Source organism: Vigna umbellata, chromosome 5 (genome assembly GCF_029865625.1).
Source record: "Vigna umbellata cultivar VRB3 chromosome 5, Vumbellata_1.0, whole genome shotgun sequence".
NCBI classification, from domain to species: Eukaryota; Viridiplantae; Streptophyta; class Magnoliopsida; order Fabales; family Fabaceae; genus Vigna; species Vigna umbellata.
The window spans coordinates 54,581,109-54,862,939 of NC_142169.1; the positions used below are offsets into that span (position 1 = coordinate 54,581,109).

Here is a 281,831-nt window from a genome sequence, read left to right on the forward strand (position 1 = left end):
ATAAATTAGACGATGAGCGTTGAAAGAGGAGTTTGAGCTGAATAAAGTTGCAACTTTTGTTTGTGCTACAGATTCTGCTAAGGTATTGAAATTCACTAAGGTGATTTCTAGGATGATGGTTGTATTAGGTATTATAATCTCTTCATTTCCATTTTTTTATATCAATAATGACTGCTTCTTCATTGCTTCTTTATATTATGGTGAAAGTGTCATATTATTGTTGATGTTAACTAGGATGTGACGGATGAAACTGAAGAAGATGAAAAGTACCAGGAAAGTGGCTCGATGATTGGCTCTAAAGGGGTTCCCAAGCTCTACTCACTTTCTAGTTCTGCTAGTGAGCTCCAAGAGGAAGAACTGAAAGAAGTAAAACAAATCTCTTATCCTTCAACGGAGGCAGATACGAATGTTGATATCCATTTAAGAATAAACGGATGCTGACATCCGTTTCATGAATTATGTTGGTGAAAGTTAAAATTTTTAATTACAAAAAATTAAATATTTAGAAGTGCAATAGAGGAATGGAGAGATTGAGGGAGTATTGTGTGGTGGTGGAGGGAGTAACGCTCTACCAATATACTTCTAATTTATATTTAATCATTCATTTAATATATAAATAAAATTTACTTTTAAACTTAAATTTTAAAAAATGTATACATGCTATTTATACTCTTTTAATGTTTACGAACTTTAACGTAACATTCTATAAAGAATATAAAATCAAGACTTAAATGCTTACTTGGACTTTTTGTTAAGTGGTTTACCCGGTTTTAAAAGTACATACATTAGGTCTCTAAGTTTTCAAAATTGTATGACTGAAATCTTATCCGTCAAGTTGATAGGAACGACGTTAAATGTTAATTGACGTGGCAAAATACATATCCAACGTGGCAAAACCAATTTTTTAGCAAAGACAGATATAAAAATGTCCTTTGATTACAAAATCAAATACATACGTCCTTGCCACGTCAGGTCTAATTATAATTTGATTAGGTTAGGTTTTCTTTTTATTAAATGTTACTTTCTTAAATCCTATTTAAAACTCTAATTAGTTTCTCCCTAATTAATTTCCCTAAATTGAAATTCAGATTGAAGAATCCTAATTAAACTTCACATTTGGCAACTCTCTCTCAAAGCCCACTTCTCTTTCCCAACTTTTGGTCTTTCTCTTTTGGCAGACCAGCTTTGGGCTGCCTTTGTGGAGCTCACGCAATAGGGAAGCTTTCTTCCCTTTCTCTTTTCTCGTTTTACTGCGTGGTAAGGAATTCTTTTCTCTTCTCCTTCGCGGTTTTGATTGGGGGTTTTGCAGGTAAGGCGCGAACACTTTTCACGCGGTGCGGTGATTGTTGCAGCGGCGACGCCTTCGCGAGGTTTCAACCTCAAAAATCTTTGTCGTGCGAGAAACCTTGTTGATGGCGTCGTCGTGGAGGGAAATAGCGGACCTAGGGTTTCACGGTCTGGCGGTCTTTGTTCATCAGCGTCCCCGCGACCACTAGGGTGGTGCATCGCGTTGGGTAATGATTTATGTTTCTGCTTTGCAAGTGGATGGCAGCGTTTTGGTGGTTCGCAGGTTAAGGGTTTTGGCTTCTAATCTTCTCTGTGGGTTTGCGAATTGGGGGTGGTCCTAAATTCGTGTTTGAGATCTCGTGGAGGTCGTTGATCGTCCCTGCTGGCAGTGCGTCGATGACGATGTCGAAGTCCGTGACCGACATCGCCACTGAAATCTGGTCTGCTATTTTATCTATATTTTCTTTTCATTGGGGATATTCATCAGGATTTAGAAAATATTATAGCATAATTATGTAGACTTGAAATTTTATATATTGATGTTAATAAATATTATATTTTTTATTTTAACGGCAAAAGGAAGGTGATGTGATCTTATTTTTTATTTTAATTTATTAAATGAGATTTAAATACCATAATAATGCAAAAGAGGAATAAAAATTCTACAATTATGAAATCATTAATATAGAAGAGAGACAGAAAGTTGGGCCCTAACACATTCATCTCGAAGGAGCTGAGGTGGGATATGTATGTTGCCACGTTGGATAACATTTAACGTCGTTCCTACCAACTTAATGGATAAGACTTCATTCATACAATTTTGAAAACTTTGGGACCCAATGTATGCACTTTTAAAACCGGGTACTAAACTGAAAAAAAATTACTTAACATAGAGACCAAGTAAGCATTTAAGCCTAAAAGCAACGTATTTCAAAAAGAAAAATAAAAATTAAATATGTTTTTATAAACTTTGACCGAAAATTATAAAGACCGAGAAAATAATGTTTTAGAAATGATAATGGTTTAAAAATAGTGAGACTCGATTATTTTAATATGAAATGGTTTCATTATAAATAATTTCGATATAAATGAGTTTTATTATTTTAAAACATATCATCTTTTTAGAAACCACTTTTCTAGAGTTCTCTTACTTTTCTTGAGTTTTTCTTCTCTCTTCATATAATTGAAGAACTGAGACGGTAAGAGTGATCTTGGCGGCGAGCTCTTCAATTCAGACCGACTAGTTTTTCTGGCTGAGTAAGTTAAGTTTTGATCCATTTTCTCTGGTTCTTTTTTTTCTTTCGTTTCATATGGGCCCACTTATTTTGCATGTAATGTTTGAATCTTCCATAAGACTCTCTGTTGATTAGTGGTCCTAACGGTATACCCTGATCGCGTTTCTGTTGTTAGTAGGTATTGATAGGGCTTTTTGAGTTGTGAGAACGGAATAGGGTTCTCTAGAATGACGTGGTCTTCAAAAAGGTAAGGGAAGCTAATTTGTTTGTCTTTAATTTGTATTATGATGTATGAACTGATAATTGTTAGTATTTGAGGTTAATGTATGTTGATTGTTATGCATGAAATGATTGTTTTAATGTTAAATGTGTTTAGTTGAATGATGCTTGTTGACATTGATGATTTTGTTTAAACTTGAATATTATCATGAAATGAGGTTGTTGTGAAGTTTAGTAGTATCAAATTGGTTGAAATGTTAAGGGGAAATGAGTTAGTAGAGTTATAAGTCATTTTTTGTCGAAAAGGGAGGTTTTGATTAGTGAGTTTTAAAAGGAAGGGTCTAAGGGGAGAAACTCTAGTATAGGAGATGTTGTAGAGTTATTTGAAACTTGTTGGTACCTTGAATTAATGGAAATCTGATATGAAAATAGGTATGAATCAATGAAGTGATTTAAGAAAGTTTTAGGCTTAATTTTAGAGGTTTTAGCTAGTGAGATTTTAAAGTAGTAGGTATGAGGTGAAGTATAGGGTTTGGGGTTTGTAGTTGGATAATTTCTAATCGGTTTAAACCCTTAGGTTGTCAATGTATGGATTAGAAAGAGTAGAATTGAGATTAGGTAATCTAGAGTAGTCAAGTTTGTTTGGAGTAACTACTTTGAATTAGAAACGTGGTTTTAGACCATTCACAGTGCCTAGAAGGTCATAAGAGTCAATTAGATATGTGTAGAGGGCAACCAAGCTCAAATTATAGGTATTTTAGGTTCTGGTGTGGTGCTCAAAGATAGTCATTAGGGCCTGAGCGCCATATTTGTGAGAAGGTTGGTGCTCAACAATGTGCCGCTCAACGCCACCTTGTTTTCATGGTTAAGCTATTTTTGTACTTCTAGTCATTCTATGTGTTCTCCAATGTTATTTTGGCATATATAAGTTATGAAAATGGTTTAGTTGTTTTACAATGTTTGTGTGTTCATGACCTATACAAAGTTTGTACTATACCCCAGTGACCGATCGACGAAGGAGAGATCCGTAGCCAAAATAGTCAATTGATGGACTATCCGGCAAGCGCAAACCAGGAAAGATAGATATCATTAATGACTGATTAATACGTTTAATGGCAGTATTAAGGACGAATATACGATATTTATGAGTGATTGGTAGGTTATATTGGCCAAAAATATACTACACTAATGGTTAATCAATGGAATTAGTTGGCACAAGTCCTATAAATATACATTTGGTATCCAGGTACAACTATCTTTTACTATCCTAATAAAATAGTGGCCTCTTTATGAAACATATCTGACTTAAGCGTCAGAGTGTCTTTTGCAGGTCAACAACCCATCAGAGAGGATTGGATGATCGAAAGAGAGCAGAGCAAGGAAGGACGACCGACCCTCGGACAATTTCAATCGAAACAGAGTTGTTATAAATGTGAATGGTTTGTGATTAAAATTGATGAGGATATGATTCATTTAAGTATGTGAAAGGGGATTCCATGGGGAGAGTCCTTATGTGATGTTTGTGTAATATATTGTTGAGGGAGCTTTGAAATGGGGGATTATTTTCTGACTCCAATTGCTATCCAATCTCATGTAGAAGGGGTAGTTATGTGGTGAGGAGTAGAAGAAGGTCCTTAGCCTCAGGTTGGTTTAAGCATAGGCGTTTGACAGACTAACCTTGTGTGACAGTTTGAGTGGTATGTTGCTTAACCACACATGTGCATGTTCTGCCAATAGTTCGATACCAATATATGTAACTGGATGGTCATGTCTCAGTCTAGAAATATGTGTGTCAAGTTGTGTTTGGTTTTAATTGATTTGATATTAAAACTGTATATTTATTATTTGTATTAAAGTATGTATGATTCTTTTAAAAATTAGCTTGCTCTTTTTCTTGTGTTTTGTTTGATCTTTCTCTTTGGCAATAATCACCTGATTGGCATGAGCAGAGGAAAAAGTCTCAGTTGAGCACATGCTGGAAGTAGAGGATGTAGAGGTATAAATAGTTAGCCTAGTATAGTTTTAAATTTTCGATATTTTGTTGAACCTTCAGTTAAATGTTTAGATGATATTCAAATTTGAAACTCTTGTATATAAAATTTGAATTATAGTTATATTTTAGATAATTATAATCATTTATTTACATGTTCTTGGTTAGTTAATTGTTCTTGATTATGACATGTGTGATAATTTCTTTTTATAGTATTAAAACTATAATTTGGAATGTTACTGAAATTGAAATTTATTTTCTATCGAAATTTTATTACATTTTAATTCTTAAATGATAAAAATAAATGAATATAATCTTTTTAATTCAATTACATTAAAAAAGTTTTATCATGTCAAATACATTTTATATTAATATTTAAATTGTTTATATAGTTTTTGATAAGTTCTCACTTCAATATTAATAGATAAGCATTCAATATTAATTGAAAATATAAAAGAAATTAATGTAATTAAATTAAAATAATTATATTTTTTTAAAATTTAAGAATCAATATATATATATATATATATATATATATATATATATATTAAAATTTTAAATAATAAAAAAATTTAATTTAGCGTCGAAAATAAAAATTAAAAACATGTTTAATCATTTCGAAAATTGCAAAACAATATATAACATATAGATCTAAAATTGTCTCTCCAGCAAAAGGTATTTCCATCATAATTAAATATAACATAAATGTAACATATTTTATCTTATTCATTTCAAAATATTACAAATGTACATACTGATTTAAGTTCAAACGAATATAAAATATAAATATTATAAAATAAACGTTTATTAAAAAACTTATATTAAATATATCATTTAAATATTAATATATATTATTCAATTTTATAAAGCCAGGAGTAGTTTTATACGATTTTAACATTATGAAATAAATGAATTACATGTAAATCATTAAGTTTATATTTGTATAATTAAATTCATTTACAAATTATTTTGTAGTAAATAAGGACTAATAGATTATATTACAGATATAAGAATTAAAAAGTAAAATTCCTTTAATTATACAAATAAACGAATGATTTACTTTTAAATAGAAAATAATTTTAGAAATCATTTTTCGTTTGGTGAAGTGTTTGACGGTGGAATCAAGGAAATTCAATTGAGAACTGAATTTGGTTTATCGAAAGAAAGAAACAAAAAAGTGTTATCTCAATGGAATTACGAAAGAACTTTTTGTGTGTAAATTCACAACAAAAAGATCCTAACATATCTGTGTGCACTCTATTCTATTATACTATTTACAAATACAAAAGTATACTAATACCGTGACCAAATAAACCTTCTTTCGAATTTTGCTAGAAACTTCAACATTTAAAATTCTTCTAGGAATAAAAATAAATTAAACCATATAATTTTTTAATTATTATATTTTTTTTATGTAATTTGTTAGTGTTTTTTTTTTTTTCAAATACAATGACAAAGTCATTTCAAACCAAACCAAATAATATCTCAAAATATAAAGAGTTTAACAAATAAAAAAACTAGGTCTTTTTTATCCTTTTCAATTAAAAATCTCCGTACAAGACAACCTAATTCAATAAATATTCATTATAAATAAGTGTTTCTCTATTAAGTAGTGAAACTAAGAATTGTTTACTTTATTAGTTTTAAATATCATAATTTAGAAAAAAAAACACATTCATGATATAATGTAAAAGTTAATTTATTTTCCGATATACATAAAAATATATAATTATATTAAATATATGAGATAATATAAAAAAAGTAAATAATTAGTCAAATATATCCCTTAATGACTAATCACAACAAAGTAGAAGAAAATAAAAAAAGCATAGCAATTCCCTTCTCAAACACAAATAGTAAACACAAGGTTAAATTATATTTTGATCCAATTGTTTTTATTTGTTTGAATTGAGTCTTATTTTAAAATAATTATGCAATCATGTCGGTTTTATTAAATTTGGTTAAATGACATTTGGAGATAATAAGGTGAATTTCTAGAATGGATGTGTCATCGTCTTTGAAATGCAATTCAACATACCTGTCTTTATGTCTATTATTACACCTTTTTTGGTTGAAACCCTAAATCAGTGGTGTTGGGTCTCAATTCTAGTTCTTTTTCTTTCATATTTTGCTTTGAGTAAGTGAAGTATGTCTTTGGGTACTCTAGTTCATCTTGCACATGGTTGAGGGATGCAAAACCCTAGTGTCTCATCTTGTAGTGGTGGTGGGTGTAGGAGTTTGTGTAACACCCATTTGTTGTTATGGAGAAAAATAATCTTGATAAGAACTGCAAAGAATCCAAGAAAACAATTTTAGTGTTGTCCTAAGTATAAGGTAAGATACATGGAAGTTATTCTATGGTTTGTCTGATTTTGTTTTTAAAAAAGAGAAGTCATTGTTGGTATATTGAAGGTGGCATTATTGGTGTTTTTTGAACATACTGGAAGTGAAAAATTTGTTGGATGCAATTACTTCAAATGGTGCAATGAAGATGTGATTGAAGAGAGGGATGGTGCAACTGTGAAGATTGAAGAAATGGGTGGTTCCACTATGAAGATTGAAGAAATGGGTGGTTCCACTATGAAGATTGAAGAAATGAGTGGGAATTTCGTCATAAGTGAAGAAAAGGGATGGTGATGAGAAGAAGATATGTAATTTGGAGAAATCTAGCAAGGTATTTGAAAAATGGATTAAAGTGTTGATAGGAATGGTTTGTGTTGTTTGTATAATTAACATAATCCTACTTTCGATATTGATGACAAATTCATGATTTATTGTAAAAGTTCTATTGCAGGATTGTTTTATGTAATGTTTTTAATGAATGAAAAAGTTTGAGTATTTTATAATTCTTCGTTCCCAAAAATAGTCCACTTTTGACTAATCAAATGAAAAATTTTAATTACTTTGAGTGAAATAATGAAACCAATAATCATACTTAAATGTTGTTATATATACATATAACAAATAATGTCCAACACTCCAACACTTATATATAAAGCATGTTATATCAAAGAACACTTGTTTCATATTAATAAAAACACAAATAAAATAGTCTTGTTCACAACAAAGTTAGTCCAACAATTAATAATGACATCATAAAATAGTTGTCCACCTCTTTATAATAATATTATCATGCCTTAATCCAAAAATAAAAAAATAAAACAAGTACTATAAAGTCTTTAAGGTTCAAACAACTAATAGAAAATAACATGATATAACAATAGTTGCAACTCATGGTTTCCATATTCATGCCCTCCTAGCATTGAGTTTCTACTTCTTCTTTGGCCCTCAAAAAACAAAAATCCACATCACTATGTGTTTGAGTGGCTACGTGAGCCAATAATTGCCATGTAATTCACTGATTGGTGTTGTGGATATTTTGTCGTTAACGATTTAAACGTTGTCAGCAAAAAGGACCAAATTGAACAAAAATTACGAAATTAGGGACTACATTGAACATTCGAAAAAAATGAGTCCCACATCGAACAAAATTGCGAATATAGGGACCAAAAATGATATTAAGCCAATGATTTATTTATAAATAGTTTTATTATAAACGAGTTTCATTTTTTTAAAACGTGCTATATTTCTAGAAACCACTTTTCTAGAATTCTCTACCTTCTTTCTAAGTGCTCTAACTTTTGAGTCATCTCTTTAACGATCAGGAGATGCCTAATCGACCACGACGACAAGGTCTACATTCCTATCCGATCATTTTCTACAATAGAGCAAGTGAGTTTCAACTCACTTTTACTCTTCATTCTTTAATCAAGTTAATGCATGGAAGTTACCAGTGCATGTGTGTCTTGTGTTGTTCTTTGAGCTTCTTGGTAAATTTAAGGTCCTAAATACTTTTTCCTTTTCCCATTTGTGATTTGTAAGTGAATCTAGAAATTCCTTGTGCGAGAAGTAATCAGGGTGTTCGTTGAGCTTTGTATCATCAGTGTAAGCTAAGAAAAGCTAGTTTTTCTTGATTTGTTTGATAGGCGAGTTCTAATTAATGTTTGTATGGTGAATTATTGATTGAATTGTGAAATTGTATTGGATTGAGAAATTTAGTACGTTGAGTTGATTGTATATAATATGTGTTGATGTGAAAACTGATTTAATTGTGAGTTGCAATGTGATTATGATGTAAAGTTTGTGTGTGGTGAATTTAAAGATGTTAAATTGGGTGAAGTAGGAGATGTAAATTGTATAAAGATTTGTTTACATTTCAACAGAAAAAAGGTAGTTTTTAGGCTAGAAAGGGGTTTTTGATAGGTGAAAAGCTAAGGGAAGGGTTATTTTGGTTAAATTGTGTTTTGACAGAGGTCTAAGGGTTGATTAAGATTTGTTTGAGTTTTATGACAACAATAGTCTGATGTAGAACTAGTTGGTTATCTTTAGAAGGTGTCTTGTATGGTATTTAGTTCATTTTAGGGGTTTTTACTAGTAGTATTTTGATTTAGAAGGTCTAAACAGAATGTGGGGTTTTTTGGGGCTGTTATTAAGTCTATTAAGACTTGTGTAAGCTGTTAGTTGTAGAGAATTGATATTGAAAGGTATAAAATGGAGGTTAATTGGTGTTAAGTTGTTAAGTGAGGTTGAGATAACTAATTTGAGTTAGGAAGTTGTTTTTCAATGTTTCTCTGGATATAAAAGGTCATAAGAATCAGTAGAATGCGGGGGAGGGGGAGGGGATGGTCGAAGTTGAGATTTGAAGTGTATCTATGAGAGGTTAGTAACTACTCTGAAAATTTTCACTACTCATGAAAAAATTCACAATTTGCTTGTGCACTTCTCTGTTTTCAATTTCACACTTCCTAAAGTAAATTCACAAGTTGTGAAAAAAGTCAAAACACAATTGTTGAACTTCTTGGTTTTCAATTTTTTTCTCTCAAGACAAATCCACAGGTTGTGGAAACGTTCATAGCTAGGTTGTGGAACTCTCTGGTTTCAACTTTGTATCTTAGACATCAATTGTTTTATGTGTTCTATGATGACTTGTTGAATTGTTTCTGGTTATTTGAAGTATGTTCAATGTTTTCATATGTTGGTATTCATTGTAAAAGTAAAGTGATACATATATGGTTTCATATGGTTTCAAAGTTATGAAAGTTAGTTCCAAGGCGGAATTTCGTGGTATGGTTTCAAGTATCGTTAGTATGAATGTAGGGAGCTCAGTCTTAGGGCTTATCCTGACACTCTAATGGTCATTCATTCTCAAGTAGGGAGGTTTGACACATATGGTGAGAGTAGCAGGAGGTCTTAGTCTTGGGTGTTTCTAGTATGATCCAAGGCGTGGAACAGACTAACCTTGTGAGTGTGGTAGGGTGAAATCCGTTGGCAATGATTTTGCAAAGGAGTAGAAGCCACCTTAAGTACATAACCCACCATAGCTCGGCATTCATGCCAAGTCTTGACAATCCAGTCAAAGTATTGTCATGTATAAAGTGTTTGGTTGTTTTGTTGTGATATGTGTATCTTGTGTAAAATATTTAAATGCTCTTGTACATCCTTAATTGTTTGTATTCTAGCTTACCCTTTCTTTTGCTCTTGTTTGTCTGTTGTTTTCTCTTTTGAGATAATCACTTTAATGGTGTGAACTTAGAAAAAAGTTTTTGAAAAAAGTTTGTTTTACTTGATTGTTCTTTTAACATCTATGTAATGTGTCATTTTGATAGTTTTATACTATTAAAATGGAATATTACAATTATGAGTATTTAATTTATATTAGATTATTAATTTGATTATATAATTTTTCATAAATATAATTAAAATATAACATAATCCATTATTTGATTATTATTTTGTGAAATACATATTTGATTTTCTTAAATGTTTGGATTAAACTTTATATAGATAAAAAAGCCCTATAGAATATGTTGAAAATCTAGCTAATAACAGTAAGAAATAAAACTAAATTATAACCTATAGATGAGATATGCATCACTTTACTAAATTAATTTTATAAAATTGAGTTAGAATTTTAATATTTTAATATAATAATAAAATTGATTTGTAAAATTCACTTTTTAATACGGTGATAAAATCATTCAAGTTTATTCTAATTGATATTTGAACATTTTAGGCCTTCTCAATTTTCAATTCAAGTCTATTTTAATTTCTACACTCATTATCTTCAAAATAAACACACAATATCTTTGGTGTAAAATGATATATTAAAAATATCATATCCATGAGATAAAATCATATATATATATATATATATATATATATATATATATATATATATATATTATGGTCATTTTATATTGAATAACATACTTTTAAAATATATATAAATTTTAATTTATGAAGCTAATATTTTTCTCTCATATTGAAATAAAATTTCAGTATTTTTAATATTTTAATAGTTCATGCAAAAAATCAAAATTTAAGAACTTGTAGAGACTTCAAAATATAAATAACTCTAAATTCAAATATTCGTTTAAGTGAGATAAGAAGATAAACATCAAAATTATTAATCACATAAATATAATTTTAAATCACTATTTCTTTTTAAAACTTTATGTAAAACGATAAATTATAATCTCTTAATATTTTAATGACAATTTGTGTTCGTTATCATGATGATGTTAGTCGGCAGGGGTAAAGTGTATCCAATCGAATCTTTTCAACGAATAATGTAGCGGAACTTTCTAAAATGACATGATGTGAAGTTTTACAAAAGATACGTTATATTCATGTCTAATATTATAAGATTATATATATATATATATATATATATATATATATATATATATATATATATATATATATATATATATATATATATATATATATATATATATATATATATACTTTAATAATATTTTTTTTATAACATTTTAATATCATCTACGTGGATTAGTCTAAAATTACTTCACTATCAATAATAATAATAATAATAATAATAATAATAATAATAATAATAATAATAATAATAATAATAAACATTAACATAAACCAATAATAAAATAATCCATAAATCATGTTAAAATATTGTCAAAAAAATATTATCAAGTATTATTATTCATATTATATATATATATTATATATATATATATATATATATATATAATATATATATATATATATATATTACTTATTTTCTTAATTTTTAGGTTTAACAATGAAGTTTCATATTTTTAAATATTTTGTTACATGAGTTCTGGTTTCACAAATTTCATATCAATATTTTAAAACTAAACACATTTTACATTTCTATTTAAGGTTTATCAAACATTTAACATTGCAGAGACTTTTATAAATGTGTAGATTGACAAATAATACATGTAAAATTTTAAAAAAAGTTTAAAAAAAGTGTAAATTTTGTTTATTTTAACTTATTTTCATACTTTACTCAAAAAAACTTCATCATATATTTTATATTTTATCATTAAATTTTTAATTTAATAAATATTACCAGTGATGTTTTAAAATGAAATATTTATTTTAGTTTTTTAAATCGGTCAAATAGTTTTTATCATAATGATTGTAACAGCTTAATTTTGTTAAGTATTCACATTGTAATTATATATTATGTTTTAATATCTTAATAAAATTAGTAATTATAATTAAAATTAGTTTCATTACAGTTCTTAAACTAGAAATCACTATATTCTAAAAATCTGATCAACATAATTCATAGAACTCAACAATGTAAACTAAGAGCTTAATATATCTTTTTTAAAAATATGATCATCGTGTTAGGCTATATTTAATATTATATTATTCAATGCGTTATCTTATCTCTACTCTTTACACATCATAAGGGTTATTAGTTTAAGCATGTCTTTAATTAATTCATCAATCAAACTGATTCTACAAGAATAAAAAAATCACATCAAATACATTTCATTTTTCAAACACTAACAATAACTTCATTATAATCATTAAGGTCACATTCATTCTCACTTTATTACAAATCATCTTTAACCTCTTTATACAATGTGATATTATTATAATATTTCTTTCACAATTAATTTTTCTATTTCAACAGTTTCACACCACTACTTTCACAGTCCAAATCAAATTACTCAAATTTTAATAACCATCTCAATTCATAAAATACCATATCAAACTCGTTTTTCTCAAAAACATTATCAATTTTACGCAAACAATTTTTTTTGAATTAACTATAAAATATTAAAGTTTTCAAAAATTATTGTAGCTACACAACAAAAGTCTCATCGATAACTAGTGCATGATTTTTGTTGAATATAGTAAATGTGTTGTTTACATTCAATGGATAAAGGAATCATTATTGAAGAGTCATCATGACTACAAATAAACAAACAAAAGTTATCTTTTTCACGGGAGAAAAAAAAATATATAGACGGGTCAAAGGCAATGGTGATATAAAGAAAGTCAAAAAAGACAACAACGGAAGAAGCCATAGATGAACATGAAAGAGAAACGTTAAGAATCCAATATTTTTCAATCAAGCACCTGAAAAGGCAAAAAAAGAGCAACATTAATGTTCTGAATAACTGCATGAGGAGAGACGAGACGTGTCACCATGCACGATGAAAAAGGAAGCAGATCCACAACTTTAAAAGGTGTTGGGAGCGCATAAGAGTTCCGATGAAGGCATTTGATGGCACAATGGTCATTTGGCCGAGGCAATAAAAATTGTGTGATCATTGATCAAAACTATAACTCTGGTAGTGGCAATTGTAGACAACAACACTATTGGCAACAACGCTAGACGATGTTGTAAGCGACGAGTATAGTAGCATAGACAACAAAAAAATTTTCCTCAAAAAACCTTTCCCTAGATACCATGTTGAATATAGTGAAAATTATGTATGAGAATAATCTCCCTCGTGTTTAATATACACATATAATAGAAGAAATATAAACTAAGTTCAAAATACAAATAAGAAATAATAACAAACTAACTAAAGATAAAATAAAGATAATATATTTAATAATTTTAAAATAAATAAAATTTCATTTATAAAATTAAAAAATTACATGCAATCTAGAAAATTTACATAAAAATTACATGTATAAGAAAAACATATTTACTTTACAAAAATAACATAAATTTGAACGTACTCAAAGATGAAATTTATTAAGGTATTTGGTATAACTTTTCATAATGATCACTAGTCTTAGATTTTGAAGAAGATAAGAAATGAAGTTAAATTTTATGAAAGAGAAAGGAAAGGAAAAGAGAGAACTTAAATAAAATAAAAATTCCTTTTCTATTATAAAAAACTTATTTCTGATTCTCACAATGATGTGTATTTTAACAAATAATATGCGTTATAATTAAATAAACATATATAATTTTTTAAATGGTCGTTAATGATGATGTCTATATATTTACTTCTAGTCGGAACATTTGAGAAAAGAAACGACCAATTTTATGGTAAATATGATTTTACTTTTTATATATGTAAATTTCGGTATTAGTTTAGAACTATTTATATTTTTTAAAAACTCTGTTTCTATACCTTGCAAAACACTGCCCTAATACAGCTTTTTCATCATAAAATACTGTCTAAACCATTTAGAGATAAATGTGATAAAAAACATTTTTTTTACAAAAAAAGTTAGAAACTGATCAGGTATTTTAGAAAATAAAATAAAAATAAATTTTAAAGATTAAAAAATTTAAATATATTTTTTGTTTTTAAATAATTTTAAAAATCATATTTTACTTTTAATATATAAATTAATTTTAAAAGCTGAAATACAAATTTTGAAAATAATAAAATATATTAATTCTTAAAAAATATCTCAATTCTAGTTTTAAAATAATATAACTTTTCTTTAAAAGTAACCGGGCCCACATCCGAATCAGTGCCTACGTAGATTGTGAAAAAATGTGATAAGCTTTGGGTCACACACACGGTCAGCAGTAACGTACAGTGACGTTTCAACTTACTATACAAGTCAATTTCAAATACAGAAATATGCTGGAAACTTTCAACATTCATCTATTCAAACCATAAAATTCAAATATTAAAAATATTTCGCTTTCAATTTTGTCTTTTATATAAATTTAAGATTTAAAAAAAATTCAAAAAATTACTTTCTACTCAAAAAATTTAAAATATGGAGTTTATTATACTACTTATTTCAATCTGGACCAACTTTATATTGAAATCGTTCTAAACAATATTGTTTAATATATGTTTTAATATAATTTACTAAAATACTGAAATCGAAGTTAGATTTTGCCAACAAAGATAATCACGTTTTTAAACTTAAAATTTAAGAAAAATCCAATTTTAGCCTTTTGAATTATAAAAATTATTTTAGTATTTAGGTTTATAAGTACACAGTATCTTAAAAATATTTTAGCAACTAAAAACAAATAAAACTGATTTAATCCCTTAAATTCTATGTTCAAAAACTAAAATAAAGTATTTTTTTTTTCAAATTTGAAAAACCAAATCCAAGTTCACTCCAAATGTTAAGGTTTAAAAACATTTTTTAAAATACTAGATTTAGTTGTAATTTCTAGACATAATATTTGTTTTGATGCTGTTCAAATTTGTTTTACTTTTAAGAAAAATTTAAAATTGTCTCATGCAGTCATTTTTGTTATTTTGATATCTAGAAAAACTTTATCGATGTAGTTGTCTTTTTTGCCAAAACTGAATGATTTGTCTAATTAGTGTTTGCGTGACATGATGAGGTCAATTGGCTTGATAACGTATGTGAAAAAGGTTAGGGTTCGTGCAAAGAGACACCACATGGCCACCATGTTGCCATTAGCGCCACCACACTTGAGCAATCAAACCTCCCTAGTCACCACGCCATTAACCTCCATGCGCGAACATCACACCATTTTCGTTCCGAATTGTACAACCACCATCGATCTTCACTATTTACCAATCAGAAACACATCAAACTTTAAATCGCGTCTTGCCTCCATCGCAACCATGCTCCTTCAATTGCGACAATGCCTGCAGAAACATCCCAAACCAGAATCGCGATTCACCCCTTCGAAACCTAATCGCGAGTTCCTTCTCCCTCGATTCAAAACCTGCATTAGAAATCAGAAAAACTCAGAAACCAAATCGCCTAATTCGAACCTCCACAGCCAACATTCGAAAATCCTAACCTAAATAGCGTCGCAATGGTGAGTTCATCTCCTCCATCACCTTCGCGCACCGCAAGCAATTCTTCTCCATCTTCGTCTTCTCCATGAACTCGAAGAACCCAGATTGTGTTCTCGTAAACCACCACCATCTCTATCAATCTACATACCTGCAAATAGAGATGGAACCACAATATAAGAATCCCCTCTAATCACGCCCCCACGAGCTCCTTTGTGCAATGGAAGAACCAGCAGCCATCGCAAATGAGAGAACATTTCTCGCGAACCCTAATTTGGGTGGGAAGAGGAGTACCACGTGACAGTCCCTCATTAGTTGAGATACCACGCAATCACTAACTGGACTATTCATTCAGTTTTGGCTAGGAGGACAACTACACCGTTACACAAATTGAAACATTTTTAAACTTTTTTTTAAAGGATAGAACAACTTTGAACAAACATCACGATTTTAGGAATCAAAATAGTATTAAACCTAATTTTTATTATGTGTCGTGTTCACAAATTTGTAAATATTTTTCATAATTTACATTTTTTTCATCAACCAAAATGTTTTAAATATAAATATGAACACTATAAAACTTTTTAATATCTTTTCAATAGTTATCACTTCATTTCACATATATAATATGAAAGAAATAGGTGAAAAATTATCGCCATGAGAAAGGTAATTACATAAGTTGATTAATTATGACATTAACCACACTATAGAATTTGATCAGTGATGATTTATTTTCAAAACCCCTTAATTTGTCCTGTTTTCTTGATTTTTCATGAGTTTTCATTTATATATATATATATATATATATATATATATATATATTATTTTTAATATTTTATAACTTAAAGTATATTAATTATTTTAATAATTGTAACATTTAAATTGTAAAATAACTAAATAAAAATTTTAACTATATATTAAACTAAAGCATAATATATTTCTTTTTTATTTTTAATTTATCTTTTTTACGCATTTTGAACTAAAATATAATTAATATCATATTACAGTAATATGTTTAAAAGCGTGATGAATTACTCGTATATTTACCCACTTTTTCTTTTGTGGAAACGTAATTATAGACAGCTTTTTATGATTGGTTACAAGGAAAGATGTTAAAAACATATTTAAAAAAATATTTTGCATTTAATTTATTAAGTGAATAAAAATTAAGAATTAATGTCTAATAATAGTAAATTAACATTTAACTTGAGATTTTTTATATCTATGTTTTTGGTAGTATTAATGTAATCATGATATATATAAAAAATAATTAGTAGTTTGAAATCTATTCAAAATTTGTTAAAAAAATAATTAAAATGATTTTAAGTAACTATTCACGTTTAATTACAGATTAAAAAATTCACGCAATATGAAAAATTAATTTTGAATTAAAACAACTTTAATAATTTTTATATCAAATAAAGTTTCATATTGGTTTATACCCATTTATTATTAAAATAGACTATTTAAACATGGGTTATTCAAGTTTAATTAAAATCAATTTTACGAACGCAAATTCAAACTTAATATAAAATCAACCCAGATAAAACAGAGAAAGGATGAATAGATAAGTTTCAGTTCATCCTCAGAGCAAAAGAAAAACTTTACAGCAATATGTTTGTCCATATCCGAATCTTTTAAAAAAGGTAAAAAGTTGTACGATTACAAAAATATGGTAAACGAAAAAATGAGTATTTAATTATTTATTTTATTTCTAAAAGTTATGAATTTCATGGACAATTGGCATCAGAAAGAGAATAAAATAAAATTAAAATGGTAGGTGAAGGTGGTAATTTTGTAGAAAAAATGGGGTCCATTTGCCAACAACTATTGTATATAAACCAAACCAAAACAAAGGGATTGCACGAAACCATTTATACTTCAGTCATCTCTGTCTGTTTGCAGTAAACAACTCACCCTTCAACTATTGCTGTGCATCTCTTTCCCTCTTTGTCAAATTCTTCCACTCAGCAGGTATGTTAGGAATCAGCATTTGTCTATTTGGTATAACAATTATTGTGTGCATTGGTTGGATTGTTTGGGGTTCAACTTTGATGAATTATGCAACTACAATATTTGCCATTTTTTTTTCTCTTTTTCTTGGATCTGGATTTGGCTGTGGAAAACCCATTAGAGAATTTTGGGCTGTGATGACTGGGGTTTGTCTGTTTTACTCAGTGATGAAGTGGGTAAGCATAAGTTTTTTTTTTTTTTTGTTTTATTTGGTTGTTACTTGCATAGGTAGGTTCTTTATCCTATTTGCCCTCTGTGATGTTTTGTTATTTGGAAACTTGAATTATTGCTGGATACTTTGTTGAAAGGATTTTCCTGAGTGGGTGAGCACAATTTTGTGTTTGATGTATATGCTGGAAAAGTAATATGATGTGTTACATTTTTCTGGTCCATAATAGACTAGGGCAAAGTGATAGTGGGATGCACAACTTTCTGATATACTTGAAGAATTGGAGGTGCTTAGTCTATTTATAGGGTTCGGGTAGATTTATGAAAATGGTGCTGGGAGGTCTGAGAAACCTTTTGGATTCCCTTGGTGTATGTATATATGCTTTGAAAGCCTTAGATAATCTGCAATTACTAAAAATGGTACCAAAATTACCAAGGTCCAAAGATAGTGTACCAGAGAATCTCAATCTGTAATGATAGTGGAAGACAAAAGGAATGCCATGTTTCTTTACTCTACTTTAGTCAATGCAAAGTCATGATTTGCAAAAAAGGAAAAATGAATTTTTAGTCTTCAATTAAAAAATAGTGACTAAAAGTACCAAAGGCTAAAATGGTTGACTTGATCCAATTGTTCACAATTAACAGTTTATGTACAACTTAATATGAATGCTTCTTCAGATAGTGGCAAACTAATGAACTCCAATCTTTAATACATTAGTGTGTAAGTATACGTACACTGTAAAGTTGGTTAAAAGATGGTGGTTAATCTGTTCACTATATCTCCTCATACTAGATTCAGATTAGTCTTGGTGACTTTTATTGTTTCTATTTTCATTTCTCTATGTGTAATTTTTAACTATTATTTTTTTCCAGGTCTCTCTGCCTGCCAATGGATGCTAAGTCTGCTGTAGAATTAATGGAGTCTTCTAACGAGGTTCATTTTTCTGGATTTCACATGGATGGTTTTGAGCAAAGAAAGGACAGCATAGAACAACCAACAACCTCGGAATCTGACATGTATAAACAACCTTTTGTCATAGGTGTGTTTTCCTGTGGTGGATTGCTGAATAAGTTCACGAGGCCTTGAAGTTGTGTACAGAGTACATGAACAAAATCACTTATGTTAAAGCACAATTTTGTACTAGTTGAATTATAGAGTTTCTTGACTTGAAACCTGTGCCTTTGTGTGAAATTGGCCTACTCAGGGCAGAAACATGTCTGCTTTGAATGTAAATCACAAATTCATCTTGTTGGAGCTATTAAAAATTAACATGAAGTTTAGTTACATAGCATCTGATATATGGCTTAGTTATGGGATGATACATTTCAACTAATATCAATGTCACACGGTCCTTTTATGCTTTTCAAATTCTGCCAATTAAATTGGACTAGAGCTTTTTCATAGCTCTAGGTGCTAAGTTTGGATACCATGTCTTCAATTCTTACAACTTCTCCTTTATCTTAATGATTCTAACTTGCTTATGTTTTATGATGCAGGTGTTGCTGGGGGTGCAGCATCTGGCAAGACAGCAGTTTGTGATATGATCATTCAACAGCTTCATGATCAACGAGTTGTACTTGTTAATCAGGTATTGAATTATTTCTGTTTATACTTCTCAATTATCAAATTGAAAAAATATATTAAAGTGATCATTGAAAACAAACAATTGATTGGTTTCTACATCAGGCCCTATATGCATCCTGTTCTATCCATGATCTGAATCTCTTGGGATTCTGTTTTCCTTTGATATTCAAAGAATTTTAAGGAATGTTTTTATTACCATTATTGTAAATTTGACCCCATTCACAACAAAATATATCATTTTTGTTTATTCTTATTCCTTTAGTATTCGTCTAAGCTTCTTTCTGACAATTTGCTGATATCAAGAGCACACATGTCTCTCTGGGTAATATAGTCAAAATATACTCTTATGTTATTTCTTTGCCTATCATGTCATTGATTATCTCTATTTATTCATTCTATTAGTTATTCCTTTCTTTCAACTTCTTTTTGGGTGGCATGTTGCCAAGTTTAGTCCATACATTTCTTCTTGTGCTTATTTTGATACATTGAGCTTAATAAATAAACTATTTATGACAGGATTCCTTTTACCATAGCTTGTCTGAGGAGGAACTTACACGAGTACAGGATTTCAACTTTGACCACCCTGGTAGTTCACTTTTTTGTCATTACTGACATTCGTTCATTTTAAAGTATAATGGAATGTTCTGCGGCCTTGTCTCTTTTATTAACTTGCATTTTTTTTACTTTTTAGAATGAGGATCCAAAACATTTGTTCATTCTCATGTTTTTATTATTCTAGTAAACTAATTATGAACTCGTTAACTAAAGCTACATGCTAGTGAATTAAAACATTAGTTAATGATAATGCACTGACTTTTGAGATGTTTCTGTAAAAGTCAACAAACTTACCATAGTGATTGGATGACATTGTAAATATATTATAGAGTGAACACCTTTTTCTTTCTCTTAAAATGTTTCTGAAAATTGATGGGGTAGAGAGACAAGTGAAAATATTGACATTTTAATTTTATTAAAGGAACTGTGTTAATATTCTTGTACTTATGTTTTGATATTGAATCAGATGCTTTTGATACTGAGCAATTGCTGTGCGTTATGGACAAGTTGAAGCATGGTGAAGCAGTAGATATTCCGAAGTATGATTTTAAGACTTACAAGAGTGATGTGTTAAGAAGGGTATATCTCTGGAACTTCTGTTTATATTAGAAGTTTTAACCATTTAGTTAAAATGCTAAACAACTCGAGATAGACTTAATACTTGTGAAGTTGCAAATATCATTCAAAAGAAAAGTTTTCTTCTTTTAGTACAAATTGAAGTATAAAATATATCTATGTGATAATTGAAATGCATATTTTAGCTTATAAAAAGTTGTTGTCATTCTATTTTCATTGTGTTGCTTTAACGTGTTTTCAGGTGAACCCTTCAGATGTCATAATTTTAGAAGGCATCCTTGCTTTCCATGATCCACGTGTTCGGGAGTTGATGAATATGAAGATATTTGTTGACACAGGTCCTTTATTATTGTTTTTCCATATTTAACTCAGAATTTATTTATTTTAAGTTGTGCTGCATTTGTTAATTTAAATGAGATATGTTGTAAGATTAACTTTTTTTCATCTCTTGGAATTAGTTTCTTCCCTTCCCCCTATAATTCACATTATGATATAGGAAAATTGTATTCTTCATATTATATCATTTAAGAAACTTTGAGGGTTCGGGGCACTATGAGCCTATTTGTTACACTTTGACCAATCTTCATATTGTTACTTTTTTCATTTATTTGTTGGTCCTTTGTTACTTCATTAAATTATTATTGTGTGAGTCTCCTAGGTACTTCTAAGCCTGTATATAAAATAAACTTGATGTTTAATATTGTTGACCATCGAATTCCAACTTGTACTTGTTTTACTTATGTGTCTTTGTTGAAATACTGAGTTAAGCTGTTACTTCACATTTTAAAATGTTCAGTGCAGATGCTGATGTTCGATTGGCAAGAAGGATTAGGCGTGATACTAATGAAAAGAGTCGGGATATTGGAGCAGTTCTTGATCAGGTAGCAACTTTCTACCACACCATTTGCGTAACATCTTTTGACTATTTCTTGATTCTTTTTCACCTTGCTATATTTACTTCAATGCATGGATTTAGAAATATTACTTTTAGTTTCATGCTGCTGGTTGGTTACTGTGCAAATTCCGTAATATTGAAACATATGATTGTATGGAATTAAGTCATTAAAGATTCTTTTTGTTTATAAATATTTGTTAAGCTATGCTATTATTCATTAGATTTTCATGGTTAATATTAACCATTAATGGTTTGCAGCTGACTTTTATGCAATATTTATTGCAGTATTCAAAATTTGTGAAGCCAGCTTTTGATGACTTTATTCTTCCAACAAAGAAGTATGCTGATATAATTATACCCCGTGGAGGAGATAATCATGTGGCCATTGATTTGATTGTACAGCATATTCGCACAAAGCTAGGTCAACATGACCTGTGTAAAATATATCCAAATTTATATGTCATTCAATCAACTTTTCAGGTACCCCTTGATCATGGACATTTTCGGTGATCCCGCGTAGTAAACACCAATATTTGATTTTTACTTTTAAGTTACACCATCTCGGTCAATGCTACTATGCAGATACGGGGTATGCATACGCTGATACGTGATTCTCAAACAACAAAGCATGATTTTATATTTTACTCTGATCGGTTGATTCGATTGGTAAGTAAATAAGTTTGTTTTTTTTTTTGTTTATGAATTTAATGGCAATATGACATCATAATAATTGAACTTGACCAGGTTGTTGAACATGGTTTGGGGCATCTGCCATTTACAGAAAAACAAGTAGTCACTCCCACTGGTAATCTTATCTTTTTAAATACTTTCCTCGTAAGATTGTTGTGATGTGCACGTTTCTGTGATATTTTTTTCTTTCTGATCTTTGTGGCAACAGTATTTAGATGAACATTTTTACTTCCGTATCTGGTTTTTTATTGCTGTTGTACATGCTCCGTTCTCTCCTTTGAATGCAAATTGTTGTGGATAACATGTACATTCGATGTCGAGGTTATCATGTGTTGGTGTATTGTCCCAAATGAGGAATACATAAGCTACGAGTGCTTTGCTATATTTTAAAAATGGCTATGGCTATAATTTTAGTTTATCTATTTTTTGGTGTTAGATTTCTGTTATCCTATGCCTTAAATAGTAGTCTTGGCAGAGGTTCTAACATTATTGAAGTTGATTAAAAAATGTCAGCATTCGTGTATGCCCTCTAATGATTTATTTTTTCATGCCTCCATTTGATATGAAATAATGGTATGATGGCATAATGCTCTACTTCATGAATGAATCAATGTGGAAAGGAGACAACAAATAATTCATTCATTTTGGGTTCTTCAATGTGGAGGAACTTTTATTGATGGTGTGAACAAACCAAATGTCTGTCATATTTTTGCGTATGTTTCCTTGTAGTTGTCATATTTGTTATTTGATTTGTCTAAAACATTTAGTTTGTTCTCATTAGAACCTTCGCATGGTATGGTAACTGTTGATTCTTGTCCTCATATGCAGGTTCAGTATACACTGGTGTTGATTTTTGTAAAAGGCTGTGCGGTGTCTCTGTAATCAGAAGGTATTAGTCTTGTCCAGAGCAGAAGTATCAAATCCATTATGAGGAATTATAACAATTCCAAGAAATTGAAATACCTAAATAGTTTGAATTACTCAATTGAATTCCTTTCATTTCTTAAATAGTTTGTTTGGATGTATTAATTGAAATATTTCTTGTTTGGATAAAACAATTTAATTTCTATTTTAAGACAAACTCAACTCTATCTTTTTGCTCAATTGAGTTAGCTCAACCTTTGATTCAAGATGATTTGTATTGACTTTTAGTCTAGGTTGATTCGGCTCAACATTCGAGCTAGATCAACTCGACTCTCACTTTCAAGCCACACTGACTCACTCTTGACTTTCGAGCCAGATTGACTCGGTTCGACTTTCGAGTTAGATTGACTCGGCTCGACTTTCGAGCCAGAACAACTCGACTTTAGTTAGTTTGGGTCAACTTAGCTCAACGTTTGTGATAGTCGATTTGGCTCGACTTTTGGCTCGAACTTTGTCTTAAACTGACTTGTTTTAAATTTGAATTTTTTTAATTATTGTATCCAAACAAGAATTTTAAATTCTTCAAATAAATGAATTATCCTTCTAAATTACTTCATCCAAACACAACACTAATGTCATTCCTTAAGAAATGGGGTTGATGTGAACTTGTACCTCCGCAGTTTATAATTTATTAGATTCATGTTCTGTTATCATATAATTAACGTACTCTCGTTTCAGTGGGGAGAGCATGGAGAATGCTTTGAGGGCATGCTGCAAAGGTATCAAGATTGGTAAAATTCTAATTCACAGGGAAGGCGACAACGGTCAGCAGGTTTGTCCACTGCATGTATGCTTTAGCACAAATCTCAGTTTTATTTCTTGGCACTGATATCTTATCTTTGATCAACGAGCAGCTAATATATGAAAAGTTGCCAAATGATATCTCAGACAGGCATGTGTTACTGTTGGACCCTATACTTGGCACAGGTTTGTCATTGTCTTTGTTTTGAAGTTGCAAGTGTGTGCTGCCTATTGCCACCATATTGAAGCAAGAACAGATTTAAGAGAAATTGATATTTGGTTTTGCTTCTTTTCATTGAATTAGCTTCTTAAACATTTTTCATCCTATAGGTAATTCTGCTGTTCAAGCAATTTCTTTACTCATAAGAAAAGGTGTTCCTGAATCCAACATTATATTTCTTAATCTCATATCTGTAAGTGTTGCCAATGTCTTGTTTCCTTTATCTCTTTTTCCTCTATTATTGTGTTATTATAATTTTAATTTTATCTCTGCATCTTTTCAGGCTCCTAAAGGTGTGCATGTTGTATGCAAAAGTTTTCCAAGAATAAAGATAGTAACATCTGAGATTGAAATCGGTTTGAATGAAGATTTCCGTGTCATACCTGGCATGGGGGAGTTTGGAGATAGGTACTTTGGAACAGATGATGATGATGAACAAACGGTGGTTTCTTCACAGTAGTTATAGTTTGGCAAAATCCATGATAATTTTTTATTACTGCCTTTGGTCTTCTAGAAAGGTGACTGAGATTTGCTTTGTGATTATTCTGCTGGGGTCTGAATTTTAGTTCTAAATCAATTTTGACACAGTTGGACCTTAGATCACCCTTATATTATACTCCTGCTGCTTATTCAAGTTTATGGAAAATTTTATTATATTACCTTTTTACTGCACTCTAGAAATTTTCTTTCAACTTGTGTTGAAGTTTGAATACTCAACCTTACTCTGTATATGTCGAAATTAATCTTATGTTTATTTGATAGATTGTATCTGGTTTAGCCAAGTTTCTACTGCACATGCAATAAGATAATAGAAATGTATATATATGTCATATGTTAAGAATTATATACATAAGATAGTAAGTTCTAGGTTATCTAGATCGTAAGATAAGTTATCAAATATTTAAATTTAAGCAAATCTCCAAACAGGAAATTCTGAATTGCTTTTTTAAGATTTAAATATAAGAAAAAGTAACTCATTCATATGTTTTTCGCAATAATGTAATACAACATTTGCTTATGGCTATGAAAGTTTTGCAACAATCTTTTTTTCTTAATTTGTTTTGATAAATGTACAAAAGAAATTATGATTTTATTATATATTTTTTAATTTTATTAATTTTGTTTGAATTTTATTAATAATTAAAATAATTTGGTTTTTAGATATTGTCATGTGTATTTATTAAAATAAAATAATCTTAGCATGCGTAATAATTACCTCAAAAGGATTGTTTTACCTTGTTTTATGATTTTGTAAAATTAAAAATCTTTTATGTTGATTGTAAGGTTAATTTTTTTTATAATGAAAATAACAATTCCTGAAAAATTAAATACATGTACATTGATATTAATTATTTAAAATTAATACAATTAAAATTATTAAATTAAAAGTGTAATTTTTTATTACATTATGAAAGAAATATATTAATATTTGCCGTAGTAGGTTTTCCTTTCCCTTTTTGCTATCCTTGTTGCTGGATGGGTATTTGATGGGATCTCCTGACTTTCTGAACAATGTGGTGTAGGAATGAGAAAATATCCTTAACCGATATCCAACCCCAAGAACATGTAAATATACATTTGGGTTGGATTTGATATCCGGGTAAAATTGAATAAAATTAATAACTTTTATATTAAAATTTTATGGATATCTCATCCAACCTAAATTTATATTTTTAATATTTATAAATTCTTAAATGTCAGAATCATTAAAAAGGCACTAAAAAACTCTCTGAACGAACATCAGGTGTCAAGCGGAAGGGATTCGGAAATTAAATAGTGGAATGCAGGTGTCAGCATATGAGCGGACGTTCGTTTAACGTCGGAAGCAAAACTGAGTTTTGGAAAGTTTACGCCACACTCTCTGCATGCAACTTCTTCTCCAAACTCTGATATTCTCAAATCCTCCTATTTCTCTCTAAAAGCTCTCCCTTCTCTCTACCAATTCTCGCCCTTTCTCTTCCCTGGTCTCCGTTCAGGCACTGTGGAAGCATTTATGGCATCAAGAGCTTCAGTTTGAACCGATCGGTTTAGGGTTCTGAATTGGTAAGTTCTTTTTCTCGTTAGCAGTTCGTTATCTGGTACATGCAAACCAAGTTCTGGTTGCACGAGTTCATAGTCTCTTTCTGAACCATTTTTGGTCTGTTGTTTGGTTAATTGAAGAATTGTTGAACGTGAGGGTAGAAGGAATTGTAGTCAGGCGAACCTTAATTCTGCTTCTAGGAACGTTCGTTCAGAGGTAAGAGAAGCTTATTAATTTAATTTGTATGATTATGTGTGTTGCATGAACGTTCGTTGACTTGATTGAATAAATATATGATGGTTGATATGGTTGGATTGTATGAAGTATGAAAATTGATTATGATATGAATGTATGAAGTTATGAAAATATATGTTGAGAAATGAGTTTGAAAATAAATGAGTTCTGGATATGAAATTTCCCTATGATAGTGTACGTTCGTCACTGAACGGTCATTGACCGTTCGGTAATGCTAATAAACTTGGTTAAAATTGGATTCTTTCATTTGGGAAGAATCCTAGTTGAGGACGAGCATCTTCATGTTGTAATACTATGCTTGAGCGTTCGGCCAAGCATAGTTCTATTTACTAAGCATTCTAATATATGTTTAGTAGTGCTCGGTCTTACACCAAGCGCTCGTATTGAGTAGTGCTCGGTCTCACACCAAGCGCTCGTACAGAGTAGTGCTCGGTCTTACACCAAGCACTCGTATTTGTTTCTTTTATAATCTATCTTGATGAAAATAGCGTTCGTCCAACTTCAATAGAGTTTTCTCTCTACCGTGCTCGGTCATTGACTGGTATTCGGTTTTCTTGATACTAAACTCAAATAAGCTAAGTTTATAAGCGTTCGGTTTCTCCATGTGAATTCTTCTAAGTATTATTCGTTGAATGTCTCAAAGTGTTTGTATCCATCGGTTCCAGCCTAGAGTCTTAATACTTGGCATGGTCTTTTCGGTGTTCGGTTAGAGCTCTCAAGAGTCAGTTCATTTAATTGGCTCACTTTGTAATTAACGTTCGTTCTATTCGTTAAAGTTTTAACATTTGGTATTTGGTACCCTTAGTGATCCTTGTACAAATGGTTTAATGGAGATGATTATTAATGAAAGATGAAGAGAACATGATATGAATGAAATGTGTTGGATTATGGACGAGCATTCCAGGGAGGAACGACTCATGGTTGAATATTGGAATTTGTAAAGTATGAATGTCGTCATGCTAAGCTGGCGGTTCATCCTGATGTTCCGTGAGTACTCGTCCTCACGTAGAGGAAGGTAGGTCATGTGTGGGAACGACAGGAGGTCCTAGTCCTTATGTTTAATTTAGACAGATAAGACTAACCTTGGGTGGCAGTTGTTGAGGGCATCCCAGTTACTACATCACCCGGGTGCACAAACGTCGTAGCTACACAGATTTCATACAGTCCGGACAGTCAGTCTAGTATTAGGCTTTGTATGAACGTATGATGAAATATATCTTGTGTGTTTGATTGTGTGAAAATGTATGTTTATACATGAATTAAATTACATAAGCTTACCCTGTGTTTCCTGTCTTGTCATGTTTTGTACGTTCGTCTTGTCATTGCAATGATCATCCGTGTGGATGTGAGCAGAAGGAGACGAGCTGTTGGAAGATGCGCTGGAAGAAGAGAACCTGATCGAGGTAGAAGTGAAGACCGAACAGTAGGACGTTCGGTCAGTAGTTTAGTTATAGTAAGGTGGTCGTTCGATCACCTTCCCTTTGGTTAAGTATGACCGTTCGGTATAGGCTTTTTGTAAACCGTTCGGTCAGAAGTATACCTTTTTACAGCTTTACTTTCTCGTTTTGCTTTGTAAGGCCGTTCGGCCATAAGCATACGTACTCTTTAGTGTAAGACTGATCTGAATTATTATTAAATGTTAATATTCTATTATATAGTTTTAGAGTGTATTTTTGGGATGTTACACTAAATATATTTAAAATTTAAAATTTTATTCTTAATATGATATTATTATGTTGAAATAATAATAAGTAATATAAAATCTATTATAATAATTATTATTAAAATTATACATATTAATTTTTTAGTTAGAGATTTACCTTATTTATGTTATTTATTCATAATAAAGATAGTTATTTCATTAAAAATGTAATTTAATATAAATTTGTAATTAAAAAAAAAACTCAACCGACTTGTAACTTGAAAAGTTTGAATTCCACTAATCTAATGATTAAATTATGAAATATGAATTGTAAAGTATTAAATTTGAATTATACTGAATTTGTCAAAGTTGGACAAATTGGATCAATAATCACATTGTTTAAGAATCGAAACATAAACAGTTTAACTAATATTTTCTTCACTGAGGTGTTTTTTTAAAAATAAAGGTGTGAGAAAGTAATCACTCATTATTTAAGCTATTGTTTCTTTTGAAAATTACTGTTCTCATGATTTTAATAATATCTTAAATAGAAGATTGAAATCCATTTAAGATAATGTTATTATTTTGGAACATCTATTAGTACAAATATAGCGTATAACGATCAATATTTTGGGATTTTAACAGCGAATTCGCAGAAGACGTCATATCAGGAGGCGTTAAACTGATGTCGAATTTTAAATTCGATGTTAACGTCGAATCTTATCATACGATCAATTTTGTTAATATATGACGTTAATCAATTTTTTTTTTGTTTTTTCTAATTAATTGTGATCCTTTTTTAAATCCGAAAAGCAGAAAAACAACCAACTTTAGTTTTTGGTATTTTATAAAGCAAGAATTATGAACGTGTGTAACGTAGTATGAACAACAAACAAGTTCAACCAAACAGCAAAAAACAAGTTTTAAAAAAAATAACAAACAAGTTCAACAAATAAGTTCTTCAAAATAAAAAACGAAAACTAACATTCAAAAGATGAATTCGTCGGAATAAAATGTCATCACCAATGACATAAAAAGTAGAATGCGCCTATGAAGAACAAGAGCACGAAAATAATCGGTCAAAACAAACGAAAATCATACATAAAGTAATTAATTAACATGCATTTGTATCAAATGAAAGAAAGATTACCTGTGATGGTCGTCAAACTTCGTTCGAGAAAAGTTTGAAAGAGAAGAGGGTCTCGCGCGTTAAGATAAAGTGAATGAATTTTCAATCTCCCGCTCAAATTTTTATTGAATTCACTAACATTTTAACGCTGGGGCATTCGACGTTTTATATCCTTTTACGTCGAATTACAATTTTAAACGACGTTTAATAATTGCATTTATTTACAAAAATATCACTGGTCATTTTTAAAGTTAGCTCTTCAGTAGTTAGACGTTAAACGCGTGACGTATTCTATAATCAAAATATCATATTTCTAAAATGTTTATTTGAAGAAAATTTGAAACCTAAACACACACACACACACACACACACATATATATATATATATATATATATATATATATATATATAAGGTGTTTTTTCTAATCATTTATTTTTTAATCAAAACATCATCCTTATACAACAAGTGCCCAACCAACTGAACACTATACTAATTGACAACAAATTTAAATTTATGATTTAAGTGAACGTGGACTTATCAATGATCAAAGTGGTATTCCCTTTTCAGTGAGTTGGTTCAACACAATTATTATACATTAAAACTTATATCATTTTGCTCAATTGCTTTGCTTTTCAGTTCTCTCATCACAATAGTCCAAAGAACAAACAAACTCATTTCAATGCTTAAACCACACAATTCAATTCAAGCATAAACACAAATCAGATTAAATCAACACACTAACAATATCAAATTTGTTAACTCAGGCACGACAAAGGACAAAGTGAAAAGCTCAATGACCCTTACAACACTCTCAAACACATAAGAAGTTCAAACTACCTTTATGAATAACTCAAACATAATCAAGGCACACCATTAGGATACTTGATCAAAAGAGACTAGAAAAGAGAACACAAGCACTACATGCGAGCCGAAAACAGTCACATGTAGAGGAACAAACAAACCAAGAAATGGAAACCAACTTACCTCATTGAAGAAATTGGTCGATTGATCTTGATGAACTCACTGCCAGAACAATTCTTATTGCCTCTGATTTTCAACAAGATGAACGAGATTGTAGTAAATCTTAGAGAGAATGGAGAAAGAGCATTTTAAGAAAAAGGTTTTATAAAGAATGTGTGTTTTTAAATAATGTCTATACATTTTTAATTATATTTTAAAGTTTTAATATTAAAATAATTTAGTCTTATCATTTTAAACGCTATTAAGTCTAAAACATGATTTTCTAGGCTCTTATAAAAAATATATTTAAACTAACATTAATCTCAATTATTAAGTGATATAAAGTGTACTAAACTATTAATATTTATAAAAGCTAATGGTCATAGTTTCGTTTGGTGACCACCAGATCTGGCGCACCTCTCTGCGCGACATGTAACCCCACGATGTTGGGGCTCTGTTCTCCTCCATGCGTTGCCATGCACAACATCTTTGTGCACCGTGAACATGCGTGTGCTGCTCACGTGTCGTCGCCTGCTTACTAGAACACCACCATGCCACCTCTATAGCGGCCGCCAGCCTCTCCTCTCCCCGTTCTGGCACTTCGAACTATGTTCCATTAACGTTCAAACAGAACCCTTTCGATATTCACCAAGGGTTTGCAGTTTCTCCTTCAGATTGTTTATCCCTTGATCCAAAATGGCTTCTGGCAGTGCCATCTCTTTTTCCGGAAGTCTCTCCATCACGTATGAAAAGTTAAATGGAAAAAAATTACTTATCTTAGTTGGCTATCATTGAGATATGGTTTGTTAGGTCAAAGTCATTATGATCACCTTGAGCAAGATGACAACCATGTACTGACATGACTGATAAAATTGACCAGTGGAAACAAACAGATTTATAGTTGTGTGCTGTATTACGGCAATCAGTGAAACCCAAACTTCTTGTATCTCTGAGAGCTTTCAAAACTTGTCACTCCTTTTGAAAGAAAGTTCAAAATATTTATGTCAATGATATTCAATATCTCTATGACATGACAAACAATCTTACCTCTCTTAAAATGACAAACCATGATATGATGTCCTTCAAGACGGAAGTCCATCGAAATCCAATCTATTGTCGAAGAATTCAAGATATTTTTGGAAGTTATCATGAAGAAATTAGACAAATATTACATGATATTGATCATTCGTATCTTGCATCCCGATTTTAATCATACATAATCTCATATGTAATTTTTTTACTATATTCAATAATATAAAAAAGATAGGTATAAAACTAATTATTTTAATTTATACCCAACAAATACATTTCTTCCACGCAAAAATACGTTGAGCAACTTCCATGATGTCCACGTTTAAATTCTAACGAGGCACTAAAAAGATAAGATTTTTTTCATTATTCTCCTTTTTTACCCTTCAGAATCAATATTATGAATTGCTTCTTACTTATTATATTTTGATTATTTTAATAACAATGAAAACCTTTCATAAGCAGGATTAGTGATATAATTCACTTTCTTTGGATAACAGTGGGAAATCATATTTCATGGGTTGGTTAACATGACTTCCAAATCATGTTTATATAATTTCAGGGTGTTACAAAAGAATTGTAATTTTAATTTTAATGTTAATAGAATGATAAATAAATATAAATTAGTTCGAAGAGTTAGAGATATCTCATAGGATGAACTGTAAAACAATCACTCCTTAAAGCCAAATTCCATTTCAGTTTTTGAAGAAAAAAAAGTAAAAAAAATAATATGAACACTACAAGTCAGAACTTACTATATATTTTGCATATTTTTCAAATCATGAAAGAATAACTTTATTGTGCAATTGTCAGGAAAGAATAGAAAGAGAAATTACTCTTACTTTGCATTTTGCCACACTCTTGCACTTCCATTTTCAAAACATGGAGGAATCAAAGAAGCAACAATGGCAGACTATTCAAGAAGATGAAGAAGATAATGTAAAATGGGTAACCCACTATTCCAGTCATCACCAAATATTGTTGGTGGGAGAGGGTGATTTCTCTTTCTCTCTTTCCCTCGCCAAATCTTTTGGCTCTGCTGCCAACATCGTCGCTTCCTCTCTCAACCCCTACGGTCTCTCTCTCTTACCCTTCAGTATTTTGTTCCTGCAATTTAGCTTGCGCAGCACGTTTTCTAGATAATGTTTCAATCTTGCTGAGAAATGCATGAGGAAATAGTTTATGTTTTTCTCTTAAAAATATTATTTGTGTCTTGGGATTTGGTCATGTGTGTTCTTCTCTCTGTTTGTCATATTTGTTATTCATAAAGTAACCCTAGTGTGTTTTTATTTTTGTTTTATAATATTATTACTGTTTCTATTTGGTTGTTTTGAAGATGATGGAAGGTAGTATCTTGTTGGTACGTTTTAAACTTGTTAGCAATTTGTGTAGCATTTTTTTGGCTTTCCATGATATTACATGATCCAAAAACCTAGACTCCAAGGCTAAAATTGTAGATTCAGACGACATTGTTGCAGATGGGACATGTTGATATATTTTATCAGTGAGAAGTCAATGCGGTGGTTTTTTAAAGTTTCTAGTACAATGAAGACATTTTTCATTTTGTCCCTTTTTGGAAGTGAAGCCATTTTCATTTTTGGTTTAGATTGGTTAAATACTTTGATATTGTAAGTTATTTTGACTTTTAGGAATGATCTGTTTGGAGTTTTGTCCTTTTTCAAAGCTTTCTACCATGTTCTCATTCTCCACAATTTGGGGAAGTGTTGCTTATGTTGTTTAATGTTTCATTCATTCTCTCTATCTGTCTATTTTACTGCTCTAGTTTCGGTTGTACTTGCTAGAACAATGTGGAAAGCTGATTAATAAAAATAAGGGTACATTTTAGAGTCACATAGCTCACGAGTTCAAAATCCAAATGATCTCTCACATGTAGATAATGTTACCAAGATGTACAAGAAAGCAAAGTCAAATTTAGAAGAATTGCACAAGCTGGGAGCATTCTTATTACATGGAGTTGATGCAACCAAAATGAAGCTTCATCCAGATTTAAAAATGCGAAGGTTTGATCGAGTCATATTCAACTTTCCTCACGCTGGCTTTCATGGGAGGGAAGATAGCTCGTCGCTGATTAAGTGAGTTTTCTAGTATTTTTGTGTTTATTCTTGGCTCTTCTTTGCTGCTATGACGCTAGATAAGAAGAAAAATATATAGTGTAAAAGTTTAGCATGCTTCTGTCTTCTTTGTGGAAGGTTGGAAATGAGAGCTTGAATTTCATGTTTTTGCAGAATTGCTTGTTTGTATATTCTTTTATTTAGATTTCTTTGTTTGTGAAACATGGTTTTTAAGTTTCTAATCCTTATCAACCATCACTTGTTTGCATGAGGTTTTCTTTGTGTTCTTGAATTTACAGGATGCATAAAGCCCTTGTGCATGGATTCTTCAACAATGCAAGTTGCATGCTTCGAGCCAATGGTGAAATACATATCAGTCATAAAACTACAGAACCTTTTAGCTACTGGGACATTGAGAATCTTGCTGCACAATGCTTTTTGACGTTGATTGAGCGTGCTGACTTCAAGATAGAAGATTATCCTGGTTACAATAATAAGAGAGGTGATGCCTATAGATGTGATGAACCCTTTCCACTTGGTAAGTGCTGCACGTACAAGTTTGTCTACATCCCTGAGGGTAAGAGAAAGCGTTCGAGGATGAAACGAATGATGGTTCCTAGACACAACAGAAATCTCCAAATTGAAGAGATTGAGTATGCTGTGGAGCAATTACCAACTTCAGCTCATCTCAATTATTACCCTACAGCAAGTCACTTTCTAAAACTGAAAGAAGAGACATCATTCACTGGGGTTCACTCAAGTAACATGACAGAAGTGCATGGAAGAGGTTTTCCTCCTGGTGGTTATTCTTCTCTTGGTATGAGTCGAGGCCCTCCAAGAACATTTCAACCATGGCCAGCATCTGCTAATGTCAGATACTCTGTGACAGATCATATTAGAACAATGGAAACTGTTCCCGAACCACTGTATACTCGAAGAATATTGCAACCAATGGAGGAATGGCAATCTCTTCAACCAGGGCCAACATCTCCTTATATCAGATACTCTTTGACAGATCATATTAGAACAATGGAAACTGTTCCAGAATCACTGTATACTCGAAGAACATTGCAACCAATGGAGGAATGGCAATCTCTGCCACCAAAGCCGACATCTGCTCATATCAGATACTCTCTGACAGATCACATTAGAACAATGGAAACTGTTCCAGAACCATTGTATACTCGAAGAACATTGCAACCAATGAAGGAATGGAAATCTCTGCCTCCAGGGCCAACATCTGCTCATATCAGATACTCTTTGACAGATCACATTAGAACAATGAAAACTTTTCCAGAATCACTGTATGCTCGAAGAACATGGCAACCAATGGAGCCATTGCAACCTTTCCAACCAGGGCCAACATCTGCTAATATCAGATACTTTCTGACAGATCATATTAGAAAAATGGAAACTGTTCCCGAGCCACTGTATACTCGAAGAACAGTGCAACCACTGCAGCACTTTCAACCAGGGCGAACATCAACCGATGTGAGATTCTCTCTGACAGATCATGGTAGAACAATGGAGGCTATTCGTGTATCACCTGATGCTAGAAATGAAGGGTACTGGGTTAATGGTGGCAGGTGAAATTATTTTGGAGAAGAACATGGTAGAACAATGGATACTTCTCCCTTATCACATGGTGATAGAAATGAAGGCTATTATTAGGTCTATGGTGGCTGCTCAAATGATTGGCAGCAGGATCATTGCAGAACAACAAATGAGAGTGGAAGTTGTCTTGATGGAATAAGTTGCCTGGGAGGAGTTTTCAGAGTGAGCTTCACCGATTGAATATTTTGATGTCAGAGAGAAGGGTCATTGTGCAGTCCTGTTCTTTCAGTCAACATTGGAAAGTGCAGTAGAGGAATTTCACTACCAGTTACACTGTTTTATTTTTTTTGTTTCTTCTGGCTGTTTAAAGCCTCTTTTATTCAAGTGCTTGCTGAAGCTGGTTTAATTTTGTCATATACATTTTCCATTTGTTTACCTTTTTGGAGTATTGACTTTATGCAATCAAGAAATGTTTACTTTGCTATCCAATTATATAATTGTTTTCAATGATAACTCTGTTAGATAAATATAAAATTTGTATCAATAATATTTTTTATTTGTATAGTTTTTTATAATAAAAATTTCACAAAATCATAGATTTTGAATAATAGTTTTTATTTTCTAAGAAATATATAATATAAATATAAAATTAGAGTTTTTATATGAATTGAATTCCTTCAGTTGCTTCAGTTATGAGTAGTCTTCAATTTTATTCAGTTTGTACTTCAAGTTTTGAACTTCGAAAACCATGTCACGCTTTCATTTGTTATTTGGGCGCGTGTTTTCTTTTTCCTTTGAGTTCTTAAGAGATTTAAGGCTATCTTCATAAGGGAAATGTGACAATACTGTGCTTCTTCATGATAAGGAAAATATGAATGATAATCAAATGAAAGTTTATCTTGATACTGAAAAAGTTGCTCGCACCATGTTATGCAATGAACTAACACGATTGTTGGAGTGAATTCAGTTCTTACTTTACTGAGTGAAATAGGAATCTACCAAATCATGTTCTCCAGTTGCAATCTTTGTGAAATTTGTTTACATTATCATCCAATCATTCAGTTCTATGACAGCAATTCTAAAAATCATAAATATCCTGATTTGTAATCTATTTACAATGTTCTATATCAACAACATATAAAAATTAAATTGTTTCTTATCTATCAAGTAGTTCCCAGACTTCCATTTTAGCTCACTGGTATGGTATCAGTACAAGTTATATATGAAACCAAACATAGAAAGCAATAAACAAGCATAAAAATTCTACCCTTTACTTTCATTTCTTGGTGATGCACTTCCTAGCCACCAAGACACCAGTTGGTGGAGCAGTCATCTCTATCTGGCATCTGCTATGCAACCAGTAAGACAAGTGGAATAACCCCATAGTTACTCTCACTTTAAAGGTTCCTCTCACATTGTACTTGACCATGTTACCCTGCACCTGTCCTTTAAGGTTCACACCAAGATCCTTAGGCAAAAACACCAAGCTGGATATGAAGTGCAGTGATTCCAACCTGCTCTCTCTTCTCCTCTGAGTAAAGGGCTGAATGGACTGTGTTGATATGATCCTGTCTGAGAAGAAAAGTTCAATATCCAAAGACTCAAACCTCACATCAATCTTCCTGTTGGGGTTGGTGATGTTTGCAAGGAGGGTGAAGTCACCATTGAAGTATTCTGGTGAGTCAAAGTACACTGAATTAAGGTTTGCATTGGGGATGTCAAAAGTGGGGTTCCTTGGTTTGATGCCTAGGAAGATGATCAAAGTTGCAACTCCAAAGAAGATAAGCACAAGGCTGAATATGAGACACAACACTGCAGCAAACCATATGATGGGGTTGGTCCTTTGAAATGGAGGCTGCCTTAGTGGTGGTGGTGGTGGCCTAATTGACTTTGGTGCAACATAATTTGGTGCTTCTGGTTCCTGAGAATGTTGTTTGATGGGGTGTTTTGATATGACAATTTGATGAGGAGACACTTGCTTGGTTTGTTTTCTTGTGGCTAGGGGTGGTGGAGGAGGTGGTGGTGGAAGGGCAAGCATGGTTCAGAATGAGTAGAAGCTGCTAGAAATTTTCACACTTCCCTCAGACAAACAAACAAACAGTATGTGTGTAGAGATCAAGATCATGACTGGTTTCTATATATTTATTGTTCTGAGTGGAATGATGGGTTAAGGAAAGTGAAGAAGGATAAAGAAGCTTTTAATTTAGTAGTGGGGACAATGTGGTTTTCCTTTTTCTAGGTATTGACAAAAGTAAGGAACATTAAGAACAAAAGTGGAGCTGCATAGAGATTTGGATTTTGAATGTTTGTGGTATTCGTACGTGCTAAGGTTTGAGAAAGTGCTGAACAATGTGTTGTAGGAGTGAGAAAATGTCCTTAACCGATCGAATCCAATTCAACCCGTAGAAAAATCGAATATACGATTAGGTTATTGATAATTGGATAAAATGGGATAAATAAAATGGATAATTACGATTGAATTTTAAATAACATATTATAATTTTATGAATATCTGAATTTATAATATAAAATTGTAAAAATAATTAATCTTACTATATTTGTTAGTAAAAAGAAGAAGAATATTTAAGAGTTTTGATGATGATGATTTATGAAAAAAATGTTTGGTTTAAAAAGATACATTGAAGACGAAATAATTTCATTGTTGAACTTTTTTAGTATGTGTATTGTATTTAAAATTAGTAGATAAAAGTCTATAGATAGAATTCAAATAACAACATTTAAGAAAAATTTTACTATTGTAAAAATATTTATTATAATCGATTATCTTAATAAAATTCAGAACTGACAAAAAGGATTGGTGATAATTGATTATATAATTGGTTATTCCATAGAAAAATATTTTTTTTTAAAAAAATGATCGATTATTAGTGATAGTTGTGAAATGAACTTTCTTTAATTTCTGACATAATTTTCAAAAATATGAGTTTATAAACATTTAACTTAAACTTCATTTCGAAAGAACATTTCACTTAGAGGTTTAACAATTCTGTGTTAGTAAAACTCTATGTGTTTGTGAAAAGAGTTTTGAAAAACCTAATGTGGGTAGATTCATTAAGTGTGTCTTGTGATTTAGTGTTTTTGTTGTTGTTAAAAAACTTGTTTATCATTTGTGTGTCAAAGAAGGTGTTGTTCATCCTTTGTGTATCAAAGAAGGTGTTATTCATCCTTTATGTGTCAAATGAAGTGTCTTAAAGATAGGTGTTTTCTAACCTTTATTCTACTCTTTGTTATTAGTGATTAGTTAATCCATCTTTAGAGAAATTAACAAATGGACTTAGGGTTTTTTGATCCAAACTAGTATAAAGTACTTGTGCAAATTCTCTCTTTTGCTATACTTCTTATCTTTATTGTTGTTAATTATAAAGAATCGATTTTATTTATAAAAAAGGAAAATTTTGAAAGGCACAGTTTTTATTAAAGAAACCAATTAACCCTCATTGGTTTTTGCTCAAACCCTTCAATATTTTGTTGCGTACTTCTAACAATTGATATCAAAACTTACTTTGATAATTTTTCAAATATTTTCAAAATGGTTCGATAAAATCAAACATTTGTTGAGGGTGCTTCAATTGATAGACCTTCTATGTTTATTAGGAAAAATTATGGTTTTTAAAAAGTAAGAACGCAAATATTTTTAAAGTTTGTTAATATAGGTATTTAGAATGCTATTATAAATGGTCCTTTTGTTCCTATTACTGTTAATAATGTGCAGGAACCTAAGTCTTTTTGCAATGGATTGCAAATGAAAATAGAAGGGTTCAATATGATGTTAGTGACAGAAATATAATTTCATCTACTTTAACCCTTGATGAGTTCCACATGATTTCTGTGTGTAAGAGTGCTCAAGAAATATGGAAAATTTTAAAAGAGTTACTCATAACACATGATGTTAAATGTGTTCGGAAGAACTCCTTAATTCAAGAGTACGAGATGTTCCGAATGAAACAAGACGAAACCATCTATCATGTGCTGAAGTGGTTCACACACATCGTCAATCTTCTCAAAAGAAAACTGAATATTGTTTTTAAATATGAGGTTGTCAAAAGAAAAAGTCCCAAAGAAGATGATGACTCTAAAGAAAAAGTCCCAAAGAAGATTATGACTCTGATTGTAAGAATATGGATTTAATTATGAAAAAGTTCATAAACTTTGTGAAGAACAAAAATAGAGAACATCACAAAAGAGAAGGAAAGAAGGGTAGAATGTTCTTCAAGAAAAAGAAATTGGAGGAGAATGATTCAAGCTCTTCATCAAGTTCTTCATTAAGCTCTAATGATTTAAATGTGAAGCTAACATTTGTTTGATAACTGAAATACAAAATGAAGTTGTAGCAAGGTTAATAGTTCTAGTATTTCTAGTGAGTCAAATAATTATGACTACATCTCAAGAATTATATGTTAAATCTGAAAAATTAAATTATGCACATAGAAAATTGAAAATAGAATATATAAAGCCTTGCAAAAGAATTTTGAAATATCTTTAGAAGAAGTAGAAATTTTAAATAGCAAAATTTCAGTTTTAGAGGATGGAAGAAATGTACCTGAGTGTGGATGTTATAGGGAGCGTGAATTAAAAATAGCTAATCTTCAAAACTCAATTTCAAATGGTTCAAAAGTTGAAAACAATTTTCATAAAAACAAACAAGCTCTTAAGAATAAGAATAAGGATAAGAGAAACCATAGAGTATGAATGAATAACTTATTATAGGAACCTAAATATCGTCAGATGCTTTTATTACATGAAAAAAGGGGCACACTTCAAATAAATGTAGAATAAAATATTTTGATGTTCTTAATGGAAAATATGCTTGGATTCTGGTTATAAAGTAACCCTCCTATAACCACCTTAAAGGATCCAAATAAGATTTTAAGGACCAAAATTTTTATGTTGTCTTTTGCAAGATAAATTAAGAAATAAAAATAAAAAAGGCTGTATGGAATCTTTGAAAATTTTGAGCTTAAAAGGGTTAAATATGTATTAGAACCTTAAGAATAGTTAAAATTTGATTATTTTTTTTCTGAAAGGTTACGTAAATAATTGATTATCAATATTGGAATGTTTAATATTGACTCTAGTACACATTTGTCTCACCAATAATCTATTATCCCAAGTAATGATATATTCTCTTAAGCTCTAAAACCCAAAACAATTAATCTTAAAAATCAATTTTAAATTTTTAAAGGGATTACTTTTTCTAGAAAGATTTATTTTATTAAAAAAGAGGGAATATTACATTCAAGGGGAGTAAACTTTTAATGATATAGGAGGAGCTAAATTCTAATTGAATTAATGAATTTAGGGAATCATAAATATTAGATACATTTTTATTATGATAAAAAAAAGGAGAAACATAATTTGGTTGACATCTTGTGATAAATTGAAAGTGAGATATATGATTATGTTAATATCTTGTTATTTATGTTTTTCTAGATTAATTATTCTTTTCCTTAAGTTGTTGATTGAGAACGAGATCTTTAAGAGTAGGACATATTACAAGCCTTCAACAAATTTTCGATCCCCATAAAAAAAAGGGAGACTGTTAGCAAAAAGAAGAAGATAGACATCTTATTTCAATAAAGAGTTTTGATGATGATGATTCATGGAGATGTGTTGAAGATTTAAAAAATGTCTGGCTTCATGAGATACATTGAAGACTGAGTACTTTAGTTGTTGAAGTTTTGTAATCTATGTATTTTATTTAAAATTAGTAGACCAAAAATCAGAAAGGTAGAATTCAATCAGTATAAGACTCACGAAAAGTTTTATTATTCTAAAATCATCCATGATAATCGATTATCACTATTGATAATCGATATCCTAGTCAAATTCAAAATTGGTAAAAGGACTTGCTATTAATCGATTATCATTTATAATAATAGATTATCCCAAAGAAAAATAATTTTTTGAAAAAGTTCCACGAATAATTGATTATCACTTATGATAGTCGAATATCAATTACTGTTACAAAATGGACTCTTCAGTTTCTAACCTAATTTTCAAAATATGAGGCTATAAATATTTAACTTAAACCTTATTTCAAAAGAACATTTCACTCAGAGGTTTAAGCCTTGTGTGCTAGATAAACTCTCTGTTTGTGAAAATGGACTTTAAAAAACCTAGTGTGGGTAGAGCAATAACTTTCACTAAGTGTGTCTTGTGATTGAGTGTTGTTGTTGCTAGAAAAGTTATTCATCCTTTATGATGTGAATCAAACCAATGATTGAACGTGACCATGAGTAATAACAAGGATCCACTTGAAAGACGTAGAGGACGTATGATAAGGGGCTAGAGAAAGTAAAGCAAAGGCAGTTCTTCAACAAGTGTTGTCCATATTAATTGAATACAAGCCCAAATTTCAAGGAGATAAGGCCAAGATGGTGAATTGCATTATGACTCAAATGGAGAACTAAAGCACCATTTTGCTGTTGTTTTATTTTATAAGTTGGTTTGTTTTTAAAATAGCCCAATCTTTATAAAATTGGCTAACCAAATTATGTCTTTGGGCCAGTCAATTAGCGAGCTTTAGTTTGACTTTATTTTCAAGTTGTAATAAGGGTCCAATTTGGAAACTTAGACATCAGTCCTTATAAGCTTAACTATTTTCATCAAATATAGAAGTTGGGTTTTTATGTAGATAAATTAGGGTTTTACCTTTTTATCTTAATGAGAGTCATTTTATTAAGTTATTGAGTGATTCAAGAATCTTTGGTTGCATCAAAGGACTTTCCACCCTTTATGTGTTGTCTCCTGTGGAAGAGTGATTCTTTCCTTCAATTTTTATCTTTGTCTCTGATTTTTTTTTTCTTTTTTATTCTCAATTTATAAAATCTCAATTTATGCCCATTTTTATCTCATATTCATAACTTTCATTCTACTCATCCAAATTGAGTGTTTCTTGAGTCTAATTTGTAGTTTAGAACGTGATTTTTCACACCGTTTTGGAAACACCCCAATTGGAGTTCTATAGCTTAAGATATTGATGTTTTGAAAGTTTTGTTCCCTATTTTTTACTAAATTTCGAAATTTCTTTCAAGGTGTTAACCCTAAATATCCTCAATCATCCCTTTTTAAATATGGTTCATATTATTGCTAGGAAAGTTGTTCATCCTTTGTGTGTCAAAGGAAGTGTTATTCATCTTATAAAAGGAATCGTTTTTCATCTCTTGTATCTTTAAGATAAGTGCTTTTTAACCTTTACTCATCTCTTTGTTATTGTAAGTTCTTATTATTCTTTAGTGATTAATTAATCCCTCTTTAAAGAACTTAACAACTAGACATAGGTTGTTAAATTCGATAAATTAAATGATCGAACATGAATGGTAAAATCCAACTTACCTACAACCTAAACAGCTCGATTATGACTAATTCGATAAATTAAATGGTCGAATATGAATGGTAAATTAAATTTGAATTATACTCGATTAATTTGGTTAGATTTGACACTCACTCTTAATGTATTGAACAGAGCCTACACATTCTATGTTTACCCTTTAAGGATGTCAAATTAATAATGAAATGAATTTGAATTACTAATATATAGTTAATTAAAATAATCATAACTTTCAAAAATAATATATTGTTTCTATCATACTGAATAGTCTCATATAGTTTGGGAGTCGAGACCTAAGACAGTTTAAATATTTTTTTCTTTCCTCCTTTCATCCACTAAGGCGTCTTATAAGGAAAACATCGTGACAAAGCATGTAAGACCCCCAAAATTCAGGGTATCACGAGTTGTTACAAAAACTGATCATTTCAAACTTTTCTCATAACGTGAAAACATAATTTTCAAAAACCTCAATGTTGAAACTTACAAAAACAAATCAAATTGCATAATTCCAAAAGCAAGATTCAATTTAAATTATTCAAAAGGAATTTAAATAACCAAGTAATATAAATAACTTCAAATTACATTGTCTCAAAACTTTATACCAAAAGAACTTTTAAAGAAAACCCAAATCTTTCCTCGTCATCTCACGAATTTATAATGCTTTTCGAACATCTGTAATATAATCTGCTCACATATAATATATTATACGATCATCATTAATAATTTCACTCACAAACACACAAACACAAACAAATATGAGGTAAGCTACCATTAAACCAATCGTAAAAACAAGATATATACACACTGATTATATAAATCGTAATTAACCACCCCTTACATTAAAGTATTAACAATAAGATTCCTAGTCTTCTTAAACATAAATGATTCAATCATCTTAGATTACTTCATCATCGATCCTTGATCCTCGATCTTCAATCTTCAATCCTCGATGTCTTCACTAACATCATACACATAGATCTTTGGTCTATCCACTCAGCACCTATGCTAACTACCTTACTATCACTATTATAGTAACGTCACTATCAACATAGCATAACCAAGAGCATCTTCAATACCATGATCACCATCACAAATATACCACCATTATAACTATCCCCATCATGAACATCACCGTAAGCATTGTAAGACCTTGAAAAATAGCCATATTTAAGAAGATATATATATTTAGAAAATTTTGTATTTTGCTATAGTAAAATGCTACAATAAAATACATATACAACTATAGTAAAATACATATGATGCTACAGTGAAAATACACCGTGAAACATGTGTTGCTACAGTACTACTACAGTAAAAGTGTAGTACAACTACAATAAAAATGTAATACAACTACAGTAAAATGTAGTACAACTATAGTACTCCTATAGTAACCCTAACTTCAACTATAAATAGGGGTGATGAAATGAAGCTTTTCATCAAGAGAGTGAAGGTGACTAAGAGTGTAGTAGCAAATAAGGAAATTTTAGGACTAGAATCTAAATCATAGCAAAGGTTGAAAGAGCTTCTGAAGAGGTGTTCTTCATCAAGGAAGTAGAATCAGGTAAGAGGAGCTAACCTTTCCCTGTTCTTATTTTGTAATAAGCATTGATGATCTTATATTATTGTGGTGTAAAAGGAATTATCCTTACTATTGTTTTTGTGTGAAAATGGGTGATGAAAATTGTCTGTGATCTTGTGTTGAATCTATGAATCTGTAAATTTTAATATCGTAATTAAGTGTTAATTATTTCTTTTGATTATTATGTGTTCTTTGTTGCATTGATGCCTTGGGATGATGATAATATAAAATTTGTGAAAACTAGTTGGGAAACACTTTGGCTAAGGAAAGACAAGGTACTTAAGTTGTCCATTGAGACATGTTTCTCTTACCTGAAACTCTATTCAAATGTTTTCAACTTATTTAAAAAATGAAAAATAAATTGTCATAAAAAGATAATCAACAATGTGAATTTCAAATAAACTATGATTATTATTTTGAATATATGAGATATAAAGATGTTGAGATAGATACTCGGTCCAATTGTATTGTTTAGGTGTCTTTGATTATGTTTTCCTTATTTTTTTTATTTTCTGAGTTACCTTAGTAAAACCTCACTTCTCAATTAGTCAACCGTTAGATTGAGCTTAAATTTTGATACATGATTCCTAAGATATATTAATCCACTTTAACCTCTTGGGTTTGTGTTTTGAGGCATGTAATTAGAAGAATTAATTTCGTAATTTGGAGTAAATTGATCACCACTTTAATTTTATCTCTAAGTTTGAAATGTTGATATATGAATCTTGAGATATCTTACTTCATTGTGACCGCTTGTATTTGTAAATTGAGGTATGTACTTAGAGGGATTAATTTCTTAATTTTGAGTAACCAGATCAACATTGTATTTTTGTATTAGAAAGTGGGTTTAAGCCTAACTCAACCCCACAAAACTGGCTTGTAAGGTGAGATTTGCACCCCACTTATATATTATAATTTGGCCTTATCTCTAGTCGATGTGGGACTTCCAGCACACCTCCTTCACGCCGAGGTATAGACATCTTGTGCGTGATAGTATAAATGGGTGGTTCGATAACGACTCGATAGCGGGTGGAATAGAAGAATAGAATGCCCACATAGAAGTCGCTGGAATAGACTCTAACCATAGCTCTGATATCATATTAGAAAGTGGTATTTAAGCCTAACTCAACCCCACAAAATCGGCTTGTAAGGTGAGGTTTGCACCCCACTTATATATTATAATTTGGCCTTATCTCTAGTCGATGTGGGACTTCCAACATTTTGTCCTTAAGTTATCTAAGTAAAAACTTTAATTCCCGCTTTATCAACCGTTAGATTAACCTAGAATTTGGATATATAGTTCCTAAGACTTATTGAATAACTTTGACCACTGAGATTTTAATTTAGATGTCTATATGTAGAGAAATTAATTTCATGTTTCTTAAGGATCTCAACACCATATAAATTCTACTTTGGACGTCCTATGCAAAAAATAAGATTTCCACTTTATTAGCCGTTAGATTGAATTGGAAATTTTATCATAGATTCTAGATATATTGTTAGTTAATATACTCGTTCAAGTGTCCAATATGACGTATGTACTAATAACAGACTTTTATGTAATGTAATAGTAATTTGGATTGTTGATCCATAACCTTCGATTTGTAAAATTATATTGAGGTTGTACTTGTTATAGTAAGTTAAAATTTTAAGAAGAGTGTGATATTTATATTATTCATAGGTATATGGATATGGTTGATTTATTTATTATAAATTTCATGTATTGACGTACTTGCGGGATGAAAATGGATTAGTACTATTTTATGATTAATGAATGAATATGATTGAGTTAGATGGACGAGATGATATGATTCGTTGGTTATGTGATGATGAATGAATATGAGTAATTGTAAGCTATGAAATGAGGTATAACTCTTTATTACCATAACGATAAAAACGATAAATCCGGGAGTAGTGTATTTAGTTTCCATCATAAGACTTTGAGCATATGCATAGTGACTCAGGAAGCTTACGGAAGCAGGTAGAGAACAGTCTGACCATAAGGCTTTGACATAAGCAGAGTATTCGTAAGTCTTATAGAAGTAAGCGAAGAACGGTCTGACCATAAGGCTTCAGAGAGTAAACATAGTATACTTGTAAGGCTTATGGAAACAGGCAGAAAATGGTCTGACCATAAGGCTTCAGGAGTAAGCACAATATATTTGTAAGGTTTATGGAAACAAGAAGGATGACTTTGAGAGAAGTCAAAGTGCGATATATTACGGAAAATAAAAGATATAATAAAGTGAATTAATGGCATCTGGATAATTATGTGTGTAAATTGTAATGATATATGATTGAATTATATATGATGAGTGTGTTCAATGATTGTATGTTATGGTTAGCTAACTTTTATTTATTTGTGTTATGATCATATAACTCGTGTTGTTATACGTAAGCATATGATGTTGTAGACATAGTCACACTTTTGTACCCTACCTCACCCACATGTAGCCTCCCCTACAAGCCTCCTCGAGTCTCGTCCTCCGATTAATGACTTGTTTATCTATCACACAAAGACTAGGCGAAACATCATTCCTTCCATACAAAGAAGGTTCAACACTCGAACACCATTCTTTTTTCTGCAACCACTTCCAAAGAGAGTTGTTATCCTGTGTCGGACGAATAATCTCAGGATTTACTAGGTACAACAAGCAAACACATCTCCCATGTCTCATGCTCATTGATCAATCACACACCTTTGTGGATTCATCACAAATTCATGCTTCATCATCAATCAAAAGTCAACTTGACCTTAAACACATCAGTTATTTTATTCCCTTCTCAACATCATGTTCTACAGCTTTTGAAACTTGGTCCACATCCAATCTTTATCAAAAATGAAGTTTTTAGTAAAATACAATGTGATAATCAATTATCAATAATTGATTATTTTAGAGAGATTTTTAGCTATTCAAAATACACTATGATAATAGATTATCAATCCTTATAATCAATTATTTCTAATCAATTATCGCTAATGATAATCGATTATTCCAGCAAGTTCAACACAACAAACATTCTAGAATCACAACGCATGAAATAATAATTGATTATCATTCCAGATAATCAATTATTACAAAGAATAATCACTTTTTGGATAGAAACCCAAGGTCCAAAACCCCTAAGCATCAACCTCAAATTACGTGAAAACATACTTAACACATCATACATGCATTCAAGCCTCATATATCCTTGTAATCATACCCAAATACATATATTACATCATTAGAATCATTCAAAATTAATCATTATGCAGATTACAACCCAAGATACTGCATATGATCATCATATCACTCTTTACAACATATATTTGCATGGTAAAACCCCTCTTGGCATTATACATATTATCATGGAAACCCAACAAAGCCATATATACTTTCATAGGGAAAACCCAAAACAAACATGATATAGACCTTATCACCATGAATAACATACTCTCACACATACACAAGTATCAAAACAAAAATTACATTTTAAGATAATCAAGAACATGCAACATACAACAAACAAGGTAAGATTCCTCATGCCCTTCAAGAAAATAAATAATATACCCACATTTATCATACAATAAAACAAAGGTAAGTTTTCCCATACCCCTCCTTCTTCACACAATCCCATATGTCCAAGAACCAGAAACACTAATCATGGTCTGATGCACATACAATAACAACAAAAAGGTAAGCTTTCACATACATTGTTCAATACTAGGGTTTTATCTACATCCTAAAACACATTAAATATCCCATTACATTAACATTTTCTATAGTCTCATTTTCTTCTTTCCCATTAAACGTCCCTCTCTCTTTTTTATTCATGTTAGCTTTTAGGTTTCTGAAACTCCCTTTCTCTCTTATATTCTCTCCTTTTTTTATTTTCTAGCTTATCTTTGTAATAATAATATATATTTTAATCTCTAAACCCACCAAGATTATATCTCCTATTTTCACTTAAGTAATTTTTAAAACAACAACTACTCAATCTTTATCTGTCATTTATTTACGTAAATTATAACTTCCAGATTATATTTTCTAACTTTGCATGCTTCTCCTTCCTACACCTCCTTTATTTTAATTTCTGCACCTAAATAATAAAGGGTAAAAGACCTTTTTTTCCCTTAGACAAAAATATAAATAAAATAACACTAAGGTTTTCATTAAGCTTTTCCCCTGGGAATTAAACCCATAATTATTTAATCATAGACAATATATCTACTTAAGAAACCAACACATAGCATTTGTAATAAGATACATCTATCATAATCCAACAAACATACATGTGTTGCAGTTTATTAAAATAAAATCAAAGAAATAACATAACAATTATATTCTAACAAAGAAATAGACACAAAATACCAATTACCAAACAAAAACATTAAAGTTTCAAGACTACTTTATTTCTAATTATTATATTTTATCAGGTCTTACATAACACAGTTCCCAAAACGAATAATATTTCAAATGAAGGATGATTGACTCTGACGATGTTATCTGACATGCTTGTTTTGAAACACCTATTCCATAATAAAAATATATTATATCTCTAAAAAGTTTATTGGAGAAAATTTGAAACCTTAAAAAAAATATAGGGTAAGTGTTTTTTTTAATCATTTATTTTGCAATCAAAATATCATCCTTATATAACATGTAATAATGCTTAGTTTTTTTTTAATTAAAAAACATGAGATTTGTAAAGTGTAAGATAAAATACCGTAATTTCAAGGAGGAGGAGGGGGTGTGATGTAGGAAATTTGTTCTCGTACCTCCATCGTACAATCTTTCAATTTGTGTAAATCAAAATAAAAAATGACTTCTAAGTTGTGTGATTAAAAAAATTTAAATTATGGTTTTGTATAGGTTTCGGGTTCCAGATTTTGAAAAGGGCAAAAATATTTGTTTATATAAAAGTGCAGAAAAAGAAAATTATGGAGATGCAGAAAGAGATTTCCAGTCAGTTATTGAAGGCAATTGCTATCAATTTCATTTATGAATATTATGAAAAATTCATTTACCAATGTATTATATCACTACAAAAATTACGTATTTTAGAAGGGGGTTTTTTATCGAGGGTTTTGAAAACCTTGGATAATTTTTGGCGGTTTTTCTAAAACCACGGTTATGTTTTATTTATTTTTTTAATTTTAAATTTTTTAGCAGTTATGTTTTATTTATTAAAAGTTATGATTTTTAATTCTAAAACCTTGGATCACTTTGCGCCTCCATGATTTTCTTGGCGAATGGCTTCTCTTTGCCTCAATTTCTCATCCTTCACGGCTTTTCCCTCCTTTAAATCCCTAATTCTTTGGCTTTTCTCTCTTTGAAATCCCTTCTCCATCTATCTTCCGAAAATCTAGGGACCATGGCACCGCAACCGCTGCCTCTCTATTGTCATCAAAATACACAAGGAAACCATGGTCCATAAAGTTGCGTTGAAGCTTTAAGAAGATCCATATCGGCAATTACAATCACAAGTAAGGTTTTTGTCCTTTTTTTTTCTTTTTTTATCGCAGTTTTAAGAAGTGATTAGGACTCGGGAGTGAGTTTGTATAAGGAAAATGGTAGAATCACGACTGTTCTCGAGTCAATATGTTTTGTCATAATTCTGGTTTCTGGTAATTGTAGGGGCACTCTAATATCGACGTGATTTTGTACTGAAGTTCCATGTTTCAGGAATCTTTTTAAAATGTCACTGACCTAGTTGGTGAAATTTCGCAGAACGCGATTCCTTTTTAATTTTATATTTTTGTGGCGCATGCGTTCAGGGTAGAGCTAGATATATGCATATTAGTAAGTAGCATTAGTGTATACTACTGATTCATACCTTACCATTGCCTGTGACAGAATCCTTACCATTTTTGTGGTGAACTAGACAAAGAAAGCTAGAAAGGGAACCATCCTTGCGCAGAAAATAAATGATGCGTGAAGATGCCTCTGATTTTGGGAACACTGAAGTGGAGCCTAATCTTGGAGTTTCTTTCGCTATCAAAGATGAAAAGGATGTTAGTGACCACGAGCTTGAAAACGGGAGCCTGTTTCTTTACAAAGGGATGAAGATACTCATTACTTTACTGATAATGGCACTGGTCAGTCTCCTAAAAAAGGGAACAAGAAGGATGTTGTAGGTGCATTAGGTATGGAAATGGAAATTTTGTTATCTTTTTCATCTCTTACATCTATTATACATATTTAACTTTCATAATTTCTTTTAAAAATATTTAATTGGATTACGCAATTGATTAATATACCTTAGTCACATATCTTTATGCCCTGAACCATGAGATTTATTGAGAGAAGGAAATGGCTATTGGCGGAAATCATGTTTTAGTAAATTAATTGAAATGGTGTGGTGAGGCAAGTAATTCTTACTCAAACTGGATTAATTGAAGACTGAACTAGATTACATTCAAATACTCAAAAAATCGTCACAATTTGCAACAATTAGTAGACAAAACTTAAGAACACACATTCCTCACTTCATCCAATGTTGTCGTTGAAGTAAGAATATCATTAATAAGTTCATCCAAGTTTACACAATGAATTTATTACTTTTGAAGAATAGACTAGTATGTCCATTTGCAAATGCAAGGTAAGGTAGTGAGCAAGTGATCCACATGGTAGGTGAGACCATTCATTGGACCTCAACACAGACAAATTACCCATGTTTCTAGCCTAAGGTATTTTTCATTCTTATCCTCAAGCCAAACACATCATTGTTCTCATTGTCTTCCTCAGATGTTCAAACCATGGCTTGATTTGTTGTAGAATTTTTTGTCATCTTTTAGGCTCCTAATATTAAATTGCAAGTCATCTCTTTTGTGTTTTCTTCCTTTCTCCTGAAAATGTTTTCTTTCAATAAGAACAAAAGAAAGAGCAAACATAAGCATGCAAAGAAGGTAACTCATTTTGTTTATCCATAGAAAAAAAATTACATGTATCTGCTCTGAATTTGATCAAAGTATACGTAGTTAATTACTTGTAGAATCGAAGGCTGTATTTTTCAAGAAATGTTGAGACAACAACCAATTTTTTACTCATTCCAAAATCTACTACTCTGCATTCTCCTAGCTTTTGCCTGAAGTATATAATGTTAACAAAATAATGTTAAGTTTTAACACATTCTTTGTACATGCAGGGGTAAAATGCAAATTGGAAAAGGAGATCGTGGACCTAAGTGATTATGAAGATGATGATGATAAGTACACATCACAAGTATTGCACGGAGGGAAAGCTATTTCTCAAATAATTGAAGAAAATCAACATCCACAAAGGATTGAAATTATCAAAAGAAAACGTGCTTCTAATATTGAGGCTTCTACTTCCACATCTACATCCTTTGTTGATTTATTTGAAAAAAAAATCTCCCCGTAAAGAAAAGTAAGTTCTCTGATCAATATTATATGTGAAAGTTTAGATTAGTTCTTAGTTTAAACATATCAGCGTGTTGGAATTGTATATCTAGCTATGGTAGTCACACTTTAAATCTTTCCGAATGATTATGACATTGGCTCAAAATATGACTTTGCTCAATGACATTTGAATTATATAATATTGGATCAAAGATATCTTAGCTTTTTTTATTATGAACTAGGATGGTAAATTGTTTCTATGCTACCTAGGCATTTGTTCAAATTGTTATTTCCCTACAGTGAGAGAGAATGGAAAAAGTGTCCCACTATTTGTTTTTCTTATATTTAAAAGATAATAAATATAAGAAAAATTGTCCCACTGCTATGCCTTATGTTAGTGTCTTCAATTTGTTTTTGTAGGTATGTTGACTTGAGGATCAATAGATTAACGAATTACACATTCAGCTTTGATCATATGCTTAACGATAAACTACACTCAGTGTGTTCAAGTGTAGCTCAGTAATGAAGCATGTAAATTATTAACTAACATTTATTTCTGTTGCGCTAGTTTTATTTCCCTCATAACAAGCATCATATGAAGTATAGGGTAATTTTGGAGATTTGGTTGGTACTAGTGGGTGGATAATGCCACTGTTGTAAGTTTGACTTTAATCATTTTCACTTTTACTCTCTATACATCTTTAAGATTACATTTTAATTTGTATTCTTTGTACATCTTTAAAAGTTTATAAACATGTCAGCATATGAATTTTGAAGTTGATAATCATGTGTAGTGATTTATAATAATTGATGTTTGAATCAATAAAATGTGCTTGTACTATATATAAATTTTCTACTCTCTCTTATAATTGATGTTTGAATCAAATTTTATATAACAATATTTAATTTTAGTTTTAAATCATTTAATTTTTTATTTTATTACTAAAGCAAATGATAATTAAATAATTTTAATAATATAAAAAATAATTAAACAAGTATCAGCGATTTTGGAGAACCCAATAAATACCCGTGGTTTTGAAAACACTCTGTAAGTACCGGCGGTTTTGCAAAACCCTCGCAAATCCCGGCAGTTTTGGAAAATCCCCGTAAAATCCCGGCGGTTTCTGAAAAACCCCCGCAAATCCCGGCGATTTTCCGAAAAGTCCGCTAATATCGGCGGTTTTCCCAAACCCCTGCTAATACCGGCAGTTTCTAAAAAAACAGCCGGTAATTACTTAACGATTTAACTTTTCCCAACGGTTTTCCTAACACTGGTATCGCACTTTCCGTGGGTTAAAACCACCGAAAACGAAACAAATAACCCCCGAAAAAATTGGAAATTTTTGTAGTGTATATGTTCTGGATTTTATTTTGAAAAACATGTATTGAAATGTATTTCACGCGTTTAGAAATTTTATCTTCAAAATTTGGTTACGGATAATTATTTTTTGAAAATGTTGTTTCAAAAATATTTCCTAATTGGAAAAGACTAATTGAGATTATAGATGATAAAAGAGGTTAATCTAACCTTTTTAAATTAAGGTCGATATTGACCAGTTAAAAACAAGTCGGGTTAGATTAATATATGAATTGAAAACGAGTTAAGTTTCATAACTTCATTCGGCTTTTGCTAGGTGGGTTTGTATATTTTCTTTTTCTATCATTGAAAGTCTAAAATGACTCTAATATCACGGGTTGTTGGGCTGATCTCGAGTTGATTATTAGTTAAAACGTTGTGTTGAATCGTTGTTCAGACTATTTTATATCTTGGTTAAGTTGTATAAGACTTTAATCAAATTATATTAAATCTTGATTAGACTGTGAAATTGTGTTAATATAAAGTGTTGTGACGAGAGTTTAAATTTTTTTAATAAATTGAGGTTGGTAAACTATCTCGACTTATTCACAAGATTAGCTTAGGGAATTGCCAAACTTGACGAGCAGGATTGGTTTAGATTTTCATATTGAAAATATTATCCCAACTCAACTTTTTTTTATTGAGACTATCCCATTGAGTTTGACTTTTTGACTTTTTTTGTCGTATCTAACTGAGAGTCTTGTGCCTTTATAATAACAAAATATCACTTTGAAAATTGAGAGGTGTAAAAAGAAATTGAAGAGTGCACGAAATTGCCAAGTATTCCGTTATTGAATATCCAAAGTGAGGGTCAGGCCCACATCAGAGTAAAGAGCCCAATGTTAATATTTAAAGTGTTATTCCCTCTACCACCCCATCTTCTCCCATCACCTCCTTAATTTTTTCTAAATTCCAATCTTACCCTTTTTACTTTTACCTTTACCTATTTTGCTTTTTATTTTTTAAAACCCTAATCCTCTTTCACTTTCACTCTTTCTCTCAGAGGCAAGCCCCCACTCCACTTTCACTTTCTCTCTTTCTTTTCAATTTTCACATCCCTTAACACCATTCTTCATTTTCGCCTTTTCTTCATTCTTTATTCTCGAAAGCTTACACCATTCTTCATTTTCGCCTTTTCTTCATTCTTTATTCTCGAAAGCTTAGTTACGTTATATTGTATATGGTTTGATCACTTTTGTCATATTTTTTAAAAAATAATGGAAAGAAGTTGATAGTTTGAACAACAAATTTCATGTGGTAGTCCATCAACATATGTGAATGTGAGAATTTCTCAATGTGGTGTAGATTTAATAAACTAGTTCTGATATTCAAAGTTACAGGATGTGATATATGGTGGTGACGTAGAGAAGGTGAAGGGGACTCATGACATTGTTGGTGAAGAAGATTGTAGGGATTAATTAAATTATGTGTTAACGGATGTGAAAATCGAAAAGAAAAAGAGTGAAAGTGGGGGTGAGGGGTGGGGGCTTGCCTCTCATAGAATGAATGAAAGTGAAAGGGAATTAGGATTTTAAAAAATAAAAAGTAAAATGGGTAAAGATAAAAGTAAAAAGGGTAAGATTGAAATTTAGAAACAATCGGAAAAGTGGAGAGAAGATAGAATGGTAGAGGAAGTAACATAATATTTGTATACCTAGCATGGCCTCTGAATAATAATATATAAAATGTGTCAATAGTATTTTTAAATAGTTAAAATATATATACATATATATATATATATATATATATATATATATATATATATAAATATAAAAGACTTTCTCCTGTTACGAATTTTATTTTTTTTCTTTTACATTTTAACATTTTTCTTTTAAGAAAATCCTATCACTTAGGTATATCATTATATAAAATCTTAAATTAATAATTAATTTGACAAGCGGATATTATATATCACTAAATAATGATAAACACTATTTAAAAAACTAATAAAATATAATTATATGCCACTCCCAAATTATTATATATCTAATAATATTCATTTATATATCTCATACACTCTGTTATCTAATCATACTCTATTGTATCTCTCATACACTCTATTAGATACACCATCATGTATAGTCTTAAATTAATAATTGATTTCACAGTTCAAGCTAATATTATATGTCACTAAACAATGATAACATTATTTTAAAAAAATATAAAAAAAAATAATTATACCTCCCAATCCTAAATTATTAAATATGCAACCATATTCAATTATATCTCGTATAGACTTTATTATTCTTACTTCAACATCACATAATTTCTTTGATGTGAACCTTCTTTTAGATGATACTTCCTTTTAATTCATCTTAAGATATCAGGTATCTTTTTAAGATTAAGAAAAAAAATATATTTAAACTATTATTAATCTCAATTATTAGGTGATATGAAATTATTAACTGTAAATATTAATATTTATATAAACTAAATTAACAACAAATTTTAGGAAATTGAAATAAAAACTCTTAACACTTGCAACATTAATATATTTTAACTTGTCTTTTATCTTATTCTTAACAAATAGATGGAAAAAACTAATTATTTTAATTTATACCCAACAAAAGCATTTCTTCCACAAAAATTCTAACTAGTCACCAAAAAGAAAAGTTTTTTTTTTTCATTTTTTCCCCTTCAGAATCAATATATGTACTAAATGCTTCCCACTTCAGTTATATTGATTATTTTAGTTGCATAGAAAATCTTTCATATATCAGTATTCTATTGTAATATATATTATGCAAGCAGATAAACTATATCCAAACAGTTTTGGTGACATAATTCACTTTCTTTGGATAACAGTGAGAAATCATGTTTATATAATTTTAAGGTGTTATAAAAGAATTGTAATTTTAATGTTAATCCTATGATAAATAAATATAAATTACTTCGAATAGTTAGAAATAGCTCATATGATGAACTGTAAAACAATCACTCCTTAGAGTCAAAATCCATTTCAATTTTTCAGAAAATAAAGTAAAAAGAAATAAACACTACAAATCAGAACTTACTATATATTTTGCACATTTTTGAAATCATGAAAGAATAATTTTATTGTACAATAATTGTAAAAAAATAGAAAGAGAAATTATTCTTACACAGCATTTTCGAGACTCTTGCACTTCCATTCGCTTGCACTTCCATTCGCCAGCAGCATTGTGCAACGGTTATAACTTTGAAGTTCAAATCTTCTGCAATAAAGAGGGTGCAGTGGTGGTGGTGGCAGCTATTGGTGTTCTCACTAGCTCTCACCATTTTCAACATGAAGGAATTAAAGAAGCAATGGCAGACTATTCAAGAAGATGAAGAAGATAATGCAAAATGGGTAAACCACTATTCCAGTGATCACCAAATACTGTTGGTGGGGGAGGGTGATTTCTCTTTCTCTCTTTCCCTTGCCAAATCTTTTGGCTCTGCTGCCAACATCGTGGCTTCCTCTCTCAACTCCTACGGTCTCTATCTCTCTTACCATTCAGTTTTTTGTTCGTGCTTTTAGCGTGCGGAGCACGTTTCCTAGATAAAGTTTCAATCTTGCTGAGAAATGTATGAGGAAATGGTTTAGATTTTTCTCTTTAAAATACTATGTTTGTCTTGCTTGGGGTTTGATCATATGTGGTTCTTCTTTCTGTTTGTCATATTTGTTAAGTAACCCTAGTGTGTTTTTATTCTTGTTTATGATATTATTACTGTTTTTATTGGGTTGTTTTGAAGATGATGGAAGGTAGTTTCTTGTTGATAAGTTTTAAATTTGTTAACAATTTGTGTAGCATTTTTGTGGCTTTCCTTGATATTGCATGAATAAAAAAGCTAGACTCCATGGCCAAAATTGCAGATGCAAACAAGATTGTTGCAGCTGGGACATGTTGATATGTTTTATCAGTGGAAGTCGGTGCCTTGGTTTTTTAAGGTTTCCAGTAAAATGAAGACATTTTTCATTTTTTACCTTTTTGGAAGTGAAGCCCTCTTCATTTTTGGTTAAGATTGGTTAAATACTTTGATATTGTAAGTTATTTTGACTTTTAGGAATGATCTGTTTGGAGTTTTGTCCTTTTTCAAAGCTTTCTACTATGTTCTCATTCTCCACAATTTGGGAAAGTGTTGCTTATGTTGTTTAATGATTCATTCTATCAATCTATCTGTCTATTTTGGTGCTCTAGTTTGGATTGTACTTGCTAAGCAAATATGGAAAGCTGATGAATGAAAATAAGCGTACCTTTTAGAGTCATATAGCTCACGAGTTCAAAATCCAAATGATCTCTCACATGTAGATAATGTTACCAAAATGTACAAGAAGGCAAAGTCAAATTTAGAAGAATTGCACAAGCTGGGAGCATTCTTATTACATGGAGTTGATGCAACCAAAATGAAGCTTCATCCAGATTTAAAAATGCGAAGGTTTGATCGAGTCATATTCAACTTTCCTCATGCTGGCTTTCATGGGAGGGAAGATAGCTCGTCGCTGATTAAGTAAGTTTTCTAGTACTTTTGTATTTTATTCTTGGTTCTTCTTTGCTGATATGAGACTAAGATAAGAAGAAAATACCAGAGCTTGAATTTCGTGATTTTGCAGAATTGCTGGTTTGTATATTCTATTATGTTAGATTTCTTTGTTTGTGAAACATGGTTTTGAAGTTTCACATCGTTATCAATCATCCACTTGATTGCATTCAATTTTCTGTGTTCTTGAATTTACAGGATGCATAAAGCCCTTGTGCATGGATTCTTCAACAATGCAAGTCGCATGCTTCGAGCCAATGGTGAAATACATATCAGTCATAAAACTACAAAACCTTTTAACTACTGGAACATTGAGAATCTTGCTGCACAATGCTTTTTGACGTTGGTTGAGTGTGCTGACTTCAATAGAAAAGATTACCCTGGTTACAATAATAAGAGAGGTGATGGCTATAGATGTGATGAACCCTTTCCACTTGGCAAGTGCTGCACATACAAGTTTGTCTACATCCCTGAAGGTAAGAGAAAGCGTATGAAGAGAAAACGAATGAGGGTTTCTAGACACAAAAGAAATCTCCGAATTCAAGAGATTGAGTATGCTGTGGAGCAATTACCAACTTCAGCTCATCTCAATTATTACCCTACAAAAAGTCACTTTCTAAAAATGAAAGAAGAGACATCATTCACTGGGGTTCACTCAAGTAACATGACAAAAGTGCATGGAAGAGGTGCTCCTCCTGGTGGTTATTCTTCTTCTCTTTGTATGAGTCTAGGCCCTCCAAGAACATTTCAACCATGGCCAGCATCTGCTAATGTCAGATACTCTATGCCAGATCATATTAGAAGAAGGGAAACTGTTCCCGAACCACTGTATACTCGAAGAACATTGCAACCAATGGAGCCAGAGCCAACATCTGCTTATATCAGACACTCTTTGACAGATAATATTAGAACAATGGAAACTGTTCCTGAACCACTGTATACTCGAAGAACATTGCAACCAATGGAGGAAAGGCAATCTTTGCAAACATGGCCAGCATCTGCTAATGTCACATACTATCAGTCAGATAATATTAGAAGAATGGAAACTGTTCCAGAACCACTGTATGCTCGAAAAACATGGCAACCAATGGAGCCATTGCAATCTTTGCAACCAGGGCCCAGATCTGCTAATATCACATACTCTCTTAAAGATCATATTAGAACTCTGGAAACTGTTCCAGAGCCACTGTATACTCGAAGAACAGTGCAACCAATGCAGCAGTTGCAATCTTTGCTACGAGGGCCAACATCAACCGATGTTAAATTCTCTCTGACAGATGATGATAGAACAATGGAAGCTATGGATGTATCACCTGATGCTAGAAATGAAGGGTATCGGGTTAATGGTGACAGGTCACATGGTAGAAGAATTCATACTTCTCCCTTATCACATGGTGATAGAAATGAAGGGTATTGTGAGGTCTATGGTAGATGCTCAAATGATTGCAGAAGAAGAAATGATAATGGAAGTTGTCTTGATGGAGTAAGTTGTGACTTTGAAAGATTCATTGCTGAAGTACCTGGGAGGAGTGTTCAGAGTGAGCTTCACCGAAGTGTGATTGTGCAGTCATGATCATTCCGTCAACATTGGAAAGTGCTGTAGAGCAACTTCAATACCAGTTCACACTGTTTTATTTCTTTTTTTGTTTCTTCTGCCTGTTTTTAAAGCCTCTTACATTCAAGTGCTTGCAGAAGCTGCTATAATTTTGTCATTCACATTTTCCATTTGTTCATCTTTTGGAGTATGGTTTTCACTTTATGCACTATTGAAATATACTTTATTTCCACGTCAATTTGAACTACATTGTTCATAAATCATCTTACAGTAAACATAAATAAAAATTGTGTCAATAGAAAAACATGCTCATACTAATTACATTTCATAAAACAATAAATGTCATGTACGTAATTGGTAAAATAATTTCAAACGCTGAATTTACTCAGAGCGAACTGAAAAAGTTCATGTATTATATATAAAAGTAACTACAGCATTAATTCCTCAATTAAAGTAATTTATATTTTACAGTCATTTTAAACTACGTTTTTTTCATAAATAAAATAATGAGGTTAAATATGTTTTGAATTTCATCCTTTTCTAAACTAACATTGTTTGGTCTCAAAACTTAAAAAAAACATGGATATAATAATTGTTTCTAAAGAATGAAATGAATTTGCTACATGTATGTCTAACTGTTAATAATAATGTGTTCGTGTAACGTAAACATAAATGATAACTTTATGTCACATAAACAAATTCTTAACATTGTGATAAGAATGAAATTTGGAAATCTATTTATTTTTTAAATTTGGAAATAAAAAACTATTAAAGTTTTGGACAGAATGAAATTTAATTTCACAACTAAAAACATATTTATCTAGTAATTAAATTCCGTATTTAAATACTTTAAATAAAAAAAAAGTTTAAATACATTACGTATTTAAAAATCCCAATTAAAAAAATGATTTGGAGATGTCCTACATTCCTTACCAGACCAAGTAATAAATAATTTGTTAAATCGCAAATTTTGATTGGTAATTTCTTCGTAACGTTAGTACCACATTTTATAAATTTCACGAATTTTGTCCAACTATCTATTTTCTTTATGAAGTTATTTTTTAATCTTGAAATTTTAATTTTGTAAAATATCTTTTTGAATTACCTTAAATGAGAATATTAGGTTTAAGGTTCGATAAGGGGAAACTATAATAATATATACAGAATTGAAGATTAATTAATTTAATTTTAAAACCTGAAAACTAAAATAAAAAAATAGCTTTGTAATAATTAATTGAAATCATTTTAATTTTCAACGTTACTAACCCAATGGGCTTTTGTGACTGAAGCCCAAAATATAAGGTCAATAATAAGCTTGTTTAAATTAAATTATATAAAAATAATACATAAAGTGATATATCAAACTATACCATTTGATATAACATCGAAGTCAGGATGGCCGAGTGGTCTAAGGCGCCAGACTCAAGTTCTGGTCCTCGTTTGAGGGCGTGGGTTCAAATCCCACTTCTGACATTATTTTAAATTTTTTTCAATATTTTGTTTTAAATAAATTAATATTTTAAAAATGTCTAAGAAACACTAATGTTAAATTAACAATATATATATATATATATAAAGTAATAATGACTAAAACTACTTTCTTTACAACATCAAAAGTTAAACTAAATTCTTTGGAGATAAGAAGAAAAAAAGATAACAGAGTATTACAAAGTTCCATTAAATATAAATATATATTTATTATTATGGTTAGTATACAATGAAATTATATAAGTCCAGCATAAACATTGTCTAGTGAATGAACTTAATTAACCTAGTGATCAAGCATAATTTAAAATTTTGTGCTTAAAATTTTGTAAAAGCTTTCTCATTAATTTTTTTACATTAGATGATAGGTTAACGAGGTAATTTTAACTTAAAAAAAGTATCTGATTGGTAAGGAATTTATTCAAATAAGATTTGTCAATTTGGTTGAGTTTAGACAATTTGATCTAAATTTGTGAGTTAGAGTAAAAAACAGTTCATGGAACTTAAACTTACATATAAAAAAATTATAATATCAATATACCAAGAAAAGCTCCATAGACTATGATTAATCTATGAATATTTTTTAAAATAAAATTTTATGTAAAATGAAAATAAAAAAAATATTCAAAAAAAAATCTTTATACACATAAAAATTAATTACTTAATTTAAATCCGAAAAAGAAAAGTTGAACTGATCTCGATTAAACTTAAATAGGTAATATTGAATAAGTTCATTTAGGTTGATCAACCATATATACGGTTGAATATTAGTTTTTTTCTAATTAAGTTGCAAATATACAAATTAATTAAAAGCTAATTTATAATTAATATAAAATATTTAGTAAAAAAATTATAATTTAAGACATTTTAACTACTCATAAATTCTTTAAAATATAAAATATTGAGAAGTTAAGTGAAATATGTTGAACCTAAAAATATAGAGTATTAGAGTTGATAAATATATTAAATTAATGAGACTAAATTATTTTAATGTCAAAAGTTTGATGATATAAATAAAATTTTATAAAAATGCATCTTATTATCTAAAATATTTACTATCTCTCTAGAATATTTTCTTTAGACTTCCTCTTCCTTCTTTCTAACATTTTTAGTTATTGACGATCATAAGGTATTTAGATGATTATGGCAGTGAGGTTGACTTCTTTATCCATTAGATTTCGTTATAAAGTAAGTTAGTTTTTACTCATTTTTTTCCTTTGGTTGACTATTTTAAGACATATACAATTTGGCTTTGTCGCATATTTCATTCTACTCCTTTTCTAGTTTCTTGTCGATTAGTGATCCTAAGAGCTTACCTAATCCCAAATTATATAATCTATAGATACATATAGAGTTATCTAGGCCGAGGCAGGAGTAGTTTGTTTTTCTTAGAGTTGTTTGAGTTTTCCTCCAAGTAAGGCAAACTAATATTTGCCTTAATTTCATGTTAAGAAGTATGTAATTATGTTTGATAGAGTGTGAGATTTATGATTGATTGAATCTATTATAAATTTAGATGATTGATGAGTAAATATGTGCTTATTGATGAATGTTGTGAATGATTGTAAATTGATACTTTCTTAAACTTTGAATGTTATTGTTTTGGAGTTCTAGGATATACAAATATGTTTTAGAATTTAAAGTAGTGAAAAAGGAGTGTTATTAGGTAGATTTTTGGGTCTAAATTGAGGTTTTGGTAGATGAATTTAGTGATGTTATGACTATAATTGAGGTTTGGAAATTGTTTTTAGATCATTTCAAACTTGTTTATAACCATAATTAACCATAAATCTGATGTTGATTGAGTAATTAGTTAATACGTTGAATTTAGGTTGCTTTTGGTTTATTTCAAAGATTTTAACAGGTGAAAATATGAAGGAGTAAGTTTAGGATGTAACTAAAAGTTTGTGGTCTGTTTTTGAATTAGTTATAACTTATGTAAACCCTTAGATTATTAAATTCTAATTTATAATGAATATATTTAGTTATAGGTGTTTCTTTATTGTTGAATTGATTTAATACATAAATAAGTAAAGTAATATTCAATTTCATCTGTAAATATGTTTTTGCATCAATCATAATGTTAAAAGAATAGACTTTGTTTCATAAAAAAAAATACTGAAATATGAATAGCTTTATAAGACCCACAAAAATCAATGTTGGTAAACACTGCGATAAACAAACAAACTTTTGTTATATAAATTTCATTCTCTCTAATTTTTTTTAACATTCTTTTTATTTTCTTGGAATTTTAATATTTCCTTACTATTGCGTTTTATTTTTTCTTGATATAATACATAATTTAAACAAAACTTGGTGTTTTTCTCACTCCAACTTTTGGCCAATTTAAGGGAAATGAATGACACACTACAAATTTCAAATGGCTTACCTCATTGTCTGGTGTTATTCTTTTTACTATTTTAAAAGAAAGGGTCGTTTTCAAAAACTATATTATATATTATATAGCCATAATTATTACTATATTATTTGCCATTTTTGAAGACCTAGATATTTTGCTTCTTCTCTTTTTTGTCAATAGTGATATCATATGGGACCCATTCATAGGGCAATCATGACTGTTTAATCCTAAAATAATAATAACAAGATGGTGCATAGAATACTTAATATATATATATATATATATATATATATATATATATATATATATATATATATATATATATAGAGAGAGAGAGAGAGAGAGAGAGAGAGAGAGAGAGGAAGAGAGATAATGGAACACCAATAATTAATTAGCACCGAATGTATTAATAACACAATAAACAGTTCAAATTAATAGTTTACAATAATTTATACTATACTATGTTTAGCAATTAAAATTATTTCAAATCATTTTGCATTTTTTTTTCTCAGACACTTTTATGCCTTCAATCACTACCGTCTTTCTCCACAAAATTAACTAAAGTTTTAAAAATATAAGAGATAAAATAACAATAAAATATCCAATCCACAATCACAAATATTATACAAAACTTATAAAACATCATTAAGATTTAATGAGATTTTTGTATTGAAAATATTTTAAGAAATTGAAAATTATTCAATCACATAGGAAAAATATTAAAACAAGTTTAGACAAAAAAACATCATTTCTTAAACATAATGAATAAATCATAGATCTATCTAACTTTCCCCACAACACTGATGTCATAGTATTTACAATTTGTTTTGAAAGATGGAGAGAACGAAAAATAAAGAAACTGAAGGAAAAAAAACTTAGAGCAAAATAATTACAAGTAATATGAAAACTTTTTTTATTGTTTAGATTACAAAAGACTATGCACAATAAAATTTGTGAAGGGTCTTCCAAAGATGGAGAAATATTTGTAGCAAATAAGATGAAGATGAATAGATGGAGAAATAGGTTTGACTTTGTATAAAAGTGATGAATATATAAGAGGATTTTCAAAAGGAAATTGGATTTTATATCATAACTATAGACGTGAAGCTGAATATTGATATACCAACTTTCAATACAAGAACTAACAATGCAATTCAAGGAAAAAAAATGTTGTATAAGCATGAATCAACTACTAAGAATATTTGTTTTATATTTATTCTTAATCTACTTATGGATATTATTTTAGTATTCATTTAGAAATGTATGTTTTATATTCTGATTGAGTATATATATTATAAATGGGTTGAAATACTTGAAATACTTCCTTTATATTTTAAGAAAGATTGACAAACTAATGTAATGGACTATTAATGAACAATGTTTAATGAAAGGAAATAAAGAGATATTTTTGTCAAAATGACACAATGCACATAGTTGGGTAGTGTGACTTTGTGATCTTAAGGAAAAGAAAAAGTTGAGATCCAATAATACCTTTTATAAGTGAAAAAAGAAGAAGCAACTTTTAGTCTAAGAGGAAAAAAAATGTGGATTAGGGGTCTCATATTGGGGGAAAGAAATAACTAAAAAACTTGTGGATATGGAAAAAAGAAAAAGAAAAGGAAGATGTTGAGAGATTGAAAAATGGCCAATTCACAGTAAAATGAATGGTTCACCAATTAAAGTTATATGAGTATTTAGGAGGAAAGTGAAATGAAAAAGTGTGAGTAACTTGTTGAGAAAATTATGCATTAAGTTAAAAGATAGATAATTAATGATGTTAGTTATGGGAGAGTAGAGATGTAAAATGATGTATGAGTCTATTATATAATTTAGCTAATAGATTATTATTATTTTGAGAAGATAATATTATAAGAAAATGTAGAAATATTGATAGATAAAATATATTTATAATTACTCAAATTTGTTAATAAATCAAAATGATTGATGACTTATTAATGATTAAAAATTTCTTGATAAAATGTTCATCATTCTGTTGATAATTACCAGCAATAAAAAATTTACCTATAATTTACTATGGTCAAAATTCATCGAAAAAATGTTTTTTAGTAATTATTAATAAATATGAATTGTTCATAAAAATTGAGATTTTAGTTTTCTTCCTCTTTTTTATTTATTTTTCTTTCTCATCCTTTTGTTATTTTTTTTTCTTTCTTGTTATTCTTTTTTTCCTCCATTATCATCATCGTCGTTTCGTCATCACCACCAACTCTTCTTTCACTTTTTTATTCTCTTCTTCATCCTCCTTCTCATTCTTTATTGTTCTCATTTCTACGATTATTGTTGTGGTCACCTCCTTAGTTGTCGTCACCATGTCTCTTTCCTTTTTCATCTTCTCGATATTCTTCTAAAAAAATTTGACATCCATTTTACCAACAAAATTTCTAACAAAGTTTAAAAAAAGTACAATTACCGACAATTTATTAACAAATTTTAAAAGAAAATCTATTAACAATGAATTTTAATATAATATGATCAAAGTTCAAAAGAAAAACTTAAAGTTCATTTCATCAAGAAAAATATTTATTGGTAATAAACATTATAAATAAATGAGATATTGTATAAAGAAGTGTTTAATTCAAATGTGGATTGAGGACTTAAATTAATTGAGGTTCTAAATTATTTGTTGGAAAACAAAATGTTCAAAATCATTTTTTAATATGAAGTGGGCAAAATTAAAGGTAAAATGACTAGAGAGTTTACATTTTGAAGAAAGTTTTAAATTGTTGAAGATGTTTTGGAAGAAATGTATGTTTGGAAATATCCAACAATGAAAGAAGAATTGCATGAGAAGTTTTGGACTTGGACAAGTATGAATGTATCTTGAGGATCAATGAAATAAAGAAGGTATTTTTATTTGAGTTCATATGATCATCCCATTATGAATTTTTCATTTATTTTATTGAGTGAGTTGCTTAACAAATGATATATTAATAAAATATTTTCAATTTCATTATACTAAATGAAAACAATTTAATGATTGAAATTTGTGGAAATAGCGCACCTGAGTGATAAAAATTACAATTAAACATATTATTTTTTATCTAACAAAATTAACTTAATAATTTCTACTATATTTTAATATAATATTTTTTATATAAATAAAAAAAAACAAAATACACTACTTAAAATCATTATGAAAATCTTATTACTGAAATTTGTTTCCATCTTATGTAAACTTTTAATATCTACAAAATTACGTGGAAAGTTTGTAACATGATGGTGTGTTATGGATTTTTTTAATAAAACTAAAATGAGGTCAAAATGGTAACATTTTAAAGGCAAAATAAAACAAACGCCATTTTTTTTTTGTTTTTAAAAAATTGTAGAAATTTTAAACATTGATTATGAACTGTTAAAAAAAGATTTAGAAAGTAGTAAAATTTGTAAAAGGATGAAAGTTTTGATGATTAAATAATTAATTAGAAAAAATAAAAACTTCCAAATTTGGTGGTAATAATTTATTACCATTATGAAGAAACAACAAAGTGTACTTATGCATGAAGAATACAAAGAACAAAGAGAGATTCTCTGTACTTATTCATGCACTTACTCTTAATTAGCATAATTACCCTTTCTACAAGAGATAAACCATGTCCACATTCATTCATGAAATAGCATAAGTTTATTAAAAAACTATAAAAGCCAAAAAGAACACAATAATTAAGATTAATGGCAACCAATTATAATTGATGGTGTGTGTGTCCACTTGATTACAAACATTAAAAAATGTTTAATTTCAATTACTAAGATTGCATGAAAGGTTCTCTCTTTCATTGCCTTCTATCATACGTCTCTTTTAGGTTTTTTTCTTTTTATTTTTTTATTTTTTTAACAACTTATTATCATATTGTCTTCTTTCTTAAATGAATTTTGGACTTTCCATGAAAGAGAAAACCCATTGAATCTCAAGATTCCATCTTTCTCCATCAACGTCAACACCATACTTTGCTTTGTCTCATATTTAATGGAAATTCATTTACATAATTCAATTTGTTCGATTTTTATATAAAGGGTAATCATAATGCATTGAGTTAAATAGGAGGGAAGACAAAGCTAAAAGTTGCGTGACCAAATCATCACCATTATGGAAATGTTAAATAAACAAATAATGGAATTTTGAATTTTTATGGATGTTAAGTGTGTTAACTAAGCAAATAATTTTTATTCTTTATCAGGCTGAAAACTGAAAAGTTGGTTATTCATATTTTTTTTTCTCTCTAAGAAATTATGAAGTGTTCACTTTATAGTTTTTACATGAAGGTTGTGTGTTTGGTATAATAAAAAAAATCAAATTATTTTAAAAATTAATAATATGTATAAACGATTATAATTCAAATTAACTTTTATTTGGATAAGTTTGATGAAAAGGGGTTCTAAGAATTAATTTCTTTTGAAAAAAAAAACAGATTTTGTATGAGGAAAAATGACATGCATGGATGAAGGTAAACAAAATCATAAACTACTTGTTTTAGATTCACAAAAACAAGTTATTTTTACATATTTCCTTTTACAAATTTCAGCTGCAAATAGCTTTTTTTTTATATATTAAAAAATAGTGGAAACCAGAAAAAAAAAAGAATATATATTTTTTTCCAAACATGATCAATATATAATCAAATTTATTGATTTTACTACTTTTTTTTTAATGTGATGTTCCCAATGAAAGGTAGAAAACAACCATTTACTGAAAATTTATAGGAATAAGAAACCTTCACCAACTCATTTAGTTACATTCTCTTCACACCAACATATTTGAAAATTTCTTAAACTCTTAATTATCAATGCCAAAACTGTTTTTGAATGAAGATTTAGCCAGACTTAAGTGCACCTAATTCCATATCTTTTTCTTCTCCCTGAAGTTAAAAGGTACACCAAAAATTCAACTTTGGTTGAACTACAGTTACATTAGGTTCCTGTTGCATCCACCAAGGTCAACTTGCAAGTGAGTCACAGGTCTACTTGCAGCAGCAGAAAAAAGGGTATGGGAAGAACTGAAAAAAAATGGATTTTTCAGTGGATTCATTACTGCAGAGTCTGGCCCATTTCAGAAGAAAATTCTGCAATTTGCAATTTGCAAGTGAAGGGGAACTGAGATCAACCAACCATCACACTACACTGATGCAAGACACTGTTGAAATGATGAAATGAAGCATGCCACAGCATTGGTTATATCAGCATCAGAGTCACACAAAATTAAATATCACAAGACCAAAGGTTGCACCACGGGACACGTGGAGAGAGAGAGTCAATAGGTTGATCCAGACATCAAACTATGCTTTGGGGGATAAGTACAAGTGTTATGTTACACTGTTTTGAATATCTCTTCATTCATTTTTGTATTATTGAGGATGTTATCGAAGGTTTCAAAGTTCAAAGACACTTTTACTGATAACATTAACTGCAATGAAAGAAACATACACGTTACACTTAGATTTTTAAGTTTGACAATATTATAATTAGTGAAGTTTAATAATGCAAGAGATGAAGAGTTATTTGTGAGGAAAGTATGTTGCATCCACAATCCAAGAATGTGGTTTTGAGAAATTGGTTAGATTTGGAAGGAACAGATACTTTGCTTCAAAGCATAAAAAATTAAAAAATTCTTTTCCCTTTAAAGCAGTCTCATAAATGACCCAACCAAAGGGTCATCCTGAATCAACATAAAATCCAACACGTATACCTTCTTCATCCCCAATGATATAAGCAATATGTGTTAAGACTTATAGACATTTATCAGCATAGGCCATCACCATCCCATACCAATAAAAGTACAAATCACTCTCTCTCTTTTGTTTCTTTTAATCTCCAAAAAAAAAGGGTAAAAGCAACACCAAAATCCTTGCGTGTCCGAAACCTCTCAAAGAAATTGCAACCTAATCAAAGACAGCGTGAATGTTGTTGAACACTTTCTGAAATTTTGGGGGAGTTTGAAATAAATAAAAGAAGAAAAACAGAGTGGGCGGAAACAGAGTGAGGAAACAGAGGATATTCATATGAAGAGTGAAGTGAGCTGGAGAAGAAAGAGTCAACCTGGGAAAGCCGGGAGAGTTTTTGCTGGAGGGAATTTTGGATTGCATCCATGAAATCACAACAGCACTTGCTTTTGCTGATAGGATGAGCGATTCTGCATACAGAGTCGAAACCACACCACGCCTTGCTCAATGGAGAATCGAAAACTTGGCTTCTTGCACTTACCGAAAATCCGATCCTTTCAAGATCGGAAAGTGGAACTGGTATTTCTCTATTCGTCTGTATGTTTATTTGTCCGTTTCTTAAAAAAAGAAAGTGATCGTGTTTCATTTAAAGAACAGAAGACTCACAAGTGGGGTTGTGTTGTTTGATCAGCAGATTATGCAACACCCCACGTGGTTTAATTGGTTTTGGTGTGTGATGAAGTGTTTGGTACCTCAGAAAGTTTGTTTTTTGCGCTGTAATTTGAAGACCCTTGTTTTAGATTTTGTGTTGTTGATTTGGTGTCAGATTGGAACAAAGAGTGTGGTTTTGATTTTTGTATATATGTTTTCTGGTTTGAAATGAAGGCATTTGTCTGTGGAGAAGAACAGGGTTTTGTTTGTTAAATTGTTTCCAGAAATATCGAATCTTACAAGAGACAACCCTCCAATTGCATCTTTCATCATTCGGGTTGTAAGTTCTGTTGGAGATCGCAGGGCCATCATACACCCAGGTCTTGTTTCTTTTTACCTTTTCTCTCTTTTTTGTTGGTTCATTTTACTTTTTCTTCTGAATAGAGAATAATCAATAATCTTAGATTCTGCGTTTATTAGTATGATGTTCTTGTACTTTGTCCAAAGTGCATGATAATTGCAAATAGAAGACAATATGGCTTATCTCATGCCACTTTGTTTGCTTTTTTACAATTTCTCAAAACTGTTTTTGCTGACAAGTTCTGATCAACAGTTTATTCACTGAGTACATGCATAAATCTTCTCTTTTTTTACATGTTGCAGAAATAAAAGACAAAGTTCTAAAGAACAACGAGGATTTTGTTTGGGCAATTGAGGTTCCACTAACTGGGAAATTCATTATTGACGTTGAGTTTCTAGATTTGAAGACTGCATCCCCAAACGTATGTTCTAAATACACATTTCTTTAGATATGGTTGTTTCTTTAGTGTTTATTGCAAACGATGATCATTTCAAGGCTTTGTAATCCACAGTCATAATCATGAGCACTTAACTAAATCCTTCATCTGGCATTATGGAAGATCATCAATAATAAGCATGAAGATTGGTGGTGACAATGGATTAGTACCTACAAAGTAGAAATCTTTTTACACTGATCATGCATATACCTTATCTTAACTTGGAATGTTATATCTGAATGCAGAGTGGAGAACCTTGTTCCATTTGGGCAGAAGGATTTACTCAGCAAAGATCAAATGCAAATGCCATAGAGTGTCTTGGTAGAATGCTAACAGAAGGAATCCACACTGACATCACCATCAATGTTTCTGATGGAAGTATTGGAGCTCATAGAGCTGTTCTTGCTGCAAGATCACCCGTATTCCGCAGCATGTTTTCACATAATCTTCAAGAGAAAGAGTTGTCAACCATAAACATCTCAGATATGTCACTCGATTCATGCCAGACTTTTCTCAATTATCTCTATGGAATCATCAAACATGAAGAGTTTCTGATGCATAGGCTGGCCCTTCTTCGTGCAGCTGACAAGTATGACATATCTGATCTAAGAGATGCATGCCATGAGAGTCTTCTTGAAGACATTGACACAAAAAATGTACTTGAGAGGCTCCAAAACGCTTCTCTATATCAGTTGATGAAACTGAAGATGACTTGTATTCGGTATCTTGTGAAGTTTGGCAAAATATATGAAATCCGTGATGATTTCAACACCTTTTTGCATAATGCAGATAGGGATCTGATTGCCGAAGTCTTCCATGAAGTTCTTGATGCTTGGAAAGGATTTTGAAGATATGGCAACTTCAAACAAGTATAGTAACATGGTGTTACTTAACATACTCAAGAAATAGGTTGTTGTTTCGATTTGTTGTGCAGGATTTGTTTTCATGAACCTAATTCTTTCACTCAGATGGATTACTTCTACGATTTTATGTACATTCTTATGTTGTGGTCTTCAAACGTAAACCACAAGTCATTATTGTTTACAGAAAATGTAAATCATATGAAAGGAAAAAAAAACATATGTTTATAAATGCAAATGGATCTGAATTGTGATGATACTTGATTGCTGCATTCTGTTTTATAATATACATATCATATTGTATTTTTGTGAAAGTACAAACACCATTATTAGAAGCAAAGAAATAATGTCTTACACCTTTAATGACAAAGATGAAGAGTTTTAAGTATGTAGATTCGAATACACTTAATGATTAAATACAAATTAGTAATAATAGTTTAATAAATTTGATTATAGTTTTAATATCTATGTCATTGGTCTTTTCAGTTTGAATGTGATTTTCTCTCTATATCAAAAATTGGGAAAAGAAGAAAATAAAATTCTCCTTTTATTTCCAACAACAAAAAAGTAGCACAATTTATGAAGATGAGTGCATTAAACAATTTAGTGAAAGGGAAACTCAAGCAAATTAGCAAAATGGTAAATAAGACCACTAATTTTGTGTTAGCAATTACCCAAATATATGGTGTAACATGAGATATGAATTGATTATTTTCATAAATATGATATATTTTTTAAACCAATGTTCAAAGTTGTTGCATAAATTTGGAGACCATAATCTTATAAAATTTGCAGCTATTTATATAACAATACTCTTTAAGGGGAAAACTCTATAAATTTCCATATGTTTTGTGCTTTGGATCATCATTAGAGTTTAGGGGAGTAAGAGTGTTCTTAGACTACATAGGTATACTCCTACAACGTTTTAAATTTAAGCACCACTTCAAGTGGTATCCAAAACTTTTAACTTGCTAGGACCAAATCTCTTAGTCAGTGTATTTAAATATTTAGGTAGAGAAATCTTGAGATTTCTGATAATGTGAAAGGAATAAGAAAAAAAGTTGAAATATGGTTACCAAGTCACATCAGTATGATATCTTCAGATTTTTATCAGACAGAAGTGGTTGATATGCTATGGACTGAGCTCATATTATTCAGTTTCAAAGCAGCACACCACTGCTTCCACTTGTCTTATCATAGTTGTCAGATAATAAGACCAAACATCCATACTAGCTTCTCAATGAACATGAAAAAACATGGCTGAGACGTAAAACCAAACATTTAACAAAACTCCATGTTTCACAATCGTTAGTAGTCATGTAACACAAATCCAGAGGGTTTCCTAGTGGCTTATTTTCTTAACTTGATGCATTATTTATTTATATATATTCTCCACTTCTTGTGAATTGTATATTAAAGGGAATATTGAAATGATGATACGATGACTCTCTTTGACAAGCACTTTAATATCAAAGAAAGGTCACTTCATAGCCAAGCTAAGAAAAACGACTCCATTGTCTCCCAATAATAAAACACCTATAATGGCTAAGAAGAAAGATACTCTTTTCCATTCAAAAGTGTATTTTGTTCTGCCATCAAAACGACATGGAAACTGCAAATATGGACCACCAAGTTTTGCATACATAACATGCAACACAAAGAAACACAGCTTTCTTTGAGCTCCACCCAACTTTAACTTAGCATCAAAACCAAAACCATTCAGCTAACACAGGAAACTAAACCCAAAATTTATTCAGTGTTCTTAATTGACAAGAAGGTGAAACAATACACAACACAAAAAGTTGATGAAGTACTCACCTCTTAACCAAAATTCTTGAGGGTTATCCTTATCGATCTTAGTATTCTTGTCCAAAAGTTTCAGCTTGGAAGAGAAAAGTGAAGGAACAGTGAAGTTAATAAGCAAGTGCATTATGCTTTATGGTAGACATTTTGGCAAGAATATGGAATATTACGAGGATCTTCTGTTTCTTGCTGAAAGTGTAATAAGTGCATAATTTTGTTTTCATTATGAATACGTAATTTTCGACGGTGACACAAGACTTTAGTTCTCTCTTGCTATAGGAATATCTATTTATTTGTTTGAAATTTTATAAGATAATAAGAAAATTGATAGGTAGACTATAGGTTAATATAATTTTAAGAATGAATTTAACTAATGGAAAAATGGTTTAAACTTCGTTAAATTCCAAAAGTTTATTTCAAAATTTCAAGAAAATACTCTAAGTTTATTTTAAACTTGAATAAATAAACCTGCTTAAATACTTCTTTTTAATATATTTTAATAAATAAATAATTAAAAAAATATATAATTTTAATAAATTTATTTTATTTTTATTATTCCTCAATTATTTTAATCTTTTCCTCTTCTCTTACTTCTAAATTCTACGTCTAACCCTTGCAGCATGACTCTCACCGCCCCGCCGCACCTGTACTTCAGCCCCGCCGCACTTGGACCTCACCCCATATGGTTGCCAAGAATCAGATTCCGGTTTGCTTTGCTTAGGTTTCTTCTCTGTTTTCGTTTTCATTCCTTTTATCACTTTTATTTGTATCAATTCTTCATTTTGCTGCGTTGCTTTTAGGTATTTTTTTGTTTGATATTTTTCTCTCTCAATATACCAAAGGGAAATTTTTCAAGATTTCAAGCAGTAGATTTTTAATAGGGTATTGTATTGCTCTTCTATTTTGCTTCTAGAAGATGCCAATGCTTGCTGAGAAGAAACCAATTCAGACCTCGTATCATTCAGAAACTTCTTCACCTGACAATATGCTTGTTATTTGCCCCTTTTGCTTCTTATGTTTCTAACTTGCTTTTGGAAAAGTCTTTGTCAATAATTACGTAAAAGTGTGTTAGAATCCTTTGGAGTGGAACATTGTTATAGTTAATCTTTTTGTCATGGCCTTCTCAAAAGACTCTATCCTAATTGGAGTTTTGCAGTTTTAAAATCTTCTCTCATCATATATATATCATGCCTCACAAAATGTTATACTTTTGTGCAGCTTGGATATTCCTATATACATATGTTAATGTGATGTTACTTCTCAGTGAACAATCTGTATCAATTCATAATTTATAGATAGATGATGTTAACTAATATCTTAAACTTGGTTGAAAATTTTATAATATTATAATGACTTGAGGGATGTAAATCTTCTCTAAATATAAGTAGTAGTAGATTTTGTTTATAGGTAGTAATAGAGGAAGTTTGAATCATATCCCTGTTCCGCACAATTTTGTTATTCTGCTTTTATCATACAAAAATTATTATTTCTCACGAAAAAAAAGATGTGTATGGATACACCATCGTTTGAAGACAATTTTAGAGTTATTATTTGTTACTTACTTGAGTATGAAACCTAACCAGCACAACCTCTCACACACTCACAACACGAAACAGAACAATGAACGAATGAATTTCTTTTATTGATTGTAATATCTCAATAAACAAAAGTAAACAAGGGTAATTGGGAGCATAACCTCCTTCAATTACTTGGGAGCATAACCTCCCTCACAAGAGCATAGCCGCCTGTCACAAGACTCAATAATCAAAAGCATGTCCTAAACAATAGCATCTAGCTTTATTTATATCAATAATTCTATTTATTGTAATTAACTTATACTGAATATTTTCCTAGGATATAATTCTATTTACTTTAATTAACTTATACTCAATATTTCCCTAGGATATAATTCTATTTACTATAATTAACTTATATTGAATATTTTCCTAGGATATGGCCTTATTTACTATAATTATTTCCCACTCATCCTAACTGTTGTCCCAACTAGGATAGTCACTCTTCAACCGATCGGCTCTAGCTCTTCATCGCCTTCCGTTCGGCTTGCTTCCCCCGGTATCCTACCGTTTGGCTCCAACTCTTCACCACCTTCCACTGTTCGGCTTGTTTCCCCCTGTCTCCTACCGTTCGGCTCCCCTGCCTTTTATCCTATCACCCAGTATCCTAACATTATTGGAGGAAGAAAATGCAAATGTTAGTATAAGAATTATTTCTAAACAAAATGTATTTTAATAATTAAAGTTTTACTGAGACATAATTTGATATTTATTTAAAAATGTTTAATTGCACTCTAGGAGCAGTAGAGTGGTTTAAGTTTTTTAAATTTCAATTATGAGTTACATTTGCAATTGAAGCAATTAAGTATTCTTTATCTCAATCTAAAGTATATTAATAACATACTAGTTGAAATATCCATTTTATAAAAGATAATTTTAAATACTTAAAAGGGTGTTTTTAGGAGTAAAAAAATATTTATCTCTACGAAGATATCTAAGAATTTTTTTTTATAGAAAAAGTATCATTTTTTAGAAAAAATTTATTCCATGGAGTCCCTTCTTTCTTTCAGAAAAATTCTACCACTTTAATAAATCTTTGTATTAGTTTTCTTTAACATTGTGGTGCAAACAAATGCTTCAAACTCGTTGCTATCCTAATCCCTAATTTTTCTCTCGCTCACCATGGTTAGCCTCAGACACAGGCATTTCTTGGTTTCCTTTCTACTTTTATTAGCCTATCAAGTTCTGTTTTCGTGGCAAATTCATGTTTTGATAAATTCGTTCTGAATTTGTTTCTCAATATACACCTTGTAAATCTGAATAAAATCCTTTCTCACTCGCATATTAACTGCTATACTATACATTTGCAGTTTTAGCGAACATAGGTCTGTGCTGATACTGTTGCAGGAAATCCAATGTTAATAGATATCTCTGGTAGATGAAAGAAGTGCGTTACAATAGGCAGTAGAAACATGATTTCATTGATGTTTATCATGTTTAATCACCTCAACAAATTGACTGTGTTAGAGTCCTTCACAATTATAAATCTATAAATGCAGGGGAGATGGTGGTTGGACTAGCTAGAGGAATTATCTTTGATGAAACCGGTAAGGAGTTATCAAAAACTAGCTGCTGGTGGGAGAGGCTGGGGTTGCCAAACCAAAATGAAGGTCAAGCAAATGCTTCACCAAACCATAGATCTGTTGTACTCTAATGGACCAACTTCTGTTAATGATTACACTCGTCTTGTGCTTCATTGTGCTCGAGCCAATGACTTCATTCAAGCAAAGCGACTGCAGTCTCACATGGAACTTCACCTTTTTCAACCCAAAGATTCCTTCATCCACAACCAACTCATCCATTTGTATGCCAAACTGGGCAAGCTCGCAGATGCTCAAAACGTGTTTGATAACATGACTAAGAGAGATGTTTATTCTTGGAATGCCTTGCTTTCTGCTTATGCAAAGATGGGCACGGTTGAGAATTTACATGTTGTCTTTGATCAAATGCCTTATCGCGATTCTATTTCATATAACACATTAATTGCATATTTTGCTAGTAATGGACATTCAGGCAAAGCATTAGAAGTTCTTACGAGAATGCAGGAAGAGGGGTTTCAGCCTACCCATCACTCCTATGTGAAGGCATTGCAAGCATGTTCTCAGCTTTTGGATTTGAGGCATGGGAAACAGATTCATGGAAAGATTGTTGTTACTGATTTGGAAGGAAATACTTTTGTAAGGAATGCTGTGACTGATATGTATGCCAGATGTGGTGATATAGATAGGGCACGGTGGTTGTTTGATCGAATGATTAATAAAAATGTTGTTTCATGGAATCTCATGATCTCTCGGTATGTAAAATTGGGAAAACCTGGTGAGTGCATACATTTGTTTGGTGAAATGCAGTTGTCAGCTTTGAAACCTGACGTAGTAACAGTTTCAAATGTTCTCAATGCTTACTTTCAATGTGGACGTGTAGAAGATGCAAGAAATATATTTAGCAAATTACCGAATAAAGATGAAATTTCTTGGACAACCATGATAGTTGGTTATGCTCAAAATGGAAGAGAGGAGGATGCTTTGATGTTGTTTGGGGACATGCTACGTAGAAATGTTAAACTTGACTGTTACACCATTTCTAGTGTGATTTGCTCCTGTGCTAAACTAGCTTCGTTGTACCATGGTCAAGTTGTCCACGGAAAAGTAATTTTAGTGGGCGTTGAGAATGACATGCTTGTATCAAGTGCCCTTGTTGATATGTACTCCAAATGTGGAATCACTTTGGCTGCCTGGGTCGTTTTTGAAACTATGCCTATTAGGAATGTCGTCACTTGGAATGCCATGATTCTGGGTTATGCACAAAATGGACAGGTTCCTGAGGCCTTGGCTTTGTTTGAAAGAATGCAACAAGAAAATTTCAAACCTGATAGTATTACTTTTGTGGCTGTCTTATCTGCTTGTATCAATGCTGATATGGTAAAAGAAGGACAGAAATATTTTGATTCTATTAGTGTACAAGGAATGACACCCACATTGGATCACTATGCATGTATGGTCACTCTCCTTGGTAGGTCAGGTAGAATTGATAAAGCAGTGGATCTAATTCAAGGTATGCCTCACGAACCAAGTTGCCGTATTTGGTCCACGTTACTATCTGTTTGTACCAAAGCTGACCTAAAGAGTGCAGAGTTGGCAGCTAATCATCTCTTTAAATTGGATCCACATAATGCTGGACCTTACATAATGCTTTCCAATTTGTATGCTGCTTGCGGAAGATGGAAAGATGTAGCTGTTGTAAGATCTCTCATGAAGGAAAAGAGTGCAAAGAAGCTTGCGGCCTACAGTTGGGTTGAGGTTGGGAATGAAGTCCACAGATTTGTTTCAGAAGATCACTCTCATCCAGAAGTGGGAAAAATCTATGGAGAATTGAACAGATTGATCACAATATTTCGACAAATTGGTTATAATCCTGATATAAACATTGTCCTACACAATGTGGGAGAGGAAGAAAAATTTAGATCCATTTCCTACCACAGTGAGAAACTTGCTCTTGCATTTGCTTTAATTAGAAAGCCCAATGGGATTGCACCAATACGGATCATAAAGAACATACGTGTCTGTGATGACTGCCATGTATTTATGAAGTTTGCATCAGTTACTATAGGGCGACCAATCATTATGAGAGATTCAAACAGGTTTCATCATTTCTTTGATGGGAAGTGTTCTTGCAAGGACAATTGGTAAAGTCTCAATCAGATGGTTAACTGCTTTACTTTAACTATTTCTAAAAGGAAGGGTGCTAGCGATGTAATATGCACTTTATCCATTCTAAAAGATTATGAAACAAGGGAGAAAGTTATGATACGGTTCAAGACTTCCTAGTATTAAAGCAGGTCTGTTGCACAAGAATACTAGGTGAGAAGTACAAGTTACAGCATTACCTCGATGAAAATTTCGTGGCAGCAATGCAATTTAAGATGTTTTGGACTATGAGACAAGTACGCTCTTAATTCATTAATTAATACTTGACATTGAATGAGCTGGTTTTGAGATTTGAATGGAAGTGTCGAAAAATACCCTCACAAAAGTTGCAGGGAAATTGGAGCTAAATATTGTTTGTGACTTATTCTATTCAATATTTTGGTAGATGCAATCTATACCTTCAGGTAAATTTGAATTATGATTGTACATATTTAAAAAGTTTTTTACATTTTTTACCAATATAGAAAAATGTCTAGTTGTAATGTTGTATAACAACATCTTATATTATTGACAGGAAACTCTTGCGGTTCCATCACCTTCAATTTTTCTTACAGTTGTTTGTTTCTTAGTAGGTCAGTTTTAATTGCAACTTCACCTTCAATACATGCTTGTTTTCATTTTTTATATTTAATAACTGATCATTGATCAACTAATCATATAGTAATATTATATGTATTGGTATTAGTGTTTACAGAATATTGTCATGTCATTAATGTACATACATGGATATTGGTTCTCTATATCATTGAGTGTGTGAAGTTTGTAGAAGATCCACTACTTGGGAAAGAACTCTGAATTGAATTTTGTGTGCATGCGAGGGAAACTATAAATAAATTACTATTCTGAGTGCATTTTGCAGTGTTATTTATTTCCATTGCCTCTTTACAATGGTAAAGATGAAAGGATAATATGGTGATAATTTTGTCAGGGATGAACATAACAGTCAGCACCACCTGAATGCGATTGGATCTTAAATCTTAAGTTGTCATCTCTAGTATCAATGCCTGAATTCATTGATACGCCTGCTTTCGTAATCTCCACCAAGGGTTCTATGCATTTGACTTTTGCGATAGGTCCTGTCCCTCTTAACTAAGATGTGGTCCAGGCAGCTCTTTTATGGTAAGTAGTGCTTAAATTGGTTTCAATTTTGAGTATCATTCTTAAATAATTATTGGGTCATTATTCTTGTTGTTAGATTTATTATCTTTATTTTATATTTATCTTTTATCTTTAGTTAATCTGTTCATATTTCTTCTATTATAAGTAGAGGACCCTATATGTATTTTCAACACAAGAGAGATTAAAATACACAAGAGAGATTAAAATACACAAGAGAGATTAAAATACACATCGTTGTCCCTATAAAACCCTAAATACATTATTGCAAACCCTGAGAGATTGAAGCTGCTGCATCAAACTTTCCACCCCTGCCGCCGCCGTCAGTGCAGGTCGCTTCCAGCACTGCCAGCTTCTCCGTCTTCGACTACTCTCCCTCTTTTCAAGTATGCTTTTTAGCTTTGTTTCACGTTCAGTATCGTATATTGCTCTGTTCTAGTTACTCCGTAAATAATCTCATGATTGTCATATATTAATAAATAATTTTTATGTAAATTCTAATGTAGTGATTTACTATAGCTATAACCCAGCAACTGGATTTATGTTAATGAATTTCTTTGAGGAGTTTCTAGATGCTTCAAGTTTATCTAGTTTTACATATAATTCAATGGATCATATTCCTAACATGAATGCTAACATGAATGCGATAGTCTTGCTTCAACATTTGATTATGTAATTGAAGTTATATGGTACTCTAGTCCATTCTATATGTGCAACCAATTGATTTGTTATTAAATAATGTTTACAGTGTACGATATATACGAGAAAGTCTGGTATTTAAAAATTTGTAGAGAACATTTTCTCATTCAAACTATGGGGTTAAACCAAATAATTCACAAAATATATCCTTCCAGTCATATGGTTATGTATGTCAAAATCACAATCACGTTCGATCAAAGACTTTTGTAGATTTTCTTCCTTGTCAAATCGATGGTTGTTATATTGGAGGATTTTTTTAAGAGGTGGTGAAAGTGTCTTGGGTGAAGAAGTGATACTTTTGATTTTGCTCAGCTTTATTTGTTACTATTGATTACTATCTTCCGTGTAAGACAAACAACATACACTTGTCGGCTTGCATTTGTTTTTTTTTCTGGACTACCTGGATTGTGTATAGTGGCATAAGATGTATACACAAGCATTTAAGGTGAATCTTTCTTACTCAATTGGATATCTATTTAGATTTGTATAAGTAGAATGGACTCAGAGGCAATAAATTAACCATATTATTGCATTTAAGGATGTGTCCTTGATGCTAATTCCAGACAAACAAGACCCACCCACAAAACAGAAAGTAGGTTTTTGATATAATAATGCTTGCATTTCATGACAATAATAATTTAAAATAGGGAGCTAAAAGGGATAATTTATGAAAATGGTATCATATTCTTTAGAAATTATATAAATGGGTAAGCTTTAAAAAAATTACTCGTGCATTATACTGCCGTGTTTGCATCTCATGCCTTCTTTTTTTGCCTTTTAACTGGAAAAGAATCATCAAGTCAGTCTGTTTTTGTCGTATAATAAACAAAAAGTTGTCGGATTTGCCTTTTAATGAAAAGGAAGAGGCGTGTCTAACAAAACTTAATTGAAGTAGTTTTTTTAATAACTGTGTAATTTAATAGATACTTTCCACTCTCTTTTAGAATTATATATAATATATTTTTAATTACATGTCTCCCAATTTATGTTTATTTAATTTTTTTTTACCAATAAAATGTTAGTATATGGAATATATTATAAACTATAATATACTAATAATAAATAAATATAGGGAAAATAAAGTTACTGATTTAAGAACTAATTCATATTGTTTATTACTTTGTAATACTTTATATTTTAATATATTAAAATTTATTTAAAATCTTTTAGTTTTTCAAAAAATATTTGTATTACCAAACTAATTTTTTTTAAAAAAAATTAGTCAAAATATTATAACTGTAGAAAATAATTTGATTTGAAGAATTCTAATTTAAAAGTAGCAATTACTTCTTTTAGAAAAATAACAGCCTCAAGAGCTGAAATTTCAAAAAATATATATAAGAAAATCTAATAATAAATGAGGAAAGAATAATACATATGTATCTATAAATAGAAGTTAAGTTATAAGCTTTGAAGTGCAAATTCTTTTAATTAAATCAACAACATTTTTCCAGTAAACTTTTAACATATTTGTTTTAAATAAAAGGTATAATACACTGTATTGATTGATGGAATACAGGTGAGGCCATATTTGCAAATGTGCATAATTTTTTTATAATATCTTATTTTAATAAATTAAAATTTAAGAAAATTAAATTTATAAAGAAAAAACTTATGAGTAGAAAAATGATTAACCGTTATCCTATTGTGATTTAATAACAAGTTGAAGGTGACGTGATTTATGGGTTCTTTTTACTAAATTAGTTTTTTAATTTAAAATATGAATAAAGGTAAGTTGTGTCATCTTAACACAATAATTTTATTATGAAGTGTAATGTAATATAATTTTAATGCAAAAATATTTTTAACCTCAAATCATGTTAAAATGACTATGGTTTTATTTTTATGCATTTTAAATTTATTAGTTTAAAATATTTTATGCTTATTTCAATTTAAAATACTACTTTCATCCACTTTTTGTTATATAATGAGGTGTAAAGCCTTCATTTTTTTTATAGTTCTATAAATGTTCTGACTTTTGTGTTACATATAATACATATTCTAAAGAATAAAGACATATTACATGAAAATAAATAATTAAAATTTGAAAAAATACCATTATCTAACATTAAACTTACATATGTTTTATGCTTTTATTTTCTAAACCTGTGTGTTATTATATAATTTGACCCTTTTAAAGGTTGAGAATTATTTTAGAAAACAAAGTAAAATAGTAATTAGCAATTAAAAATTATAATTAATTTAAAATTTTATTATATATGTTTAATTTTATTATGATTTTAAATTTTATTTGTTTAATTAATAATTATAAATATGTTAATTTTACTTTTAAAAGTTACTTTATCATTAGAGGGTGAAGTTCACTGTAATATAATTATTAAAATTTGTGTCCGAAATTTGTTGATAAAAACAAAATATTGAATATAATTAGTTAAAGTGTTGGGAGTGAGAACCACTTGTCCATAATTGTAAGGTAAATCATCCCTCTTAATTATTATTTATATGTATATCATACTCGAAACAAATACTTGAATACAGCTAATGTGTACCTAACATTTTTAACCATGTTTTCACTAATGTTATAGTTTTGTGTTTTTCTACAATCAGCACACTAGTAAATTTAATACATTATAAAAAAATTAATATAGTAAAATATTAAAAGAATCGTCATTTATATTAAATAAGTATATATGCTGGCCTGGTAGATGTAAAAGTTTTTTCCATTAAAATTTAAATATAACTTCTTTGACAACAATGACTTGGATACTATTTATTTTCAGCATTAATCTCCGTGTTTTCCAAGAATCACTTTATTTGTGACAAGTTGTGAAAACTTTTTAACTAAAAAATAGAATAAATGTCTTGTGTCATTTTCAAAGCAATTTGTATGTCCAAGATTACATCTCTAGATTCTGTACTTTTTTATAAAGTACATAATTTTTTTACTATAATTTAACATATTTTAAACTATCAAAATCAATATATTTTATTTACCATTATGAATATTAATATTATAGTAATCCAATGATGAGTGTTTTATCCTAACAGCTGCAAAAGCACCAACCGCTAGCAGGTTTTTTCTGAACCATGCAATCAATCTGTTCACATCATCATGACCAATAAGATAAACATAATAGTTATTGTAATCTCACTATGGTGTAGGACACATTTTAACTATCAAACTTTTCTCAGAGGGATCCTTAGTTTATTTCCATTAGATCTTAAGTTTGAAATAGTGAATTAAGCCTAAGGATTAATTGAAATTGCATTTCTTACCTAAAACTTAACATGTTCATACATTATGTACATGCATGCATAAATTATTAACAACGATATTTAAGAGAGATTTTTTTTACAATATTTTGATAGAGTATATGCATCATTTTTTCATTATAGCTTTAGAGTAATTATTCTATTAATAAATAAACAATAAATCAGTAAAAAAAATATTTTTACAAAAAAAATTTAATAATATTTTAACACATTATTCTATTATTATTTATTTATTATTATATTGATGGATTTTAAAAATAATAGAAAAATAACATGGTTGTTATATTGTAAAAAAATTGTATTAACTTATCATTATTCAAATAAATTTGTTAATAATATATATATATATATATATATATATATATATATATATATATATATATATATATCACAAAAAATATATTTTGATACATATTTTTTAATAAAATTTTGATATAAGACAGTTGTTATTTGCTTACTAATTCATGACTGAGGTATTCTAAATTTAATAAGATATATATATATACTTTGTTCAAATATTGTTAAAAAATATTTCTTAACTTATACCACATGCATGTCCCTTCCAATGATACGAAAAAGAAACTTGACAAAGATGTTTTGTACAGTAAATATAAGCCTATTTAAGGGAAGAGAAAATTGAAAAATAATCATCTGTTTTTCACTCTCATAATCTGCATCATGAACTGGCAAAAAACCTACATTATTCTCATAGGCTTGGAGTTAACTTGTGTGGAAGCAAAGCTTGGAGATTCCAACAACAATCCCTTTCAAAGATTATGTCCAACCATATTGCTTTTCTTCCTTGCTATGTTTTCCCATTTCCTTGCACTCAATGCTGACATGAACTTGCCAAGTATCATCATAACTTTCCATGTATCAGGATTAGTTGCTTCTGAGGCACTGCTTTGGATTCTCCTAGCTGAATTCTTCCACTACTATATCATCATCAACCTACTTCTCTTTCTTTTAGCCTTCTTCTGCTTCTTCAACCACATAGCTAACATCACTCAGCTTCTCTGTGAAAAACTTTCAAATGCTGTTCTTATGGAATCTGATGAATCCCAAGTGTAATATTTGCAGCAGAACCTCTCTAGGTATCATGGATATATATAGGTTATATGGTTCTGTTTTCTGCTAATATATATGTTTTCTTTTCTATTAGAACATGTTCTGGGTAGAATTATATAAGGTGCATGCAATGTTAGAATAAGAAATATTTTCAATGATATTCTACAACCAAACATATATCTAGGGTTCTGTGTATATATTATGTTCTTTCTTTCAATGTATAAATGAATTACCTATGTTGATATACATGATTTCATCGGTTTATCATTTCTCTACTTTTCATAGTTTAATAGTAATACTTATATTCTTTTTTGTTGAGTCTAATTTGTCTTTCCATGATGCTCAAAAGATTAGATGTCAGTCTAAAAACATGCCTTAATCAAAATTAAAAGATCTTATGATTGTTGTTGATCTGGGAGAAATTGAGTGATACCGAGAATGAATCTTAATTTAAAAGTTACACTAAAACTATATATACAAAATACTTTAAACTTAATTTAAATTTTAAAACATATTAAAAATTAAGAAAATAGAAATAATTGAGTTCAATAATTTTTTCCTTAAAATGAATCAAATCCCATTTGTGAATACTCAGTGTATTATGTTACAAATTTTGATGAAAAAGATAATTAAGGAAAGGAAACTCATGAAAAAAAATCATTTAGGGTTTTCAATTACTCACTTCTCAACTTTTATTATTATCTCTCTCTCAGTAGTCTTTTACTTAACATGAGTTTTTGTTTTTTTCTTTTCTATTTCATGTTTATAAGTCATTTTAAAAATTACTCTTGCATATTTATCAATTAGTTCTTGATCTCAACCTTTTAATGCTAAAATATCTAACATTAATATAAAATTTAAACTAAATCGTTGATATAGCTTATATTCACTTCTCTAAAGTTTTGTATTGATATTAATTTTATAAAATTAAATTTTTCAGATTTTGGAAAACCTTTGTCTATTAATATTTGTTTAGTCCGTTTTAAAACGAAAAGTGAGTTAGACCAAATTAACCTTTTGTCTTTTTTTAGTATGTCACTTCAATTTTTAGAATTATAATAATTAAAAATCTCTAAAAAAAATCATTATTTTTTACTTATATTCTAAGGTGTCTCTATTTTTTTAGTTTATTTAATTTATTTTTAATATTATAACTTTTTTTTTTAATTTGGTAATTTTATTCAATTGAGTTTTTTTTACTGATAAAGTTTAAATAATTAATTGAACAGATCATATATAAATTTATGTTTTCTTTCTTTTAAAAATATCCACATATCAAAGTTATTATTATATCACATATCATATCATGTATGAATGTTTTATATTTAATTTAATTTTTTATTATTTTTGTTTAATTTAATTTAAAAAATTTAAATATAATAATAATGATTTTTAAATTAAAACTAAATTTAATTTTTATATTGATATTTTTATTTTTTTAGGTCCCAGTTACGAAGAAAATTTTAGATGAGGAGTAATATTATTGAAATGTGACATGATGTTGATATAAAAAATATTTTTAAATTAAAAGTATTAAAAGAAGTTAAAAAATTACAAAATAATAGGGATATTATTTATTGTCCCACTTCAATTATTTAAAAAACTAAATTGAATAAAAAATATTAAAACTAAATTGAATAAAAAATGTTAAAACGAATAAATTTAATTAAAGTAAAAAGCAAATTAGTATTTAGGTTTTATTTTTTCGATGGAAAAAGATTACCATTTAAAATCATAAAGAAATATAACAGGTAAAAGACGAGAATAGCCTCTGACAAGTTTTAAAATACACATCGTTGTCCCTATAAAACCCTAAATACATTACTCAAACCCTGAGAGATTGAAGCTGCTGCATCAAACTTTCCACCCCTGCCGCCATCGTCAGTGCAGGTCGCTTCCAGCACTGCCAGCTTCTCCGTCTTCGACTACTCTCCCTCTTTTCAAGTATGCTTTTTAGCTTTGTTTCACGTTCAGTATCGTATATTGCTCTGTTCTAGTTACTCCGTATTGACCTAGTTGGATTTCATGTCAAATTCTTCTGATCGTGAGCATGGAAAACAAAAACTAATCTGCACAAATCCATGCTTTTGTTGGAATCTCTGAATTAGATAAATGATGTGGAGGAATAGGTTTTAGTTATTCTATGTTTCTCATAAAATTGTGAAGGATTTGAAAACGAAGTGAAATTGAACAATGTTAACGTGTGGCTCCTTAGTTAAGAGTAAGTGTCCTTTAGTATAAAGGAGAATAATCCAATCAGTTGATAAGGAGGTTTGGAGCATCTGATCAGTTATATTTTCTTGCAAACTCTGAAATTTTGTTCTGTTTCGGAATTTTCTGCTCATCATAGCTGTGTGAAGTTGCCTGCAGATGCTATTTTATACTAGGAAATATCAGCTATTGCGAACTATTTGTGATTGATAATTATGCTGCTCATAACTAGAAGTGGAGAAATAGACAATTGTTTGCCTTTTTGTATGTTTTAAATAAACTTATTTTGGGTTGCTTTTTGAACAGGTGCAGAATGGTGTCGAATCAGACTACCATGGAAATTGAGACTGGGGCATCTGAAGCCAAAGTTTTGCCACCGAAGCCAAAGTTTGAGGCGTTGAAGCCTCATGAGATGTCTGATGGACAGATTCAGTTCCGGAAGGTGAATGTTCCACCTCATCGTTATACCCCTCTCAAGAAAGCTTGGATGGATATCTATACTCCCATTTTTGAACAGATGAAAATTGATGTGCGCATGAATTTGAAGGCTCGTAGAGTTGAGCTGAAGACAAGGGCCGACACACCTGATATTAGTAACCTGCAAAAATGTGCTGATTTTGTCCATGCTTTCATGCTGGGTTTTGATGTCATAGATGCCATCGCTCTTCTGCGTCTGGATGAGCTCTACGTTGAGTCTTTTGAGATCAAGGATGTTAAAACACTTAGAGGCGACCACTTGTCTCGTGCAATTGGAAGGTTATCTGGCAAAGGTGGTAAAACAAAGTTTGCAATTGAGAACGCGTCTAAGACAAGAATCGTGATTGCTGACACCAAAATTCACATATTGGGATCTTTTGCCAACATAAAGATTGCCAGGGATTCTCTTTGTAGCCTGATTCTCGGATCACCAGCAGGAAAGGTGTATTCAAAACTAAGAGCAGTTACTGCTAGATTGGCAGAAAGGTTTTGATCCTCTCTTATTCATGCCATTATAGGATTATTTTCTTGTTCCCTTAGATTCTTTTTTATAACTATCTAGTTTGTTGAGGATGATATTGTGATGAAAATCTTCATTCAGTTCAGCTATCCAAGTCCAAATCAATCATTGTTGTGAGTGTAAAGCATACTGTTTAAGTAAAGTTTTGTCCGTGATCATGAATACATTGGTACAAATTAGCGTCATTTATGAATGTATACTGATCGATTGTTACAGAAAATCTTGTTAGCTTATGTGTGCCGAGTTCAATCTACAATAGGTGATAAGTCCTTTTAGTCTCTCTTTAAATTGACTCTGATATGAGAGAAAATCAGTAACAATCTACCATAGGTTATTATTTCTTATTCGTTTCTCATGTGAATTATATAAACTAAAACACTAATTATTGATAATCAAAATTAAAATATGTTTTCTCTTTTCAGTTATAAAATATACAAAAACTGATGTGTGGGTTGGTGTTTAAATGTCAATATGTATGAGTTATTAAAAATAAAAGGCCAAAATGACTAGAAGTTGGAGGTTATCACAGGTTAAAGATTCAAAATGTTGGATAATTTTAAATGTCTTTATTGGAAAGTGAAGTGGAAAATTAGTTGGTTAAAGATGAGAGATACCTATGATTTATTAACATTTATATTTTTAATAAGATCAATTATCATTTAAATTTCCCACTGCATAGGCAAATATTGTGGCACGTATGTATATACTTAAAAATATAAATAGTGGTGCCAGTTATTTAGTGCTGAATAGAGTCTCAGACTTGAGATTATATTGTCTATCAAAGTACTGTCATTCATTCCCAGCTCTTGGACTATTTAAGTTCGAATGTTACTTCATGCACCTCACGATTTCTTCTCACATACCCTCAAATTTTCAAAATGATCACTATGTTTCAGAAGCTTTAAGCTTTACAACAATTTTCGAATATAATTTTCGGAATAAGATTTTTTGAAAAATATTTGGGAACATTATTTCCGAAACGCATTAAAGGCATTCCAGAACAGGTTCTCTGAAATAAGATTTCCAAAATAAACTTTCCAGAATGTATATAATATTTTCTGGAATGAGTTTTTTAGAACACCCTTACATGAAATGTGTTTTGAAAAAAGATTTCTTCAATGTTTAATTCAATAAGAGCAATAATAAATAAGATTAAATAAACTTATAATCTTTAAATTTATAACCAAAACAGTAATTTGCTTTATTTTTTGTAAATTTTGATATAATTTGATCAGTGTTAAACTTTTTTATGTAAAACATTTTAAGTTTATATTAGAGTTACATTCTTTAACATGTGAAAGTAATTAACTTAAATAAATTAAAAGAATTATTTCAATTTCATTCTAAAATTTAGATATCAAAATGTATTAAAATTTAAAATATGAATAAATTTTAATTTATTGACATAATAAACGAACTAAAAATATATTTAATTTTTCTAAATAATATTAACTAAAAAAGGATATATAGAATTAATTATTTATAGATTTTTGGACCTTTGAAAAATACATTAACAGATTCTATAGATATTGTAACATCTTTTTTTAGTAGTATAAAACTACTAAAATAAAATATTACATAGATAGTAACTTACTAAAAATTACAAATTTTCAATGAAGAAGAGCTTATACTTTGGAGAACAAAACTCTATTTATGATTGTTGCTATTCTCTCAATCTCATGCTGAAAAGATTGAAAAGGCATCATCCCTAAACTCACACCATTAAGGTGATCATTGCAAAAAAAAAAACATACACAAAGACAGACAACACAGAAGCAAGGGTAAGCTAGTGTACAAAAAACGTCTCAGATAATAATTTAGTTTAACAATTAACAACATTCAAGAACAAACAATTCATACAACCACAAGACTAAGCTTCATCCATTATACTCACTTATCCGGATATAATGCTGATATAGACTACTGCAGGCATGCACTCATGGTAGTATTTATACTCTGCACAGTTATAAATAAGCGTAACTCGACCTACTCACCATGAGGTAAATCTTCTACTCCTAAAACCCAGAGGGCTTGGGTGAAGACCTCCTACCATTCTCTCCGCCACCCCATCCACTCTACATGAGTTAAATGATTGGTAGAATATTAGGATACCTGGGTACCGTAGTTTCTCTATCAATCATTCTCTTACAACTGTTAGCAAAATGATGAAGATGAAGTTTTGATGATGTCCAAATCAAGTCAAGAGAAATCAAGATTCAAGATGTTATGAAGACTTGTATTGCTATGGAAAGCTTTTGTAATAATTGTAGTTTAGTGTCTAGGACTTAGATTTTTAGTGGTTTTGATTCCATGTAATTTTATATTATATAATTAATGTCCAGAGTCAAAATCGCACTGTATTAATCGATTAAAACAAGTATTAATCGATTAAAACAGAGGCTGGCCCTGAAAACCCAAGCGCCACTAGAATAATCGATTAAAGTGTATAATAATCGATTAGCTAATCGATTAATCTTGAGAATAATCGATTAACACTGACCGTTGGGGTTTTCAGATTTGAAAAACTAGCCGTTGTACTCATTTTAATCGATTAGTACTTATGTTAATCGATTAAATGCGTTAGATGGCCCGTTTTCGAAGAATGGAAGGGCATTAGGCTGAGTCTATAAATTGGCTCACTATTTCTCTCAAAAGTAACTCTTCCCTTGTGCTCTAGTACTCAGAAATCATTGAGACTTGTGTGTTCTTGTTCGGCTTGTGAAACTCGTGTCTGTGGAGCTGGTGAAGTGCTGCTACGGTGACAGAGGAAATAGCCGGTTCATCCTTGGTGTGTCTAAGGAGGTGTTCGGAAGAGAATCATCCTTCGTGAAGTATTCGGAGGAGGTGTTCATCCTTTGTGAAGATTCAAAGGAGGTGTAAGTTCGTCTCTTGTGGTTTCAAGAGAGGTGGTAATTTCTAAACTGTTACAAATTGTTTTTCTGTGTGACTAATATTTGTAACTGTTTTGTGATAGTGAAAAAGGTTTATCTTGTTTGAGATAAGCGACTGGACGTAGGATCCTAGTGATCTGAACCAGGATAAAATCATCTGTGCAAATTTCTCTCAACCTTACTCTCTTTATTTGTCTTTATTATTTGCTTGGTAAGTTTAATTGAGTAGAAATTAAAAGGCACACGTTCGTATTAAAAACCCTCTTGGTTTATTCCACGCTAACAATTCCGCTGCAGCGATTCTAACAATTGGTATCAGAGCTTGCTTTGATAGTCATTCAAATGGCAGGATCACATCAAACCTTTGCAGAGGGTGCATCAATCATTAGACCCCCACTATTCACAGGTGAGAACTATGCATTCTGGAAGGTAAGGATGCAAATATTTATTGAATCTATTGATTGTGAAATTTGGGATGTTATTGCGTCTGGCTCTTCTGTTCCTACTAACAATACACAGGAACCAAAGCCTCGTGGTCAATGGACCATTGAAGAAAAGAAAAGATTTCAGAATGACGTTAAAGCTCGGAATATTATTGCATCAGCATTGACTGTTGATGAGTTCTACAGGGTTTCTGTCTGCAAAACTGCTCAAGAAATGTGGGACGTGCTCAGAGTGACACATGAAGGAACAGATGACGTAAAGAGGGCAAGAAAGAACTCCCTAATTCAAGAGTATGAAATGTTCCGGATGAAGCAAGGAGAAACAATTTCCGACGTTCAAAAACGCTTCACCAACATTGTCAATCATCTCATTGGACTAGGTAAGTCATTTGATACTGATGAATTAAACATTAAAATCTTGAAGTCTTTAGACAGGTCGTGGCAACCTAAGGTGACTGCAATCTCGGAGTCACAAAATCTCAACACAATGACTATGGCGGCATTATTTGGAAAGTTGAGAGAGCATGAACTTGACCTCGGAAGACTAGATGAAGAAGAAGCAAAAGCAAAAACTAAGAAAAAGAGTCTAGCCTTGAAATCTGAGGTGGAAAGGAGCAAGAGCAAAATGGAAGATGAAGATTCAGAAGATGAAGAAAATTTGAGACTCATGATAAAAAGGCTCAACAGGTTCATGAAATCAAAAGACAAAGGAAGATTAAAATTCGAAAAGAAAGAAAATCAAGGATCTTCCTCACACTATAAATGTTATGGTTGCGGAGAAATGGGGCACTTAAAAGCAGACTGCCCAAATCAAAAGAAGAATGAAGAAATAAAGGAAAAGAAAAACTTCAAGAAAAAGAAAGCCTACATCGCATGGGACGATGACAACGAAACAATTTCCGATTTGAGCGAATCTGATGAAGAAGCAAACATCTGTTTAGTGGTGAACGACGACGCTGGAAGCCAAGTAAGTACATCTAGCGATTCTGATAATTATAGTCAAATTAGTGAAGATGAATTGCATGAAACTTATGCTGCTTTAATAGTAGAATCTGAAAAATTAGATAAAGCTCATAAGAAATTGAAAAAGGATTTCAAAAATTTAAAATTAAATTTTGAAAATATTTCTGAAGAAAATAAAAATTTGAAATCAGACTTTGAAAATATTCTTGAAGAAAATAAAAATTTAAAATTAAATTTTGAAAATATTTGTGAAGAAAATAAAGATTTGAAAAATAAAGTTTTATTTTTTGAAAAGGGTAAATTTACAAGTAGTGATGAATGTGCTTCTTGTGAAAATTTTAAGAAACTACTAGAACACACAACCTTAGGAGAATGTAGTAAAAATAATGAAAATAAGGTTGTTAAAAATAAGTATGTTCCTAAAATTAAAAATAAACATAATAATAGAACCCGTAGAACATGGGTAGAAAAAGGAACAACTTATAGGAACACAAACTTTGTATCATGCTTTTATTGTATGAAAAAGGGTCATACTTCAAATAAATGTAAAATTAAGCATTATGGTGTTCCAAGTGGTAGATATGTTTGGGTTGTAAAATGATTTCTTTTTTCTAAATCTAACCCAAAGGACCCATACAAGTAGTTGGGTACCTATTGTTTAATATTTAGAATTTCTTTAAAACAAAGAAAATTTTATTCCAAGGCCGATGAAACTATTTTTTTTGGATATCTTCTAATATACAAAGCATATATAGTTTTCAATCGGAAAATTTTTTTATGTGTGCATGTTGTCTTTGATGAAATTGTAGACCTTGAGGCAAAACCTCTTGAGTCAGTTGAATTACATGCAGGCAATGATGAAAATTTGTAGAAGACAACAAATGAAGCAAAGAATGATGACAATCCTCAAAATGAAGATCTAAACAAAATGTGGAAACAACCTAGAGGATTATCATTACGAAGTTGGAGGCATATCTACAGGGGTAAACATTAGAAGAGATCTAGGAATTTTTTAGAAATATCTTAGGATTGTTTTTTTAAAAAAAAAAAAAAAAAAAAAAAAAAAAATTCCTATCTTATATAATTCAATATATGATTAAACAATGTTTTATAAGTTCTTTATCCTAAAAATATTTGCTTTATATATCCTTTTGTGCATGTTTGAATGAATCTTTAAATTTAAAATATTTTTAGCTCATATGCATACTTGATTTTATTAAGGGGGAGTATTATCTTAGGAGGAGAACATCAAACACAACTTTTTAATTATGATCAAAAAGGGGGAGAAAATGTTTAAAGCTTATTTGCCTATTTGTGCTATTTGTGCTTATTCACTAATGCACTTTTTCTTCCGTAAGTTGTGTTTTATCCAGATTATTACTAAAAGCTTTAAATCAAAGGAGTTTTTGATCATCATCAAAAAGGGGGAGAATGTTAGCAAAATGATGAAGATGAAGTTTTGATGATGTCCAAATCAAGTCAAGAGAAATCAAGATTCAAGATGTTATGAAGACTTGTATTGCTATGGAAAGCTTTTGTAATAATTGTAGTTTAGTGTCTAGGACTTAGATTTTTAGTGGTTTTGATTCCATGTAATTTTATATTATATAATTAATGTCCAGAGTCAAAATCGCACTGTATTAATCGATTAAAACAAGTATTAATCGATTAAAACAGAGGCTGGCCCTGAAAACCCAAGCGCCACTAGAATAATCGATTAAAGTGTATAATAATCGATTAGCTAATCGATTAATCTTGAGAATAATCGATTAACACTGACCGTTGGGGTTTTCAGATTTGAAAAACTAGCCGTTGTACTCATTTTAATCGATTAGTACTTATGTTAATCGATTAAATGCGTTAGATGGCCCGTTTTCGAAGAATGGAAGGGCATTAGGCTGAGTCTATAAATTGGCTCACTATTTCTCTCAAAAGTAACTCTTCCCTTGTGCTCTAGTACTCAGAAATCATTGAGACTTGTGTGTTCTTGTTCGGCTTGTGAAACTCGTGTCTGTGGAGCTGGTGAAGTGCTGCTACGGTGACAGAGGAAATAGCCGGTTCATCCTTGGTGTGTCTAAGGAGGTGTTCGGAAGAGAATCATCCTTCGTGAAGTATTCGGAGGAGGTGTTCATCCTTTGTGAAGATTCAAAGGAGGTGTAAGTTCGTCTCTTGTGGTTTCAAGAGAGGTGGTAATTTCTAAACTGTTACAAATTGTTTTTCTGTGTGACTAATATTTGTAACTGTTTTGTGATAGTGAAAAAGGTTTATCTTGTTTGAGATAAGCGACTGGACGTAGGATCCTAGTGATCTGAACCAGGATAAAATCATCTGTGCAAATTTCTCTCAACCTTACTCTCTTTATTTGTCTTTATTATTTGCTTGGTAAGTTTAATTGAGTAGAAATTAAAAGGCACACGTTCGTATTAAAAACCCTCTTGGTTTATTCCACGCTAACAATTCCGCTGCAGCGATTCTAACAACAACTTGCTAAAAAATTAAATCTCTCCTTGAGATTCTTCTCATAACACAATTTTCTCATTCTCATTAAACACCACTTTCATTCTCATATAAACCTTATAATTATATTTACATTGCATACAACACAAGAATCCATTTGAAACCATATACAATAACATTTCACTTTTACAATAGTTCACACAACACTTTGATATCTTCATCATATATTTCATCCAAGCATAAGGAACCATGCAACATTTATGAAAGAACAGAAAATAACTCAGACCAGTACCCCAGAATATCGAAAACAACAAAAAAAAGTAACCCTACTGACTATCGCTCAACACCACAAACTAGCGCTCAACCCCAGCGAGACAGAGAGCTGGCGCCCAGGCTGATGCTCAGCATCCTGTTACCCGAGAGCTGGCGCCCAGGCTAGCGCTCAGCGCCATGACAGATCCAATCCCTTTTTTTATTTGACCTTGGACACTTCTCCCCCAACTCCCTGGGACCCTATAAATGCTAAGAAACTTCAGAAAACTCACCTCTAGCTGAAATTGACCATTCCAAACCAAAACAACTTTTCTAAGCTACCCAAACTCATTTCCAATTCTTCTAACAACCATTTCACTGCAAAATCTGCATAACCCAGTTTTGATTGACTTAATAATGGACTCTAGATTCACCAATTCCACCTAGAATCACTCCCTTAAAAATTCACTACCTAAAACCCCTCTTTTTGACCAAAAACCATGCAAATACCCCCTCCCAAGACCTCTACTACAATATAGATTAGATTTTACTGTTTTAAAAGTTCCAACAAGTCCAAAATAGCTCAAAAACAGTCCCCAAACTGCTACTGCTATTAAACCATCATTCCTTCTAAAATTCACCTCTTAAAACCCCAAATTTCACTCTAAAATGGTATAAAATGCACTCAAATGTTACTTCTCAATTTCAACTTCATGCTATAACTATTTTATGACTTAAACCAAATATAATAGATCCAAAGACTTTTACTAGACTACAAAATTCTCTTTAAATCAACTAATACAAAATTTGACGTGCTAACACCCATCACTTTAAATATCCAATTTATACTCAAAATCCCCAATTCTTTCAACTATCAATAATAACATAGTTTTATCTCAACAACAGATCCATTTCATCAAACTATAAGTCATACAACAATCATACATTCATAATTATTCCAAAAACACATAAAAAAGGGCAATTACTCATATTTTTTCAAATTTCACACCACTAACAATCATATAATCACATGCACACCAAATGACAGATTACAAACATCTTACTATAATTATGAAAAGCAAATTAGCATCCCTTATCTCACAATAAATTGCCCTACTCAAGGAACGTTTTGCCGATTGCTTAAAACACAAGAAATCTTTAGACGAACTTACGAAACACCAAATTGGAAACGGACAGAGTTCTTAGAACTCTAGATTAACCAAGACTGACTAGAAGAAGCATGATTACACATGCAACAATACAAGATTATTCTAAAACAGATTTGGGAACAGAAGAAGAAAAATGAGTCGGAACTTACCTGCTCTATTCTTGAAATTGATCGGCTACATTTGTAGACCCTGACACCGTGAACGTAAATACACCTCCTGATCGTCAAACATATGACTTAGGAGAAGAAAACTTAGGCTTTGTTCTTTTGAGGTGATTTGGGGGAAATGATTTGAATGAATTTGAGGGTAATATTTTTGTTGTTGTTTTGAGTGGATTTGTGAGTAATTGAAAGTAGATTTGAAAGTAAAGTTTGTGAGAATTAGTGTAAGATTTGATTGATGGAACATATTTAAAAAATTTGTTTAATTGGTAAAAATTAAAAATTACCAAAATGCTCCTAGTTATTAAAGTAATATAAAATGATATTTTTTAATGTTATATTTAATTGTAAAATTGTTTATAATAAGAAAAAAAAATGGTAATTTAGTAAATTGAATATAAAAAATACTTTAAAGTTTATAAATATAATTTTAAAGAAAATTAATAAAATACTTTTTGATAAAAATAATTTTAAATAATAGAATAAAATAATTAATAAAATAATTAAAAGAATATTCTTTTAGAAAATTATTATTTTTTCTTTAAATATTATTTTTGTTTAAATAGTGGATTTTAAGAATATAATTTAATCGTGGTATAATTATTATTATTATTATTTATTACTAATTAAAACATATTAGTTACGTTTTTGGATTAGAGGGTTACCTTTTCACATGAAATAGAATACTTTTAATTTGAAATTGATTATAGTATGATTATATTTACTATCAAAGTTGGAATTTTGAAATTATAGGAGGGTAGAAAGGATATTTCCTGTGAAATCCCTTCAAATTTGAGCACATAAGCGATGATAAGAAAAATTATGTATCCCGCAAATCAGCTCTTTACGTTGCTTCCAAATCCTCATAAACGAACATGATTTAATCCTCTAATCCGTCTACGCAATTCCTCGTGAATAGAAATTTAGGTTTAAGCGAACACAAAATTAGAGAAAAGGCAGATAACTCTAGAAAAGTGATTTCAAAAAAGATGATATGTTTTAAAAATAATGAAACTCGTTTATAACAATTCATTTTATATTAAAACTTTTTAATATTAAAATAATTGAGTCTCTTTATTTTTAATTCACTATCGCTTCTGAAATATAATTTTCTAAGTCTTCACATATATTTTGTTAAATAATAATTGAAATATACACAACATAATATCATAATTATCTCTGTTTCATGAATAATTATAATAATATCTTACATAACATAATTCTCTCTCAATGTTTCATGAATAATTATAATAGTGGGTCTATTTATTATTTTTGGATCTATAAACCAGGTCGGGTATATATAAGACATAAACTACCCACTTATAGGTACTCTTTTTAATTTTTGTCCTAGTATATTAACTTAAGTATTTCTGCCACTTCTATCTTCAAATCTATAGAATATAATTTTAGAAATATTACTCTTGTATAAGATACATAGTTTAAGCTTCATTATATGTGGGTTAGTTTATAATGTGAAGAATAAAAATCATATTATACTCTTCTCTTACTATAAACAAAACAAAAACAGTATACAGAATGTAAGACTGAGTAAGTTAATTGTAGCTTATATTGAGACTTCCTTCATTTGTATAGCTTGCTCAGTATAAACGTTATTTGAGCCATATTCTTTATATATATATTTTTATAATATTTATTATATATTCTTCAAGATATTTTGTGCATATTACTATATTTGTTTTACTCGTACTTATATTTTCTTATAGAAGGTCCACATTTTTTTTCTAGGCTAAAATTGTATAAACATAGAAATAATTTGTTTTTTTTTTGTTAAGCACAAAGAAATAATTTGTGATTTCATGACAAACTTTATTTCTTGTTTCGTTTAATTTTTATTCAACTCTAGCTCTCAAATTGACAAATTCACTTTGCATACTTTCTTCCTAAGTAAAGCATACAGTCATTTTTTAATTTATTAGATTCTATATATAAAAAACATGAACGCTTTTTAATCATTTAGCTCAATTTAGATTATGCATTTGATCAAATATAAATGATTTCATTTAATATACATTTTATATTTGTTACCATAGAAATTTATTCAGAGGAATAATCAAATATAGATCATCTCTACCTCAAATAGTATACTTGGTATATAAAATGTACCCATTCTTTCCTACTCACATTTATTAAAGTCTTGTATCATTGGAGTACAAAGGCCTGATACCATCTTATATTCAATTTCATAAGATTACTTGAATTTAAATTTTTTTATATTTTATTTTCTCTCTTTAACAAAAAAGTTTGTAAGATTTTTTATACTAAATATTTTTAACGTTAACTAGAAAAAATTCCAACCTACTTTAACCAGAATTGTTTTGACTAGTAAGAATTTTAGCTAACAATAGAATGAATCGCTGAAAAATATTCAAATCAATGATTTAAAAACTTAACTTTAATTAATATTAATCAAAACAATTATTATCAATTTTAACTAAATAAATCTTGAAGAATTTGGTTACATTATTGAAACACATCATTAACCGATTTTTTAATTTATTTATTCAAACAAACATTTAATAACTAAACAAATTGAAATAAAAAAAATATTCTAAAATTTGTTATCTATACCCACATAAAGGTTATACGTAACACATTAACTGACAATAACAGGGTTTTCCAATTAAATAGAAACATTCTCTGAACAATTTCACAATAAATGTCATAAAGTCTACAATTTTGATTTTAGAAATTATAATTGAATTGAGTAAGTAAGAATTGTTTAAAGTAAGAAATTAATCAATTTCCAATGCAAATGTTGTCTCTAGCCGCCGAAAAGAAATCCAGCAGCCTGTTCCTCATTGCCATTGAATATCTGAAGAGCTTCTACAACTGCATTTCTTTCAAATCCCAACTCAACAAGCTTTGCAACTTTGGCTTCAAATTCAGAATCCTACAATCATATCAGAGAGACATCAAACATTTTGCAATTTAGACAAAATAGACCAACAATAATTTAGACAAAATAATCCTCAACTTGGTCCTCCAAAGATTTTTTTAACTAAATTAATCTTTCAAAAATACAGTACATACCAATAAGGATAAGTATATGAAAGGGTAAGTTTGGAGGAAAAATCATTAAAAACTGATTGAATGACTAATTAATCCAAAGGGAACCGTTTAGAGGGTTTAATTGAAATTTATTCTGACATGTGAAGGGAATGAAAGCCTCCATGTTCATATTCATACAGTCAAGCAAAGGGCAAAGTACAAAACTGAAATATTCAAACTTGAAAGCATACCTTAGCTCTGTCACTAGAAGCTCCTCCTGAAAGATAAGTAGAAATAAAATTATTATCTTATTGACATTGGCAAATTGATTACTTTGGAAATGTGAATTTTGATATGGCAAGTAAAAGGAACTTAATTTTACTACCTCGTCAAATTTCATAAAAGTAAAGAGTTTGCTAACCTTAAAAAAGATTACTTTGGGTGAAAGTTTCATCGAAAACTAACCAATTGAACCCCAGAAACCGGACAAGTACAAAAGTAAATTTTTAGCATATTTTAAGCTCTAAATGTATAAAATGATTTTTCCCATTGTAGAGTTTTACAAAATCTCCATAACTAACCAGAAGGGTGGCCTCCAGTTGATGGATTATTGCTCCCTGATGTAATCTGAGTGCACAAGAAACATCACACAAAAAACTGTCATTGTCTTCATCAAAACAAAATGACAAAGCAGTCAAGAAAGCCCACAATAATTTATGACTATCTATGAATGTTTACAGCTTTTGCTCTTATCCCTTTTGATTGCAGGAAAAAAAAAAGTATACTAATTAACATCTTGGCCTAGAAACCAGAAGATATATAAAATGTGCCAAAAATACACAGCCGAGGGAATTTTCATCCCTCATCATATTATATCATAATTACTAAAAGATTAAGAATAATGACAGCCTTAGATATCTAAAAGCGTAATAAAGCATTACAGTTTTAACTTGGCTGCTTAAAGAAAAGCATATAATCAAAAGTATACTTACATGGCCACCAGAACCAGAAGCTTCCTTAGCATACTTTTCCTCATCTAAAAACCGAGATGGTATGTCTTTCTCTGAACATGACAGCCAATATGGTCAATACATATATTTATATATAATCTATGAAGGATTGAATTTAAAAGATAACTGTGCAACCGTATGAGGATAAACAGTAGTCAATTTTAAAATTAACACATTAGGAAACTAACCTTGCAAAAATGGCACAGAAACTTCACCTCCACCAACTCGCAAAACACTTTCTTTCAAGTCAATTATACACTGCAGACAAGATCCACAGCTATAAGAATAGCCGCTTAGAGTAACAACTGAAGGAAATGATATCAGAGAGTGCTACTGAGAATGGTACCTGGTGTTTTCGGAGCATATCCAGTCCAAATAGAAACTCCATATTGGGAGAGTCCAGCACCAAGAATGAGCATGGGTAAAATATACTCCCAATCTAAAGGAAAATACATTCACAAGATAAAAGGTTGGAGTAAAACATAACATGGACAAAGAAATACTGTAAAAGCTTATGAAAATTGCATCTCATTTCTCCAATCATTTAACCTTATGAAAATCACATTAAAATGAATTAAACAAGACAGCCACATGGTGAAAGAAGGCAGAAAGAGATACCTACCATTGCTAAAATTTAAATCACAAACAACAAAAATCCTTCTCAGCAATATATCAATATAATTTGAATCAGAATATAATACTAAACAATAGTAGCTCTAAAATTCAGTTAAATTTGCTACCTAATTAGAAAATACAATACCCAAATGTAATTAATATCAAAATTAGATATCCACATAAACAAGAGAAAATATATAATCATTATCTACCAATATCAGTCAGTAAGCAATAAGATACCCATAACTTGAGCAACACAGATCTGTTAATACCTTGATTGGCGCTACATGTATGCGACCCAATATTTCTGACTGGCCAACTCCATGAGCAATCCCTCTGTATCGCTGATCTAAAAGCCTCAGCAATCTGGAAACATGACCAGTAAAAAAAATCACATCTTCAATCCGGAAACTTATGAATAAGTACATGAGAACATATCATTATTCATTTCAATAGCCTATCAAAACAAAGCAAGAGAGAAAAGCTCAAATGCTCACAACTAAAGACATTTTGGAGATGAACCTTCAAAAAGAATGCAATTTTATACGAACTTGAAATTATATCAGAAAATAGGAAGGCCAAGATGTATACAAGAATAGTTTTTTGAGACTCATAGTGCGCAAAACCATAACTACAAAACTTCTCTCTTCAACAACTAAGCATTTACTGCCACATTTAAGCAAAACTAGTCTTCCTCGAACTCAATCAGGAACTTATCTTCCACCTACAGCCATTTTTTTTTGTTGTTGTTTCATAATTCACTAGCTTAACATCAAACTGTAAAATCATACTCAGGCTCTTCTACTCTGTATGCAGAACACATATATGATTATGCATAATATTCCTTACAATTCTGCCCTCTTTCTGTTTTCCTTCCTTTTCTTAAACTATGATAGGTTCGGTATAGTGTACAAGAGAAGGAAAAGGTAAGGTAGTTAGTACCGCTGTCTTTGAACAGCTGTAACTGACAATAATAAACTGTTCTAGGAGTGTAGGAGGGACTTTTTTGGGGGAATAAAAAAAAAGGGTCTGTGGAGAGTGGGGTTCTCTAGAAAAACCTCAGTTGTATTGCGAGTACTGAAGTTCTTTCTATTCTTTGACTCTTTCCCCTACTACAATGGTACGGGATTGGCATCAAGGAAAGAAATAAAATTCTAGTTCTATTTTTCCATTCTTTTATAATATCAGTCCTATCAAACTACCTGATTTATTTATGCTGAAAAGAAAACCTGACCAAAGGGAATAAATCTGAACTCTATTTTTTACTTGGGATTTACTTACAAATAAAATAATGTACACTTATGAATATCGGTGGAAATATTCATCCCATTCAAGAATGTATAATCTCCACAAGCAAGTAAGATGAACTTTACTTCCTCAATAGCATATCTATCAAGATATGTATGAGTAAATTCATTGGCAAGCAGTTGAGTTACTAATAAATTCAATCATTATATGGTATCATAAATGTCTTGGAAGCAAATTTCAGTCAAACAAATTTCTCATACCCACAACGCTCAGCACAGCTTTTTGATATAATGGTAGACTGAGCTCCACTATCAACAAATGCCTGAAACCAAGTGAGAATCTAATTAATGCATGTTGCATTTCATATAACAATTAAAAATTGAAATTGAAATCAACAAGCAAAAAAGAAAACATATTATATTCTATGTAGTTTGAACCGAAAGTTGAAAAAAAAAAGATACTACTTGTCACAAATCACTCACCTTCAATGGGACACCATTAACCTCCATATCAACATACAACATGACCTGAAATAATCCATAAAAACTGGAGCATTATTATGAAATTACAATAAACAAAAAAAGCTTCTAGCATTGAAAATACAACTGCAAAAAAATCATACATACCACTCTAGCAAAAGCTTCGGGGTTATGTTCTAATGCAGCTGCCCAATTTTCATCAATCCCTTTCTGTAAGATTAAACAGAATAAACATGATAATATTAATCAAGAAGAGGGGTGCCCAATGCAAGATCAATGATTACAAACGATGCTTTTGCAGACAAGACAAGTAATAGATTGCACATAACATGGTAATCTAATAGAATCTGAGAATGTCTAAATATTTGCAACTGCACACAAGCATAAACAAGCACAAATTTGATCTGACAAGGTAATGCCATTCTTTAGCCAAGATATTATCGTAAACAAACTGGTTAGTTAAAGATTCACAAGACAGAAATTATATAAAAAAATATGTTTAACCTTATATAAAAAGAAAGAGTACTATAGTATTGATATAATAAAACTAAAATCAATGAACTTGAATGCAAATTGATTAACAAATCCACAATATGATTATCATTTGAATAGTGTTAAAGTTCAATTCACCATGACCATGTTGCAACAAGGGATTTATATTTAGCGCTATAGCAGAGTGGAGGAGTCCCTGTCTGCTATAGCATAGTGGTTTAGTGTAGTGGCTAAAACAGCCTGAAGCCAAAACTGCCCACCAGTTTCTTCTTGTATCTTGACAATCAATTTCTCATAGATTTAAAATCCAAAAGTAGATAGAATATCATTCCATGTAGTAATGATTGTGTGTAGTATTAAAACAACCTCTGACATTAAAGAAAAGGGTTAAATATGTTTTTAGTCCCTAAACTATTGGCCGTTTCTGGTTTTCGTCCCTCTTTCAAAGTAAGGTACAATTTTGGTCCTCATTCTTTTCGAAACGTTCGTTTTAGTCCTCGGAATTTTGGTTTTAGTCCTCATTTGTTGCTAAATGAGGACCAAATTTTTAAACAGTGTTTAGTTTTCGAGGACTAAAACAAACGTTTCGAAAAGAATGAGGACCAAATTGTACCTTACTTTGAAAGAGGGACGAAAACCAGAAACGACCAATAGTTTAGGGACTAAAAACATATTTAACCCTAAAGAAAATATAACATTCTCATGTATATAAATATTGAATATTATATAGCACTATAAGAAACAAAAACAAGAGCAGTGTATTAGATGTCATCAGCACTGTTGGGAGGAGATGGTGGAGAAGCAATTGGAGCAAGCACTGGTGTAGAAAGAAGTTCAAAGGGAAGAGTTGCAAGATATATGGTGGTAGGAGGAGGGGTGTAGGTAAAGTCGTAGAGAAACCAGGTGAAGAAAGAATAGAAAAGAAGGCAGGAAGCAAGAAGGAAAAAAAATATGGAGAAAAGGGATGCAGAGGTGGGGCAAATTGGTCTTGTTCACATTTTTTTTCTTTCTCAATACCATATGAAAGTCTCATGTCCATTAAACAATGGCACCAATAGGTCCCAGCTTCATTAGTTATTTCCTTCAAAGTTGCATTGTTAAACAAAACCAGGGAAATACTCAGTTTATTTTATTTTCACCCACTATAAGTCTACCACCTCACTTCTCTCGAAACAAGCATATGGTTAGTGTAGAATTGAATTGGTTTATTTCAGCACAAATCTGTCCACCCCACTTCTCTCAATAATAGCTTCATTTTGCAGCTTCTGAAAAAGAACAGACTATTTTTCCAAATTTAAGCTAAACCAAATGCATAAATAAATTGAAACATACAGTACATGGCAGTGCCTGGAAAATTCCAAACACAATTGGAAATTGATGTTCTATTGGTATAGTGAATGCATACGTCAAAAGTCACTCTACCATACACCTGAGTTGTTTTATCTCTAATTAAAAAAATACTAACCTGGCGGATGGCAGCTTCAATCTTCTTTTGTGCTTCAACATCAAAAGGATCAGCATAAAGAAGAGCCTGCCAAAAATAAGGAAAATAAATTTTTTGAGCAAAATATTATAACAGAGAGACAGCAAAGCACAGGGAATAAAATTGAATGAATACAAAGGATTAAAGCAGCGCATCTAGTCATGAGACAACTGAACTTAAACTCTTGACATGTAAAGAAACAATAATGATCATACAGCCTACTTACAAGTTCTTCTTCTTTCTGACGCTTTAATTCATCTCTTTGGCGATGACGCAATCTCAAAACTTCTTGCAATCTATTCAGATCATTCCCTAAAATAGCTTGTGCCAACTCTGGATCACTCTGTATTTTCCATTATAAAGAAGGTTACAATAAAGCCAATCACAAAAGAAAAGAACCAAAATATGAAATAGTTAAACAAATTTACATGTAAACAGCTAATTGACAGGAAAGTTCAAAAAAATTATTTTAAGAGTGAAAATGGCATATCATGTACATACACCAGATCTTGATAAATAAAGAATGTGATTAATATGTGATAAAACAAAACATAACTTACCTGAAAGAGCTGACCCATCAAATTAGAATCTCTTCTTATGTGCTGCTGGAAAGCACCAGGGTTGACAGCGGAACCATCGGTATTCAAACTCAAATCATTGGTAGACCCACTGAAATAATTTAAATTTATTACAATACGTATTTTAAGATATTGGTACATTATATTTCAATGAAACAACAGTTGACATAGATTATATAACAGTAAAAGTCAAGCGGGATGCATCATATGTTGATAACCCAACAATTGTATTGCATGGAATAACTTATCTCTTTTGCTGGTCCTAAAAAACATGGAATGGCTTATCTCTTCATTTTTTTTACTATCTTCACATTAATTATCCGTACCACAAGAATAGTGAGCAAATGAGAGAAATGCATCAAATTGTAGAAATAGTGTCTTATCTCAGAGACTAGTAAGTCTGCTTTCAAGTGCTATGTCCACTAGTGATCTTCCACACTTCCACTACCTCATTTGCAATATTATCACTTCATTTTCTTACTTTCGTTTATCCATAAAAACCTTCCTTTTACAAATGGCACTCAATTTAGTTTCATTTTTGCAACAACACATCAGTGAATAAAATATTAGGGCAGAGACATGACTAGACTCAAGTCAAAATGGATGGAGTATAGAGTAAGCTGACTACAACCCACATTTTGTCCTATCACAGAACAAAAATTGTCAGATTCCACAAACTATACCACTGTGAAATATCAAATTATCAAATCAACCTGAGTACACAATCATAGCCAAGTCACATAGAATTTCACAGTTCTTCAAATGCTAAATTTCTATCATGTGCAATTTAACAAATTTGAAAGGTCATGCCTAGAAGCGGCGGAGCCGGCCGCAGCACCTGACACCATCATCAGCAAATCATCATCCTTAACACCAAGGGCACTCAACTTCTCAGAATTCTTCACCTCCTTCCCATTGAACAGAAGCTGTTGTTGTTGAAGAGGCACACTAGTCTTCTCATATGCACAAGTTTAGCATCAAACAAAGGCGATAAGAAATCCAATCACAGAAACAACACACCCAAAAACAATTAAAAAAAAAGGCCACACAAAATAAAATCAAACAAGATCCAACATCACCAATGTACAAAAAAAGCATGAATCGACCACAACCTCACATGGGTTTTGTTTCTGGATTGTCAAATAATGAAAAACCCACAAGCCATAATTTCAATGAAAAACGGTGTTTCCCAAATACCCTCGTCAACATTCACAAGAAAGAAAATTGGAACAAAGTTAACTCTTCTCAAAACCAAAAAAAAAAAAATGTTTTTTTAAGGTAAGAAAGTGTTGGGTAGTGAAGAAGAACAAAAAAAAACTCACCTCAACCTCGAGCAATGCTTTGACGTTCTCCACCTACCCAAAAGGAAAAGGGAATGAGAAACAGTGATGTGAAAAGAGAAAGATGAAGATAAAAACAAAAAGAAGGATCTTTTATGAGTACAGATTCGTGGGGATCCACATCCAATGTGAGAATTTGTTCATCAACAGTCATGACAGTGATCTTCATCTTCAATTTAACTCAACCGTTTCTCTCTTTCTCTGTAGATTCTGTGAGAACGAATTTGTTGATGTTTGGTACTGAGAGAGAGAGAGAGGTTTGGATGGTGAATTAGGTACAGAAAACAAGACTGTTGGAAGACTATCCTGTGCTGCCTTTTATACTCTGTGTGTGACTTGTTGAAGAGGTTTGGTTCATTTGGATTCATTCCATGCTAACTTCTCAACTAAGAAATTATTAAATATTTTTACCAAATTATATATATATATATATATATATATATATATATATATATATATATCATTTTGTTGGAGATGAAGATCAGTGTAACAAATTTTATATATAAATGATCACATTAAGTAAAAATATTTTAAGAAACTAATTCTTGTTGATAATTAATTTTAATTCTTCAACAACATGATGTCTTATAGAAAGTGTAATTAATGGTTTATTTATTTTATCCTTTTGTTTTCATTTTCGTTTCTTAATTAGATTAAATACTCTTTAAAATAAATTGTTAATAATTAAAATAAAATATGTTTATCATAAGTAAATATAAAATTTATATACTTAAAAAAATTATTTATCATATATTTTAGTTTTAAAAAATTAAACTCTTATTTTTGTATATCACATAATAGTGGTAAAGTATGTTCACTAGATATGTTATAAGGTCAGAAATTTGAATGATGTCAGTCACTTCGATCATTTTATATTGTTTAGAAGTTGAAAAATAATTTTATATTATTTAAAAGTTGGGATAAAGAAATAAGTATATTTTTCTTAATATTTTAGAATTCTTTTAATAGTGGACAGGAATTACAACTTCTAAAGTATTGAAAAATAATTTTATATTATTTAGGAGTTGAGATAATATATATACATATATATATTATTAATGTTTTAGAATTCTTTTAATAGTTGACAGGAATTATAATCTCTAAAGTATAATACAGTGATTAATATTTAGAATATTATCTTAATATACTTAAAGTTTGAATATATTTTTTCTCATTTAACTTTCGTAATTTTTGTGAAAAAAATTTCTGATCATTATACACAGAAAATATTTATAAATTTACGGTGAACCAAACAAAATTTAAAATTTGTATAGTTATGTTTTAATTTAGTACTTCATTTTACTTTCAATAAGATCATCCCTAGGAATAGTACATGTGTACATGAGAAATGAAAAAACTATAGTTTCTTATTGCATATTTTTGCATGCATAAAAACTAATTAAACTGAATATAAAATCAGATATTTAACACCTCAACTTTTTGGTTTCTCATTAACATGAATACATCTTCAAAACTCACATGGTCGATAAACCAATTAACATTTAACATAATTAAATGGAGATTAAACATAAAGTAGAGTTTAAATCATGATTGGATCCTTCTTAATTAATTAAAGAATAAGTACAATAAAAAAATATTATAATAGATAAATAACTAAGGTAAAAAAAATAATAATAAGTTTTTTCTTAATTAGATTATCCTTCTACGAAGGAATTATTATTATTGATATTATACGACTTTGACCATTTTTACAGTTACTCTCACCACTTGAGACCGACAACTAAGATCAAAGACCAAAGAAAAAAACTATAGAAATTCATCTTCCTTGGACTGAAGACGAAAACAGAAACCGCAACTTGTTAGTTCTTTGGGATCTTTATAATCTTCTAATAGAAAGCAAGAGGACGTATTATTATAAAAAATAATATTCGTTTTATATTTTCCTTTTCATCCAATATCTCAGATGATATTTAAGTAAATTGCACAATTCTAAAAATATATGTAAAAAATCTCAATTAGATAACGAGATAAAATATTATTATTTTTTGTTTGATTCTTCTTTTATCTCCTTAATTTCATCTTGCATTCTTATACATTTCAAAATTTTAATTTACTCCTTAGTTTAAGATTTTTATTTGAAGTTTCGGAATGTATAATAAAAAAAATTTGAAATATATATTGTGAAATATAATATATAGTATTATCAGTTACAATCTTCGGATTAATCTGACGTGAATTCAGATTGGATTGAATTTGAAAAAAATAAATTTTATTTATGAACTAATTTTTAATTTGACCTAATTAAAATTCGACTTATCCCGATTCGGGTTAAATTTGTAATCAATTGAATTGACTCATTAATTCACCTAATTTAATTTAATTATTTATTATTTTATGTTTTAATATTATTAATTAATTTTTTATTATATTGTAGAGGGAATAAAGAAGAAAGATGGAAGTAATTGATAAAAGAAGGTGATAAATGGAAAAGATGGGTACACAAGAAAAAAAAGATGTCGAAAAAAGATATCGAAGAAGATGAGGATAAATAAGTCATTTCATAACTATTTGAGAATGAGAGTTTAAAATGTAAGGAAGTGTAAGAAGAGGAAAATAAAAAACAAAAGAAGAAAATATGACATTTACTTTGTTCAATGTTCTTTTTAATGTTCACACCTTCTTCTCCTAATAGTTTTGGGTTTTAATAAATTCCATTGTTCAAAAGTTGTTGAAAAAGGTTAAATAATACAATCATTTGTATAAAAAAAATCGTTATAATTTGGATGGTGTGATGAGAAGTGAAAGAGTGAAAAATAAAATAAAACAAAATTGAAAAAGAAAAATCAAAATCACCACTAAATATATTCACAGTACTTTAATGACTTATTTCAAGTTTTTAATAAGATTGATTAAGCCTTATTAGTGCATATCAATCCCTTCATCAATTATTATGTCATCATCAAGCCAATCATCATGTTATTTTTTTAATATTTTGAAAATTGGTTATAAAAATACAGCTAATAAATTACAAAGATGTTGTTTGATGAACAAATTATTGAAATTTATTTTTCCCTGCTAACTTAATAGCATCTCAACAGAAGTTGTTTATAAAACAACCAAATATAATAATCAATTAAAAAGAATCTAAACTGCAAAAGATTTGGCAGGATCAATCGAGAGAAAAAAAAAACATAACATTTATTTACAAAGAGATTAAACTTACAATTACTTTAGATAAATAAATTTTTAAAAGTATTATTTCCAAAATTTTCTACCTCATTAATTTCGAATATATCTTTTACATTCCAAAACTAACAAAGACACCATAATAATGTATTTTGATGAAGCAATTTAACAGCGTAATTTATTCATTTAGTAAATCTAAAAAAAATAAATAAATAAAATTAGTTATTTGGATGCGAAAATTAAAACGTTTCTAATTTTAATAAGTATTTCAAATAGCTAAAAAAATATAATTTGAAATTCAGTAAAAAAAAGAAAATAAAATTTTACAATTAGTACTTTTTTTGAGTCAATGACTTATGACTCATGCTAACATCCTGATTTATGAGATGTCACGAGTTATTAAAATTCAAAAAAATTTAAAACTTATTATAGCGCGAAAACGTATTTAAAAAAAAATCTTATCTAGTTACATTATTTCGACTAATAAAATAACAAATGAAATACTCCAATTATATTGTTTTAACTTATAAAACAAAATAGCTTTAATTGAATATCAAGGTTTTTTTTCTTCTTCTCTTGAGTTTATCATGTCTCTCTAGAACATCTGCAATATCATCTATTAAGGTATAACACAATATACAATCATCGTCGATAATTTCACTCACGAACACACAAACACAAACATATATGGGGTAGGCTACTGATAAAACTGTAACATCACATAATCTCACACTTGATAATTCATAATTGATATATTGTAGCATATTTAAGGTAACATCTCATAATCTCACACTTGATAATTCATATATATATATATATATATATATATATATATATATATATATATATATATATATATATATATATATATATGTGTGTGTGTGTGTGTGTGTGTGTTTTAAACTCAGATTTCAACTACAAACTCATAAATATAACTCAAATTCTTCTAATTTATTCTTTTATCTCTTTCTTCATTGGCACTGAATCAGACGACATTCCTTCATCTGCTCCCGTATAACGAATTATACGATCATCGCATATACACAAACACAAACAAGTAGGATGAGCTAACATGCAACGAATCATTTATAAAACATGCATAATTACTTTGATACACTCAACAAACATCATATAATAATTATGTTAGACACCCTCATATCATCATACAACAATCGCACCATAGATATTCATCCCATCATACCACAATTCCTAATAGGCACTCATCCCACAATACCCCATAAACACTCATCCCACAATACTCAATATACATTCATTCCACAATACCTAATAGACACTCATCCCACAATACCCAATAGACACTCATTCCATAATACCCAATAGACACTCATCCCACAATACCCAATAGACACTCATCCCACAATACTCAATAGACACTCATTCCACAATACCCAATAGACACTCATTCCACAATACCCAATAGACACTCATTCCACAATACCCAATAGACACTCATTCGGATGATATGTTGATGAGCAGTCACGGGAGGTTATGCACTTGTGATGACTTCTACTTCTTACAAATACACTTCCAAAATACTCCATACCATCCACAAGGTTAGTCCTCAACACTATGTCCAAAACCGGCACATAGACCAGGACCTCCTACCCCTCTCACACATAATTCATCCTTCTTTACTTGAGACTGGATGATTATTAGATTAACAGGATAACCTCCAACATCAGGACCCTCAACATCAACATATACACAAAATACATATCATTACAGAATCTCTCCACGAGACTCATACCATGCTCATATTCCTCAACTCATATTATACCATTACAAAATCTCCCCATAATACTCATATCATGTTCAGATGCATAAATTCAAATCCAATATAATAAAATACAATCATCACAGAAATCATACAAAATGAGTATATCACAAAATAAATTAACAATACTAAAATATCACCATAAATGGTCACCGGAGAAGAATCAAATGTTTGACGAATCAAACTCACCATAAACGCCAGTGCATATGACTAGTCACAACTTACTGGATTTGACCAAGGCTGCTCTATGATCAGGGATGTACCAACTCTGAATTTTAAGATTCCTCTATCCTACCATCACAATTATAATTCATAATTCCATATCTACCACAATCATCAAAAATTTTCATTCCAACAAGATATATTGCACAATAATTTAACAGTATATGTTCAACAAGATTTAAGTTAAAAACTTGTCGAGTAGACTTTTAGGAAAGAGAGGTGCGTCACAATGGACAACTTAAGTACCAAGTCTTTTCTTAGCCAAAGTGTTCCTCAACTAGTTTTAACAACTTTCTTATTTACAGATTCAAAACAACAACATATAATATTAACACAGAAATTCAATATAGATAGATATATAACAAGCACCTATGTTTTTCATTAACAGTATTCACACAGAATTTCAAGACATGAATAGTAATAAAATAATACTAAATCATAATATAAAAGCATAGAAAGGTTAGCTCCCCTACCTCTATTCAAGACTTAATCTTTTACTCAGAATTTGTTTCCCCGAAAACCCTCCAAAGCCTCCACTCTTCTTGCAACTAAAAATTTATTCCTAACTCTTTCTTCTCTATTTCTCAAGATTTCTCACTTGATTCTTCCTCTCTTTGTGCTGAATAACCTCCCCTCTCATGGCTATTTATAGTCCAAAAATTTTACTATTTAACAATTTTTTAATATTATTTATTATTTTAATATATTAATATTTTAATCACCACTTGACATATTTGATCTCTCAATAATGACTTCAAACGTGGAGAGTTTATCGACTATCACTATTTTAATTTTTTTTTTACAAAAAGGTAGAAAAGAGTTTGAACCCATGTTCTTGAAATCACCACAATTTTCTACCATTTAAGCTACCAAAATTTCTTATTTAGCTTTCCACATTTTATTTTTACATAAACTTATTAATTATATTTTTCATTCACAAAGAAATTTACTACTAGTAATAAAATTGTTACTATTAAGGTAAATATTTTTCATGGGTCTTACAAAAACAATCATAACAACAAAAATACATACATACATATTAATTATATCAACCATAATCAAACACACAACAAGATGCATACCTTCTAATTATACCAACCATTATCAAACACATAACAGGATACATATCTTCCGATTAAACTAAAAATTACTTTAGATAAATAAATTTTTAAAAGTATTATTTTCAAATTTTTCCACCTCTCATTAATTTCGAATATATCTTTTACGTTCCAAAACTAACAAGACACGAGGAAATTTAAGAGCTTAACTTATTTATTTAGTAAATCTAAAAAAAATAAAATAAAATGAGTTATTTGAATGCGAAAATTAAAACTTTTAAAATTTCAATAAGTATTTCAAATAATTAAAATAATATAATTTGAAATTCAAGTAAGAAAAAAAGAAAGAAATTAAAATTTAACAACTAGATAGTCTTTCTTTAGGTGTTAATGACTCATGATTCTTAGGTTAACTCCAACCCACTCTTAAGTAAGTCTCTATTTTATTAGTTAACTTGACTTGACTTTTGACTTAAGTAAACTTTGCTCGACCTTTGACATAGCTATTATTTGGTCTAATTAACTTAATTAGACATATAGACCAAAACAATTTGACTCGACCTTTAGCCTAGGAAAACTCATATCAATCATTGTTCCGGTTGACTTAAATGAACATTTGCTCGGGTTGACTCATATCAACTTTTGTCTAAGTCGACTCAGATAAACCTTCAACCAAAGACGAATTGCATCGACCTTCTGTCCTATTCAACATTGGCATAAGTTGATTGGACTCGATTCTTTAGTCAGACCAACTTGGGTCTACCTTTGACCTGACTAACTCAGCTCAACCTTCGGTCAGATTGACTTGACTTAACTTTCAACCACGCTGACTCGACTCGATCTTTAGGCCTTTTAGGCTGGTCAACATGGTTTGACCTTTGGCTTAGATTGACTCAACTCAACTTTCAGCTCAGTCTAGCTCAACTTGACTTTCGACTCGATCTAACTCAACTCGACTTTCAACCTGGTTTAGCTTAACTCGATTCTTCGACCCGATCTACTTGGCTAGCCTTCGACTTGAGGTGGTTTAAATCAATTCTTCAACTCGATGACTTGGCTCGACCTTTAGTCAATATCAACTTGGCTCGACTTGATTCTTTGATCCAATTGACTTAACTCAACCTTTAACTTAGACCATCTCATCTAAATATTCAATTTAAATTGACTTATTTCGACCTTTGACTTAAAGTTACCATTTCAACTTTTGTTATTTTTTTAGCCATGTAAGTTTTCTTATGTGAGTTTCTTAACTTGGACTCATAAAATCAAACCATGTGAGTTGGACTAAATTGACACTTCTACTTTCTATATACATATACATCTACCTATTAAAAGATAAATTGCTAAGTATTATTTTAATATTTAAATTTAACTACTGTTTTGTAAATTTTAATTTTAAAATACATACTTTTAAAATTAAAATTTTTTCATAAAAAATAATTTTAATTATTTTATTTAAATAAGAAAATAAAAAAACGTAAGATATTTTAATTATTATATTCAAAATATTAAGAAAATTATAAAAAAATAATTAAAAGTATTTCTAATTTCAAATATTTCAATTTTTTAAATTGTTGGGATCCCAATCACAAGGTGAAAATTTAACCATGGCAGAAGTTAGGTAAGTGATTCAAACTGAAATTCACTATATCAGGATTTACTTTCTTGTTAATACATTTTCCCAAGTATCCAATAACAATTTGTTTTATCATCACATCATACTAATGAATAAGATGAGATACTAAAATAATCATCAGTAATGTAGATGAATTAGACTCCTGAAGTTATCCCTTAATTTTCCATCTGATCTAGAGACACTGCTACACAGCAAAACCAGTTGCTGGAGAAGAACGTTTTAGAATGACTTTTAAACTCTTCTATACTTTTAGCTTATTTTGCATCATTGAACAAAAAACTTGCTTTGTTCCATGGATAATGCATGCAAAACTTCATGCAGAATGTAATTTTGTCATAATAAACAACAAGGATTATCATGTTTTAATCTTCTAAAATTTTCCGAGTTCATTTTTCCAAATTTTGAAATATATTATTTCTACTTTTTTAATCTTTCTAATTTTGAAATATACTAATTTGAGTTTTCCAAATTATTTTGACAACTTTTTATAAACAAGAAGGAATATTTAAATGATGTTTAACTGACTAACAATTGAGCATTTCAAACTTAGAATAACCCAAAATAGACAACAACAGAAATTAGAGAAACTTAACTTAAAATTTAGTTATTTCAGGTGGAAAAGCATAATTTTTCAGATAAGAGTCTATATATAGGTTTAAACTCTTTAGTTGTCCCTATTTATGTGGGTTTTTCCCAATTTGATCTCCTTCTTATTAGAATCTCATTGAGTCTTTATAAGTGTTCATTTGAATCAATTGAGCCCCTGCCGTTAAATTTAGTTAACAGGGTTAAGTTTTTGCACAGGTGGAACATTGATGTGTCAAATTTTTAAAACGTGGCATACTGAGAGTTGAATACGTGGAATTTAGCAACTTTTTAAATTTTAATAATATGAATTTTTGAAATGAGATTTAGGGTTCATAAAAGAGGAGGAAGAAGCTACAGGTGGCAAAGAAGATGAAAGTAAATTTGTCATTAAATGGACAGAGGATGACCAAAAGAACCTCATGGATCTGGGAAATTTAGAGCTGGAAAGGAACACGCGGTTGGAGAATCTTATTGTCAGAAGAAGAAAGGAGATTGATATTTGAGAAGAATCTAATAGACTTAGACTTTGCTGATATTCCCAATAAAAACCCAACCCAGAAAAACCCAAACAGCATCCAGAGCACCACCGTGAATCTCCTCGCGCGATCTCCTTCTTTCACCTGTAATTCCCAAAATCCAGAAAACACAAAAAAAAAACCAAACCGCCACTCTCCCTGAAATTGCGAGTCTTCTCCTCCATCACCGTCGCACAACCCATAATCGCATCAGCCTACATCGCGCTACCTTCACTTGCAGATCCAGAAAAGCCAGAAGTGTTGTAACCACCAATAACTTCTTCTCCATAGATCGTGACGCAAACCCTACAAGAAACCACTTCTCAGAATCGCGCCACTGCTTCCATGTTCTTCCTCCTCCAGAGATTTTGAAACCTACAAGGAAAGCAAAGAACCAGAAATAGATTCCTTAGTGCGACCCAGTAGCAATGTCGCGCCATCAGCAGCGGTGAGCAATCCTTCATTAGTTAGCCAAACCCACGTCGCGGTAGTGCACCATCTCCCATTGGCGGCGTAGAAGCAGGAACAATTTTCCCCAATTTGCTGAAATGCAATTAGGGTGGATTTGATCAACAACCACTTCTCATATCTACCACCACTTAATCTCCATCCCTTCGTCTGATCTACAACCACTTCTCAGATTTTTAATCTCATTCAATTTGATTGAACCCTAAATCCCATTTTAGAAATCCTAATATTATATTATTACATTTTACCAAAATTCCACGCAGGCCTAAACCATGCCACGTTTCAACTCTCACCATGACACGTTTTAAAAATTTGACACATCAATCTTCCACCTGTGTAAAAAACTTAACTCCGTTAACTAAATTTAACAGCATGGGCTCAATTGATTCAAATTAGCACTTATAAGGACTCAATTGGGGATTCTAATAAGGGGATCAAACTGGAAAAAACCCACATAAATAGGGACAACTAAAGGGTTTAAACCTTATATAGTATGAATTTACATATTTAGTACTCGAAACCAATCTAAAGAGAAGCACACATAGGAGAGGATAACCCATAAATCGCAATGCGAAACCAAAAATTTTATTATGAATGTCAATGTTTGAATAACATATACATCTAAAGATATTCTTAAAGAAACCCTAATCCAATATAAGAATTTCAGGATTATATATATTTTTAGTCAATCTAAATATACAAGCACTTTCTTTTAATCCCCAGAAGAATTTCAGGATTATATATATTTTTAGTCAATCTAAATATACAAGCACTTTCTTTTAATCCCCAAAAAGACTGTTTCCTTTTGCTTCCTTATATTTGGAAGCGATATTTAACCCAAATCCTAATGGTGTATTAGTTTATATTGGGAAGTAAAATATGACTGTCAAAAAATATTTAAATGAAGATAAAATATAAAAAGCTCAGGCATAACCCGGTTCATAGTCAACATCCATAGTAGAGAGGTTCTTCAACTCAGTTCTTCGGCAAATATCATATCAAATACAAATTGAACTGCGGCCAAAAGTCAAACAGCAAAAAGATGACATTAGTATAAGTGTTTCACTCAGCAATGGTTAGTGTAAAAACTTTTCTATACTATCATCCTATCACGTGTTTGCCACTTACAGATTAAATCCTAGTTAGCTGAGAATAAGATGAATAAAAAGTGCACAACTCCAAGTACTATATTCTTAGGAAAAACTCAGGCCTGCATCAAGGTGACATGTGTTTCTAAAACAACGCATGAAATGCATAAAAAAAAATAACAAGAGACCAACTCTAGGTAATTTGACAGTATCCGGTCTCTCTCTCCCGAATAGATATTAGCATCTCAAGCGATTACTTTCAGATTTTCAGATCAGGAGTACCTCAGATTCCTCTTAAATACACCTTAGTTATCTTGTGATCCTATCATTAGAGAACACCAAAGACAACGTATCCTAAAAGTTAAAATTGTTTTGTTGTACTATTCTCTCGCTTCTCCTTTCCTCACACACCCCCACCCCACCCCACCACAAATAAATGTGTTATAAACTCCCCAGAAACTAGATCATCTGAACAAATTAATAAAATGTCCATCTCTTTAGTTTAACATATTTAGTTCTCCTAAAAATGAGGGGTACCAGACTTGTAGAGTTTTATTCTATAGATTCTTTAAACAAAACAATGTAAAATTTCAGTAGTAAAAGCTTTTCCAAACCAAAGCCATTGTTTTCATGTAATCAACAGCTTTATTCGACTCAGCAATTATACTTGCAGGGCAAGTTATGGTTTCCCAAGTCTCAGAAATTTAACGAACTCCAATTTACTTTAGAACAGTTGAATCAAATTTGACATCTTACAATGTCTATATAAAGCAATCCAGAGTGAAACGGTATAATAGTAGATTCTATTCGTTAACAACAGCGAAATTGTGAAATCAAATATAAAAAAAAAAAAATTAACTATGCTCCAACAGTGATCTAAGGATCATATAGGAGGCCCCAAAAGCATACGGAGGTCTAATTCAAAATGAAGCATTCCAAACTATTATCATAAGCATTACATGAAATTAATGGTGCTGACATGCATATACATTTTGTATTGTTAATGCCCAAAACATCACTTCTACTACCTCACAGATAATACTCGCCTACCTTCCTCAGTTTGGATATTGGGTTGATCAACCAAGAGTTGCTGAAGTGCAACGAGATCACTGACACTGCAATGCAGTAAATGCAAAGTACAGAATAAAACATTGGACATCATAAGTACAGGCATTGGAAAATGAAAGCAAGTTTTTTCATGAATAAAGTAAATGATGAATGTAGCTATCTCAATGTATATAGAATTGGATGCAAGAGCAGAAACATATCACTAGTTTGCATCGTTGCCTTTGCTTTCCTTGATAGAAAGATTCCGATGCTAAATGCAGAATGTAGATTTCCTTGTAGTTTTATGACTATGAATAACAACAAAACTATATCATGGTTTAGGTAAATTAGAAAATAAGGAGCTAGGTACTGAAAATGTTTTCTACTTGTAATTCTGTAACTTAGTAGAGAGCTCATTAAAGGTATCAAAGTTGGCTTAAAAGAAGTTGAGGTTTAACATATTCACTTCACTGACGACTCATCTTTTCATGGAGGAGAAATAGTGATGCCTTTGTGAATTTTCTGAATATACTAAGTTAACTAAGTCATTGAGAGTGCTTTTGTTTAAAGTTTGACTGAAAAAAGACGACCTGATTTGAATGGGATAACAAAATTCTTTTACATGCTCTCGAGGCTGCTTCTAAAGGTTACAGGCTTACAGCATCATCTCATTTATTTTCCCACACAGTCACAAATATATCGTCAAAGCAACAAAATATACACAAGTGCATGTGTGGGCATGGACACACAGTCACACAGATACACAATCATGACATTTGAATGGCTAAACAGTAGCATTGGTATTTTCATACCTGGGTTTTAAAGCCATTTCGGATAGGGCAGAGATCACTGATGATTTTAATAAATACCTATTACAAAAGAAAAAAAAAACTAGTAAATATTTTTTTTACTCAATCAACATGGTGTTATCAAAAGTAGAAACGAAGGGAAAAAGCATTTCTGCACAAAGCCTTTAAATGGAAAAGGTTGCATTTCATCATCATAACATCTTGAGAGAGGATGCAGTTGATGATAGTTTTGGAAGAAAGTATATTTTAAACTTAACTTAACCTAATAAAATCAATTTATAGAAGTTTGTACCTAATTATATATTATAATTTAGTTGATGAGGAATTTCAAACTCTACCAGGTCGGTGGGTGTTTATCTAGTAACCCAACTCACTTTTTCTCAAACAAAATTCCATAAAACTGGCAACATATATCAATGTACTTAATGTCCAAGCCCATGCAACATAGGTCAACAACTATCCCCATGCAAAGAGTACAAAGTCACACTTTGAGCTCCACTCCCTTTCTTTTCAGTTAAAAATTCTTCCTACCATGTCAGTCCCTTCAACCAACTTATGCTACCAACAGGTTGGAAAACTCCTACTGAATTCTTTATATAAGCGATGTGTTTCATTTGGCAATTTAGAAGACATCATTCTAACTGAAATAGATCTAACTTAGGTAGTTGAGGCCTTTAGTTTTTTTCTATTTTTTCTTTTCCTTCGACTTTCATTTCTTCTTCATTAAGGTCATACTATGCTCAATATACATTACAAATCAATGTTTGACTTTTCTCTTGAAAGGGAGTTAAACCAAAGTAATAACGTTGAAAAAAGAAAAACAACAAACTTCATAAATGGAATGCAATTCAAATGTTGCCATGTTCATTACACTTCCTGCCAATCTTTGAATTTGCTATATTAAAATTTAAGTTTAAGTTACTGCATTTCTGGCTTGTCAAGAAGCACATAATATACATTAAGAAAAAGTTGTTCCTTACTCAGAGTTGTATATCTCATGTATTAACATCAGGCTATCAAGGCAATAAATAACACTAGGTTTCATGCCAACTTGTTGCTGCAATTGTTTCTTATTCAGTTGAGAAGAACCGCCATTCACTAGTTGTCTACTGTCTCGGTGAATTTTGTCAAGAGATAAGGCAATACAACGAAACTCTTCCCTGAAAATTCAAATTAAAATTTAGTCACAAAAACAAACAAACCATCCCCTACAGATCATCAATGTTCATAACCTTTATCATAAAAGCTGAACCAAAAACACTTAATAATTTCTTATTTTCATCACGTACACCTAAAGACTCAAAGAAGGATAAAACAAAGACAATTACCATTTCATCAACATCGTGAAAAATAACCACTATGCATTGGACTAATCTCTATGGTTGACTCATATAAAAGATATCATATGTAACTTGTATACATGACACAGCCTTCTCTAGTTAAACTTGATACAATGATATAATCAATCCATGTCAACAGCTGCTAGTAAAAGAGACTGGAGCTCATTTCAAAAGCCGTTCTCCAAGAAACGTTTGGGCAAAAGTAAAAAATATTTAAAAAGCTGCCACACAAGTGCACCTCAATGTTGAAAACGACCTAACTAAACACACAAACGTAATTTAGTGAAAACATTTTGGTCATTCTGCATGAAGCACAAAACCACATTTAATCTTTGAAAACACTCATCAAAGAGTTGTGGTTTGTGCATTGTGGCTAGAAGAAATTAGGTCCTGTTTGGTTTGGATGATTTTTTCCATATAACTTCAAGGAAAAGAAAATAAAAAAAAGGGAAATAAAATGAAATATTCCATACGCTAAAAGAATTTGTTTTAACTTATCTGCATAAGAAAATGTTGGCCTATAGGAAATTTTATTTCATTTTTCCTTTTAAACTTTCCTCTTATTAATGTATAAGGAGAAACTTATCCGAAACACTCTTAACCAACATTTTGGTACTTATGTCATTACAAAAAAATAGGGAACAATTCCAAACAGAAAACAAGATTGCATTAGCCATAAAATTAAATTAAAATACTCATCAGTTTTATATATAACTAAATATCAATAGAAACTCACAAAGTCTTTCTCATGGAAACCAAAATGTTGCTGAGCGATTCAATTTGCTTCTCCAAAAGAGCACCTCTCATGCCACTGACACAATTTAGAACACCATGATTGTTGGAATTTTGAAGCAACTACAACATTGGCAGTATCAAGGACAAATCATTAATAAATAGGGTAGAAAAAAATAAAATAAAAGTATACAGTAAAAGTATAAGGCAATTCAAATAACCTGTAACCTATCGACAATATGGGAAGCGTTCCTAAACTGTGAAATTAAGCAAGATTGAAGTTCGTCCCATCTATTTATCTCTTCCCTAACTTTGATGAATTTTGACCGAAATTTTTTCACTATCGATTCCATTATTGTCAATGCTGAACCGACCAGTCATGAGGAAGAAAAAAGTAATTGTCAGCTACAGCTAAAAATCGCGTTTTGAATCCTTTAGGTGTTCGTTTCCAAGCGTACCTCACAGACGAATGTTCAAAGGCAATGGCGGCGGAGATATGACCGTTTCTTATCGAAAATTAATCTAGCGCTGTAGTCGACGCTTGGCGCGGTGGGATTTGGTGTCGCTGTGGAGGTGATGGCGAGGTCGAAGGTGGCGGCGCGGTAGGAGTTGATTGTATGATAGGAGGTAGTGAGGCGGTGAGGAGTGGTGGTGGTTTCACGGTAGGAAGCCGGCGTGGTGGCACGGTGGGACGCTCGCGCGGTGGTGGAAGGCTGGCACAGTAGCTGTGGAAGAAGAGACAGTGCCTTTGGAGCAGACGGGAGCGGCACGTGTATTTTAATAAAATAAAATAAAGTTACTTTTAAATTAGAAACCTAAGGTAAATGCTTCATAAAACAAAGATTCACATATTTTAGTGTGACAAAAATTAGTCATGCTATACAACTTTAATGAGGTTAATTTTATTTATATTTAATAGTTGAGATAATAATATAGAAAAGTTAACGTTACTTCTTATCTCAATTACTAACAAAATTTAACTAAAACTAACAAATAAATTTTTTTATTGTAGTAAAACAAAAATAAAATGTTTTACGAGACCTACTATTTAGTTAAATATGATTATCAATAAAAAAAATCTATTGTTTACACAAATCATTAAGATTTTACTGAAATATTTAAATTATAATTATTTTGATAATGAGGTCGACAACTGTCTTGTATCCTGTTAGTTCAAACTCTAAAGTGTCTTGTAATTTAAGTCTTGGCTCGTTTACTCTTTTAGATAATGCAGTGGGTCACCTACAAAAGATATCAGGATATTTAAGTCACTAGATGACGGTAAGTAGAGTTAATTCTTGAGAGTACATTAAATGTAATCGCCTATCTTATTACCCTAAACATGTATTTATAGGTTTTGAAATTGACTTTTAAGTAACATAATCCTAATCACGCTCTAAGAATTGATAAACATACTTTACCTGTAAACATACTTAATTTGTAAGTTTGACCATTATTAGGGGAATTATCGATCGATCGGTGATTATTATTAGTGGTTGTTCGGTTTTTGGGAGCTACCTCCAAATGTTCCAAAGTCAATTGTTGACCAGGCAGTCATACATTCCTCAATGTTGTGACTCATGTTCTTCTGGTATAGACTTATTATCATCAGCTCCTTGAGGGGTTGACCTCCTCTTGAGAGCGAGGATCAGGTTTGCACTCAAAGTTTCTTCCAAGATCTTCGCCCATGGTGCGCTGAGCGGTGTGTACTAATGAAAACGTAAGCCTCGTGAAAGATCCTTAGGGTGCTTGTCTGGTTTCTCATGGTCACCACTCAGTTTCTTCCCTTACTTCTTTTCACTCTTAGTAGCCTCTTGTTACTTCTGGCGGAACTCCTGTGTATCTTCCACCCTCATGTCCTCAACCGCTCTCCCTCAATTCTTCCATGGACTTAGGTGGCTTGCAACACAAGTTATCGGCGAATGGCCTGGGCTTCAAAATCGTCACAACATGTTGTAAGGCAAAGTCAAGATGTAAATCCTTAACTAGTTGCATGGTCTAACTATATCGGCTCATAAAAGCTCGTAGGGACTCCTCCTTCTCCTGCTTCAGGTTCATCAAAGCCAATGTTGTTAGGTTCAGCACCTGGCTTGCTGCGAATTGATGATTGAATAGTGTGTGGATGTTGTTGAAGTTCTCCACTGAGTTGGGTGATAGGGAATTAAACCATGTCAAGGCTTCTCCTTGAAGGGATAGGGAGAAAGTCCTACACCATATCGCATTGTTGGCGGTGTGAAAGGTCATTCGTTGATGAACATCTTGGGGTGTTCATTTGATCAAACGATTTGTCGTACATGTTGAAAGTTGTGAGACCAACTCTTCGAGAATATGCGTCTACATGATAGCAGGAACGAATGACAATAGGTCAGCCATGTTCGTTGTCTGCACGAAGTTATGGTCCTTACTTGTTCTCGTGCTTTCCTCCTGCATGGTTTTGGTATGGTCTCCTCTTGGCTTAGTCGAAACAGGTCGACTAGTTTTCCCAAGATGGAATGTTGGGCGGTCAACTTTTGCCTAGTGGTTGCATGCTCGGCTCTCAAGGTCGTTAACTCCTCTCCATGCCTCTTTTGCATCTCCAACATCTGCTGTTGCAAAACTTGAATCGTCTCCATCGGATCCTGGTGATTCTCTTGTCCTCCTTGCACCGCGTCGCTCACATTTCTTGTGGTCACCATTAGGTTGTTACTTTTAGAATTCTCGGGCCCCATGGGGGGTTCCAAAAAGTTTCGTTAGTGGGGTCGAGGTCAATTGTCTTGTACCTTATGCTTTAGTTTAAACTCCAAATTGCCTTGCAATCCAAGTCTTCGCTCCTTTACTCATTTAGATCGTGCAGTGAGGTTATCTGCAAAAAGATACTCTGATGCTTAAGTCGGTAGATGATTGTCTAGTAAGTAAAGTTAATTCACGATAGTGTAATAAATGCAATCACTTACATCAAAGTTTCATAATGGATTTTTAATTAACATCGGCCCAGTCACGACCTAAGAGTTGATAAACATACTTAACTTGCAAACATACTTAATTTGTAAGTTTGACCATTATTATGAAAACTACCGGTTGTCGGTGATTATTATTAGTGGTTGTCTGGTTTCCAAAAGCTACATCCAAATGTGTCAACGTTGACCACCCAATCAACTATTAACCAGACGATCATATAGTACAATAATCAAAACTTAGCTATGTAAAAATATTAAATCTTTATTTAATCTCAAAATTAAAAATAAAATTTAAAAATGTATTTCATCAAACAAACCAATTATAAATAGAATTCAAATATCTCTAATACATTATTTTAAAAAAATAGTCCAACATAAAATTCTTTCCATTAAAACCCCAACATCTCTTAACCCTTGTGCATCTTCATCTCCATTTTCTTTATCATTTACCCCTATATAAAAGTACGATCATCACAATCATACAAAAACAATATTAAGGTGAACTAACATACAAACATCAAAATGTCATAATTAGAAAACACAAAAATCATAATATAACCACTCACCAAAATATTGCATAGTCATGATGTCTCACAACGTCATACAATTACACCGATTATTTCACAAAACATGTCATTACCGCAAAAACAATACAATCACCAATGATCTTAATGTCAAGAATTGATTTGTAACTCTAAGAGACAAATTAATAGTCACTCACCACTAGAGTAACCATCTTTCATGCTCTCCTCATGCCTTACAAATAAGACATTCTTCCTACTTCCCTGAAGCCTTACAAATAGGATCCATTTTCCATTATCGAGAGTTTTTCCAATGAAATATATAGGTGTCACTTCTCATTACTCTTCTTGAGAACTTTCCAATAAAATACGCAAGTGTACCTTTCCACCACTCTCTTCAAAAATATCTCCACAAAGTATACAAATATTACTTTCCAACCCTCTGTTCAAAAGTTTAGACGAAATTAACCTCTGTTACAACTACACATAATTATCCTTCATCACTATTCTTTAAGTCAGCACACAAACATACACTTATATTTTTAAACAAACATATATTAAAATGTCATTATAATCATAAAAATAACATTTGTAATCATAAAATATTTTCAAACAAATACAATAAATTAAGCTAACACATGCTTTTTAAAAAAAGGCATAATACCTCTTTAGGGGGGCAATGTTCAAGTCCGTCCTACGTTTTTTAAAAAGTTCAATGTGGTCCCAACTTGTGAAAAAAGTGTCCAAATAAATCCTTTTTTGTCACAACGTTAATTTTTTAACGGTGTAACTGACAACATGGACTGAACAGTACGACGTGTCTATTTTATGTGAAATGTTGGCTTTCTGAGGTTAAATGACGTGTAAAAAAAATATTTTGAGGGGTAGGGGTTGTTTGCTCTATATTGAAGAAGATGCAGATGTTGATGGAAGACTGGCGATGAAGGATTTACTTGCAGGTTCGAAGAGTTCGCGACGGGTGACTTTCATCATACCCATTTAGGTTCAATTTCACGCCCCATCCTACCCATCCTACACAATGCATCAAGTTCATTCTCAACCACTTTCAATACCAATAGATACCCAACATCAAGATACCAACTCGTGATCTTCATCTAATCTCAAGATTTTCTTTCATCTGCACAAAAAAAACGGATCAAAGCACAAACAAATCCCTCAAATTCAGTACATTCAATCCAATAATACATCCCCAATCTCCTAATTTCCACTTAGTTGGCAAACTCTAAACTAGCCATCCCAACCCCCATCCAAATCCTGTCTCCACCGCAACCGTGAAGCTCCCACCGTCGTCGCTCACCACCAAGCTTATCGTCGCCAACACACTGTTGTAAGTCGCGTGACCACGACCCCAAACCCTTGCGCCATGACTGTGACTGCGACCCCAAACCCAAACCCCAAACCACCACCAAGCTTACCGTCGCTGGAGACATGGTGTCTCCGGCCTGCTTCTCGTTCTTCTCGGGAGGCCAAACGGTCAACACGTTAACTCGCGGCAGGTCACCTTGCATCCTCTTAAAGGCCTCCCTTCTCTTGCTCATTCTCACGGAGGAAACCCTAAGAGGGGTTTGGGCTTGGCCCATCTTCAACGCAAGCAAACAACTCTATTCTATGTCAAAATATTTTTTTTTTAAATTTAAATTTTACACGTCACTTCCACGTAATGACATAAACTAGACACGTAATTATGTTTTGTCCACGCTGTGAGCTGTACCGTTAAAAAATTAACGCCGTGACAAAAAAGGATTTAATTGCATATTTTTTTCACAAGTTGGGACCACATTGAACTTTTTAAGAAACGTAGGACGGACTTGAACATTGCCCCCTAAAGAGGGAGCAAAAGACGTATTAAGCCTTAAAAAAATTACAATAATTTTATTATTACATAATATTAAAATATCAATTAACAAAACTCCACCAATGACAACTCACTTTTGGATTACTCAAAAATAAACACAACGTGATAAACACTTTTACTGTATCAATTATCTTAATAACTCCAAATTATCTTACACTTTAAAATAAAAATTATACTATTTAATATTATCCTCTCCCTAATATATTCCAAAAACAAGTATACCATTACATATTATAAAAGATACTACTTATCATTACATATTATTATGAACAATTTTCTATTATTAAAATCACCCACTCTATTATGTATAAATCCTCCTAAATATATTTATTATAACACACCAATTTTCGTAAAAAAACAGTTATTAAAAAATTTACTCACTCCAAAACTTAATAATCAAAAGCCGCCAATCATAAATTTTTCATTATATAATACTCAATAATACAAAACAACTAAAGCCGCCTCCAAAATTCTTCAAACCTTTTTGTATATACATAGTAGTACAAACAACGAGCCACATAATTCATGTTAAAACTGCTGCTTCTCATCCTTAAACAAATATGTATATAATATTATAACACCAAACTGTAACCACTTATAAAAAAAAACATGCAAACTGCAAATTTGCAAAACACGGGTAAAGATATTTTAGAAACTTGCACTAACATTTAGAAAGTTAAAAGACTAAACTAAACACAGAAAATAAGCTAACATATTAAAAATATAGTTTAGTTTAAGGAAAAACATATTTGATATTGATATTGTATGAGAACAATTTTTTAAAAACTTTTTAACTAATTTGAAAAGCTTTATTTTATAAAATCGTTTTAGAATTCATACTGAATTAGATTATTTTATTGATGCCTAGATGATTTTATAAAGTTCATTTTCTAGTGTTTAGTTGTTTTTTTCTCTTTTGATCATTAAAATGAGATTTTATTCTTTGTGTGACGTTTACATGTCCTTTCTTTTTTTCTTAGACATTTGATTATCCAAAATTATTTGGTTTAATGTTATTTTTTAAACTTCAAAACCATATATGTTTTACCCTCTCTAGACGATCTTGTCTCAATACTATGTTTGTTGTTAATCTTTTCGTCTTGTTGCAATACTTGGGGCACTAAATTTGTCATTCCATATATGGTGGTGATTCAAGGAGAGTTGAGATAATCCTCATTTGCAATTGTGGTGAGATGGTAGTGGTAAGAACGACAAGAACTTCAAAAAATGTTGGGAGACAATTTTTGGTTGTCGTAACTACAAGGTTATATTAATAATAACATTTTTAATTATTTTTAATGAATATATGTATTGGTAATTAACATTGTCTCTGTTATTTTTTTGCTAAATAACAGAGTAAATTTTCTAATGTCATGTCTTGTAACTATTTCAAGTGGTGCTCTAAAGAAAATGTTGACGAAAGATATGTTATCATTGTCAGGCAAAGGAAGAAGATTTATGATATGGAGAATTCAGTGAAAGTTTTGGAAAAATGGATGCAATTGTTAGTAGGAGGCGTGTGTGTTGTTGGTGTACTGAACATAGTTACATTGTATTTGTTTTTAGGTTGATGTCTTTAGGTGGACATCATGTGATTTGGTTTACATGGTAGGGCAACAAATTTAAATGAAGTGTAGCTTATGTAATGTCAAGGTTGAGACATTGTTTTATAATCTCTAGAAATGAATCAACAAATGAAATTATTATTGGTTTGAAATTGTTCAACTTAGTCTCCATTTTAGTTAAATTTTTGTCAATGAGGTCCCTATTATATTTGTCAATTTATACATAACAAAGACAACAAATATAATATATTACAAATAATTGGTTTCGGACTTGCATAATATATTAAACTACAAAAGTCGTGCTTTCCAGAATACATTGCTTTCATCAATGACATAATAATAAAATATTAACATCCATTATTATGGACTAACAAAATGTATTTAACCATAAAAACAATTATTTTGAAAACACAATGTTTGATGTAGAGCTGCAGGGAAGTACATTACAAAAGTACACCAAATGTGCTTAAAATGAAATTCCAAATACTATGAAGCAGTTGCTCTCCTATTCTAATTTGTCCATTCTGATTGGTTGACTGAATTGTTGTGGGGATTGCGGAGTTGGTTGTGCTAGTGCCTCTAATGGTTGTGGGGATGTTGAGTTGGTTGTGGTGGTACCTTTAATGGTTGTAGGAATTACTAAGTTGGTTGTGGTGGTGCCTCTGATGGTTATGTGATTGTTGAGGTGGTTGTGGGGACTGCAGACTTGGTTGTGTTGATGGTTGTGATACTTCTGTTGGTTCTTGAGGATGTAAGAGACAATGATTTTTGTTATGGCCAACTATACGACAAATGCTACATTTTTTATGTCCACCTTTAGACACATTAACCATGCCTTACAAGCTTTAGAAATTGACACATTTGTATTCCATTTCCTGATAGCTTTTATATGTATATCATTTCTCTTCAAATTTGAATTTTTTTTGTAGTGACCTATCTAAGGTCTCACTCAACCACTTCACATACATCATATTAATGTTGATTTCTCCATTGCAAATGTGTATCCACAATTTTCCTCAATTGCCAACTTTTGGATGAAGGTAAATATGCACAATAAGCTACCCATTGACACATTCATTGGACACTCATGCATTTCACTTTAACCCTACGTTTATCATTCTTAACAAACTTCAAATTCCTCCTCGCATGCACTACTCACTTCTAATAGCCTTTGTAACGCCCAAATTTAAGGTGTTTCAAATCGTATTTAAAAGTAACATGTTTTAAATGTTACCAATAAGGAGTATTGGTAAATCTTGAAGAAATTTGTTTTGATGATGCTGCAAGAAGTTTTAGTTGAAGAAGATATTAGAATTAGTTAAAAGCAATTTGTAGAAATTAAATGTAGTAGGAAATTCTTGTAAACTTTGTAAACTTGCATTTTTAACTGTAATAATCGATTATGGAATGGCAATAATCGATTATCACAGAGTCATACAGGAATAATCGATTATCACATCATATAATCGATTATCACCATTTTGAAAACCCCATAACGGACACAAATAATCGATTATCACTTATGATAATCGATTATTAGTGGCAGTTGGGAGATGTCTTTTCAGTTTTTGACCCTGCACGAAACTAGGTTTATAAATAGAGGTCTTCACAGCTCTTAGAAATGACTTTTCAATTGAGAGTATTAGAGCTTTGTGCCTAAGGGAAGCTCTCTGAGTGAAAAGGATCTATGCCATTTTGAGAATACAGTTTGTCTGAGGAAGTTCTCAAAGTGATAGAGTGCTCTTGCCTGGTCTTGTGAATAGGAGAAGCTCGCGTTTTGTGTGTCAAAGGTAGGAGCAGTTCTCTTCAAGTTGGCTGAGCAGGTTCTTCCGTTCGTTTGTCGAAGGAAGGTGTTTTCTATTCTTTGCTTATTTTGATTATCTGATTGTAATCTGCAAACTATATTTTTAGTGAAAAAGGTTAATCACTATTTATAGTGATTAACGACTGGACGTAGAATCTTTTGATTCGAACCAGGATAAAAATTCTGTGTTGATTTTCTTGATCCCTAAACTCTTAGCACATCATCAACTGTTCGATAAAAGTTCGCTAAGAAAATCAATTTTTGAAGCCAACTATTTTAACTTGTGTTGTGATCGTTACACGCTTTCCGCTATCTATATTTTATTCCACTGCGCGACTCTATAACGGTACCGATTGTTCCTACATTAAAATCATTTTAATACGAAAAACAATATTAATTTAAAACTTCGACATTTGAAACATGCGAAATTAAAATGATATCCTAACTTAAAAAAAATCCAATTACAAAATACCAAAATAAATAAAATAAAGCAAGAAATAAAATAATCCATTTACATTGTCCTAAATGTATAGCACAAAACTTAAAACAAACCATGATTGTTCCCCACTCTCGTGTCTCTATCATGCATCTGCAACATCCTCTGCTCTCCTATAACCAAAGGTCATACGACTATCGCAAGACACACACACCCACAAACACAAACAAATATGGGTAAACTACCACTCACACAACCAATAACAATATAATATACACATAGCAAGTAAGTAAACTTAATAACAAATAGTCATCTATAATGTTATCCTTACTCACATAATCATTTCTACACCATGATCATCCCCATCATCCTCATCAATTATATCATAATCATACCATCAATGTTATCCTTATCAACATTGTCTCCAAACAAATTGTCATCATAAATACCAACATCATCATGAAGGACCTTGGCCTATCTCCTGTACCCAACCATACCACCACCTGTAGCTTCCCCATATAGGCCCGTAACTATACCACCTATAGCTTTCCCATACAGGCCCATTCGAGTCGTCCTGCCCTCGCGACTAAAGAACTTGTTTCCCTACTCTGTAAGGACTTACAAGTAAAAACGTCGACACATTGCACACCGGGACCAAGAAAAACATCATTCCTCCATACAAAGAATGTTTAACACTCAAACATCACTCTCTTTTCGAACACAACGTCAAAGAGAGCCCATATCTCGTATCACACGATAGATAGTCTAAAAACCCAAGATTTACGAGGTACAGGAAAGACACATCCATCTCTTCATGTGTATACCACTAATAAGCAAGACATCAACTTCATTTTTAAGGTATTAAAATTTGTAGCCCATTTTATGCGTTTTTACCTATTGGTTTTACAACTCACAATCACATGAAGTCAACAAAACACAATCGAGATTCATCCTTAATGTCTTTTTTTTTTGGAATTTAAGAGTAATTAAAAGAAACCCTAGGTGCCATTGTTTTATTTTTAACAAAAAAAAAACTCCTTCGAGATTAATTTAAACATGATTCATTGACCATATTAACACATTACGTCTACCATTTTTCCCTTTTATTTAGATCACTTAGTACAATTTCACACCTTATACCATTAGTTCCATATATGCATGGAAAAACAAGAAACCATTATTTAGATGTTCCTAGAACATAATTTTATGGTCACAAATACTTCTAAGAAAAACCATGAATTACTCAAATAAAACACAAACATCCAACCATCTTTCAAAACATTCATAATTAAATTAACAACTACAAAGATCAATTATAAAATAAGGTTAGTTTCTCACATCTTGGTCAATTCCAATGCTTTATCTGCACAAGATCAGTCAATCCCACAATTCTAGGCTTATGATGTTTATCCAAAAATTCTTTTCTCTCTTTAAAATTTCAGTCTCTTTGTGTCACAAAACTCTATTTCTTTAAGTTTGTCCGAAATGGACCATAAGTTTGTCTTTCCTCACATTCACCATTACTTTCACTATCTTGTGGACTTACCAAAAATTATGATTGTCAATCATCATTAGACAACCCCAGTCATTTGATTTTCTTTGGGTATTGTACATTGTGAACTGATTCAATGTCTTCTTGATCATTGTCCTCTTCATTTAAATTAACTTCAACCGCGCGACATTCCCTTTTATAATGTTTTATACATCACTATCAATATCTACGTGAACATCCACAAGTCCTTCACCCACTCCACTTGCATCCTCCACATCGTCATCATGCTGACTTGAAGTAACATCTTCAATTTGGACTTCATCTTGACCTTACACTTGGACTTCAGCCTCACCTTCAACTTGGACTTCATTTTGACCCTGAACTTCCACTACATTATCACCTAGAACTTGCACTTCAACCTCAGCCTGAACCTCCATTTCATCACCACCCATAACCTCCACTCTAGCTTCAGCCTGAACCTTCACTTCATTAGCACCCATAACCTCAACTTCAACCTCAGCTTGAACCTTCCACTTCATGACTACCCATAACTTGCACTTCATCGTTGTCTTGAACCTTCACTTTGTGACGACATTTATTTCGGTCTTTTTTATCATCTGCAAAATCACCAACATAATTACCATATTCACTCTTTAAAGGTCAATGACAGAGGCCAAGAACATCCTTTAATTCATTTATTACGAGCTCTGACTCACCCACACCATGGACCACAAGCAAGTGAACTTGGTCATAATACTTGGCCACGTTTATCATATTAATTGCACCTATGTCATCATACAACTTATGCAACATATTTTCAATATAATAAAACAACTCCTTAACTTCAATATACCTCAATTCCTTAAGTGCACCTATCACTTCAAAGTAACTCCATTTATTAGGGTCAACCGACTAATAACCCATTTCCCCACCAATATATTTAAATGGTATACCCTTTACCAAGGTCCCACCGTGGTGAACCACAACTTTAAACATGTCGTCACACATCCCAAATGCAACCCTATAAATCAAAACCATACTTTAACGACCAAGACCATTCAAAAAGCTTAAAGTAAAAGGTATGAGAGAGGAATCTCAAAACCGAAAATCGACAACCACCCACTCATAAACAATTATAAAATCTTCCGTAGCAAAACGTTCCCCACTCACACGAAAAACAACATTTTACTAGTTTGTTCAAAACATCACCACACCAAAATGGAAAACAAACAAAAACCAACGCATTGCGACAAAAATCCTAATCCCCACAACACAAAACCAACCACATGCAAACCTGACCTAGGTGATGATCAATCCTTCCAATTTTAATGAAAAATGAATAAAATATAACACACCCCAATGACCTTGCACGTTATTTTCACGAACCTTGTAGACCCACACTTATGAACCCCACACATAAGTTTTTCTTTCAGAAAACTTGAATAATGAAATTAAATTCACATCTGTGTTGGACTGACCACGTATGCCAAAAACAAAAATGTTATTCAAATTGTATTTACGTAGCTGTTAACGATTTAAATGATGTCATGTAAAATATCAAATATAAAATAAATTACGAAAATTAATACCATATTAAACAATAAAAAATGAATACATGTAATTTTGCATTATAGTTTAAAAATTTCTATTGTAGAATAATATATATTAAGTTTGATCTCTGTGTTAAAGTTTACTCTTTCAACAAGAAATATAAACTAAATATTTATATGATAATCAAATATTAAAAATTATCTAAATATATTATTAGTATCTAATAATACAAATAAGATAATATTGTACTTATTTATACACAAAAATCATTCTCAAAATAATAAAAAAGGTGAGTGTTGATCTAATGTGTACAAAACTTCATTATATATGATAAGAAACATCCTTAGTTGTTTGTTAAAATATCATATAAATACTTCATTATATAATTTAAATTTATAAATAACTCTAATTAATAATTTTATTAAAATATAATAAGCTAGCTTATAAAGAAATCACTACTAATTTACAAACTTTTCATTCAATGAAAAAAAAAAAAAATTATTTGACATGGTGTGTAGTATAAGAAAAGGAAAATGAAAAATAATTACGTTTACAAATTATATATAGTATAACCACGAAAATAGGATGAATCTAATGATAAACATTGAAGAAACAATACAACATATATTATAATTATTACATTTATAAATGTTTCATAAAATTTAGTTCTAGAAGTGAATAAGAAATTGTTGAAGGGCCTTTTTTTTTCCACTTCCCTCCCTCTCCCACGCCCACACTCTTTTTTCAACTTCCAATCTTTCATCTTCCATCTTTCAGATCTCTCTCTGCAATCGTCTCAATCCCAATCTCGATCTATCTTGTTATTGTTATTCTTCTTCGAGAATTCCCCAATCTCATTTAATTTCATCAGATTGAATTGCGAATTGGCGCTCAATTCAATCTGATGATGGCTTCCCCAAACAACCACCACCCCAACCCCAACGTCCACCCTCCTCCTCCCTTCGACATGCACTCCTTCTTCAATCCTCCGCCCCCTTCGTCCAACCCTAACCCTAACCCTAACCCTAGCCCTTCATCCCAATACCCTCCGCCCTTCCCCGCCGCCGCGCCCTTCCCCTTCCCGGCCTTCGACCTCCCTCTCCACCACCACCGTTCCCTCTCCTTCCCCACGCAGCCCATCCCTCCGCCCTCCAACCCCAACGCCGGTGCTCGCCTCATGGCCCTCCTTAGCAACCCCTCCCCACCACCCCCTGACTTCGCGGCACCCTCCTCCTCCCCCTCTACCGTCCTCGCTGCCGCCACTGCCGCCGCCGCAGCCCTCACTCGGCTCCCCAGCGGCAAGGTCCCCAAGGGAAGGCATCTCTCCGGGGAGCGCGTCTCCTACGACGTGGACATCCGGCTGCCTGGCGAGGTCCAGCCGCAGCTGGAAGTTGCTCCGATCACGAAATATGGGTCGGATCCTAACCCCGTTTTGGGGAGGCAGATTGCGGTGAATAAGTCCTATATATGCTATGGGCTGAAACAGGGGAACATTAGGGTGCTTAACATCCACACTGCTGTCAGGTCTCTCCTCAGAGGCCATACGCAGGTTTGTTTCGTGTATTTGAATTGTTTTAGCGTTGCGTTGCATTGGCTTATTCTTCTACTGGGGCCTTATCCTGTGTGGATTTTGCTATGAAACAAAACACTATGTGGCAGCGCTTTTAGTTATACTAAGAGGCGAGTCAGGGGGCCACTAATGGGAGTTGATTATAGTGCAACGAGCAGGCCTCTTGCAATGTGGCCAACCTTAGTTCGAATTCCACATGGGTAGTTGCTCACATTTAGTGTCTTATCATCCTTTGGACAGGATTGCCTGTTAGAGAAGATACCTCCGGGCAATGAAATAATTTTGGATAGGTAGGAAAAATGAGAAAAGAAAATAAATTAAGAAAAGCAAAAATTTGGGGAATGATTTGGGTAAACAATAAGAGAGGTTAGAAAAGTAAAGCAAGAGTGGTAAATATAAGAAATGGATAATGGTATTACTACTTAATAAGGTACAGCAACATTATGGTTTTCTCACCAGGTTGGCTTTAGTGTGCAAATGTAGATGAGGGTGTTGATCAACCACGAGCTTTGAGAAATATTAGCTTTAGGGTTGTCTATGTTTTTAAGATTCATTTTTAACATTTGTGGTTAGTTGTGTCCATGTGTGTTAGGGGGAAATATAAAATTTAAATTATAATTCTTGTTTGAACATGCTATACTAATTTTGTTAATTTCTTGAGCCTCAAATTCATAGGACTAAAAAATAGCATATAACTACAACTGGCGTGGACACATTTTTACACTGGATTTCACCACCAGTTTCCTTGTTTCTTAGTTGAATTTACTTTGGCTGGCTGCTATAATTCTACCTTAAAGGAAGGATTTTATTTTTGTTAATTGTAGTAGAGTTATTCGATGCAGTAAGGTTATTTTATGGCTTGTTGCCTACAAAATAATGAGCTGTTTTGCAATTTCATACTATACTGCTACCCTGTGTTTTTAATGGGAAAATTATCAGAGCATGTAAATTTATCTTTTGATTAATATTTTTTTCCCTTGTCAGAGGGTCACAGACTTGGCGTTTTTTGCTGAAGATGTTCATCTCTTGGCTAGGTAGTTTTTTGTTTCCTGAAAACTTTATTTGGTGCGTTTTTTTTGTCTGTCTATGGGAATATGCTTTTTCTGCAGTGTTGGCACAGATGGCCGTGTCTACGTGTGGAAGATCTCTGAAGGTCCCGATGATGAAGATAAGCTTCAAATTACAGCCAATATTGTTATTGCTATTCAAATAGTGGGGGAGGAGAAAGTTGAACATCCTCAAATTTGCTGGCACTGTCACAAACAAGTAATTGCCCCATATTTTCCTGTTTCATTGTTCTCAATTACAAAATCTTCGGTTCACATTTCTTTCTTGTTATTTTAATTCAACCTTTAATATACAGGAGATTTTGATAGTTGGTATGGGAAAACATGTTTTTAGAATTGACACCACAAAGGTTGGAAATGGTGAAGCGGTTGTGGCAGAGGATCCTCCTCTGAGATGTCCTGTTGACAAGCTCATTGATGGGGTTCAGCTGGTAGGCACACATGATGGAGAGGTGACTGATTTATCCATGTGCCAATGGATGACCAATCGATTGGTATCTGCGTCACAGGATGGCACGGTTTGTATTTTTATTTTTTGTTATTATTAACTGCTACATTTTGGTTTCCCTGGTTTTCATTCATTTTATTGGTTGAAATGTAATAATTTTTATTGTAGCATTTTTCTAATCAGGATAAACAATGTGGTGGTATTAATGTTCGTTAAAAGTCTATGTGGTTTTGTTAGGTTTCTGGGTATGAAACCTAACTGTCTCACAGCACACACTCACACAATAGCACCCAAATGGTAAGAAAAGAATGAAAATATGTATTCACATCAACCAATGTCATGTACAACCAGTAACTGGGAGCATAATCCCCCTCCACAGGATCAAGGTTCCTGTCTATACAATTGATATCAAAAACTCTCCCTTCTACCAGACCCCCCTTGCCTTCTTATAAAGGCAACCCACTTCTAAATACCCAACAACAATTAATTCCTAAACTGAACAATTAATTCTTCAACTGTTTTCTCTCTCCTGCACACCTATTACCCATTATAACCTATCATATTATATCCTATCATTACACCCTGCTGCAAAACAACCTTGTCCTCAAGGTTGGTACAGTAGTGCTTGTTCCCATGGCTAATCATCATAGGAAGGGAACCCACTGGCTGCTGCCTCCAATTCAGGTCTGGAGGTTTGGGTGGTGGTCTATATGAAAAAATTGTTGACTCCTTTAAGAGTTGCTTTTTTTTCCAGAATTCCCATGGACCCTATGATTGTTCTATATTGCCTTCTGACCTGGTGACCACTTACATGGGCCTGGATTTTAACACTTTTCTGATGAATGATCAAGAATTCTTTTCTCTTCTTCCACCCCCAAAACCTTTTTTGTATTTTTATAGCAGCAGTACTGGCGAAGCCCTCTCCTTGCCCAAATTTGTTCATCCTAGAAGCTAAAAAGGAAAGAACTTGTTGATCTGACCATCCAATTCCTTCATCATCATCATGTTGAGCTAACTGTTTCCTCTGAATGTTAAATTGCAGCCCTGCAAAGAAATATCTCTGCCATTGGTCTTCTAGTGTTTTGTATGTTTGTGACAACCATATTTTTTCCCCACTCAAGACAGCTGCATCTTCTACTTTATTTCCAGCCATCATAGTTACCCTGTTCCCACCATATTCTGCTTTCTTTCCTCTGTCTTCACCCTTCTTCACTGTTTTATCATACACATCACAACCTACCCCACTATCTCTCCTAGAAACGGCAGCTTCTGCCACTTCCTGGGCAGCAACACAAACAATGCCTCCATCACATTTTTTGTCTTCTGCACTGATATCTCTTTCTCTTTCCTTCCCAGAAACAGCAGCTTTTGCCACTTCCTGGGCAGCAACACCAACAACTTTTGCTACTTTCCCAATAGCAGTAAAAACAACAGCTTTTGCAACTTTTCCAGCAGCAGTCACACCAATGTTTCCATCACAGTTTTCATCATTGCCTTCCTCTCCACATATATTTTCTTCTCTCCTATTCTGTCCTCTAATTCTTGCAAAACCATCAACACTCAAAACTGCAGCTTCCGTTTCTCTTTTCTTCTCAAAAACAGAACCTCTAACTCTTCCTCCGAACCCCCTTATCAATGCCTCTTTCTGCCCTTTCCAAGAATGGTTCTTGGTTTTATTTTCCCAGGCCCTGAACCAATAGATTGCACCTCCCTCCATGCTAGCATAGGCCAATCTTAATTTTCCCCCCGCTGCCACTTTTTGGATCTCAAAAACTTTCTCTGCTCTGGATATCCATCCCTCTGGATCAATCCCCTCAAAAGTAGGCAATTCTATCTGCTTCCTCCACTTCTGCTGCCCTTTGCCCTTGTCTTCCTCCAGCTCTTCCTCTGAACCATCTTTCTTTCCTTTCATGGCGGATTCATCACTTCTTGTTGAGCCCTTTATCTGAATCTTGATATTCTACATCATTTCTTTTATTTCTTGGATATTTCTTCTCCATTCTGCTAGCACTATTTTCTGTCCGCTGGCCCACCTTTCCACAATATCGATTCTTCCTTCCATCACGTTCTCCTCTCCAAAGGATCCGGCAGGTCGGACCAAATTGTTAGGTTTCTGGGTATGAAACCTATCTCACAGCACACACTCACACAATAGCACCCAAATGGTAAGAAAAGAATGAAAATATGTATTCACATCAACCAATGTCATGTACTACCAGTAACTGGGAGCATAATCCCCCTCCACCGGATCAAGGTTCCTGTCTATACAATTGATATCAAAAACTCTCCCTTCTACCAGACCCCCCTTGCCTTCTTATAAAGGCAACCCACTTCTAACTACCCAACAACAATTAATTCCTAAACTGAACAATTAATTCTTCAACTGTTTTCTCTCTCCTGCACACCTATTACCCACTGTAACCTATCATATTATATCCTATCAGGTTTGCTTTTGTCTTGCATTGGTATTTTCTAAAAGCAAGCACGCAAACATGTAGGTACATTCAAAAATAGGCATGGATAGAGAAAATGAGTAATTCTTGTATGAACAATACTTGTTGACACGGCAGTCAATAATAATACTATTAGCGGTAGATGGTGGCAAGCCAAAAATCTGCCCTAAAATTATGGTGGATGACATTGTAGACTATGGTGGAAGCTTGGCATCTATAATTAAAAAATAAAAAATAATATATACACAGGAAGTATGCTTAGAAATTTGCAAAATATAATGAATAAAAGAAAAACCGGGGACACAAATGAAAATCAATAAATTAAAAACACAATTTATCAAAACTAGAAATATACAAAACTATGTAGAGGAGTGGGGAAGAGAGCATGTCTAGGAATCTGAACTTGACTATTTAAACCATTATGATATGAAATTCGAGTATGTACAATGGTTCTATTTGATAAGAAACAACAATTAGATTCATGTGGAATGACCAACACAATTTGCTTCGTTTAGAAAATATTTTTAAAAGTTCTTTTTGTTTTCCTCGGTGTTCACTCGTCCTACCGTTTCTGTCATCCATCACATATTGTTCTGTAGTGAAACTGTGCCAAAGCTTTTTTAATATCATCTTAAAATTTTATTAGTTGTTCCTACAGGCACCTTGCCATGCAAGCATTGCTTAACAATATAGTAGATGCAGTTACAAAAAAAGTTGTTAGGACAAGAATGGAGAACAAGTATGAAACGAACAATACACAGATATAATTCTTCAATTGTTTTTGGTAATGAGCTCTAAGTAAAATTAGATTTTGACCTTGGGAATTCTCATAATAAAAGTCAGCAAAATTAAGTTGGCATTGAATACCTAAGTGAAATTCCAATTTGATTGGAGGAGTGATACCATAAGCTTTTAAAAACTGCATCTAAATCTTGTCCATATGAAACTGGGGTAAAAAGTCGCTGGATAACTTTCTTTAGATTATTTTGTTTTACATCATTTCAACTCTAACTGGTTAGAATGATCTAGAAAGTCTGAAAAAACACCAGAAAAAACCCTAAGTACCTAAACATTTGGGGAACCCACTCTCAAAAGCTAGCTATTAAGGATAGAGAACCAAACATTTAAACACTCCACCGAACATCCCATATTACTCGATATGTGACTCGGCCACTTCATAATAACCAAGTTCCTATCAGTAAATTTATGTTGTGCTGCATTGTTATTTGTTGTAGATATCTCAATTGTAAGTGCCTCTTATCATCAAATGTGACAGATAAAGATCTGGGAAGATCGCAAGACACAGCCACTTGAAGTTTTGAGACCACATGAAGGACATCCAGTTTTTTCTGCTACATTTTTTACTGCTCCTCACCAGCCTGATCATATTGTTCTTATCACAGCTGTAAGTGTATTCATCCGCTTTAGTATTTCAGGCCTTTATCTCAATTCTTGCTTTGCAGTATCAGGACAATAATAAATTTTATTTACATTTAAAAAGGTTAGAAAAATTAGCAGAGATCCGTGTCCACTGTTTGTTGTTTCAACCATATAGTCCTCCGTAGAACTAATTTATCATGTGACTAGTCTAATAATATTTGTTTTCCATGTTTACAAATTATAATTCACACCCGTGTAGGGACCACAAAATAGGGAGGTGAAGCTATGGGTATCAGCAAGTGAAGAAGGTTGGCTGCTCCCAAGTGACACTGAATCCTGGAAATGCACTCAGACGTTGGAGTTGAAGAGTTCAGCTCAACCATCTAGAGATGCTTTCTTTAATCAAGTTGCAGCATTGCCTCATGCAGGTCTACTTTTACTTGCAAATGCCCAGAGGAATGCTATATATGCTGTACATTTAGAATATGGTCCTAATCCAGAATCAACACGCATGGATTATATAGCTGAGTTTACTGTGACCATGCCCATTCTGAGTTTTACTGGGACAAGTGATATACTGCCTCATGGTGAGCATATAGTTCAGGTTTATTGTGTCCAGACACAGGCCATTCAGCAATATGCTTTGGATTTAGCCCAGTGCTTGCCTCCACCATTGGATAATGTGGGACTAGAGAAGTCAGATTCCATTGTTTCCGCTGATGCAATTACTGTTGAAGGATTCCACACTTTAGACTCTTCTGCTTCCAAAATAATGTTACAAGCAGGTAGTACTGAAAATGGACTTGTGCCTAGATACCCATTAAGCTCTGGCCATGTTGATGTGCCTATTACATCTTCAAACACTGAAGCTAAACCTGTTACATTAGCTCCTTCTAGTAGTGAACCTGATGTCATTTGTATTCCATCTCCACCTCTTCCTTTAAGCCCGAGGTTATCTAGGAAACTCTCTGATATCAGGAATCCACAGTCAAATTTGGGTGATCATGTTGGGGAACATCCTGTTAATGATTATTCTGTCGACAGACAAATGGATACCATTCACAGAAACCTCTCTGAGACATTTAATAGTGATTCAAAGAATGATGAAAAGAAAGTGAAGCAGGATCACATTTCTAGTGTACTTAATCCTTCTGTCATGTTTAAGCAACCAACCCATCTAATCACACCATCTGAGATCACAAAGGCTGGTTCCTCCTCTGAGAATAACATAATTGATGGGAAGAGCGAGGGAGAAGGAAAGATGCAGGATGTGGGTAATGCTGAAGTGGAAGTGAAGGTGGTGGGTGAGACAAGATCTAATCAAATTGATGAATTTGGTCGAGGGTCACAACAAAATCCAGTTTCTGATAGTAAAGAAAAAATATTTTGTTCTCAGGCTTCAGATCTTGGTATTGAAATGGCTCGAGAAGGCTGTGTGATAACTGCTGGGGACACATACCTTACAGAGGAATCAGGACAACTTGATTCAACAGGAGCAGTGTCACTAGCTCAACCTCCTGATTCTGGCGAGGATGGACTCCAAGATACGGCAAAAGATGCCCATGAAAAGGTTTCTGACTCATCTACATCTGTGGCTGTGCCGCCATCTCCTGTGTCTAATGCAAAAGGGAAAAGACAGAAGGGTAAAAATTCTCAAGCATCAGGTCTATCTTTCTCATCTCCAAGTGTGTGTAATTCAACTGATTCATCCAATGAACCAAATGGAATTTCTAGCCTTCCGTCTGCAGAAAATGCTTTCCCTCAAATTCTGGCAATGCAAGAATCACTCAATCAGGTGATTTCTCGGGAGTTTTTGATTGGTCAAAGATGAATCATAGTTAATCATGCATTATATTTTAATTTATTAGCATGTGCTTGAAGGGAGTTTTTGTTGAAAACAGTATTTTAAAATTAAATAAACATTTTTAAAATAGTGAGTAACTTTTCTTCTGAGAAAAAGCTGAAAACAGCTTTTTATTTCTTATCCTTCAGAGGCTAGGGTTTTTAGCTTCTCTGTTAAGTACTTGTTCATTAAAAAAACCCCAGTTTTTCATTTTCTGTTAATATCTAAAGGGATGTACATATTGTTTGTTTGTGTATGCAATTTTTTTTTTATTTCATTGAATGAGTATGAGCAAATGTATTGAAGCACTATTGCGAGAATGGTATTTTTGCATATCTGGGCATTTGATTTATAATTCATGATCCTTCTTATTTGGCAGTTATTGACAATGCAAAAAGAGATGCAAAAGCAAATGACAATGATTGTCGCTGTTCCAGTGACAAAAGAAGGTAGAAGGCTTGAGGCTGCCCTAGGGAGAAACATGGAAAAAGCTGTCAAGGCTAACAGTGATGCTTTATGGGCTAGAATTCAGGAGGAGAATGCAAAAAATGAAAAGTTGTTACGAGACCGTATCCAGCAAATTACAGGTCTGATTAGTAACTTTATGAATAAAGATCTACCGGCAATACTGGAGAAAACAGTAAAGAAGGAAATGGCCTCGGTTGGGCAAGCAGTAGTACGTGCAATGTCTCCTGCTGTGGAGAAAATAATATCTTCTGCTATTGTTGAATCCTTCCAGGTTTGCAAATTATTTTTCTATCCAATAGGCATTAGAATGAAATTAATACACTGTCTTGCTGGGATCTAATTGGCATTTCATGGCATAGAGAGGAGTGGGTGATAAGACAGTGAACCAACTTGATAAATCAGTTAGTTCAAAACTGGAAGCTACTGTAGCTAGGCAAATCCAAGCACAATTTCAGACAACTGGCAAACAGGTGCTTCAGGTACGTCTCTTACATTGGGCATTCACTCTTGAGTTGTATTATATTGCATCATTCTTGGAGTCAGTGATATTTGTATTGGTAATTTCTTCTTAGGTAGCATTTGTTCATTACTGTGTACTAATTTCTTCTGTAGGAGGCACTCAAATCCAGTTTTGAAACATCAGCGGTTCCTGCCTTTGAAATGTCGTGTAAAGCCATGTTTGAGCAAGTGGATGCTACATTTCAGAAAGGCATGGCTGAACATTCAGCTGCTGTGCAGCAACGACTTGAATCTGCTCCCACTTCTTTGGCAATGACGCTAAGGGTGAGTAACTGGGAATGCTTGTTTATTTTTGGGTCTACCATAGAAATGTGCACCTTTTAATTTGATTTATTTTAAATGAGTTGTGGGGAAAATGGGCTAAGTGTTGGTATGCATAAAAAGAAGAGCATAATGAGTTGATCTGTGTCTCAAACATTTTGTTTACATTTTTTTGCTGACATAACATGGCATCTTTGTTTGGCCGGCTAGTGTCGACACTTTAAGTGAATTTGTTTCCATTCTTATTTCAAAATGTGCATCAATTTCTCTCTAAACCTCTGATACAGTGATAGAGTGCGCTATTAGATAGCCTAGGAATATATCCCCTCCCTAAAACAGGTGGGTCTGGATCTGGCTAAGGTAAAGTGATTACCAATTGTAAGAGATCAAGCTTTTGTAGTATTTTGTTGTTGACATCTTTAGTGAGAAACGCTCGTTCTAGTTGACTTTTGTAGGCTCTTCTGAATTTTAAATGTTTTTAGGTAGGTCTTTTGTTTTAATGGAAAGGCGGGTAGTTTCTGCAATAACAACTTTGCATCGTTGTGCAGAGTGGGGTAGGGTCATTGCACCATCAGCATACGAGAGAAGCTTGTTGATTCTTATTTGCTTATATGTCATGTAGATGATGCTATAAGTATCAGCTTTTTAAAATCTTAGTTGCATAATTCGAATATGAAGTGACATACTTATCAGCTGTGAAAAAAAAATGATTCGTTATCAAAGAAGCTTTTTGACATGTCTGTTATTCTTTTGTAACTTGTCCCTCATTTGTATCTCAACAGTAGTATTCCTCTTTGTGCACTTTCCAGGATTCCATTAATTCAGCATCATCAATTTCTCAAACTTTGAGTAGAGAAGTGCTTGAGGGCCAGAGAAAGTTAGTAGCACTTGCAGCTACAAGAACAAACTCTGGCACGTTAAATCCTTTGCCGGTCCAGCTGAACAATGGTCCTTTACTTCGTGAAAAGGTGAGGTGACTTTGCTAACCATTTGTGGGTAATAGTTGTAGGCAGGATTAATAGAAAGCTTTACTTTTGTCATTACATGGTAATAATTGCAATTGCAAATTTGCATTGCGAAACAGGTTGAGGTTCCCCTGGATCCCACACAGGAGCTAGGAAGGTTGATTTCTGAACGGAAATTCGAGGAGGCTTTCATTGGAGCTTTACATAGAAGTGATGTATCCATTGTATCATGGTTATGTTCTCAGGTACGGGCGAGATATTAATTGATAATTCAACTTGAGCTGGAGCAATAATTGAATTTCTTAATACTGATGTTTTTGTAGATATTTCTTTTCATATTCAATAAACACTGACTACTAAGTATTAACTGGATGGTAATCAGGTTGATTTACATGGACTGTTGGCAATGGTTCCTCTTCCTTTAAGTCAAGGTGTACTGCTCTCACTTCTGCAGCAACTAGCCTGTGACATTAACAACGACACAACACGAAAGATCCAATGGTTAACAGATGTGGCGTCTGCCATAAACCCAGCGGACCCAGTGATTGCGATGCACACACGGCCCATCTTTGAGCAAGTCTACCAGATACTCAATCATCAACGTAGCTTGCCTTCAACGTCTCCAACTGATCTCTCAAGTATCCGTCTTTTATTGCATGTCGTCAACTCCATGCTCATGACATGTAAATGATTATCTCTCTCTCTCTCTCTCTCTCTCTCTCTCTCTCTCTCTCTCTCTCTCTCTCCGTTTTCAGAAATGTGCAAATCCTTCGCCTTGTGAACCTCTAATATGATTGGAATTTTGTACAAAGCTCAGTGAGTTTCTTTCAAATGGTCGAATTTTGGTAGTCAGTGTCCATTTTTAAAAATACTCGGCAGTTATTAATTGGTTGACTCTAATTTCACGAGCTCTTCCATTTCATATGGAAGCCACATAATCCCATAAAGGCGATAGTTATTTTACAATAGCCCTGTGAAATAGGGATTACAAATTTACCAAAATATCAATCCGTTTATGATTTATGCAATAGAATTTATACAGTTTACCATTAACAATTTATTTGAATCGATGTCTATAAGTTTTTAAGACATAAATTAGTTATGGTTATTTCAAAGTACCTATTTATCTACAATTGTTAAAAGTGAGTTTGTACAACCTTGTTTTACTAGCTCACAGATTATTTTATTTATTAAATATATATTTTGAATAGGTTATGAAGCTAATATGTAAGAAGTTATTTAAAGTTTTTAAACAGGTTTCAAAGTCATGTTTAACTGGATTTGGTTTAGTTTGCCATGAAAACCAAATTGAACAATTAAAGTTGTCAACGTCAGGTTTAACTGGATTTGGTTTAGTTTGGCATGAAAAATCAAAAGATAATGATATTTTGACAACATTTTTTTTATAATATTTTAACACCATCTACATGTTATTATGTGATTGGTCTAAAATTATTTCACAATCAATAATAATAATCATAAACATCAATAATAATCATAAACATCAATAGATCAATCAGAGAATGATATTAAAATGTTATCAAAAAATATTGTCAAAGTATCATCATTTAAAATCAAATGGTGCTTTTTTTTTCATGCACTTCAAACTTTTCTTCCTGGATCTCCAAGTCTTAGTATTAGTATCATAACCAAAATGACCTTCAGTACAATATATATAAAATTAAAAAGAAATTAGGTAAGCAATAATTATTGGTCTGTCAAAATGCATTTACTGTGAGTTTTATATTTACTCAACACATGCATCTCCAAGTCTACACTCGTTTTCTTTTTATGTCGTCTCTTTGGTGGTTCTCTTATGTGATTTTCAGCAACTCGTTTTTGAGCTTGCTTTGTTTCATCAATTAGTTTTATTCGTCTTCTTCATTTCATTTTGTTCAACTTTCAGGTATAAGTATTTTCTTTTGTTGAGTTTGATTTGAAATTTTATATTATTTTCCTTTTGAAATTTTTAGTTATTTTTATTTTATTTTGCATGAAATAGAATTCAACCTATTTAGAAAATTATCAGATTTTGAAATTCAATTTAGAAATTACATAATTTTGAAATTCAATTTAAAAAATCTTCAGATTTTAAAATTTAGTAAATTTTAAAATTCAATTTAGGAACTCAATAAATTTTGAAATTAGGTATTCATTTATTTTTAATTTTTGTGGTATTTTTTTGAAATATTTCTGTTTTGACTTTTTTTTTAAATTTGTTTAACTTGTTTTGTCAATTTTTATTATTGTCAAAGAAGTGACGTATTCAATGGTAGTGTTATTGTATTATAGGTGGTTATACTCTAAGATGAAAAATTATCTTAGTTTGATGGATTCAAAATTAAATTTGAATTTTATGTAAGATTTCTCTTCTTTTATTAATAAAATGTGAGGAATATTATATAAATAATTTTACAAATGATTAGATTTTTTTCACACGTGATGAGTTAATTGTGTGAGTTTAATGAATTGCTTTTGATCTTGATTTTGTTGTCGTCATTATTAAATCTGATAAAGTTAATGGTTAACTTATGAGAAAAACGTTTCTGTTGTTAGGATGTGAAATGAGTGAAAAATATAAGAAATACAAATTTGATGTCTATCCTAATATATTCGGCACAAGAAAATGTGAGTGTCTTTTAAATTGACAAGCAAGCCAATTTCTAATGGAGATGGATGAGTATTAAAGGTAATGTGTGAATATCATAACCATGATTTGACACAGTTTAGTTGGTCATCCTTTTATTGGAATGTTAAATTTCACTCAATAGTCATTACTTGTTGATTGACTAAGAGTAAAGTGAAACTTGCAAACATTCTTCTCACTCTCAAAGAAAATAATGATTGTAATGTGACAACAATCAAGCCACTATATAATGCAAGATATATTTATAAACCATCATTAAAAGGTTAAAGAACTGAATTACAACAACTGATAGTGATGTTAGAACATGATAAATACATCTATTGGAATATATGTGTCGACGAATTTGAGGTGGTGACTTTTTTTGGACACATAATGTAGTTAAATTGTTGAATGAATTTAATGTTGTTTTGTTGATGAATAACATATACAAAAACCAATAAATATTAGTCGCCATTGTTTGAGATAGTTTGAGTCATGTCAACAGGGTTGGCTTTCAAAATGCTTCGGTATTTTTATAAAGTGAATGACAAAATAATTTCAATAGAAAGACTAAGGATTATTTTTTACATATGAGGGTAGCCCATAGATGATTGTTAACAATAAAGACCTAACTTGAATGAATGTCATTGACATTGTATTTCCTGAATGTTATCCTCTCCTATATTGTTTCCATATTCAGAAAAATGTGCAAGCCAAGTGTAAAATGTTAGTCAATTTTGTTGAGGCATGAGATATCTTTATAGAAACGTTGAAAAATGTTATTCATTGTTAACATGAATCAATATTTACTAATTGTGTTGATCGCCTTCATCATGCTTGTATTTCACGATCTTTGTTATTTCTTGGATTATTTTATATAAGAAATACTTTTAAAAGGCTTGGATAAACCGAGTTATGTATTTAGGAAACATAATATCAAATAAATATGTTTTAATTATATTTTATTTAGCTGTTTTTGTTAGATGTTTTATGATACATTTTATGTCATTTGTATCAAATTTTAGTTATGCTAATTGGAGTTGAAGGGAGCAACATGAGAGACCTTTGTTTGTGTTGAGATGCAATTCATAACGTCATCATACTGCAATATAATGAGATAATTGTGTCCTTTGAAAAAAGTATAAATTTTATGAGTGATGTTTTTAAAGGAAGTAGATATAAAAGATTGGTTGGATATGTATCAAAATATGCTTTGAGACTCAATGTTCAAGAGTTCGATTGAGTGAAGCATATAGGATTTGATAGTGAAAGTTGTGAATGTGTTTTGAGATGAACATATAGTTTACCATGTGCTTGTGAATTAGCATGATATGATCCTTAATTGATTCCTTTGTCTGAAATTCATATCATATGGACCAGATTGACCTTTTCAAATATTTTATCAAATGGATCGCAAACAAAGCTATGCATTCAAAAGGAACTTGATCTAGTGCTTAATCGTTTCAAAGAAGTTGACATTGTAGGAAAAATGTCAATCAAATAGAAGTTACTTGAAATTGTTTGTCCTATTATGACATCAATGGTACCTCTAATGCATAAACTGAAAACAAAAGGTGCATAGAAGACTAAAATTCATCGATCTCAAAGGTCTACAAAGCATGAACCTTCATATTTCGAGCACATAGATGTCTTGCATTCCATACATGATACTTCATCAACAAAAAAAGAAATGAAATTTAAGGTCAAATCATTGCAACAAAGGAGAGTACTCATGTTACATCAATTCCACCCTATTTGTCACCCTTACATTGTCGATGTTGTTGATGGTCATTGCGGTTATAGATGCATTGATGCTTTGTTGGAGATGAGTGAAAAGTCACGACCTCTTATATGATATGATTTATTTAAAGAACTAAGTGAATTGCGTGATGAATACACAAGATTAGTGGGAGGCTATGATCGACTAAAAGAACTAAGAAAGTCTTTGCTAGTCTACTCACAAGTAGGTACGTGTTATTGTACTTTACACTTTACTTTTTATGTCTTACATTTTTCTTTCATTATTGCTATTGATAATCAATATAATGTTACCTTAGTTTGTTTGTTATATCGTCAAAATATTATGATCTTCCCATTACTTAGTACACTACCTTTTAATATAAGACAACACAGACTAACACTAGTACAAAAACAACGTATAACGTCACACGTTTAATGTCCAACCACTGAATAACCAACCTTAAAAATGAGCGGTGACATTTTTGTAAATAAATGCAATTATTAAACGTTGTTTAGAATTATAATTCGTCGTAAAAGGATATAAAAGGTCGAATGCCCTTTAAATTCGACATCAAAAGGTTAGTGAATTCAATAAAAATTTGAGCGGGAGATTGAAAATTCATTCACTTTATCTTAACGCGCGATAGCCTCTTCTCTTCTCAAACTTTTCTCGAACGAAGTTTGACGAGCATCACATGTAATCTTTCTTTCATTCGATACAAATACATGTTAATTAACTACTTTATGTATGATTTTTGTTTGTTTTAGCCGATTATTTTCGTGCTTTTGTCCTTCATAGGCGCATTCTGCTTTCTCTCTCACTGGTGATGAAACTTTATTCCGATGAACCCACCTTTTGAAGGTTAATTTTCGTTTTCGTTTTGAAGAACTTATGTGTTGAACTTGTTTGTTGTTTTTTGTAGTTGAACTTGTTTGTTGTTACTGTTTGGTTGAAACTTGTTTATTGTTGTTTGATTGAACTTGTTTGTTGTTTTGTTGTTGATATTACACTACACGTTCATAGTTCATGCTTTATAAAATACCAAAAACTAAAATTTGTTGTTTTTATGCTTTTTAGGTTTCATAGAGTTGTAAAAAGGATCACAATTAATTAAAAAAAATTGATTAACGTCGAATATTGACAAAATTCGACGTTAATTTAATGTCTCCTGATATGACGTCTTTCGCGATTTCGCCGTTAAAAGCCCAAAATATTCGACGTTGTACGCGATTTTTGTACTAATGTAATACGTATAAGACACATTCATGGATCTAGTTTTGTTTAGGTAAAATGATTATTTTTTTGTTCTGTTGAGTTTCATTTACTAATTTTAACTTTATAGGTTCACTTATAAGAAGATTGTCTTTTATTGAGGGTGGATATCATTGTCTACGCATTGTTACTGATATTTGTGTTATGCAAATATGTATAAATGAAAATACAAAGTTTTCTAATTATATAAACATAAATTTTTTTAATCATATAAATACAAGTTATTTAGTTACAAACATTAATTAAAAGTTCAAAACAACCAAATATATAATAAAAGACGTTGTTAGATGATGATGAATGTTTGCCGCATACATTTCGACCTCCTTTACTGTTGGGTCATGTTCTTCAGATGCCGCATGATCTATCTATATTGTATTATTGGTACGATCCTAGGCTATCATGCCCTCGTTGACATCACGACAATTAATCATGGTCTATAAGACTTTCATCACGCACTTAATAGATGCTGATGAATCTGCTGCGTACATTTCAACCTTTTTTACTGTTGGGTGCATATTCTTCAAATCTGCACGGGTTATTTGTAATGTCTCATTAGTATGGTCCTAGGCTATAATGTCTTCATTGGCATTATGACAATAAATCATGGGTTGTAAGATTTTCGCGCCTAATAGATTCCTGCAATGATAGTAACAATAATTTAATTAACATTCTTTAATATCATAAACACATACACATTGTACAATTACATACCAACAAACCAGATTCTGAACCCTTATGAACCACTAGAGGTATCTCTCCACACATGTAGATGGAGATGACTTCAATATGACATTCACCAACATGTACTCAACAAAGTGTAACCAACAATCATCAATGGTTGCTATGTCAGCCTTTGGAACAATGTTTGACAACCACGAGATAGACTCCTCATGCCCAAATTTCCTTAGCACGCTTTCAAGAAGATGTCAGTGTACAATCACATCCACTATGATCTAGCCAGAAAACATACCAATTTTTGGGTTTGAAAACTAATCTAATGTCATTCATATGAGGCCCATATCACCCCACCATATGTCAAGCCATCCAAATGTGCCTTGGCCTCATGTAGGCTTGAAATATGCCTCCTTGTCACCCAACGTACAACCCGAGTTCTACCTTCATCACAACTAGGCAGAAGATATCTCCTTCTCATCCCAGGGAAGTGCTTTTCTATTTGACCCTGAAAAAAATTAATTGAAGGTTTTCAAATAATTAAATAACAAAGGAAATAAAAGTGCAAGATATATGTATACTTGTATAAGAGTCAGATTTCCAAGTAATTACTTTGTCTCTGCAAAGTTGGAATTTGCAAGCTACGCATACAAGTGGGTCACTACAAAACTCTCCAGACATATTTGCCACATGAATGCAACTCCTTGAAGAGCAACAAGTATGATACATAGATAAAGGTAACGCTCTTATCCGCTGATAGTTCTCACAACAATTGTTGTATAGGTCTCTCAACCAATTCAAATTTACTTGGGGACCACAACATTGCCTCAACTAAGATGTAGCCCTCATGCAGTCTACTCCCATTAGACCGATGAGAGTTTCCAAAGTCGCTTCAAAGTCTAGGAATTCATTTGAATATAATTTTTCCATTATAGGCATATGTAGCAACGCAGACACGTCATTTAGTGTGACAGTCATCTCACCAATAGAAACATGAAAAATATTTGTCTCTCAACGTCAATATCAAGCCCTGATTGACGTAATCCTAAGAAATATCACATAAAGACATCAAATCAAGATTCAACATAAAATATTTAACAGCCAAATGATATGTTTCAAATATATTTAACTTTTTTCCATGGGAGACCAAGTTGATCTCTCCTCTATCCTAGACAAAACAATTGCATATAAAGTTTAAACAACTCATCAAACATCAAAATAAAAAAATAAAATAAAAATTCAACTACTTTACTAACATGGCCTTACCACAACGTGAATACAATATGATCAACATAGGTCATCAATAATTATGTATCATGTAGACCTCTAATTATGTTGCTCCATAATAATATCCTCCTACTGCTCATGAAGATCAAGACAAGGTAATGATGCAGCCTTTTCAAGATGACCTCTTCTACTTACAGATGTCGTAAGTCTCCTTCTGCCTTCACCTTTTTGAAGAACTCTTAGCCTGATATGTAGACACACATTGTGTTCTTTCCATTTATACAACAAAGAAATTTATAAAAAGTTAAAATCAATAACATAAGAAATAACTAATTTAAAGAAAATAAATAAAGAAAACGACAAAACACAAAAAAAAAACAAAACCATAACTAATTAAAAATAAATGAAAATAAAATTTTAAATAAAACTAAAATAATAGTTAACAAAATATTAAAAAATTATAATTATATATAACTATATATATATATATATATATATATATATATATATATATTAAATTTCGAAATCTTGATTAACAACCTAAATTCAAATAATACTTCGACCAGATTTTATAATCTAGTGAAACTCATAATTGGATTTTGAAATTTAATGAACCTATTTTCCCAAATCTTTAACCCTATACAAAATTCAAAAGTTATTAAAATTTTAGAGGTATAAATTCCATTTATACTTCTTTATTTTTATTTTTTTAAAATTTAATGGGAGTAAAATAATGTTAATTTAAAATTAAAATATCATGGTGATTAATTTAATAGATTGTATTATTTATAATTTCTTTGAATTTTTTTTAATTTAAGTCTTATTTAAATAATTAATTATAATTGCAAGGGTTTAGCAAATTGTTTTAAAGTAGAAATTATATAACTTAAATGAAGAATAAATATTTTATTATTTAAGTAAAAAAATTATAAATAGAAAATTTTAACTGTTCAAATTTTATTTCACAAAAATCACCATCTTTTTAAAAACACTTTTTTTTTTCTGCATATTTATGAAGAATCTACTCATCTTTTCGTAGTTTAGAGTTCATCCTAAAAATCTTGACAGAGAATAGAGCAAGTTTACCATATCATAATCTTCTTTAGAGTAAGTTTTTTTTTGTCTATTTACTTTAGTTGGTTTTAAAAAATTTTGCATGTGATTCTTCTAAGACAAATTTGAATCTCTACTAATAAAAAAATCATAGAATAAATTCAATAATTGATTAAAGTATTCTAAGTACAGGTTTAACTTTTTTTAGAGCAGCGGAATTAGGATCTTAAACTTGGTTAAGATAAGTCTTAACTAAGGAAAGTCAAGTTTTAATAATACATTAGGGTAGGTGATTTGGAGGCAAGAGTGAAATGCTCACATAATTTCATTTTATGCAAAATTTTTTATGTTGTTTAAACCTTGAATGTTTCGTGAGTTGTTGTATGTTTTGTGAGTTGTTGAAATTGGTTCAAGTTGTTCTTATTTTAGAATCAAATATTTCTCATGTTAGGTTTAAAACGTATAAAAAATACTTAGTTTGAACCAATTGGATCACTTGATATATCTTGTATAGTTTATAAATTATACGGAGTTGTAACAAAATTTAATTAATTGAAAACCTTATAATTTTGGTCATTGGACAAATTATTTATTAAAACTCTCAAGACTTTTTCGTTGGGCGAGCATATTGGACGAGCAAGTTTTTGGTGAAACAATTAGGCTTTTGGTTGAGCAAGCAAGTTTTTTGCTAGACAAGAAAATGTTTTAAATTTTTTGAAAAAAAATATTTTTAAATGCTTCTAAATGATAACATTGGTTTATCTTTCTTTGATTATTATATTTTTATTAATATATTAGGTTGAACATCATTAAATATGATAAATGATGAATGGATTATATTATTACCAATAGAATTGTGATGAAATGTATATGAAGTATATGATATAGCATGTGGTGTTTGTAAACATAGTTATTTTCACAGATGAGATGTTATGTTAAAATGTTTAGGTGATGTATCAAATTAAATTCTGAAAGAGAATTTAATTTGGACTTACATAGAAAAAAAATATAAAGTGGAGAAAGTCAAAAGAGCTTCTAGGACCTAGTTTCTAATGTAGAAAAGAATTGTGTTTGTTAGGTAACAGAAATTTACCATGCTATAAGTGAATAATTCTTATCAATGTAACTTTGTCCTGAACTTTATGAAAATAGCATGACAATGCAAATATATATTTAAATTTAATTTATAATATATGATAAATAACCTATACTTAATATATATATATATATATATATATATATATATATTAAAAACTGTAACTTACTCTATTATTTGTGACTATATTATTTATCAATTGTTATGTATTATAAGAGAAAAAAATGATGTTGCAAGAAGACATCTTAGTAGTGATGAGTTAAAGATGGAGAAAATGAATTATATTTTGTAGTTATTGTTTTTTATTTTAAATGTGTGTATGTTTATGTATTTTGATTCATGTGAAGAGGGAATCTTTATTTAAAAAAAGTTAAGAGAAAAATGTAAACACATATATAGGTGTGTGATGATATTTAGATGTCATGTAAAACTTAAAAGAAAATGTTATAATAAATGCATTTTCAAACTTGTGTAGATTTTGTTTTTTAATTTGATTTCATATTATATGTGTACATAAGATTGTAAACAGTATAAAAAGGTGAAAAATAAATACAAAATGCTACTAATGAAAATTACTTGTTGGACTTGGAAGTTCATAAGGTTATATTCCGTCACCTGGCTATAATATTAAGGTTGTTAAATTTATTGTATCATGTGATATCAATAATATAATATTATAAATGTTAGATTTTAAATATTTTTTTCCCTCAATTTTAACTGATGTTGATATTGACAAATGACATTTTATTTGGGCATATACACACTTAATCATACGTTTTATGTATATTCTCTTTATAGAGATCTTTGCTAGTTCTGATATCCTCAGGAATTCTAAAAAATTCCTGTTGTATCCTAGGGGGTTTGCACAATACAACGCGGATAAGTCCTTAAGGACAATGATCTACACGCCTTAAGAAATCCTTTGTTTGTGATCTTTATTTTTTTATTGTCAGTTTTTACAACAATAATATGATTGGACAAACTTGTTGATCTTGATACTAGGAATCTTAAGATGTACTTGGATCTTCAAAGCGATGAAATGGGAGATTGGAATCTTAGAGACAAGGTAAGGGAGGTTCAGAGGAAACAATTTTAGAGAAATGAAAGATTTTATGAAATGAATTTCATTTAAAGAAAATTCAATTCATAGTTTTGACATTTAAATAACAAAATATATGACTATGTGCCCAATTTTTTTTTTGGGAAAGTAACAATAAAAATAAAGAGTAGAAATAACTTGAAAAAAAAACTTGTTGGTGTTTTGTTTCTTTGCAAGGATTAAACACACTTGAACGAGTATGAAAATGAGAATGATACGAGGATGTTGGAGGGAAGAAAACAAGGTGTTTTGATTTCAGACATGTAACAAAACTTAAACATATTTGCATAATGAACATTCAACACATAAAAAATGTTGTACCAGCACAAAATCGGTTATGTTTATACAAGTGCTCAAGATGTAATTTGTACCTTTCATGGCACTCCTTCAACAAAGCTACTTCTCCACCTCTTGTTACTCCTCCAAACAGCTTTGACGTCCCTTCTTCTTCTCTTCTTTTCTTGTTGTTTCCTCTGCTTTTTTTTGTACTGGATGTATACCTTTATATGTTTTCTTTATGCGTAATTGACACGAGTATGAAAAGGAGAATGACACGAGGATGTTGGAGGGAAGAAAACAAGGAGTTTTGATTTCAGAACCATAACACACTTAAACATATTTGCATAATGAACATTCAACACATAAAAAAATGTACCAGCACAAAATCAGTTATGTTTACGCAAGTGCTCAAGATGTAATGTGTACCTTTCATAGCACTCCTTCTTCTTGTGTTACTCCTCCAAACAACTTCGACGTTCCTTCTTCTTCTCTTCTTTTTTTGTTGTTTCCTTTGCTTTTTTTTTACTGGATGTATACCTTTATATGTTTTCTTTATGCATAATTGACACGAATCTGAAAGGAGAATGACACGAGGATGTTGGAGGGAAGAAAACAAGGTGTTTTGATTTCAGAAATGTAACAACAGTTAAACATATTTGCATAATGAACATTCAACACATAAAAAAATGTTATACCAGCACAAAATGGTTATGTTTATGCAAGTGCTCAAGATGTAATGTGTATCTTTCATGGCACTCTTTCAACAAAGCTACTTCTCCACCTCTTGTTACTCCTCCAAACAGTTTCAACATTCCTTCTTCTTCTCTTTTTTTTTTTTTGTTTCCTCTGGTTTTTCTTTTTTGTATAGGATGTTTACCTTTATATGTTTATATGTTTTCTTATGCGTAATTGGAAATAGATGTATCTAAGGAAAGAAACTCAAAGTCCAAAACTGGGTGTATACCTATTCTCTTCTTATTAACACTTGTTTTTTTTTTCATTGCTTAGAATATACCACACTCCAAAATTATGTTTAGAAATTAACTTTATTTTTTCCTTTCTTCTTTCTTAATATATATATATATATATATATATATATATATATATATATATATATATATATATATATATATATATATATATATATAAATAGAAAAAAATAAGAAACAATAAAATAAAAGTAATGATAATAAAAAAGATAAATATATATTCTTTCTCTAACTAATATACATTTTTTTTATTTTTCTTTTTAAGTTAATTCTACTTTTGATGTTTACCTTGCTTCCGAGACAAAATTGAATGTTTACACTATCATTTATAAAACTCTTTTATACTCTTAATTGATTTTATAAGACTTCACATCACTCCACATTGTCACATTCAAATTGTCCATTATTTCAGTAAAAATTTAGAGTATATATATATATATATATGTGTGTGTGAATATATATATATATATATATATATATATATATATATATATATATATATTGTAAATAATAATTAATTTAAAATAAATTTGAATCAAATGTAAAATTATAGGATTAAATATAAGTTAAATTTATTATTTCTAATTATAACTTAAAATATATAATATTATTTATAAATATATTATTTTTTAATAGTATACTTATGAATATAAATTAAATGTATTAATTTTAAATTTTTATTTAAAAATTTAATATATAATATACGGTTAACTATATTTATATTTATTTATAAACATACTATATTTATATGATTTTAAATATAATATATATATATATATATATATAATTTTAATTTTAAATATTATAAATTATTTATCTAAGACTTAAATATAACTTTGGTGCTATATTTGTATACGTTTTTTTATTTAGTCATTTTCTTAATAATAAAATCTTAATTCTCGTTAATTTAGTTCAGTGTTTAAATAATTAATGTTTAATTTTTTCGTAATTTAAAAAGGCTTGTCTTCGAAAGAATTAGTTACATGTGAAGTGTCCGTTATATATTGATATCTTATATTCAATTTAATATCAATTTTTTTGCTTATTTTATTTAATTTAATTTCAATTTTATTAATTTTTTTTTCAATTTAGTCTTAATTTTATTTTTGTTATAGTTAAATTTTTATTAAAATTTACATTTTTTTTTAATTTTTTTTTAATTTTTAAAATAAATCTAATTATATGATTTAAATGTAATTATTAAATTTGTTTGATTTTTATACATAGAAAAAATAAGATTAAAGTTGATTTAAAAAATATTTAATTTAAAGAATTGCATTTAAAAAAGTGAAAACAATTTCATGTATAATTATAGAAAAAAAAAGTTATAGCTAGCTTTTTTTTCCATATGAGAATCCACCAGTGGATTTTCCAAAATCTTACCGTCTTTTCTTCCTCGATTAGTTTTTCAGAAAAGGTCTACTGATTTTTTTTTTTACAGTAAGATGACATTAACATAGTTAATTATCGCCATGACTCACATTGCAAATGCTTTTTCGTGAACATGTCAGGGATCAATATTCATATTCTCATGAGTTTTTCATGACCATTAATTAATTCACAAACGGTTAATATGAGATTTTTGAAACTTGCTTCTGGGGGATTCGAATAGAATCTGTTATTGACTTTTTCCCAAATCTTCGTTCATCTTTCTCATCTCATCCTCTTTAATGAAATTGCCGCAAAAGAAAATTTTTAAAATAGCTATACACAACCAAAGCATTTTACATTCTCACAAAAAGAAACAGAAGCAAAGTTTGCCTCATCGTCTCACTTTTCCTCTCAGTCTGTTTAATCTATACATCTAAGTCAGTAATTTCAGATTATCATCACTCGTTCTTCACATCATTTTCAGCCAGCGATTCCTTTCTTGCCTGTGATTCAATCCACATTTTTCTTTGTTAATCGCCCGAGCGAAGTTAAGCATCCGAAGCTCCACCTACCAGCATTGGTCCGTTTCCCATCTCCGTGTTGCGTAAAACGTCGACGAGTGATTCCGGCTAAGAGGAACCGGAAAATGGCGGTGTCTTCCGCCGTGCACCGCCGTCAGCGTTCGATCGTACGTCGCCCTTGCCGATGGATCCGATAGCGTCTCGTACGCGCTTCGGATCTGGATGAAGTTTCCGTCGGCAGCTTCGCCAGCTCTAACGTCCTCTGTCGCATGGCGCACCACCGCGTCGGGATGATAGAGCTTTGCGAGGCTCCGGTAAGCAGACTTGATCTCCGTCGGCGAAGCGTGGCGTTGGATGCGCAGCACCTCGTAGAGGCTCGGCGCCGGCAGCCGCACCTTGACCGCTTCCGCTGCAACTGCTCGGACAGAGTTCCGGCGGTAAGAGCCAATCGATGAGGAGAAATGGAACGAAAAATCTCCGGCGGCGAGATTCAGCGGCGTCGTCATCGGAAATCGAATGCAACGTTTAGATATGAGGTTCTTTTGCGAGGTTGAAATTGGGTTGTGGGGTTTTATATACACGTCAATGATGAAAAGATAGATAGAGTGAGGGGTAAAAGAGTAATTTCAGGCGGCACGAGGGATGGGTGCGTAACTGTGGGGTCTCGAGATTTGATAAAATCGCAAATGCTGACGTGTCCTTGAACTGTGCGTTTTACCGCGGCTTCTAGAAGGCCCATATCTGTGGGATGGGTCAACACTTCGGGTCCACTATGCTTTCTTGCATTTTTTTAGTATTTTTATCATATAATATCTTCATTTGTTCTTCTATCCTTATGTATCTACTATCTACATCAAAATTGAAGAATTACTAATGTGATAAATAATTTATGTGATTTTGTGTAATGAAAATTCTGTTTCAACATTTAACTTTCTCTTAATAAATGTTTTATAAATAATAAACATTATTGAGATAAGATATTTTAAAATATGTAAATAATACAATCTTAGTACAACTTTTGTTAGTTTTATTTAAACTTTGTACTAATATAATTTAGTGAAACTATTTTTTTTTAATAATTATCATTTGTATTTATTGGAAAAAAGATTAACATAAATATGTAATAAATCTTTAAAAGGGTGTAAATTATAAAGAGTAAAATGTTGTATTGAAAGAATATTAATTTTTTCTTTAATAATTATATGCTTATTCAAAATAAAACAATGCTTTTAATATGGTTTAAATTGAAAGATTTGGTTTAAAAGAGACATGGATGGTTGTTAGAGTTTATATTTTTCTTTTTTCGAATTGAATATTTGAGAGAAAAATGCCAAGAAAGTGAAGAGAATGGAGAAATGGAGTTGGATTGGTTGAATAATGATCTTTCAAAGTGGTTCCATTCCTCTTGAATTCTATATTTCTTAGGAGCTCACATTATTTTTCTTTTCTTAATTCACACGCACTTTGCATACCTTCCTTTTTTCTTCTCAATCATTGTCAAAATCATTCTTATGGCTTGTCAATTCTAAACTAACCTATATTATAATGTACTTCTACTTTCTTTATAGGTTGTTATGCATGAATAAATAATACAAAATGATTTCTAGTTGTTGCTTTTTGTTCTTCTTCACATCATCATAGTCTAAGTTTTAAATATATATTTTAACTTCTTTTTCAATGATCTCAATCACTTTCTTAGTGGTTATAAGAAGGTTTTCTTTAATGAACATTATCTTCATTCATTTCGTTAACTATTAGAAAATACTTGCTCCCAAAAGAGTCAATAAAATTGATTATAAAATTTATTTAAAATTGATTTTATCATCTCTGTCACAAACAAATCTTCATTAGCCGTGCCAACAAATCTGAGTTGTTCTCATTAGTTAAATCAAGTTTGTGATTTCTGTAATCCAACAGTAATTTCGTAACTATTTTTGGATAGTAAAAGAAATAATAATAGTAATAGTAATAATAAATAGATAAAGGATTTTTAGTTTGTAGATAAGATTTCACTGTCGTTTTATGAACAGATAAGTATAAGTATTTTAAGAGCGAATAAAATTGCAAAAAAAATAAACAAATATTGTAACAAAATGGAAAAAGATAAAAACAAATAACTTCCATCCATTTATAATAAGGTTATTGCTTTGAATTCTTGACGCTCTATTTATGGCCATTAGTATTTAAGATTAAGAGAGGGAAACACATGCAAGAGTGACGTGGTACTGAAATTATAATTAACTCCATAGTTTAGCATGCTCTTAAAATTAATAATTTTTATGTAAAAAAGACTTGGGTGTATTGTTGTTTCTTTTTAAGCATAACAAATCATGTATGGACTGTTTGATTACCCAATCAGCCAAGGATTGGATTATGAGAGAATGATTGACCGATCTGGAATGAAATAGTTATTATTTAATAATTAATCTTAACAATAACAACTATTAATAGATAATTTAAGAGAATAATAGTCATTGGTTGTACTTTAATAAGAATAATGAAAATCATTTATTAATAATTAATGAATCAGATCTAATGGTAGACTCGTAATAATATTTATAAATATATGTAAGATAAAGTAATCAAGTTTCATTACTAATCTTTATTACAATATTATTTCCCAAAATTACTCATTTGAGCGTCAAGTGTCAAATACCATTTTACATGGCTTAGACAAGAAGGAAAAAGTCAAAGTGTCAAACATCCCCTTAGATAAGAAGGAAAAAGAGTAAATATCATAACTGAATGATGAAGGACTATCAAGAAGCCCATCCAATTTTTAGAACAATAATTTTAAATGTTTGGAGTAAAGATATCAATACCTTACCTACAAACGATAATATAATTATACATGTGTATGATATTCAAACTATTTAGTATGGATTGGAATGGGATTAAATTTTTATTAGAATTCAAACTATTTAGTTATTATATACTATATAGATATACAAACTTAAATTGTAATAAACCTACCGTGATTATTTATTCTATAATTTGTTAATAGATTAAATTTTTAAATTTTTAGACGGACTGATTCAATACAAATCTTTCATATTTAAATTATCAATTTAATCCATACGGACTCTTACTTCCATCCGTGTATCTTCTTTTTATTATGTTTGGCAATTATTATGATTGTACTTAATTAGTACTAGGTTGCAGATCCAACCATCTAAATTAAACTAATAATTATATATAAAACTTTTGAAATGGTGAGAATTTTTGTAATAGTTTTTAAAGATTACTAACTAATTCTGGTGTTTAATAACTAATTTTGAGTCATTTTTATATATTTTTATCACATGATAAAAAAAATTACTTGATTAAAGAGAGATAAATAATTATATGTGTAATACCCAATTTTGTCCCCAGTTTGGTTTGGAAATATCAATTTAGTCCCTCTTTATAAAATTAATTGTAATGAATCCTTACTTGTAATTATGTGAGTCAAATTAGTCCCTTCCGTTAAATATAGGCAAACAGAGTTAATGGGCTGATGATGTGGCAATAGTCACTCGTTAGGTGTCTAACACGTAATTGTGTGCATGCTTACGTGGTGTTAGGACAGCTGATTTTAAAATTGGGTTTTAATTAGAAATTGGGTTTATTTAACTGTGTGCGTCCTCCGTCCTCTGTCACCCACGGCCATGCCTCAAACTTCACCCAACCGGCCACCGCAGACCACTGCTTCTTCGAATCGGCCATTGCGACACCACCCTCTACCGATCTCGGCGTTTTGCTTGGGGGCGTTGTTGCTGAGGGAGGCGAGAGCCATGGTGAGGGCGGCGGTGAGTTGTGGTAGAGAGTGTGCGACGGAGGACGGTGGAGGGTTGGAGGAAGGAGCGGCGGGGACAGAGATACACAGAGGTAGAAGATGGTGGTTCGGTGGCTTCAGAGTGGAGTGATGGCGATCGGAGTTGGGCTAGTGGCGAGAGGAGCGGGGACCTGCTACTGATGGCGCTGATCAGAGGCGATGGAGGCGACAACCCTTGACGATGATGGTGCTTGGTTGTGCATTTGAGTGGACCATTGTTAGCGTCTCAACATCTGTGGGGGTTGGGATTGGGGATTGTGGTGGCAGCCATCGGAGAAGAATGGTGAATCGGGAGCGAAAGGAAAGTGTGGTTGGGGATGATGAGCAGAGAGGGGCGGTTATGAGTGAGTAGTAACGAGGGAACCAGTGCCCCTGGGCTGTGGTTATGAGGTGTTTTAGACTAAGTGTTTCAGGTCAATCAAAGAAGAAGATGATGGAGATGGTGTTGTAGATAAACCCAATTAAATAAACCCAATTTCTAATTAAAACTCAATTTTAAAATCAGCTGCCCTAACACCACGTAAGCACACACACAATTACATGTTAGACACCTAACTAGTGACTACTGCCACATCATTAGCCCATTAACTCTGTTTGCCTATATTTAACGGAAGGGACTAATTTGACTCACATAATTACAAGTAAGGATCCATTACAATTAGTTTTATAAAGAGGGACTAAATTGAGATTTCCGAACCAAACTGGGGACAAAATTGGGTATTAAACCATAATTATACTTCTAAAAATAATTATTATAAAACGGTTCATAACTTTATTTTTATATATAATTTTTATAATTTTTAGATCTTGACTCCTAAGTGATGTAACTATTAGACATGATAGGAACATAAACCTTAATTGTTTAAGAGAAATTATTCTTCATTTCCAAAGGGGGCCTTAAGGGTCTAATCGTTCATCTTAGAACATATTATTGACCTCACTGTAAGCACTAATATTTTGATCCTATGTCTGCCGAGTGACATTGTTAGGGTTAATAACTTCTCATTTGAGGTATTGTTTACTTTGAGGCATGTGTTCCGCGTCAATGTTTCAATCCCAAGTCTACAAAGTGACATCGTTATGGTCAATCACCTCTCATTTGACATATTGTCCTACTTTAAAGTGTGGAGCTCTATCACGTTATCAGTCCCATGATGAACGTTAATGTTTCAATCCCAAGTCTATTGAGTATCATCATTAGGGCTAATCACCTATAATCCGAAGTACTATCTGTTTTTGAGAATATGTTCTATCATGATTTTGTTTTTAAAATATGTCTAAAAAGAGGAAAGGAAATATTTAAAGTGTTTTAGCATGTTATAATTTAATCTTTTAAAGTGTACATATATTTAATCTTTTATTATATTTTAAAATAAAAACATAATATTATAAAATATACTTTTTATACCTATTTAATAATTTTTACTTTTATCTTTAATTATATTTAAAATTAAAAAAAGAATGAGATATTATTGAAGATTTGATTCCTTTCACGTTATGGAAAGAACGAGCGAAAAGTTTCCTTCTAGAATCGACTGATCGTAATGTTTTTCTTCTGTTATATTTTTCAATGATTTTGTCACAGTGTGATGTTAGAAGTGCAAAGTGAGTGATGGAAACATAAAAAATTATATTATAATAGTTTATTTTGTTTCTTTAACAAAAGAGTAGATTTATAAAACAAGTTTAGAGATTTTTGTATAATGTAACTCTTATATTCTTTAATGTTATATCTTAATTCACCTTCATTATTTCGATAATATTAAAGTTATTTATTATATTTAAAATATTATTTGTCTTGAAGTACCTTATAATTTTTTATTTACTTAGTCGTTGAACCATCAAAGTCTTTATAACTTCTATTTGTATAACATCCTAGACATAAAATGTTTTAAAAAATATATATTACACTAATTAATCCAAAGGCTTTGAAACTGGAATTGGAAAATTATGCAAAACATTTTTTTATTTCATAATTATTTCTCTTAATTATTAAAAAACATTATATCAATACTCTTTTAACATTATACTAAAGGTTCATAAAATACTATAAAATATACTATGAATATCTAAAAAATGGATATTTAAGTCGAAGATGATTTAATAAAATGATACTTTAGTATTTTATTAATAACCAGCTATGTTATAAATAAGTTGATCTATTTTTGAATTTATTACGCAAAATCTTACTATTTTTTTTAAAAAAAAGTTTTAAATTTTTCTTTGTCTTGTACCTAAGAAATTTAACTTATCCTTGGTGTGTTATTTGCTCACAGACTACCCTTGACTTTACAAGTGAATAAGTTTTATTTCATATCACTTTCTAGAGTTAAATTTATGTTTATATATTGCATGTGACTCAAGTATACTTAAGCTATTTGAGTGTTCTACAATATTTAAAAATATTAGACAAGGTAAGATAAGTTATATATAATTATTACTATTTTGTTTTATTTGGATTGACGATCCTTAATAATTGTAATTTAGGTTGAATGATTGTCATATTGTGATTGTAATCTTAGATGTATAGATTACTCTTGTTTGAGTTGACTTGGTATATAAGAAATGAAAATGAGTTATTTGTGGTGTATATTAAAGTTATTTTCAGAGTTATTAATTTAGACGTTAAGACTATGAAAAGGTACTTATGACTATAATTAATGAGTCTATTTAATCATATTGGTTCCTTTTAGATGCCTACAAAAAAAAAAACACTCAATTGGGGTTTGGAGTATTGCATGTTATGTAGATTTTTAGTTTGCATTATACAATCTCGTTGGTGGGTGTCCTATTTGGGTTTGAAAGTAAGTTAACTCGTTGAGCTAGTTTGTCAGATGTGATATGAAATATATGTTTTGATATATGAATAATCTTTGAGAGACTACTATGTTTTTGGATTTATTATACTTTTAAGAAATGTAAACATGCTTTATAATTAAAGTATATGTTACAATTTGATATATTGTATGTGGTGGAATGAGAAGGTGGTAATTTATAAGGAGAAACACTACTATGTTTGGTTGATGTGTGGAGTGTATTGATATCAGAGTTTGTTGTGGGATTATCCTAACTCTACTAAATAATTGAACTCATATAAAAGAAGATAGTTAAAGAGAGAGTTAAAGCAATCCTCATAAGTAAATTTGATATTGAGGATCAAATCTACATATACATGATTTATCCTGTTATACTTGTTAGTATAAAATGTAGACATGAGATGATAAGAAACCTTTAGGAGGAATGATGAGTATAACAAGTGTTTGGACTCAAATTCTAATCAATATATTGAATCCTTCAAATATGGTGTTTAATGTATGATGAGTATGAAAGAATTATAAGTATCTTATGAGTGTAATATTATTTTGTTTATTGTTTCGGCCGGATCCGGGCGGACCCTGCAAAAACACACGAACTTACTGTTGATGGCGGACGGGCGGACGACTGATGACGAACGCTGGAGCCGGGCGGATGAACGATCACGAACGTTGGAAACGGGCGGACACTTCTCTCCAGCTGATGCAGACTGGGCGGACGGTGCCGTGACGGACGAACGCTGTTCCTCCCTCCAAGCCGGGCGGTCACCCTCCTGTTCCAGGCGCTGCTCCTTGCTCCAAGCTGGGGAGGGGCCGGGTACCTGCTAAAGGCACTCCGACGCTCAAGTCAGTAATATGACAGCGTTCTATAATGCATGCATGTGTTGCGTTCTAAGCAATCTGTCCAGAAATCATACCTGAGACCTTTATTTATACTGTTTGTAAATGGGCTTTTACCTTTTGGGGGCCTGGGAACGGCCCAATAATGCCTTAATCTTTATTTAGGACTTTAATGTGTCATTAGCGTATAACCGTGTAATCAATAAAGTGCGTCGGTTGGGAATGATGGTCGGTCAGGGATGTCACCCTAGGTGGGTGTCCAGCTCTTTGGGCGAACGTCCACTCCTTGGGCGGACGTCCAGCTCTTGGGGGAACGTCCTCCTCTTGGGCGGACGTCCACTCCTGGGCGAACGTCCTTCTTGGGCGGACGTCCTTCTTGGGCGGACGTCCTACTCTTGGGCGAACGTCCACTGCTTGGGCGAACGTCCTCCTCTTGGGCGGACGTCCAGCTCTTGGGCGAACGTCCTCCTTGGGCGGACGTCCTTCTTGGGCGGACGTCCTACTCTCGGGCGAACGTCCACTGCTTGGGCGAACGTCCTATTCTTGGGCGGACGTTCCACATTGGGCGGACGCTCCACATTGGGCGGACGCTCCACATTGGGCGGACGCTCCGCATTGGGCGGACGTCCTTCTTCTTGAGCGGACATGCCAACCTTGGGCGGTCGTCCACCTCTCAGATGGTTGGCCGCTCGTTCGGTCCTGATTCCTGGGCGGACGTCCTTGGACGGTCGTCCGGATTACTGGGCGGGCGTGTCTTATGCCGGGAGGACCTATCAGTACATAAGCCCCCGAAGCCCGAGCATAATTTTATTGTGCGAAGGGGTTGTCCGTGCCTGGATGGGCGTCATTTTGGAAAACCGCTGGATCCATGCAAACTCGGACTAATGTTTATTTGGGCGTTCGGTCTTTGGTGCTTGACACGGGTTGCCGCTCGTCATTTTGAACGGACATGCCATCTTGGGTGGACGTCCACATGGGTGGACGTCCGTCATGACTGCCCTCTTAGGGCGGATGTCCATATGGCTGGACACTCGACCAGATTGCCATTTTGGGGGGCGGCCTTGTTAACCGTTCGCTCAGTCTATGCTGGGAGGACTTATCAGTATATAAGCCCCCCAAGCCCGAGCGTAATTTGATTGTGCGAAGGGATTTTTTAGATGGTCCCCGAATCGTTGGGTCCATGTGGAGGTCGACTTAGCGTACCCTCCAGACGGAGGACAAATGGCCGGATGGTTAATTGACGTCCTCCTACTCCAGATTGGTGATAAATGTCAGATTCGGCTAAGTTACGGATGGCCGGCTGATTCCTGAATGCCAGATTTGGCTAAGTTACGGATGGCCGGCTGATCGCTGAATGCCAGATTTGGCTTAGTTACGGATGGCCGGCTGATTCCTGAATGCCAGATTTGGCTAAGTTACGGATGGCCGGCTGATTCCTGAATGTCAGATTTGGCTAAGTTACGGATGACCGGCTGATTCCTGAATGCCAGATTTGGCTAAGTTACGAATGGCCGGCTGATTCCTGAATGCCAGATTTGGCTAAGTTACGGATGGCCGGCTGATCGCTGAATGCCAGATTTGGCTAAGTTACGGATGGCCGGCTGATTCCTGAATGCCAGATTTGGCTAAGTTTCGGATGGCCGGCTGATTGCTTCACGGCCCAACCAAGCTGAGAGTTGTTCTCGTTGGAACACTCTTTTTCACCAGCTTGGGTTTAATAGGGCGGACGGTCCTTCGCTTCGTCGCCCAACCAAGCTGAGAGTTGTTCTCTTTGGAACACTCCTTTTCACCAGCTTGGAGTTTAGTAGGGCGGACGGTCCTTCGCTTCGTCGCCCAACCAAGCTGAGAGTTGTTCTCTTTGGAACACTCTTTTTCACCAGCTTGGAGTTTAGTAGGGCGGACGGTCCTTGTTCTTGGCGGAACTCTCCGTTCATCAATTTGGACCTTTTCTATGTCTGATGCGGGATGATTGAAGAGAGCTGCTTTCGCAAATATGCCCTCGTGCCATTATTGAGGGTTACCTGCATTATGAAAGGGAGATGGAAAATTTCAAGTCTAAAGAAAGTATGTGGCCATACCTTACAAGGTGGACTGGCGGGTTGAGGGATGAGAATGGTTGTTTCCAAGGAACACTTAGAAAAATAATGGTCAAATAAATGGGAGGCCGAACGTTGAGGCCGAGCGGCCTAAAGTTGAGGCCTCATGGCCGAGCGCCTGAGTAGGCGGGATGGACGGGCGCTATAGGGTGAGGGCCGGCCGTTCGCTCACTGAGGCAAAGTGGACGAGCGTTCTTTGAAGCAGAACGGACGAGCGCTCTTTGAAACTTGAAGGACGGGCGCTCGCTCAGACCTGATGGACGAGCGTTTAAGTCCCGAGCGCTCTTTCGAGGTGGAAAGAGGCGCGCTTGAGTTTAGATTGGACGAGCATTCTTTTGAGCTGGATGGACGAGCGCTCTTTGTGCCGAATGGACGTGCGCTAACGTAAGTTGGTCGGACGGTCGCTTGCTTTGGCCGAATGGACGAGCGTTCTCAGAAGCTGAAATGACGAGCGCTCTTTGAATCCTGACGGACGAGCGTTTGAGTCCATATTGGACGGGCGCTCACGGAAGCCGGACGAACGAGCGCTTTATACGGTCAGTAATTGACGCCGGATGGCCGAGAGTATGGCGAGACCGGACGGCTCAAAATTGATGCCAGATTTGGCGTAGTGTGTGAGGCCGAACGACCAAATATGTTGAGGACGAGCGGCCGATATCAAGTTGAGGCCGAACGGCCAAATTTGGCTACGCACCTGGTCCGAAAGTCTAATTGGCCTAATTTAGAATATGTACCTTGGAGGCCAAATGGCCGGACGGCGGATGTCAAATTCAGCTAAGGTTGAGGCCGGATGGCCAATACTTGAGGTTGGACGGAAGGGAATGGGGGTCGGATGCTCATTTCTCGTGGTCACCTTTGGGTAACCAAAGTCACACGGCCCCACGTAGACTGAGCGAACGGTTAACAAGGCCGCCCCCCAAAATGGCAATCTGGTCGAGTGTCCAGCCATATGGACATCCGCCCTAAGAGGGCAGTCATGACGGACGTCCACCCATGTGGACGTCCACCCAAGATGGCATGTCCGTTCAAAATGACGAGCGGCAACCCGTGTCAAGCACCAAAGACCGAACGCCCAAATAAACATTAGTCCGAGTTTGCATGGATCCAGCGGTTTTCCAAAATGACGCCCATCCAGGCACGGACAACCCCTTCGCACAATAAAATTATGCTCGGGCTTCGGGGGCTTATGTACTGATAGGTCCTCCCGGCATAAGACACGCCCGCCCAGTAATCCGGACGACCGTCCAAGGACGTCCGCCCAGGAATCAGGACCGAACGAGCGGCCAACCATCTGAGAGGTGGACGACCGCCCAAGGTTGGCATGTCCGCTCAAGAAGAAGGACGTCCGCCCAATGCGGAGCGTCCGCCCAATGTGGAGCGTCCGCCCAATGTGGAGCGTCCGCCCAATGTGGAACGTCCGCCCAAGAATAGGACGTTCGCCCAAGCAGTGGACGTTCGCCCGAGAGTAGGACGTCCGCCCAAGAAGGACGTCCGCCCAAGGAGGACGTTCGCCCAAGAGCTGGACGTCCGCCCAAGAGGAGGACGTTCGCCCAAGCAGTGGACGTTCGCCCAAGAGTAGGACGTCCGCCCAAGAAGGACGTCCGCCCAAGAAGGACGTTCGCCCAGGAGTGGACGTCCGCCCAAGAGGAGGACGTTCCCCTAAGAGCTGGACGTCCGCCCAAGGAGTGGACGTTCGCCCAAAGAGCTGGACACCCACCTAGGGTGACATCCCTGACCGACCATCATTCCCAACCGACGCACTTTATTGATTACACGGTTATACGCTAATGACACATTAAAGTCCTAAATAAAGATTAAGGCATTATTGGGCCGTTCCCAGGCCCCCAAAAGGTAAAAGCCCATTTACAAACAGTATAAATAAAGGTCTCAGGTATGATTTCTGGACAGATTGCTTAGAACGCAACACATGCATGCATTATAGAATGCTGTCATATTACTGACTTGAGCGTCGGAGTGCCTTTAGCAGGTACCCGGCCCCTCCCCAGCTTGGAGCAAGGAGCAGCGCCTGGAACAGGAGGGTGACCGCCCGGCTTGGAGGGAGGAACAGCGTTCGTCCGTCACGGCGCCATCCGCCCGGTCTGCATCAGCTGGAGAGAAGTGTCCGCCCGTTTCCAACGTTCGTGATCGTTCATCCGCCCGGCTCCAGCGTTCGTCATCAGTCGTCCGCCCGTCCGCCATCAACAGTAAGTTCGTGTGTTTTTGCAGGGTCCGCCCGGATCCGGCCGAAACATTTATAAATATATTTTGGTGTGTGTGATTGTAATAATACTATAATCTTTTATTAGATCATATTAATATGATCTTGAATGATTTAGTTCATCATTATATTTGTGTTTGTTATGGTATTATTATCTTTTTCCTATGATTATTCACATAGCCCATAATATTATTTTAAATAGATATAAAGAACATATTTTATACTAGTATAACTATACATACGGGACAATCTTTTATATTGAGAAGTTATACATAATATGTTTCTATATCTTTCTATTAGTGTTTTTGATATCGGTATGTTATAGCTGCAAAACTTTGGGTTATTACATGTGTTCCTCCAAAATATTGATATAAATTGAAAAAAAAATTGTAGTTTCACGAAAACATTACAATAATTAGTGTGATTTAGTTTTTTTCGTAAAAAATGTATTTGGGTGAGGTATGTGTCTTTGATGTTATGTTAGAGATAGAAAAAAAGATGATAAGATTGGTGGCACCAACAGCGTAAAGAATTTCATTAATTAAAATCAAGCGACTAAAAAATATTTGTTGTACCAAACGCCAGGGAATAATACTAAGTGTGGCCATGTCCCACTTTCTAGAAACCTAGAAGACAAAGAAATGTGGTCACACATGGCATTACAATGTCCAAAACAACACTAACTTCAATATTATTTTTCTAAAATAATGGCAACTATATATAAAGTCTATTAATTAATTTGTAGGTGAAACTTTACTTTTCACATTTATTTTAATCAGAATTTTCAAATGGATTTGACAAATTTTTCATATCTAAAAAATTCAGTAAATTTATTCAATGTTTTAATTCTGTTAATTATAATTATTAATTGAAGTTTTATTAATAAAATAATTCCATCATTTGTTTTATAATAACCATCTCTTCTGTGTCCATTTTCTCATATTACTCAAGCATATGGATATTAAGAGAATCTCATAACAACTTCAACCAACTCAATTGATTGAGATAATTCATGAAATTGTGGAACAAAAGTTATGATAGAAGACAAAATTGATTGAGTGGAAGAGAAGATAAAAAGTGTTTATTAGTGTTCTTTTTTGTTTCTTTCACAGCATCGTGTTAGCTGTAAAAGAAAGAGATGAGAGTTAGCCCCACATCTCATCACTTCTAGAAGGATTCTCTATCATCTATCTTTTTTTTTTCTTCTTATTATATAATTTTTTAGTTAAAATATAAAGTTAATTAAGAAATGGGTATTTTTATAATTTCACTTTTAGATATTTTTAACACATAAGGAAATAGGTCATTCTCAAATTAAAAGCAGCATAAAAAAAGAAAAACTTCAGAAGAAATGCGAATAACATAGTCCCAACTTTCCATTGCAATATATTTATTATAATGCGTCCATTTAAAAAAAATGAAAATTTCAATTTCATAATGAGAGGATGCAACAATTATGCAAAGAAATATTTATATTTAATATGTTTTAGAATATAAAAATTAGTGTGTTTTAAAAGAATATCATACTGAATTAATTTAATATAATACCACTCTAGTTATTTACTTCAATTTCTAACTAAACCTTTTAACACAGTACCAAAATTCAGAAATCTATACTAAAATAATCTTTTTAAGTCTCGAAGCTTATTAATTTTATTTTGATCCAAACACACATATTTAACTTGTTTAAATCCACCACATCTTCCAAAAGTAATTAATCATATACCGGGTTAATTAAAATAATTCTACAACAAATTGCAAACACTATTGTTAGAATATTGACATTTTTTAACAAGTACAATACTAATTTATCCATTTTTAAAATTAAAAGAAAAATCGTAGAAGAAGGAAAACAAACCAAAGAAAAGGGAACCCAAATTCAAACCCAACATTATCAAGACAATTAACTACTATAACTAATTTAATTATTCACTCTCATACATCCTAATATTTCTCTTGGAATCTTTTGTTTTTCTCTAATAGTAATCTCTAAGATCTTATTTGGCACATAACTCTAAATTGATTTAAGTTCGTGATTTTTTTTGTAAACTTAAATATACCACTCATCTTTCAATCTTTTATTTTATTAAAAAAATAATTTAAAATATAGTTGAAAGCACTACTAATAAAAATATTAATCTCATTTTTGGTATTATAATAAAGAAAAAAGAGGTTATTATATTTATATTTCAAATTCATTTTATTTTTTTATATCTTTGCCGAGGTATATTATCTCAATACTTAAGCATCTGTTGCTAAATTTAGTTTCTTCATAATAATAGTAATATATTTTTATAGTTTCTATCACTGAAAAAAGTAAGGTGATTTCTTCCTCCAAACGCATGGGGTGAGATGACTAATTTGTTCTTATATATGTTGAAAAATTGTGTTCTGAATTTTACATTCTCAAATAAAAAAAGATATATTTATTTTTAATAAAAAATTGCATAATTCAGAATATCTCTATATTATACAATTCAAAATTGAAACTGAAAATCTTAAAATAGAGAACATGACTTACCGAAATCTCCAATACTACCACCAAACACATAACAACCTTAAAAAAAATGTATACAATTCTTATACTAACACAATCAATCAATACCTATTAAATTTAATTCTAAAAAGGAATTTTTAATTTTTAAACCCTTCCTTGGTCCTCAAGTTTATATGAAAATCTCAGTTGGGTCCTCAAGTTTTTTTCTGTCTCAATTGGGTCATATTTTTTGTAAAAGTGAGCACATTTTGCCATAACCGTTAAGTGTTGTGAAACGGCGTTAAATTGGTGTGAGTTGGACTTTTTCATTTACTGACGTGGCATTGGCATTGTGCACTAAAATTAAATTTTAAATTTTAATTTTCCAGCTGCCCAATAAACAAAAAGTAAATAAAATTAAATAGAATTTTAATTTTGAAAACAGCATCAAACTTCGTTCCTTCATAGCTCCATTAATAACCAAAATGTCGCCGTTTGGAAGCATCACCATATCCCCCATTATTCTCCCAAACGGCATGTTCTCCATTTCCCATTTCGGATTTTCGTTGTCCCCCAGAGCTAGTATGCGCCCACAGCTACCGTGCGCCGGGGAGTCCGTACTCCGCAGCAAAAAAGTTCCGTATTGCGCGCCGCCGCACACAACAATCTCCGCTTTTGAGTAGTCCTCCTGTAAAGCCAACATCGCGGAGGACCCTGCAGAAGGGTAGTTCCGCGGACCGCCCTCCAATTTAGGAAATGCAAAATATATGTTGGTGAAGAAAGAATTCTACAATGTTGCATCAAGTCACCGATTAACAAAAGCATATCACTTCATTAGTTTTGGTTTATTATTCAAGCAATAGCAATCGAACGATTTTGCAGGAAACTTGGAAACTGTTACCACATAATCTCAGATTTCTATATTTCTATCTTATTATCCTCTTCTTCAGTACCCATAATCACTAAACTCATGTCACACAAAATAAATCACAACATTAGCTACAGTAGCAACCCAGATTTGGTCACAAATCAGAAAACAAAACACATAACCCATCCATAAAACACCAAGAAGATACAGAATCTAACTATCAGATAAACCCTCAATTCGACAAATCAAACCTGAGGCCACAAAAATCACTACTTTACCCTACCCACTTGAAGCAAAACACTGATAACTTGAAAATGAGAGTTTCTTGCACAGAATAACAGTTCCCACAGTGCAAAACCTGCTAATTTACAATCCAGAAGATATAAGAGCTAGCAAATTTACAACAATTGCAGCTGGATGGCGCCGATGGAAGGAAGCAGAGGGGGAGGGAGGAGAAGATCTGGCATCACGTGGCCTTTCAATTTTAGTGCACAATGCCACGTCAGTAAATGAAAAAGTCCAGCTCACACCAATTTAACGCCGTTTCACAACACTTAACGGTTATGGCAAAATGTGCTCACTTTTACAAAAAATATGACCCAATTGAGACAGAAAAAAACTTGAGGACCCAACTGAGATTTTCATATAAACTTGAGGACCAAGGAAGGGTTTAAACCTAATTTTTTAAATTTATAGGGGTTCAGGTTGAAATTAAGGAGGTGTAGAAAGAAATGCTCAAAAAGTAAAAGAAAAGAAAGATTGGGCAACTAAATTGAAAAGTTGGGCTTATTCGTATGTTAATGGTTGGGGCTTTCTCCCTCCAGTATTGCTCTCTCTACCACCACCAAATACTCTTTTCACCCCTCTAAACCTCCCTAAAAATTTTTTTAGTTATCAAAGTATCTTTTATTACTTTATTTAATTAACCTTATTTATTTACCTTTTTTTCTAAACCCTAAATTCCTACCTCATTTTCACTCTCTCCCGTAGCCCCACCCCCCAACTCTCACTCTCTGTTTTAGTTTCCAAATCCGTTTATTTTTCACCCTCAAACTCTCACTTCCTGATCCGTTTCTTCCCATTTCCCAACTCTCACTTTCTCTCCTTCTCCGTATCCGTTTCCACTTCTTCTCTATTTTGGTTTTGGTTCGTGATGTGGCTGTTCGTGGTGCGACAATACGGTAGTATGTGCGATGATCATTCGATTGTGCGGCGGTGCAGCAGATATAAAAGTAGAATCAAATTTCGGGTGGTCTTGATTGGTTGACATTGTTTGAAAGTGGATAATGTCTATTAGCCATGTTGATCTTTTGGTCCACAGAACCAAAAGTGTTCATTTTTCCCCAAACGAACCTGCATATGTAAATAACTAAATAAGCCTATTTTAATTTTAGGTTTAAATGCTTACTTCGTCCTCATGTTAAGAGGTGAATTTCTGTTTAGTACCCGGTTTTAAAAATGAAGATATTGAGTCCCTATGTTATGAAAAGTATATGAATAAGGTCCTGTCCGTTAAGTTGACAGCAATGACGTTAAGTCCATGCTGATGTGGCCGTACTTTTTCTCTTCTCTCCTCTACTGTCCAGGTTTTTCTATCTCTTATTCAGCTTTTTCTTTGATGATTTGTTGAACTTGTTCTTTCTTTGTGGACCTTATTCATATATATTTCATAACATAGGGATCCAATGTCTTCATTTCTAAAATAGGATACTAAACAGAAATTCACCTCTTAAGATGGAGATGAAGTAAGCATTTAAGCCTTAATTTTATATATATTATTTCCCTGATTCATAAATATAGTTTACTACACTAAATCAATTAACGTGGGTTTGCTCTGATTAACTAGCTATTTTTAGCTCTCAATTTTTAGCATTTGTTACCTATAATGTCTTCTTGAAACAATGTTTAAGCTTAAACCGTAAGATCACGATTGTTCCTCTGTAAGGATAATGTTCTAAAAAAGAAGCTACATATTACAACGAATCATGCGCCCCTGAATTGCGTAAACTTCAAAATCAATTTATTTTGGCTGAAACTAATGATACCTCTGTCTCCATTCACTTTCTTTCATGGTCGTTCTTTTATCCAATCTTTGCATCACCAATAACAACAAAACTTTATTCTCTTTCACCTGAAACAGATATCAACATCTGTTTTTCCTTCAGCGAATGTTGATTTCTATTGACGGATTATCACATTCATTGAAGGATTACTGTTAAACTGATTTTTTTTTGTCGCCTAAAATCAGAACAAAATCTGGTCCCCACTAATGTAGCATAGGGCAACCAGAATATCAATCCTAGGACTCAACAAAATTAAGCTTCAGAATGTAGAGTTTAGTCTTGTATATTTACTACCTAATTATTAACTACTAATGCAAGGTGGGGAAAGAAATTAAAACAAAGAAATTTAAAAAGAAAACAGTAAAGAAACGAAATCTGTTTTTAACAAAAAAAGAAAAGAAGAAAAATAAAATGGAAGAAAATAAAACCTAAGCTAAACTATAGAATCTATGTATAACAGAACAGAATCTAAACTAACATGATAAGTGAATGTAACTAAAATGATTTAAAACCAAAACTGTAATGTATAGAAAGAAACAATTAAATTTGGAAATTAAAAGCTAAACAGATCCTAAGAGTCAATTGAATGTGAACCTATATGAAATGCATGGATAAAGTGGCTATTCTAATCTGGAAAGTAATCAATGATGAAGAAAATTAACAAACACTAAAATAGTTTTACTAAATTACTAAAAACAAAGAACAGAGACAAATGTGCAATAGATTTAATGAAAGAGTCTCAATTCCTCTTCAAAAAGACATTCTAAGAAATTTAAGCCCTCCTTGGGGTCTTTTGAGTTCATATTTCAGAACTTAAAATGGAAATTCTCACTCAATTATTCAATCACTGCACACTTTCACAAGAACAGGAATACAACACTGAAATTGAAATCACACATACTGGAAAATAGAAAGAAACAGAATAGAAACACAAAACCGAATGAATCTTTATGCATTGGATTCAACTCTAACTCGAGAAGACTTCTCGGTAAAAATTGCTCAATACAGAGTCATTTAATTCCAAAAAGAATTATACAATGCAGAGATACATAATCCAATTCATTTTCTCAGAACATAACAATGGCAAACATCAAAAACACAGTAATTTCAACACAACAAACAAGAGTAAAAGAAAAACACAAAATCAATTTTATTAATATGAAAAAGGAAAATTACAAACATTATACCAGAGATCACCGAATGAGGAGCTCACGGATTGTCACGGTTCCATGAATCTCATCAGCGAAATCCAGAATCAAGAACAGTATCCTACTCTAAGAAAAGCGAATAAAACCCTAAACTCTAGAACGGAGAACTGTAAACTGAAAAAGGTAGAAAGTGTGTGTGAAGAAGTGTTCTCTCTCTCCATTTACATGGTGAAAAACCCCTTTATATAGGGTTGGAGAATGAAAAGAGAAAGAGGAAAAATTGGGAGAGGGGAACCTCGCTTCACTTGGACGCTTCAATCTTCGCCCTCCACGTGGCATCTCTAGTCAGCTCCATTTGCTCGCCGGTCAGCTTCTCCGGTCAGCTATGGTCAGAGTGCCGCGCTCCTCTTCTTCCTTTCTCGTCTCACTTCTCTCTGCCCAGCACATGCCCTCACTTTCAAGAGCGTTTTCTGCCAAATGAAATCACAAAAGTAAAGACCCCTGCAACAACATCTTCAGTCTCTCCAAAACGACACCGTTCCACTTAATTGAAATCAGCCCATGCACCAAATTCACTTTCAGCCTAATGCAGTGGCAGCTCAAGTGGCCCAATTCTCCAATGCAGCAGCAACATTCAAATTTTTACTTGTAGCACCCAATTTCAGCGACCTAGTGCCAGTCCAGTCAGCATAGAAGCCCAATTTATTGCATATCTGCACCAAAAAAACAATCAAATTAAAGAAAAGAAAATAAAATCTAACAATTAAAAAGAAAGATTTATTTTTTTATTAAAGATATTCTAAAAAATTATTATTTTCCTACTAATTAACAAAAACTAAAAATTACATCTAAAAACTTATTTTTAACTAGAATTTTATAAAACTAAAGAATTAAGAGAAAAACATAAAACTAACCTAAATCTAAGAAATTAAAAACTAAAGAAATCTAAGAAATGATTTTTAACAGAAAAAAATATGTAAATCTAGAGTGTTATCACACCCCCACACTTAGACAACTGTCCTCCGGGCAGGGACAAACTAAAAAGAAAAGGAATAAGAAAGATTCAATCTACAAAGGAAAAGTCTAAACACATAACAAGAAACTTCTAAATCCTATTTCAGCTTATTCAAACCTGCAAAATCAAACCAATTCTAGCTATTTCATCAAATCAGAACTGCACCAAAAGAATTCTCAACTTAAGATTCAAACTTCAGCAATTCCAGCAAGCATTATAACAGCTTAATCCAATCTATCTCAGCAAAGCAAACATATGAACAAGTAGCAGTCAGTCTCAACCTCACAGGATGTAGTGTATGCACTCAAATCACTCAAGTGTTTAAGGACAATCTTGTTTCACTCCATCATGTCATGCCAACTACCATTCACAACTTTGAAAAGACTCTAAATGACAGTGCTTGACTCAAGGCTTCTCTAAATCAATAGGTCTTTAATTGGCTTGTAATGTTCATGGAATGAAATGGAAACACAGAAAAGAATGGGAACTGAAATGAGTAGAGAAATGTGAAGAAAAAGGGATAAAACTAGAACTCAGGACATACTCTTTTTCTCAGACTTTTGCCAGATGATTTTTTTCTTTCTTTTTCTCTGGTTCTCTTTCTATTTCATTCATTTCAGGTCTCTTTTTCAATTTCTTTTTCTGATTTTTCTCATTTCCAGACCTGTTTCTTTCTTTTTCAACCAAACCAGATTTTTGTTTTCAACACATTTTTTTTTCTTTTCTTTTTCACTTCTGGCCTCACTCTTTTTCATGCACTCACCAAGTTCTAGACTTCTCCCTACATCTCACAAGTCTCTAAGGAATGATTGGTTGGGGGAAATGGCTTGAAATGGATGGAAAACAAAGAAAACAGGCTAAGGCTCAATATAAGGTGCAATGGTAAGGAATGAAATGGATAAGCTAAACTGGAAAAATGAAGGATGCCTATATCATATTTAAAGTTACCAAGATCAAGCACATAACAAAGAATCAATGCAAAATCAGAATGAAAATTAAACATGCATGTTATCACACAAGAAAGACAAAAACTGGCCCAAAATCTCTCAAGGGTTTAAAATTTGTTAAAACTGACTTGCTACTCATCCTATGTAAAAATTACTGAATTGAAATGAACTAAAGACTGTAAAAATTAATGCTAAAACCTACTTCTACCCAAATCCAAAGCTAAGTCTACTATTGACAATTCTAATCTAAGGAAATAAAGCTAAAATTTGAATGACATCACCAAAGAATGAAGATAAGCATAAAACAGAATCTAAAAGAATAGAAACAAAGGTTAGAGAAATAAAAGGAACCTGGAGTCAGTCCTAAACTACCTAATATATTGACAGAAGATAAACCTAAACTATTCATATAAGCTACCTGACATATGCAATATAACCAGAATAGAGAATTGACAAAAAGAAAGCTAAACAGATTCAGAAAAATTTTAAAAACAGTAGCAGAAAGAAAATAGAACCTAATTATGAAGAAAATCCTAATTAAAACTTGAAGCAAAGCATGAAACGAATCAAGAGCTTAAAACAGAACAAGTAACTAACATAAGGAAGAGAAAATAATAGAAAGAAGAAAAGAAAAGGGATCTAAAAGAAGTTCTAAAACAGATTAAAAAACAGTAAAAGATCCTAAGCTAAAACAACATAAACCAGAAAATGAATGAACTGTGAAAACCTAAAGAACTATTAACAACAAAGCTAAAAACTAAACTAAAACAGATTAGTAACAAAATAGGTATTTACAGGCTAAAACAAGAATGGGAAACTACTCTAGGTATTTAAAACTAAACCAGACCTAAGTCAAAGAAAAACAGCTCAGAAATCAAAAATTTACCCCTATTTTACTCAAAAACAGATGCTAACAAAGCTATATACATCAAAACAAAAAATTTAAACCAACCTATACCTTCCCACCCCCACACTTAAGAGGCACATTGCCCTCAATGTGTGAGTGGGTAAGGTTCTAAAACAGCAACAAGTATATACAGATCAAACAAATCAGAATTATACAAAAAATTGAATTGAACAAACACAAATTTGAACAAGAAATGTACAGAACAAAACTGAAAAGCTAAAACCTAAAACTATAAGGCTAAAAGAAAAGGAAAACATGTTCAAATGGGCCAGAGATCAAAATTAATTTTTTTAATTTTTATATAAAAGAGCATATTTTCTATCACATTATTTACTATACTATCTATTACGATGCAAGCTATTAGAAAAAAATCTATAACTACAATTAAAGAGAATGTAAAGAAATGGCTTATTGTTTTTGGTGTTTCTCCATGGTCATCCAAGATATGCATTAGCTCTTTCCAGCTCCCTGCAGAATTAGCTATGCCCCCTTCATCCAGAAAAAATGTTTCCCTGCTTTTGTCCTCTTTCAATTCAGCAGCTTCTTTCAATTCTGCATTAAGTATGTCAGCAATAACAGCAGAATCCTTAGTCCTCAGATATTGACTCTGTGTGTTCCATCCTTGAGCAGTATTGGCATCCTCTTCTGCATCAACTAGGACTTCCTTTTTCTCTTCAGTATACACAGCCTCCTCAAGATCAGTGCCTGCACTAAATGTATCATCTACAACATCCAGATCAAGGTGAATATGCACAATTAAATCATCAAACTTTGCATAATTGTCAGAGGTAAGAGCATAATCATTCAACAGATCATCAAGAGCATATGCATTCAAGTCAGAACACCCATCAGTAGGTGTGTTTGTATGATGCACAACAAAGATTGTGTCTAGCAGTTTAAAATGCTCAGAAGTATCAGGCAAATTAGGTAAAGCATGCAAGATATTGGAAACAGTGTGCATTTCAGCTATACCAGTAGCAATATCAAATTCAGAGTTAACCTGGACTAATTCATCAAAGACAACCTCACCAGTATGAGAGGATTCAGTGGCCACAACATCACATTCTGCACAGCTACCATCAATTGAAATAGTGTCAAAATCAGTGTATAACTCTTTAACAGCAATAGACACATCAATATGCTCAATTTCAAATGCTGCTTTAATAACCTTAGAGTCAATAAGTTCGGCAGTGTTAACAACAGGCTCTATAAGATCTAAGCACATACAATCAAATGCATCAAATGGCATAGGAAAATCAGATGTGGCAGTGGGAGTTTCAAGGTTAGAATAAACCTGTATTGACTCATAAAAATTGTCTTCAGCAACAACAACGGAATCAATTGAGTCAGCACATTGCACAAAATTATCATCAAAACTGTGATCAGGCTCAGTGCACACATCATAAACAACATCAGGTATATCAATGTGTTCTGCGTGAAAGAATGAATCTAAAATGTGAGTGTGTGCAGGCATCAAAACAGCAGTATCAATGGCAGGTTTTATGGGTTCAACTTTAACTAGATCAAAAGCATTAAAATGAATTTGAACCTCATCAATATTAATTTGAATATTCAGTTCAGAGAAAACTTGTTTTCTTGATTCACCAGCTACCTTTTCAGGTTCATCCCTAGCAAACTTTGCTGCTACCTTCCACATGTGTGCCATACAATATGGAGAGTATGCATCTTGTTTCTCTGAATAACCAAATTGAGGTTGCCAAGGTTGACCTGAGTCTTGATAAAACTGTGGTGTGGAGCTCACAATGGCTGAAGTGGTTTGACTCTCAAAAGTTTGAAACTCAATGGCAGCAGGTGTGCCCTCTTCCTCTTCAGATCTCCCTGTCAGCTTGTGGACAACAGCTACCAACTGAGCCACTTGATTGGTCATCCCTTGAAGTTCAGAAGCTGGATTTCCCTGCTGCAATTGGTCACAGAGTTGGTCCTGCCATGGCTGCAGCGACTGATAATTCTCCTCCTCAGGTTCAGCATACTGGTCCCAATGAGACAACTCTTGTTGCACAGGCCAGGGTTGCTGCTCACCATACGGTTGAAAACAAAGTGGTGGTTGTTGCTGGAAAATTTGATTAACTGGCTGCAAGAATTCCTCAGGAATAGGCTCATAGAACAGGACAAATCTTGGTGGTTGAGCATTATAAGGTAAAGAGCAATTATCATATGCAGAGTAGTAATTCATGCTTACCAAAGCTCACTGGAAAAACACCAATCAGACCTCTTTAAGGCCTCTATCACAAAACTCAACAAAAATATATGAAAGAAAAGAAAACTATACAAACTATATGGATGCAAGGGCTAACAATACACTCCCAAACCTAAGCTATATGAACACAAAAAAAAATGCAAGTAGGAAAAAAACTAACCTAGACAAGACTAACCTAACACTCTAAAACTTAACTCGCCGAGTCCCCGGCAACGACGCCATTTGTTAAACTGATTTTTTTTTGTCGCCTAAAATCAGAACAAAATCTGGTCCCCACTAATGTAGCATAGGGCAACCAGAATATCAATCCTAGGACTCAACAAAATTAAGCTTCAGAATGTAGAGTTTAGTCTTGTATATTTACTACCTAATTATTAACTACTAATGCAAGGTGGGGAAAGAAATTAAAACAAAGAAATTTAAAAAGAAAACAGTAAAGAAACGAAATCTGTTTTTAACAAAAAAAGAAAAGAAGAAAAATAAAATGGAAGAAAATAAAACCTAAGCTAAACTATAGAATCTATGTATAACAGAACAGAATCTAAACTAACATGATAAGTGAATGTAACTAAAATGATTTAAAACCAAAACTGTAATGTATAGAAAGAAACAATTAAATTTGGAAATTAAAAGCTAAACAGATCCTAAGAGTCAATTGAATGTGAACCTATATGAAATGCATGGATAAAGTGGCTATTCTAATCTGGAAAGTAATCTCTTAAAATTGAAACTGTAAAATAATTCTAGAGGGCTTGATTGATCCCTCTCACAATCTTCTATTTATAAAAATAAATACATGATAAATAGGGTAACCCTAGACACAATATAATCATGATAAATAGGGTAATCCTAGACACAATATAATCATGATAAATAGGGTAACCCTTGACACACTATAATGATGATAAAATAGGATAAATATCCTAACACTCCCCCTCAAGCTGGAGCATACAAATTGTATGTACCAAGCTTGGAACAAATAAACTCAATCCGAGGACCCCTTAATGACTTGGTCAATACATCCGCGAGTTGATCGTTTGACCCAATAAACTCAGTACATATTTCTTTGGTCAACAAACTTTTCACGAACAAAATGACAATCAATTTCTATATGTTTGGTCCTCTCGTGAAACACTGGATTTGATGCAATGTGGAGAGCAGCTTGATTGTCGCAATACATCTTCATAGTATGGATGTCACAAAATTTAAGCTCTTGAAGGAATTGTTTCACCCATATAAGTTCACATGTTAATGATGCCATTGCCCTATACTCAGGCTTCCGCGGTTGATCGAGCTACTACATTTTGTTTCTTACTTTTCCATGAAATAATGTTTCCTCCCAGAAAAACACAATATCCTGTTGTAGACCGTCTATCAATAGGTGAACCTGCCCAATCTGCATCACAATACCCAGATACATGAAGGCTTCCTTTTTCTTCATATAACAGCCCTTGCCCAGGAGCCTTTTTACATACCTTAGAATGCGAATGATAGCATTCCAATGGTCAACACATGGAGCTTGCATGAACTGACTAACCACTCCAACTGCAAAAGATAGATCCGGCCTTGTAATAGTAAGATAGATTAGTTTTCCAGCTAGCCTCCTATATCTCTCTGGGTCGGAGAATAACTCAGCTTCTTCTGTTGTTAATTTTTGATTTGGATCCATAGGGCTATCAACCGGTCTACAATCAATCATGCCTGTTTCTTGCAAAATATCCAGAGCATACTTCCTTTGGGAGATTACAACTCCATCTTTTGACTGAGCTACTTCAATGCCTAGGAAGTATTTGAGGCTCCCAAGATCCTTGGTTTGGAAATGTCTACACAAATACTCCTTCAATTGAGATATTCCAGCAGTATCATTTCTTGTAAGAACTATATCATCAACATATACTATCAAGTAAACACATTTCCTAGAGAAGAATGACAATAAAAAACTGAATGATCTGCTTCACTGCGTTTTAGCCCAAATTTTTGAACAATGGAGCTAAACTTTCCAAACCAAGCACGTGGGGATTGCTTGAGGCCATATAGAGATCGATGCAATTTGCATACCATACCAGACTCCCCCTGAGCAACAAACCCAGGAGGTTGCTCCATATAAACTTCTTCCTCAAGATCACCATGTAGGAAGGCATTCTTGATATCCAATTGATGAAGTGGCCAGTGACGAATGGCTGCCATGGCAAAGAAGAGACGAATAGTAGTCATCTTGGCTACAGGAGAGAAAGTGTCACAATAATCAAGACCATAAACCTGAGTGTAACCTTTTGCAACAAGCCGAGCTTTAAGCCGATCAATTTCACCATCAGGGCCAACTTTAACTGCATACACCCATCGACAACCAACCGCCTTTTTTCCTGGGGGAAGGGGCACCAGCTCCCAAGTATTACTGTGATCAAGAGCCTGCATTTCTGCAATCATAGCTTGTCGCCATCCAGGATGATCAAGTGCTTCTTTCACATTCTTGGGTATAACAACAGAGGACACTGAGGATAAAAGAGAAAAATAGGAGGGCGACAATCGGTGATAGCTTAGAAAATTATAAATGGGATGAGGGTTCCGAGTGGAACGAGTACCTTTTCTGAGGGCAATAGGCCATGCTGAATCATTTGCACCAGGAGGCGTGGGAGGAGGTGACGAGGGAGAAGAATCTGAAGTAGGAGATTCACCATTGTCTTGGGGAGGTGGACTATCCATTGAGGGCCCTGTGTGGGATGATCTCAGTATGTGGAGAAACTAGGTGTAGAAGGATTGTGATCAAGACTTGGAATGACAGAGAACAGTGGAGCTATTTGACTCAGCCATTGGAATAGGAAGGACTTGCTGGAGGATAGAAACATCCTGAACAGATGAAGAGAAGTAAGGAGTCTGTTCAAAGAATGTGACATTGGCAGACATGTAATACTTCTTAGTTTCAGGAGAGTAACACCGATATCCTTTTTGAAGTCGAGAATAGCCTAAGAAGACACATTTGAGAGCGCGAGCGGAGAGTTTGTCTAGACCTGGAGACATGTCATGAACAAAACATACACAGCCAAACACTCGGGGAGATGTATGAAAGAGAGGATCATTAGGAAACAAAATGGAGAAAGGGACTTTATTATCAAGAGAGGAGGAGGGCATCCTATTAATAAGATAACATGCAGTTAAGATGGCATCCCCCCAAGTGATGGACAGGAATATGGGCACCAAGCAAAAGGGTACGAGCAGTTTCAACCAAGTGTCTATTTTTTCGTTCTGCTATACCATTTTGTTGTGGTGTATGAGGACAAGTAGACTGATGTAATATACCATGGGAACTCAAGATGGCAGAAAAGGAGGATGAGAAATACTCTTTTGCATTATCACTTCTGAATATTTTGATTACTTGACCAAATTGATTCTTGATTTCATTCAAAAAGGATGTAAAGATAGCTAACAATTCAGAACGATTTTTCATAAGATAAACCCAAGTACATCTTGAATATTCATCAATAAAGGTAACAAAATATCTAAAACCAAAGGAGGAGATACGACTAGGTCCCCATATATCAGAATGGATGATGGAAAAACTAGAATTACATATTGATTGAGACCTTTTAGGAAAGGAAGATCTAACATGTTTTCCTAATTGACATGACTCACATTCTAAGGTTTGGAGACCACTAAGTTCAGGACACATCTTTTTTAATTTGGACAAATGAGGATGGCCAAGTCGATCATGTAGCACTTTAGGATTAGGAGCAGCAACACAAGACACCCTTGGACGAGATCCAAAATGGTATAATCCGCCAGCTTCATATCCTTCTCCAATCTGTCTCCCCGAACCACGCTCCTGTATAACAAAAGATTTATGATCAAAGGTTATTGAACAATTTAACATTTTAGTCAACTTGGCTTAAGGAAATTAAATTAAAAGGACAATTAGGGACAAAAAGGACTGAGTTGAGATTGAGGGAGGGAGACAAAGAAACATGACCGACTCCTTTGGAAGAAGTTTTAGATCCATTTGCAAGGGTTATGAAACTGAGGTTTTTCTCGAAAGGAAATAGATGAGAACAAAGAGATATTACCAGAAATGTGATCAGAAGCACCTGAGTCAATTACCCATGAATTTTGACATTCCATAGATTGAGAAACGCAGGCTGTTGATGTATTGGGAGATTGAGATGGTTGTGCCAAGCTAGTTAGACTTTAACCTTAAATACTCTTGATATTCATCCTCAGAAAACATAGAAGTGGAGGCTTCAGTTTTCGAAGTGGAAGTTTCAAGTCTTCGAAATATTGGCGGTTTTGGAAGGGAAAACCATGTAAGGAGTAGCAATTCTCTTGAGTATGACCCATCCTTTTACAATATGTGCATTGAGTACGTCCCCGACCTCCTCGTCCTCCTCCTCTAGTGCCACGTCCTCCTCTTCCTCGTGTGGCAACCATAACAGATGGTTCCACTAGTTCATGTGCTTCTTGAGTTTGAGATATCGGGACACGCAGAAGGCGAGTGGTCAATGTTTCCATAGAGGGGACCTCATGACTAGTTAGAAGTTGATCTCTGAGATGATCAAAATCGGGATGTAGGGCACGAAGGATCAACACCATGTAAAATTTGTCTAGTTTCTTTTTGATATCCTCTAATGGATCTACTTCCAAAAACATCCTAAGTTCTTCGACAGCAGATTGGGCTTCAGCCATGAAGGACACCATATCATGGTCTGCCATTTTAAGAGATGCAAGCTTGTTAGTAGTGTCATAGAGACGTTGAATATCGTTGGCATAAATGCTTTGGGCTTTCTTCCAAAAGGAGTGACAAGTTTTGAAAGCCCTCAAAGATACAAGAAGTTTGGGTTCCACTGATTGCCATAACAAGGCACACAACTGGAAATCTGCTTGTTTCCATTGATCAGCTTTTTCAGTAGGCACATGGCTTCCATCTTGCTCAAGGTGGTCATAATGCCCTTGGCCAAGGAACCACATTTCAACGGCAGCAGACCATGATAGATAATTTTTTCCATTTAGCTTCTCGGAGGTAATTGATGGACTTCCAGAAAAGGAAAGAGTACTGCCAGACGCCATTTCTGAAGAAGACGAATAGTACTAGCGAGGAACAAAAAAAAACCTTAAGGGTTTAGACGAAGGAAACTGTGACAGTGATGGACGACGGTGGCCGACAACGGCGGGCGGTGGCCGGCGGCGACGGTGGCCGGCGACGGTGGCCGGACGGTGGCCGGCGACGGACGACGGTGGCCGACGGTTGACGGTGGCTGGCGGCGGGCAGCGGCGGGCAACGGCGGGCAGCGGCGGACAGTGGCGGGCGACGAAGACCTGTGGCACCGGACAGATATATATTACGAGACAGAAACCAGAGCGGGATCAACCCGCTCTGATACCATCTTAAAATTGAAACTGTAAAATAATTCTAGAGGGCTTGATTGATCCCTCTCACAATCTTCTATTTATAAAAATAAATACATGATAAATAGGGTAACCCTAGACACAATATAATCATGATAAATAGGGTAATCCTAGACACAATATAATCATGATAAATAGGGTAACCCTTGACACACTATAATGATGATAAAATAGGATAAATATCCTAACATAATCAATGATGAAGAAAATTAACAAACACTAAAATAGTTTTACTAAATTACTAAAAACAAAGAACAGAGACAAATGTGCAATAGATTTAATGAAAGAGTCTCAATTCCTCTTCAGAAAGACATTCTGAGAAATTTAAGCCCTCCTTGGGGTCTTTTGAGTTCATATTTCAGAACTTAAAATGGAAATTCTCACTCAATTATTCAATCACTGCACACTTTCACAAGAACAGGAATACAACACTGAAATTGAAATCACACATACTGGAAAATAGAAAGAAACAGAATAGAAACACAAAACCGAATGAATCTTTATGCATTGGATTCAACTCTAACTCGAGAAGACTTCTCGGTAAAAATTGCTCAATACAGAGTCATTTAATTCCAAAAAGAATTATACAATGCAGAGATACAGAATCCAATTCATTTTCTCAGAACATAACAATGGCAAACATCAAAAACACAGTAATTTCAACACAACAAACAAGAGTAAAAGAAAAACACAAAATCAATTTTATTAATATGAAAAAGGAAAATTACAAACATTATACCAGAGATCACCGAATGAGGAGCTCACGGATTGTCACGGTTCCATGAATCTCATCATCGAAATCCAGAATCAAGAACAATATCCTACTCTAAGAAAAGCGAATAAAACCCTAAACTCTAGAACGGAGAACTGTAAACTGAAAAGGTAGAAAGTGTGTGTGAAGAAGTGTTCTCTCTCTCCATTTACATGGTGAAAAACCCCTTTATATAGGGTTGGAGAATGAAAAGAGAAAGAGGAAAAATTGGGAGAGGGGAACCTCGCTTCACTTGGACGCTTCAATCTTCGCCCTCCACGTGGCATCTCCAGTCAGCTCCATTTGCTCGCCGGTCAGCTTCTCCGGTCAGCTATGGTCAGAGTGCCGCGCTCCTCTTCTTCCTTTCTCGTCTCACTTCTCTCTGCCCAGCACATGCCCTCACTTTCAAGAGCGTTTTCTGCCAAATGAAATCACAAAAGTAAAGACCCCTGCAACAACATCTTCAGTCTCTCCAAAACGACACCGTTCCACTTAATTGAAATCAGCCCATGCACCAAATTCACTTTCAGCCTAATGCAGTGGCAGCTCAAGTGGCCCAATTCTCCAATGCAGCAACAACATTCAAATTTTTACTTGTAGCACCCAATTTCAGCGACCCAGTGCCAGTCCAGTCAGCATAGAAGCCCAATTTATTTCATATCTGCACCAAAAAAACAATCAAATTAAAGAAAAGAAAATAAAGTCTAACAATTAAAAAGAAAGATTTATTTTTTTATTAAAGATATTCTAAAAAATTATTATTTTCCTACTAATTAACAAAAACTAAAAATTACATCTAAAAACTTATTTTTAACTAGAATTTTATAAAACTAAAGAATTAAGAGAAAAACATAAAACTAACCTAAATCTAAGAAATTAAAAACTAAAGAAATCTAAGAAATGATTTTTAACAGAAAAAAATATGTAAATCTAGAGTGTTATCAATTACCATAACTCCTTTAGTGCTCCTGAGACGAAGCTTCCTCTGCTGCCTTCGATAAGCACCATTACAAACACAAGCTCTACCACCATTGGTTCCTTGAACCACTTGCAACCTCCCACCAAGCACAACCCACTACCAAGACACACACACTCACATCACCACCACACTCACAGAGGACAATGAAACAGTGAGGAAGAAGAATGAGAGAGTTGATTTCCATGTGCAAGTTTGGGTGTGGGGGGAGGAGGGGGGGACCATTACTATGTAACTAATGAAGTAGGTGGATATGGGTGAAAAAACTTACTACAATAATTAAATGATACTTAAGGGCAAATTAGGTATGAGGTGGTGTAGAAAGCATTTGATGGTGGTGGAGAGAGCAACACTTTTCTCCCTCCCCTTCAATTTTTTTCACTGCACCCTAAATTTTACTATGATACCAAATATGTCCTTTCAATATTATATATATATATATATATATATATATATATATTAAATTAATTAAGTAAGCAATAATTACTACTTATCAAATGTATTTATTGTGTAATAATAATATATTTATTAAGACATTGCACCTTCACATCATCTTCACATTGAGAATAAACAACATTTTTTCTCTTCTTCAAATTCAACTTCAGCTTTCTTCAACAACGTTCAACTTTAAGCTTCTTTTTGTTTACTGTTTTTAATTTATTAAAATTTATTTGTTTCTTTTTATGAATGTTATTATTATTGAAGGTATTCTATGTTAATGTCCTCTTTTAGGTGGTTATAGTCTAAGATGGAAGATTATCCTTTAAATTTTATGGAATTACTAGTAAATTTCAGTTGCATGTCAAATTTATCTTTTTTTTTTATAAATGAAATGTGCAAAGGAGATTACAGAAATAACTTTACAACTAGATTTTTCCAACACGTGATGAGTTAATTCAATAGGTTCAAAGGATTTCTTTTGATCTTGGTTTTGTTGTTGTCATTATAAGATTTGATAAAGTTAATGATTAACTTGAGAGAAATATATATGTATTGTTAGGATGTGAAAATGGTGAGAAGTATACGAAATAAAAGTCTAATGGTCAACCTAGTGTATATCCAGCACGAGAAAATGTGATTATCCTTTTAAATTGAGGTAAACGAGTTTCTAACGGAGAGGAGCGATTATTGAAGGTAATGTGTGAATATCATAACCATGATTTGTCATAAACTTTAGTTGGTCACCCTTTTGTCGGGAGGCTAAAATCCACTAAACATTCATTGTTTGTTGATATGACTAAGACTCAAGTGAAGTCTACAAACATTCTCCTTACTCTCAAAGAAAATAATGAGTGTAATGTGACAATAACAAAACAAGTATATAATATAAGATACACTTACAAACGATCATTGAGAGGTTTGTGAACTGAATTACAATAACTGATGATGATGTTAGAATGTGATAACATCCACTGAAGTATATATGTAAACAAAATGTTATTATCTTTTATGTCGTTTCCACATTCAAAAAAATGTGCAAGCCAAGTGCAAAGTGTTACTAAATTTTGTTGATGCATGAGATGTTGTCATGGAATCATAGAAAAATGTCATGGATTGTGAACATGATTCAACCTTTAATGATTGTATTGATCGCCTTTATCATGTTTGTTACTGATGGCCTTAATTCTTTGGATATGTTAATGACTCTTGAATCATTCCGTATAAGAAATAATTTGTAAAGGCATGGACAAACCGAGTAATGCATTTAGGAAACGACAATATCAAACAAGTATGTTTGAATCTTGTTTCATTTAGTTGTTCTTGTTCTATGTTTTATGATGTTGTTCATGTTATTTACATCAAGGTTGTTTCTGCTCACTAGAGCTTGAAAAAGGTATTGGGAAGCAGTATGGGAGACAATTGCTCGTGTAGGGATGCAATTCATAACTTCATGATCTTACAACATAATGAAATAAATGCGTCATTTGAAAAAAAGTCTAAATCTTATTAGTGATGCTCTTAAGCCAATCAAGTATAAAATATTAAATGGATATGTATCAAAATATGATTTGGGACTCACTATTGAGCAGTTCAATATGTTCAGCATATATAATTTGATAGTGAAAGTTATGGTTAGGTTTTGAGACGAACATATGGTTTACCATGTGCTTGTTAATTAATACGATATGACCTTAGGTTGATTCCTCTCTCTAAAATTCATATCATGTGGACTATATTGAGTTTTTCAAATATTTCATCAAATGAATCGTACGCAAAGTTATGCATTCAAATGGAACTTGATTTGATGCTCAAATGAAGAGTGCACAAAAGAATAAAAGGTCTACAAAGTGTGAACCTTCATATTTCGAGCATGTAGGCACCTTACATTCCAGACATGATAGTTCTTTAACAAAGAAATACATGCAATATAAGGTTAAATCTAATGCAAGATTTGGATTTATGTAACAAAAGTGAATACTCATTTAGTTCAATTCCATCTGATTTTTCACCTTACATTGTTTCTGATGGTAATTGTGGGCATAGATGCATTGTTTCTTTATTAGGGATGAGTGAAGAGTCATAACCCCTTATTCGACGTGATTTGTATAAAGAACTTAGTGGCATGATGGCGTGATGAATATACAAGATTAGTGAGAAGCTATGATTGACTAGAAGAACTAAGGAAGTCTTTGCGAGTCGATTCACAATTAGGGACACATGTTGCTATATTTTACACTTTACTTATTATGTTTTAGCTTTTTCTTCCATAACAATTTGTTTAATTGATTACAAGCTAATATGAAGAAGTGAATGATTATACTAGACATGGACTCTATTATTTTTAATCAATATAATGTCATCTTAGTATGTTTTTCCCATTACGTACTACACCACTTTCTGATATAAGACAACATCGATTAATCAGTATAGGACATGTTCTTCTTCTCACTTTGTGCAAGTAAAATGATTATTATTTTCTACCATTATAAAATAAATTTACTAATTTTATGTTACATGTTCACCTACAAGAAGATTGTCATTTATCAATGTTGGATATCATATTGTCTCTCCAATATCCCGAGGCTCAGACATAATCATCTTTTTATGTCATTAAGATGTAAATAATTGTAGAGTTGATGGATGTCAATACCAGTTATGTAAACATGCACCTGGATTGATATTTATGTTATGTATACAAATTATATAAATTAAAACATTAAATACAAATTTTTTAATTATAAACATTAATTTAAAGTTTAAACAAAATAAGACATAATAAAAATGCTGCTAGCCAGATGTAGATGAATGTATGTTGTGTACATTACAAATTCCTCTAATGTTTTTTAGCATGTTCTTTAAACGCTTCATTAGCTATCTATAATGTCTTGCTAACATGGTCTCAGATTATAGAGTCCTCACTAACGTCACAACAATTAATAATTTGTTGTAAGATTGTCATAACGCGTCTAATAACACCTTGTAACAACGAAAACAACAAAGTAATTAACATTGTTTCATAATATAAAAACATAAATATCATTTGGTTACATACCAATAAACCAGATTCTGACTCTGATCTCTTGCGAATTAGAATGCCATCTTGGAAATGCCGACGAAGTTGAAGTACGAGACTCGGTTAGTCATCCCTAATAGGACAAATAACATAATGATGTGATACCCTTTCAAACCACTGGAGGTATCCCTTAACACACACATATGGAGAGACGACTGCTATGACATTCACCAACACATGCCTGACGAAGCGTAACCAACAATTATCAATGGTTGCTAAGTCAGCCTCTACAACAACATTTGGCGACCGCGAGATAGTTTGCTCATACTCAAATTTCCTTAATACACATTTGGGCAGATGACGGTGTACAATCTCACCCACTTGATGAAGCTAGAGAACATAAAGATTTTCAAATGTGGACTATCACAAACCTACGGCTTGAGGTTTAACCTCATCAAGACTTGGCAAGAGCACTATCACTTTGAGAACTTCCTCAGACAAACTATATTCTCAAAATGGCATAGATTCCCTTTTCACTCACAGAGAGCTTTCCTTAGACACACCGCTCTAATACTCTCAAAATGAAAAGTTAAATTCTAACAGCTGTGAAGACCTATATTTATAAGCCTAGGTCCGTGCAGGGTTAGAAACTAAAAAGACATCTCTCAAGTGCCAGTGATAATCGATTATCATAAGTGATAATCGATTATTGGTGTTCGTTATGGGGTTTTCAAAAAAGTGATAATCGATTATTCTGGGGAATAATCGATTATTTGCACGACTTGGGCAATACTGACTCAGACTGGAATAATCGATTATCCTGAGCAATAATCGATTATCTGCGCAAAGACTCTCTAAACAGGAACACTTCTAAGTGTTCTTACTTTAACAAGGTAATTCCTATACAATTAATTCTACAAAATGCTTTTAAAATAAGTACAACAAAAGTCTTCAAGTTCTTCATCTTATAGCATCATCAAAACCATAATATCTTCAAGACACTAATGCTCCTCATTGGTAACACTTCCTATCCTAGAAAAGTGCTCATATATCCAAATCTATAAAAAAGTGAAAATGTATTTCAATAATGAAACAATATAGGAAATCAAAGTAAAAGAAATCTAGCTAATTGCTTTGCCTATGTAAAGCTAGCATCTCCAAGCTACTCGTACAAGTTGGCAAGTGTAACAACTCCCTAGGTATATCTGTCACATGACAATAAATATCTAAGGAGCATCAAGTAGGATACAACAATGTACATGACACTCTTATACACAAAAAATGTGCATCCAACAAGATACAACAACTAGGCCCATGAGACATACTCTTACCGTTGGTTCTCATAACAATCATTATATAGGTCTCTGATAACGGTTGAAAAATCGTTATTTTTATACTTAATTTTGACCTTAAAAATAACCTTTATGACTTAGAAACTAGTTTGAAATCATGCTTTTGCTTAAGTTTTGGAAATAAGAGAGTTGGATGGGTTTTATGCTTGATTTTCCTTGTTTTGACAGGAATTAAGATGAATTGGATAAAAGAATTTGAAGTAGCAAGGAGTTGGACTCAGGAAAGGAAGGAAAAGTGCACAAAAGAAGAATCATTGCCACCGCTCAACGCCATTTGCACCGTTGAGCGCCAATCTGGCTGATGAGTACATTGTCTCACGCTTAAGCGCTACGCTGAGGGCCAATTCAAGTATCATACCTACCATTGAGCGGTATTTTTACCGTTGAGTGCCAGACTGTGTTGTTGAATACACTGTTTCGCGCCTGAGCGTCAACGCTGAGGGTCGTTCTGAGTGCCGCACTTACCGCTGAGCGCTGTCAACTTGGGCTTGGGCCTGTTTTCTGTATTTTTAATGAACTATTTAAGGGTTTAGTCGACCTAAGATCTTTGGACAGAAAAAGGCGAAATCACACTCCTTTCACCCCTTGGAGGCGGATTTTGGATGCGGAAGCTACTTTCTTCAAATTCTAGGGTTCTATCTTTCATTCTTTTCATTCTTTTCATCTAGTTTCACCATGTCTATGGTGAACTAAACCTCCATTGTTGTTGGGAAAACGATGTAATCCTTTGAAACTCTCATGTATTGAATTGATTCTTGATTATATATGCTTTACTTCATTAATTGTTAGGGTTCTTCCTCTATACTCTATGCATGCTTTGTTTAACTCATTCAATTGCATGATTATTGATTTTGTCGATATGGACACATCCGGGGAAATCTAGAACTGGAAAAATTCTCCCGGAAGCAATATTATCTAGACATATGAATAGGATGATCGGTTGCCTTTAAGCTTCTGTGCAAATATAATGCATGATTAATTGCTAGGGAGACAAGACATTGTGAACTAGTGATTATGATTAGGCTTGCTTCACCGAGACATCGAGTTTAAGGTAAATTAGAAATTGGCATTAACATTAATGAAGAAAGATGAATTCATGAATACATGAGAGTGGATAGGATAAGTCGGAAACCCCAACAACATCATCATTCTATATTTTACATCAATCACTTTTGCATCTTTCAATCCAATTGATCAAAACTTGCATTCATGTTTATTTTTCACAATTCAACCACAATGATTTTGTTTACAAGTCTCATTTAATCAAGAAATCACATAACTGTCTAGGCCGTGAGTCCTTTTGGAAACGATACTTGGTCTTACCATTTATTATTACTTGATACGATTCGGTACACTTGTCAAAATGTTAACAGTCTCTCAACCAACTTGGTTTTATTTGAGGGCCACAGTTGAGCTTAGATGTATCCCTCGCGCGATCCACACTGAATAGGTTCATGAGAGTTTCCAAAGCCACTTCAAAGTCTAGGGGTTCATTTGGACAAAACTGTCCCACTATAGGCAAATGTAGCAGCGTGGACACATTATCTAGTATGACAGTCATCTCGGGACATAGAAAATGTTTATCTCTCCATGTCATCTCTCAACAAACATCAATATCAATCTCTTATCAGTATAACAATACAAAATATCACAGAGATAACATACTCTAAATTTATATAATTTTTATCATGGAAAATTAACTTTATCACCCCTCGATCCTACGCATAACAATTGTATATAAAATTTAAACAAGTCATCAACCATAAAAAAAAATTAGGTTTAATACCTATTTTGGTCCTTCTTTTCGGAAGATTTGTTCAAAGTGATCCTTCCTTTTTTCAAAAATTCACTTTAGTTCTACCTTTCGCAAAAACTGTTCAAGTTGATCCTTTTTGGTAACGGCGTTAAGTTCACTAACGGTAGAACTGCCAGGTGTGCAATGTTTGATGATGTGGCATTATAATTTATTTTAAAAATATAATTAATAATGACGTGTAAATAGGGTAAAATAAAAAAATAGTGTATATTCCACCAGCATCAAGGCTTCGATACTCCTCTGCTTGCACCCAGAAAACACTATAGAAAATGGTAGCAGAATCAAATGCATTTCCAGAATGAACAGACCCAAATCACAAATCCCATGCCGATAGGTTTAAAGCTTATCTTTTGAAACAACTCATATCCCTCATCTTCCACCATCACCCAAATCAACCACCGCCGAAAGAAAATCAAACAACAAATCAATTTCTGAAGCAAAACGCCTTACCATCACAACCTGAGAATTCTGAACACCCTCTCCTTCATCTCCAGAAGTTCAACCCAAACATAAACCCATTTTTTACCCAACCCAATGCTTAACAGAAAACATTCACTACACCAATCAGAAAATCAATTTTTCACGCCCCAAGACTCACGCCCAACACAATACAGTACAAACAAGAAGGTGATTGGAGTGGCGACCATGACGATTTATTTCACCTTCAACTTCACATAACAGAGGAAGAGGAGTTTTATCGCCGGCATTGGAGTGGCGACCCTTTCTGGCATCAACGTCTTAAGACGAGGCGTAGGGAGAACCTCGCGCGAAGAGGAGAAGGAAGAGGCACCTTGGTGCGGTGGCCGGCAGAGATTGTGGCAGCGATCGCGCGACGAGCGGCGGAAGAGGGGAACTCTCACCTTGATCGGCAACAAACGTCAGCGCCGGCGACGCCTTGTGCCACAACTCGCGGTGGCTGGTTGGGTGGAGGCATGTTGCAGCGGCAAATCAGTGAGAGGCAGTGGGAAGCAAACTCTCCCTAGGGTTTCTGGTTGAGAAATTAATTTTTTTTAACCCATATAATGAAGTGTCACTGCCAACACATATAAAAGGTTCCAAGTCATCAAACATTGCACACCTGGCAGTTCTACCGTTAGTGAACTTAACGCCGTTACCAAAAATGATCAACTTGAACAGTTTTTGCGAAAGGTAGGACTAAAGTGAATTTTTGAAAAAAGGAAGGACCACTTTGAACAAACCCTCCGAAAAGAGGGACCAAAATAGGTATTAAACCAAAAAATTATTATCCCAAACTTCCCACAATACATTTGCAACGTGATTAACACACACAATTAATATATATATTCTTTTTAATTGTTATTAATTATGTATAAATAAAATATTGATTTTAAAAAAAGTTAATATTTATGAATGAAAATCTTATAACTTCAACTTTAATATCTTTTCACTTAAACAATTTATTTAGCCAATTAAAGTTTTCTTCATATCATAATTTTCAAAATAATTATTTAACTTAATTTTCTGTTTTCTATTAAAATCAAATCAATGTCAAGTAAATATTTAAGCAATGAAATTCATTATTTTAAAAATATCTAATGGTGAGTAATATCAAGTTAATTAATACAATAATACAGAAACTTCGAATAACTTACATATTATCAAAATAATAAAAGAGAAAACAGATACATGCAGCATAACAACTCAATTCTATCAACTTACCATCTATAATAAATTTTCTAACTTTCACATCAATTACTTTTAAATTATACATAAGAAATTTCTTATTTATTGACCATGTAAATATACGCATTAAACTCAAATAAATAAAAATATTATTTACGTTCTATTCTTAAACCGCCAACATTAAATATGTCCTGGAATCAGGAGTTTCCATGGAACAAAGTCAAAGGAAAATCAAGGTTTGGAATCAAGATGAAATCAACGACGATGCAGAGTCCTAAGATCGTTTTTTTGACAACTATTGACAGAGACCGATATAAAAATGAGAAATGTGTGTTAACTAACGGTTAAGGAAAGTACAAAATGAAGAATAATAATAATATTAATAATCATAAAAAGAAACTGCTCTCCAGAAAGAACTTGAACCAAAGCAAACGAAACCACAACAAAACTGAAACTGAAACTCACCCAAACCAAAAGCTTTTCCACTCTAAAACTCGAAAACCGAAATTTTCATTCACATAATAGAAATAGTTGTTCTGGGGCAGTTTGGTTGCTTAATAGTTAATGCCCACTTGAATCATACACACAAATGGAGACTCCGGTTGAAGGGAAACCTACTCGTCTGTAAGTACTTGGATTGGATGCTTCAAATTTATTAAAAAGATTTGTTTTTTCTCTGTTGGGTCTTGTTTTCTAATGTTAGTATTTGATGTATTTTTGCTCAATAGCGCAGCTGCTTATATATATATATATATATATATATATATATATATATATATATATATATATATATATATATATATATATATATATATATATATATACTTTTTATTTTTCCCTAATATTCAATGTCTTCATTGCAGTGCATCGGGGTTCTCAGATAACTTGTCTGAGACTTGCAAGGTGTGATCTTTCTCCCATTTTGGTGAACCCTTTGTACAATTCCTTTTGAATTTTGTAAAGGGTTAGTGTTTTCATTTTTTTTCTTTTTTTAATTTATGTTACCATAATTTGCAAGTCAAATGGGAGTTTCTGTAGTTTGTTGGTGTTTATGAATGTTTTATTATGTTAGTGACTTGAATGATTTATGCAGTTTTCCATACCCTAGATTTACAGCTTCTATTATGACAATGCTTATTGACAGTGTGTGAATTATGCTCTTATTTTTTGGAATTCAAGTGCAATGATGTTTTATTGTAGCATTTACGTCTTTTCATTCTGTGCGAGTGAATGTTTCCTTTCAAATTTATGTAAAGAATCAGCTTGGCAGTTGTAAAAAAAAATGCAATGTTGGAAATTACTAGTGTGAAGAAAGTGCTGTGATACAGAATTCGGTCAATGTAGATGATTTCTATTGTTTGTGTCACAGATGGGTACTCCAAATGGAAGAGGAATTCACAAGTCTGATGATGAAATTCCTTTTGACTCCGACATAAATTATCACTCGGCTGAATCTAGTCTGGTGGAGGTACTTGGATCACATTCTGGAGAATCTCTGACTGTTCATCATGAAACGTTGGCTGGTATTGTTTATAGGAGCATACAAGTTGTGATTTTCTCTAACAAACTCAACTTGCTTATGCCTTTTGGGCCTGTTGCAATTCTTGTGCAGAAGTTGACTGCTCATCTTGTGAGTCGGAGTTCATACAATTCTTAATTTTGCTTCACTTTTTGATTGAATATCTTGTATTAATTTGTGAAGGTGAACTGCAGGGTTGGGTCTTTGCTCTGAGTTTGTTGGGTATAATGCCTCTGGCGGAGCGGTTAGGTTATGCTACCGAGTAATATTACATGTACTCTTTAAGGTTTTGAGTAAGGTTTTCACATTTTATGGTTTCTGATGTTACCCTTTTCTTGGTCTTGTATAGGCAGCTGGCATTTTACAGTGGAGATACTGGTAAAGTAATAATATCATTCTTCTAAATCTGTCTTCTTTTTAATCAATCTGGAACATACACTGAAATAAGTTAAAGAACAACTACTAAATGTAATATAATGTGTGTGTGTTTGTCTGACCAGTTAATTATTCAGACAAGTATCTCTTAAACTTTAACTATTCTTTTATATGCCATATATTTCATTGAAAAAATGATCCAGTTACTAACTTCAGCCTTACGTGGTTTTAATAACCAATTGCCTAATCAGTTATCTACATGCAGTTTCTTTCTAAGTGGTTCATTCTTCTTTTGTTATCAGTCATTTGCTTGTGGGGGTTTATTTCTAATACTGTTGTATTGTATGTTGTAGTTGGGGGTCTTTTAAATGCTACATTTGGAAATGCAACAGAATTGATCATCTCAATATATGCACTGAAAAGTGGAATGACACGGGTTGTTCAGCTCTCTTTGCTGGGATCAATTTTGTCCAATATGTTACTAGTTCTTGGATGTGCATTCCTATGCGGTGGGATTGTTAATCATAAGAAAGAACAAGTGTTTAACAAGGTAGACATGTTAGTTTCTGTCTTTTTAATATTATATCCCTTAGTTTCATTATGCATTACCTGTATCTGATTCAATTTAGCATGTAGGCAACTGCTTCTGTGAATTCAGGATTACTGTTGATGGCAGTCATGGGCATACTTTTTCCAGCTGTTCTACACTACACACATACCGAGGTTCATGTTGGGAAGTCAGAGTTGTCCCTTTCAAGATTCAGCAGCTGTGTCATGCTTGTGGCCTATGCTGCATACCTGTTTTTTCAGTTAAAAAGTCAAAGAAGTCTCTATCTCTCTGTGAACGAGGTTGGCATTCTTACTAGGTTTCCCTTTTTTTTCCTCAGTGGTTCTTTTGTTTGTGGATATGTGGTATGCCAAGTGATATCATTGATTTGCTTGGTCTTGAGTATATGTAATCGTAATCATAACTTTGTCATGAATAGGAACTGTGACACATGGACTGTTTAGATATTGTTCAGAATGGATGTCCTTTAATCTAAAAAAGGAGCATCCTGCAAGTTATATTCAGATTCTAGACTAAGATAGTATATGCATGTCCCATTAATTCCAATAGATTTGTTAGAATTTCTGCTTCACTTTGGAGGGGGATTGAATGAAGGCAGATGGCTATTGGCATCAAGTCTTGAACCTTGTTATTCTTTAAGATTGCTTGTATTTTTATTCCTGTAAGTCAATATTCAAATGATTCATCACCCTTACCTGAAAATTGTAGCCTGAAAGAGTGGATCAATGCAAGTGATGATTAACCAAGTTGACAAGTTTTTTCTCTTAGAAGTAAACAGAGTTATTGGTTGTTGATTATATAAGTTATAACCTACGTATATTCTTTTTATCTCAAGCAACTCAAAATGATTTTTCTAGTATGCTTTGATGTTCATTACTAGGATGAAGCAAGGCTTGTTTGTGCTGCTTCACATTCAAATTATTATCTTGTTTCCTGTAAATGCTTGACATAGCATTTTAGCTCACCAATCTGTGGTAACATGATGTGAATTCAGGAAGAGGGTCAGAGTGGAAACAACTCAAATGACGATGAATCACCAGATATTTCGAAATGGGAATCAATAATATGGCTTTCCGTTATGACTGCTTGGATATCAATCTTGTCTGAATACCTGGTTGGCGCTATAGAGGTGGATAATATTCACATTTTTACTTTTAACTTATTGAAGCTTGGAAGCTTGAAAATACTTGTTGAAGTAGCATTCAGCTGTTTGAGATTTTATCGGTTATTATTTTTTTTCTGCACAACTATTTATCTAGTCACTGACACATATCACATAATCCAAGTCTTAAATGTTGGTTTGGCATTAGTTGGTCCATGTTTATCAGCATCAGATGCTTAGTCATATTTAAGATGTGCTGTCTGCGAAGTTAAACTATTTTTGTCTACTAGTTAATCTCGATTTTGTGATAGGTTCCCAAGGGTAGAGTGATGATCAAGATCACAAAATGACTGAACTGATAGAAATGCAAATGAATTAGAAATGAAAGAACTCTTAAGGAGATGTCACCTTACAACTGAGTAGAGATCCTTTGTTCTCAATGATTTCTCGTATCTCTCACAACCTTTGAGATTTAAGAACCTCCTGCAATAGAATAATTGTCAACATAAATGCATCCTTTCTAACTTGTCAAATACTGCCTTTTTTTTTTCTGATTAGGCCTTCCAAATTATAGCTGTCTCTGTTGTCTCCTATCATGTTCTTCCTTCATCTTTGCCGTTGGTCTTATCTCTGTTATATCATTCAATTTCTTGTTTTGCTTGTCCTTTTGGATATTTACAAAAAATGTGATTTTCTTATGATATCATTATTTTTGAATTATATAAACTGAGAAACTGGTCATTCTTCCTTCATCTACCCTCTTAGAAATCCACACCCAAATACAGGGAATGTAATTTTAATGAAATTTCAGTATGTTCTTATGTGGACATTTTTGGAGGAAATAAATTTCCTGTTTGATAAACTTTTTTCCAGGGAGCATCTACTGCATGGGAAATTCCAATTGCATTTATCAGTGTCATATTGCTTCCGCTAGTGGGGAATGCGGCTGAGCATGCCAGTGCTATAATGTTTGCCATGAAAGATAAACTTGTGAGTTTCCTTTCTTGCACTCACAGACATGGGTGTGCATACATATTCATTGGTTTTATTCCTTGCAGGACATTTCCATAGGGGTTGCAATAGGCTCATCCACACAGATATCTATGTTTGTGGTAAGTATTATGTTGTATGGATGGACTTGACCATGTTCATAAATATAGCTAATTTTTTCTGAGCTTAATGTTCCTTTATCTAGTGGTTCATGGCTTGATGCAGCATTAAGGGGGTTGTTCCATTCACAAGTGCCTCCTCATAACATAAGTCTAGTCTGTGAAATTTCATTTTCTTCAGAGTTTCCTTCTCATTATGCAGATACCATTTTGTGTTGTTATTGGCTGGATAATGGGGCATTCTATGGACTTGAACTTTCAACTATTTGAAACTGCAGCACTATTTCTTACTGTTATAGTTGTAGCCTTCATGTTGCAGGTATGTGTTCAAAGATTTACAAAAGAATGAAAATTAAAAGCATGGTACTAGGGAGGACATGTTAGCAATGTCTTGATGGTATGGTGAAAAGAAAACATTGTGACATTTATTATGCATTTGCAGGAAGGAACTGCTAATTACTTCAAAGGATTGATGCTTATTCTTTGCTATCTGATTGTGGCAGCCAGTTTTTATGTACATATAGATTCCTCTGAATAGGGTATATTTAGTTTTCTGAAATGAGGTTGTGAAGATTTTGTTGTTCCCCTTACTCATGAAATTATTTTTCCTCTTGTTCCATCTTCTGATTGTGTTTCACAATTCTCATTGTCTTGCGTCCTGCTTGTTGCACAATTTTAATTTTTCTTCAACTGAAATTCCGTCATTAATAAATTTTAGTCCAAAAGTTTAAGTTCCCTTGACAGGTTAAAACAGTTTAAATATTTAAGCCGATCTAAATATTAAATCAAAATGGGCTTGTTTCGATGGACCTGTTAAAAGATTATATAAAATAAATCAAGGCAGTTGCTTTCTCCACCACCACATAATGCTCCCTACACCATCTCATACCAATTTTGTCTTTCTCTAAAACGGATGTCAACATCCGTTTCATCTTCAACGGATGTTGACATCCGTCCGTTCATATATTTTATATTTTAATTTATTTTTTTATTTAAAAAAAAATCTTCAACGGATGTGGCTACATCGTTGTCACATCCGTTTTAATAAAATTTTCAAAATTTTTTTTATTATTTAAATAATAATATACAAAATAAATTAATAATAATTATTTTGTTAAAATAAAATAAAATTAATTCATAAATAATTAAATAATAATTTTAAATTAATTAAATAATATTTATATATTAATTTAAAATATAATAAATTAAAAACTAAAAATTTAAAAAGAAAAACTTTCACATCCATTTTAATAAATTTTTAAAAACTATTTTATTATTTAAATAATAATACATAAATTAAATTAATAATAATTATTTTATTAAATAAAATAAAATTAATTTATAATTAATTAAATAATAATTTTAAAAAAATTAAATAATATTTATATATTAATTTAAAATATAATAAAATAAAAACTAAAAATTTTAAAAAGAAAAAAATTTCACGGATTACCACATCCGTTTTAATAAATTTTTAAAAAGTATTTTAATTATTATTTAAAATAATAATACATAAATTAAATTAATAATAATTATTTGGTTAAATAAAATAAAATTAATTTATAAATAATTAAGTAATAATTTTTAAAAAATTTAAATAATATTTATATATTAATTTAAAAACTTAAAAAAACTAAAAACTTAAAAAAAAAAAAAGAACTAAACGGACGTGGGACATCCATTGAAAAAAATTTTCTTCCACGAATGTCGATCGTTCAAGAAAAAATGAAAAGGTGTAGAATATTTTAAAATATAAAGGATACATTTGAAATTTAAAAGAAGTGTGGTAGTGCAGGAAGAAATGTGTGGTGGTGTAGGGAGTAACCTCCATAAATCAATTAGACTCAAATATTGTAATCTAAATTGAATTTTACCATTTTTTTCTCGACCTATTTAGTCAGTCACTAATGGGCTTAATTAGAGTCAGATTTTGAGTTGATTAATTTTTTTAAAAAAATATTAATTATATTTTAAAAATACAAGTAATATTACTTTATTAGAAATACGTGTATTATAATTTATATAACATTATTATATTTAAAATTAAAATTATTTTTTCATTAACATTTTTAATTTTATTTATTTATTATATTTTTATAGTGGGCCAAAATAACTATTGACTTGACATAGGATCAGTTACGACCTAAAAATAGTTGTTCATTTAGAATATAATAGGTACCTTTTAGGACAAACCACCAATTATAAAGTCATCGTTTGTGACTTCTATCTTATTATTAATTCTTGAAAACACGTAGTTGTTGGTTAGAAAATTTTTACAATTTGTCTTTGGAAGGCACATAAGATACAATTTCAAGGGCAAAGTGAATGTTTACTACATGGATACTTGCAATTTCAAGAGAATGTGAACGTTTATCAAGCACAGCTCAAATGTTGCAATAGTGACAACCCTGTCTCTGATTCTACGGAGGATCTCACAACTAGAATTTTTATACAACCATGGGTTGCCACTAAACAATATGATATAGATTGATGTGGATTTTTATCATCACAATTTAGATCCAGACAAATTGAAGGAGGAAGATTGCTAAAACATAATACAACAGTTCATGCAGGGTTTAATGCAACAAAGCAGAGGTTTCAGATGTTGCAGAAGAATAGTGGGTTTAATACAATAAACTGAGATAACTTGTTCTTGACAAACGACAAATAAGAACAAGTTAGAGTAAGATAATGGACTCCTCCAATCATTTTGCAAAAATATATGGCACTATTAGTATTAGTTCCATCATGTAGTTAACAGCACAAATTCTATTCTGCTTATACATCCAAACGCATATGGTTTGTTTTTACAATAAAAGAAACTGGCTTAGTATCAAGAAACCAAGGATCGTTCATGCACAACCACCCTTCTCAATTCACTTTACTTACGATGAAGTATTAAATTCGAAGCTTAAAACCTTGTTTTGATTGAATTTGAGGAAATAAATTTGAGAGGATTTGAAGATAATTTTTTTTGTTATTTTTTTGAGCGAATTTAAAAATAAATAAGAATAAATTTAAAAATAAAATTTATAAAAATTAGTATAGAATTGTATTGACGTGACAAATTAAAAAAATTATTTTCAAATTCACTCTTATTTATCTCCAAATTCGCTCAAAAAAAATGACAAAAAAAATTATCTTTAAATCCTCTCAAATCCACTCAAAAAAACAAACCCTAAAAGACTAATTAAATAATTTGATAATAAAACCAAAACCAATTTAGCTAAGAACATGAAGTAACCAAAAACACATTTTCTATCATATTTTTTAATTATTTACCAAAAAAATGCGTATAATTAGTCGTCATCCCCTTCAAGCACTCTAATCGAATGACAAACTTAAAAACTACTGCAAAAACTCAAGCATTGAGGGATTATGTAAAAACCAGTCCTTTTAATTCAACACCCCCCCTTCTAGGCTACATGAAAAAACCAGTTTCAAAAACATTTTTTCGCAAACCATCCTCTTCTAAAATTCATGAGCTAAAGAAAGAAAAAGGATATCCAAAACCCTGTCTAGATGGTAGAAAATTATGACCAATTAAAACATTCTAAATTCTAATCAGGATTATTTCAGCCTTTCCTCGTGGGAAAAGGATGAACAAAGTGAAATGATCAAGGTAGTGGTAAACTATATGATAAGAAACTGATAAGCAAGATAGGAAAATAATTAAACTCATACATGAATTCATTGTATAATTCATTGTATGATACACTACCACCACATGCGAATCCATCTAGAACAAACAATACAGATACATGTGTGGTTGTTTCAAAAAAGTGAAGCTGCAAGCTCCTTAACTTCCGACACAACTTGATCATAGTCAGACTTTAGTTTCTCTTGTTCCCCTTGCTCTAATTCACCCTTTGCAGGTTTCGTCTGTACCAAAACACAGCAAGTAGGCCTCTTTGTTGCTCCTGCACCAGCAAGATCCTGGAAAACGATATAAACAACAAAGGTTAAATGAACCTGTGTAGTAATTAGAGTGTCATCAACACAGAAGAAAAGGAATCAACAACATTAGAACAATATCGATCTTCTCCTACTCTTACAATACACTTAAAGAGAAAAATGACATTCTTTAGAAGAAAAAATATGTAGAATGCAGAACAAAAACTCATAAAGTCGGTACTATAAGCATAGGTAAGTGATTTAAAACTTCACTTCAAAACTCAGATCAGTCAAGAATAAAACAGGTAGGGGCAGCTAAAAAGATCCTCAGTTCAGTAACTGAGCCAAAACAGTTTCATCTTATTATGCAATTCTTCATATAGAATAAATATTTTTCAAACTGAAAAGTGATTTAAAAATAAAAGATATAGATAATATAATTCTTTATCTATTCAATTCATATTCTTCAAAAAAAAAACGACACAGTTGGGTTTAATTCATTATGATTAATTAGATTAGCAGCAAACACAGACAAACATGCAATGATTTTCCTGCAAAAGAAAATGTGAAAACCAGTGATGACATACTTCTTTGGATGGGACATATATGTATGGAATGTCAGACTCCTCACAGAGAACGGGAACATGGGTGATGACATCAATGGGTGAAATGTTGCCAGCGATAACACAGAATCTGAAACGATGAAAAAAAAATGCAGAAAATTAGGGTAAGCGGTTATGGAAGAGTGAAGTTGCATGAGAGATAAATTTAGTGGACAGAGGAGGAAAAAACATACCCTTTATGACCTCTCCTAATGCTTTTAACGACCTCCTTGACTCCTCTCTTTAAGCATTTGTGTTCGGCGGCTGAAAGAACAGAACATTAAAAGGAAGAAGAAGAGTAAAAAAGAGCGTTTGGGAGAAGAAAATTTACCTCTGCGAACAAGTTTAAGGGTACGCTTGCAAAGCTTCTTGCCAGCAAGCGGCTTAGCTATGGGAGCTAGAGACGGCATCTTCTTCTTCTCCTTCTCCTTTTGCACCGATCTCTCTGTCTCGCTGTCGCTTCCCATCTCTCTCTCACTCACTATGCGCTCTCAATTGAAAAATCAACAATCAACCCTTAAACCCTCCAGCTAGGGTTTATTTACTCGATTCATGTTTGGGTCTGGCCTGTCTCCTATTGGGCTTGCCTAGGCCCAGTCTTCAACTCTCATATATTATAATATATTTATAACGTTATTAATCTCAGTTTGTAAATATAATGTAGCAATTTTATAAATTTAATATATTTTTCTTTATGAATCTGTGTTATTTCTAGAGTTATTTTAGACTTTTTAGTTTGCCTAATTTGTCTACGTCTTCTAGTGTGCAAGACACATAAAAAAATAACAATAATATATATTTTCTGATATTTTTTTAAATATTTTTTAGTTTATAAATTTTAACAAAAAAATAAAATTTATTTTTATTTCAAATTTTAATATATCTCAAATTTTTAAATTGAATATATATATATATATATATATATATATATATATATATATATATATATATATATAATCTTTGTAATTTAATATATTATATTTTTTTACCTATAAAATAACATTGTAAGTTAGTATTTAAACTATTTACACTATACATAAGTTTTAATTTAAATGTTGTTTAGAACAAAAAAAATTAACATTATTTAATTAAAAAGATTATACTATTTATCTTTTAATATTTCAAGATCAAAATTTATTATAATAACAAATTTTAATTTAATGTCCAAATTATTTTCTTCTTCCTTATAAGCATACCCCACAAGTTGCGTTGGTTCATTATTTTTTATTTTTTATTTTTTATAGAACAAATATTGTATGATTTGAGTCATTTCAGTTCATATATCGATTTTAAGACATTATTATATTATATAGTTAACAAAATATCGATAAAGTTAAATACTAGAAAAAAAAACATAGTAAATAAAAATTATGGCAATATTTATATTTAAACTTTTTTTTAAGAAATATTTATTTCATCCATATCAACGGTTGAGAAGCTATTAGTTAAACAAAAATGAAAAAAAAAAACAGAGAGAGAGTAAAAGAGAAAGTAAGGATGAATAATTTGTTTATTGGTGAGGTTGAAAGTTGGCATAGATAAACTAAAAGACAGTAGAAATGGAAACATAAGAAGCATGCAAGGAACCAGAATAGAGTGTCCCGTTATGTTCATGAACCTCACTCACTGTCTCACTTCCTAACTCTGGAACAAGAGACACAATCCGAGAAACGACACCGTTCTGTCCTACTCTGAGACCTCTGGGGATGATAGCAGGCCTTGAAGGTGGATTTGGTCCTAAAACATCATTAACTGCAACCCAGAATTGTCCCCTTGAGTTGGTCCTAATGTTATCTGGTCTTCCCCTTAGTTGCAAGAATAAATCAGAAGAATTTGCTCTTGGACCTTTCAGCCAAAACCTTCGGATTCTATTTGCCAAGTATTCGCTCACAACAACAAATGATCCATCTCTGCTCACTGCCACCCCAGCTGCCAAAGCAAGACCTCTCATCAAAACTCTTGTTTCGTTCTTCTTTGGGTCTACCGAGAATAAGCTCCCCGTTTCATCTCTACTGTTTTCCAGTGCCCTAGCATCCCTGATAAATTAAAATTCTCACTTTTCTTAAACTTTCCAGGATAAAATCATTTTTAACTCCAAATTTTAATTTAATGTCAAACTTAAATTTATACTTAGAGATAGTTTGAAGAAATTTAATGGTTAAATAATTTTATCGGTCTCTAATTTTTATGTGTATTAATTTGATTTTTATTTTAAATAATTTGATGTAATTATATCATTTTAATTTTATGTGTTTTTTAAAATATTTATTTTAATTATTCTTCATTTTTTAATTTTAAAAAAAATTACCACACATTATGTCGCAGTAGTAATGCCATGTTACACGTCACTATCACATTAGGTTTTATTGTAACTAACAAATATGTTAAACTTATTGTTGATTGTATTTCATAAAATAAAATAAATTTATCATTTTTTATATAATTATATACTTTTAAAATTTATAAAATTCAACAATTTCAATACAAATATTTAAGTTTATTTAAAAATAATAATTTTATAAATTCAAATATAAATTTTTAAATAATTTTAAGCAGTATAATAAGTTGAAACAAATAAAATAAAATTTTTAAAATCTAAATATAGATAAACTTAATCTTCTCAAAATTATTTAATAAAATATAAATTTTAATAAAATATTTATATAACATTTATATAAAAATTAAATTTCATTTTCATTAAACTAATGACATCTAATATAACAATGACACAAATGAATCCAAATGTAATATCATACTATTACTACTACCACCTAACATGACGTAAGTTTAATAGTGACAAATTTTTATTTTTTTAAAATAGTTTTAAAAATAAAAATATTTAAATAAAAGATGTCTCTTTAACATTTTTAATGTACTATTAATAGAAAATGCTTAATTGCATTAAATTTTTTAAAATAAAAACTAAATTATGACATGAAAATAAATATCAATTTGAGACTTTCCTTTAAAAATGCAAACGAATGAAATTATTTATCATAACTTAATTTACCTGAAACGGAAGTTAGCACTAGCTTGGGTTAAATAAATGATTCCAGTGTCCATATCTATGTCAATTCCATCAAGAAAGTCAAAAGTAAAGTTGCCACGATTCTCCTGTGGTTGCAGAATTTTGAAAGATTGAATCGGTGCCCCTCCATTGGGTCCAATCTTCACGAGCCCAAAATAAGCATCTGCGACATATAGTTCGTTTGTTTGATGGTTGAAACGTAATCCTAAAGGTCTTCCACATTGTGCTTGGACTTCTGAGAAATCAGCAAGCCCATCACACAATGTTTTGTTCCTGAATTCGACCACCAAACCAACATCAAAATATAGGATGATCTTCGGATAATGTCACAGAGTTACTGTTACAATATTCATTGAGACTAAGAGAGAGTAGAATTAGATCCATGTTTGAAGTTTATCTGGTTGGTGAAGTGTAGCCATATTCCTGGAATCCCCTTGGACCTACGTATTTGAGAATTCTTCCATCAGAAACACCGACGTATGGCCCTTCACCGTTTCGATCAAATGCTAGAGACTCAGGGCCTGAGATTGGTGACGGTAGTGGTAACCTTGTCCGAGATACAACCACTGATGGTGAACACAGAAGGAATGCCATAAATATTGCAGAGAAAGTGATAACCATTGTGATTTTAGACAACATATTGCTAATGATGTTTTATCAATGTATGGCACGAACCTCAGCATTCAGTGGTAGTATTTATAGGCTTATGTTTACGTGCGCAATGCAAAAGAACCATGAAGAACCCAACTTTGTAACAACCTTGGTCAAAAAAACATAGAATTTAGGAACACCAATATGTCGTAAACGGTCATAGTTTCCTGTGAGAATGGATTTGGGAAAAGTAACACCTTTATGTGTAGTTTTTGCATGAAAATGTGAATTTGCAGCATGGGCAGGAAATAAAGATGGATTGTTAATTTTGTAGTTTTGTGACATTTCTTTGAAACCTCGAAACTTCTTCTCAGTGAGCTTTGTTTTCTCGTGTTGTGTGAGTCAAGAAAAATGTTTTTCTTGTTAAACTTTTATATCACTGTGTTTATGACATCATTTGATCTTCTTCTATGTGATGAATTCTGCTCCATATGAGAACAACTATAAAGTCTGCCTCTACTGTTTTCTAGCTTTAAACATGGTAAGATTAATTTTGAAACCACAATGCACACATAACCAATTTATTATTGTTTTCAATTAATACGAGTAATTTTCTTAAATAATTTGAATTAGTTAAGGGTCTTATATATAAGAATGGAGGGACAGTATTTTATTAAAAATTATTTCTAACTGTATTATTAGTCCAAAATCTCTACCATTTTCTCGATGACTAATCTCTGTTATTAAAACTTAATTAATCACATGGAATAATATCTCTTTTTAATTATTCTTTTACATTTCCAATACTAGAATGAAACTGCATGTATCATAATTAATATGATTATTGTCCTATGTGTAACGTCCCAATTATATACATCATTCATATATAATAAAGACGTCATCATGCATAATATAGGAAAGCAGTCAAGAGTAATTTAAGGATTACAGTCATCCTCAGAATAGTGCGGAATTGACAACAAGGGTAAATGGAATGTCTCCATGAAAAACAGAGAGAATTTAAACTTAGAATACACACGAGTTTATTCCAAACATTAGGAACCACAAAGAGAAACTAGCTAATCTAAGCTGCAACACTTCCGTCTCCATCAAGGGCTGCTTCCAAAGTATCCTCTCCGTCATCTGCTCCCATCCAAGTGGATGATCATCGCCAAAGAAACATATCCAAACAGCACACAACACAAACAATGCAAGGGTGAGCTAGATATAAAAACCATGTTATACATACAACACAGTTAATTCATGTAATCATTCATCGATTCATATAAAAGAACAATTAAAGCATACTCATTGATCCATATTTCACACACTCCCATGACATGTAAACATTCATTCACACATGGTAAACTGACATCACAAAACTTGTTACTTTATACCCCGATTTGTTGCTTTATAGACCGACTCGTCCGGACTAGAATGATTACCGAGCTATGGCGGGTCTTGCACTCGTGGTGGCTTTATGAAACTTGGGCACTCCCGCCCTGGCACTCCCGCCTTGTGAAACTTTAGGCACTACCGCCTGATGGATCTTTAGGCACTACCGCCTGGTGGAACTTTAGGCACTACCGCCTGATGGAACTTTAGGCACTACCGCCTGGTGTAACATTTGGGCACTCCCGCCCGGCCACAATCACGAGGTTAATCCGTTATTACTCACCTTGGATCATATGGAAGCATCCAAGACTAGGACCTCCTGCTACTCCTCACCACATGTTCAATCCTCTCTACATGAGAAGAAGGACCATTGGAGATTCAGGATGACCCCCAAAACTGAGCTACCATGTAATCATTCTATACAACCCCAAAACACCACCATATATCCTCTCCTTGAGGATCATGGAATTACGTTCATGAATCATACTGTTACTTTTAAACCTTATCCCAATTAATGAATAACCAAATACCTCCATAATATCACATTAAATCCAACGTATCTCATACATTCACATAAATCCCATCACAATATATCTTTTCCAAACATTTTGCACATAATTCAATTCAAGAGAAATGAACTTAAAACCCATCACCATTTGCTGACCATTGGATGGACGAACACTATTCACCGAGCGTTATAAACCGAACGCACTGTGCCAATTGAACGAACGCTCATTGATTTAACACAATTGGACGAACGCTAAAACCGAACGCTGAATCACTAGGCCGAACGCTAAAACCGAACGTCATATTGGATTCTACACTATTGGTCGAACGCTGATTGATACTTAGGACGAACGCTATTTCTTAACAGGCCGAACGCTATTTCACTGATGACACCATTAGGCCGAACGCTTATATTAATACCGAGAACGAACGCTATTACCAACAGGCCGAACGCTACTATGCGAACGCTATAAAATTCAATAGGCCGAACGCTACTATGATAATTGGACGAACGCTATAAGATTCAATAGGTCGAACGCTAATATTGAATATCTAGAACGAACGCTATTAAATACATTCTGACCGTGCGGTGCTTAATCCACTCCAAGGAATATTGATCCGAACGCTATAATTTCTAATACTCCAATACCGAACGCTCACATCACAACCATAGGCCGAACGTTCAAGAATTAACCTAAGAATACTACTCAATGCCGAACGTTCATAATCACTACAGTAAAAAGCCGAACGCTCACATCATAATCATACCAAGGCCGAACGACTAAAATTCCAACTTATAATATTAAATAAGACGAACGCTCACAATCAGATTTAAACCAAAACCGAACGCTCATTATGAGAATTAAACTATGACCGAACGCTCAAAATCCAAATCTAAGAATACCAACTAACGGCCGAACGCTCACAAGCCGAGAATACCTCATTGAAACCGAACGCTCAGAATTGCTAATACAGAAACAAGACCGAACGCTCATTAATCCACTAAAACCGAACCTTTAAATTTGAAACCTAAGAATCCCCATCAAAGACGAACGACTGCAATCACTAATACCAAATACCGAACGCTCAAGATCACGTAAATATCAATTTGGGGACGAACTCCTAAAATTTCTAATTCCTGTATTCATTTGGGACGAACGTCTAATATATCACTGTAAACGAACGAACGCTCGTTAACACAGAACCGAACGCTCAGGTTATTTTGGCCGACCACTAATTGGTCGAGCCATTTGGACGAACGTCCAATTTGAAGCCAAATTGGACGGACGCGCGTTTCTGCAAAATTCTGCAGGATTGCGAACCCAGAAACCCAGAAAACCAAAAACCCCAAAATCCCAATTTTTCATCCCTTCCTTCCCAGATTTGCATCAAACACAACATATATCATCAATCAAACAAAAGATCTAGCTCCCCTTACCTCTTGAAGACTTCCTTTGTAAAAATCTTTGAATCTAACTTCTCCAAGACTTGCAGCACCAAGGTTTCTTTCCTCCTCCAGCAACTTTGAACTTCACTTCCCTCACCAATTTGCAGCCAGAGTTTCTCTCATTGCAGAACCCAACACCCCCTTATATCCCATGCGTGTTGTACTTGTTGAATGGTGCCAGCAAAGAGGAAGAAAAACTGGACGTTTGACTCCCCTATTTTCCACATAAAACAAAATCCCACCCCTCCCTATGGCAGCTAGTGTCTCCCAGCATTAAATGCTTCCCCATCTCTTTTAAGAAAAACAAGGTCCTTACATTCTCCCCAACAACAAAAATTTTCGTCCTCGAAAATTTGGTTTATCGAAACAAGTGGGGATAAATTTCTCTCATCTCATCCTCTAATTCCCAGGTGGAGTCGCCTATTTTACCATCCCAGATGACCTTGACGAGTTTGACAGTTCTCCCTCTAAGTTGTTTGTTTTGGCTCTCTTCCATCCTTACGGGTTGCACTTCCACCGATAAATCCTCTCTGACTTGCACATTTTCAACTTCAAGTATATGAGAAGAATCAGACACATATTTTCTCAGCTGGGATACATGGAACACCGGATGTAAGTTCGCTAACTGAGGTGGCATGGCTATTTCATAAGCTACCGGCCCTATACGTCGTAGGATCTGATAGGGGCCAAGATATTTAGGAGACAACTTCCTAGCCCGGATTGCTCTCCCTACACCGGTAGTTGGAGTCACTCGGAGAAACACATGGTCCCCAGCTACAAACTCTAACGGTCTGCGCCTCTGATCAGCATAGGACTTCTGCCTGTTTTGAGATGCTCGCATCCTTGCCTGTATAAGCTTCACTTTCTCTGTAGTCTGCTGAACTATCTCTGGTCCCGTCAAAACTGCTTCTCCATCCTGAAACCAACAAAGAGGTGTTCTGTAGCGCCTTCCATATAACGCTTCAAACGGTGCCATGCCGATACTTGCCTGATAGCTGTTGTTGTAAGTGAACTCAACTAGTGGCAATATCTCATCCCATACCCCTAGGTGATCCAAAATGCAAGTCCTCAACAAATCTTCAAGCGATTGGATCGTCCGTTCAGACTGCCCATCCGTTTGGGGATGATAAGCCGAGCTCATCTGAAGTCTGCTTCCCATCTCACTCTGAAGGGTTTGCCAAAACCTGGATGTGAACCTTGGGTCTCTGTCTGATACGATACTTGAAGGCACCCCATGTAACCTTACTATCTCCTTAATATACAATTGCGCCAACCTCGCCATAGACATTCTCAAATCAATTGCTAAGAAGTGAGCACTCTTGGTCAATCGGTCCACTATTACCCATATTGCATCATGTCTTCGGACAGTGCGTGGCAAATGGGTAACAAAGTCCATAGCAATGCTATCCCATTTCCATTCTGGAATTTCTAATGGTCGCAACAAACCTCCCGGTCTCTGATGCTCGATCTTAGCCTTCTGACAAGTTAAACATGACGCAACAAATTGAGCTACATCTCTCTTCATACCGGACCACCAAAAAGACTCCTTGAGGTCTTGATACATTTTAGTCATGCCAGGATGCATGCTAAAACGGCTTTTATGACCCTCCTCAAGGATTAACCTTTTCATTTCTGAATTACTAGGGATACAGACCCTACCTTTGAACCTTAAGATACCATCAACCCCCAAGGCAAAATCTTTTCCTTGATCAGTTCCAATCAAACTAGAGGACGTTTGAAGCTCAACATCCTTCGACTGCTCTTCCTTAATATGCTTCAACAAGTCATTGGACACCACCAAATTACTGCATCTGATGCTGTCAGCTTCAAAATCTACCTGCAACCTCAAATCTCTGAAGCTTTCTACCAACTCTAACTCTCTGACCATTAAGGCTGAAATATGCACTGACTTCCTGCTCAATGCATCTGCCACCACATTAGCCTTCCCAGGGTGATAAAGGAGATCAAAGTCAAAATCTTTAAGAAACTCCATCCATCGCCTCTGCCTCATATTAAGTTCCTTCTGATCAAAGAGGTATTTCAGGCTCTTATGATCACTAAACACCTGAAATTGCGCACCATACAGGTAGTGTCTCCAAATCTTCAAGGCAAACACCACAGCTGCCAACTCTAAGTCATGAGTGGGATAATTCTTCTCATGAACCTTGAGTTGTCTTGATGCATATGCCACTACCTTCTTCTCCTGCATTAGAACACACCCTAATCCCTGATGAGAGGCATCACAAAAAACCTCAAAAGGTTTACCCGTGTCAGGGATAACCAAAACTGGTGCACTAGTCAATCTGTTCTTTAGCTCTAGGAAGCTAGTCTCGCAACGATCTGTCCAAACAAAAGGTTGATCCTTCCTAGTGAGTTGTGTCAACGGCGCCACAATCCGGGAGAAATTCTTAATAAAACGGCGATAGTAGCCTGCTAAACCCACAAAGCTCCTGACTTCTGTAACAGTCTTAGGTCTCTCCCACTGAAGTACTGCTTGCACCTTAGCGGGATCAACAACAATTCCTCCAGCTGAAATCACATGTCCAAGAAAAGGAACCTCTTCCATCCAAAACTCACACTTGGACAATTTGGCATACAATCTTCTTTCTCTCAGCACTTCCAGCACTGCCCTAAGGTGATCTTCATGTTCTTCCCGAGTTTTAGAATAGACAAGTATGTCATCTATAAACACCACCACAAACTTGTCCAAGAATGGTCTGAAAATTCGATTCATATAGTCCATGAATATGGCTGGAGCATTAGTCACACCAAAAGGCATAACTACATACTCATAGTGGCCATACCTGGACCTGAATGCCGTCTTCTGCACATCATCGGCTTTCACTAAAATTTGATGGTAACCCGACCTCAAATCAATCTTGGAGAATACCGTAGCTCCGTGCAATTGATCCATCAGATCATCGATCCTCGGCAATGGATACTTGTTCTTGATCGTCAACTTATTCAGCTGTCGATAGTCAACGCACAACCTTGAACTACCATCCTTCTTCTTTACTAGCAACACTGGCGCACCCCACGGTGAAGCACTCGGTCGGATAAACTGTTTCTCTAACAGTTCTTCAATCTGCTTCTTCAACTCAGCTAGCTCAGCTGGAGCCATCCGATAAGGGGCTATAGACACTGGTCCTGCTCCTGAGACCAGATCAATAGAGAACTCCACTTCTCGCGGAGGAGGTAAACCAGGAACTTCTTCAGGGAAAACATCCATGAATTCCTTCACAACCAGAAGGTCTACACTCTGTTTCCCAAGCGATAAAGAGTTTAAATTAGTAGTCCCGTCCATATGAAACATGATTAGGAAGCAGCTGGCACCCTCGAAGATATCCTGCCTCAATACACCGAGCGATAATGACAAGTCTTCATCTTCTTTGGGAAATATTAACTTCTTACCACCGCAATCTAAAAGAATACGATTGGCTGCTAACCAATCCATTCCCAGAATTACCTCTAGCTCCTGCAGAGGTAAACAAATAAGGTTCACTCTGAACCTACGCCCTTCTACCTCAATAGGACATCTAGAGCACACATTAGATGTCTTGACTAACCCAGCTGCTGGTGTAGACACCACCAGATCACACGGAAGCTCTCTGACAACTAAACCAAGCCTCTCCACACAAGCCTTAGACACAAAAGAATGTGTCGCCCCCGAATCAAACAACGTCATACACGAAGCTCCAAATAACAAACAACTGCTGACAATTAAATTACCTGCACTGGTTGCTTCAGTCCTAGTCAACGCATAGACTCTCCCGGTTGCCTGAGGTCTGTGCCCACCCCTCTGAATAGATCTGTCAGCCTGGCGTGGCTGTGGTCCTGCCCTCCTAGTAGTAGGACAGTCTCTGGCATAGTGTCCCTCTTGCCTGCAGATATTACACCTCTTATACCCTTCTAACTGAGGGCAAGACATCTGGAGGTGTGGTCCACCACACTTGAAGCATCTAACGGAACTGGCAAAACTGGATTGCCCCGATGACTGAGAGGAAGAACCCCTGAACCCGGAGTAAGAGGGTCTAGAGAAAGGGGTCTTTCTAGAACTGGATCCTCCCCGGGATATCACAGGTCCACCAACCCTAAGTGGCTGGTTCTGTTGTCTCTGAGGTCCCTCTGGTTCTCCCTTAGTCTTTTCCATATCACGGGCCATCTCTACCAAAGCGGAGAATTCTCTAATGCACAATCCTTTTACTAGTAACTTTATATCCTTCCTCAAGCCATTCTCAAACTTGCGACACTGCCATTCTTCATCTATTGACATGGTGTTGAAGCGAAGCAGGTGTTTAAAACGATCTGCATACTCCGATACCGATCTGTTGCCCTGAGTCAACTCAAGAAACTCTACTTCCTTAGCAAACCTGACACTATTTGGGAAGTATTCAGTGTAGAATTTAGTTCTGAACAACTCCCAAGTGATAGGAGTCTCGTTCCTCTCCAAGATCATCTTCACACTGTTCCACCAATGTCCAGCTTCTCCTGTCAACAAGTACTGGGTGTAGGCTAGCTTCTTCTCATCCGGACACCCTTTGGCTTCATAGATTCGCTCCATATCTTGGAACCAATGATCGGCCTCATCTGGACTGCATTTGCCAGTAAACCTGTAGGGACGATGTTGGAGAAAACTCTCCAAACTCCACTCCTGAACTGGAATGATAGAAACATCGGGAGTAGGTCTTCCATTAACCATCATTTCCCTGAGGAACTTCTGAGTGTCTTCAGCTGACACTCTTGCAGCTTCTAGGTTTTGAAGAGCGATGGTGTTTTGTTGCACCAAAGCAGCATTCTGAAGTTGCATAGTCTCAAGTACAGCCTCCAATCTTACGGTGTTCTCAGAAGGCTCAGGCTGAGAAGGAGGAGGAGGTGGTGGTCTAGGTGCCATCTTTATGCTTATACAGAGAAAACACCATTAGTCCAACCCAAGGAAACAAGGACAATCATCTAACACAAGGCTAAGAGTACACAGCACAAGCAGGGCACACATATACCCTACAGGATCCTCTAAGGACAGAAACTGCTCTGATACCATAAATGTAACGTCCCAATTATATACATCATTCATATATAATAAAGACGTCATCATGCATAATATAGGAAAGCAGTCAAGAGTAATTTAAGGATTACAGTCATCCTCAGAATAGTGCGGAATTGACAACAAGGGTAAATGGAATGTCTCCATGAAAAACAGAGAGAATTTAAACTTAGAATACACACGAGTTTATTCCAAACATTAGGAACCACAAAGAGAAACTAGCTAATCTAAGCTCCAGCACTTCCGTCTCCATCAAGGGCTGCTTCCAAAGTATCCTCTCCGTCATCTGCTCCCATCCAAGTGGATGATCATCGCCAAAGAAACATACCCAAACAGCACACAACACAAACAATGCAAGGGTGAGCTAGATATAAAAACCATGTTATACATACAGCACAGTTAATTCATGTAATCATTCATCGATTCATATAAAAGAACAATTAAAGCATACTCATTGATCCATATTTCACACACTCCCATGACATGTAAACATTCATTCACACATGGTAAACTGACATCACAAAACTTGTTACTTTATACCCCGATTTGTTGCTTTATAGACCGACTCGTCCGGACTAGAATGATTACCGAGCTATGGCGGGTCTTGCACTCGTGGTGGCTTTATGAAACTTGGGCACTCCCGCCCTGGCACTCCCGCCTTGTGAAACTTTAGGCACTACCGCCTGATGGATCTTTAGGCACTACCGCCTGGTGGAACTTTAGGCACTACCGCCTGATGGAACTTTAGGCACTACCGCCTGGTGTAACATTTGGGCACTCCCGCCCGGCCACAATCACGAGGTTAATCCGTTATTACTCACCTTGGATCATATGGAAGCATCCAAGACTAGGACCTCCTGCTACTCCTCACCACATGTTCAATCCTCTCTACATGAATATCTAGAACGAACGCTATTAAATACATTCTGACCGTGCGGTGCTTAATCCACTCCAAGGAATATTGATCCGAACGCTATAATTTCTAATACTCCAATACCGAACGCTCACATCACAACCATAGGCCGAACGTTCAAGAATTAACCTAAGAATACTACTCAATGCCGAACGTTCATAATCACTACAGTAAAAAGCCGAACGCTCACATCATAATCATACCAAGGCCGAACGACTAAAATTCCAACTTATAATATTAAATAAGACGAACGCTCACAATCAGATTTAAACCAAAACCGAACGCTCATTATGAGAATTAAACTATGACCGAACGCTCAAAATCCAAATCTAAGAATACCAACTAACGGCCGAACGCTCACAAGCCGAGAATACCTCATTGAAACCGAACGCTCAGAATTGCTAATACAGAAACAAGACCGAACGCTCATTAATCCACTAAAACCGAACCTTTAAATTTGAAACCTAAGAATCCCCATCAAAGACGAACGACTGCAATCACTAATACCAAATACCGAACGCTCAAGATCACGTAAATATCAATTTGGGGACGAACTCCTAAAATTTCTAATTCCTGTATTCATTTGGGACGAACGTCTAATATATCACTGTAAACGAACGAACGCTCGTTAACACAGAACCGAACGCTCAGGTTATTTTGGCCGACCACTAATTGGTCGAGCCATTTGGACGAACGTCCAATTTGAAGCCAAATTGGACGGACGCGCGTTTCTGCAAAATTCTGCAGGATTGCGAACCCAGAAACCCAGAAAACCAGAAACCCCGAAATCCCAATTTTTCATCCCTTCCTTCCCAGATTTGCATCAAACACAACATATATCATCAATCAAACAAAAGATCTAGCTCCCCTTACCTCTTGAAGACTTCCTTTGTAAAAATCTTTGAATCTAACTTCTCCAAGACTTGCAGCACCAAGGTTTCTTTCCTCCTCCAACAACTTTGAACTTCACTTCCCTCACCAATTTGCAGCCAGAGTTTCTCTCATTGCAGAACCCAACACCCCCTTATATCCCATGCGTGTTGTACTTGTTGAATGGTGCCAGCAAAGAGGAAGAAAAACTGGACGTTTGACTCCCCTATTTTCCACATAAAACAAAATCCCACCCCTCCCTATGGCAGCTAGTGTCTCCCAGCATTAAATGCTTCCCCATCTCTTTTAAGAAAAACAAGGTCCTTACACTATGACTTCTTTAGCCATAAATTTTTGTGGTTGATGGCCTTGATAAACTCACTAGATGAGAGGTGGGAGTTGGCCTGATAAGCTTTCTGAGTGGTGGGAATTACCCTGATAATCTCTCTAGTTGAGTGGTGGGAAGTAACATGCTTAAATGATTCGGAAGTGTACTTGCGTGGAGAAGCTCTTGAATAGAGTGATGGGAAGGGACACGATTTAATACTTGTCAATGAAACTATTGAATAGAGTGGTGGGAAGGGATACTTGGCACAATGGTTTTGTGCTATGACATGTTTTGATGACCCATAAATTCTTTATATCTATGGGAGTTATTGCAAGTATTAGAGGATTAATTAGTATAACCATTAAACTATATTTTAATGTCATAGGATGGATTTAACTTATGTGGCATAAGTGGTTTATTTAAATGAGTAGGTGTAGTACTGATAAGGTATGATAGTTGGAAGTTAGTTAGTTTTAAATTCGGCCTTATTGAGATAAAAATAAGTGGTTTCAGACTTTATAATATTGTTGATTGAGTGATCTGCTGAGTCTTATCAGATATACGCAGTTGTTAGGTACTGCATTACAGACAACATTATAAGTTTGTGGATTCATATTAGGATAGGATGTGGGAAGGTATTTTGAGGATAAGGTTTATATTCCTAAGATTTAGAGTTTATAAGTTAATTCTTGAAGAATGTTTTAAGTTAGGCTAGTAATGTTTGCTAGGAAAATAATTAGATGAAGATTGAAGTAATTTGGAGTATAATCTGGAAAGAAGCTTGATTATTCTAGTTTTGTTAAGTATTTTAGAAGTGTTTATCAGGGAAAGAAAATAGTGGTTCAACATTTAGTATGGGTTAAATAAAGGATGGGATAAGTATTTTAGGGATATCTGACCAATGCAAGTGAAGGATAGACATTGTAGTCTAGGGTATGATAGAAAGAATGGTTTGGTCATGTTCCAATATGTTTTTAGAAGTTTATCGTCTTCAAGAATTGGTAGTTGATTGTTGAACATTAAGTGTAGTTAATGGTGAAGGCAATATTACTGAGAATCAAATAAGTTCATCAAGGACGAATGAAGGAAATGATGCATGATCTTAAGTATGGAAGGATTTCTATGGATGTTATAAAGCATACTCAATATAGGTATTATTTTTGGACAAGTTCTTGTTAAGTGGGTATAGAAAAGAAAACATAAGGATGAATTGTTTAGTAATAGTGTTTTGAACTTCGTGTAATCATTAGAGTAATTATAAATTTTACGGAGAATAGAAGTAGAGGGTAAGGTGGAGCAATCTAGTATAATTTTTGGTAGACATAAGTGGCTTTTGGCGGCGTATGATTTCTAGGAGTAGAAACTGTGTTGAGAAAATATAATGGAAAGTTGTTACGGAAAAAGAATGATTCTTGAACTTTTGCAGGGTCATGGAAGTCTTAAATAAGGATCTATAAAGGGACTCACTTTCTGGTTATATAGTGGGTATGAAAAGTTTTCTCGAATCTTGTGATTAATAGTTTATGAGTGATGAGCTCTTTTAAAACATTAATGGATTATTTTGAGACTAGTGAGGTATGTTTAATGATGGTTTTGATGGGGCTAAAAGTGACAAGTAAGAGCGTTCTGAAGGTTTATGATTTTAATTTTTTCGTGAGTAGATTTCAATTTGAGATGCTAGAAATTTTATGCATAAAATAAGTAGAGAAATGATTCAGGTTATGAGTGTGAGACTTTTCTAGTCGAATGCGTGCAAATGAGTATTAAAATAAAATTTTTGTTGTCGAATTTTTTTATATACTATTGGTTTTGTTTTAGACAATGTTTTTATAAAATGTGCATTTTCTTAAGGCTATGTACATTTAGTATGTTCATACGTAGATATATGATGTAATTATAAATGTGAAAAAAAAAGAAAATTTTCAAACATTCATTCTGTTTAGATGATGATTTTGAATATTGTGTCCTCAATACCACTGTGGGATTATGAAACGGTTGTTGTTGTGATGGTTGATAGTATATGATATTTGATAATTAAAATTGGATGTTATCTTTAAGAAGTATAAATGGTCTAAGACATACGTGTTGTGGTTGAAAATAGAGATTTCAAGGGACAAATATGTGAGATTGAGGTTATTTAAGTAATCTAGTTTGCTAATTTTGTTCTGGTTTTGAAGTTTAATTAAAAAAAAAATTGATCTAGAACCAAGGGTAGTTCATTAGAGATTGGAGTACAAAGTTGGAAGTTTGTAAATTGAAGGTTTTGAGTGATAGGTGATTATTTGTCATAAGTTATTACTATGACTTGTTAGGTTGCAGAAATCAGGTGTGGAAGCTAATGGTTGATTATTTTGGTGTTGTTTTTAGGTGATGAGATTTTGAATTAGAAAACTTTTGCAAAAGGAGGAGATTTGGAGTCTATTGTTAAGTTAGTTATGACTTAGGAATCTTAGTAGGTAGAAGTCGTGTGTTGATCTTGGGAAAAGACCGTTAGAGTTTGCAGTTGGATAATGTTTTCTTGTGGGTGAGTTCAACCACAGATGTTGTAACATCCCAAAAATTCACCCTAAAAAAAATTTATTTTCAAAACTTAAATGTTGTAATAATACATAACATCCCGAACATCAACTAAAATCTATACATCAGTTTTAAGCTCAGACGCAACTGCAAAGATAACATTGAATCCTTCTAATTCGATCTTCCATCTCTTCCTCCACTTGCACAGGATCACGTGACAATCCTTCAACTGCTCCCGTATAACATCACACATTATACGATCATCGCATTCACATGCACAAACAAGCAAAGTAAGGGTGAGCTAACCTGAAACACATCATTTATAAAACTTGCATAGTTATTTCAATACAAATATCATATAATAATTAAGTCAGACATCCTCAAACCAACGTACCACAATTCCTGTTGGACACTCATTCCATAGTACCTAATAATCAACCCAGTACACAATAAACTCTCATCCGGATGATACGTTGATGAGCAAATCAACGGAAGGTGCCCCACTTGTAATTTCATTCTTAGTCCCCTCAATATGTCCACAATCAACCACAGATCAAGACATCCTACTACAGTACCCTCAACCTCAATACATACCCAGATATCATATCATTACTGAATCAAACGATAAAACAACGAACTTATATTACATCGGATACTGTTTACACGAACATTAAGATTGATCACTTAAGCTCGAAACTAAACATCAAACGCTATTATACCGAATACCATTAGGTCGAATACCAAAAGATCAAACGCTGATTAAGATCAAGTACTTAGACTTCACGTTAAGACAGTGTACTCTACTAGAACAATTACTATTATTTCGAACACTATTCGAACGGTTGCTCAAAGATCAAATCTCGCGCACCACAGATTAAGTACCATTCGGGCGAACACTTAATTGATCACTTTACTGGATTTAACACTATCTGAGGGTAACCTCATCGAGACCGGATGTTCCCTATGTACAACCGCTAATTGTTAACAATCCTTATCTGAAACAAGCATCATCCGCCCCTAACACTACCTGAGAATGATCACTTCCTGAATCATGCATCATCACGACTAATCACTACTTACTAATCGATCGTTACCTCAACGAATATCAAGGCCGGTCACTCCCCGTAAATGATTACAACCTCAGAGCAACATCACCAATAAAGATCATTCCCTAAGAACCATCACTACGAGACAGAACACTATAATAAAGAACACTTGAGTCTGGTTTAAACGCCTAGAGTACTCTGCTGAACACCTCAGTACTGACCGAACGTAATCAAACTAAACCTCAGGTTACCAAATTAAGACCGGACGCTAGCTACCTCAGATCCACTAACATCAAGATCAACTGTTACCTAATAACGCTCGCTACCTGAAAATAAATAACACCAAGACCGAACGTCACTAGTAAGAATGCTCGTTACTACCTATAGACCCAACAAGTTTTACTTCCCGTCTCTCTCTCGAAGTATTCCGAACCCAACTTTATCTGCACTACCATCTCTCCCGTATCCGTACGACCATCACGGTTAGAAACCACAGCCACAACATGCAAGATGAATAACCAAAATTATCACATTATAAACCCACTACATATACTATAACAATTCCCATGATAAATCGACACACATTACACTGCATACTAGTCTTTCATAAACTGATGTCGTTTACTTGTAATTCGTCGTCATAACCTGCTCTCAATAACAGGCGACCCGAGCCGTCATCCATCGCGACTTCAGACCTATCTCCCCGACTCCTCAAGGACTAACGAGTAAAAACATCGATACTACACGTAACGATGCACTATACTCAACACGAGCCGAAGTCATTGGGCGAGACATTCACCTCCTCGCGCAGAAGAAGGTGACACTCGAATCTCCGTCTCACGCGTGAGACTAGCAAAATGCTAAAAAGACCGACGAAGTTACAAGTAAATAACATAGTGTATGTACCACCTCCAACAGAATAAACGTGCTCAATCACGAAGTCATACATATTCTCAATAATATGTATAACTAACCCAATAGAATAAACGTGCTCAATCACGAAGTCATACATATTCTCAATAATATGTATAACTAAACCAATAGAATAAACGTGCTCAATCACGAAGTCATACATATTCTCAATAATATGTATAACTAAACCAATAGAATAAACGTGCTCAATCACGAAGTCATACATATTCTCAATAATATGTATAACTAAACCAATATTGGATCAAGGAATAACCAACAATTCTCAATAATTGCTTCAAAATACTTCCACGGATTCATGCATTATTGCCGAACGCTATTTCTAACTCTGATGCTATCTGAACGAACGTCCTGGAATCAATCCTCATCAAAAGTCGAACGCTGCCGAGCTCCAAGGACGAACGCTCACAAAACCAAGGACGAACGCTCTCAAAACCAAGGATGAACGCTGCCAAAACCAAGGACGAACGCTCCCAAAACCAAGGACGAACGCTCCCAAAAACCAAGGACGAACGCTCTCAAAACCAAGGACGAACGTCCAAGATCCACACCAAACACTTAAAACCTGAACGCTCACTTATACCAAAAACCGAACGCTAAGATCAATTACTTAGGCCGAACGCTAAACCATTGGACGTCATACTGAATTCATCACTGTTTGGACGAGCACTTAAAGATCAAACATCCTCAAAGAACGAACGTTCGTTAACCATAGTATGACCGAACGCTCCTTACATCCTATGGACGTTCGTCTTGAGACCAAGGCCGAACGTTCCAGAACGTCCCACGAAAATACTAAGTTACGGACGAACGCTCATTATTGTACGGTTTAAAATACGATTTGGACGAGCGTCCCATATGTTATGACGAACGAACGCAGACGTTCGTTCAGAACCGAACGCTCAACAATTGGAACGAACGTCCAATTTCACCAGAATTGGACGAACGTTCTGAAGTTGGTCGACCACTATCTGGTCGAGCACTGTTGGGACGAACGTCCAATTTTGACTCTCCAAAATTGGACGAACGCGCATTCTGCAGAATCGCACCAGAGTCCAGAAAACCCAGAAAACCTCTAATTTCATTCCTTCTTCCCAGATTTTACCCAGATTTGCATCAAACACCTAATAACTCAAAAATCAAGGAAATAAATCAAGCTCCCCTTACCTCTTGTAGACTTTCTTTGTAAAATTTTGGGATCCATATCCTCCCAGACGTGCAGATCAAGATCTTCCAGGAACTTCAGTAGCTCTTCACTTCCTCTTCCAGCTCTTGGCGCAAGAACTTCATCCTCACCAGATGCCCAACTCAGATCCTCCTCTAAGCCCCTTCTAAGGTTGGAACAGCTTCCCATGGGTGCTCTTTGGACGGCTGAAAACGGGAGAAAGGGTTCCCCTCCCTCTGGCTGCTCACACTCTTTCTCTCTCTCATGCCAAAATGCCTCCCCCACCTTGTGCAAAGCTTCCCATAATAATGCACCAACAATAATTGCATTCTGATAGTCAAAGAGGTGGGTGACCCCCATGCCCCACTATGTCCCCCACCATTCAAAAAATACGGGTCTTACAGATGTGGAGGGGACCTATTCACTTGAGGAAATTTTCTCTTACGTACATTAGTCAACCTTCATTTAGTTTTTAATGTTACTTAGAAGTATATGCGACTACAAACAGAGAAGATATCTCATTAGAAGGGCAACCCATAAGTATAGAAAACCACGACTTAGATGAAAGATCATCAACTTAGTTTAGGAAATTAGAATGAGTGAATTTACAAGGAAACTAGAAGATAAGGTGAAATAATCATAACCTTCTTTTTATGTTGAATTTTCGAGGTCGAAAATTTTTGTTGTTGGGGAGAATGTAAGACCCATGAAAAATATTTAGATTTAATAAATAGTAATAATTTTTAATTTTTACGGATAAAAATAAAATTAATAAAATTATGGCAAGAAAAATTAAAATTTATAATAGATAATTATAATAACTTCAGAGGAAGGAGTTTAAAATTTTGAGAATTTATTTTAGAAGATTTTGAAAAAAAAATAAATAAAAAAGTGAATAGTAAAAAGTGAATAGTAAAAAAAATAATAATAAAAAAAATGAATAGTGTTCAGTGGATAAGGCTTCCTAAGGTGCAATGATGAAGCAGATAAGAGGATTTGGTGGTGGATGATTAAAATATTATTTTTGAATAGTTAAAAAAAAATTAAAAAAAAAATGAATAGTGCCAAAGTGATAAGAAAGCCACGTTGGTGCAAAGAGGATCAGATAGAATTTGAATTAAAATAATATTTTTAATAAAATAAGGAATAGTAAAAAAAAAACAAATAGTGCCAAAATTTTGGCCTATAAATAGAAATCAGAGGAATGAAGTTTTTGCACCAAGAAGTAGAGAGAATTATGAGAAAAGAAGAAATTAGGAAGTTTTTGGAGTAGGAACAAATTTTAGAGTAGAGGTTCTAAAGAGTTTTCGGGGAAACAAATTCGGAGCAAGAGAAGTCTGGAATAGAGGTAGGGGAGCTAACCTTTCTAAGCTTTTATATTATGATTTAGTACTGTTTTATTACTATTCATGTCTTGAAATTTTGTGTGAATACTGTTAATGCTTACTGTAAATCTATCTATATTGAATTTCTGTGTTAATATTATATGTTGTTGTTTTGAATCTGTAAATAAGAAATTTGTTAAAAACTAGTTGAGGAACACTTTGGCTAAGGAAAGACTTGGTACTTAAGTTGTCCATTGTGACGCAACTCTCTTTCCTGGAAGTCTACTCGGCAAGCTTTTAACTTAAATCTTGTTGAACAGATTTATGTACTGTTAAACTATTGTGCAATATATCTCGTGGGAATGAATTCATGTTATTGTGGTAGATACAAAATTATGAATTTTAATTGTGATGATTGTAAATTATTTTTGAATTTATGCGTCTGAACATGATATGAGTATTATGGGGAGATTTCGTAATGATATAATATGAGTTGGAGAATGTGAGCATTGTATGAATCTCGTGGAGAGATTCTGTAATGATGTGATAATTGTGTATATGTTGATGTTGAGGGTCCTGTAGTTGGAGGTTATCCTGATACTCTAATAATAATCTAGTCTCATGTAGAGAGGGATGAGTTATGTGGTGAGAGGAGCAGGAGGTCCTGGTCTATGTGTCGGTTTTGGACATAGTGTTGAGGACTAACCTTGTGAATGGTATGGAGTATTTTGGAAGTGTATTTGTAAGAAGAAGTAGAAGTCATCACAAGTGCATAACCTCCCGTGACCGCTCATCAACGTATCATCCGGATGAGTGTCTTTTGGGTATTGTGGTGTTCATTAGGTATTGTGGAATGAGTGTCTTTTGGGTATTGTGGTGTTCATTGGGTATTGTGGAAGGAGTGTCTAATAGGAATTATGATATGATGGTTTGAGGGTGTCTGACATAATTATTATATGATGTTAGTATCAAAGCAATTATGAATGTTTTATAAATGATTTGTTGCATGTTAGCTCACTGTACTTGTTTGTGTTTGGGTATGTACGATGATCGTATAATTTGTTATACGGGAGTAGATGGAGGAATGTCGTCTGATCCAGTACCAATGAAGAAAGAGATCGAAGAATAAGTTAGAAGAATTTGAGTTATATTTAGGAGTTTATAGTTGAAATCTGAGTTTAAAATATGTATAGACATATATCAACTATGAATTTTTAAGTATGAGATTACGAGATGTTACCGTAAATGTAATGTTACAATATATAAATTATGAATTATCCAATCTGAGATATTGGGATGTTACATTAGTGGTATCAGAGCAGTTCATCCATAGGATGACCTGCGAGTTGTACGTTTAAGTTGCCTTTCAGTGAAGAGGGCTAAGTGACATGATTTGTCATGTGTTTTTAAGTTTAAATCGTAGAGTGAGTGCAACCCACTTAAGGTTTTAAGAACAGAAAAACGTCTTGATAAGAGTAATGAGGGTGCACACTCAACTTTACTTTGTCTGTGGTCTGTTGTAGTAATTCAGGTCCTATCAAAGCCTTTTCACTATCCTGGTACCAGCATAAAGGAGTTCGACACCGTCTTCCGTACAGAGCCTCGTAAGGTGCCATACCAATACTAGCATGAAAACTATTATTGTAGGTGAATTCCACTAGAGGAAGTACTTCATCCCAACTACCCAGATGATCCAATACAAAAGTTCTCAATAGGTCTTCTAATGATTGGATGGTTCTTTCAGATTGTCCATCGGTTTGGGGATGATACGCGGAACTCATTCGTAACTTGCTGCCCATAGCTTCCTATAGAGTTTGCTAGAATCTAGAAGTGAATCTTGGGTCTCGATCTGACACAATGCTTGAAGGGACGCCGTGCAATCTTACTATCTCTTTTATGTACAGTTGTACCAACTTAGCCATTGACATTCTTAGATTTATTGCTAAAAAGTGAGCAGTTTTTGTCAATCGGTCAATGATGATCCAGATAGAATCATTACCTCTTACTGTCCATGGTAAATGAGTGACGAAATCCATAGCAATGCTATCCCATTTCCATTCTGGTATGTCTAATTGTTGTAGCAATCCTCCAGGTCTCTGATGTTTCACTTTTGCCTTCTGACAAATTAAACAAGCCGCTACAAATTGTGCTACTTCCTTCTTCATTCCTGGCCACCAAAAGGACTCCTTGAGATCTTGATACATTTTAGTCATACCGAGATGTATGCTAAAACGAGTTTTGTGTCCTTCTTCAAAGATTAGTCTTTTTATATCTGCATTGTCTGGTACACATATTCTACTTATAAATCTTAATACATCATGAGATCCTAGCCTAAATTCTTTAGCCTTATCTGTACCGATCATTTTTGTTATCTTTTTCAAGCCAAGATCCAACAATTGCTTCTCTTTAATTAAAATAAGAAAATCGCTAGATATAGTCAGACTACTGCATCTAATGAAATCTTCTCCAAACTCCACCTGTAACTTTAGATCTCTGAACCTCTCCACCAACTCCTGTTCTTTGATCATCATATGAGAAACATGAATTTCCTTTCTACTCAAAGCATCGGCTACCACGTTTTCTTTTCCTAGATGATATAGGAGTTCGAAATCATAATCCTTCAAGAATTCCATCCACCGTCTTTGCCTCATATTCAGCTCTTTTTGGTCAAATAAGTACTTAGAGCTTTTGCGATCGCTGAATACTTGAAATTGAGCTCCATAGAGATAGTGCCGCCAAATCTTCAAGGAAAAAACCACCGCTGCCAATTCCAAATCATGAGTAGGATAGTTCTTCTCATGAGTCTTTAATTGTCTTGAAGCGTATGCCACCACTCTTCTTTCTTGCATGAGCACACAACATAATCCCTGATGAGAAGCATCACAATAAACTTCAAACTTTTTACTTGGTTCACAGATTACCAAAATCGGTGCACTAGTCAGCTTCTGCTTCAGCTCCAAAAAACTCTTCTCACACTTATCCGTCCAGACAAATGGTTGATCTTTACGAGTTAGTTGTGTTAAAGGCGCTACTATTCTAGAGAAACTCTCTATAAACCTTCTATAGTAGCTAGCTAATCCCACAAAACTCCTTATTTCTGTTATAGTCTTCGGTCTTTCCCACTGCAACACTGCTTCAACTTTTGTTGGATCCACCGCTATGCCTTGAGATGATATAACATGTCCTAAGAATTTCACTTCTTGCATCCAAAACTCGCATTTTGACATCTTTGCATACAATTTCTTCTCCCTCAAGATCCCAAGGATGGTCCTTAAGTGTTAAACATGTTCTTCTTGAGTCTTAGAATAGATAAGTATGTCATCTATAAAGACTATGACAAACTTATCTAGGAATGGTCGAAAGATTCTGTTCATGAAATCCATGAATAGAGCTGGAGCATTAGTTACATCGAACGACATAACTACATACTCGTAGTGTCCGTATCTGGATTTAAAAGCGGTCTTCTGTATATCATCTGTCTTCACCAAAATTTGATGATATCCAGACCTGAGATCTATCTTTGAAAACACCTGAGCTCCATGCAATTGGTCCAGCAGATCATCAATCCTAGGTAGAGGATATTTGTTCTTGATGGTTAGCTTGTTCAACTGTCTGTAGTTGACACACAATCTAGAGCTTCCATCCTTCTTCTTTACCAACAGTACAGGTGCTCCCCAAGGTGACACACTTGGTCGAATAAATTGCTTCTCCATTAATCCTTCAATTTGCTTCTTCAATTCAATTAACTCCGCCGGAGCCATTCGATATGGAGCTACTGATACTGGTCCAGCTTCGGGTATTAAATCAATAGAGAATTCTATTTCTCGTTGAGGAGGCAATCCTGGTACTTCTTTTGGGAACACATCACTAAACTCATTAACTCTAGGAATATCAAGAGTTTGTTCATTTTTCTCGACTTCCACATGAGTCAAGATGACGAAACACGAAGATCCTTCTTTGACTTCCTTTAACACTTGTTGTACTGACAACAACTCTGCTTCTTCAGGATTAGGGAAAATCAACTCCTTTTTGCTACAATCAATAAGGATACGATTGGCAGATAACCAATCCATTCCTAAGATTACATCTAAACCTTGTAAGGGTAAAGATATAAGATGTACTTTGAACCTACGTCCTTCTATAATTATCGGACATTGAGGATACATCCTCGATGTTTTTATCAATTTAGAGGCTGGTGCAGATACCATGAGATCATAATGTAACTCTCTCACGGGTAGGTTCAACTCTTGAATAAGAGTTTTAGACAAAAAGGAGTGTGTCACTCCAGAATCAAATAGCACATTCAACTCTCTACAAGCTATCATACAACGTCCAATGATGAGATTACCTGATTTTGCAGCTTTTTCTCTAGTCAAAGCATAGACCCTTCCAGTGGCTTGGGGCCTATTGTCAGTCCTTCTTTGTTGAATCGGTTGTTGAGGTTGAGTTGCTTCTCTTTTAGAGGGACAGTCTCTAGCAAAATGTCCTTCTGCTCTGCAAAGAAAACATTTGTTGAGTAAAATAACTCGTGGACAAATGCTCTTCAGATGAGGTCCTCCGCAAACGTAACATCGGATTGTTTTATGTTGGGGTTGCTGTTGTGAGGATTCCTTTGAGGTTGCGGTCTTTCATAAGGTCGGATCCTTATGTTCTGTCCAACTCGTGACCCAGATGGTCCTCCTACCCTTGGTAACTTCTAAACTTCAATCTCACTTATTAACCTTTCCACAGCTTTGGCATGTTCCACTAAAGCAGCAAACTCCTTAATAGCTAAAGGATTCACAGCTAGTTGAATGTTTGCTCTCAATCCATTTTTGAATTTCCTACACCTTCATTCTTCATTTGACGGTTGGGTGTAGAAACGAACCAAGTGTTTGAACCGTTCTGCATATTCAGCTACAGATTTGTTGCCTTGCACCAGCTGCAAGAACTCCACCTCTTTCAAATGTCTCACACTGTCCGGAAAGTACTCAACATAAAATTTACTCTTAAAAATTTTCCCAAGTCATAATCTCACCACTTTCCTCTAATACTAGCTTTGTGTTGTTCCACCAGTGTACTGCTTCCCCAGATAGCTGATACTCAGAGTATGCCAACCTAGATTCGGGTGGACACCTTTTCGCTTCAAAAATCTTTTCCATGTTCCTTATCCAGAGATCAGTCTCATCCGGACTTGTTTTCCCATTAAAAATAGTTGGACGATGTTGCAGAAAATTTTCTAAGGTCCATTCCTGAACTCTCTAAGGTTGAGCTTCCGCATGGGTGCCATTCTCGGCTAGCTGTCTTAAGGCTTCCACATGTTCTCTTTGGCTTGCTTCAGAATTTAGTCTGGCCACTTCTAATTGTTGTAGGGTCGTTTCGTGCTGTTGCATTAAAGCTCTTGCAAGGCTGGGCATCTCAGGGGTTTCACGGTTGGGTTGTCTACGTGCCATTTCTCTCTGTTCACACAGAGAATTATTGTTATCATGATTTATAATATGAGTTTGTAGGATAAATCCACAACTCTTAGGTCGTCTTAAGGACGAACCGCTCTGATACCACTAAATGTAACACCAAAAAAAAAAATTAAACATCTCACACACAAATTATTTCATTAATAATAAAAACATCGTACAGTATTACAATCATCCAATTAGGAGTAACATAGTTCACACTGGAAATACATTATTTTTTTATTTATTTTTAAACTACTCTTCCTTTTTCTGCTGCTTCCTCCTTCACTTGTATTGGTTTGGACGTCGTTCCATCATCTGCTCCCGTATAACATAAACGTTATACGATCATCGCAAAAATAAGATTTTCCGGCACAAACAAACAAGTAAGGGTGAGCTACCATGCAAAATTCAAAGAAAAGCATTACACTATTATTATACGTAATACATTCACCATAAATTCTTGTAAGATGCAATTATCATACTAGACTCTATTATCCGGATATAATATTGATGGAAGTCTCGGGTGGTCATGCACTTGTGGTGACATCTACAACAGAGTTATGGCCAAATATAATATATCACATCACCCACAAGGTTAGTCCATTAACGTCTATGAACATATACTAGGACCTCCTACTACTCTCACCACATAACACATCCTTCTCTAATTGAGACTGGACAATTTTTAGAGTTTTATGATAACCACAAACAACAGGACCCTCAACATCAACATATACACTAATACCATACCATTATAGAGTCTCTCCTCGAGACTCATACTATATTTCAAATGCATAATTTCATATCAAACATTATAAAATACATTGATAATAGAATTCATACAAGATAATTATAAACAAATTAACAATCATAAAATATTACAATAATTGGTCAGAGAAGAATCAAGTATTTGACAATCATAAAAAAAAAATAATCTTAATATAAAAATTCTTGGGGAAACAAGAAATTGAATCTGGCAGAGCCGGTTAGACAACTTCTCATCTTTCCAAAAATACAATATAAATAAATAAGGAAAACAATTAAAGTATGGGGAAACAAGAAGTTGAATCTGCCAGAGCCGGTTAGACAACTTCCGATGCTTCCAAAAATACAATATAAATTGTTTCGGTGTACACTTTCCTGTGTGTCTCTGTTGCTCCTGGATGTCTGGGATGTTTGTCTTTCTTCAATTGTTGTCCTTCATACTCGCCAAAGGAGGGGGAGGTACCTTCAAAGATACTCCGACGCTCAAGTCAGATATGAGTTATGGAGCTGAAGCTCAGAAGAGAGTAATTGGATACTGCTCTGAAATATTATTCAGGATCTCTAGAGCATAAAGAGAACGTACCTGGACTTTTTCCTGTCACTGTATTTATAAGCAAAATAAGAATAACCACCTTACCTAAAAATGTGGTGAGTGGCTTTGATAAGTATCTGAATTGTCTAAAATATCTAAGATATTTATGTTATTACATAAATATCCTTACTACATAACATGCCCCCCAAGTCCGAGTGAACCGTTCCGTTTTATGAACGTGGTAACTATAGGACTTATGGGTTTGAGGGAGGCTGTGTTGGGAAGCGTGTTTGTGGTTGTCGTTCATGTGTGGATTGAACGTTTTAAATCAAGGATGACCGAGCAATTGGGTTTGATGAGCCAAAAAGAGAGGCGACGACGAATGATAAAAAGCTGGAACAAGTGAGGCCGAGCGTGAGGATACGTATGACCGAGGTTGAAACCAAAGGGAAGTCGAACGTTCGTGCACCTGGGTTGGCGAGCGCTTAAAAAACAAAAGGTCGAACAAATTTGAGGCCGAACGGCCAACTTCTTGAACGCTCGAAAACATGGATTGACGAGCGCTCGTTGATGTGGATTGACGAGCGGTATTTGAACGCTCGTTGACATCGGTTTGACGGGCGCTCGTTGAAATGAATTGACGTGCGCTCGTTGAAATGAATTGATGAGCGACATTTGAGCGCTCGTTGACATGGGTTGACGAGCGCCCGTGTTGAAGTATGGTCGAACATCTTCGAGGCCGAACGTCTGACAGCAAGGACGCTCGCACACAGTGATTGTCGAGCGTTCGAATTCTGAGGCGAGGCCAAGTGTGGGACGTTTCAGGACGAACGTCATTTACGTACGCGAGGCCGAACAAGAGTATGGCCGAACGATTGAGTGTTGAGATCGTGCATGACCGAACTCTGGAGGTCGAACGTCAAAGAGATGGAACGATGGCCGAATGATCACTGAGTGAGTGTTGAGCCCTTGAGGCCGAGCGTCGATGATGGTCGAAGCGACGAACGCTCGACAATCTAATGGCCGAATGATTGGCCCCAAGAGAACGAACGTCGTTGGCGTCGAGTGGCCGGATCCAAATGGAGGGTCGAGCGGTTGAGGGCGGTTTGGACGCTCGACACGTAGGTTGAATGCGTGGACGGTTTGAACGCTCGTCACATGGCTTGTCGAGCAGTATCTGAACGCTCGTTACAAGGATTTGTCAAGCGGAGTTGGAACGCTCGTACACATGAATTGACGAGCAGTGTTCGAACGCTCGTACACACGAATTTGAGAACAATCGCTGAAACAAATGACGAACGCTTTTGAGGCCGAACGGCCGACTCTTTGAACGTTCGTTGATATGAATTGACGAGCGCTTATGGAACGCTCGTTGAATTGGAATGTTGAACGTTCGTTGACTGACTGAGTGGACGCTCGTTGACATTTGATTGTCGAGCGTTGAGGTCGAACGACTGACTGAGTGGACGCTCGTTGACATTTGATTGTCGAGCGTTGAGGTCGAACGACTGCCTGAGTGGACGCTCGTTGACATTTGATTGTCGAGCGTTGATGGAACGCTCGTTGAATCGGAATGTCGAGGGACGTTTGGATGCTCGTTGATATGGATTGGCGAGCGCTTATGGAACGCTCGTTGAAACATGATGTTCTAGGGCGAACATTTACCAGCGGGAGTGTGTCCCTTTGTTCAATGCACCTGGGTGTTCTAGGGCGAACATTTACCAGCGGGAGTGTGTCCCTTTGTTCAATGCACCTGGGTGTTCTAGGGCGAACATCTACCAGCGGGAGTGTGTCCCTTTATTCAATGCACCTGGGTGTTCTAGGGCGAACATCTACCAGGTCTAAGAATGTTGCAGGATGAACGACTCTAAGGTGTCCGCTTTTATGTACAAGATATGCTTATCTGCACTGTAAGAAATAATATGAGGCATATAGGAGAGACTGTTTGGTCAAGTTGCAAACCTGGTGGCCGAACGTCCATTAGGCCGAAAGTTGGACGCCAGTGAGTCCGAATGACCGAACGCTTCCTGAGGTAGAGAGCGAACGTAAATTATGAGTGAAGTGACGAACATCCGAGAGATTTAATGGCCGTACGTTGATGCCAAGAGAACGGACGTCACTGGCGTGGAGTAGTAGAATGTGGGAACGTTCGTTGCCGTGGATTGTCGAGCGTCCGAGAAAGATAATGGCCGAGCGTTGAGGTCAAGAGAACGAACATCAATGGACGAACGTTAGACATTCGAGTGAACGAACGCTTGGGAACCGAGTGGACGAACGGTAGTGAATGCTTGAACGCTCGTCCACAGACATTGTCGAACGTTCAAGTCCGAGTGCAAGGGCGAATGGTCTTTTGTTTGAACGCTCGTCCACAAGTCCAAGTGCGAGGGCGAACGGTCTTTTGTTTGAACGCTCGTCCACATTAAGTGTCGAGCGTTCGAATCCGAAGGGCGAGGACGATCGGTCCGAGGACGAACGGCTTATTGCTGGAACGCTCGTCCACAAGGATTGTCGAACGTTCAAATCCGAAGGGCGAGGACGATCGGTCAGAGGACGAACGGCTGATTGCTGGAACGCTCGTCCACAAGGATTGTCGGGCGTTCGAATATGAAGGACGAGGACGAACGGCTGATTGCTTGAACGCTCGTCCACAGGCATTGTCGAGCGGTTTTGAACGCCCGTTGAACCAAATGACGAACGCTTTTGAGGCTGATCACTGAGAAGAGAGTGGACGAATGGTTGAGGCCATGAGTGGCCGAACGTTTGGTTGGATGACGTGGAGGCAGAGCTGCACGATGCGTGGATTGTGCGAGGGTTGCGGAAGACGTGGAGAATGGGTCTGAACAGGCACCGAAAGGGTTTACCCTGGGTGACAACCGTTTTCATCTCGCCTCACTGTAAAATCCTTTCTGCCCCCAAAAACCCTAGAATCAGACATACTATGGAACGGCCGATCCTGAGGCTGTGTCGACGAAAGCCGCGATCCAAGGTGATCGAAGTCCATGGAGTCTCCAGGCTTGTGATGGATTGACGAAAACGCAAACCTAGCTCTGGCTCCTGGTGCTACGGATGGTGCGGAGGCGGATCCGAACGGCGAGGTGATCTTTCGTGTGGGAGTTTTCCGCGAAAACTACGAGTTTGCCGCCGGCGAGGCAGCTCCTGTGACTGGAATCAAGCTCCTAATCATTGGGTTGTGACTTGGGAATATAGGGTTCCTGCTGTTCTGCGATTTCTGGTGTAACTGGGAGTTTGGGAAATTAGGAATTGTGGTCTTGTGTGGCTTTTGTTTGCAGAAGGAGAAGACAGTTCCCTGGAGAAGATGGACGATAGTGTTGTGCTGCGAAGATTGACGATGGTGTTGTGCTGCGAAGATGCGCGATGGAGAACTCGCGACTGAGGGTTCCATGGCTGCACGATTTGGGGTTCTGTCGCATTGAGAAAATGGTTGTCCCTAATCACTATTTGGGTGCAGATGGCCATGAAGAAGTCGCGATTTGACGACGGCGTTGTTCGAAGATTGAACTAGGATGTGCGAATCGAGTTTTCAGAGGTTGGGTTTTGAGTTTTGTGTCCTGGATTATTGCGTTTCAGTGGCTCAGGTGGAGATGGATGGTGGTTTGATAATGGTTTCCTAGTTTCTGGGTTTTTGCAGTTTTGGTTTTGTGGCTTTGATCTTTGCAGTAGCGACGATGAAGGCGGCAGCCCTTTCATGACATTGTTGTATCTTCCAAATGGAAGGAAAGACTGGGATGACGACGACGAGATTCAAAGAGGCAGTGGAAGAAGTTTTCTCTCATTTGTCCACCATCGTTGAGGGAGGTGAATGATGAATTTAAGCATGTTTTTGCACTGGATCTGACCCACAAAGGGGAGGGATTTCGTTGATGTCTACTAGCATCAATGGCTCACGGGGGAAGAAGGAGAGAAACCCGATGGAGGCGTCATTTGATCTGGTAGTGACAGTGATGTCAACGGCTCGCGGAGGGGAATCTTGGTGGCGATGCAGCGATTTGATGGAGTAGTTCTATTCGAAGGAGTGATTCATTGAGGCCGAGGCTCCTCTTGTGGCTTCTTTGGGTTGGCCTTCGGCCCCACGGTGGGCGCCAAAATGTTTCGGTGTACACTTTCCTGTGTGTCTCTGTTGCTCCTGGATGTCTGGGATGTTTGTCTTTCTTCAATTGTTGTCCTTCATACTCGCCAAAGGAGGGGGAGGTACCTGCAAAGATACTCCGACGCTCAAGTCAGATATGAGTTATGGAGCTGAAGCTCAGAAGAGAGTAATTGGATACTGCTCTGAAATATTATTCAGGATCTCTAGAGCATAAAGAGAACGTACCTGGACTTTTTCCTGTCACTGTATTTATAAGCAAAATAAGAATAACCACCTTACCTAAAAATGTGGTGAGTGGCTTTGATAAGTATCTGAATTGTCTAAAATATCTAAGATGTTTATGTTATTACATAAATATCCTTACTACATAACATAAATAAATAAGGAAAACAATAAAAGTCTGGAGAAACAAGAAGTTGAATCTGGCAGAGCCGGTTAAACAACTTCTCATCCTTCCAAAAATACAATATAAATAAATAAGGAAAGTAATAAAAAGTTTGGAGAAACAAGAAGTTGAACCTGGCAGAGCCGGTTAGACAACTTCTCATCCTTCCAAAAATACAATATAAATAAATAAGGAAAACAATAAAAGTATGGGGAAACAAGAAGTTGAATCTGGCAGAACCGGTTAGACAACTTCTCATCCTTCCAAAAATACATTATAAATAAATAAGGAAAGCCATAAAAAAATTTTTGGGGAAACAAGAAGTTGAATCTAGCAAAGCTGGTTAGACAACTTCTCATCCTTCCAACAATACAAAAGAAGCAACTAATAACATACGAATAACATAACATAATCAATATCGCATTTTACAACTATCAAACTTGGATCTCCTCACAGAAACATGTTCTTATTCAAAATTCAGATCATACAGAAACAAAATGCTTCATATTCAAGATTTAAGATCAAACAAAAGCAAAATATTACATATTCAAGACTCAGGATAATACAAAACAAAAACTTAAGAGTGACTCCCCTTACCTCTATTCCAGATTTAATCTTCTCCTTAGAAACCGTTCTCCGAAAACTTCCAGAATTTCCCCTTTGCAACTAGAATTTCCTCCAACTCTCTTCTCTCAAAATTTCTCTCAATTTTTGGTGCAAGTTTCAGCCTTCCTCATGCTTGCTATTTATAGGCTAAGATTTGGCATATTTAGTTCTTTTTTAATAATATTTTATTATAAATAATATTTAAATCCCATTACAGAAATTTGTTCCCCCTTAACTCCACTTCTGAAAGTAGTTTTGTCTTTTTATTTATTTTTTTAATATTTTATTAAAAATACTATTTTATAAAAAAATAATATTTTGACTTCACCACCAAAAGTGTCTTGCTTACCATTCCACTTCTGAAAGGTTCTTTGTCATTTTGCAATCATATATATATATATATATATATATATATATATATATATATATATATATATATATATATATATATATATATATGTATATATATGTGCACATATATATGTATATATATGTATAAATGAAATCTTATTGGAACTGTCCAGTTCACCCTTTGGAACCATATCACATCCTCGATAGGATGAAATAGGATGAATTGAGACGGTATTTTGTAAGTACATAATTATCTTGAATAAATTCACTATTTCTTTCTTTTCCGATCGCCTGGAAAAAGCAAGATGTTTCTCTATATAGACACGTAGACCCATGAATCCATACATCTTGATCGAAAAAGAATCGAAATTGATGAATATATCTCTCGAAACAAACGAAAAGGAAACGAAAAACAAAACATAAATCATGGATCAATTAAGCCCTCTCGGGGACTTGCTTAAGAATGAGAAAGAGGAATCTTATGTAAATACCACAGAATAAGGTTTATGTCCCAGATTTTTTTTTTCAATCGAAGAAATTTCAGGACCGGAAGTAGTAGGATTTATTCGCATATCAAAAGCCAATTTTTTTTCCGAAAAAGTTTTTAAATCAAAAAGAAATGTTCGATAAGAAAGCAAGTTGATCGGTTAATTCAAAAAGAAATAAGAAATGGAAGTTAGTACTCCATTTTTTATTTAGAGCGGGTTCCATGGACAATGGAGATGGAATAGCCGTCGGTTGGTTAGGACATCCCATTTTTCGAGATAAAGAAGGACATGAGCTTTTTGTACGTCGTATGCCTACTTTTTTTGAAATACATATACATATGTATATATACATATACATATGTATACATATATATATGTATATATATATATATATATGTATATATATATATATATATGTATATATATATTATTTTTATTTATTTTTGGACATTACATTATCTACCTTCTTTCTAAGAGTTCTAACTCCTAAGTCATCTCTTTGACGATTAGGAGGTGCCTAATCGACCACGGCGACGAGGTCTACATTGCTATACGATCAGTTTCTACAATAGAGCAAGTAAGTTTCAACTCCTTTTTGCTTTTCCCTTTATAATTGCGTCAATGCATGGAAGTTTCCATTGCATGTGTGTTTTGTGATGTTCTTTGAGCTTCTTGGTAATTTTAAGGTCCTAAGGACTTTTTCCTTTTTCAATTTGGTGATTCGTAGGTGTTTGTAAAAATTTCTTGTGCAAGAAGTAATCAAGGTGTTGTTAGAGCTTGGTATCATCAGTATAATGTAAGGGAAGCTAATTCGTTTTCATATATGTATTAGGAAGATTTTAAATATGTTGTTTTGGTGTGCATGCGATTATGAGATAGCTTGTATGTGTTGAATTGATAAAAATAATATTGTGTGATTAATGATGTGCCTTGAGATTGTATGAGTATATGAATGTTATGCAAGTGTATGTATGCTGAAATGAAAATGGTTGAATTGTAAAATTGTGTTGACAATGTTATTGGTAAAAAGGGGAGGAAAATATATCAATTAGTGGTCTAAATTGAGGAGTATTGGTATACAATTTCTTGGAGTATTGAGTTTAAAGCAGAACCTACAGTTTGGTAAGTGTTAGGGGGTGTTTTATGACTGGTTTACATCTTTAGATGGTTAAGTTATGATGTTGAGTTGAGAGAAAGAATCTGAGTTCAATTACTAATTGTCTTGGAGTGAAATTGGGGGTTTTGATAGGTGAGTTTTTTAGTACAAGGTTGGTTGGGTAAAACAAAAGTTTAGGGACTGTTTTGAAGTCATTTAGGACTTGTGCGAGTTGTCAAACCAGTAAACCTGGTGTGTAATGTAGTAGAGAGTTGGTAAGGTTGTGTTGCATGATTTTAGGTACAATTAAGGGGGTTTTGAGTAGTGAATCTCTAAAGGAGTATATATGTGTTGAATTGGATGATGTAGGGACGTTGTTAAGTCTATTAAGACTTGCTCAAGCTATTAAGACTTGTTCAAGCTGTTAGTTGTAGAAAATTTGGGTTGAAAGGTATAAAATTAAGTTTGAGTGGTTTAAAGTAGTTAAGTTGGCTTGAGATAGAAAATTTGAGTTAGGAAAGTGTTTTTCAATGTTGCTCAGCGCATAGGGGGACTTAAGGAACATTAGAATGTGTGAGAAAAGTATTCAATTTGAGATTTGAAGTGTATCTATGAGAGGTTAGTAACTACTTTGAAAATTTTCACTACTCATGGAAAAATCCACAACTTGCTAATGCTCTTCTCTGTTTTCAATTTCACACTTCCTAAAGTAAATCCACAAGTTGTTGAAAAACCACAACTTAGTTGTTAAACTTGATGGTTTTCAATTTGTTTCTCTCGAGACAAATCCACAGGTTGTAGAAACGTTGACAACTAGGTTGTGGACCTCTCTGGTTTCAAAGTTTGAATCACCTTGTTTACTTTCATGCTTATGTTTTAATTGAATCGTGATGCATTGTTGGATTGTTTATGGTACTCATTCTCAAGTAAAGAGGGGTGGGGCATGTCGTGAGAATAGTAGGAGGTCCTAGTTTAGGGGTTTTACCTTTGCCTAAGGCGAGTGATAACAGACTAATCTTGTGTGATAACTTGAGGTGGGCCAACCACCACAATAAGTGCACGAACTGTCATAGCACGATATTCATACTAATCCAGATAGTCAAGTCAAACGGTTGTCATGCATAAAGTGTTTGGTTGATTTGGTGTGAGATATGTATCATTAAGTAAAATGTTTAATATGTTTTTGATGTATTACGAAAATGTTTTGTATCACTAGCTTACCCTTGCTTTTGTATTGTTTGTCTTTGTGTATGTTTTTTCTTTTGCAATGATCACCTTAATGGTATAAGCTTAGGAGACAATATATTTTCAGTTATTCTAGCGAGAGAGGAGGGTGAAACAAATGAGTTGGTAGATGGATCTATAGAGATAGATCTATTGTCTTCTTGTAAGTTCATTTTAATGTAAGTGGTTCTTTAACGTAATATTTTAGTAATTTTATACCATTAAAATGAGATATTACAACTATTATGCTAAGAGTTTATAATTGGCTTAATTTTTGAGCTCAACAAACTAATGTACAATATATATTATACCAACTAGATGAGTTGCTTTTGAAGAAAAATAAGTTCTAAGTAAAAAATAATAAAGTAAATGTTTTATACATTAAAAAAAATAGAAGAGACGATTCTTCTAGTTTTCTTTAGTTAACAATTATTTCTTTCTACTCCAAATTTATGTGTTAAAATTATAAAAAAAAACAAATATTAGAATAGAAAAAAACAATTCAAACTATTCAAACTTTGAAGATTTTGTTATAAATAGAATCAATTTATAATAAACCTTAATCTTTTTTATCTGTTGTATAAAATTGAATTAAACTTAAATTATACTATTTTATTATTATATCAAAATAACTTATAAAATGATATTTTTTATACTTTTGATAAAGAAAAAAAAATTGTAAAAGGGCATGTTTTTTATTTGTTTTATAAATATAAGAAATAAATAAATATACTACTATATTAACATAAATTTAATGAGATAATATTTTATTTGTTTTGATAAATATAAGATAGTATTTAATATGAAAAATATATAAAAAAACATGAAGATGTTTTCTTTTATTGATTAATGCGTCACAATGCAAACTCCATCTTCACTATTCCACACTTTCTAAAATTATATATATTTATGAATTACATAAAAGGAATGTATAAATCTGTTTTTTTTGTCTTTCTTGTGTTTTCATTTGTATTATTGAAATATAAAAATAATTAAATTATTTTTAGAGATAGGGTAATTAAAGTTATGAACAAATTGATTTAAGAAACCAAAATATTATTTTAACATAATATATCTATGATTCATTTTACTCATATATGGTTCATCTTCTTTATTTTTATATAACGTAAAATCTTTAATTTGTCTTGAATTTTTAAATATTTTTTCTCTTAAACTACTTTGCAACCTTTAAACAACATTAAAATCAGTTTAAATTATTGAAAAAAATAACTGTGTAATGCCATGTATATAACATGCCAAATAATAATATAAATCATTAATTGAAACAACACATAATTAATCAAGCAAAGGAATATAATTCAGAAAATCCATAATACTATTACAATTATTTTAAACATCTGAAACGAATTTAGGATTTATCTACAATGTTAAGAAACTATGATTAAAACATAAATTGAGTTTTTCAAGAGTTCTAAACAGAAGAACTGAAATCTTAAACTACACAGTTGCACCATTGTCTCCCTCCATAGGTAGTTCGATTCCTAATTCCTCATCTGCTCACACCATAAAGGTGATGATTGAAAAAGAAGATAAACAACACAAAAAAACATAAGCAAAAATATGGATAAACTAATGCACAAAAGAATTTATCATATAATCATTAAACAAGTAAGATTGATAAGCCAAGTCAATAACACAATCTTAGAACATCAATCACTTCAAAATATATTATTCTAGACTCAATTATTCGAATAAAACACATTCATGTTGGACTACAAGGAAGTTTAACACTTGTGATGTATAACATTAACCCACAAGATAAATTCTATACAAGTCACTAAAACTTCAAAAAGAACTTTTCACCAGAACCTCTTTGAACCCCTAGTTCATTCTCATCTATATGAGTTTAAATGACTAGTAGAGTGTTAGGATAACTTTCTCTCTTAGTCCCTACTTTAATAGTGCACTTCCTAGAAACATACTTCATAAATATTTTCCCTTGAAAATCCTATCATACTTATAGTTCATATCTAAACATATTCCAACCATACATATTATCATCCATACACTTATATATACAACCAATACTTCTCATATGACTCAAATCCACACAAACAATTTATCATGGAAATGATTGAATCACTCTTTTAGTCTTGCTAAGCAAGATCATCCACCCGGTTAGTGACTGGAAAACTTGTCCAACGGTAGTAGCACTAGGATAATTCTCTTAATAAATCTCTCGACAAGCTTAGTACGCGCCTAATGAGAGCACCATTGGAGCTCCTAGAAATTTATATGTCAAAATTCACCTAATGAAGTCCAAAAGCGTTCAACGATAAGTCAGTGAACTCTCTAACTTTAGAGTTGCTTAGTGAAAATATTATTGTCCAGCAATCACAAAGTCAGTAGGCTCTCTAACTTTGGTGTCACCCACCCAAACAACCGTTAACCCAATGAATTTGTATAATTGCAAAAAAGAAATTTTGCAATTATGTAGATTTAGACCTATCAAGTTCCAATCTAATACTTCAATCATAGTACAAACATACAAATTTAATGTCTTTCAGTGAAAGCCAGTTCAAGCCATCACATTCATTATACTATTCATCAAATTCCTAAAATTGATCATATAACCTAAAATATGTAAACTTAACATTTTGTATTCTCTAGTTCAACTGCACATGTTCATTAAAATTAACAATTTTTCATACAATTACACATTCTATATAGTAATATAAAATAAAAATGAAAGAGCTTACCTGATGTTCTATATTCTTTATCACTAATATACTTCGAGCAATATATTACTCTGCTTCAAACAAATGAAAACTACTAACAACTCTTTTCAAAATTGAACCTGCACCATAACCAAGCTTAATCTAACTCTTTAAACATTTGGCATAAAAAAAACACTTAATTAAAGCAAAACAGATTACTTAAAAAAACTTTCACAGCAGAAAACTATTTTCTAGTGGCTTGCTCAAGCAATTAGTACTGCCGATAAAAATGCATGCATCACACCAAAGAATCAATCATTCAACCACCCAATTCTTCTAATAAAAATGCATGCATCATGTAATGTAAGACCCATGAAAAATATTTACCTTAATAGTAACAATTTTATTTTTAGTAGTAATAAATTTCTTTGTGAATGAAAAATATAATAAGTTTATAAAATGTGGAAATTTAAATAAGAAATGTTGGTAGCTTAATTGGTAGAAAATTTTGGTGATGGGTTCAAACTCTTTTCTACCTTTTTGTAAAAAAAAAAATATAATAAATAAATAAAATTAAAAATATTGATAATGGAGAAAACATTCATAATTGAAGTCATTATTATGGAATCCATTATGAATCCATTATGTAAGTGATGAATCCATTATGTAAGTGGTAAATCCATTATGTAAGTTGTGAAATTACAATAATAAATAATATTAAAAAATGATGAATAATAAAATTTTTGGACTATAAATAGCAAGCATGGGGAAGGCTAAAACTTGCACCAAAAATTTCGAAAAATTTTGAGAGAAGAGAGTTAGAGGAAATTCTAATTGCAAAGGAGAAATTCTGAAGGATTTTCGGAGAAAACGAACTCGGAGAAAGAGACGTTTGGAATAGAGGTAGGGGAGCTAATCCTTCTTATATTATAGATGATTTTTATACATGTTATGATTATGAATATGAGTTGTGAACATATGAATCAAAGTAATGGATGAGTATGTATGATGTGATTGTTGTATGATAGTATGAGTATGTCTGACATAATTATTATATGAGGTTTGCATGCATGTTTCATAAATGATTGGTTGCATGTTAGCTCACCCTACTTGTTTGTGTTTGGGTATGTACGATAATCGTATAATTCGTTATATACGGGAGCAGATGAAGGAATGTCGTCTCACTCAGTGCCAAGGAAGGGAGGAGTAGAAGAACTCAAGTTATAATTAGGATTTTTTTTTAACATGTATAGACTTATATCAGCTAGAAAATTTTAAAGGGTGAGATTACGGGATGTTACCGTAAATGTAATGTTTATGTATAGGAATTGTGAATTTTCAAGTGTGAGAATTTGGGATGTTACATGTAAGACCCTTGAAAAATAATTACCGTTAAGATCGTTAATTAGAAGTTTGTACTTAGAGAAATAAATCTTACATGTTTGAGTAAATTAATTACCCCTGTAGTTCTATTATTGAGTACTCGGTAAAATATAGATTTTGACCTATTTGACCGTTGGATCAATTTGAAAATTAGATATATGATTCTTAGGATATATTACTACCATTAGATTGAGCCCAAACTTTAATATATAGTTCATAAGACATATTAAGTAATCTCGACCGTTCAGATTTGTAATTAGATGTCTGTGCTTAGAGGAATTTGTTCCGCATTTTGATTATAACCGAAAACCACTTGAAATTCTGCACCTGAGTTACCTCGGTAAAATCTCAATATCTATCTAGTTAACCATTGGATCAACCTGGAATTTTAATATGTAGTTTATAACACATAGTGAATTACGTTGACCGTTTAGATATAAAATCGGAGTTACAGATTTACAGATATTAATTTCGTATCTTCTTAGGGATGTAAATATTGCTAATTTCCGTTTTTGAACCATTTATACAAAATTTATGAGTTCTACCTTATTAACCGTCAGATTGAACTAAAAATTTTACCACATGATCTAAACATGTTGTTAATTAGTTTGATGGGTTCAGATATTTAATTAATGATATGAGTGAAGAGAAATGTTTTTACGAGATAGTAAAGTTATTTGAATTAAGTAAAATCTTGAATAATTATATTCTTAAAATTTTATGTGTAGTTGTATTTTGAATATTGGAAGATGGGTAGTACAATGTATTATATATTAGAAAATTTAATTATATTTAATTTCGGTGTTAATATTATATGTTGTTGCTTTAAATTTGTAAATAAGAAATTTGTTAAAAACTAGTTGAGAAACACTTTGGCTAAGGAAAGACTTGGTACTTAAGTTGTCCACTGTGACGCACCTCTCTTTCCTGGAAGTCTACTCGACAAGTTTTTAACTTAAATCCTATTGAACAGATTATGTACTGTTAAATTATTGTGTAATATATCTTGTTGGAATATATGCAGTTTGTATGATTTTTGAAATGATTGGATTTTATTAGATTTGAATATATGTATCTGAACATGGTTGTGAACTATAATGATGTGATTTATGTGGAAAGTATGTGAATGTATGAGATATGTTAGATTCATTGTGATAATATGAGGGTATTTGGTTATTCATGTCTTGGGTTAAGTTTCAAAGTCACAATATGTTTCATATACGTAATTCCATGATCCTCAAGGAGAGGATACATGGTGGTGATCTAGGGGTGTATAGAATGATTGCATGGTAGCTCAGTTTTGGGGGTCATCCTGAAACTCCAATGGTCTTTCTTCTCATGTAGAGAGGATTGAACCATGTGGTGAGGAGTAGCAGGAGGTCCTAGTCTTGGGTGCTTCCAGTATAATCCAAGGTGAGTGATAACGGATTAACCTCGTGAGTGTGGTAAGGCGATAGTGTCGGGCGGTAGTGCCCAAGTTTCATAAAGCCACCACGAGTGCAAGACCCGCCATAGCTCGGTAATCATTCTAGTCCGGACGAGTCGGGGTATACCAAGCCAAGACAAGACAAAACGGTGAAGAACAACAAGGAGGATTGGGCGATGACAACGGCGATGCCCACAAAATGAATGAACCGTGGTGGCTGATACCTCTTTGGCAAGTATACCAAATTATTCAGGTAATACAGTGAATTAAGTCAAGAGTATCGTTCTTCCAAGGGAATTTGAGTTATGGTAAATCTCAATTAAAAGTTATTTATCAAGATCAATTACTGATGATAACATTTGTAATTTCAATTTGGAAATTAGTATGAAATTAACAACGTAAAAAAATTAAGATTGAAAAGTATGATAAAAGATCACTGGAATTGGTCTTTGACTAACATTACAGTAAAATCCTAGACACATACATTCTCTGTTCAAGCATTCACAAAAGAGTATCTAAGTTTAATTTGTGACACCCGGACACGGAGACGAGGGCGGGGAGTGACGCCGGTGCAAGAAGCATGGTGCAGGGGGCACAGACAAGGAGCGGCTCCTGGCAGCTTCGGGTGGAAGGGGTACATGGATGAATCGAACATACACCGGGGCAGTCAACGGTCCCTGTGAGTTGCCGGGACGTTACATAATTCCTTAAAACAAGTACTAAAATTATCTATTAAATTATTAATTCCTTAATTAATTCAACAAATAATTTTGCATGAAGTTCAGATGTTTAGATTAACCAAAAGCATAAAAGTTATTCCTAGTGTAGTTACTTTTAGTTTCTTTTCTTACGTTTCTGGTTCTAAAAATACTTCCCAGTACAAAAGAACCTTTAAAGAGATTTATACTTTCGTATAATCAAAAGCAAGTCAAGAAAAGAACAAGAACATAAACATATATCACGCATGAAATTTACATTAACGTGTCGTCATACAACCAATTCCAATGAACAGAAAATTTAGCCTATCCTAGACATGTCAAACGTACTCTTTACAACAATTCCTTGCAGAAAGTGAAGTCATGATGTTTGGAAAGGTCTCTTGAGCGTCTCCTGAGTTCTCCAGTATTTTTTTTGGTCTGTTCTTGTGTCAAAAGATGATTTATTACTTTCTGTCACGTCTTTTTAAGCCACTTAACTTAATTAATCCGCTCAGCACACATGTGTGTGCGCTGTACGAATTTTCTTTAATTGTTGCACTTCAACTGATGTTATTCGCTCAACGCACAGGTACTGATGCGCTATGCGAATTTCCTTTATCTGACTGTGTGAATTTTGGCTTGCGCTATGCGAGAATTTCCTTTATAGACTCTTTTCTGTACAATAATTTACATAACAATCTACTTTCTATTACAACTTTTCACTGAGTAATAACATGAATAACTATAAGATTGAGATCATTTATAAGTGTAAAAACAACTCTTTTTCACACTTATGAGCGGTGACAGTTGTGGATGTAACGCTTGGAGAGTAAAATAGGGGCATTCACATGAGAGAAGTGGAGGCAGCAAAATGGAGAGTAGTTCGCGCGATAGAAGTGGAGGCAACATGGACAACCTTTGCACAAGACAATTGAGGCACTACACCGCAGTATGCAGGGAGCAACTTACAGTAGGAGGAAAACATTGTTCTATCCGTGCGAGAGAGAAAAAGAAGTAGGGTTATTTCTCTTATGTTTCTGATTTTAAGTGACGAAAGAGATACTACCTTAATTAAGCAAATAACCAAGGCAATATACACCTTAGCGCCTCGGTTATTTAAGCAACCGATGCCTAAACTATTAAAAAAAATTCAAAATAATATATGAAAAAATTATATTCAACCTATAAGCCTCAGGTATACTCGGTTCTAGTAGAGCCAAGGCAAAAGAAGTTGACAAAAAGCATTAAAAAGTCCAGTTTCAGAATTGGTAGGACATTATGCCTCGGTTCCTTGACTAATCGAGACAGTATCTCCTACAAACCTGCCATAATAGTGAATTCACAGAGTTGTAGAAGGATTCTGATGGGCTTTATTCCTTGGTTCTCTAACTAAGCGGGGCAGTACGACCTCTAGACCTGCCATGTTAGTGAATTTGCAAAGTTGTAGAGGGATTATAATGGGCTTTATGCCTCAGTTGTCTGACTAACCGAGGCTATATCTCATCCTAGAAAAGATGTCAGGCGAAAAGTTTATTTTGCAAGAAGAGAAGGTGGACTGAAGCAGGTTTTTACGCTTCGGTTACTTCATAACTCGTTTATGCCTCGATTGAGTAGGAACTGATGCCTATAAGTTTGTTGAAACTACAAAAATGCTACCGCGTTTTCTTATGCTTCAGTTTTCCCAAATCCGAAGCGTATTGTGAGAGTTATAAAGTTTGTTTTTTACTAGTGCCATCTACATGGAATAAATTTTTGAGTTTTTGCGAAGGTCCTTTTGCACAATGTCACTGCATTCTTCTCTTACATCATTGCAATTTCATGTTTTCCTTCATTATAGCCTTTGTTGAGATTTGTTTTTATGTCCATTATCATTTATCTTCCTTCTTGTTTCTCGATTATCTCTTTTTTTTTTTTTTTGCTCTTCCTTCTCATAACATTGTTTTTCTTCTCTTTTTGGTGTTGTCGCTACATTTTGGTGTTCATTGTAGGTTTGTGTAGGTCTTGATTTGTTGTGTTTGGGATGCCACATTATTATTGTTATCTTGGTTCTTAGTTCACGTTTGAGCGGTTGGTCTTGCTCTCCCGTGTTCTTGCTCTCGCTCTTGCTATTGCTCTTGCCCTTATTTTCGTTCTTGGTCGCATTTGACAAAAAACTATTATTTTATTTTTTTACTTGTATGTGTCGGTTGTCTTACCAACCAAAGCCTATTTCTTAATTATAGGTTTCGATTGAGAACCAAAGCTTAAACTCGTTCTTTTTTATCTTGCCTAAATATGTTTGGGTTATAAAACCAAAATATAACAAAAAAAAATTGATGTCAAACCCCTACTATACTAGTGTTTTTATACTAGTATTTAATTGTAATTAGTTTTTCGTTTACGCTTTTTATGTTTTCATTTTTCAGGTGGCATGGAATTTGTGCAAATATAATCAATGTCTAAAGGTGTTTCTTGGTTTTCTTCAAAGTTAATGTCTCTTGAACATTAGAAATTATTTTCAAAGTTATATTTTGAATTGTATTATTTTGATAAATTTTAATTTAAACATCAATACAGTATATTATTAAAAAAATTATGTCTATTCATTCTTAAAATATATCAAAATTTGAAACAAAAGTAAATTTCAATTTCACATTCAAAATTTAAAAACTAAAAACATATTTAACTTTATCAAGCAATATTATAGTTGACAACATCTTTAAAGAAATTCCTATGTAATGAAACAGAAGCACCAACTTTCAGAAAATTCAGAAAACAACACAAAGCCCTTAATCGTGTCAGGAACAGGTTGCGATGAAGAATAACATTAAAAGGTTAAGAAACCTACATCTTACCCTTCTTATCTTTTTCCTTCTTCTTCTTCTTCTTCTCCTTCTTCTCCTTCTCCAGTGCAAGAGTCAAGGCATTAATCCAAATCAGTATTCCTATGGCTGATATTGTAAGATCAATTTTGATTTTTTTCGCATTTGATCTTGCAAGTTTTCTGCAAAACATGTGATTGTACTATAAAATCATAACGAAACAAAAGACGACAATAGTTTCATCATGACAAGTCACTTAAAAGGTATAAAAACCATACATGATCTCATTATCGTCGTCCTCTGTAACATTCCTAAGCTCTCCCCGATGGTCCTGAATAAGTTTTTCAGCATATTGCAGCATCAGTCAAACAAAACCAACCTCATCAGCATCAATGTAACATACAATTTGAGGTGAATAAATTAACTATGATAAAGAAAACATAAAATTTAAGAGCTAGGAAAAAAGGTTCCTAATATAAAATAATGCACTCTCAGCATAAATGTCTCACTAAAATGCAACAGAAACATGTTTTGCATGTATTTGCCAACGCATGAACTGTGATGCAACCATTTGAATTATTCTTCTAAAATTATGGTCAAAGGAACAAGCAAAAACCATTCTCCACGTATCTATTGAGTATTAGCAAGTATCGACAATTTACGGAGCATGAGTTGGACCTTTCCATTTGAAGAAAGACTAAGGACAGTAAGGTTTTTCGTTTTCACTTTCAATCACAAAAATGGCACATTTCCATTTGAAAACAATTTTTCACTGTTTCATATCCTCCAAACAAATGGCACATTTCCATTTGAAAACAATTTTTCACTGTTTCAAATGGAAACTCAAAAGTCAATGTGTTTTACAGGCTTGGGATTTGTATGAGGCTGGAGAGACAGAAAAATTGGTGGATGCTTTTTTAGATGGAGACTTCAATGTTGAGGAGGCAATCAGATTTTGTAAGATTGCTCTCCTTTGCACGCAGGATTCTCCTCAGCTCCGACCCTATCCCAACCTTTATTGTGCTTGAAATGCTTTTAGGTGAAAAAGATGTGAATGAGGAGAATGTGACAAAACCAGGCATGATATTTGAATTTGTGGAAGCCAAAAGTGCATGCAAACAAAAGGGCAAGTCTGAAGAGAATGGTAAACTTATATTGGCTGAAGGGAAGCAAGATGAGTCATCTTCTTCGGAAACCATGACCTCTTTTGCTACCATGACCTTACAGCAATATGTGATCAAAGTAATTAATTTGATTGTCACTAGATAGCCTTGATTCTCCCCCCTTATTCTGAAGCAGCCAATCTTTGTTGTCTTTTTTTGGCTACCAAGCAGAGTGTAAATTTTTTGTCTAATATTTTCTTCTCATTCTATATTAATCAGTGATCAATGAGTTCAATTTGTAATAACTCTATTATTATACAATTTTTATCCTAAAAAGGAAAGCTCATGGGTTGCCCTAACACACAGGGATTTGGGGATATTTGGTCATGTGGACTTTTTTAATAAAAGAACTTTTGGTCCTGTGAGCTTTTTTTAGCCCCAACTCACATGGACTGAGCTTATTTGACAGCTCTACACATGAATAATTTCAAAATAACCTTGAATCCATGTTTGACGTTTTACAAATAAGTAGATGTGCAAGGAATTTCTCATCCTGAGTTAATTATAATATAATGCACGGAAGTAAAATTTAAGACAGTAAAATAGGATGCCGGTAATGAATATAACCACTCCCACAAAATCTTTCTTTAACTCTACCATGTTAACTACGAGTAGAAGCAGGCCCTAACTCTTAAAGTTTAGGACAACATCCACATATTTAAGAAATACTGTGAGTTGTGCACCTCTGATTTAAACTTGGACCGATTGCATTCTCGCATCATCTCAGTCTTAAAAAGAAAAATGAAACCAGTAAATCAAACACAAAAAATCAAACCAGTAAATCAAACCTTAGCTTGTTTCGAGAATCCTTTTTCTCCCTCTAGTCTTGTAACCTATACGCAAAAAATCAAACTAATTGAAGCAAACAATTTGAAACATAACAAATAAGAGTGAAATCCAAACAACAAATTAGAGGAAAACTGTAAATTATTACGAAGTGTTTTTCGTTGGATTTCACATAATGCCTTGTCCCGGAAACAGGAGATGGATGGACTAGTGCTCTTTCGAACGACGACCACATTTTGGATTTGGAAACCCTAAAAGCTGCGATCCCAGATAACTGCCATACCCGCTTACGAAGCGCGGCCATTTCCGATTTCACGAGCAAACCCAGCAGCACAAGAATTTTCAGCCTTCGCAAACAAATCGAAATGTTAACGAAACCACAGATTTATATCGCACGAAGAGAGCACAGAAGTTTGTAACTGCGCATACAATAATACCAGTTAGTTTTATATCTTAATTTTTATTTGAGTAACTTTATCATTTGTCAATATAAACTTTAGATCATATATAAAAAAATAAGATTAAATATTTTCTTGGATTTTTTATATTTTAAATTTTAATCTAATTTGATTTTAAATTTTTAAAATGAATAAATATAGTTCTTTACATTATTTTGATAAATCTTAATTAAATATTAATCTAATATATTGTTAAAAATATTATATTTATTCATTCTTAAAATTTAAAAATTAAAATATATTAAAATTTAAAACAAAAAAAAAATTAATTTTACATTTAAAATTTAAAAACTAAAAACATATTTAACCTTATAAAATAATACTATATTTGACAACATATAAAGAAATTCCATGTAATGAAACTGTTATCATAAACACTTTTTAGAGAATTCAGAAAACTACACAAAACTTTTGATTTCATTATTTTATTGTATACATAATAATGACAAGAAAAATTTAGTTTACCTTAGTAAACTCTGTTAAGTCGATCCTAGTAGTTTTCTTTTGTTATCCATTATTACATCCTATTTTTCACCTTTTAATATTTAATTAAAATATGTTGAGACCCCATATATTTCGTGCTTTTTTCTACAGTAACAAAGAGCAATGCCCTTAATGCTATTAGAACCCGGATCCGATGAAGAATAACATTAAAAAGGTAAAGAAACCTACATCCAAGTTAATAAATATACCCAATTTATTTATAAGAAAAAGCAACATAAATACAAATTTTTACATTTGAAACTAAAAAAGCAATACATCCTTTAACGCTAAGCAATTTTATGCATAACTTCTGAATAATGTCAAACTTCAATTTAAGAATATGAAAATGTTGTTATATACGGGATAGTATGTATCCAATTAAAGTTGGTCTAAGATCCTTGGGGTAGCCCACAGATAAGACAATTGGCCTTTAATCTGATCTGTCACATCGACCTGCAAACCAAGAACAGACTCTCATCATTAAAACATAAATATTCATAATTTATGAATGCAACTTAGGAAACTAGATTTGTACGTCAGCGAAGAGGATGACGAAACATCTTACATTTTGGATTCCAGAAATATCGACATGTTGGATTCCAGCTAATCCTTTCATAAGTAGACTGCGCAAATTTAAAAAATAAAATATAATGCTAAATGATTATTTTTTATTTCTGTTTATTAAGATCAATCCTTTTACATGTTCCTAAAAGAATGATTAGCCAAATAATCACAATACTACGAACTGCACAGGTCAACCACAAATAATAAGTAGAAAAATTCTAGTGATATAGCATTGATCCCTTATGGAATTATTTGTATATAACACATACTTTTATAATAAATATAACGTATATTTTTTTTTATTTAGACAATGTCTAACTTATATTTTTTTTATTTGGACTTACCTTTGTTCTAAGTGAGTTTTAGTCTTTCAGAGGAGTTTCTCATTTTGAGATAAGGAAAACAGTGATGATGCATTAAAGGTTAATTAAGATATAGTTGAGAATCAGGGTTATGTAAATTAGGAAAGTTTAGTGAACGCGAGTAAAGGAAAGATGAAGTTGTTTCTTTTATAAGATAGGAGTGTGATCGTAAGGATGGTTTGGTTGTGCTCTAATCTCCTTTCTGGTGATTTTTTATCATCAAGAGAAGTGTAGTGTTTCAAGAAGAATAGTCAGTGGTTATACATCAAGCACGAATCAAGTCAGAAAATGAGGACAAGTGTGGAAATGAAGAGTAAGTCTTTTGATGTAAGAGCTTTTGGTTGGTGTTCTGAAGCAGGTACTAGAATTTCCACATTAGAGTGGTGGGGTTCACTATTACATTGGTGTCTAAAGTAGAACCAATGCTAATAGTTGGTGGTTTGTGAGGGATGAGTTTCTTTAAAATAGTATGACTACTGTTATAGTCAGAAGTGAGTTTAGGTATGGAAGTATAGGTACGAAGCAGAGAAGACAAGTGAGCCTATGGTTTCAAGTTGCAGTGTCAACCTTAAAGTGAGGAAGTATAAATGCACGATGAATAGAGAGAGTGGGTCAATGGACGAAGGGCATGAATTAAGCTATGGTTTCGAGTTGTAGTGTTAATCTTGAGGTAAGGAAGTGCTAACAGATGGTTTGAACAAAGAGGAGCTTCAAGTTCTTGGTTTGATAAGGATTGGGTAACAGTTGTTTGAAGAGTATGAAGATTGGGGTTTGAAGTGAAGTTGTAAAGTGATTTCATTAGTATAGTTGAAATGCTATAACTAGTGGGTTTGTCAAAATGGTTGAGAAAGTGGAATTCAAACAGTCCTAGTTTGAGATGTATCATAAGTCGGCTTGGTACTGATCAAGCTAGTGATCTAAACTCAATGAGGATACAAATCTAAGTATGACTACAGGTTAAGGGGTCAAGAAATACATATGGTTCCAGTTAGTGAGTTAACAAAGTGAAGATAGAGTGCTCAAATTGGTTTTCTCGTAGCAACAGAGAAGAATTTTACTTTGGTAATGGGATAGCGTAGTGGGAAACTATGTACTCAAGAGTCGAGACCAGTAAAGTAAGGAGAAGTCCCCATAATGGGTATGGTTAAAGGTGATCAAGAGCATATCGGTTGGTAGTTAAATCAGAAGTTTTAGTGATCAAGTCAGTAGTATGGTGGTTCTTAGAAAAAGCAAGAGGAAGTAAAAGAGTATCAATCAAGGGTTTGATTTGAAGTCAAGATTTGTAAAGGTTTTAGAAGAGATTTAAAAGAAGTGGCGGAGGATAGATAAGGGGTTGGCAGTATGGAAGACACAATAAGGTTGGTTATGTTAAAGAAAGATTCTTAAAAGTCAAGGTGTAGGGGTTTAGATTTGTTTTGAGGATAATGGTCAGACAAATAAACACTATTGAACACTAGAGGATTTTAGCACAGAGGCAAGGTTTCTCATGTTAGTAAGGTTGTTGGGGAGTAGTATCTTTGTCAAATAGGTGGTTGTAATAGAGAATTGATGAGAGTAGCTTGTTTCTTATATCTAATAAGTCAATTTTCGAGGACGAAAATTTTTCTTGTTGGGGAGAATGTGAAACCCTAGAAAATGGTATTTTTAGATGTGGTGGTAGTACAAAAATAGTGAGACTCGATTATTTTAATATTAAACGGTTTTAATATAAATAGTTTTGTTATAAACAAGTTTCATTGTTTTAAAACGTGCCATCTCTCTAGAAACCACTTTTCTAGAATTCTCTACCTCCTCTCTAAGAGATCTAACTCCTGAGTCATCTCTTTGACGATCAGGAGGTACCTAATGGACAACGACAATGGGGTCTACAAATCCAACCGATCAGTTTCTTAAATAAAGCAAGTAAGTTTCGACTCCTTTTTCCCCTTCTGTTCATAAATCTGTTTTAGAGGAATTTTATATTGTTGCATGCGTAATCATGCATCTCTTACTCGTTCTTGGTTCATCTAGAGTTCTAAGGACTCTGTCAGTTTGCAATTTGGTGTTTCGTAGGTTCGTCTAGGTATTCCTTGCGGTTCAAGTAATCGGCGGAGCGTTTTGAGAAGTTTGGCAGTTAGTTTAAAGGTAAGGGAAGCTAGAACCTTTGTTATAAATAGTGATTATGTTGGGAGAAATGTTATATGTATGTGTTGTGATTAAGTATTTGGAAATGTAAATGCTTTGATGGATGAGAAAGTTGAGAATTTGATTATGTCTTGTTGTGATGTTGAGATTGGATGATTTGGATAGGTATAACCGGTTTGATTATGTGTTTTGCAGTTATTTTGAATGATAAATGTGGTTTGATAGATATAAATCTGTTATGGAATAGGTAAGAGGGGTTGGTGTTGATTTTAGGTTAAGCTCTTTTGGTTTCTAGTTGAATTTAGAGTTGTTGCATAGTGAAGATTTTGAGTTTGTGGTTTTGTGCATAAAGAGTCAGTTTCTAAGGATTGGGTAAGTCAATTGTAACTCTTGAAGTCACTAACTGGTCCAAAAGCGAGCTATAAGTGGTAGAATTCCATTTAGGTCTATAAGTTGAGATTTTGTAAGTTTTTGGTTGAAATCTTAGAGTCATATGTTTATAATGAGATTAAGATGGGTTAGACACAATTGGTTTAGTATAATTGAGTGTATAACACGATCTAGGAGGATTAGAAGTTGGGAAAAATATATTCAATTGGTTAATAGTGGTTTGGAGTGATAATTTTGTAGTTTTCATGCTGCAAAATTATGCAGACTCGCTGAGCGACTCCACTCGCTCAACGAGAGGTCAAGGGGTCTCGGTCATTGTCTCAAGATTCGCTCAACAAAAGGTCAAGGGGTCTAGGTCACTGTCTCAGGATTCGCTCAGCGAGAGGTCAAGGGGTCTGGGTCACTGTCTCAGGATTCGCTCAGTGAGTTGAGTTGTTGAGCGAGTCCTTGAAGGGTCTGGATCACTATCTTTGGATTCGCTGATAACAGTTGAAAAACTGTTATTTTTATACTTAAAATTGACTTCAATTACAACCTTTATGATTTAGAAATTAACTTGAACTCATGATTTTGTTGAATTATTGGAAATAATAGAGTTGGACAGGTTTTATGCTTGATTTCCTTGTTTTTGCAGGTTTTTAGATGAAATTGATGAAAGAAGTGAAAAGGGATAGAAATGGAATCAGAAAATGACACAAAAAGTGCAAAAGAAGTGAAGTCGCAAGTACCGCTCAGCGTCATTTTACCGCTGAGCGGCACTTCTAAACACCCGTTGGCACCACTGAGGGGTAACAATGCAGTTGAGGGGAAGAATTGACTACGCGGTGGTACCGTTGAGCGGTATTTACCGCTGAGCGGCATTATTTTGGGCTTGGGCCTACTTTTCTGTAACTTTTATGGGCTTGGGCCTAATTTTCTGTATTTTTTAGAATAGTATATAAGCTTTAGGACGTTCTAGGGTTTGTGTCTTTGGCTGGGAACAAAGCAGAAACACACTTTTCACCCCTTGGGGGTAGAATTGGAGATGGTGACGACTCTCCTCTTCTCTTTCTCGGGTTTTTCTATCTCTTTCGTTCTTTCATTCCATTATTCATCAAGTTCTTCCATGACGATGGAGAACTAAACTTTTATTATTGTTGGGGAATTAATGTAAATCTTTAGAAACTCTCTTGTATGGAATTTGCTCTTCAAGATCATTTATATGATACATGATTTCTTTCATTAATAGTTAGGGTTTTTCCTCTTTTCTCAAAGCATGCATAGTTTAACTCATTCAATGTCATGATTATTGGTTTTGTCGATACGGAAACGTACGGGGAAGTCTAGATCTTGGGAATCTCTCCCAATAGTATATTACCAACCTAGAGATAGGAGTATGATAGTTGGTTGCCTTTAAGCTTCTGTTCACTATAATGCATGATTAATTGCTAGGGAGACAAGAGATTGTAAACTAGTGACTATGATTAGGCTTTCTTTGCCGAGAGATCGGGTTTAAAGTAATTTAGAAAGTGGCATTAACATTAATGAAAAGATTGATGAATTCCTAAATACAAGAGAGAGGAAAAGATTAACTTGATAAACCCCAACAACATATTCATCCATATATTTCAATTCACGCTTTTGTTTCTTCTTGATCATCATATGCATACATATTTACTTTTCAGTCTTTTGCATTTGAAACTTAAAACACTTTGTTCTCAAGTCTTAATTAATTAATTAATCACATAAGTGTCTAGGCCTTGAGTCTCTTGGGAAACGATACTTGGTCTTACCAGGATTATTACTTGCTACTATTCGGTTACACTTGTCGAGAGGTAAACAAGTTTTTGGCACCGTTGGCGGGTATAGAAATATTTCCGTTGCCGGGGTTCAAAAATATTGTAAACAAGTTTTTGGTGTCGTTACCGGGGACTCTGGTTTAACTAGTGTATATTTGTGTGATTTTTAATTAATTTTGAGTTGTGAATTTTTATTTTTCTGCTTTTATTTTCTATTTTTTTGTTTTTATTTTTCAGTTTTCTGTTTTTATTTTATTTTTCTGTTTTTATTTTCTATTTTTATTTTCTGTTTTTATTTTCTGTTTTTATTTTCTGTTTTTATTTTCTGTTTTTATTTTTTGTTTTTATTTTCTGTTTTTATTTTTTGTTTTTATTTCCTATCTTCCTATCTTTTCAATTATATCTTTTGATTTTTTTTATCTATCTTCTCTATCTTTTTGTGCTAACAAATATTTTTTAGAGTTTTGTGCCTAATGATTGCAGGATGCAATTCGGACAAGAATTTAACTATATGGGCACTCAATTCTACCAAAGTAATCTCAACCACTGGTGGAAACCTCACTCAAGCATGGATCAAAGCCAATTTTGGCAAGCTACTGGACAATTTGAGAACCAACCACAACAACAATGGCAGCAACAAAGCTCTAAAGTCAACAAAGGGAAGCAAGAGATCTCTTCTTTCAGACAAGGCATGGAGGAGACATTAGGTCAAGCATGGGACAGGTACAAAAGCTTATTGAGAAAGACTCCCATACATGGTTTTGATGAAGCAACAATAATTCTACTTTTCCTTGGAGGTCTTGGTTCACAAACCAAGTTGATATTAGATGCCTCAGCTGGAGGTAATAAAACCAAAATATGCTGATGTCAAACCCCTACTATACTAGTGTTTTTATACTAGTATTTAATTGTAATTAGTTTTTCTTTTACGCTTTTTATGTTTTCATTTTTCAGGTGGCATGGAATTTGTGCAAATATAATCAATGTCTAAAGGTGTTTCTTGGTTTTCTTCAAAGTTAATGTCTCTTGAACATTAGAAATTATTTTCAAAGTTAATGCCAATTATAGATTGTTAGTATAATAGCAAATACATTAAAATGAAACTCGTTTATAACAAAACTATTTATAAAGAAATCATTTAATATTTCATTATTTTTAAACTATCGTCACTTCTAAAATATCAGTTTCTTGAGTTTTACAATAGTAAAATCATAATATTATCTTGAACGGTCTCAAACACTAAATAATGAAAACGTATCTAATATTAAAAAAATAAAGACCTAAATTAAAGAAATAGTCAGACTCAATTGAAAACCAAAGCCTAAACTTTCCCTTTTTTACCTACTTAAATATGCTTTAGCTGTAGAACAAAAAGTGTTTAATTGTAATTAGTTTTTCTTTTACGCTTTTTATGTTTTTCATTTTTCAGGTGACATGGAATTTGTGCAAATATAATCACTGGTGTCTCTTGGTTTTCTTCAAAGTTAATGTCTCTTGAACATTAGAAGTTTATTTTTTTTTTCAAATATGGTTTGCCAATTGTGATGTTTTTATGCTTTAGAAAATTTTACAGTTTTGTTAGAAATTGTCCCAAATTGGTGTTTGAGGCATGGAAATTTAAGGAACAACCATATAAAAATGTTGTTTGATTATTTACTCACTTTCCGTTATATATTATCTTTGGTTTCTCATTGAGTCACGAAATAAAGTCGAAATTTAATGTTTATGTTTCCAAAGAGAAATTTCGTCCTTAAAAACAGTTAACATTGTGCTTTTTGGAGATACTAAAACGCCAAGTAATGTTATTGAAATGGAGGAAGAAAATAAGGAAAAAGCCTTTCCCTACTCTGATTCTATAAGCCAATATCTTTTAATATATATTTGTATGTTTATTTCCGGATATGATTCAATTTACAAGCTTTAACATCAATTTCGTCTTGTTTTTATTTTGTACTAGATTATATTCCACAATATTCCAATATATTATTTCAACATACGCATTTCACTCTAATATAACTCAAAATTCTGATTCAAAAATTATATAATTATATTATTTTATTACACATAAATAATCAATTATTATATTAATTCTATAATTTAATACAACCAAATTCATATACAAATATTACTTTTTAATCTTAATATTACAATTTCAAACAAAGAAACATGTACCTATGCATCAATAATTAGTTATTATAAACTGAATGTCTACATTAATAATAATATCTACTTATATTTTTGTTTAAATTTCTTAACTTCAATTTCATGTTACTCTAACCTTTTTAATAGAGATAAAATATGTTTGCATCTTATATTATATTCCTATGTGCAAGTTGTTTTTCATTATAATGTTTTCCAGGTAAAATACGTATTATGGGTAGCAGGTGTTTTATTATCCACTTATAAATAAATCGGGTGTGAGTATTATATTATTCGTACTTGCAAGTATTTGTTACCTGAAAAAAAAGAAAAATAAAAATTTAATTTATATTTGATTAATTTAAATTTAATTAAAATTAAAATTAATTTATGTTTTATTAAGTTAAATTTAAATAAAATTAAATTTTAATTTATATTCTATTTTTATATATTTTTGTAATTTTATTTTAAAAGTTTATAAAAATATATTTTTTAATTATTTGCGAGTATTTTTTAAACAAGTATCCGTCCGAATAGCAGACAGGTAACAAGTAAATTTTGTTTTTGAGGATACGATAACAAGTAGGCACTATTCATGTCCAACCCGATTCATTACTATCCCTAGTTATACTTTCTAAAATCTATTACTTTAACATACAAAAATCAATATTAAAATAATAGTATTTATTTTTAGTTAATTTGTTATATAAAAAAAAGAAAAATACAAATGATTAATTTATTTTATCTTATTATCAAACCCTTTATCTAAATATTATATTTATAGTTATACATAATTATAACACTTAAATATAATTATATAAATAAATTACTTATAAATATAATAATAATTATATTAATTTTCTTCACATAAATTTAAGAGAAAAAAAAAACAAAACAAAAACCTCATATTAGTTATATATAAAATCATTAACTTTTACACTGCTCTCACCAGTGTTTGATTCTTATGTTTAAGCATATTTCACTTTAGACGTTTACAATGTTAAATACTTGTCATTTGGAAAGTGAAAGCATTTTTTTTCATATATGAGCAATTAAATAAAAAATCTATATAAGTTTCAAGAAATTATCCCACGTAAAATTTCCATAAAGAAAGAGTTTTTTTAGTTGAAGTAACTTACTATGGTATGTATATATTACGAATCCATAAAGGAAAGACAAATTTTCTAAAGAATTCATATATTTATATTGTTCTTAACAAACTTCGCAAGATATATAACTCCTATTTTTTTATAAGCTATTTATTTAATTTAGGTCTTATTTTTTTTTAATATGAGATATATTCTATTTAGTCTCTGAGGCCATTTAAGATAATAATGCCTTTTGTTATTGTAAAACCCCATAAATTGGTATTTTAAAAGGTGGTGATAGTTTAAAAATAATGAGACTCGATTATTTTAATATTAAATGATTTATTTATAAATAATTTTGTTATAAACGAGTTTCATTATTTTAAAATGTACCATATTTCTAGAAAATACTTTTCTAGAGTTATCTACCTTCTTTCTAAGAGTTCTAACTCCCGAGTAATCTTTTTGACAATCAGGAGATGTCTAATCAACCACGGTGACGAGGTCTACATTTCTATCCGATCAATTTTTGCAATAGAGCAAGTAAATTTCAGTTCCTTTTTCCTTTCCACTCTATAATCGCGTCAATGCATGGAAGTTTTCATTGCATGTGTGTCTTGTGATGTTCTTTGAGCTTCTTGGTAATTCTAAGGTTCTAAGGACTCTTTCCTTTTTCAATTTGGTGTTTTGTAGGTGTTTCTAAAAATTTCTTGTGTGAGAAGTAATTGGGGTCTTCTTAGAGTTTGGTATCATCAATATAAGGTAACGGAAGCAAATTTGTTTTCATATATGTATTAGGAAGATTTTAAATCTGTTGTTTTGGTGTGCATGCGATTATGTGATAGCTTGTATGTGTTGAATTGATAAAAATAATATTTTGTGTGATTAATTATGTGCCTTGAGATTGTATGAATATATGAATGTTATGCAAGTTTATGTATGCTGAAATGAAAATGGTTGAATTGTAAAACATTGTTGATGATGTTATTGGTAAAAAGGGGAGGAAAATATATCAATTGGTGGTCTAAATTGAGGAGTATTGGTATACAATTTCTTGGAGTATTGAGTTTAAAGAGGAACCTACAGTTAAGGGTGTTTTATGGTTGGTTTACATCTTTAGATGGTTAAGTTATGATGTTGAGTTGAGAGAAAGAATCTGAGTTCAATTACTAATTGTCTTGGAGTGAAATTTGGAGTTTTGATAGGTGACTTTTTTAGTACAAGGTTGGTTGGGTAAGACCTAATTTTAGGGACTGTTTTGAAGTAGAGAGTTGGTAAGGTTGTGTTACATGATTTTAGGTACAATTAAGGGAGTTTTGAGTAGTGAATCTCTAAAGGAGTAGGTATGTGTTGAATTGGATGATGTAAGGACTGTTGTTAAGTCTATTAAGACTTGCTCAAACTATTAAGACTTGTTCAAGCTGTTAGTTGTAGAAAATTTGTGTTGAAAGGTATAAAATTGAGTTTGAGTAGTTTAAAGTAGTTAAGTTAGCTTGAGATATAAGTTAGGAAAGTGTTTTTCAGTGTTGCTCAGCGCATAGGAGGCCTTAAGGAACATTAGAATGTGTGACGAAAGTGTCCAATTTGAGATTTGAAGTGTATCTATCACTACAAGAAAATAGCTAGTTACCCGTGGATCATTATATACGGATTAAATCCGTATGTAATAAACGTATTATATACGGATTTTACATACGGATATTGGGAAATCCATTATATACGAACAAATCCGTATATAATTAAAAAAAAATTTATATACGGAGGATCCGTATGTAATTGGCGTACGTAATAAAAAAAACAATTAAATTGTAAACTGAAAGCTCCAAAATTTCCCACACTCTGAAAAAAAACATATCTTCTCCCTCGTCTGTCCTCGAACCTTCAGTCCAGTTCTGCCTCTTCTCCCTCTTGTCGAAGCTGCAGTTCACTTCTTCACTGCACTCTCTTCTCCGCTGTGAGTCCACCTCGCCTACAGGGAGGCTCTTGTTCAGTGAAACCCGCACTCGACGTCACTGCTCGTAGATTCGGATTTCATTTGTCGAACACGGTGAGTGATCGAAGCTTTGAGGATTATTTTTGTTTTCGTTTTCTCTTTTTGTTCTTTGGAGGTTTGAAATTGCGACTTTGGAAACCCTAGGTTGGTTTCTTCGAAGTGGTAGAGATAAGCTGGAGTTGTAGTTGCGTTTTGGTCCTGGTAAGTTTGAATCGTTTAGATTTGAGGTTTATTTGAGTTATCTTTTCTCTTGGTGTTGTTATATTGTCCTATTTTTGCTCGTTGTTGTTTCGAGGTTTGAAATCGCGAATTTAGAAACCCTAGGTGATGGGGTCTTCGAAGTGGAAGAGATAAGATCGAGCTGCTATTGCCTTCTGCATTTAGTAAGTTTGAATTGCTTATATTTTGGTTTCGTTTTATTGGTTGTTATTGAAAATGGGTCTTGACGAAAACTAGTCACTGAAAATGGTTTGCTTCGTTTTGGGTGCTTTTATTGCTTTCAGATATTATTCATCATGGTTTTGACAATCATGTTAGTGGATCCTATTTTGTCAAAAAAGTGGTAACATGGTTTAAGTTTGTCATCCTCTGTTTGAAGTTGTTTCCTGGTTAGGTCATGTAATCATTAATTAGATGTTTGTGATTTTATTCTGCTATAATATCTGTTTATTTTTTTGTTGAAATTTTATTTTGACTTTGATACAGGAGTTGAAGTGGTTGAGAAGTGTGGGGTACCTCATTGGGAAGGCTTAAAGTGTTGTACAGTGAAGCAAAAGAGCTAGGTACTGAAGCAAGGTATGTTTACTCCTGAGTTTTGCTGTGTTGTTTCCCCCTCTTTTATGTTTAAAGTCCTTACTTTACTTCTTATGCAGTTTAGCATTAAATTGTATAAAGTTCATTTGAACTTCCTAGGAGCATTTTAATAGAACAATAGAGGAAGCTGCTGGATCAATCTCAAGGTTAGGAGAATTCTGGTGGTGTAGAGAAAAGAAACTAAGAAGAGCCAAAGTAAGTGGCGCTAAACATTATCTTTGATTCTGTGAAATATGGTGTTATGATTCTATAATGGGTGAATGATTCTTTCTAATATGATGAATGCAAATTAACATGTACTTTGATTAGAATAAGGTTTTAGTTATGTTTAGCAATATTTGTATGTGACGTTGTGAAATTGGTCCGAATAGGGGTTTCAAGCAGAATAGGAAGAGTTTGATAGGTTCTCTAGGAACATTCAATTAATTGATTGATTAAGGTGCAATGTTGTATGATTGCTGGAGAATTTCACCTGATATAGTTTATAATCCAGAAAACCACACCATTAACTGACATTTTGGTTAAGAAATGAATATTTAGTAACCAAGGTAAGTAGTTCAATGCGCTTGGAATTGGTTAAGTGCAGGTTTGTTTAACGTGATAGGAGATATTGCGGTGTTACCTCTGGTTGCAAGTTTAATATATAGGTTTGTTAAGTGCAGGTTTGTTAAGAAATATGACATAACCTCTTTTTTAAATCCAACACCCATATAGGAAATATTAGAAAACCGCTCCAAGTGCTCCTCTGATATTCCAAAAGGTATTCTCATAGTAGTGTTAAGAAACTAGAAGGCATGAATATTAAAAACTACTAAAATATATAAACTGACTGGTAAAGAAATGCACAACTAGCTAAAACTTGGAGCACTCAACTTTCATACTGAAGAACCACTTTTCAGAAGGTAACAACTCTCTAACTTGTGGCTTATGACAGTAGAAATCATAACTTTCTATAGAGATTTCACCCAGTTTACTATTTCAACTTCCCTCATTTTCCATAGTCACATTGAAACCTATTTCTACCAAGAGAAAACGAGAGAGCACTTCTGTATAAAAACTCATCCCTCTACATTTTCCCTTTATACTTCCTAAAGAAAGTAAACAAATTAAATAAACATATCAATGTATATATATATATATATATATATATATATATATATATATATATATATATATATATATATAGAGAGAGAGAGAGAGAGAGAGAGATATAGAGTGAGAGTAAAGATGTTACAAAAGAGGAGTTGAATTGATTTATTGGTTAGGTTTAGAATGAGAAGTAGTGGGAAGGAAAATATTGGTAGAAAAGAGGTAAACAGGAAGTGATATGGATTTGGATTGAAAATGATGAGTTAGGTATAATGGAGATAGTTATTACAGTTAGAGTAGTGTTAAGATAAAGATACGTTGGTGTGTTTAGTTCCCATCTTTATCTTCTTTTTCTCTCATCCCATCAAACTATAAAAAATAAATAAATAAAAATTAATACAATGTATTATATGATATCTGAAAGCAAAGAAAAGAGCCTGAGTAATGATTCCTCAAGATAATGCATCCATCTTAAAGTCAAAGAAGTCGTCTGGTTCAGAAGACTATGCAAGATCGTTGGCCCTGACAATTTTTCTTATTGCTGCTCCTGTTGCAGTTTTCTGTGTCTATGTTGCCAGAAAACTAATAAATGATTTTTCTGATCACTTGGGGATGACCATAATGGCCATTGCTATTATATTCACAATTTATGTGAGATTCTCTTTCTTTGCTTGTTATATGCATACAAACGTACACCAAGCATACAATTTTGTTCTTTGACCCTAAATTGTTCAGCTGTATTGATTTGGCACTTTATTTATAATCTTGAGAAACATTTCTTTATGTTGCCACTCACACATGCTTGTTTGAAGTAAGCTATAAGTCGGGATTAGTTAATGATAGGTTCAGTATAGTTTACAATAGAAGGAAAAGACAAGGTAGTTGGTACAGTTGTAATTAAATAGGTGTAACAAACTATTATAAATAGTCTTATTAATGAGGAGAGTGAACAGTTTTATGGGTTTAGCGAGAAGGATTGTGGAGAGTGGGGTTTCCTCAAATAACCTCAGTTGATTGTTGTGCAAAACTCATCTTGTTCCTTGTTTCTATTCCCTACTACGGTGGTACGGGAATAGAGTACAGATGGCAATAAAAGAATATCTTTCTGTTCTGTTCTAATATCAGTTCTATCAGTTAACTTCTAATTTCTGAATGGAATACAACTTGGCTGATGTCCCTTTATTCATTTGTTTATTTGAATAATAAATAAAAGAAAACTAGCCAGGACCATAATGAATCTAATGATCAACTAGTACTACTAGCAGAATGTTTCTCCTGGCCAAGAAATGAAATCCATGAGCAAGCCAAGTATTCTGCATTATGTCATTTTTTGTTTAAATTAGAGAAAATATTTTATTTGAAGGGGAAATAGATATGATGAAGAGAAGTTTGAGCAGATATTCTCCTCCTTTATCTGATAGCATAATAATGGCAAGCACATTACTGCATAGCTGTAAGAGAGCCTTTCTGAAAACTGGCCATGGCGAATACAATTGTTTCCATATCAATTATGGTGATTTCCCATTAAGTATCCAAGTTTTGGTCTAAGTTCTAACTGCAGATCCGAAATATCAGCATATATATAGGATTCTGCTATAGAATAGTATCGTCCTTGTTTTTGGGAAAACCTTTTAATCCAATTGAAGATAAATTGCTCTCAAGCTTGAGAGATCTCTGTAAGTAAGGTGTATGTAACAGCAAAGGAGATGGGAAGTACATTGTCATTACATTTGGTGTAGAGGGAAAGAATGGGAACAAGTGTTCCTATTGAATGTTGAGCTGGGACCGAATATTGGATATTCATCAGGTTCCATGACTCACCAAATACCATATAATTCTCCATATGCTCTTCTCTGCACTGTGAATAGGCTGTTGTTTCTGAATTAGAAGTTAGAACAACACAACAAAGTTATTATGAGTTGTAAAAAACAACATCCATGCATGTACCACAAGCTATTAATCAAAATAGTTTATATTTGTAAACAAGAGTCGTCCACTATAACTACACTAGATTCCCCCATTTGAAAGGGTGTGTCTCCAGGCCAAGCCATTAGGTTCAGAACATGAAACTTTTAAATCTCCTCAGTTATGACATCTGCTATGTCCAACAAGTATCCTCTTTTGATGTAGTATATGAATTGGGCTTAAGCAATGGTGAAGCTAGGTACATGAGAGCTAGGGGTCACATTAGAAATGAGAAAGGTGACCCATATTTGTGATAGTTTTCATGTTTTCCCTTTGGAAGTCTTTGAGGTTGTCCAGACCTCCATATCATAAGGAACTGATATTTGCTGTCAGGGTTCCTTTTCTTACTAATATTAAGTGAAATTATAATTTTTTAAAGTTATATATATACATACGAGTGAGATAGAATAGAGCATGAAGAGTGTTTACTAACCAACAGTGAAAGAAAAAATCTGTCTAATTGTAGAGATAAATTATGAAAGTAAGACAAATGTTGAAATTTAGTATGTTTGGTGGTGAAGGAGGTTAACAATGTGAACTAAGAATGATTTTTCGGATAATACATGAAGATAAAAGTCTTGTAATGTGAACTAAGAATGATTTTTCGGATAATTTGATTAATGTTTGAAATGATTGATCTTTTTATTTATGATTACATCTAGAAGTATTTGTTTTCTACTAGTTTGGATACAAACATAAACTTCTTTCTTACTGTTAGGATGTGTGCACCTGTGGAAGATATTTATTGACATATTTTCTGAAATTCATGTTTGTCCAGCCTCTTCAAACCAAGTTTTAAGTACTAAACTTAGCTGAAGATCTTGGCACGAGATTGTTAGCTGTATTCGATACTCCTACAGGTATTACTCAATCTTGTATGTCAATGACGGTTGTGTTTTAGTAACTTATCTCTCATAATCATCTTTCTGAATACAGAAAAGGACTGTATTGCATGTTTTTATAATTTAAGATATATTATCTTGTAAGATCTTGTAATATTATGTTCATTTTTCAGTAATAAATTTATGTGTTGTTCTGCTGTTTATAAAAAATGGCAGCTCTTGTTTCTTGATTGCCCCAGACCTTACATTTTAACCTTGATTCTTTTCCCAATTATATTTACAACCCTTTAGAAATTACACAGTTAAAGAGGACCTATCAAATATCCTATAGATACACTGTATAAGAAATCAAAGAATGATCTTGTGTTGTATTTTATTGTGTATTGAATAAGGCTATTATAGGTCCTTAGACCAGGGAAAGCCTATAAGAGGGTGGTATAAACCTTAAGCATTTCAAAATATGAGCTTAATCAGATAAAGGGAGCTATATGTGGATGCATATAAAATTTAATACATATATTGACTGATTAGTTCCAATCATAGGAGAAGAATTTGTCACCATTAGATAATTACCAATTATAGAAAGATTAAACCAGCACTATAGATGTCGAATTTGGACAATGCATTAATTCTCTCCCGTAGTGATGGTGCAACAAAGTACCTAGGAAGCAACTTCATTGGTTTATTGGAGCAATTTAACTCTCATTTTGGGCACATTAGAATTACAAAATATAATAGAAAATAAAAAGCAGGGAAGAGGAAGGGATGTCTGTAAAACCTGTTACATTTTAATTAATTTCACGTGTCAATTTAGGGACTTGAGCAACCCACATCTATGGGACCAATTTAGAATGCTTTACGTAATTTTATAGGCTAAACAAAAGACCTAGGAGGGACATCTTAACTTGAGCAAAATTTCACCACCTTTTCATTTCACCTTTACTCATCATCAACCTCAATCTATTCTGCACATCACCTTTCAATATTACTATTAACTCACATATTTAGAAATCTATAAGGAATCATCCATAACATACGGATATTTCGTATATAAATTATATACGAATATTTCGTATATAAATTATATACGGATATTCCGTATATAACTTATATACGGATATTCCGTATATAATTTACATACGGAAAATCCGTATATAATTTATATACGGATATTCCGTATATAAGTTACATACGGATTATCCGTATGTAATCTTATCTACGCCCTTTTTATATACGGATTTTTGACCGTATATAATCCGTATATAACACCACTTTTTATACGGATTTTCGATGTTATATACGGATTTCGGCCGTATATAAATGCGATTTTTCTTGTAGTGTATGAGAGGTTAGTAACTACTCTGAAAAATTCCACTACTCATGGAAAAATGTACAACTTGCTAATGCTCTTATCTCTTTTCAATTTCACACTTCCTAAAGTAAATCCACAAGTTGTTGAAAAAGCGACAACTCAGTTGTTAAATTTGCTGGTTTTCAATTTGTTTCTCTCGAGACAAATCCACAGGTTGTAGAAACGTTCACAACTAGGTTGTGGATCTCTCTGGTTTCAAAGTTTGAATCACCTTGTTTACTTCCATGCTTATGTTTATGGTACTTTGATGTATGATCAGTGGTGTTATATCTTGGTATTCAATGTTAAAGTGTATGGACATATGTATGATTTCAAATGGTTTTCAAGGTTGGTAAAGAGAGTTCCAAGGAGGAACTTCTCAATGGTGGTTTCAAGTATTGTAAGTATGAATATGGGAAGTTCAGTCTTGGAGTTCAACCTAACATTTCAATGGTCACTCATTCTCAAGTAGAGAGGGGTTGCGCATGTTGTAAGAATAGTAGGAGGTCCTAGTTTAGGGTCTTTACCTTGGCCTAACGCAAGTGATAATAGACTAACCTTGTGTAGTGGCTTGAGGTGGCCCAACTGTTTCACCACAACAAGTGCACGAACTGTCATAGCACGATATTCATACTAATCCAAATAGTCAAGTCAAACGGTTGTCATGCATAAAGTGTTTGGTTGATTTGGTGTGAGATATGTATCATTAAGTAAAATGTTTAATATGTTTTTGATGTATTACGAAAATGTTTGTATCACTAGCTTACCTTTGCTTTTGTATTGTTTGTCTTTGTGTATGTTTTTTCTTTTGCAATGATCACCTTAATGGTATAAGCTTAGGAGACAATATATTTTCAGTTATTCTAGCGAGAGGGGAGGGTGAAACAAATGAGTTGGTAGATGGATCTATAGAAGTAGATCTATTGTCTTCTTGTAAGTTCATTTTAATCTAAGTGGTTATGTAACGTAATATTTTAGTAATTTTATACCATTAAAATGAGATATTACAACTATTATGCTAAGAGTTTATAATTGGTTTAATTTTTTAGCTCAACAAACTAATGTACAATATATATTATACCAACTAGATGAGTGCTTTTGAAGAAAAATAAGTTCTAAGTAAAAAATAATAAAGTAAATGTTCTATACACTAAAAAAATAGAAGAGACTATTCTTCTAGTTTTCTTTAGTTAACAATTATTTCTTTCTACTCCAAATTTATGTGTTAAAATTATAAAAAAAAACAAATATTAGAATAGAAAAAAACAATTCAAACTATTCAAACTTTGAAGATTTTGTTATAAATAGAATCAATTTATAATAAACCTTAATCTTTTTTATCTGTTGTATAAAATTGAATTAAACTTAAATTATACTATTTTACTATTATATCAAAATAACTTATAAAATGATATTTTTTTATACTTTTGAAAAAGAAAAAAAAATTGTAAAAGGGCATGTTTTTTATTTGTTTTATAAACATAAGTTATTAGTTTTTAAAATAAATATAAGAAATAAATAAATATACTACTATATTAACATAAATTTAATGAGATAATATTTTATTTGTTTTGATAAATATAAGATAGTATTTAACATGAAAAATATATAAAAAAACATGAAGATGTTTTCTTTTATTGATTAATGCGTCACAATGCAAACTCCATCTTCACTATTCCACACTTTCTAAAATTATATAAATTTATGAATTACATAAAAGGAATGTATAAATCTGTTTTTTTGTCTTTCTTTGTTTTCATTTGTATTATTGAAATATAAAAATAATTAAATTACTGTTAGAGATAGGATAATTAAAGTTATCAACAAATTGATTTAAGAAACCAAAATATTATTTTAACATAATATATTTATGATTCATTTTACTCATATATGGTTCATCTTCTTTATTTTTATCTAACGTAAAATCTTTATTTTGTCTTGAATTTTTAAATAGTTTTTCTCTTAAACTACTTTGCAACCTTTAAACAACATTCAAATCAGTTTAAATTATTGAAAAAAAGACTATATAATGTCACGTATATAACATGCCAAATAATAATATAAATCATTAATTGAAACAACACATAATTAATCAAGCAAAGGAATATAATTCAGAAAATCCATAATACTATTTACAATTATTTTAAACATCGGAAACGAATTTAGGATTTATCTACAATGTTAAGAAACTATGATTAAAACATAAATTGAGTTTTTCAACAGTTCTAAATTGAAGAACTGAAATCTTAAACTACACAGTTGCACCATCGTCTCCCTCCATAGGTAGTTCGATTCCTAATTCCTCATCTGCTCACACCATAAAGGTGATGATTGAAAAAGAAGAGAAACAACACAAAAAAACATAAGCAAAAATATGGATAAACTAATGCACAAAAGAATTTATCATATAATCATTAAACAAGTAAGATTGATAAGCCAAGTCAATAACACAATCTTAGAACACCAATTACATCAAAAGATATTATTCTAGACTCAATTATTCGAATAAAACACATTCATGTTGGACTACAAGGAAGTTTAACACTTGTGATGTATAACATTAACCCACAAGATAAATTCTATACAAGTCACTAAAACTTCAAAAAGAACTTTTCACCATAACCTCTTTGAACCCCTAGTTCATTCTCATCTATATGAGTTTAAATGACTAGTAGAGTGTTAGGATAACTTTCTCTCTTAGTCCCTACTTTAATAATTCACTTCCTAGAAACATACTTCATAAATATTTTCCCTTTAAAATCCTATCATACTTATAGTTCATATCTAAACATATTCCAACCATACATATTATCATCCATACACTTATATATACGGCCAATACTTCTCATATGACTGAAATCCACTAAAACAATTTATCATGGCATTAATTGAATCACTCTTTTAGTCTTGCTCAGCAAGATCATCCACTCGATTAGCGACTGGAAAACTTGTCCAACGATAGTAACACTAGGATAATTCTCTTAATAAATCTCTCGACAAGCTTAGTACGCGCCTAATGAGAGCACCATTGAAGCTCCCAGAAATTTATATGCCAAAATTCACCTAATGAAGTCCAAAAGCGTTCAATGATAACTTTAGAGTTGCTCAGTGAAAAGATTATTGTCTAGCGACCACAAAGTCAGTAGGCTCTCTAACTTTGGTGTCACCTAGCGACGCAACCGTTAACGCAATGAATTTGTATAATTGCAAAAAATGAAATTTTGCAATTATGCAAATTTAGACCTATCAAGTTCCAATCTAATACTTCAATCATAGTACAAACATACAAATTTGATGTCTTTCAGTGAAAGCCAGTTCAAGCCATCACATTCATTATACACTAGTGCAGAAACGGGCATAGACGTCCGTTCTTTAGGCCTTTTAACGTTCGACCTCCAACGGACGTCTATTCGGGTGACGTCTATGTAGACGTCCGTTGTGTCAGGTCGGACGTCTATATGGACGTCCGTTGTGTTCGGCCGGACGTCTATATGGACGTCCGCTGTGTCAGCCCGGATGTCTATATAGACGTCCGCTGTGAACCTCTCGGACGTCTATATACTACTGCAGAAAGGGCTTTATTAGACGGCTTATTTAGGGTTATTTAGGATTACGGGTTAGGATTATTTAGGATTACGGGTTTGAACGTTTGTTTGTGCACTGCAACACGTCTGAAGAACAGATTCAAAATGAAAATGGAGGAAGATGGAGGAGTAAACGACCTAAAAATGTAGGCCAAAAAACGCCGCCCACGAACACGCAACAAACTGCACCAAAATGCACCGAAAACGATTTTTAATCGGTCCAAATGAAAGATATGTCATCACTGAACAATTTAATCGGACCAAAAGTAAGATTAAATGGACCAAAACGCATAAAAACCAACCTGGAAATGCAAGGCGCAGAGGGAAAGGTTCGCATAACTCCTCGCGGGTTCGCGTTTTGAAGTGTGTATCTTTATTTTAAACGTCTTTTGAACGTCCGTCCTGGAGGGGGACGGACGTCCATATATAATAGACGTCCGTCCCCCTCCAGGACGGACGTTCAAGAGACTGACAGGGTAGTACAACCCCTCAGTCTCTTGAACGTCCGTCCTGGAGGGGGACGGTCGTCTATTATATATGGACGTCCGTCCCCCTCCAGGACGGACGTTCAAGAGACTGAGGGGTTGTACTACCCTGTCAGTCTCTTGAACGTCCGTCCTGGAGGGGGACGGACGTCCATATATAATAGACGACCGTCCCCCTCCAGGACGGACGTTCAAGAGACTGAGGGTTGTACTACCCTGTCAGTCTCTTGAACGTCCGTCCTGGAGGGGGACGAACGTCTATTATATATGGACGTCCGTCCCCCTCCAGGACGGACGTTCAAGAGACTGACCAGGTAGTACAACCCCTCAGTCTCTTGAACGTCCGTCCTGGAGGGGGACGGACGTCCATATATAATAGACGTCCGTCCCCCTCCAGGACGGACGTTCAATAGGCTGAGGGGTTGTACTACCCTGTCAGTCTCTTGAACGTCCGTCCTGGAGGGGGACGGACGTCCATATATAATAGACGACCGTCCCCCTCCAGGACGGACGTTCAAGAGACTGAGGGGTTGTACTACCCTGTCAGTCTCTTGAACGTCCGTCCTGGAGGGGGACGAACGTCCATATATAATAGACGTCCGTCCCCCTCCAGGACGGACGTTCAAGAGACTGAGGGGTTGTACTACCCTGTCAGTCTCTTGAACGTCCGTCCTGGAGGGGGACGAACGTCTATTATATATGGACGTCCGTCCCCCTCCAGGACGGACGTTCAAGAGACTGACAGGGTAGTACAACCCCTCAGCCTCTTGAACGTCCGTCCTGGAGGGGGACGGACGTCCATATATAGTAGACGTCCGTCCCCCTCCAGGACGGACGTTCAAGAGGCTGATTGGTTCACTACCCTGTCAGCCTCTTGAACGTCCGTCCTGGAGGGGGACGGACGTCTACTACATATAGACGTCCGTCCCCCTCCAGGACGGACGTTCAAGAGGCTGACCGGGTAGTTCAACCAGTCAGTCTTTTGAACGTCCGTTAGAGGGGTCTGTCGTCTACTATATTATAGACGTCCGTCCCCCTCCAGGACGGACGTCTCCACACTCAATTATTTACATTTATGCCACCGGTCAATTATTTACGTTGGAGTTTTCGTGGACGGACGTCTATGGGGTGACGTTAAAGATCAATTCTGCACTAGTGATACTATTCATCAAATTCCTAAAATTGATCATATAACCTAAAATATGTAAACTTAAGATTCTGTATTCTCTAGTTCAACTGCACATGTTCATTACAATTAACAATTTCTCATGCAATCACATATGCAATTACACATTCAGTCAATTTGAACTAGTTTAGAATTTATAATAGCTTCCTTAAGCTTTGTAACAACTTAAACAGTTCAAAATCCTAAAATTGATTAGGGTATGCCATTGGAACAATTGATCAATAGAGAAATGACTCTAAAAATACATGTAGACTAGATAGACCCATATGCGAAAAAAGAACCGATTGAACTTAGAAAAGAGGCAAAAAACTAACTTACTTAAATTGATAAATTCATCGCTTAATCTTGAAGAGGTCGCCACAAAAAGTAATCCTATGTCTCGATTCTTCAAAAAGATAACCCAAGAGTGAGAAAACTTAGAGAGAAAATAAAGAACTCTAAAAATGTGATTTCTAAATATATGACGTATTTTAAAATAATAAAACTTGTTTATTTATACTTAAGTCTTTTATTATTACAATAATTAAGTCTCACTATTTTAAATATACTATCAATTATAAAACATCATTTTATAGATTCTTTTATATATATATATATATATATATATATATATATATATATATATATATATATATATATATATATATATATATATATATATATATAAAAGTAAACTCTTTCTATATTACAAAGAATACACTAAAAATCATAAAAATCACAAATTAAAATATGTTTCTTTATCATTTGATATGAATGTTGAATATATAACATAACTTATTTTAAAAGCATGATCTATATAGCTGATAAGAGTGGACATTACCTCAAGAGATTAATGTTCATTCTTTTATCCATTGTTGTCTTGTTGTAGAAGTTGTTCCTCTTTTTTTATTTGAGTCACTTTAATTAATTCTTAATCAACACATGCAAATAAATACAGTAATGTATGAGAAAAGTTTGGAACAAGACCTCCGAGAAGCTAATTTTAAAAAGAAAGGAAAATTTTAGGAATACAAAACAAATAAACATAAGCAAAGAATTTGATATGTAATGTAACGAAGAGAAATAATCTAAAATATGAAAATAAATGTTTTTTAAGAAACATCTTTTCCAAAATAAAGAATATATATATATATATATATATATATATATATATATATATATATATATAAACATGTTGTATATTATTCTATTATAATTATTTAATTTTTATGAATTTAAAATTGCATACCTGGATTGTTGTGAATAAATGATATAGTCTCGTTTAGATTTTCAAACCAAAGCTTCTTAATAAATGTTATATTTATTGATCTCAACAATGGTGTGTTGATGTTGCCTCTTGAAAATATTTTCATACTTGGAACATTGCTAACCCTTAAAGTTTGTAAACTAGGCCAATCATGAGTTCCATGATAACGACTGAAATTCACCAACTTTGGAAGATTCTTCAATACTAGACATTTCATTTGGGGAAAATTGGTAGATGCATTTTCATCTTCATCACTCGAGATCACTTGCTTTAGTTCTTTACAACTATACAGCCTCAGTAATTTGAGTTTCTTAAGATATTTGGAGGAAGAAAGTGAAAATAAACTTTCAATGCTATCACAATGGACAATGAAAAGTGACACCAAATTTGAGAAGAATGGAACATTAGGTTCTTTGTTCCATATAAATTTCAAATTATTTAGGTTGCTCAATGACATTTTCCTCAGTTGAGGAAACAGTTCTTGGATAGGAGGATCATCTTCAAGAATGAATATTGTAATCAATGATTCACATTTGTCTAAAGTCAAATCTTTCATGTTGTTGAATCTTATGATCAGTCTAGAAGAGATGACACTTAACAATTTATTATTGTTGCTTAAAGTCAAATTTTCTATCTGACAAAATGATTCAGAAGACAAACTATAGTGCCAAAGATCTTTAATATGTTGATCTATTACATAAAGCACCTTCAACTTTTCCAACGACAACTGTAAAAAAATAATTAACAGTTTTAAATTTCAAAAATAGGAAACAACAAATCAAAATAAAACAAAACTAAAAACCATGACTACCTACAAGGTAATACATTTTGTACTTTCATTCCATTTTCAATACAAAAAGTAAATAAATTATAGGATAAATAATGAGTTTAGTATAAAAAAATATTATCACATCTCATTTTTAGTAAAAAAAATAAAAATCTTTTTTAAAAAAAATTATTTTGTTAGTTTTGTTTATCAAAAAAATTAATAATCTTTAGTAAATATAAAAAAAAAATTAACCTTAATACAATTAATCTTGCTATTATCTCAACTCTACGTAAATGTATTTTAAATTCACAGTTTTTATTACATATATGTCAATGTTAATGTTTCCTGATAAAAACACATGACAATTAATAAATATCAAATATATGCGCCTCATCTATTAATATCAAAGACCATACAAAACTAACAAAATTAAAAAATTCTATTATTTTTTTTTTTGTTGTACTAAAAATAAAATATAACAATATTTATTTTATTAAGCTAACTATTTATCCTGATTATATATAATAATAATAACAATAATAATAAACATGAGTATAAATATAAAAACTAGAAAAATTTTAATTTGCATGCACAGCATGATAATGAATATTATACATATGTAATTTAAAATTGAAACGTACCGAATTTGGAAAGAAACATGTTGAAACAGCTTCTTTCAAATCATTGCGTTCTTCAACAAATGTCGTTAGAGAAGGACAATTTGTTATTTTCAGTATTTCCAAGGATGGAAATTCTGACCCAAAAGGAAATGCAGTATACAAATTTCTTAGATTTTGAAGAGTAACCTCCTTTAATTGAGAAAAAATAACTCTTTCTTTTTCTTCCTTTTCTTTTCTGATGACCACGGTCTTATGCAAGGAATCACAATCCAAAATTTTCATATTTGTTAAAGTTAGAGGAATTGGCAACCAATGAAGAAACCCACATCTTTCTACTTGTAGGATACGTAGATTTTGATATAACCTAACACATTCTTTGTCGATGATGTGAGTTAAATTAGGAAGATTAATCAAAATCAATTCATCTAATTCGTGGAGGAGCTCTATAGAGTTAGGTATTTCCTTCACCAATATTACCATTTTCAATGCATAGCAATTACTCACAAAGACTTTCTTCAATTTCATCTTCTCGGGCGGTGTCTCAAAGGAGGCTACATAGAGCAACAAGTTACAACCATCTAATCTCAATTCATCAAACTCACGTAGAGTGTTATTCGTTGGATCTAAGAAATCTACTAAAATTGCTTGGTTTACTGTGAACTCTTCTAAACAAGGACATTCTTCTATTATCAAAGTTTTCAAACTTGAAAAATCTCTCCCAAATTTGGTAAACCTTCTGAATTTTGAGAGAGACTTTAGCTCCACTTTACTTAATCTTGGGAAGGACACATGATATTGGAAGTAGTTCTCTACTACTTCTTCTAAATCTTCACATGCCTCTAACTTTAATTCCGTTAGTTCGGAAAGCCTTGTGGAAAAGGATGCTGGATAGAATAGAACCTTTATAGAGGGACAACTTTTGAGGTGTACAATTTGCATACTTTTCAAGTCAAAACAGTCTACACTTTTCCGACTGCATAATGACACCATCTCATATACTTCTATTACCTTTAATTCCTTTATTCCTCTCAAATACTTAAACTCTTCATCCATAAAAGTAGGATCCAATTCGTCAAATAGATATCCTGATGTTGTACAACACTGAATTTCAATAACTTGAAGCTTTTTTGACCTCTTCATCAAAATATTTATAAATTTAGTCAAGTTTTCATCACAGTTTTTTGCTCGAAACACTACAATGTTAGTGAAATGTGAGGGTCGAAGGTTATGCATTCTTTTGTGTAATTCCTCAGTGTCACCAATCTCATATTCAACAATCGTTGAAAACCAATCATTCTGTAAAACATCATTTCTTCTCTTGTTACTATTTTGCATATAAAATAATTTTACAAAAAGAGTAATTAAACTTAAATCTTTCATCTATCATGAGAACTTGCAGAAATAACTAACCGATGATTCAAAAATATCTGCCAGAGACGCTTGGTTTTCCAAGATTACTGATTTTGTTCTTCCCAAACCACACTTTATTATGTTGGGACAATGGTTCACAGTCACTTTCTTTAATGATGGCCACTCAATGATATCTCCAGAAGAATATTTCCTTAAACTCGGTAAGCTTTCAAAGTGTAATTGGTTTGCTTCTGGATTTTCTATTTCAATCGTCTCTTTTTTAGCAAAAAGAAGTTTTCTGTGTAACCACTGTACCATCCAAGTATATGTAAACAAATAAGGAATAAACACATGTAAATATATAATAACTATTTCCTAATGCATTGATAATAAGTACATTTTATTACAAATTGTTGAGAACTTCTTTTCCTAATGCATTTTTATAAGAAATTTTTAATTGGATTATTTTTTTTTAAATTCATTATTATTTGATTGAAAATTAAATCTATATATAGAGAGAGACTGCAAGTTCTCACCGTTATGTTTACTGCTTCATCCTTATTGAACCCAAACTTTAGTTGTAGCAATCTTACAGTCTCGTGGTCCTGAAATACTTTTTTTTAGAAGCGAGTTCTTTGGTTTGTGTATTAACTTGTTTATATATTTTTTTAATTTTTTAATTTTAAAAATAAAAATGGGATAGTGTGTTAATTCGTTATATCCTATCTTTAATAATATTACAAAAAATTATCTACAATTATATATACACCTTTTTGGTAATTTTATTTTTCAATTTTATCCTCTAAATTGTTATCTTTCAAATTTAAATAATAAATATTTTTGTAACTATATTTTTCATTTTTATTATTTTAATAACTATATTTTTGAATTCAAATAATTTCTCATTATAAAAGAATTATATACTCTTTTATTATTTTAGTAACTATTTTCTTAAATTTAAATAATTATTCATAACAAACAAAAATTTACACAATATTACTTATAATACTTTTTTTCTAATTTTATCCTTTTAAAATTTAAATAATTTTATTTATATCTACTTTTAAAATTTAAATAATTTATAGATATTTACAAAAAAATGCATATACAGATGTGATAATATATGTGTTTACGCTAGTTAATAATAATAAAATTAAAGATGAAAACACATCAAAAGAAAAAAAAAACATATTTTCTAATATTAACTCTTATACTTTTAATTGATAATAGGAAAATATGAGGTATAAATAATAAACATGATTAAAAAAGTATAGACAAAAATATGATATCATCTAATATATATATATTCTTAATAGGTCATTGATTATTTTGAAAGAGATACATAAAGAGAGTGAGTGTGTGAGAAATAGAAAGAGGAAGAGAGAGGTTAATATACTAAAATTAACATAACAATGAAATATTTAAAAATTTGTCTTTGAAAAGGTAAAGTAATTCATTAAATTTTTAATAATTGAAAGTTCTCACCCGTCTCTCCAACTGTGTCAACTGTGTCACCCAATAAATCAGTTCCATATGTGGTTCCATATGTGGTTGTAGGGAAAATGTCAGCAACCTGAAATAATACTTTTATGCATAAATTTCTTTTTATAACTTATAAAAAAATACTTTATTTTTGTCTTCTGAAAATCCTTTTAAATAATCTAAACAATCATAATCCTGATACGACTAGCACATGATGAGTGAGATAAAGAAGCTAAATAAAATTTCAACTAACTCATCCGATTGATAATATTAAATAGTACCTGCTTGAGACGGTTTAGGTTGTATTATGCTCAAATTGGAATTGCGCTGATATTGGAATTGTGGAAGAAATCGAAGGTTTTATAAATCTCCAATTAGAATATTGAAAGGTTCTGTTCTTTTCGTTTCGTTTTTCTCCAAAATAGATTCTGTAAGTTTTCTAAATTCTTTCCTCAGCATCAACTTTCACGAATTCTTTGCTTTTGTTTTGGCTAACGTAGTAATTCTTTGCTTAAAACCTATACCATATATTTCAAGGTTTCCCTTATTAATCAAATTTCTGTATATAGTTTTGGAACATAAATTCAAAATTACTCTAGAAATTATCATTTTCTTTATAAAGAAAAGAACATGTCAAAACTGCAGTTTTTCATTATCAAAGAAAAATAAAATTATTGCATTCTTACAAGGTTAGTATCTGTAAAGATATTTTGTGTAGATATCTGTAAAGATATTTTGAAAATCAAGTTAATATTTTTCCATACTTTGTTTTCGGATAAATCACTACTACAAATAAAATACATTCATGAAAAAGTTAAGAATTTAGCATGTCTCTAAATATATCACTCAAATCCATGATTTGCTGATCTTATAATCACACACCAATTTATAGATTTCGGTGCTCTGCTTCCTCACCACGCTCTCATATAATTGAAAGGTTGCTACAGCATAAGTTATAATCGGAGACAGCAATATTCTATTATTCTAATCTAATCCATTCAATTATTCAAAACAAAACTTTTATATGTAGGATGTATTTTATAATTAATGAAAACTTAGTAAACTTAGTATAATTATATAATATTATAATTAATGAATGAAAACTTAGTAAAAAATGTCCCAAGTACAGACCTTTGTACGGTCAGTTTGAATATAAAATAAAAATGAAACAGCTTACCTGATGTTCTATATTCTGTATCACTAATATACTTCGAGCAATATATTACTCTGCTTCAAACAAATGAAAACTACTAACAACTCTTTTCAAAATTGAACCTGCACCATAACCAACCATAACCAAGCTTGTAACATCCCAATTATATATATATATATATATATATATATATATATATAAAGCATATATAATTAAGATGTCATCATTTATTAATATAGGAAAGCAGTCAAGAGTAATTTAAGAATTACAATCATCCTTAGAATAACATGGAATTGAAAACTTAGAGTATTAGAGTTTCTCTATAGAAATTACATAGAATTTAAAACTTTAAATGCACAAAGGTTTTTCAAAACTAACTAATAAAAGCTAGCGAATCTAAGCTGCAGCATTGTCTTCCCCATCAAGTATTGTTTCCAACATATCCTCCTTGCCATATGCTCCTGTATAACGAATTATACGATTATCGCACATACTCAAACACAAACAAGTAGGGTGAGCTAACATGCAACCAATCATTTATGAAACATGCATGCAAACCTCATATAATAATTATGTCATACATACTCGTACCATCATACAACAATCACATCATACATACTCATCCATTACTTTG

General features: G+C 32.8%; 15 protein-coding genes, 1 long non-coding RNA gene, 1 other non-coding gene and 1 pseudogene across 22 annotated transcripts; 10 read left to right on the forward strand and 8 right to left on the reverse strand.

Annotated features, from left to right (window-relative positions):
* The first annotated feature begins 17,664 nt into the window (after positions 1 to 17,664).
* LOC124837962 (uridine kinase-like protein 4) lies at positions 17,665 to 24,922 on the forward strand. Its single transcript, XM_088115959.1, has 15 exons — positions 17,665 to 17,768; positions 18,849 to 19,015; positions 19,473 to 19,564; positions 20,077 to 20,146; positions 20,582 to 20,694; positions 20,933 to 21,029; positions 21,493 to 21,572; positions 21,872 to 22,066; positions 22,169 to 22,252; positions 22,331 to 22,391; positions 23,105 to 23,165; positions 23,879 to 23,972; positions 24,055 to 24,127; positions 24,272 to 24,354; positions 24,445 to 24,922. Exons 2-15 carry the CDS (start codon positions 18,865 to 18,867, stop codon positions 24,619 to 24,621), a joined length of 1,431 nt encoding a protein of 476 aa, XP_087972085.1. The 5' UTR covers positions 17,665 to 17,768; positions 18,849 to 18,864; the 3' UTR covers positions 24,622 to 24,922.
* Positions 24,923 to 32,005: 7,083 nt separating this feature from the next.
* LOC124845661 (uncharacterized) lies at positions 32,006 to 35,312 on the forward strand. Its single transcript, XM_047322801.2, has 3 exons — positions 32,006 to 32,272; positions 33,092 to 33,290; positions 33,569 to 35,312. The coding sequence occupies exons 1-3, from the start codon at positions 32,080 to 32,082 to the stop codon at positions 34,857 to 34,859; spliced, it is 1,683 nt and encodes a 560-aa protein (XP_047178757.1). The 5' UTR covers positions 32,006 to 32,079; the 3' UTR covers positions 34,860 to 35,312.
* A 647-nt stretch (positions 35,313 to 35,959) lies between these two features.
* LOC124845660 (uncharacterized protein At1g08160-like) lies at positions 35,960 to 37,148 on the reverse strand. The gene has a single exon (XM_047322800.2). The coding sequence runs from the start codon at positions 36,859 to 36,861 to the stop codon at positions 36,100 to 36,102; it is 762 nt and encodes a 253-aa protein (XP_047178756.2). The 5' UTR covers positions 36,862 to 37,148; the 3' UTR covers positions 35,960 to 36,099.
* Positions 37,149 to 48,929: 11,781 nt separating this feature from the next.
* On the forward strand, positions 48,930 to 51,853 carry LOC148198640 (uncharacterized). The gene is made up of 4 exons (XR_015779804.1): positions 48,930 to 49,223; positions 49,594 to 49,883; positions 50,885 to 51,126; positions 51,519 to 51,853. It is a non-coding gene; the product is annotated as an uncharacterized LOC148198640 (long non-coding RNA).
* A 3,867-nt stretch (positions 51,854 to 55,720) lies between these two features.
* Positions 55,721 to 58,737, forward strand: LOC148198641 (uncharacterized). The gene is made up of 3 exons (XM_088092046.1): positions 55,721 to 55,910; positions 56,727 to 56,925; positions 57,154 to 58,737. The coding sequence occupies exons 1-3, from the start codon at positions 55,721 to 55,723 to the stop codon at positions 58,526 to 58,528; spliced, it is 1,764 nt and encodes a 587-aa protein (XP_087948172.1). The 3' UTR covers positions 58,529 to 58,737.
* A 1,162-nt stretch (positions 58,738 to 59,899) lies between these two features.
* Positions 59,900 to 59,983, forward strand: TRNAL-CAA (transfer RNA leucine (anticodon CAA)). The gene has a single exon. It is a non-coding gene; the product is annotated as a tRNA-Leu (tRNA).
* Positions 59,984 to 68,039: 8,056 nt separating this feature from the next.
* Positions 68,040 to 70,596, forward strand: LOC124845663 (BTB/POZ domain-containing protein). Its single transcript, XM_047322804.2, has 4 exons — positions 68,040 to 68,608; positions 68,915 to 69,060; positions 69,344 to 69,462; positions 69,723 to 70,596. The coding sequence occupies exons 1-4, from the start codon at positions 68,490 to 68,492 to the stop codon at positions 70,323 to 70,325; spliced, it is 987 nt and encodes a 328-aa protein (XP_047178760.1). The 5' UTR covers positions 68,040 to 68,489; the 3' UTR covers positions 70,326 to 70,596.
* Positions 70,597 to 72,721: 2,125 nt separating this feature from the next.
* LOC124845659 (pentatricopeptide repeat-containing protein At5g04780, mitochondrial pseudogene) lies at positions 72,722 to 78,664 on the forward strand (annotated as a pseudogene). Of its 2 annotated transcripts, none has more exons than XR_015779703.1 (4): positions 72,722 to 72,861; positions 75,214 to 77,822; positions 77,933 to 77,990; positions 78,347 to 78,664. The product of XR_015779703.1 is annotated as a pentatricopeptide repeat-containing protein At5g04780, mitochondrial pseudogene, transcript variant X1 (transcript). The 2 variants fall into 2 exon arrangements; XR_015779704.1 differs by having other exon boundaries at positions 72,753 to 72,846.
* A 6,667-nt stretch (positions 78,665 to 85,331) lies between these two features.
* LOC124845662 (uncharacterized) lies at positions 85,332 to 86,928 on the forward strand. Its single transcript, XM_047322802.2, has 2 exons — positions 85,332 to 85,479; positions 86,053 to 86,928. The coding sequence occupies exon 2, from the start codon at positions 86,060 to 86,062 to the stop codon at positions 86,714 to 86,716; it is 657 nt and encodes a 218-aa protein (XP_047178758.1). The 5' UTR covers positions 85,332 to 85,479; positions 86,053 to 86,059; the 3' UTR covers positions 86,717 to 86,928.
* Positions 86,929 to 97,698: 10,770 nt separating this feature from the next.
* On the reverse strand, positions 97,699 to 105,634 carry DDI1 (ubiquitin family protein). Its single transcript, XM_047302887.2, has 16 exons — positions 105,437 to 105,634; positions 105,316 to 105,348; positions 104,804 to 104,946; positions 103,976 to 104,084; positions 103,642 to 103,758; positions 103,398 to 103,463; positions 101,588 to 101,650; positions 101,444 to 101,488; positions 101,222 to 101,283; positions 99,986 to 100,079; positions 99,445 to 99,537; positions 99,287 to 99,356; positions 99,081 to 99,151; positions 98,670 to 98,715; positions 98,340 to 98,365; positions 97,699 to 97,990 (listed from the first exon to the last, which is right to left on the reverse strand). The coding sequence occupies exons 1-16, from the start codon at positions 105,500 to 105,502 to the stop codon at positions 97,862 to 97,864; spliced, it is 1,233 nt and encodes a 410-aa protein (XP_047158843.1). The 5' UTR covers positions 105,503 to 105,634; the 3' UTR covers positions 97,699 to 97,861.
* Positions 105,635 to 115,327: 9,693 nt separating this feature from the next.
* LOC124829391 (Pentatricopeptide repeat (PPR) superfamily protein) lies at positions 115,328 to 120,542 on the reverse strand. Of its 2 annotated transcripts, none has more exons than XM_047302889.2 (7): positions 120,237 to 120,542; positions 120,000 to 120,142; positions 119,783 to 119,901; positions 118,687 to 118,866; positions 117,710 to 117,766; positions 116,901 to 116,965; positions 115,328 to 115,776 (listed from the first exon to the last, which is right to left on the reverse strand). In XM_047302889.2, exons 2-7 carry the CDS (start codon positions 120,129 to 120,131, stop codon positions 115,733 to 115,735), a joined length of 597 nt encoding a protein of 198 aa, XP_047158845.1. In that variant the 5' UTR covers positions 120,132 to 120,142; positions 120,237 to 120,542; the 3' UTR covers positions 115,328 to 115,732. The 2 variants fall into 2 exon arrangements, with proteins under 2 accessions (XP_047158845.1, XP_087971269.1); XM_088115143.1 differs by having other exon boundaries at positions 116,879 to 116,965.
* A 12,116-nt stretch (positions 120,543 to 132,658) lies between these two features.
* On the forward strand, positions 132,659 to 143,785 carry LOC124829394 (enhancer of mRNA-decapping protein 4-like). Its single transcript, XM_047302891.2, has 12 exons — positions 132,659 to 133,508; positions 134,514 to 134,563; positions 134,639 to 134,795; positions 134,893 to 135,114; positions 138,774 to 138,902; positions 139,137 to 140,672; positions 141,100 to 141,459; positions 141,548 to 141,667; positions 141,801 to 141,971; positions 142,778 to 142,936; positions 143,053 to 143,178; positions 143,316 to 143,785. Exons 1-12 carry the CDS (start codon positions 132,864 to 132,866, stop codon positions 143,622 to 143,624), a joined length of 3,984 nt encoding a protein of 1,327 aa, XP_047158847.1. The 5' UTR covers positions 132,659 to 132,863; the 3' UTR covers positions 143,625 to 143,785.
* A 12,878-nt stretch (positions 143,786 to 156,663) lies between these two features.
* LOC124829395 (chaperone protein dnaJ 11, chloroplastic) lies at positions 156,664 to 157,433 on the reverse strand. The gene has a single exon (XM_047302892.2). It carries the CDS (start codon positions 157,383 to 157,385, stop codon positions 156,927 to 156,929), a length of 459 nt encoding a protein of 152 aa, XP_047158848.1. The 5' UTR covers positions 157,386 to 157,433; the 3' UTR covers positions 156,664 to 156,926.
* Positions 157,434 to 196,089: 38,656 nt separating this feature from the next.
* Positions 196,090 to 200,984, forward strand: LOC124830111 (vacuolar cation/proton exchanger 5-like). 3 transcript variants are annotated; one of them, XM_047303745.2, is made up of 12 exons: positions 196,090 to 196,313; positions 196,553 to 196,653; positions 197,059 to 197,319; positions 197,403 to 197,470; positions 197,558 to 197,586; positions 197,937 to 198,133; positions 198,220 to 198,432; positions 199,146 to 199,280; positions 200,127 to 200,243; positions 200,312 to 200,365; positions 200,565 to 200,681; positions 200,805 to 200,984. In XM_047303745.2, exons 3-12 carry the CDS (start codon positions 197,059 to 197,061, stop codon positions 200,898 to 200,900), a joined length of 1,287 nt encoding a protein of 428 aa, XP_047159701.1. In that variant the 5' UTR covers positions 196,090 to 196,313; positions 196,553 to 196,653; the 3' UTR covers positions 200,901 to 200,984. The 3 variants fall into 3 exon arrangements, with proteins under 3 accessions (XP_047159701.1, XP_047159699.1, XP_087972778.1); XM_047303743.2 differs by having other exon boundaries at positions 196,553 to 196,592; XM_088116652.1 differs by lacking the exons at positions 200,565 to 200,681; positions 200,805 to 200,984 and adding an exon at positions 200,682 to 200,777 and having other exon boundaries at positions 196,553 to 196,592.
* A 3,039-nt stretch (positions 200,985 to 204,023) lies between these two features.
* Positions 204,024 to 205,371, reverse strand: LOC124830110 (Ribosomal protein L7Ae/L30e/S12e/Gadd45 family protein). Its single transcript, XM_047303742.2, has 4 exons — positions 205,190 to 205,371; positions 205,053 to 205,122; positions 204,844 to 204,949; positions 204,024 to 204,298 (listed from the first exon to the last, which is right to left on the reverse strand). The coding sequence occupies exons 1-4, from the start codon at positions 205,323 to 205,325 to the stop codon at positions 204,137 to 204,139; spliced, it is 474 nt and encodes a 157-aa protein (XP_047159698.1). The 5' UTR covers positions 205,326 to 205,371; the 3' UTR covers positions 204,024 to 204,136.
* A 955-nt stretch (positions 205,372 to 206,326) lies between these two features.
* LOC124830109 (protein STRICTOSIDINE SYNTHASE-LIKE 11-like) lies at positions 206,327 to 208,525 on the reverse strand. The gene is made up of 3 exons (XM_088092209.1): positions 208,287 to 208,525; positions 207,869 to 208,162; positions 206,327 to 206,894 (listed from the first exon to the last, which is right to left on the reverse strand). Exons 1-3 carry the CDS (start codon positions 208,523 to 208,525, stop codon positions 206,402 to 206,404), a joined length of 1,026 nt encoding a protein of 341 aa, XP_087948335.1. The 3' UTR covers positions 206,327 to 206,401.
* A 41,249-nt stretch (positions 208,526 to 249,774) lies between these two features.
* LOC148198642 (uncharacterized) lies at positions 249,775 to 252,281 on the reverse strand. Its single transcript, XM_088092164.1, has 4 exons — positions 252,032 to 252,281; positions 251,886 to 251,930; positions 250,213 to 250,265; positions 249,775 to 250,116 (listed from the first exon to the last, which is right to left on the reverse strand). Exons 1-4 carry the CDS (start codon positions 252,185 to 252,187, stop codon positions 249,957 to 249,959), a joined length of 414 nt encoding a protein of 137 aa, XP_087948290.1. The 5' UTR covers positions 252,188 to 252,281; the 3' UTR covers positions 249,775 to 249,956.
* Positions 252,282 to 271,456: 19,175 nt separating this feature from the next.
* LOC124831183 (uncharacterized) lies at positions 271,457 to 280,482 on the reverse strand. The gene is made up of 9 exons (XM_088115187.1): positions 280,326 to 280,482; positions 280,048 to 280,135; positions 279,099 to 279,167; positions 278,623 to 278,871; positions 277,234 to 278,508; positions 275,806 to 276,550; positions 275,398 to 275,486; positions 274,896 to 274,962; positions 271,457 to 271,629 (listed from the first exon to the last, which is right to left on the reverse strand). Exons 2-7 carry the CDS (start codon positions 280,105 to 280,107, stop codon positions 275,422 to 275,424), a joined length of 2,463 nt encoding a protein of 820 aa, XP_087971313.1. The 5' UTR covers positions 280,108 to 280,135; positions 280,326 to 280,482; the 3' UTR covers positions 271,457 to 271,629; positions 274,896 to 274,962; positions 275,398 to 275,421.
* Positions 280,483 to 281,831: the final 1,349 nt, after the last annotated feature.

Excerpts from the sequence above, each read along its gene's own strand:
- LOC124830111 (XM_047303743.2), top strand. The coding sequence starts at position 196,279 with ATGGAGACTCCGGTTGAAGGGAAACCTACTCGTCT. Across the intron at positions 198,134-198,219 it reads AAGAACAAGTGTTTAACAAG|GCAACTGCTTCTGTGAATTC; the intron begins GTAGACATGTTA and ends TTTAGCATGTAG. Across the intron at positions 200,682-200,804 it reads TTGTAGCCTTCATGTTGCAG|GAAGGAACTGCTAATTACTT; the intron begins GTATGTGTTCAA and ends ATGCATTTGCAG.
- LOC124830109 (XM_088092209.1), bottom strand. The coding sequence starts at position 208,525 with ATGTTGTCTAAAATCACAATGGTTATCACTTTCTCTGCAATATTTATG. Across the intron at positions 208,163-208,286 it reads TATGGCTACACTTCACCAAC|CAGGAACAAAACATTGTGTG; the intron begins CAGATAAACTTC and ends GGTGGTCGAATT. Across the intron at positions 206,895-207,868 it reads AGTGCTAACTTCCGTTTCAG|GGATGCTAGGGCACTGGAAA; the intron begins GTAAATTAAGTT and ends TTAATTTATCAG.
- LOC124831183 (XM_088115187.1), bottom strand. The coding sequence starts at position 280,107 with ATGGAACCACATATGGAACTGATTTATTGGGTGACACAGTTGACACAG. Across the intron at positions 279,168-280,047 it reads TGACACAGTTGGAGAGACGG|GACCACGAGACTGTAAGATT; the intron begins GTGAGAACTTTC and ends AAAGTATTTCAG. Across the intron at positions 276,551-277,233 it reads CATGTTTCTTTCCAAATTCG|TTGTCGTTGGAAAAGTTGAA; the intron begins GTACGTTTCAAT and ends ATTTTTTTACAG.
- LOC124845660 (XM_047322800.2), bottom strand. The coding sequence starts at position 36,861 with ATGCTTGCCCTTCCACCACCACCTCCTCCACCACCCCTAGCCACAAGA.
- LOC124845663 (XM_047322804.2), top strand. The coding sequence starts at position 68,490 with ATGAGCGATTCTGCATACAGAGTCGAAACCACACCACGCCTTGCTCAA. Across the intron at positions 68,609-68,914 it reads AAGATCGGAAAGTGGAACTG|GCATTTGTCTGTGGAGAAGA; the intron begins GTATTTCTCTAT and ends TTTGAAATGAAG. Across the intron at positions 69,463-69,722 it reads TGAAGACTGCATCCCCAAAC|AGTGGAGAACCTTGTTCCAT; the intron begins GTATGTTCTAAA and ends ATCTGAATGCAG.
- LOC148198642 (XM_088092164.1), bottom strand. The coding sequence starts at position 252,187 with ATGGCCGCGCTTCGTAAGCGGGTATGGCAGTTATCTGGGATCGCAGCT. Across the intron at positions 251,931-252,031 it reads AATCCAACGAAAAACACTTC|GTTACAAGACTAGAGGGAGA; the intron begins GTAATAATTTAC and ends TTTTGCGTATAG. Across the intron at positions 250,266-251,885 it reads GATTCTCGAAACAAGCTAAG|GACCATCGGGGAGAGCTTAG; the intron begins GTTTGATTTACT and ends AAACTTATTCAG.
- LOC124845661 (XM_047322801.2), top strand. The coding sequence starts at position 32,080 with ATGGAGGAATCAAAGAAGCAACAATGGCAGACTATTCAAGAAGATGAA. Across the intron at positions 32,273-33,091 it reads TTCCTCTCTCAACCCCTACG|ATAATGTTACCAAGATGTAC; the intron begins GTCTCTCTCTCT and ends TCTCACATGTAG. Across the intron at positions 33,291-33,568 it reads GATAGCTCGTCGCTGATTAA|GATGCATAAAGCCCTTGTGC; the intron begins GTGAGTTTTCTA and ends TTGAATTTACAG.
- LOC124829395 (XM_047302892.2), bottom strand. The coding sequence starts at position 157,385 with ATGACGACGCCGCTGAATCTCGCCGCCGGAGATTTTTCGTTCCATTTC.
- LOC124830110 (XM_047303742.2), bottom strand. The coding sequence starts at position 205,325 with ATGGGAAGCGACAGCGAGACAGAGAGATCGGTGCAAAAGGAGAAGGAG. Across the intron at positions 205,123-205,189 it reads CCTTAAACTTGTTCGCAGAG|CCGCCGAACACAAATGCTTA; the intron begins GTAAATTTTCTT and ends CTGTTCTTTCAG. Across the intron at positions 204,299-204,843 it reads TATATGTCCCATCCAAAGAA|GATCTTGCTGGTGCAGGAGC; the intron begins GTATGTCATCAC and ends ATCGTTTTCCAG.
- LOC124829391 (XM_047302889.2), bottom strand. The coding sequence starts at position 120,131 with ATGGAATCGATAGTGAAAAAATTTCGGTCAAAATTCATCAAAGTTAGG. Across the intron at positions 118,867-119,782 it reads GTTTCCATGAGAAAGACTTT|GGAAGAGTTTCGTTGTATTG; the intron begins GTGAGTTTCTAT and ends TTGAATTTTCAG. Across the intron at positions 117,767-118,686 it reads CATGAGATATACAACTCTGA|GTATTTATTAAAATCATCAG; the intron begins GTAAGGAACAAC and ends CTTTTGTAATAG.
- LOC124845662 (XM_047322802.2), top strand. The coding sequence starts at position 86,060 with ATGGTGTCGAATCAGACTACCATGGAAATTGAGACTGGGGCATCTGAA.
- LOC148198641 (XM_088092046.1), top strand. The coding sequence starts at position 55,721 with ATGAAGGAATTAAAGAAGCAATGGCAGACTATTCAAGAAGATGAAGAA. Across the intron at positions 55,911-56,726 it reads TTCCTCTCTCAACTCCTACG|ATAATGTTACCAAAATGTAC; the intron begins GTCTCTATCTCT and ends TCTCACATGTAG. Across the intron at positions 56,926-57,153 it reads GATAGCTCGTCGCTGATTAA|GATGCATAAAGCCCTTGTGC; the intron begins GTAAGTTTTCTA and ends TTGAATTTACAG.
- LOC124837962 (XM_088115959.1), top strand. The coding sequence starts at position 18,865 with ATGGATGCTAAGTCTGCTGTAGAATTAATGGAGTCTTCTAACGAGGTT. Across the intron at positions 22,253-22,330 it reads CTGATCGGTTGATTCGATTG|GTTGTTGAACATGGTTTGGG; the intron begins GTAAGTAAATAA and ends GAACTTGACCAG. Across the intron at positions 24,128-24,271 it reads GGACCCTATACTTGGCACAG|GTAATTCTGCTGTTCAAGCA; the intron begins GTTTGTCATTGT and ends TTCATCCTATAG.
- LOC124829394 (XM_047302891.2), top strand. The coding sequence starts at position 132,864 with ATGATGGCTTCCCCAAACAACCACCACCCCAACCCCAACGTCCACCCT. Across the intron at positions 138,903-139,136 it reads ATATTGTTCTTATCACAGCT|GGACCACAAAATAGGGAGGT; the intron begins GTAAGTGTATTC and ends ACACCCGTGTAG. Across the intron at positions 141,460-141,547 it reads CTATTGTTGAATCCTTCCAG|AGAGGAGTGGGTGATAAGAC; the intron begins GTTTGCAAATTA and ends TTCATGGCATAG.
- DDI1 (XM_047302887.2), bottom strand. The coding sequence starts at position 105,502 with ATGAAGATCACTGTCATGACTGTTGATGAACAAATTCTCACATTGGAT. Across the intron at positions 101,489-101,587 it reads CCGAAGCTTTTGCTAGAGTG|GTCATGTTGTATGTTGATAT; the intron begins GTATGTATGATT and ends GGATTATTTCAG. Across the intron at positions 97,991-98,339 it reads CTTCTAGTGACAGAGCTAAG|GATTCTGAATTTGAAGCCAA; the intron begins GTATGCTTTCAA and ends ATATGATTGTAG.